Here is a 288,358-nt window from a genome sequence, read left to right on the forward strand (position 1 = left end):
TAGCAATCGTGGCATGCGAGCTTAACCGGAAATGAGCTACTTTGTATTAACCATTTCTTCATCTTCTTGTGTACCAAAAATTCATAATATGTTGGTGAACCACATATAGGAGCCTTGTGTATTCCGAGAAAGGAATCACTACGTGCATAATGTGAGAACGGCGCCAAACTGTGATACAGCAAAAACACTTCGAGGCGCCTATGAGCTCCTGCCGTTTTGAGGGTGAGACTCCTGATGAACTGCATTCTATTCTTGAGGGGTATGATCTATGAAGGAGCAGTGAAATGAAAAAGAGACAGATGGAAAACAATACGCGTGTAAACTCTTTGATGTCCGCCCGGCTAGCCGCGCGGTCTAACGCGCTGCTTCCCGAACGAGAAGGCGTGCCGGTCCCCAGCACGAATAGGCTGGGCGGATTAGTGTCTGGGTCCGGAATGCCGGCCAGCCTGTGGATGGTTTTTAAGTGATTTTCTATCTGACTCGGCGAATGCGGGCTGATTGCCTTATTCCGCCTCAGTTACATTATGTCGGCGATTGCTGCGCAAACAGTCTCCACGTACGCGTATACCATAATTACTCTACCACGCAAACATGAGGGGCACACTCGTATGGTATGAGACGTTCCCGCGGGGGTGGGGAGGGGGGAGGGGGGTCCACTGGGGGCCGAACCGCACAGGGTTACTATTACTACCCTGGGTTCAGTGTGGGACGGTGATGTGGTGGGTGGACTGCTGTGGCCTGTTGTGGGGTTGTTAAACAATGATTAGGGCTACTGCGGGACGAAGCCTCTCCGTCGTTTCTAGGTCCCCAGTTCAATACGTAATACACAACACACAAACTCATTGTTATTTCAAAAGTAATCGCCATAACTCTTAACACATTTATTCCACTGTGAGACACGATGGTCAATGTCGTCATGAAGAAGTGCTTGTGATTGCCTGCAGTACTGTGATTATACCCAGGCATGCATCATTTCGAAACAAATCGACGACCATGACTGTTTTTCTCCAAGGCTGCAAAAATATGCGAATCGCATGGTGAGAGACCGGGACTGTGTGGAGGATGTGTGAGGAATTCCCAGCGAAACTTCTACAGCTGATTCGAAACAAACTTGGCAACTCCTGCAGCAGAATCATGCCGTCCGTCGGCAAACTTGGGCTTTTGGATTTGATGGCGCACTTTAATTTTTGCAAAATGTCCCCGTACCGCTGCGAGTGAATTTTGGCGGCGATATCCAGAAACTGAGCAGCGGGCCCTTGAGGCATTTGTTTCAAGCACGCTGAAGAAGTTTCTCTAGGAAGCCCTTATGCATCCTCCATACAGTTCTGATGTCTCCCCATGCGACTTCAGTATTTTTGGAGCCCTGAAGAAAGACATTCGTGGCCACCGATCTGCTTCGGAAGAAGAGGTGCACGTCTGGGTACAATCATGGTTCCGTCGGCAGCCGCAAACGTCTTTGAATCAGGGCATTGACCGTCCTGTCTCACAGTGGAATGAATGTATTAACAGTTTTGGCGATAACTTTTGAAGTAATAAAGTTGCTTTTTCATCGGACTCGTTTCCATTTCACTGCTCTTTATATATTCTTACAGGACGTGAATCTTTCCCACATATGCAAACAGAAAGGGACATCGATTCAGTGGTAACTGTGACTGCGATGAAATTGGAATCGTTTGTCACTGAATTGATTTCATACACATCATCGAATAGGGCCTACAAAAAAAAACTAAAATATGACACTGAAGATCACACAGCACCACACGGAACGAATCAAAGTGGCATAAGTCAGTCAACGTAGCCGATAAATTATCCTGGAGAGAACTGTAGATTTATGTTCAGAGATAAGAAAGGAGCAGCACTAATTCGACACGAAGAAATTTATGTGAGCAAAGATCGTAGCGTAGGCATATGGTGGGCTGTATATGACGAGGTGACAAGCCTTGGGGAATTTCAGGACTTACTGCCAGCATCTACCCCGGGGGCGTCGTACCTCCTTGATAGGGTCGTGGAGGCAGCCTCAGTGCCGGGCGTACGAGAGTGATGGCGGCATCGAGTGTTGTAGATCACTGACAACTTTTAAGGAAATGTGGAAGTTACAGGATGCTAATTGTTTTAGTCAAAATCTTCCAAATTCCAGTGCTGTATGCAATAAACCTGGTGGAATCTGTTCTAAAGAAACGAACAGACAAGAAAGAACAGAGATCATAGTTGGTACATAGAACGTACTTAGTACATTGAAAACTTTAGTTAGTACGTTGTGTTATTTTAGTAAGCAATGAATTAGCTTGAAACTGTTAACAATTGAGACTGCAAGGTAGTAATTATTATACGGAATAAAAGGTTAGTCTGCTTTAGTTTCTAGATAACACACCTGTACGTTTACCAGCTACAAATGAATAAATAAATAAGTTCTGTCTTCCAACCAACGTCTCATGACCTCAAATTTGACGGTCAATAGTCATACCGATTGAGACAGCCGGCTTCGCCAACCTTTTAACGACAGGTCGGCCGTCACAAAGCACTGTTTGTCCGACACACATGTGATGAGATGCGGATCGGCCACAGCTGCTGACGCGATCGCCTCCGCCGGTGCTGACACATGTCCTAGGGCGACGACCGCGGAAAGAGTGCCTCACCCGCAGGACCATCGAATTTGTCACCAACCGGAAATTTCTGGTCAACAAAGAAAGGCTGCACATCACCAGAAGCAGAGTGGAGGACCCAATAATCAAGCTACTTGTGCTTCTTCAACAACAAAATGCCTCCCTACTTCACGCTTACCTCAAGATGGAGACCCAATTATAGTGTCCCTCTCCCAAAAGCCATAAATATAGTTAATTATAAGTATAGTTATAATGTCAATAAAGAATCCTTAGAGTAAAGTGTTCTTCAGCTAAGGCCCTCCTCAAGAGGGGCACCCTCTCACTTAAGGATTGATGATGAAAAGAAAAAAAAAAGATGGTGACATGTTTGGCCACTGAAATATTACGCCCGTTGGAGAATGTGAACCGTGAGTACACCCGTGGACGTTTTTCATAAAATAACACGCCTGGAAAAACGGAATAACCACATCTTTTCCAACAAAATTCTTCTGGATATGTGACCGCATGTCAATGAGTAAAATTCTCCGATCTTTCGGCAACTGTTGCAAATGGTCTTCTTTAGGGCAGTTTAACAAAACACCCTGAGGAAGGCCATTTGCTACAGTGGCCGAAACGTCGGAGAATTCTACTCATTGACAATATGGTCACATACCCAAAAGAATTTTATTGACTGGGGTGTCAATGGCCCCGGAAACCTGCTCTTACAGAAACATCTCTCTTAATTTTGTCCAGTCGTTGGTAGTCCTCACAGAAACACAATGTGCCGTCCTTTTTCTTTATTGGGGCCCTAGGGGATGACCAAGGTCTTTTCGAAAATTCAAAGATGACATCTTGTTGCTCCTTCTCCGCTCTCCCTCCCCCTGAATCGTCAGTTGTTCAGCGGGCGACATCTACATCTCATACAAGCGCTGGCTAATTGGTTTATCATCTCCATTGCTGATACGGTATTTTGTCATGAGTTGAGTGGTGTATCATTTCACCACTGCTGATTTGAGAGCTACCGAAAACTGTCGCAGGACTTGTGTCAGGAGCCGAGTGGCCAGATAATATTGGCAGTTCGCTAGTAGCTTCCTCCTCTGCGTTACCTGTAGTGGTAGCGGAGAACGATTCTCCGTCGATGACACTAAGTCATTTGTGATCCTAAAATCTCATTGACCACCTACAGTACTTCGTTGCTCTTTGAGTAGCATTTTGTAATCGGCAAAATCTTCACAGTTTAGTTGAGAATCTCGACTGAAGATTGGAACTCGATCATGGTGGGATAACAATCTGCTCGATGGAAAACAATCACCAAAAACACTCTTTGTTATGTTTCTTTTTGGAATAGTTCCCTCAATCTAGAGCTCTGGCATCTCACACTCCACGATGGCTTGTAATGTCTACGAGAAGTCCCGTCCGAGAATAAGACTACTATTACATTCAGTTCAAATGGTTAAAATGGCTCTGAGCACTATGCGACTTCTGAGGTCATCAGTCGCCTAGAAATTAGAACTAATTAAACCCAACTAACCTAAATACATCACACACATCCATGCCCGAGGCAGGATTCGAACCTGCGACCGTAGCGGTCGCTCGGCTCCAGACTGTAGCGCCTAGAACCGCACGGCCACTACGGCCGGCACATTCAGTTAAAACGGTACATTCGAAAAGCTGAGTTCTGCTGTTGACGGTTATTCTTGCAATGCCTATTCCTGTTGGCTGGATGTATTTTCCGTACGCGACTTTTGTGTAATGGAACATAATCTTCTAGCTGACGTCAGCAAACATTGGTCATTACAGGCAGACTGGTCGCCGATAGTGACGTCAATGAAATTTCTTCATACTTTGGTAACTGTCGTCCATGGAGGATTTGTATCCGTGGCGGTCTCAACATCAATAGGTGGATGCCTTGCATAGTACTCCTGAAGTCGGCGGGTAGGTGAAAGTCTGGTACATATCTTTGACGTGGAGACCAGCTATAACGTGACTTCGTTAACGGTTACGGCGATGGGCTTCCTCTCATATGTCGGCTATAATTGTCTGCTGTCGACTGGCGTGAATAGGACGTCGTGATGACTACGCCATGACTGTTGTCTTTTTCAAAATGGTTCAAATGGCTCTGAGCACTGTGGGACTTAACATCTGAGGTCATCAGTCCCCTAGAACTTAGAACTACTTAAACCTATCTAACCTAAGGATATCACACACATCCATGCCCCAGGCAGGATTCGAACCTGCGACCATAGTGGTCACGCGGTTCCATACTGAAGCGCCTAGAACCGCACGGCCACACCGGCCGGCTTTACAAGAAGAGTTTGGTACAAGTCTACTGCTACACCCTTCATAAAGTGTGAGATTTTCTCGGCTTCTATCGTATTCGGATTTATAAGGTGGTATAGGGCCAAAATATTCTGTATGTACGATTCAGTCGTTACCCCATGACGTAAGGCCACTATTCTTCCATTATCTGTCTTCCACAAAGCGGACTTTTGGATGCTGACTATTGCCAAACGTTTTTCAGTTCGGCCTGGAATTTGTCCCAGCTATTGAGTTTCTCTTCGTAGTACTTCAGCCTCTGCTGGTTATAACGACAAAGTTACAGTACAAATTTGCCGAACACACCGTTTCATTCCACCTGATATATCTACCGACTCGTTCATATGCCTTTCGTTGGGTCCTCACCGACTTTTCCGGAAAACAATGTTGGTTACCTGATGTGCAGCTAATTTACAACTGCTTTGAAATCCATATCTCGTGATTATACCATCACTGCTAGTATTCCGGTTTTTTTACGTTGCCTAACCAATAGAGATACGGGTAAGCTACCATGAACAGCATAGTGCATTCATTATTATAGCCAAGATATACACGAAGCACGCACGCACCACAGTAGTAAAAGCTTATATGGCCACAAGGTCCGCAGATGATCAAGAGATTGAAGAAATATATGATGAGATATAAGAAATTTATTCAGATAGTTAAGGGAGACAAAAATTTAATTTTGTTAGGTGACTGGTATTCAATATTAGGAAAAGGAAGAGAACGTAAGATAATGGGTGAATATGGGATGGGGGAAAGGAACGGAAGAGGAAGCCGCCTGATACAATTTTGCACAGAGCGTAATATCATAGCCATCATTTAAAAATAATGGCAGAATACTGTATACTTGGAAAACACCTGGCACAGCGTAAGGTATCAGACAGATTATATAATTATAAGACAGAGATTTCGGAACAAGATTTTAAACTATAAGACACCTCCAGCGGCTGAATTGGACTCTGGCCATAATTTATTGGTTATTAACTGTAGATTAAAACCGAAAGGAATTGCAGAAAGGTGGAAAATTAAGTATATGAGACTTGGATAAGTTGAAGAACCTAGAGGCTGTTGAAAGTTTCAGAGGGAGTATTAGGCAACGGTTGACTAGGACAGAGGAAAGCAAAACAGTAGAAGACTAATGGGTAACTTTAAGATATAAAGTAGAGAAGGCAGCAGATGATTAAATAGGTAAAAAAGACAAGTTCTAGTAGAAATCCTTGGACAACACAGGATATACTGAATTTAATTGACGAAAGGAGAAAACTTGAAAATGCAACAATTGGATCAGGCATTAGGAGATACAAACGTTTAAAAAATGAGATTGACAGGAAGTGCAAAACAGCTAAGCAGGTAAGGCTGGACGACAAATATAAGAATTTACAAGCTTATTTCGTTAGGGGAAAGGTACGTAATGCATACAGAAAAATGAAAGAGGCCCTTGGAAAAAGAAAAGCTCAATCATTACCGACAGCTCAGTTGGAAAACCTCTCCTGAGCAAAGAAGAGAAAGGTGGAAAGGGTGTGGGGATCACTAGAAGGGAGATGAATTTCAGTGCAATATTATAGGGCTGGAAGATGACGAAGATGAAAATGAGGTGGGAGACATGATAAAGTGAGAGGAGTTTTACAGAGTACTGAAAGATATAAGTCGAAAACAGACACCTGGAGTAAACGACATTCCGTCAGAGTTACTGATAGCCTTGGGAGAGCCAACCACGACAAAATTCTTCCATCTGGTATGCAAGATGTATAAGACAGAGAATAACTCTCAGACTTCAAGAATTATACAGTAATTTCAATTCCAAAGGAAGCAGTTCCTGACAGATGTGAAAAGTACCGAACTCTCACTTTAATAAGTGATGTCTGCGAAGTACTATCCCTAATTCTTTACGGAATAATGGAAAAACTGGTAGAGACTGTCTTCGGGGAATATCAGTTGGGATTCCGTAGAAATCTAGGAACACGCCAGAAAATATTGACCCTACGACTTATGTTAGGATATAGGTTAAGGAAAGGCAAATCTCTTTGAAATCCTTAACATAGTATAGGTAAAATACGAGGATCGAATGGCTATTTACGACTTGTAAGGAAACCAGACGCCAGTTACAGAAATCGAAGAACATCAAAGGGCAGCAAAATTTGAGAAGGGAGTGGGACGGAGTTGCACCCTATCGCCGATTCTATCTGTACATTGAGCAAGCAGTAAACGAAATCAGAGGAAAGTTAGGAGTAGGAAGTAAAGTGCAGGTCGAGGAAATAAAAACTTTGAGGTTTGCTGTTGATATTGCAATTCTGTCAAAGACGTCAACGTATTTGAAAGATCAGTTGAACGAAATGGACAGTGTCTTGAAAGAGAATATAAGATGAACATTAACTGAATGTAGTCAAATTAAATCAGGGAATTGGATTAACGAACCTGTGACCGTAGCAGTCGCGCGATTCCGGACTGAAGCGCCTAGAACCGCTCGGTCAGAGCGGCTGGTCAATTAAAATGGTGACCCCTTGACGCCTCAGGATGTGTCCTGTCAACCGATTCCTTCTTTTAAAGTTGTGCCTCAAATTTTTTGTCTCCCCAATTCTATTCAGTACTTCCTCATCAGTCACAAAGCTGTTACAGATAAATCAAGTTAAGTATTTAAATAAACTACCGGGCCCCTAAAACACTACTAAAATGATAATGACAATTAAACTCTCATTTTTTTAAAGAAATCAAGACGCTCAGTGCTCAGATCACCCGAAAGCTTTTGTCAAATGCCAGCAATGACCTTACAATAATAGGAACTCTGAGTATATTACTTCCCCAAAATCACTAAAGCCAAGTCCTAATCCGGGACCGGCCGGTGTGGCCGTGCGGTTAAAGACGCTTCAGTCTGGAACCGCGTGACCGCTACGGTCGCAGGTTCGAATCCTGCCTCGGGCATGGATGTATGTGATGTCCTTAGGTTAGTTAGGTTTAATTAGTTCTAAGTTCTAGGCGACTGATGACCTCAGAAGTTAAGTCGCATAGTGCTCAGAGCCATTTGAACCATTTTGAGCCTAATCCGGTGACGCCACCGCCGCGGCAAGGTACCAAAAGAATAACAATAAACTACTCGAGTCTGGAACGAGAGATTCACCGAATACGTGTGACCTGCCAGCACCTAGGCCTGGTGCGATGACGGGAAAGCCGCCGAAGCAAAAGAAACTTTTCCCTGCCCCGCAGTATCAGAACAGCAACGTGTTAATCACTGCCAATACAAGACTGTCAACATATACCAAAAAACAAACAGCAAGCAAGTTTGATAGAAATTAATATACACAGTTATACTTAAACGGGCAACTCAAGGCTATTTTCAAGGAAACCAACTACTAATACTTCAGTATAAGAGCGGCCCCTTCATAAACATTTCAAGTTAATCTTCCCAACAATAACTAGAAACAATGTACAAAGTCATTTTAAAAAAATAATCACATAATAAACATACAAGATTAAATAAGTCAAGGTGTACCTTTACTGGGTCCTGTTAGAGACTAATAGACTCTTTAATTTTGGTAGCACCATATGGTAGATGACCGGTTAAAATGGACACCTATAACCCGGATGGCTTCTCAACACGGAGTAGGAGAGTGGGCAAATACATGCACGTACACACACATGACCCGCACGTGTGTACTTTTAGGCTGAGTACATAGAACTGTAGCTACAGGCCAAATGCAATAAGTCGCCCCAGGAAGGGACATAAGATCTACAACAAACATAAATTACCAGAATGAGATTTTCCCTCTGCAGCGGAGTGTGCGCTAATATGAAACTTACTGGCAGATTAAAACTGTGTGCCCGACCGAGACTCGAACTCGGGACCTTTGCCTTTCGCGGGCAAGTGCTCTACCATCTGAGCTACCGAAGCACGACTCACGCCCGGTACTCACAGGAAGTTTCATATCAGCGCACACTCCGCTGCAGAGTGAAAATCTCATTCTGGAAACATCCCCCAGGCTGTGGCTAAGCCATGTCTCCGCAGTATCCTTTCTTTCAGGAGTGCTAGTTCTGCAAGATTCGCAGGAGAGCTTCTGTAAAGTTTGGAAGGTAGGAGACGAGATACTGGCAGAACTAAAGCTGTGAGGGCCGGGCGTGAGTCGTGCTTCGGTAGCTCAGTTGGTAGAGCACTTGCCCGCGAAAGGCAAAGGTCCCGAGTTCGAGTCTCGGTCGGGCACACAGTTTTAATCTGCCAGGAAGTTTCAAACATAAATTACAATCAGCAGAAACAAATACTCAATGATAACAAACAACGATTTCAAATGCCAGATTGACGTTGCAAAATAATATTGTAGCTTGACGCATACAGAAACATCCAGATTGACACACACAGCCCCAAAAGGGGTCACTGAAAGGCCTAAAGGAACCCGATTCTTCGCCAGCTCACATCGGGCAGAATCAACAATCCTTAAGTATAGTACTTCGTGAATAGTCTTCACAAGTGCCGGCCGAAGTGGCCGCGCGGTTCTGGCGCTGCAGTCTGGAACCGCGAGACCGCTACGGTCGCAGGTTCGAATCCTGCCTCGGGCATGGATGTGTGTGATGTCCTTAGGTTAGTTAGGTTTAACTAGTTCTAAGTTCTAGGGGACTAATGACCTCAGCAGTTGAGTCCCATAGTGCTCAGAGCCATTTGAACCATTTGAATCTTCACAAGTAGTTTCAAACAAATCCCAAGGAGGCTAATAGCTTCAGGATTCCAGGTAGGCACGGTATAATACTGCCCTCCTGCTCGTGGCTGCTAACAAGTTGATCAGTTCATCTCGGCTTACTTAGCACACGTCAATTAACTACTGCACTTCGCAGGACGCCAAGTACTCCGGCACGCCGATCCAGCTCCGTGTCCCACACACAACTCACTACCATACCGCTTCAGACGAAACACCTAACCGAGTAAAGATGATACAACGAGGGCCAGAATAGATGGAACATGAGCCCATGTGGCTCCAGTAGAATCACTTGCGTGCGCTGACAGAAGTCGCCACGACCCACACACTTCTTTATTTTCTTTTGCTGCGACTATAGCTGCATATTGCTTCCCGTCAGTCCCCTCGACACTCTTAATCCTCAATGTGAGGCGACAGACGCATTACTCAGTTACAGTCCTTTCCAATAATAATAAAAATCTTCTGATGTTCCACCAAATACATTTGTGGCTACTGGGAATTAATTTTTTTTTATTTTTTATTTTTTTTTTATCGGGATGAGTACTTCAACAACTGTGGCGGCTGATTAAATTACTCCCAAGTCATATCTCTGTCGATCCTTATACGACACAGAGGTTTGAAGTCCGGGAGAAAGGCTCGACCACTGCGGATTAGCTTTGCTGTTTCAGTCAAATATCTGATTTGTATTTGCGACAGTATTCACTTTCCCTTTTAAGCATAACGTACGGCATTAGCGTGGAACGTATCGGGCTTCTGGTACCCCGCGCCACGGAATTTGAATCCGCGCCAGACGTCATGGACGTCGAAGACCCATAGAGCTCTGTGCACCATCGCGCAGTAAGCTGTGGCGGCGTGCGCCTCCTGGCCCGCCTTTAATAGCATACTTAAGCGCCTGCCTCGCGGTCAGCCAGCAGTCTAACATCGCGTGCGTCTCAGTACATATCGCGTCAGACTGCGTATTGACTTTCGTGTTTCTACTCCAGTGGACGTGGTCGTCTTGTTGGGTTAGCTATTATGTTGTCTGTTCTTGTTGTGTAGTAAGGTCCTCCGTTGGTCGTGTCCGTCCTCTTCCGTTGTGTTGCCGCTCCGCGGGTCCCGCCGCGTTTCCGTCACTACTACCCCGCGACCGTTCCGGTCGCCGTTACAACAGGGCTTACCACCTTAACGAACAAAAATTTCCGCCTTACTAGGGGACGTTTCCTACAGTTGTTCTGCTCTTATCTAGATTACACATTTATTAATTTCCTTTGCTTATCATATGTGAACCTGCCCTCCTCGAAATTCTGTAGCGGGCCGGAAGTTTCACTGATACTTATTTTTTTGTATCTTGTAAAAATACAAAAGCAGAAATTACACGGCCTATATGATGTCTATAGCATACAAATAATGTTGATATAAGACTTAATATAAAAGGAGGGAAGGAAAATAAAAATTTTGTATCGTAATGCTTTAGAAGAATAAATATTTCACATAAACATAAAGATGAAGAAAATAGTCCTAGAGAACTCCACCGCTGACACATAAGTGAGAGTGGCTGGTCAACCAATGTTCATCATCACAGAGTCCACTAACCTGCCCTGCCGTTTTTTCTGGCCCGAGGTTATAGCGAGACTTAGCCTGCGCGGCGCCTTAAAAGCCTCTCATTAGACCGTTTTGCGAGATAAATAAGGCAAACTCAATTAGGTGGGGCCTTTCTAGCGCCCCGGAACCAAACTGGCGCCCGCGACCGTCTGGCATCGGGCCAGCGCCGGAGGGGCTGGCTGCCATGGACGCGGAACTTGTTCCGCACGCTTACTTTACGGCCCCAGTTTCTGCGAGTACATTTTAGTCAGTAATTTTCATGGGCCTAGCAGATAATTTCGTTATGATTTTCTCAGCGTGTGAACTCTGACGATATTTCTTGAACATACAACGAAGAGAGTGCCTTCCAGTTACTAGGACTTTTGATAGCTATCAAGATACTGCAATAAAACAAAAGGGTGAGGCTCTTTTTTTCTTACCGTGGTTGCTGATGACACTTGTCTGTTAAGTTGGGAAACGTCGGCTGTTATGTACCATTTAAGCGGAAACTGGAGTAAGAGTTTTGCTGTGTTATAAAGTCGTCGCTAAATTGTGGGCGTTAGTGAGTTAAAGTGGCTCCATTGCAGCCGCGTGTGAAGCAAACTGGCAGGCACAGAGTCCTTGGTATGTAATTTCACAACTGATTCTGGTTTTACAACGCAAGGCGCCGGGTTAAGCTGCGCAATCGTGGTGACATAGCGGAAACGCTATACAATAACGAGACGGCCTGTGGTATGTTTTTAGACGCCGTCGGGACACAGAAGTGTTACCTCCGTGTCGGTGCGGCGCCCGGCTGACAGTCGCCAATATCTTTTGTGAGCTGTCCTTTGGCTACCCCGCGGCGGTCTCTTCAGTTACCGGACTCGTTGCCATTAATTTTACCTGACAACTCCTCATCGGCTAATTTAGTCTTACGTTTTATACGTGACGGTGGGTTTTATCATTCTATATAAGTTTTCGCGCATGTCCTTTGTCTCTTTGTGTTCTCCACTCTAATGTTTTCAGGCTGGATGTTTTAATGTGTTGCGGAATGGTTGGCTTATACGTTTTATTCTCGTGGCCGGCCAGCCACGGTCATTTGCTCTCTTGTTTTTATCCCTTCTACCTGTTTCTTGCTTCTCTCTGTAGTTTTAATTTCCTGTTTTGTCCATAGTAGTGTTGGTTGTCCTTCTGTCGTTCTCCTGATTCTTCCATTCTCAAGTTATTGTGCTGTATGTCTCCTTTCGTTTCTTCTTTCCATCCTTGTGTAAATATTTTACCGGGAACATGACACCGATGACCTCGTACTTTGGTCGCTTCCCCTCCCCCCACCCCCTTTAAACCAACCAGAAGTGTTGATGTGTACGTGCCTGGAAGTCGTGTAATGGCACAAGTGTGCTACTAAACGCTATAATTACCCTCTGTTTGTAGCACAATTACGCGCAGTCTGACAGCACCATCCACGACATGGGGTCCACGTCAGTTTCCAGCATGCTATGGGCCAGCCTGCAGCCGACGCCGGTCTGGACCGCCAACTCCACCAGACCAGTTCACGATTCTAAGTCCATCGCCGAATTAGGCAACACAACGGGGAACCATCCCCCAGGGGCCACAGCAACACCAAACTTCTGCCTTGAAGGACCGTGGTTCGCAGCCAGGGAGGAATCGCCGCCATCTCTCCGTACCAGGCCCGCATCTCGTGGTCGTGCGGTAGCGTTCTCGCTTCCCACGCCCGGGTTCCCGGGTTCGATTCCCGGCGGGGTCAGGGATTTTCTCTGCCTCGTGATGGCTGGGTGTTGTGTGCTGTCCTTAGGTTAGTTATGTTTAAGTAGTTCTAAGTTCTAGGGGACTGATGACCATAGATGTTAAGTCCCATAGTGCTCAGAGCCATTTGAATCTCCGTACCAGGGCAAGGTTCTAACACAGTAGCACGACCGCCTACGGGAATTGGGTTCAAATGGCTCTGAGCACTATGGGACTCAACTGCTGAGGTCATTAGTCCCCTAGAACTTAGAACTAGTTAAACCTAACTAACCTAAGGACATCACAAACATCCATGCCCGAGGCAGGATTCGAACCTGCGACCGTAGCGGTCTTGCGGTTCCAGACCCTACGGGAATTCAGCAGACGTATGCCTCGCTGGCACCACTCACTCAGGGCTGCGTAGTGCAGGTTAAACACGCACTGCTGGGTAAGGTAAGGATTGTTACAAAGGCAGTATGCCGATGTCAGATTATCACCTTCCGACGTCATCGACATCACCGGAGGACCATGCGCTGCAGAGGACGAATCCAGGGGCGTAACAGAACCTTGACATTGTAATCAAAGATGAACAAAATATGTAGTATCTCGCAGCATAGATATCCAATCAATCCTGACCTGCACCACCGCCTCCACTATCGGCCAGTCGATCACCTTTGCACCATAGTGGCCTCAGTCGCTCCTGTTCGCTATATTAATTTTAAATAAGGTGTAACTTCCCAAAATCTTTGTTTGAACTTTTGTTTCGTTCTAAATGGTGGGAAAAAAATCTAACCAAAACAACACGCACCAGGAAAAGATTTTCCAAGACTTAAAATTCGAGATGTTCAGAAAAGTGTCTGGTAGCGTGGGCCATGCAACAAAATACAGGTTTTAAAATGAAAAGAAAATGTGTTTTAGTGGCTCACCAATAAATTAATCTGTTTATGTATCAAAAGCACAAGATAATAAAAAGCTGATGATTAAAACGTACTTCAACGTGTGGTCGGCTGTACCTGACACAATGCATTGATCTTGCCAGACAGAGGTTTTCCAGAAGACAGTTCTTGGTGCTTCTTCACATAGTTTATAACAGAACTTTATCTGGCAATTTATTTTCTGTTAAATCGTGAGGCAGTTTTAAATCTTCTGGAGAACATGAAAGCCAACTTTTCAATCTCAAACATACTGAGCGGCATTAACCTGGAATCTAGTAAATCTCTTATGTCGGTTACAAGCATTTCTTCGTAACTTTCTTCAAACTTGGGATTGAAGAACCTCTTACGACGTGTCATAAATGCCTGCTGATCCCCTGTAACTGATTATAATGTCATTCACAGTGTAATCCTAGTAACATTAAAGCGACTGACAGTAGATCTGTAGGTCATTTCGCCTTCCAAAACATTTGAAACAGCTTGATTCACTGCAGCCTTGGACCACTCTCGTCGACCCTCAGCGGCAGGCTTCTTTTGAACCTCGGCAGCGTGCCATAAAACAGAAATTACTTGTATGGCCACACTTTGATATGGCAGATACTACCCAACAGACATTACACTTTAAAACGTGGCGGAAACAGACATCGGCTAGAATTGGTGGAATTTCATTATTACCATACAATCTGCATTTGAATAATTAAATATTAATACTAGTATGATAACGTTATTTTTTTTTACTTTTAAATGCGTAGACCGATAACGTTCACCAGCTTCGACACTCAGTCTCATAAAATTTGCTTGTCACACAAAATCAACAGGTATATTACTCAAGTTCCAGTAAATAGCGGAATGTAGTCTGCGCTTTATTACAAGCCCTGAATACGTCCGGTACCTTGCGGGAAACATGTTAACCACCGAGTGATCCGTACTATCTGTGACACATACTAATCCCCGTTCACGTAGGCGTACAACCAGGAGAGACAGTATCTTGCTCTATTGGAATACAAGCTCATAATACAAGGACTATTCAATAAGTAATACAACACATTTTTCTCTGAAGGCTGGTTGGTTTTATTCAGCATTTGAATACACAATAATATTCCCCACTCATTCGTCTACAAAATCCTATTTTTCGACATAATCTCCGTTCAATGGGACGGCCTTATGCCACCTCCCTGGGAGTGTCTCCATGTCTGCATAGTATCATTCGACGTGTCGATGTCGGAACCAGCGTCTAGTTTCCTCAATAAACTCCCCATCAGCCACGTATCCCTTGCCGCGGTGTGCATCCTTCATTGGGCCACACAGACAGAAGTTGGAAGGTGCGATATCCGGGCTGTAGGGTGGATGAGGAAGTTCCATTTAAGTTTTGTGATCTTGTGCGCAGACTTGTGAGGGGCCTCGTGGTGTCATTGAGAAGGATAAGTTTGTTCTCAGTTTTGTAGAAACGGACACGCTGTGGTTTCAACATTGCAGGGGCCACAGTTGTGTGCGGCTGACAGCACAGGTTTGCTTGGCCTTGTTGAGAAGATGACAGGCGCCTCCCCCAACGATTCACTGTGTCTTTGTTCACTGCCAGGTGTCTGTAGACATTCCTTGGGCGGCTATGAATGCGAGTATCTGCGGTGCTCTGGTTTCCCGCCAAAAGCAACTCAGTCACAGCTCTTTACTGGGAACGCACCTCCGTTACTGATGCCATTTTGAAGGCTACGTATGGCACCACCACCTATCGGAACTTCATGAAATTAGGCTACAGTAGTAATATTCCACAATGTTCCAAAGCAAATTCCGCTTTTTCTAACCCCAATTGGCAGAGAAAAAAAAGTGCTGCACGATTTATTGAATGCCACTTGTAATAGTGACTGCTTAAAAGAGCACAAAGTAATGTGCATATGGCAGTCATCCGTATAGACTTGTGCAATAAGATGGTTCGAAGTGGAGACATGACACGTGACAGAGATTGTAAACATACTTTCCATTCATGCCGCACGCTTTCAAAGGTAAACAAAAGACATGAGCACGTGTTTTGTTATTGATAGGTTATGCAAATGCAGGTAGACAGAATTCGTATGAGGATTACGTATACATGTATATTCCACAAGCCAAATTATAGTTCCTGGTGGAGGGTACGCTTGGTACCACTATCATATTCCTCCTTCTCTTCCATTCGCTGATAGTGTGGAACGTTTTAGCTTTTATTTGGTATGATGAAATCGGTGCTAATAGCCAATGAAAGCGGGTTGCAAGCTGTGATCTGTCTGGGGAAGTTAACCGTGGATTACTGGGCAACTGTTTCATCAGGTATCTACTCTAGGTTTACTAAATTCCCAAACAGACTAACATTAATGATAATCTTTTAATAGTCATACAACAACCGGTAATATATATATATAAAGGAGAATTTGAATAAAAAAAAGAAATCAGTTTATATTTGGAAATTTATTTTTAAGATTGGTCATGAAATTTCAGCATATTAAATTCTGTTCGTAACAAGCTGGTGCCTTATTTAGGATGATGAAAATCTTACGGAACACATCAAATATGGAGCCAAGATTGGGAGTCTGCATACAACACTGCATTCATAAAACAACACACAAAGAACGTTGAAACGCATGCAAGAGAAAGTTAACCACTACAAACAGATTCAAATTTTTGCCCAAAGAAATTACGTTCGAAGCACAATCCTGTCCGTCATGTAATTACCACACACTGGTATACTAAATTCATATTAACTCTTTGTGAAATCTTCGCGAAAAGAATAGCTGAGGGCTACTTTGATGACTACACCACATGCTTCACGTGGTCAACTTGGTTTACACAAAGCGTATAACTCCACAATAATCTTGATAATTAAAGTAAATTAGATCACAAAGCAATTTACAAAAGGAAAACCTCGAACTGGTTACTAACGTCTTACTGTTAACCTGACGGGTCAAACAGTTATATAAGCACGTGGTACTGGTCTCGCAAAGTACACCCCACGTGGGTTGAACATAAAGAAAAGTTGCTATATTGCCAAATATTGTCAAGACGAGACGTTATAATCACACAACCATTTGCATTTAAGATTGATCTTAGTTAGAGTTACTGATCAACACGTAGTTCCACTTTACTCACAAAGTAGTAACAAAGCAACTCCCGGAAAATAATATGAACTTCACACGAGAATTACACTACGCTGCAATTTAAGATAACCTTAGATATCTTAGAGCTAACCCGAAATAAAGGTGATTAAATTCTCAGTTAGGCTGACCTTAACAAATCCATTGTCCTACGGACTTAGCAGACACGCGCTTAGCCGGAGATCTTACCATTTCAGACGCTCGCCACCGCCAGACTGCCACTGCCTACTACCGAGCGTGCTTCCTGAGGGTGGCTCACAAAGACAAACGGAAGGGGCCAGAGGGGCAGCTTCCTATACCAACATGACAACGGACGGACAGGACCATAGAAGGATAGAAACCTCTTTGCTTTTAGGAAGCGTAGCTACCTGTTCCGACGTTGGTCCTACTGTTCTCTAGCAGACAGCCTTGTCTGCTACCCTCAAGCATGCAACTAGAAATATATTTGTTCATTCATCCTCTCACACAGAAGGGAAGGGAGATGACAGTATCTTATCATATACAGTATATAAAAGAAAGCGGATGTAGGTTCCGTATGAGACTGTGTGACATGAATTACATATAAACTGTGTTTTAAAGTGTAGTAGTGTGACAGATCGTTCTTGTTTATGTGTAAAAGTAACACGTTCCACTACTCAGTCTCCTCCCAGATAGTCAGAAACGCCACAGTAAATTTAGAAGAGGAATTTATTCCATAAATGACACAGATTTAAGAAATTAAACATGAAAGGAATCCAACAGAGACCTTTCAAGTGTGTGTAAAAAACGACTGTCTATAAACCCTGGAGCAGATCGAGTGGTCCGGGGTGAAGAGCCACTTCTGCACAGGACTGGGATGCGGTGGCGGCTAGTGGGGAAGGTGCAGCTCACAGAAACATTATAAAGTTAAACGTTTTTTTGAGAATTCGTACTACCTCACATCTAACGCTGCGGCGCGGCAGTCTCCCCCCTGTTGGCGTTGCGTTGTCTGCCCGTGGTGGCCACCTGGAGGTCCAATAGCCGGCTGCGGCGTCTGCGCACAGGAATACTGACACCCAAGGAGCCCGCTCACCAGCGTGTGGCCCAGTTGGTTGCGGTGGAGCTACTCGCACACCGAGCGGTTGTAGGCGCTTCAGTCTGGAACCGCGCGACCGCTACGGTCGCAGGTTCGAATCCTGCCTCCGGCATGGATGTGTGTGATGTCCTTATGTTAGTTAGGTTTAAGCAATTCTAAGTTCTAGGGGACTGATGATCTCAGAAGTTAAGTCCCATAGTGCCCAGAGCCATTTGAACCATTTTTGATTGCCGGAACATTTCTAGAGGCACACAGCCTCCGGAAGAAAAACTCGCCCCTGCAAGTGAACACACCTGGCTCCAGGCGGCCCGTATCGGCTTATGAAGAGGGCGAACAGATGTACCCATCCCAGTCACGATCTGCTGCCCTCCGGAGCAGGAGTCGGATTGCCGCTGGAGTCAGCCTGGAGGCGGTCCACCAGGAGGAAGGTGTCAAGTCCTGGGAAAGGGATATGGTGCTGGAAGATGGTTTGGCCGTGAAGGAGGCCCACCCTTGTATTTGCTGACTCATTATCGTTCTGGCACTTGGCGAGTCCTCTCATGGTTGTAGGTACTGACGGACAGCGAGTACGTACGCTACAATTGACGATTAATTAAACGATTTGGAAGTGCTTGTATTGTGCCAATGCTTTGCTTCCATTCATGCATGCCATAGCAAATTCTTGGCCCAACGGTGTAGAAGCCGCTTTGGCTTGTCCTGCAAGAGCCCCATCATAACAGTGAATTGACAGCGATCTGCCCCGCCTCGCTGTGCTTAAGCCTGGAGGCGGTCCACCAGGAGGAAGGTGTCAAGTCCTGGGAAAGGGATATGGTGCTGGAAGATGGTTTGGCAGTGAAGGAGGCCCGCCCTTGTGTTTGCTGACTCATTATCGTTCTGGCACTTGGCGAGTTCTCTCATGGTTGTAGGTACTGACGGACCGCGAGTACGTACGCTACAATTGACGATTAATTAAGCGATTTGGAAGTGCTTGTATTGTGCCAATGCTTTGCTTCCATTCATGCATGCCATAGCAAATTCTTGGCCCAACGGTGTAGAAGCCGCTTTGGCTTGTCCTGCAAGAGCCCCATCGTAACAGTGAATTGACAGCGATCTGCCCCGCCTCGCTGTGCGTAAGCAGCCTTGTAGCTGCAACTGAAATGCCCACCTGAGGCTCATAACCTCGTTTATTACCGCGATTGGTATTTACCATAGCAGCATTCAGTATAAAGAGACGACCCTACTGAGATAATTCATTTATCTAACGCCGTAAACATAAGATGATTGAATAACGTCCTACTACTGTGACTGATGTTTACCATAGCAACATTCAATTTACAGCGACGACCGTGCTGAGATAATTCTCTTATCTCAGGGCGTAATCGTTTCGTTTGTGAAATAAAAAGCATAACAACACTCCCCACGCCGCATGTTTCGAATTCTTTAGTAACATTCTCCTTCACATGCACCGCCTGCGTTCTAGTGACTGCGAGTGGTATGTATTGAGCATATCGGTAACGCTTACACTCTCATTAAACGATAACGTGAGATAACGTGCTATTCTTCTTCTGATATTCGCTACTTCATGTGTTAACCGTACTTGGTTAGCGTCCCAGACTGATGAACAGTACTTCACAATCGGTCGAAAAGACGTTTCGTATGCCACTTATTTCGTGAATAAATACACTTCCCTAACATCCTTCCACTGAATCTCAACCTTGCATCTGTTTTCCCTGCAATTTGTTTTTTGTAGTCATTCCACTTTAGGTTGCTCCAGACGATTACTAACTAGGTACATCACGGTTCTTCCTATAATTTTTCGCAAACAGTGTAATCGGAGAGTAATGGATCTCTTCACATATACGTACAGAGGTTGGACAAAAATATGGAAGCACCACTAGAAAAGCCTGCTTGAACACAAATGCACCTGCTAGCCAAGCCTGCAGGTTGCACTGTTGGTTTTTATCACGAACGGCACGTGTGAAATATCCTCAATATGTTGCAACTGTCAGTCGTGGTCAGAACAGCATTCTGTGTAATTGTGAGTGTATTATAGCTGAGTTATGTGAATTCGAACGTGGTCAAATTGTTGGTGCTCGTATCGTCCATGCTTCTGTAACCAAGAGTGTTTGGTGTTTCAAGAGGAACAGTATTGACGCTTTACACCGCCTACAGGAAAAGCTAAAAGAAGTACCGTCCGCTAAGTCACAACGCAAAAGAAATTGAGTGTTGAACGATCGCAAAGGAAGGTCTTTGAAGTGGATTGTGACGAAAAATACGACGATGATAGCTGCAGAAGTCACTGCAGAACTGAATGTGGCACTCGCGGACCCTATAAACACCAAAACAACATGAACGGAGCTCCATAAGCAGGGAAGGGAAGGGCGAGCTGGATTTCCAAAATCACTCATTAGTGATGCAAATGATCGTAACAGGGAACCGTGGCCCTGTGGCGATAAAACCAGGTCTAGTGAGCTATGGAAGAATGTTATTTCTCGGATGAGTCTTATTTCACACTATTCCCAACGTCTGGTGGAGCTTGCATCCCAAAAGTGAAACATGACGTGGTTCGATGATGGTTTGCCGGCCGCGGTGGTCTAGCGGTTCTAGGCGCACAGTCCGGAACCGCGCAACTGCTACGGTCGCAGGTTCGAATCCTGCCTCGGGCTTGGATGTGTGTGATGTCCTTAGGTTAGTTAGGTTTAAGTAGTTCTAAGTTCTAGGGGACTGATGACCACAGATGTTAAGTCCCATCGTGCTCAGAACCATTTGAACCATTTTTTGATGATGGTTTGGGCAGCGATATTGTGGTATTACTTGATACCTTTAGTTAGTGTGAAAGGTCGTCTTACTGTGAAGGATGTTGTGACCATTTTGGATGATCAGATTCATCCCATGGTACAACGATGGTTCCCCAATGGCGGTGCTGTCCCAAGACGACAGCGTACTTGTTGACACGGCTTGTTGACGCATCTCCTCTGACCACCATTGTCAGCAGTACTAAATATTATTGAGCCTTTCTTGTCTACTTTCGAGAAAAAATGAGCTTGATCGCTATCCTCCTGCACCAACATTATCTCTGCATGCCACCGTTTTGCCGAACGAATTGATTCCTTTGGAAACCTTTCAGGTCCTGTCCTCGTTTATCCATTCCGAGAGCTTGGCCAAAGGTTTCTCCTACATCGTATTAGGCTTGGTAATGTGTTGTTTTTTTCGTGATTCCATGTTTTTGTTCAACCTATGTTACGTTGTTAAACGTTACAAGTTCCATTTACTTACGTTTAGAGTTAACTTGCAGTCCCTGCACCAAACATCGCTCTAGCTCGGGTCATCTGTACTTCGCTGCATTCTTATGGCATATCAGTCTTGCTATTGCCAACAGCTTGGAAGTGTTAGCAGGGTCGGTGGAGCTGTTTATTACCCTGAGATTTATTCCATCTGACTACCGTTATGACTAAATCGAATGCTGGAAGGTGATATAACATGAGTGGCATGTTATTATTAACGTATCAGTGCCAGCGGTTAGTCACTTGTGAGCCTTGAGCCACTCAAAATGTATTAAATGGGGCGCGCAGCGGCCCAACGACCACCTAACCATTGTTACGTGTTGTAAGCACCACAGACCACGACCTTTATATTTCTCGAAGATTTTGCCTCTCAAAGATTGTCCTGCGTGATTCAGAGCCGCAGTGTCCTCCAATAAAGCACATGTTACAACTGCAAGGCATTGCTATTACAGTAATGTTTGGCATCTGTAGTTAATCTGAGAGCATACAAATGACAGAGCTTGAGGCTAACGTCTTACCTTACGCGGCTTATGATGACACATCTCTGATTTATATTCATAAATTATCTTCACAATGAATCAGGCTCTATCCTTCAGAACAGTGCCATATACGTTACCCCTTCTAGAACAATCTGGCTTCTCTTTACGTACATAAAATTTAGATACCAGTTTCACTCAGAATTAAACAATTCTGCACTACCACGCGAGACGTCTAATGATGCAAATAAGACAAATACTCGCTTGCCTGAACATTACGTTACACAACGAACTGAGATTCGTTAAACTGCACTCGACTCTACGGCCATCTTGCGTACAGTAAAACCTCGAAGACTTATCGGAAATTCACACCAGCGCCGAGCAACCATGACGATGAGACTGCATCTTGATTGCGATATGCGGTTCTACCGTTGGTCTAAAGTCCATCACAGTTCCAATGAGACTTCGTATCACACAATCAAAACCACTGCTTCGCGTACGCTTTTACTGGCGTATTAAATTGCGGAATAACCTGCCGCTGATCAACTGCTGATCCAGACACTCGGAACAGTGCCTGGAAAGCCATTCTTGCTGTTTAAGTACTTCCTGAGCGAATATAGTTAGCATTTCATCAGAGCAGTCAGATGAGGGTCTGTCCATCATGAAGGAACCCCAGCGGCTCTCTAGAGCGAAAGCGCCAACACCAAAAGTAGCGCTTCCCTCCATTTTATTCGTAACTGCCCACCGATGAGTAATCACGTAGCTGCTAATTTTGTAAGCAAATGAAAAAAAGCAGTATGTAAGAGAGGAGATCGTTTTCTTAAGCCTTGTCATCAATTGCGTGCCTTAGATTACATTTAAAATATATGTTTCTTAACCGGAAGGATTAAGAACAAGTGGGACTAATTTCTCTGGACGCCGACAGCGCGCAATATCGCCATCGACGTTTTACGGGAGGGGGGGGGGGTGGGGGGGTAGCTGCCCTCAGCATTCACAATCCCTCGGGCATTTTTTGATATCGGAACGGCGTTACTGCACTGAAATTGTTCTAGAAGGTGCTACAAACCTATCATTTTCTCACGCAACTGGGGCTTACATCTACATTCGGCCGCGTCAACCAGTGCGCCTTCCCCTCTGGATGGCTCAAAGCCTTCTATACGAATCATTCGACGTGTGCCTGCCCATACTGTCTCCTGCATCGATGTACATGTAGTTTGAATAATAACGCAAATATATTAGTTCACGATGCCTTATGGCTGGCGTGAATTACTTTGGTTTAAATATGGGAGCCAGCCGGTGTGGCCGAGCGGTTCTAGGCGCTTCAGTCTGGAACCGCGCAAGCGGTACGGTCGCAGGTTCGAATCCTGCATCGGGCATGGATGTGTGTGACGTCCTTAGGTTAGTTAGCTGTAAGTAGTTCTACGTTACGGGACTGATGATGGTTCAAATGGCTCTGAGCACTATGGGACTCAACTGCTGTGGTCATCAGTCCCCTAGAACTTAGAACTACTTAAACCTAACTAACCTAAGGACATCACACACATCCATGCCCGAGGCAGGATTCGAACCTGCGACCGTAGCAGTCGCACGGTTCCGGACTGCGCCCCTAGAACCGCGAGACCACTGCAGCCGGCCACGGGACTGATGACCTCAGCAGTTAAGTCCCATAGTGCTCAGAGCCATTTGAAACATTATTTTATTTTTTAATTTGGGTGAAGCCCTTACATTATTATTATTATTAAAATTGCTATTGAAGCCTTTAAATAAAATTGCAAAGTAGAATGGGTGTACTTATACACTACTACATAACACAGTTGCTACGTCACAAGCTTCGTCTGTAAAATACAACCTCGGATGGTACCCACCAGGTGGGCCGGCCGCTTTGGCCGAGCGCTTCTAGGCGCTTCAGTCCGGAACCGCGCTGCTGCTACGGCCGCAGGTTCGAATCCTGCCTTGGGCATGGATGTGTGTGATGTCCTTAGGTTAGATAGGTTTAAGTAGTTCCAAGTCTAGGGGACGACCTCAGATGTTAAGTCCCATAGTGCTTGGAGAAATTTGAACTACTTTTTTTTTTATCCACCAGGTCGTTATAGACAATAAAGAATTTACAACAACTTTTGCGGTATTCCAGCAGTTACCACTGTATCTGTCGATTTCACCCCGTTGAGAGTAACATATTCAGTTGCAAGTCAGAAGATCCTGAAACCAGTCACAAATCTCTCCCGATGTTCAGCTAGGTCTTGTTTTGTTCATTACGGTCCGGAACTACATCGAGTGCCTTCTGGAAGCGTAGGGAGATGGTATCAACCTGGGAGGCTTTGCGTACGGGGCTTTGGATTTCGTAACACTGTCTCGGAAGATATCTGTGTATAGAATCCGTTTGGTTTTCATAGCGCAGATTTTTCGTCCTGCAAGGACCTGTCTCTTTCGTTGCGCACGTTCTTTATGACGAGGTGCATCTTCAGAATACGAATCCAAGGTTGTAGGTAAACTAATTACATAGACACTTTTGACTCTTCATGTAGACGAACTACAAATCAGAGCTGTCTAATGAAACGCGTTACAGCACGCCGTGGGAGCAGGAGTGCGTGCGACTGATTTGTGTTGGTTTTAATTGCCCTTCGCGGCGGGCAGGAGGCCATTTGTCGTGCGTGCGATGACGCACGGGGAAGCCCCGGCCGGCTGGCTCTCGTCTGCGGCGCCATCTGTCTCTGTCTGCGCGCTCTCCCGCGCCGGGCGCTGCTTCCTGTTACGCGCCGCTAAATGAGGAGGAGGGCCGAGCTCCTTACGGCACTGACGCACGCCCACCACTCCGAGCCCGACACTTTTTACCTCTCCTGTCGACTTCATACACGGCGCGCCGTCTCAACTAAGATTACGTGGCCAGAAGGCCTCGTATGACGGGTGCTATACCTTCCAAAGAAGACAGCCGTGCACCTACGAATATGCAGCACTTCCTCCTTTTATTTATTTATTTTTTTATTTTTGCTACATGGAACATCCTCCACTAACATTTGCCGACTCCAGTATTATTTTTCGAATTTTGGACACGTCGATATTACACTACTGGCCACTAAATTTGCTACTCCAAGAAGAAATGCAGATGATAAACGGGTATTCATTGGACACATATATTATAATAGAACTGATATATGATTACTTTTTCACGCAATTTGGGCGCATAGATCCTGAGAAATCAGTACCCAGAGCAACCACCTCTGGCCGTAATAACAGCCTCGATACGCCTGGACATTGAGTCAAAGCTTGGATGGCGTGTTCAGGTACAGCTGCCCATGCGGGTTAAACATGATACCACGGTTCATCAAGAGTAGTGACTGGCGTATTGTGACGAGCCAGTTGCTCGGCCACCATTGACAAGACGTTTTCAATTGGTAAGAGATCTGCAGAATGTGCTGGCCAGGGCAGCAGTCGAACATTTTCAGTATTCAGAAAGGACCTGCAACATGCGGTCGTGCATTATCCTGCTGAAATGTAGGGTTTCGCAGGGATCGAATGAACAGTAGAGCCACGGGTCGTATCACACCTGAAATGTAACGTCCACTGTTCAAAGTGCCGTAAATGCGAACAAGATGTGACCCAGACGTGTAAACAGTGGCACCCCATACCATCATGCCGGGTGATACGCCAGTATGGTGATGACGAATACACGCCTTCAATGTGCGTTCACTGCGATGTCGCCAAACACGGATGCGTCCATCATGATGCTGTAAACAGAACCTCGATTCATCCGAAAAAATGACGTTTTGCCACTCGTGCACCCAGGTTCGTCGTTGAGCACACCATCGCAGGCGTTCCTGTCTGGATGCAGCGTCAAACCATGGTCTCCAAGCTGATAGTCCATGCTGCTGGAAACGTCGTCGAACTGTTCGTGCAGATGGTTGTTCTCTTGCAAACGTCCCCATCTCTTGACTCAGAGAGGGAGACGTGGCTGCACGATCCGTTACAACCATGCGGATAAGATGCCTGTCACCTCGACTGCTAGTGATACGAGGCCGTTGGGATCCAGCACGGCGTTGCGTATTACCCTCCTGAACCCACCGATTCCATATTCTGCTAACAGTCATTGGATCTCGACCAATGCGAGCAGCAATGTCGCGATACGATAAACCGCAATCGCGATAGGCTACAATCCGACCTTTATCAAAGTCGGAAACTTGATGGTACGCATTTGTCCTCCTTACACGAAGCATCACAACAACGTTTCACGAGGCAACGCCGGTCAACTGCTGTTCGTGTATGAGAAATCGGTTGGAAACTTTCCTCATGCCAGCACGTTGTAGGTGTCGCCACCGGCGCCAACCTTGTGTGAATGCTCTGAAAAGCTAATCATTTGCATATCACAGCATCTTCTTCCTGTCGGTTAAATTTCGCGTCTGTAGCAAGTCATATTCGTGGTGCCGCAATTTTAATGGCCAGTAGTGTATATCAGTTGCTTTTCTGAAAACTTCCATATAAATTTTTTTACACAGTATGTTATATTTTAAGCTAAAATTTATGAGAATGATTTAGTTTATAAAAAATTGTAGTCTCGATGTTACAATCGGTAAGTACTACCTCTGAATGTACCGTTAAAATTATTTTTTTTGAAACATTTGAAACTATGAAATATTTGCACACTTAAAATTTATTTTGATTAATTACGTCATAGTGCACTGTTTACTACATTTATTTCTGGATTAATTTATGAAATAATAATCGAAATTAATAATGTAACAGAAACTAGTTGAAATTCTTTTTCTTAAGAAAAATTGTTAATCCTTTGGAATATTGTTATTTCCGCAGAGTGTGAAAGTTGTAAGCATGCCTCTGATGTGATGGAAGATATGTTTGTAATTTTGTGCGAACAATGTAACTTCTGCTTTGTTAATATGAAAAATCAAAAGACTATATGATATTCTAAAACGTGACAAAATATATTCACGTAAAAACAAAAAGTCTGGAACAACAATCTTCAGATTTATTTAATTCAATTCAACTGTGAGGACCTAAAGTGTAAGAATTTTAGCTTCAATAATCAGACCCCTAAACAAGAAAAACTGGAGCCTACTCAACATGAGAAGATAATTAAACTATAAAGTTTATTGTAATCCTCACTCCTCTTAAATTTCTCATAAAATACTTTGCTTATTGTGGGCAGTATCTGCAGGAAAGAATGAGTGGGTGGATTACGTACTGTTACTGCATTTGAGATGTGGTGCTACGGGATAATGTTGAAAATTAGGTGGACTAGTAAGGTGAGGAATGACCAGATTTTTCGCAGAACCGATGAGGGAAGGAATATATGGAAAACACTCACAAGATGATTGACAGAATGGTAGGACATGTGCTCCAAGATATCAGGGGATAATTTTCGTGGTACTAGAGGCAGCTGTAGAAGGTAAAAACTGTAGACAGAGACTGGAGTACACCCAGCAAATAACTGAGGACGTAGGTTGCAAGTGCTACACTCAGATGAAGAGGTTGGCACAGGAGAGGAGATTGTGGTGGACCGCATCAAAACAAGTCAGAAAATTGATGGCGCATAAAAGAAAAAACTTCTTCTGGTAGTGGTAGATAGATTGCTACTTACCGTAAAGACGAGACATTAAGTTGGAGACAGACACGACTAAACTACACTTGCACATTAGCTTTTGCCCATAGCCTTCGTCAGTAAAAGAAACACACACACATTGATTCACACAAGCAACCACACTCCACGACAGTTCGCTGTCGAGTGTGTGGTCAGGTGTGCATGAAGCATGCTTACTTGTGTGAATCAATGTGTGTGTGTTTCTTTTTCTGAAGAAGGCTGTGGCCGAAAGCTAATGTGTAAGTGTCTGCTAGTTGTGCCTCTCTGCAGCTTAACGTCTCAGCTCTACAGTAACTAACAATCATTCTTTTCCTCACATTGTTCGTGTATGTTACAGTAATACATATTCTTTTATCTGAAGCATGATGAGGATTATTTATTTAGTGTGCCAGTGAGGTAACGTATCGAAATTTAGCCCTGTGCAGAATGATGCATTGAGTGTATTCCTTAAGTGAGTTACATGTTTCAATCATTTAACTGATTTTTTAGTTACAGTTTTGCTGGAAATTTATTTGCCTGCCACACAGAGTAGTGAGCACACCATCAGTTAACACTTCCATATTCAGATCTTTACAGTCTATGGACTGCTGTAATAAAATTATTTCAGTTGTTAACACACAATTCATTGTTTGAACTATCTTAGCAGATGATATAAATTTATTTTAGAAGGTAAGAGTACGATTACGATAGTGTTACGTGATGATGTATCAGTTACTGTGATCTCATTGCATAGAAATAAATTTCTAGCAAAAGTTTCGGGAAAGACAGTGTTCAAAATATTCAGACATACAACTCACTGAAGGGATAAACCGAACTAAACGAATCCCCTTGTACAGGAATAAATTTCAGTACATAATCTCACTGGCACATCCAGAAAATATCGCTGATCTCACCTCAGATTAACTGCAATGCACCAGAAAATGGCAGCATGCCGAAATGTGCCATGCTAATAAATATCAGTAAGAATTGAGAAAGTATGAGTCTGGCAACATACTATCTGACATTCGGAAAAATGTTATTCACACAATTCCGAACACCGCAAGAGCTGGCAAGTGCGAGAACTTTCGCACAATCAGTTTAACAGCTCTTACATCCAAGTTAGTGACAAGAATAATTCTCAGAGGAACGGAAAAAAAACTTGAGGATGTTTCAGATGACTATCGGTTTCGCTTCAGGATAGGTTAAGGCCCAGAGAGGAAATTCTGATGTTGCAGTTCATAATGAAAACAAAGCTACAGAAGAGTTAAGACACGTTAACAGGATTTGTCGACCTGGCAAAAGTGTTCGACAATATAAAATGGTGCAAGATGTTCGAAATTCTAAGAAAAATAGGTGTAAGCTGTATTGAGAGACGGATATCATACAATATGTACAAAAGCCCAAAGGGATTAATAGGAGTGGACGACCAAGAACGAAGTACGCGGATTAAAAAAGGTGTAAGACAAGGATATAGTCTTTGGCCCCTACTGTTCACTCTATACGTAGAAGAAGCAACGATGGAAATAAAAGAAAGGTTCAGGAGTGGAATTAAAGTTCAAGGTGAAAGGATATCAAAGATACGATTCGCTAATAACATAACTACCTTGAGTGAAAGTGAAGAAAAATTACATGACCTGCTGAATGGAATGAAAAATTAACGAGTGCAGAATATGGACTGCGTGTAAATCAAAGAAAGGTGAAAGTAATGAGAAGTAGCAGAAATGAGAACAGTGAGAAACTTAACGTCAGGACTGATGGCCACGCAGTAGATGAAGTTAAGGAATTCTAATACCTAAGCAGCAAAATAACCAATAACGCACGGAGCAAGGAGGACATCAAAAGCAGGCCAGCACTGGCGAAAAGGGCATTCCTAGCCAAGAGAAGTCTACTAATATGAAACATAGATCTTAATTCAAGGAGGAAATTTCTGAGAATATTCGATTGGAGGACGTAATTGTCTGGTACTGAAACAGGGGCTGTGGGAAAACCAGGGCAGCAGAGAATCGAAGCATTTGAGATGTGATGCTGCAGACGAATGTTGAAAATTGGGTGGGCTGAAAGGTAAGGAATGTAGAGGTTCTGCGCAGAATCGCAGAGGAAAGGTATACATGATACGCACTGACAAGGAGAAGCGATACGATAATAGGGCAACTGTTAAGGCATCAGGGAATGTCTTCCATGGTAGTAGAAGGAGCTGTAGAAGCTGTAGAGGAAGAGAGAGATTGGATTACATTCAGCAAATAATTGAGGACATAGATTGCAAGTGCTATTATGAGATGAAGAGGTTGCCACAGAAGAGGAATTCGTGGTGGATCGCATCAGACTAATTAGAAGACTGATGACTCAAAATATGAAGAAAAGAGGGATTGAATCTACACTCCTGGAAATGGAAAAAAGAACACATTGACACCGGTGTGTCAGACCCACCATACTTGCTCCGGACACTGCGAGAGGGCTGTACAAGCAATGATCACACGCACGGCACAGCGGACACACCAGGACCCGCGGTGTTGGCTGTCGAATGGCGCTAGCTGCGCAGCATTTGTGCACCGCCGCCGTCAGTGTCAGCCAGTTTGCCGTGGCATACGGAGCTCCATCGCAGTCTTTAACACTGGTAGCATGCCGCGACAGCGTGGACGTGAACCGTATGTGCAGTTGACGAACTTTGAGCGAGGGCGTATAGTGGGCATGCGGGAGGCTGGGTGGACGTACCGCCGAATTGCTCAACACGTGGGGCGTGAGGTCTCCACAGTACATCGATGTTGTCGCCAGTGGTCGGCGGAAGGTGCACGTGCCCGTCGACCTGGGACCGGACCGCAGCGACGCACGGATGCACGCCAAGACCGTAGGATCCTACGCAGTGCCGTAGGGGACCGCACCGCCACTTCCCAGCAAATTAGGGACACTGTTGCTCCTGGGGTATCGGCGAGGACCATTCACAACCGTTTCGATGAAGCTGGGCTACGGTCCCGCACACCGTTAGGCCGTCTTCCGCTCACGCCCCAACATCGTGCAGCCCGCCTCCAGTGGTGTCGCGACAGGCGTGAATGGAGGGACGAATGGAGACGTGTCGTCTTCAGCGATGAGAGTCGCTTCTGCCTTGGTGCCAATGATGGTCGTATGCGTGTTTGGCGCCGTGCAGGTGAGCGCCACAATCAGGACTGCATACGACCGAGGCACACAGGGCCAACACCCGGCATCATGGTGTGGGGAGCGATCTCCTACACTGGCCGTACACCACTGGTGATCGTCGAGGGGACACTGAATAGTGCACGGTACATCCAAACCGTCATCGAACCCATCGTTCTACCATTCCTAGACCGGCAAGAGAACTTGCTGTTCCAACAGAACAATGCACGTCCGTATGTATCCCGTGCCACCCAACGTGCTCTAGAAGGTGTAAGTCAACTACCCTGGCCAGCAAGATCTCCGGATCTGTCCCCCATTGAGCATGTTTGGGACTGGATGAAGCGTCGTCTCACCCGGTCTGCACGTCCAGCACGAACGCTGGTCCAACTGAGGCGCCAGGTGGAAATGGCATGGCAAGCCGTTCCACAGGACTACATCCAGCATCTCTACGATCGTCTCCATGGGAGAATAGCAGCCTGCATTGCTGTGAAAGGTGGATATACACTGTACTAGTGCCGACATTGTACATGCTCTGTTGTCTGTGTCTATGTGCCTGTGGTTCTGTTAGTGTGATCATGTGATGTATCTGACCCCAGGAATGTGTCAATAAAGTTTCCCCTTCCTGGGACAATGAATTCACGGTGTTCTTATTTCAATTTCCAGGAGTGTATATCATATAGTGTGTGGCTTTCACTACTAATATACGAGTGAACTGTTGAAGGTTGACTAAGACCAAAGATTGTCGAAGACTGTGACTGAGGCTTGGCTGTGTAGCTGCCACCGGCCATCCTATAGCGTGGCGGCAGGGGACGCTCGTAGACGGAACCGCTGCAGGCGTGGCTCTGCGGGCGTGCATCATTGGATCCCCTGGGTCTTCACGCGACTGCTATCAGTGCCTGTCGGAAACGCGCGTTTCCGTCACCAACTTTGAGAGTTTAGTGAGCGTAGTATCGATCAATCACAGCACATTTATCAACTGATCACTTCTTTTAATAAAATTCCGCCATAAATTTCTGGTTTTCTCCAATTCGATTCGGTACTTCCACATTAGTTACTCAGTCTTCCTGACCAATATTCAGTGCTATTTTGTTACTCGATATCTGTAAAACTTCTTCTCCCTTACTGTCTCAAATACGTATCATAAAAATTTTACTTCTGTAAAAGGGTACAGCCCAGACGAAAATCTTCAGAAAAGATTTCCGAACACTTAAACAAATAGATGCGTGCAGATACTTTCTTTTGCCCAAATGTCTTTCATTCTGTAGCCAGTCAGCATTTTATACCCTCTCTACGCCGGCCGCTGTGACCGAGCGGTTCTAGGCGCTTCAGTCCGTAACCGCGCAGCAACTGCGGTCGCATGTTCGAATCCTGCCTCGTGGATGGATGTGTGTGCTGTCCTTAGGTTAGATAGTTTTAAGAAGTTCTAAGTCTACCTCTAGACTGATGACCTCAGACCCATAGTGACTAGAGCGATTTGAACCATACCCTCGCTACATCAGCCATCTTAGTAATTTTGTTGCCCAAATATAGAAATAATGATGTGAAAATCACGTAACACTGAGCATTACTTGATTAGTTTTCTGCTCATTTCTTGTCTGCTTTTTAGGAGAGTACGAGGCTTGCTGCTCAGGAAGAAAAGTTCAGATTATGTTTTTAAGAAACGAATAGGCCGACTTTTTCTTCTCATGGTCTGACTTGACCACAGGATATCAGAGGCTCTAGTAAAGTGAAGTGGGTCCCCGGACACTGCAGTTTACGAAAGCGGTTGCGATAAGTCCCTGCTTCCACATTTTGGCGGTGAATGAGTTATTTTGCTTTGAAGAAAGTTGCCGCTGAGTCACTGCAAATAACTTGAATTATGCGTGACAATTTCGCCTCCTTGTATACAGATCTGGCAAAGGGTCACCATGGTGCAGCTCGGCTACTGTGAGAAAATTCGTTACCTTTCCCTCCAAATCATGTTATACAATGTGCTGAGTCTTGTCCACCACTGTTCTTAGGCGCGAAGGACTCGTCCTGTGAGCAGAATATAGATAGCAGCCAATACTAACCTCTTCCACGTTAATATGCATTTTATAATGCAAGAGTGAGAAATTTCTGTAGGGTTTCCCTGTATACAAATAAACAAATCGAAATTGTCGCTGGTCTCTGTTGCAATAGCAGGATGTTATTTCTTCCATGCACAGTTCTCGTAACTATCGTGAGTTAGATTTACAAGAGGAGAGTTTCGTGCACTTGTCGTGGGGAAGCCAACTGTGGCATTTGGCATCCTGCCTTGGAGAGAGAGAGACATGCGGTCCTGCTGCAGAGAGAACGAGGCTTCTGATTCTGACGCCAGTTGAGATACACATGCGCCGAGTTCAGAGTGTCACGTTTCGAACTGGTGTTATCCACAATTTGTGAGATTTGCTATACAAGTTGAGTTGCCCGGTTATTTGGCTAGTTCCTTAGGTCCTGGACTCGCTTACTGACCATATGCGAGCTGCACAGATTAGGTCATCTTGTAGGGTTACCGAGGAATCATCCACGTAGATGAGGTATCTCCGTATAGTGTTGGCCAAACACTCAAAATTAAATTGAGATTCTACAACGCTTTGTGTTTCAGTATTTTAAGTGACTTCGTGCTTGTTGTGTTGCAGCACGTCCTCGGGACTTTATATTCGCTTCGTTGGAAACATATTTCCTATTATTTCGATAGCCATATGTGTTGAGATCTTAGAGTAACTAAATAACTTCCTAAACTCAGATTTGATTTAGATCTCAGAACCGAACTATTATCCTCCAACTGATTCTTGATAGGCGACACCCAAAAAGAAAAGAAAATTCCTCTCTTCCTGATTTGTTTTTGCACTTGGTGTATTTCAAATCCAAGCCCAGGCCATAACAGTTGGAAGACCTGCATAATTTTTATTTACTTCACGGTAATAGTGCTCTTATTCACATGAGAGGTTTTTTTTTACTGTGTCTTGTTAGAAGTGATAGTCCTAAACCCAATCAGTAGATAGAACTGTTTCTGCTTCCCACTCCTCCATCTCGTGTTGAGCCAGTATTTTAGAAATTTCTGCACTGAAACTGCTTTTAAAATTCTATAATTATTCTAGAAACTTTTGTGTATTTGAAGTCATCACCGGTAACAATTCATTAAAACCATAGCGCTTCAGTATTTCCATGCCTCACTTATGTCCTGTATAACGCAAAGACTTACATGACTCGCGAGAAAACAAATAATGTTCACATTACTTAAAATAACAGTTTAATAACTTTTGCAACATTACTGTCTTTCTTTATTGAAGTAAAGAAACCACTTCATTTCCAATTTATCTATGGTTCCGCCTTGTTAAGTGGTTATTTGTAATGAGTACGATCCTTCGCAATTTAAAGCAGACTGTACGTTAGCATGAAACAGTTTGTTGCCAATACATAGTAACCATTTTCTGCGTTGTTCATGGATAGATGCTTTGCTGATATATCCTACAGTATGCTGATGTTTTCGTGTATGATTTACAAGACAGATTTCTGCTCCAAGTAAAGTTTTACAGCAGTAACATTTACCATTTGTTCATATTATTTTATTTTTATTATATTGCCTTCGTTCGAAGACTGTAGTCGATTATAGAAAGGTTTATACAGGTCGTTGTTATTCAATAATACAATATAGTTTAATAATAATGCAAGAAGAAATTCGATAGTGCTGTACTTACACAGGGATTGTTATAATTTTGTATTATGTGAAGGGTGTTTTGCTCTTCTGTTTGCACAACACTTCTTCATTCTTTCAGATATTTTCTTTCTTCCTGCGTCGTAGCTCACTCTTCCTGTAGCCCTATTATTGATTTTCGTTTTTAGTCTGGTTTGTGTGGCTTGCAGTATTCTGGTTTTCTCTGTTTTGTTTTTTAAGTCGTCTGCTTTAATTTGGAGTTCTCTCACATCTACTTTAATTTCTGTGATTCATTTATGTTTTATTATTCCTTAATTTTTCCATTATTCACCTACTAAATCGGTTTTGTGGTGTTCTCATCTGATGTCCAAAAACTGAGATACGCTTCTTCCTGATCGTGCTAATTATTGGTTGTATTTTCTTGAATAATATTTCATTTGAAGTACCCTTCAATGTCCATTTACTTGACATCGTTTATTTATGCATTTCCTAATTATTCTTTTTTTCTTTAGTATTTTGTAAATTTCTGCCGTAGTAGTTATTTTGAAGATGGTTTCTGCTGCGTAAGTTGTTTCTGATTGTGTAATTGTTTTATAATGTTTCAATTTTACATCTATGGATAGGCATTTTTTGTTGTATGTCTCTTCTGTAGTGTAATTTGCTCTGTTCAGTTTTTTATTCCGTTTTGCCATGATGGTTTCCCATTCAGATTGTAAGTTACGACTACACCTAAATATTGACATTTATCGACAATTTTGATTCCTGTAATGTTATGTGAGCCTCACTGCCCTTTTTACTAACTAATTTGTGCCTTATTTTATTCTGAGAAGCTCAGTAATGTATGTAAATACTGTAAATGTAAATTTGGTCCAAAAAGTACTTGAATTGAAATGAAGCGCAGCTGGACAGCAAGAAACTCTAGCGCGCAATCCCCGCAACCATAGTAGTTGTGAATATTTGAGTACGGACACGAAAAAAAAAAATATTAAAAAGAAGAGGACTGTTAAACTGTATCTTATGGAAAGATGACGTGTTGCTAGGCCGTCGTTCACAACGTTTTGTTACACTTAATGAAAATTGCTATCTCAGTGATACAACGGAGTAAAGTATGTATAATAGTTCCCAAACATTTATGTACACAAATTTTCTGGAAGCGATGAACAGAAATACCTTTTCTTTTTTTTTTTGGGGAAAACGAGGTGAACTTCATTGTCGTAGAAGCCTATCAATCGACAGAGCTGTAAGTGTACGAAGTTCACTAAAATACAGTAAAGGATTGGTTCAAATGGCTCTGAGCACTATGGGACTTAACATCTTAGGTCATCAGTCCCCTAGAACTTAGAACTACTTAAACCTAACTAACCTAAGGACATCACACACATCCATGCCCGAGGCAGAATTCGAACCTGCGACCGTAGCAGTCGCGCGGTTCCGGACTGAGCGCCTAGAACCGCTAGACCACCGTGGCCGGCCTACAGTAAAGGAAATGCTTTCTCTATAGTTTCCATTCAATACGTAACAACCTCTCATAATTTGTTAATTGCAGTAACTGGATTATGTTCATGTATAATAGTATTGTGCTAAACTCCAATGACCAATTTTGATGCAGCAGGACGTGTTGTATTAAGGAAGTTTGTGTGCCAAGCAATCTCCTTTTGTCACGAAAAGCAGATTGCTGTTTGATCTTATTTACAAACAACAATAGCCCCTTAGGTATGAAAAGCTACGAAAACTTGGGCTCAAAGCTATCCGCAATACTGCCAATTAAAAAACAGAGTCGTATTTCAAACCTTAAAGGACAATAACTTCCTGCACATTACAATACGTCACCAACTGGTGCAGAAGCTGATCATTCAAGTAGGCAGCAAACAAAATTCAGGCACCAGTTACGACTTAATGTAAAAATCTCAGTCAAAAATCAATCTCTCTCTCTCTCTCTCCAAACATATATAAATATTCATATTATTAAGATAAAAGTCATTTTATATTCCTTGCTTTTTTTTTTTTTTTTTTTTTTTTTTGCAATTGGTCGGTCAGTTAGCATAATGTTTGAGGACAATTTTCTGTGCTATTTTGTTGTAGTGATGTAACTTGTTGCCTGGTTCCTTGAACACTGGTGGCTATTAGAGCAAGTTCATCAGCAGATCCCAAGCAAATCAACAGCACCTCCAATTCTTCTTTTCTTTGGGTGATTCTTGTATTTTTATCTCATTGCGTTTTTCAGGGAATAGTTAAACAATAATTGTGATACACATTCACGTTGTCTTAAGCCTGGGCCGCGCGGGGTAGCCGCGCAGTCTGGGGCGTCTTGTCACAGTTCGCGCGACTCCCCCCTTCGGAAGTTCGAGTCCTCCCTCGGGTTATGTGTTTGTGTGTTTTGTCCATAGCGTAAGTTAGCTTAAGTTTAATCTTAGGGACCGATGACCTGAGCAGTTTAGTCCCATAAGATCTTACCACAAATTTACATTTACAAATTTTCTTTAGCCTGTTTTTATAATAAAAGGTTCAGAAATTTCTCCTCTAAACTCATCCTTCGATTTAACGTCGGTTAGAGTAAGTCCTATTAATTTAATTAGTTTCGAATGGAATCCCAGATTCCTTAAAATTTTTAGCACTGAAGGTCTATGGAGGCAGTCATACGCCTTCTTAAAATCTACAAATATTATTGCAAGAGGTCTGTTCCATTTGATATAGTATGCCATAATCAATTTCAGACTAATGGACTGCTCTGCACAGTTTCTCCATGGACTGAAACATCCCTGGTATTTTGGTTAGTTTATTTTGTTAGCAGGGTATTTACTTGGAATTACTTTTGCCTTCTTAGGTTGGTGATAGTCTTTCATTTGCATAACCACACCTTTACTTCCCAACTATATCACAGTTAGTTTGATTCCAGTGAGAATAACTGCTGCATGCCTTTCAAAGCGTAATCCTTCTGGTGACGAAACATAGCCCGGTTATCTTTCAACATGAGACAGTTTGTCTTGCAGTTCTGTTAAATGTTGCAAAATGTGGGTCTCTTCGTGGCTGTTGCAAAATGTAGCGGTCATCTGCTGCTGTAGTTGACCGTGCTCGAACACTTCCTCCCCTTCGGGCAGCCGTGCCTGTGCTTTGAACGGTCCCCACGCCCTTGAAATAACGCTGAGACCAATACAAAGCACTTGGCCTCCACTCGTCACACTTCGTCTTTCTTCCAGTTTCCCGATGAATCTTGCTCGTGTGATTTCATCCAGTAATCAAGAACACCACTACAGTGCACCGCAACTGCTCGCAGATTGACACATGCTGTCGTTTCCTGTTCCTTCAATTGTCTCCTATTACGGGGCCAACCCCATCTGGCGCTGCATTCGCATTGGCCTCGTGCCTTATGACCTCCAACTATCTGTGCACAGCTGTGAGACCTTTTACAACGTCCTTCCGCACTTTGTTTCATTTCGACAAGGGTGGTTAATATGTTAACATTTTCGGGGCAGTGTGCAATCAGCTTATTTCTCCGTAGTCGCGTTTCTCCATAAAACATATGAAGGGCTTATTTCTGTAGTGGTACAAGTACATTACCTCCATTTGTCTGCCTATAATGCTTCTAAATTAATGATCCAAACAAACAGAAAGAAAGGTTCAGCTCTAGCAACTTCTGAGGTCGTCAGTCCTCTAGAACTTAGAACTACTTAAACCTAACTAACCTAAGGACATCACACACATCCATGCCCGAGGCAGGATTCGAACCTGCGACCGTAGTGGTCGCGCGGCTCTAGACTGTAGCGCCTAGCACCGCTCGGCTACCCCGGCCGGCGAATATTTCTGGTATCTCAACTGCAGATTATTCAGCCTTCATTTAACTTTAGGACTCTGTATCTCAAAATGAACAAAAATGAAATTGTACCACTATTCAATAAGCCCTTCATATGTATGTGACAGTCGTAATGGAACAGCACTGTAAACCGTTTTGAGGTTCCACCTTATTTTAATGTGTCATAATGTCCTGTACAGTTCTGTTACTTGTTCCTTAAGTAAAATAGAAAACGAGGACTATTTTCTGCACCCAGCCCCCGCTCACTTGAGGTCTCTTAAACACGTAGTATTTACAGTTCCCCACTTTTTTATTCGTGTCGTAAAAGCCTCTGCGGTCGGCAGTCGCGTAACGACAAATAGAGGGTGGCGCCCCTTCTCTGGTGAAGCTTAGGCCCTCAGAACGGGGACGCTTTGCCGTCTTTGTCTGGGCTGCGTCGTCGTGCAGGCCCTCCGGCCCTGTGTCGCATTGTGCTGGCCGGCCCTTATACAGACTCGTAGAGGGCACAGGCCGGAGGAAGCGTCCGCATGCAGAGGCCAGGATAATGCGGATAGCGAGCTCCCTTTATCCTTCGGCGGAAAATGGAAAATGTCTCTGTCTAGGCAACTCCATCTCTGAACATCTGTTTAACAATGTCAGAAAGAAATGGGCAGAAGGGCAGGGGCGGAGCTCAGCGCGAGGTGATTACCGTACGGCGCGTCTCGGCTGGAACTGAGGAAGAATGTGTAATGTGTGTGTGTGTGTGTGTGTGAATTCCTAAGGGACCAAACTGCTGAGGTCATCGATCCCTAGACTTACACACTACGTAAACTAAATTATGGTAAGAACAACACACACACCTTTGCCCGACGGAGGACTCGAACCTCCGGCGGGAGGGGCCGCGCAATCCGTGACATGCCGCCTCAAACCTCACGGCCACTCCGCGTGGCAGTTTAATGTGTGGCCAGGGACTTGCGTAGACTACACGCTATATAGTCTTCTAGGCAGATCATAAGAGATTGGCATGGGATACAACTAATGCTGTTTGAAGAGCCACTGGAAGTCAGAAAAGCTTGAAATCGAAATAAAGCCATCGCTTTCGTTGATGAAACTCATGTGGAATAACACCTAAAGTAGCCATAGTGTGTGCACACTGCCACGATACTGAGTTTCGCTGGCTCGACATGTATGAGTAACACAAGCTCGATTCGTGAACCGATTCGAAGCTTCAAATTACAAATCAGCCTCCTCCACTTTCTTTCAAAATGCGCAGACACTCCTATGGTGTTGTCGATCTAATAAATTCGCAACAACGGAAAAATCTGAGTATTTGACATACCTCCTACCGTAGTTCGTGACAGACATAGTTCTGATTTTGCTCATATTGACAGCTGGTTAAGTTGGATGATCTTCTTCTCTTTCGGTCTGTGTTCTTATTGAGTAATCTTTCATCCTCACTTCTTGTAAATTTCTTCTCTTCTCTGTCCGTGATAATGTTTTCTTCCACTGTTCAATTAAGTCATGAAGCCAGTGCCAGCTCCTATTTTCCTATTTTCGAAAGTTGCCCTGTTGTAAAATTCCTCTGCCTGCATCTCCATTTATTCCGAATACCGTTGTACCTCCTGAAATCAGTGTAGTTTGGTTTTTATTACTCACAAGAAACTGCAGCATCTGATGTAAAAATCTCTCCTGGTCCGCTCTATGTATGTCCGAATAGTACATTTCTAGGCGTTGCTATCATTCCTTTTATTGGTAGAGGTGTGTGCGCGTGTGTGTGGAGGCGGTAAGAAAAATAATTATCTCATTCGACGACTAGGATCAAAATGTTGAAATTTACAAAAAGCTGTGACGTGTGCTGCTTGATAATTAATATGCCTTAATTAGTAGTGGTAACGCTCTTACCGCAGTAGTAACGGCGGTTCCCGTCAGGTCACCGAAGTTAAGCGCTGTCGGGCTTGGCTACCACTTGAATGGGTCACCGTCCGGATCTGCACTCAGCCTTTGTGAGGCCAGTTCAGGAGCTACTTGATTCAGAAGTATCGGCACCGGTGACTGTTGTGGATTGGCAGGAGAGCCAACCCAGGATTATAGAGGAAGCCGAAAGGCACGCGTTTTAGCTCACGCAGGCTGGCGTGAGGTCTGGAACAGACAAGGAATTTAGACTTAAAAAAAAAAGGATGTAGCTGGTGGAATACTTAACTTTAATCCATTAATGTTGAACGTAGCTCTTGTCTGTACATTATTTACAATATCAATAGTAACTGAACATGGCGCCTTGCTAGGTCGTAGCAAATGACGTAGCTGAAGACTATGCCAACTATCGTCTCGGCAAATGAGAGCGTATTTTGTCAGTGAACCTGTAGTGGACTGACAAGGCAGCCAGTCCACAGTGAAGTAGCCGAAAGGGCACGCGTCAACTCACGCCGTCTGGCGTGAAGTCTGGAACAGGATAAGTTATGAATGTGATAAAGAAAAGAACGTAGCTACTAGAACACTTAACTTTTATATTGTCCTTTGGTATACAGCATTCTTGATGATACAAGTGAGACTCTATCTTGAGGTACATGCAATGGTACAATTGGCGCCTTGCTAGATCGTAGCCATTAACTTAGCTGAAGGCTATTCTAACTGTCTCTCGGCAAATGAGAGAAAGGCTTCGTCAGAGTAGTCGCTAGCAACGTCGTCGTACAACTGCGGCGAGTGCTAGTACGTCTCTCGAGACCTGCCATGTGGTGGCGCTCGGTCTGCGATCACACAGTGGCGACACGCGGGTCCGACATGTACTAATGGACCGCGGTCGATTTAAGCTACCACCTAGCAAGTGTGGTGTCTGGCGGTGACACCACAGAACCATCGCTAGCAAAGTCGGCTGTACAACTGGGGCGAGTGCTAGGAAGTCTCTCTAGACCTGCCGTGTGGCGGCGCTCGGTCTGCAATCTCTGATAGTGGCGACACGCGTATCCGACGTATACTAACGGACCGCGGCCAATTTAAAGGCTACCACCTAGCAAGTGTGGTGTCTGGCGGTGACACCACAGTGACGAAAACTGACAACGGTCGGAAGAGCGGTGTACTGGGCTCATGCGCCTCCGAATCCGCATACGGTGACGCCTAAGGGCTGAGGATGACAAGGCGGCTGATCTACACTTTTGGGCCTTCAAGGATTATTCTGACGGTGTTTGCTTATTTTTTTTCTCAATTAGTAGTATATTTTAAGCCTCGCGTCATCTTTTCAACAGCAGGTTGTATGCAACCATGTTGTTGTTGTTGTGGTCTTCAGTCCTGAGACTGGTTTGATGCAGCTCTCCATGCTACTGTATCCTGTGCAAGCTTCTTCATCTCCCAGTACTTACTGCAACCTACATCCTTCTGAATCTGCTTAGTGTATTCAACTCTTGGTCTCCCTCTACGATTTTTACCCTCCACGCTGCCCTCCAATGCTAAATTTGTGATTCTTGATGCCTCAAAACATGTTCTACCAACCGATCCCTTCTTCTAGTCAAGTTGTGCCACAAACTTCTCATCTCCCCAATCTTATTCAATACCTCCTCATTAGTTACGTGATCTACCCACCTTATCTTCAGCATTCTTCTGTAGCACCACATTTCGAAAGCTTCAATTCTCTTCTTGTCCAAACTAGTTATCGTCCATGATTCACTTCCATACATGGCTACACTCCATACAAATACTTTCAGAAACGACTTCCTGACACTTAAATCTATACTCGATGTTAACAAATTTTTCTTCTTCAGAAACGATTTCCTTGCCATTGCCAGTCTACATTTTATATCCTCTCTACTTCGACCATCATCAGTTATTTTACTCCCTAAATAGCAAAACTCCTTTTCTACTTTAAGTGTCTCATTTCCTAATCTAATTCCCTCAGCATCACCCGATTTAATTTGACTACATTCCATTATCCTCGTTTTGCTTTTGTTGATGTTCATCTTATACCCTCCTTTCAAGACACTGTCCATTCCGTGCAACTGCTCTTCCAAAGTGAAGAATAGAAATATCTTGTTTTTGGAAAAGGAGGTGAACTTCATTGTCGTAGAAGTCTATCAATCGACAGAATTGTAAGTGTACAAAGTTCACTAAAATACAGGAAAAGAAATGCATAATCTATAGTTTTCATTTAATAAGTAACAACGTCTCATAATTTCTTAATTACAGTAATTGGATTATGTTCCTGTACAATAGTATGGTGCTGAACTCCACTGACCAGTTTTGATGTAGCAGGACGTGTAGTTCGAAGGAAGTTAGTGGTCGAGATCCCGATCCATTTTCTGCCGTCCTATGGGAGCCCCTGAGGACACTCCGAGTTTCGCTGGTGGTAAGCGAAATCCATTACATTAAGGTTTACAGTATTTCACGCGCTTGTCTTTGAAGTGTAGTGTAACACAGAGGAAATCAAAAATCAAAAACTCTTGGGTTGTTTTGGGGAAGGAGACCAGACAGCGAGGTCATCGGTCTCATCGGATTAGGGAAGGATGGGGAAGGAAGTCGGCCGTGCCAAAAAAAAAAAAGAATGGTTCAAATGGCTCTGAGCACTATGGGACTTAACTGCTAAGGTCATCAGTCCCCTAGAACTTAGAACTACTTAAACCTAACTAACCTAAGGACATCACACACATCCATGCCCGAGGCAGGATTCGAACCTGCGACCGTAGCGGTCGCGCGACTCCAGACTGTAGCGCCTAGAACCGCTCGGACAGACCGGCCGGCTCGGCCGTGCCCTTCCAAAGGAACCATCCCGGCATTTGCCTGGAGTGATTTAGGGAAATCACGGAAAACCTAAATCAGGATGGCCGGACGCGGGATTGAACCGTCGTCCTCCCGAATGGGAGTCCAGTGTCAAAAACTCTAAACAGCTGATGTAGAAAAATTATAATATACGAGGCACTGATGGAAGTTAAGATTATCGCTTATATCTGTCGAGCAGGCGTTTCGAAGAAAGGCAGCGAATGCTGGAGCGACCACTAACATGACGTAACAGGAAGCACCGTTTGTGTTACCGGGCAACAAATTCCTATTGTTCAGTGATTGTCATTCGTGAGCAACGGTCATGTTGGGAAAATATTGGTGCTCGCTAATCTCGTCTGCTGGGGGCCGTCAATTGGAGAAAATAAAAACAGAATAAAACTGCGTTGAACTTAGTGGGGAAGACAACGGCTCTGAGTTATAGGAAGTTGTGAGTAGTATTCTCAAGATGGCCACGCCATGAATGGTTTGAATGGAAATGTGCTGTATCGTCCATCGGGAAGCGTAAGTTTATTCTAATGAGTTTGTTCATGAGTAACAGTTGATGATATGTCCAGTAACAATTTCTTATTTTTGAGCGTAAGTAGCTGAGATCCATATGTGGAGTGCAAATTAACTTCATGGGTGCTGTGCTTCCTTCCACATTCCACACCATTCCCAAAAAAACTCTCCTCTGTCTTTTTGTTATATTTTCTTTTATACCATTTTAACCAGTTATTATTAGATATATTACTTGTTTTGTCTGTAAATCGGAAACAATGGATTAAGTTTGCGACGCCTGTTTCCTGAATGATTCATTCAAATCCAGGCAGGCAGTTGCCTTCATTGAGGTAGACGATAACAGATTTGGAATTCGTTTCGTCAATTTAGACACTGAAAATTTAAAAATTTAACATTTCATTCCTAAAAGTTTCAGAGAGCTTAAAAGTTTTCTACTTGTTATTTAAGATCCAAAATAATTTTGCGAAGATTCGGATAAAAATGTAATGACGAATCGAAACTGATGCATGCAACATATCTCCTACTCTGGATTATACTAAACGGTACCTATACATTGATAGTCACCGGGCCAAATATCTCACGAAATAAGCATCGAACGAAAAAACTACAAAGAACGAAACTCGTCTAGCTTGAAGGGGGAAACCAGATGGCGCTATGGGTGGCCCGCTACATGGCGCTGCCATAGGTCAAACGGATATCAACTGCGCTTTTTTAAATAGGAACCCCCATCTTTATTACATATTCGTGTAGTACGTAAAGAAATATGAATGTTTTAGTTGGTCCACTTTTTTCGCTTTGTGATAGATGGTGCTCTAATAGTCACAAACGTATTAAGTACGTGGTATCACGTAACATTCCGCCAGTGCGGACGGTATTTGCTTCGTGATAAATTACCCGTGTTAAAATGGGCCGTCATCTCCGGCGGTACACCGCAAGGTTACCGCCCTTCGATAGTGCACTTCTCGCGCTTATCGAAGTGTTAGGTGTTCCAGGTGCCAGCCAGCCAGCCAGCCAGCCAGCCAGCCCAGCAGCAGCAGTTCCCGGTCCCGGCCTGCAGCAGTGGTCCCGCAGCCAGCCAGCCAGCCAGCCAGCCAGCCAGCCCTCCGGTGCCAGCAGCAGTCCAGCCAGCAGCAGCAGCAGCAGCAGCCGCCGCCGCCGCCGCCGCCCCGGCCCCGTCCGCGGCAGCAGCGTTCCTGCCTCCCGCCGTCCGCCTCCCGCCGTCCGCCGTCCGGTCCTTTTAGTGCTGTGTTTTTTCTTTCTTCTCCTTGTCGTCATGTCCGCCCCCACCACCACCGTCACTACTACCACCACCGCCATCGTGTATACGTCCCCTTCCGCCGCCTCCACCACTATCACTTGGTGTGCCCAGTCCCACCCCCCTCCTTCCATCCCTCCCCTCCTCTCTATCCCTTCGCCCTCGCTCTTTGTCGCCCCCTCTCCCGCTTCTTCCTCTCGTTCTGATCCCGTCCCCCCACTCCCCCAGCCTGTCACTGCAGCTCCGGCTCGGGTGGTGGCCCGTCGGGCCACTGCCCACGCCCAGCTCTCCCCATCGCCATCGCCATCGCCATCGCCGCCGCCGCCACCACCACCACCACCACCACCGCCATCTTCGTCGCCTTCACCATCACTGACGCCTTCGCCTGCACCGTCACAGTCATTATCTCCGGCGCCGACTGCTGCGTCCGTGCCGGGACCTGTCCCTTCCCACCACCTCCCCATCGTTCCCGTCCCTCTTATCACCACCCGCCCGCCAGCCGCTGTCAAACGCCCTAGTGGCGCCCCCACTTCCTCTGCTCCTAAAAAGGCTCCACCCCGCCCCCCATCCCCACCCCAACATGCCATGGACGTCTCCCCACCAGGCCCCGCTCCCTCCTCCTCCTCCTCCTCCCCACCCGGTCTCTACAAATATCTCCTGTCCCGTCCCGATCCTTCCTTCCTCGAGGCCCGGAATCTCTCCCTCCTCCTCCGCCAACATTTCCCTGGCGCCCCCATATCTCTCCTTACTCCCAGACGGGATTCTGTTCTTATCTCCTCCCCCAGCCCAACCCTCCATACTGACATCCTCTCCCGCCTCCCCATCACCCGTTTTGGTCCTAACGCCTCCCTCACCCCTGCTCCCTCCCCATCTCCTACCCGCCAACCCCAACCCCCGCGTCGCCCGCCGACCCTCACCGCCGTGATCACTCGGCTTAGTCCGTCGATCACGGAGGAGGAGGTGTTGGTGGAGCTGAAGGCCCATCCCACCCTGGAGGTGCGGGCAGTCCGCCGCATTTTTAACGCGACCGGCCCCACCCGCCTTATGCGGGTGTTCTCTGAGGACGCCCCCTCCATTGACCGTCTCCTGAAGGAGGGTGCCCTCCTCTTCAATCAGCGGTACAAGGTAGACCCCTCCCGTTCCCCCCCTCAATCCCTGCGCTGCCAGAGATGTCTGCGCTACAATGCACATACAACAGCAGAGTGCCGTGAGGCCCCCACCTGCCCGCATTGTCGTCAAGCGCACTTCCTCCGGCAGTGCCCCAACCTTCAATCCCCTCCCTCCTGTAATACCTGCAGCCTCCCCCACCCTACCTACTCCCAAAAGTGTAAAGCCCGACCCCCTCCCACCACCCCTGAACTCACCGTACCTGTCCGTCCCCTGGACGCCCCCACCCCTCCTGGCAATTCCCTTCGTCCCCCCCCCCCCCCACTGCTGAGGACATCATCAGGTTCCTCACCATTGTCCTCCAAAACGTCCATCCCTTTCAGCGCCCCCACACCCTCCAGCACATCTCCCTCGCCGCCCGTTCCATATTCCACCTTAAAATGTACGCCACCTATTCCAATAACCAGGCCCATTTCACCTTCTCCCGCCTTGACACCCTCGTCTAAATCCTTATCATGGCGCGACAGCATCGTATCCTGTTCAACAATATCCGCTCCCTTCCCGCCAACAAGAACCTCTTCCTGCAAACCCTTGCTACCCACCGTGTGGATGCCTTCCTCCTCAATGAAACCTTCCTCCAACCCCACCACTCCATCCACACCTCCCCCTATCTCCTCCACCGATCCGATAATCCCCTCCCAGTTGCGCGTGGCGGAGTTGCCATTGGCCACCACCGCCAGATCCCCGTTCGGCTCCAACCTCTCCTTCCTGACCCCACCGAACACCTGATCCTTAGTCTCTTCTTCCCCGGCCTTACCGTTACCTGCGCCACCATCTATGTCCGCCCCAACGCCCCTCTTCCTTTCGACTTCCTCTCCCACATCGACCGTACCTTCTCCTCCTATGTGATCGCCGCCCACCTCAACATCCATAGTCGCTCCGCTGCCCAGTTACGGCGGAGGCATCGGTTCCTCTCCTCCCTTCAAGGCGACCTCATCCCCATCCCCCAGCACACCCGCCCCGAATCCAATTCCACTCCCGATGTTATTCTCTCCTCCCCCAACCTCCTTGGTCGCATTACGGTGGATGTCCTGGAGCCTATTGGTAGTGACCATCTCCCTGTCCTCCTCACCGTTTCAGACGGTCGTCGCCCCCGCCCCGACCCTCGTCATGACCCTCCCCCCAAGTACATCCATGACTATTCCCGTGCCAACTGGAATGCCTACCGGGATACCCTCTCCACTCAGGTCGACAGCCACCCTCTCGCCTACCGCTGTCCCGATGATGTCTCCCATGCCACCTCCTTTCTCCAGCAGACCTTGTCTGAGGCCGTGGAGGCCCACGTCCCTACTGTTGCCATCCACCCCCACCGTCCTACCTTGCCGCCACAGGCCGTCCTCCTCCTCCGTGAATCCCGTCGTCTCTACCGTGCCTTCCTCCGCACGCGTGACCCGGACACCCTACGACGCCACCGGCAACTACAGCGACACATTCGAAATTTGCTCGCGGCTAAGAAACGCCGGGACTGGCGACAGACATGCACCCGTTTAAATGCTACCCTCCCTATAAACTCGTCCAAGTTCTGGACCGCCTTCCGTTGCCTTACCGGAACTAAGCCCTCCCCCTACTATCCTCTTCTCCACGATGACCGCCCCTTCCCTGACGCCCTTAGTAAGGCCAACCACTTTGCCTCCTACCTGTCCGATGTGTTTTCCATCCCTGATGATCCCCGGTTCGATTACTCCCTCTTCCCAGATATCCGCGATCGAACTGACACCTCTGTCCCTCCCCTCGCTCCTGGTTTCCAGTACTTGGACAACATTCCACACACGGAACTTAATGCCCCCATCACTACACAGGATCTCATTACTACACTCCGCACCAAACGCAACACCGCTCCTGGTCACGATCGTGTCACCTACCGTCACCTTCGTGAAGCTCCTGTCTCTTTCCTCTCCACCCTGGCCAGGCTCTACAATGTAGTCCTGTCCACTGGTTACTACCCCAACCTGTGGAAAACCTCTCGTATCCTCATGTTCCTCAAACCTGGCAAACCGCCGTCCGCCGTCTCCTCCTACCGTCCCATCAGCCTTACCTCGGTCTTCAGCAAGGTCCTGGAATCTATCCTCACCCGCCGCATCCACCAGCATCTCCGCCGGCACCGCCTCCTCCCCGTTACCCAGTGTGGCTTTCGGCCGTCCTTCTCTTCCGACGATCTTCTCCTTCACCTCACTCATCTCCTTTCCGAACAGCTCAATTCCCGTCGCTCCGCAATCTTCCTCTCTCTTGACCTCGAACGCGCATATGACCGTGTATGGCATTCCGGTCTCCTCTTCAAGCTCCAAACCTTCGCCCTTCCCATTAACTATGTTCGTCTGATCGGTTCCTTTCTCTCCCGCCGTCCTTCCCATGTCACCATCCATAACGCCGATTCCTACACCTTTTTCCCCTCTGCCGGTGTGCCCCAAGGTTCCGTCCTCTCCCCCCTTCTGTACTTGTTGTACACGGCGGACATGCCGCCGCCGTCACCCCCCGTCCACCTTCTCCAGTTTGCCGATGACACCGCCTTCCTTGCCCTTGCCCCCACCCTGCAACGCTCCCAACACCTTCTCCAATCCCATCTTGACCGGTTCATCGCTTGGTGCAACCAGTGGTTGCTCACGGTCAATCCTTCCAAAACCCAGGCGATCATTGTAGGCAAAACCACCCCTTCCTTCCGCCTCCTTGATTTCTATCTCACCGTTTATGGCCGTCCCATCGCTCTCACCCCCACCCTTAAGTACCTTGGCGTCACCCTCGAGCGTCACCTCTCCTGGACTCCCCATCTCCAGACAATCCAAGCCAAGGCACGTTCCCGACTCCGTCTCCTCAAGCTCCTTTCCGGCCGTACGTGGGGTCTGGACCCCTCCACCATCCTCCACACCTATAAGTCCCTCATCCGCCCTATCCTCTGTTACGCCCATCCCGCCTGGATCTCCGCCCCCCCTTCCTTTTATAAATCCCTCCAAATCCTTGAACGCCATGCTCTCCGCCTTGCCTATCGCATCCGTCTCCCCTCCCCCACGCGGATCCTGTATGATCTTATCCCCTTCCCCCACCTCCTCCTCTTCCTCGAACGTATACGCATCCTCTACACCTCCCGTAAACTCGATCCTCCTCACCCGCTCGTCTCCCCGATCCTCTCCCACCCCCGCCCGCTGCCGCGCCTGTACTCCCATGTCCCACCCGGTCTCCATCTCTCCACCCTCCTTATCCTCTCCCAAGGTGGCTTCCGCCAGCTCCCCCTCCCTGATGATGTCCTCCTCCCCTCCATCTACCCCTCCTACCAACTTTGATCCTCCCACCCTCCTCCTGTGCCTGCTCCTCAGGGCACCCTCCCTCCCTTCTTTCCCTTTTTCCCTCCCCCCTCCTTTTCTCTCCCCTCCTCCCCCGGGCCTCCCCTCCCCTGTCCCTCTCCCTCCTGCCCCCGTCTCCTCCGCCATTGGCGTCCTTTTCTCCCCTCTCCCCCACCTCACCCCCGTTCCCCTCTTGGCAGGTCCCCGGACACGCACACGCTACGTGGACTTTCGCGCGCCGGAGATCGCCGCCATCAGTGTCTTGTGTGTGCCGTCGTGTTTAGTGTTCAGTGTTCACCGTCACACTCCATTGTTCACCAGTGCCATCGTCTTCTTCAGTGTTTGTGCGTCGTTTCAACGGTTTGCAGTGTGGTTTATCGTCGAGTGTGAACGGCTCCGTGTTTGTCTCTCTGTGTCTCCTGTTTTATCGCCCACCATTTTGTGACTTTTCTGTTTTTCTCCTGTTTTTTTATGCTTATGTCTTCTTTGGCTGAAGAGCAGCGTAGTGTGCTGCTGCCAGCCTGCCTATTGTATAGGCTTTAAAATGACAATAAAGTAAAAAAAAAAAAAAAAAAAAATGGGCCGTTTATCAATTGCGGAAAAGGTCGATATCGTGTTGATGTATGGCTATTGTGATCAAAATGCCCAACGGACGTGTGCTATGTATGCTGCTCGGTATCCTGGACGACATCATCCAAGTGTCCGGACCGTTCGCCGGATAGTTACGTTATTTAAGGAAACAGGAAGTGTTCAACCACATGTGAAACGTCAACCACGACCTGCAACGAATGATGATGACCAAGTAGGTGTTTTAGCTGCTGTCGCAGCTAATCTGCACATCAGTAGCAGACAAATTACGCGAGAATCGGGAATCTCAAAAACGTCCGTGTTGAGAGGAAAGTCGTTACACATATTACCAAACGCATTCAGGTTGACGGTCATCATTTTGAGCATTTATTGCATTAATGTGGTATTTACAGGTAATCACGCTGTAACAGCATGCGTTCTCAGAAATGATAAGTTCACAAAGGTACATGTATCACATTGTAACAACCGAAATAAAATGTTCAAACGTACCTACGTTCTGTATTTTAATTTAAAAAACCTACCTGTTACCAACTGCTCGTCTAAAATTGTGAGCCATATGTTTGTGATGATTACAGCGCCGTCTATCACAAAGCGAAAAATGTGGTTCAACTACAACTTTCATATTTCTTTACGTACTACACGGATATGTAATAAAAATGGGGTTCCTATTTTAAAAAAAATGTAGTTGATATCCGTTTGTCCTATGGTAGCGCCATCTAGCGGGCCAACCATAGCGCCATCTGGTTTCCCCCTTCAAGCTAGACAAGTTTCGTTCTTCGTAGTTTTTTCGTTTGACGTTATTTCGTGAGATATTTGGGCCGGGCACGATCAATGGACCACCCTGTATATGATGAACCTGTTACTTGAGAAAGACCTAACTTTAATGTGGACCTCATGACTGTGAAACAATGTTTAGCTTTGGTAGAGAGTGTGAAGTACTGCTGTGTTAGAGTTAGGCTGATAATGTTAGGAGTGAGGAAGCCACGGCAGTATTGTGATTTAAATTTAATGTCTCAATTTATTATTTTGTTCAATCAACATGATTATGAAACCGATTTGTGAAGCAAGAAATCTAATGGAATGTCAGGTAAATACAATAATAATGTTACTTTTTTTCCACTCTTGATGCACCGTCAAACTAACTTAATTATTGCCCGCATCTCGTGGTCGTGCGGTAGCGTTCTCGCTTCCCACGCACGGGTTCCCGGGTTCGATTCCCGGCGGGGTCAGGGATTTTCTCTGCCTCGTGATGGCTGGGTGTTGTGTGCTGTCCTTAGGTTAGTTAGGTTTAAGTAGTTCTAAGTTCTAGGGGACTTATGACCAAAGCAGTTGAGTCCCATAGTGCTCAGAGCCATTTGAACCATTTTTAACTTGATTATTGAACTGAAAGTTGTTGATTTGAGAGATTGGGAAGTGTATTGTTTGGATGTTGAGAAGTTCATCAAATTTAAAATCTGCCTTGAGCACTTTTTCTAAGTATACAAAAAAACAGTGTTGCCATTTTTGAGCAAATTTCATTTCCTTACCAACCTTTCTCTTACAATTCTCTTTAATGGATCACCTAACCAAGTATGTTCGATAAACTGTTCGATCTCCAATTAACAGAGAACTCATTGCACCTCTCGAGTGTCTCTGTGTAGATACAGTAATTTGCAGCTTTAGCATAGCGACGCGCAAGACAGAACAGTACTGCAACGCGTTACCCAGATTTGCGCAGGAGAAAGGTAAGGAGAAAAGATTATGATTTTTTTTTTTTTTTACTTATTCAATCGGGAACAGCTTACGTTATTCAGAGACAGTTTTTGTGATCAAATTTTGCAAATTAAATTTCTCTAGGTTATGTCCAAGTAAATTATTCAGGCAGTTTATACTGTTCAAATTTCGTGCAGTCAGATTGCTAACTTTTACTGTATGCAAGACTTCCCTTTTCATTACGACAATTACTTTTACAGCGCAGCTTGTCTTTCATATCACGACAGTATAGGTTTCGTTACGACAGTTCATTTATTACCACAGCGCTGGCTTACAATCAGAGTACTTCAGTCCAAATTTTTATTTATTTAGAGAACTTTCAGCCTAGTTGTACAATAATCTTGATTACGAAAGCAGCGAGAAAACACAAGAAGCGAAACTGTAGGATATTACGAAAACAGAACACGAGGATCAAGAGAACCCACAGAATCCTCTTCACGTGGTCGATACAAGTCCAGGACCCAGTATCAACAATTTATTACAAACTCACATTTGAACTTCGAGTAAATGTTACTTCAGTTTACCTCGATTATTAGTACAAAGAAGAAAGATAGCTGTGCGAAATACTGGACCCACGAAACGTTAGTTCTGCACTAATTCCACATATGCCTGTCGGGAAACATCCAGAATCAGTCTTTAATGATTGCAAATCCGTAACGCACGAAAGAGCAACATTTACCCTCCCCTGTAATAGAAGAACTAGGATAAATGACATTGGCAATATGCGTAACAGTAATGAAAGTTTTCGTTATCAACTCCATCGTATGATGTATAGTTTTACGGTAGGCGAAGCAAAGAGAGTGTTGTATTGGGAAAACACTTACAAGAGGCAATAAATATGTTGAAGAGACCGCTTACACTACACTTGTCTGTTCTCTTCTGGAGTTTTCAGGAAAGTATGGGATCCTTTACCAGACAGGACTGAGGGAGAAGTCAGGAGAAATAAGGATGGAAGGGCAGTTATCTTTGTATGATCGCGAAACGGGTGAGATATTGGCATGGAAATGACACGAGGGTCGCAGTGACATTCTTTAAAGGAAAGGCGTTTTCTGCTGCGAGATCTTTTCACGAAATTCCAATCACCAACTTTCTCCTTTTGCTGAATCCTATCTACGTAGGAGATACGTTCATCTTAATAAAGTAAGAGAAATCAGAGCACGAATGGAAAGAATTATGCGTTCATTTTCCCACATGCTATTCGAGAGTGAACGGAATGAAGGTGGCTCTGTGAACTCTCTGCAAACAGCTGAGTCATATAGCTGGCGACACTGCGCCACGCGCCTAACGAGGTCGACAGAGCCTGCCTTCACAAAGGCCACCAGGAGAGTGAATGCTGTTCACGAAGTCTTTTTGTCTGCGAAACAGTCATCGAAATCTGGAGTAACATCCTTAGCTTTAAGGCAATAGCGAAGCCAGCAACAGGACTCTACTGAGGTCCGAAAGTGTTCCCAGCTCAACAGTGGCAGATTGGGAGATTCAGAAAAAATTGTTCCATCTCCAAAAGTTGGTAAATTAACGAAACTTGTATAGAGTGATGGCGAACACATGGACACTTTTTAATTTTCTCAGAATGTTCGAATGATTATTAGAAATCATGTTTCATTCGAGTCCCGTCTCAGCAAAAAGCGCTAACAGCTTTTTATAATTTTTGATGATTTTTTTACAACTTTGATTAGCAACCTCCCGCCAACATTTTAGATTTTGGCAATGTATATAGTGTTGATTCTGCGAGTGAGTCGTTCGGGAAAGGATTATACAAGGTTCTCTAAAATCTATTTAGGCAAATACTGGGACAGTTTCTATTGACAGGCCGAGGTCGACGTATTTCCTGTTCTTTGTCTAATATCTCGTTTCTAATATTGTAATTTGACGATTTTGCGGTGATGTTTTATTAATGCGATTGTTTTAAAGTTGGTGCTGTGTAATAATACGTGCAACGAGCGTATTACCCACAGATAAACATCCTACGGAATGAAACAAAGTGATATAAATAGTAATGGAATTCAAAAATACTGTCTTTTTATCATACAATACTGGCCATTAAAATTGCTACACCACGAAGATGACATGCTACAGACGCGAAATTTAACCGACAGGAAGAAGATACAGAGATATGAAAATGATTAGCTTTTCAGAGCATTCACACAAGGTTCGCGCCGGTGGCAACACCTACAACGTGCTGACGTTAGGCAAGTTTCCAACCGATTTCTCACACACAGACAGCAGTTGACCGGCGTTGCCTGGTGAAACGTTGTTATGATGCCTCATGTAAGGAGGAGAAATGTGTACCATCACGTTTCCGATTTTGATAAAGGTCGGATTGTAGCCTATCGCGATTGCGGTTTATCGTATCGCGACTTTGCTGCTCGCGTTGGTCGAGATCCAATGACCGTGAGCAGAATACGGAGTCGGTGGATTCAGGAGGGTAATACGGAACGCCGTGCTGGTTCCCAACGACCTCGTATCACTAGCAGTCGAGATGACAGGCATCTTATCCACATAGCTGTAACGGTTCGTGTAGCCACGTCTCGAGCCCTGAGTCAACAGATGGGGACGTTTGCAAGACAACAACCATCTGCACGAACAGTTCGACGACGTTTGCAGCAGCATGGACCATCAGTTCGGAGACCTAGGCTGCGGTTACCCTTGACGCTGCATCATAGACAGGAGCGCCTGCCATGGAGTACTCAACGACGAACCTGGGTGCACGAATGGCAAAACGTCATTTTTTTCGGATGAATCGAGGTTCTGTTTACAGCGTCATGATGGTCGCATCTGAGTTTGGCGACATCGCGGTGAACAAGCATTGGAATTGTGTATTCGTCATCGCCATACTGGTGTATCACCCGGTGTGGTGGTATGGGGTGCCACTGGATACATGTCTCGGTCACCTCTTGTTCGCATTGACGGCACTTTGAACAATGGACATTACATTTCAGATGTGTTACGACCGGTGGTTCTACCCTTCATTCGATTTCTGCGAAACGCTACATTTCAGCAGGATAATGCACGACCGCATGTTGCAGATCCTGTACGGGCCTTTCTGGATACAGAAATTGTTCGACTGCTGCCCTGGCCAGCACATTATCCAGATCCCTCACCAATTGAAAGCGTCTGGTCAATGGTGGCCGAGCAACTGGCTCGTCACAATACGGCAATCACTACTCTTGATGAACTGTGGTATCGTGTTGAAGCTGCGTGGGCAGCTGTGTCTGTACACGCCATCCAAGCTCTGTTTGGCTCAATTCCCAGGCGTATCAAGGCCGTTATTACGGCCAGAGGTGGTTGTTCTGGGTACTGATTTCTCAGGATATATGAACCCAAATTGCGTGAAAATGTAATCACATGTCAGTTCAAGTATAATATATTTGTCCAATGAATACCCGTTTATCACCTGAATTTCTTCTTGGTGTAGCAATTTTAATGGCCAGTAGTGTATTTGTGTCAGATTGTTATACAAGCATTTTGTAATGTATTCAATATCTTTGTATTAGTTTCAAGCATTAGTCCAAAGTCGCCTTCATTCCGAAGGTCGAATGGCTTCCAATTTAAATAATTCAGCTATTTTGTCTACATGTCCTGCGAGAAATGAGCCATAGACGCATCGCGAAGATCTTTCCACAGATGATGACTATCTGGATAAGATTTTAAGTAGCTGATCAGTGTACAGAAGCAGATGAAATGAACTGAACTTGAACTGAAATGTCCTTTTCTCTGCTTCAAATGTTCTCCAAAGACGTCAGAGACGTATCTGTAGAAAATCAGATGACCTTACAGTCAATAAGACAACCTTGCAATATGTCCAATAATTTTGTACGGATTAAAAATTGGTCACGGTCGAACAATAGCTCATCTTTTCAGAGAGACTGTATATGGTCTCCTCTGGTGAACAGAAGCGGCCGCAGCCGCCACAACAGCGGCGGTACTGACTCTGGTGAGCGAGGACTACTGTGCAGCAGTGAGCGACGCGACATTACTTTCTGTCCATCCCCCCGCCTGCCCCGCCCCATCGCCCGCCCCCCTCCACCCCCGCCCATCCAACCCACCCCGCGACTCTCCTACTCCCTTGCTCAACCATTCTGCGGGCTCCTTCGGCAGTAATCCATACATCGCGCTCCGGGGCGCGCCTGGCGTGGGCGTTTTGTTATGGAGCGCGGGCGCAGGGAGGAGATTGCGGGGAAACCAGAGCCGATGCTTATCTCTTTTCATTTCTGCGTCCTGCGCGAACAATAAGAGATTGGTCCTCGCTCGCATCAACCCTCAGCCTCCCCCCTGTGTGGGGGGCGCGTCGCCAGTCCATCGGGACAGCGGCCGCCTGCCTTATCTGCGTCTGCGTTCTGTTCCCGTCGGCCCATCCCCTGTGGTCGCTGACAAGCCACACACGCCTTCTTCTCTGTCCAGCTACTCGACGTGTCGAGTCACATTATTATGACCACCTGAAAGTTTCCAGCCTGGCGGCCATTTCCAGCAGACAGCGGTGAGGCAAGATCGAACGTGCTGATTTCTTCTCCAGCAACATCTGGGGTAACACTGCCTGCAGAGTTTCGTGCATCTGTTTAAGGTGCATGGGAATGTTCGGATAACTTATATTGCTTTAATTTTTTTTTAATTTCCTTTCGAGTCAGTTTTATTAACAAGATCTTTTGTATAAATCATGGAGACCGAACGGGCATTAAAAAGGAACACTTATGTTCCGATGGCTTTTAATGACCATAATATATATTCGTTCCAGATATGACAGCGTAAAACAACGTTGATAAGTATTTTCAATTATTATCCTATCAAGTGCTTCCTTATCACAAATATCACATCAACACACACTTATCAAACGTTTTACAGGGCATCACACAAACTCGATGCATTTTCAAACAAGAACAAGGCCACATAGTGTTCGAAACAAACAATAAAACTGAATCATAACATAATGAAGTTACCTGTAACATCGGAAAACTACTCTCATAAACAATGATTTGGTGGTGATAAATATACACACCAGTGGTTATGTTTCTGCACAGTGATACTAACCCGAAACGAATCACTACTTTCACCTATCACTAACTGAAGTGAAGCAAATTCCGTGGATAGTGGCAAATTTCGACAGCACAATGTTGTTAACTGATTGTTTACAAACGTAATAACTAATACTTTAAAGTCAAAAAAATCTGTAGGTAATTGGTTTCATTTGTTCAAATTATATCACCTGCCCTTGGTGAACCTGCTTCAAAATCGTATGTTGTACAGGATGTTTCAAGAATGGACACCAGAATTTTAGGAATGGATTCCTGATATACCAAGAAGAAACAGTCCAGTAAACATGGGCTCTAAAATATACACCTTAAGATTTATGAGCACTTCTTCGTCCTCGGTACTGTGAGACAAATCTCTTTTACTCCAATCTCTTTGCTTTCCGTACTTCGGGGCGAACCAGCATGGACCAGACCAAGGAAAAAAATGCCCCGTAAGTATGAGCTCTAAAATTCATCCTTAAGAGCTATGAACACTTGTTCAATAGCTCTTAAGGAAGACATTTTAGAACCCATGTTTAAGAGGCATTTTCTTCTGCCGGGTATATGTCGGAAGTTTTGCTGTCGAGTGTTGAAACACCCTGTATATAAGTCAATCTACTCTACGTCATACGAGGAAATGGTGAACTGTATCAGGAGATTACAACAATCTTATATATATTTCTCATAAACGCAATTCCTTTTGGTCATCCAGTGCACCTCAGTTCTTCCATTTCTCACGTCCAAAAGTTAGCACGGCTATAACAATTTCCCTGAGTCGAGCTAACTTTTGCGTGACAATCTAGCTGAAAGCTCTCCGCTTTTTTGATTTCTCGTGATCTCTGACTTCAACCAGGATATTTCACGCATTAATCAGATAAGCGTATTCCCCGGCGTTGTACCGGAAACAAAACGTTGGTAGACACGCCCCGATTACTGCATGACGCTCCGGCTCGTTGCTCAGAGTGGCACACGATCTACTGCCAACGGACAGAAACAGCTACTTTTTACCATAGGAGAAGGACCAATTGCGTTTTTCATTGTAGTTGTTTCTCTGATAATTATTATTATTCTCTTGTAAGTAACATAGACAATTGTTCAGTCAACAAATGACATAAAACTAGTTGATCGTCCTGGGTATGTATTTATCCCATTCTTTTGTTAATCCATCTCCTGCTTCCCCCACTCTGTGTCCATCTTGACCATCCCCTTTCTCTGTCCACTTCCCTCAAGCCCCCACGCACTTTCCATCTCCTCCACCCGAATTTCTCTGTCAATCTGCTCCTCCCCCCCCCCCACCAACACCCGGCCATCTGCTCCTTTCCCCTGTGTCAGTCACCTCCTCCTCTCTAATTCCATCTCTTCCTCTCCCTCTCTTTATCAATCTCCTATTCCCGCTATCCCTTGCCCATCTCCTCCTCCCTCCTCTCTCTGTCCATCTCCTCATCTCTGTGTCTCTCTCCATCTCCTCCTCTTACCTTATACCTTCCGCTTTCCATCTCCTCCTCTCCCCTCTCCCTGTCAATTTCCCCTCTCCTCCGCCTACTCTTTTTTCAATCTGTTCCTATCTCCTCCTTGCTGTTTATGAATCTCCTCGTCCTACACCCTCTCTCTGCCTTATCACATTCACCCCAATAGGAGGCTGGTGGTTCTTATCTAGTGTATCTATCGAGGATGTATCTAATTTGTGTACAAAGTTTGAGTGAAATCATTCCACGGATTTAGGATGAGCTTCTTACCAGAGTGTTTGCCAGAATACAGAATTGAAATATATGTCACACATGCTTAATATATTTAACGCGTGTTTGTACACGTATTTCACTTGTATGACTAGCGAATTGCGCCCTGCAGTTGCATTTTCATGCAGCTGAATGTTCTATTTTATAATGCTGAGAAGAGACATTGAGATCTGATGGACGCAATAAATAGAAACCAAACTTTTAATTCTCGATGCATCATCAGTTACTCAGTGTTCAGATGACACCTATGCAAAACCCAGGTTCAGCTGCGCTCAAAGTATGTACGTTTGTGTGTATGTGACTATTCTGTTAATAATTACGGGTCAAACTATGTTTCAAATTTCATTCTGGGGCTTGAAGGTCCATATTTAATGCTGGGTTTGAAAGTTTAGGGCTCTTACATTTACAGCTCAAGGGAGGAGTTCTCTTCTTATCACTACACACGACGTACGAAGCGTCTTGAAGGTTGCGGCCGCGCCGGTTCGCACCAGCGACGAGCCCCTCGCCGCAGCTCTCATCTACGACCGCCGGCGCATTACACGGCGTTGTTTTAGTATGCAAATGTTTCTGACCCCCCATTACCGAGAGGTCAGCCCCTCTCGCCTGTCGGCAGCTGGTTGAGAACTCGGTTCGCAGGGACTCTGCGGCAAGCGCGAGCCTCGGCCCTGACGCTTGCAATTACGCCCATAGGCGTTCCCGGCGCCGCGCCGCATCGCACACGACACCGCCTCCCACGTGCTCATTACGCGTGAGGCGGCGTTTCCACACGCGGTCCGCAGCCGGGGACGGCGATCCCCCGCACTCGCGTCCCTCACTGTACGTACGCGCAGCCCGCCTCCGTCGTGAAATTGGAAATCGCTCTTCGTGCGGTAATTCCTTACGCCCGGCGCCTGACCCCGGCGACATTAATCGCCGCGTCGGAGATTACAGCGCGCCGTAATTCGTCTTTTTTAAACGCTGCGTCGGTCGCTCCGCGCAGGGGTCATTGTTCCCGCTTCATCAGACACGCCGCGCTCGGACAGGTGGGTCGCGGCGCACTTCAAACAGGCGACCGCGTCGTGAGCGGGGGCGTGTCGCATCGCCGCGCTATTGTAACCAAATGACAGAGAGATCAAAAGGCGGCGCGCTGCATCCCTGCACGACGTTGCAGATGCATCACGCAATTTTCTCTGCGTTCTCGCTGTGAAATTGAGGTGTTTGCTTTCCACCCCAAATGAACGGGTCGAAAGGGCTCCGTTATCGATGAAATCAAATAAACAGTCGCCTGGGATTAGCCAGTAGGTTCTGAAAGCAGTGTTTTCTGACAATTGCATAACACGAATTACTGTAATCAGGTACTTTCATTATCAGGGCAGAGTAGGAGGGCACCGCTCCGCGGCTATTGCAGCAGATTGGTTGGTTCTAGGATCTGGCGAAAGGTTGCAGCACGCTACGGTGCCTTGCAAGTAGTCTCATTTTTGTCCTGTGACGACGTGAAAGCATGCTTACAGTCACTGTTGTGGCCCAGTATCTACTTTGTTTACTTTCTATATGGAAGTTATCTTTAATGACACACTAAATGAATATCTAAGTGAAATTTAAAAAAAAAGATCACTACACGAATACCGAAAGGAAATGTTATAAAAATGTTAACGTCATTACCGCATAGGAAGTAAAGTCCAGAGCACACTTTCAAAATTTTGAACGAATGTATCCGTTTGTGTGGCGTGAAGCCCGAGAAGATCTTGTTCATTCATATATTAGTCGCACACAAATATATGAATGAACAAGATCTTCTCGGGCTTCCGGCCACGTCAGCTGATTAAACTCTCACGAGCTTTCGACCGAGCTCTGCTCGGCCATTGTCAAGTGCTAAATGACAGTTAATTCTCGAGGAGAATTCCTACCGGAAACGACTACGAAACCCGACATCAAGAATAATGAGGAAGACATCAGAGCTTCTGAAACACTCATTTTTGGAAGAGGCCGTTATTAAGAATCACCTTTCTCAGGCGCCGAGACCATCTACAGTTTATGGACTACCAAAGATCCACAAAACGCATTCTCCTCTTCGCCCCATTGCGATAACCAGTTGGTCACCAACTTACAGACTGGCAAAACGTCTGTCAAGCCTTCTTACACAGCGTTTGGATCACTGTGTGCATCACATCAAGTACACCGACGATATTCTCAACCGAATTAAACATTTGCATCTCGGGTTAGTTTTGATGTGAGCTTGCTATTTTCTCGTTTCCTAACAAAGACTGTAAATATCTCGTCGCCTAGTTATTTGATAGTTCAAGTGAGGAATTGTTTAAGCACACGTTGAAATCGTCGGATTTCCTATATGGCGGCCAATATTTGGGCTATATGGACGGCATGGCGACGGGAAGTCCATTATTTCCATCCACAGCCAATCATGAAATGGAGAAATTTGAAGACAGCACTTACAAGGGAACCTCCCCATCGCACCCCCCTCAGATTTAGTTGTAAGTTGGCGCAGTGGATAGGCCTTGAAAAACTGAACACAGATCAATCGAGAAAACAGGAAGAAGTTGTGTGGAACTGTGAAAAAAAATAAGCAAAATATACAAACTGAGTAGTCCATGTGCAAGATAGGCAACATCAAGGAGAGCGTGGGGTCAGGAGCGCCGTGGTCCCGTGGTTAGCGTGAGCAGCTGCGGAACGAGAGGTCCTGTGTTCAAGTCTTCCCTCGTGTGAAAAGTTTACTTTTTTTATTTTCGCAAAGTTATGATGTGTCCGTTCGTTCATTGACGTCTCTGTTCACTGTAATAAGTTTAGTGTCTCTGTTTTGCGACCGCACCGCAAAACCGTGCGATTAGTAGACGAAAGGACGTGCCTTTCCAATGGGAACCGAAAACATTTGATCGCAAGGTCACAGGTCAACCGATTCCTTCACAGGAAAACACGTCTGATATATTCTATACGACACTGGTGACGGCATGTGCGTCACATGACAGGAATATGATGTCGACCCACCTAACTTGTACACTTGGCGAATGGGTAAAAAGATTCTTCTACCTTGCCCGATTTAGGTTTTCTTGGCGATGTGATAATCACTCCCAAACAAGCGATGAAAGCATAAGAGTTTGTCAGATAATAATCGTCTGAAAATAAAAAATTAAAACTTTCACTCGAGGGAAGACTTGAACCCAGGACCTCCAGTTCCACAGTTGCTCACGCAAACCACGAGACAAAGGCGCTCCTGAACTTACACTATCACTGATGTTGCCTATCTTGCGCATGGACTACTCAGTTTGTATATTTTCTTTTTTTTTCATAGTTCCACACAACTTCTTCCTGTTTCCTCAATTGATCTGTGTTCAGTTTTTCAAGGCCTATCCACTGTGCCAACGTATAACTAAATCTGAGGGGGGTGCGATGGGGAGGTTCCCTTGTTAGGAACACGGCTTCCCGCTAAGCCAAGGTGCTTTTATAGTTACGTCGATAAAACTTTCATCATCTGGCCCTATGGACCAGGAAAATGACATTAACGACCACATTAGGTTGACGATGTAAGTAGAGACAGATGATGAATTGCCCTTCCACGTCGTCCTCGTTCGTCGCAAAATCAATGAACACCCCAGCAGCAGTGTCTACGGGATACTTACACACACGAATCGATATCTGCACGCTATCAGCCACCACCATTCGACACAAAATCTTGGCGTTTCGAACACCATCTTTCATAGTGCTGAGGTCGTCTCAGACGCTGAAAAATCGGCCACTAGAACTAAGCCACCTCCGAAAAGTCGTCCTGGAAAATTGTATAATCTCACTGGCCATTTCTGGTGAGACTGGCTGGAAAATCACCACCAAAGAAGGGAGCAAGAAACTTGCAAGTTTGCCTTTCTGAGACATAGTTCGAAAATGATTAGCCGGCTCTTGGAGACGCACAACATTTCATGAGACAGATCTAGGCGCTTCAGTCTGGAACCGCGCGACCGCTACGGTCGCAGGTTCGAATTCTGTCTCGGGCATGGATGTGTGTGATGTCCTTAGGTTAGTTAGGTTTAAGTAGTTCTAAGTTCTAGGGGACTGATGACCTCAGATGTTAAGTCCCATAGTGCTCAGAGCCATTTGAACCATTTCATGAGAGTTCAGACACCCAACGAAAGTAGGACGTCTCATTAGGCCTGTGGAGGGCGTTCTAGGCCTTGGAACGCCCGGAATGTAAAAAACACCATGTCAGTCCAGCTGTTATTACGTCGGCCAAACAGTACGCACTGTGGAGCAACCCCGGACGGAACACGAGTGTTGCTTACACCAACGCTGTCCTAAAAATATCAGCCGTGCAGGAACACGCTTTGGAAAATCGACATGGAATTATATTCGACGGCACATCTGTCGTTATGGGGACGAAGGTATTTTGGGATAGCGTTATATCAGAAGCTATAGAAATAGAAGTATCTGAAAACACCATCAGTAACGATGCCACTTTGCAACTCAGTACGGCATGGGACTCGGCAATCGTGAGGCTGAAGCGGGCGCAACGGACACGGGAGGAAACCATTGCCACATTTACCCAGGGAGAAAGCACCTGTGACGTCACTGCCAGCAATGCGGCTATTTAACAACGATGCCTCGGCGATACTGCAGTCATTTATCATTTGACAATGATCGAGGGCGAAAACTCGTGGTATTTCAACCACCTGATGCGGTAGGAAACCTGACAAAACTTTGTTATTCAACTTTATCTTTCTATGCCCCTCCGGTATGAGTGTGTTGTCTTTAGTGTAAGATAGTTTAAGGTAGATTAAGTAGTGTATAAGCCTAAGGACCGATGGCCTCAGCAGTTTGGTCCCACAGTCCTTAACATAAATTTCCAATTTTTTCTTATTATGTCACAAAGTTTTCCTTTACACGTTGGGATGGGTGGTATAACACATACACGTGTCACATAGTATGGGCTATGCAGGGAAGACTGGTTTTATTTTTTCAGTGGATGATGCCAAGATTACAGAGGAATGCAATAAGAGAACGTCATAGCAAGTTTCCTGAAACGACCACAAAATTAGACATTCAAAATGTTCAGAGTTTGAGACCATAAAATTTCAGTGCGGGCAGCATTAGAATTGTACAGCGTATCAAGAACTACAATACAACGGACAATTTCTAGTAGACATGGGGGCCTACTAAACCTCATTTGGGTCATTTCAAAGAAGCTTTTGACTAAATACATATAAACGAAATTGATAGATACATACATGAAATATGTGGCTGTACAATTATTATACTTTTCTGCGTCCCGATGGAAACACTCAAATTATCACACAGATACAACAAAGAAAAGAAGATGACTGGAAAAAATTTCTACTGAGAATTGTTGGATAGCGACACAGTGCTAATCTATACAGGGTGGTCCATTGATAGTGCCCGGGCCAAATATCTCAAGAAATAAGCATCAGACGAAAAAACTACAAAGAACGAAACTCGTCTAGCTTGAGGGGGGAAACCAGATGGCGCTATGGTTGGCTTGCTAGATGGCGCTGCGGTTGGCTCGCTAGATGGCGCTGCCATAGGTCAAACGGATATCAACTGCGTTGTTTTTAAATAGGAACCCCCATTTTTTATTACATATTCGTGTAGTACGTAAAGAAATATGAATGTTTCAGCTCGGCCACTTTTTTCGCTTTGTGATAGATGGCGCTGTAATAGTCACAAACGTATAACTACGTCGTATCACGTAACATTCCGCCAGTGCGGACGGTATTTTCTTCGTGATACATCACCCGTGTTAAAATGGACCGTTTACCAATTGCGGAAAAGGTCGATATCGTGTTGATGTATGGCTATTGTGATCAAAATGCCCAACGGGCGTGTGCTGTGCATGCTGCTCGGTATCCTGGACGACATCATCCAAGTGTCCGGACCAATCGCCGGATGGTTACGTTATTTAAGGAAACAGGAAGTGTTCAGCCACGTGTGAATCGTCAACCACGACCTGCAACAAATGATGATGCCCAAGTAAGTGTTTTAGCTTCTGTGACGGCTAATCCGCACATCAGCAGCAGACAAATTGCGTGAGAATCGGGAATCTCAAAAATGTCGGTGTTGAGAATGCTCCATCAACATCGGTTGCACCTGTACCATATTTCTATGCACCAGGAATTGCATGGCGACGACTTTGAACGTCGTGTACAGTTCTGCCACTGGGCACAAGAGAAATTACGGGACGATGACAGATTTTTTGGACGCGTTCTATTTAGCGACGAAGCGTTAGCAACAGCGGTAACGTAAACCGGCATAATATACAATATTGGCAACGGAAAATCCACGATAGCTGCGACAAGTGGAACATCAGCGACTTTGGCGGGTTAATGTATGGTGCGGCATTATGGGAGGAAGGATAATTGGCCCCCATTTTATCGATGGCAATCTCAATGGTACAATGTATGCTGATTTCCTACGTAATGCTCTACCGATGTTACTACAAGATGTTTCACTGCATGATAGAATGGCGATGTACTTCCTACATGACGGATGTCCGGCACATAGTTCGCGTGCGGTTGTAGCGGTATTGAATAGCGTATTTCATGACAGGTGGATTGGTCGTCGAAGCACCATACCATGGCCCGCACTTTCACCGGATCTGAGATTTCTTTCTGTGGGGAAAGTTGAAGGATATTTGCTATCGTGATCCACCGACAACGCCTGACAACATGCGTCATCACATTGTCAGTGCTTGTGCGAACATTACGGAAGGCGAACTACTCGCTGTTGAAAGGAATATCGTTACACGTATTGCCAAATGCATTGAGGTTGACGGACGTAATTTTGAACATTTATTGCATTAATGTGGTATTTACATGTAATCACGCTGTAACAGCATGCGTTCTCAGAAATGATAAGTTGACAAGATACATGTATAACAATGGAACAACCGAAATAAAATGTTCAAACGTACCTACGTTCTGTATTTTAATGTAAAAAACATACCTGTTAGCAACTGTTCGTCTAAAATTGAGAGCCATATGTTTGGGACTATTACAGCGCTATCTATCACAAAGCGAAAAAAGTGGTCCAATTAAACATTCACATTTCTTTACGTACTATACGAATATTTAATAAAAAAATGGGGGTTCCTGTTTAAAAAAAACGCAGTTGATATCCGTTTGACCTATGGCTGCGCCATCTAGCGGGCCAACAATAGAGCCATCTGGTTTCCCCCTTTAAGCTAAACAAGTTTCGTTCTTTGTAGTTTTTTTTCGTTTGACGCTTATTTTGTGAGATATTTGGCCCTGTCACGGTCAATGGACCGCCCTGTATGTAAATGTAACCTATAAATTCGAGGCTTTCTATATGTTTCAATATCTCTCGATCTGGTTATGATAGATAACAATAATAATAATAATAATAATAATAATAATAATAATAAAGTCAGATCCTGTTCCTATATCACTATAATAGTCTGTGTGGAGACTACATTGTGGGTAATGACAATACATATGTGAATATTATACAGTAGCACTTATGTGAGATATTGGCCAAATAACTGCGAGCAAACATGGACGGTTTACTTTACTGTTTATTGGTTCTTGTCAATTCAGTACCAAATAATACACGTAAAATTTGTCAGAAATAGGAAGCCGTAATGTTCTCACCAGTTATCACAAATATTAACGGTAATGTTCTGCTGCATTTAATGTACTTTTAGTGTCGTTGCAGCCATTCTGCGTAACCAGAAACACTCCGGCAGAAAATTCTAGGTAAGTTTTAGGCGCTAGGAATCGTTGCTTTCTCGTTTAATCGTTTTGATTTTGTGCAAAGAATAAATCTACCGTTGTAAATTCTTTGAAACTCACGTTATGGTTCTTACCAATAATTACACTTTATTCAGTAGTGAGACATGCATGACCATTTTTCCCAACATTTTCTCAATCCATTGAAAGTTTAAGTTGTTTGCTTGGGCAGCGACCGTGGACTTAGGTAATGTCATGATGTCGCTATAAAATAATGTTGCTATAAAATATGGTTGCTTATTACGTCTGTACGCTGCAAGTTAGTTACCTAAATAATCATGAAACAACACACAGCAAATGTATAATCGTAGAGGACATCGCCACAGCTCTCCACAGTCAATAAACAGACTAACAATGAAACGAGACAAACCAGTGCGCTGCTCGTTATTTTCGCAGAATAACACGTTGAGGTAGGCCACTGTGCACAACGGCAACACCGTCACACTGAGAACAACAAGCTTCGGTGTGCAACAGATTATGTATTTATTAGTAGCGGGTCGTGTAACCGTAGAAAAATTGTTGGGGAGTTTAAAGGACATTATAATATAGTGAGGTCGGAGAGCTATGGATTTTTATTTGCTCTAATAATTTGACACATAAACGAGTAGTTAACAGAGAGCAAAGTTTTCTAAAGATCGATACTGAATTCACACAAAATGATGCCAACACTGGCATGTGGTGTTATAGCTATAGACTTCTGGAGATAGAGATTGTGTAGAGAAGTTGAGTCTTGCAAACAAGACTGCAGCAACCAGTCGCAGTTAAAAGTGTTATTTATTTACACAAATAGCTCCGTTAGGGACTTAGACGCGACAGGCACAACTGCAAACAGCTGTTCACGTTTTGAGTACACTTGTTGTTGCTTACATCACTAGTCATGAAAGATTGCGGTGTTTTCTGGGCAGGCAACGGCCATGGTTATACCCGTCAGGCACCTCTCCTTTCATTTTGCTTCGGTGATTACCATATATTTCATTCGCCATCGGTGTGTCTAAATTTTTCCTGACTGATTTTAATCTGATGGACTGATACGGTTAGGTTAAACTACTGACTCATCTTACAGTACTTGCATTACTTGAGTAACAGTAGTAGAATTAAACTCGGCTATAGAGTCAGATTTTTGGACGCTGGAGGTAAGATGAGCGTATGGCATTGGTGGCCGGGAGACCCCTCGCCGGGTGGTTCGGCCGCCGCACCACAAGTTCTTTAACGCCACTTCGGCGACTTGCGGGTGAATGAGGATGAAATGATGATGAAAGACAAACAACGCCCAGTCATCTCGAGGCAGAGAAAATCCCTGACCCCACCGGGAATCGAACCCGGGACCCCGTGCGTGGGACGCGAGAACGCTACCGCAAGACCACGAGCCGCGGAAAACGCTGGAGGTGACCATTGCATTAGCGGCCGCCTTAGAATTTTACCCGAGCAGCAGCGAAGTTCTCACAAGGGAACCTCCCCATTGCACCCCCCTCAGATTTAGTTATAAGTTGGCACAGTCGATAGGCCTTGAAAAACTGAACACAGATCAATCGAGAAAACAGGAAGAAGTTATGTGGAACTATGAAAAAATATACAAACTGAGTAGTCCATGCGCAAGACAGGCAACATCATGGCTAGTGTCAAGACAGGAGTGCCGTGGTCCCGTCGTTAGCGTGAGCAGCTGCGGAAAGAGAGGACCTTGGTTCAAGTCTTCCCTCGAGTGAAAAGTTTAATTTTTTTATTTTCAGACAATTATCAAAGTTCTGGCACTCACACATAATCAAATTCGCTCTCCAATATTCCAGGACATGTTCAGATTTCCTTGGACATATGCAGGATTTGATGGTCTACACACGAAAATTTTGAAAACGTTAAAAACATATGTTCTGACAGAGCACAGGGAAAACTGTGCGACTGTGAAACTGTTGCATTCATTTGTTACAGTTTATGTGACAAACTCTTATGTTTTCATCACTTTTTTGGGAGTGATTATCACATCCACAAGAAAACCTAAGTCGGGCAGGGTAGCAGAACCTTTTTACCCATTCGCCAAGTGTACAAGTTAGGTGGGTCGAAAACATATTGCTGTCATGTGACGCACATGCCGTCATCATTGTCGTATAGAATATATCAGACGTGTTTTCCTGCGGAGGAATCGGTTGACCTATGACCTTGCGATCAAATGTTTTCGGTTCCCATTGGAGAGGCACGTCCTTTCGTCTACTAATCGCACGGTTTTGCGGTGCGGTGGCAAAACACAAACGATAAACTTATTACAGTGAACAGAGACGTCAATGAACGAACGGACAGATCATAACTTTGCGAAAATAAAGAAAGTAAACTTTTGACTCGAGGGAAGACTTGAACGAAGGACCTCTCGTTCCACAGCTGCTCACGCTAACCACGGGAACACGGCGCTCCTGTGTTCACATTAGCCATGATGTTGCCTATTTTGCACATGGACTACTCAGTTTGTGTATTTTGCTTATTTTTTCATAGTTTCACACAACTTCTTCCTGATTTTGTCGACTGATCTGTGTTCAGTTTTTCGAGGCCTATCCACTGTGCCAACTTATAACAAAATCTGAGGGGGGTGCGATGGGGAGGTTCCCTTGTCAGCACCTTCTCATTCCCTTTCTAGTCACTGAAACTGGCCGTGGCACCCGCAGGGCAGTGGTTTATGAGCCACCAATCTGGCAGTCCAACTTGTTCCGCTAGCGGCCAAGCGAGAGGGTTGGAACGCCGTGGCTGAATGCGAAATGACACTTCTTTAGAAACTGGCGGCACCGGGCATCCTGGCGCTGGCCAAGCCGCTTTATGAGTGAGTGTACGTGGTGTACGAGTCTGGTCTCCTTATCCCGTGTATGGTTCAAAATGGTTCAAATGGCTCTGAGCACTATGGGACCTAACTGCTGAGGTCATCAATCCCCTAGAACTACTTAAACCTAACTAACCTAAGGACAACACACAGATCCATGCCGAGGCAGGATTCTAACTCGCGACTGTAGCGGTCGCGCGGTTCCAGACTGTAGCGCCTAGAACCGCTCGGCCACAACGGCCGGCCCGTGTATGGATCCAGGTAAAGCACCGTCGGGCTGGCGCCCGGCTAATGTGTTTATTGCAAGAACAGCATACTTTACGAGGTGGGACGACGAATGTCTCCGGGTGTCATGTTCCGTAGATGCCGACGCGGCTCACCAAAACGCCACCCACTAAATCGTTTTATGGACCATACAGAGCTTGTTTTCACTGGGAAGCTTCCCTCATCTTGTGAAATGGGACCAGGATGTGTACTGTAGTGCAGTAACAGGTTGAGGAAGATTGGGTCTCCTTGCTAGAAAACATGTTTGCCACGGTAACCACTGCTGGGCCATGATAGGTTTATGCTAGAAAATCGGGGGAGAGGGCGGAGGGGGGGCGGGGCAACAGTTATTTTTCGGAAGGTGTTGAGCAACAGGAGAGGCAAGGACTTGCTTCTCGACCATCGTGGAGTACAGTCGCTAGAGCTCTTCCGTCTCTACAGAGAGAGCAGTTAGTTGTAAACACGTCCGGACGCCCAGGCGAATTTTATATTTTCGAGGACGTAAGACAATCATCGGCGGAGGTGGGGTCATCTCCTGCAGTACGACACGCCACCGAACCTAACAGCTTCGGCAGCGCTGGGACGCAGAGGACAGCATCTCGTCTTTCGCCGGATATATCGGTAATGTTGCGCAGCTCCGGCAAATGGAGCAGCTTGTCAATCGTTTTTACAGCCATCTTATATATATATATATATATATATATATATATATATATATATATATATATATATATATATATATATATATATATAGCAGCGTTTTACTCACGGTAGTCACTCCCAGTGTCCATTGCATGCTTAATTATAATTTGACATGAGAGACAAATCAGTGGTACGATACAGCAGAGGGTGCTTTCCTAGACTGTCATTTTTCCACTCACAGTAGCCAGTTCATCTACACGTAATTTCCAGTTAGGTTCCCCAAGTCTATTGCCAATCAACCTGAGTTCGTGCTAATTAAATGTTATAGAGTTGGAGTTTCTGTGTATATGTTTGTTTTCTCTTGACCTTTATATTAGTTAATAAATGTCTTCGTGATACCGTAGGTCCTTTTTATCAGTTTTTCAATGACAGTCCTTCTCCTTCCCTATGATGTCATTTATTTTGTTTTAGGTTTGAAGTAATTAAATTAATTTTATGTCAAGTTAACCAACTCAGGGGTGATCCACACAGAGGCCACTATTTACGAATGTTATATCTCCTTGCGCTATTGATAAACGTGGCACCTCTTGGGTGTGTGTAGAGCCCCAAGGATCACTCCTGTTCCTTATTTATGTAAATAATGTGCCCTAAATAAAATATTTGTGTTTGCTGATGACACTAGCTTGGTAGTAAACGATGTTGTGTGCAACATTGGCTAGTTTTCAAATAGTGCAGTTCATCACCTACGTTCATGGTTTGTTCAAAATAAACTAACTCTAAAACACAGTAAGACTCAGTTTTTACAGTTTCTAGCACACAATTCAACAAAAGCGGACGTTTTAATTTCACAGAATGGGCATATGATTAGTGAAACCTAACAGTTCAAATTTCTAGGTGTTCAGATAGATAGTAAGCTGTCGTGGATAGCCTATGTTCAGGACCTTGTTCAAAGACTTAATGCTGCCATTTTTACTATTCGAACGGTATCTGAAGCGACTTATCATTCGACACGAAAATTAGTCTACTTTGCTTACTTTCGTTCACTTTTGTCGTATGGTATTATATTTTGGGGTAACTCTTCCCATTCTAAAAGGATATTTTTGACTAAGAAACGGGCGGTTCGAGCAATAAATGGTGTAAGTTGACGAACCTCTTGTCGACCCCTGCTCACGAGTCTGGGTATTTTGACATTGGCCTCTCAATATATATATATATGTTCCTTACTGCCATTTCTTGTTAAGAATAATAGCTTATTCCCAAGAATAAGCAGCTTTTCCTCAGTTAATACTCGGCAGAAATCAAACCTGCATTTGGATCGGAGTTCCTTAACTCTTGTGCAGAAAGTGTGCAGTATACTGCTGCATCCATTTTCAATAAGCTACCATTCGAATTCAAAAATCTTAGCAGTAATCCACTCGCTTCCAAATCGAAACTGAAGAGTTTCTTCACGGGTCACTCCTTCTATTCTGTCGAGGAATTCCTTGAAAAACTAAACTGATTCTTCTTTTAGTGTTGATTGCTTTTACTTAAACTTATGGACTGACTTTCTTCGGGTTCATAAACATTTACTTTTATCGATTACTTTATATTGTAATTTCAGGTACTGACACATTCCATGTTCTTGGACATTTGCTGCTCAGTTTGTTCCTACGGAGCTTGACTTGTATACAAATAAAAATAAATAAATAAATAAACATTTTAGTCGTTTGCCTGATGCAGAACTCCCGCCACCATATGCTAGTTTACAGTCGGCTGTTTTTCCCGTTTGTGACGAAAGTTTCTTAAGATGATGGTCCCCTACAGCAGAAAACAATGTGAGAAACGATAGAAAACAATGTAAGCAACTCTCTGAGGTATAGTTGTTCTAGTTTTAGATTATTTACGTCGAAATTACATCGTCGTTCTGTTGCAATGCTGACAGCTTCTGTTCACGAAAATAAGCGCATAGTGTAGACCTGTGTAGACCACCAAACACACACACACACACACACACACACACACACACCAAGTAGTTTTTGCCTTATGAGAAATTTCATATAACTGTAGCGATATCACAGATAAATTGGAGCTTTCTCAGAGCTGTTACGACACACTCTGGCACCGATTTATCTTTTATATCGTCATATTTGTATGCAGTCTTCCATGAGGAAAGAACTATTAGGTATGTATGCAGTGCTCCACTCCATGCACGCACTAAGTCAACAGTGCAACATAATGACGCAGGAATATCGACATAAATAGCCCACAACTAGACAGTTCTCTCTTGAGGATCTGTTAAAATTGTTTTCATTCGCTTTATGTACAGTTAAATAGGCCAGTTAAACAGGTAATTACCTCATTATAGAGCGACAGCACCCCAAAGAACGCCCGTCACAAGCGGGGAAAAACAGCCGACATCCGATGTAAACAACAACAAATGTAACCTAAACGTGGAACAGCCGTCTGAAGGTGAACCAATCGGTTGTGAACTTATAATGACGTTATCTTTTTGCAGCAGCGGCTGGTTGCTGTTTTCTTCTTTGCAAGAATCAACTTGTAAATGGTGTTTAGACTGGCATCTTGATTTAAAAGTGCAGAAATGTAACATTTTGCATTTCACAAAATCCAAAAACGTAGTATCTTATAGCAACAATGTCACTGAGCAATGAGTCACAACTCCATTCATTAAACTCGTGCAAATACCAATGTCTAACAATTTGTGGAAATATGAAATCGAATTGTGACTCAGGCTGAGTCGATGATAAACCAGATGGCAGACTTCGATTCATTAATAGGATATTGGGCGAAAGCAATTAGTCTACAAATAAGAGTGTTTCCAAATCACTTGTATGACGCATCCTGTAGTGTTACGTGTGTGGGGCCGATAACAAATAGGATTAATAGAATATATTAAACGAATACAAAGAAGGGCGGAACGAATGCTCACAGTACTCATAACAGCGTCAGGGAAACGGTGAAAACCCTGAACTTCCTGACCATGCGAGACAGAAACCAAGTATCCCGCGAAAGTCGATTTACAGAGTTTCGAGTACCAGTATTAGTTCTTGAATCTCGTGAAATACAACCGCCTCCAACATATCGCTCACGCAGGAAACGTGAAGACTAGACTAGACTAATTACAGTGATCATAGAAGCATTGAAACAGTGTTTCTCTGTATGCTCCATACTCGAGTGGATCGGAAGGAACCTTAATACGTGGTACAGTGAGAATTGCACCCTGCCATGTGCTTCACATTGTGATGTTGAGTTTGTAGTGAAAAGTAGACACAGATAGATCTAGAAAAGTAAATGTGTACAATGAATCTTGAATAGGAACGTAATTAAATCAGCGAATACTGCGAGAAAGTGTGATAGGACAGCTGATATCTCTATACATATTAATATTATATTCGATGTGGTCAACAGTACTACCAGGTTTTTTTTTTTTTTTGCTGCCTTTGCGTTCTCCATAGAAAAGCAGATCGCTTCGATACCAGAAAGTAATATCAAAAGAGCCCCTACTAAGCGACACCACGGGAAGTACTCCCTGCCATGCACCACACAGTGGTTTACAAAGAACAAATATGTTTGTAATGAAAAGATATAAAAAAGAACGTTCACTTTGCCTCATGTTATTTGATGAATCACGAAAGTCCTTTAACTATTGACATGACCGCATCTCACAGGTGTTATCCAAGCTATAAAACAACATGCACAGACAATTATAAGGGAGCCGTCAGTTTAAGTTACGATTTAAAAAACAGTGCTCTCACTCCACATAAGTATGAAAAAATTGTTGAGGTAAAAGTCTCGATAACTATACCTGACAGAGTAGAACGACAAAACGGTTTTTTGTATGTTAAGCAGCCATCTTTCAGGCGAAACACGACAAGTGTTAACCTAAATCTACATCAAAGGTGTTATCACTGAAAGGCGGACACTCAGTTACATAGTGGATGGGAATGGAAATCAGTTCAGACGAACTAACTTGACATTTTTCTGTAGTTACTAAAGGAATGCCTCGAGAACTTTATCTGATGATAGAGACCCCAATCCTCAAGATTAGGAGTCCATGAAGGGTAGATGTAGGCCAAAACTGCGAAAAAATTGAATTTTCCTATTGCGTAATTTATTAGATTAATCCTTTAAGAATAACATCGAAAAGTTTCATAATCGAATTCTGGCCAGAAATATGTTTTAAAAAGCTTGCTTGGGCTTCTGCGCCTGCCGCGCCTTCTCTTTCTGTGCTTTGATCCACACCTTCTCTACATTAGAAACTTTTTGTTAGTTAATTTTTCGTTCTCCCAATTGAAACGAACTGCCGATGAATGTAGATGGCTATTAGAAAGATTATCTTTCCATGTTTCTTTGTTTGCAAAGTGTTTTTTGTATAGTACGTGTTACAAACTTATTTCGGTTTTAGTTTTCATATATCAACATGTTTGCTTGAAACGTACACATTCAACGTGCAGTGGACGCACATTCAAAAATGTGAGGAAATGTCTACTTACATGTGTAAAAGGTACAATAAATTTAAATAACAGCATAATAGATGTTGTTCCTAAGTGTGAAGAACAATTTTTGTCAAAGTCACTGAGTTCATCGAAGAAGAAAATTAGTGAAGGAATTGATGCTGTGCACAGTGTCAAAGACGAGTTTTTCACTGAATTTAGGTTAATTGACTTAGCAATACTTACCCATATGATTAAAATTTCATGGGCCAAAGGGCCTTAGACTGTATGATGACAGTGACAGAATTGGTACTGTAGGTAATAACACATTTTGTGTAAACTTTGTAAATATGAGTTCAGTTCAGGACTTCTGCTCTTCAGGGGGAGATCTAGGAGACGACTACAAGACTGTGCTACGCCATAAGATAGTTAGGTGTAGGCAGAGAAGGCACAGTCTTGTTTTGTGGCTTGATGAACATGTCTGTACCAGTGACTAGCTTCAGTGATTACAACAGAACACTCTCAGAGCTATTGAAGTTGAGTGAAAGGAGAACATGAAAGCAGCGGTTGAGGAAGGTCCGCAGCTCGTGGTCGTGCGGTAGCGTTCTCGCTTCCCGCGCCCGGGTTCCCGGGTTCGATTCCCGGCGGGGTCAGGGATTTTCTCTGCCTCGTGATGACTGGGTGTTGTGTGATGTCCTTAGGTTAGTTATGTTTAAGTAGTTCTACGTTCTAGGGGACTGATGACCATAGATGTTAAGTCCCATAGTGCTCAGAGCCATTTGAACCATTTTTTTGTTGAGGAAGCTGTAAACGTTAACAGTGAAGGGGAAGAAGGACACTGTGTGATGAAGACAGGTCTGTGTGTATCTTGTGGTGAAACCTGGATAAAGAGGGGCCATAGATCACCTCATGGTGTATCATCTGTCATTAGTGAGGATACAGGGAAAATCTTAGACTTCCAGGTAAAGAGCAAAAATTGTTCTCCGTGTTGCTCAAGAAAAAACAACAACGGCGGTGAAGAAGAAAGGTGGCAGCAGAAACACAAGAAAGTGAGGAGTAAGAATTACCACGGATCAAGTAGTGGGATGGAAGCTGCTGGGAAGAAACTAATGTTCCAAAGGTCTGTTGAATAATATGATGTTAGGTATGTGAAGTATATAGGTAATGGTGATTCCAGAGCTTTAAGACTGTTTTAGACAGCAATCCTTGTGGCTCACAAGCTAAAATTGAAAAACTGGAACGTGTGGGGCATGTTCTAAAGCGAATGGGAGGTAGAATTCTCTGACTGAAAAAAGGAATGAAAGGCAAGAAATAATTAGATGGAAACCCACTGAGAGATGTGAACAGACTAACAGACAAGGAAATCCACACTTTGCAGATATATTATGGAAAAGCTATCAGGGATAACGTACATAGTGCGAAGACATTGCAGCAAGCCGTGTGGACAATATTCTTTCACAAACTTTCCACAGATGCTCATCCTCAACACTCCCTTCGTGACGTATCGTTGTGCAAATATCTTCAGGCAGAAGCCAGTGAACCCCCCCCCCCCCCCAAACATGTTTTGCCATTTGCCACTTGCTGTTTTAGACGTTATAAAGTCAACTTTAAGGTACCTAGGCAATCCTGAACTGCTGAAAAATGTGTACATGGGAAAACACAGAATACAAATGAGAGCTACAATCACATTATATGGAGGCGTTGTCCAAAAACAGTATTTGTGTCCTCAGTTGTCGTGAAGGCAGCTGCATATATTGCCTGTCTAGTGTTGAATACTGGAAATGTTACTAGGATTAAGTGCCTGGAGAGACCAGGCTTCCGCCCAGGTGCATTCACACTGAAGATACTCAGTGTTGTGTCGATTCCCTAAGGTCTCGACACAATGAGTGGCTAGGTGCACGCGAAACTAAAGCAGACGGGCGTGACTTCTGAAACAGGAGACTGGATGAAAAACTATAAAGAAAAGAAGAGAGATTTTAATATACTTAACTTTAATGTAGTCTTGTTCTTGTTGAAATACATCTCTTGCATAGTAGTAAGCAATTATCAATGATACACATGGCGCCTTGCTAGGTAGTAGCGATGGACTAGCTGAAGGCTATTTAATCTGTCTCTCGGCAAATGAGAGGAAGACGTGATACGTCTTGTCGCAAGCTATGTCGTCCGTACAACTGGGGCGAGGTCATGTCCGTGTCTTGTGACCTGCCCTGTGGTGGCGCTACGTTTGCGAATACACAGTGGCGACACGCGGGTCCGACATGTACTACAGGACCGCGGCCGATTTAAGTTACCACCTAGCAAGTGTGGTGTCTAGCGGTGACACCACACTCAGAAGCGTCGATGAAGCGCGACTGGACAAAGCTCAGCCAGCAAAACAAGAAATGCAAAAATGAGCTAGGCGAAGGAAGCAAGGAAAGAAATTGCTGCCGGCCGAAGTGGCCGCGCGGTTCTGGCGCTGCAGTCTTGAACCGCGAGACCGCTACGGTCGCAGGTTCGAATCCTGCCTCGGGCATGGATGTGTGTGATGTCCTTAGGTTAGTTAGGTTTAACTAGTTCTAAGTTCTAGGGGACTAATAACCTCAGCAGTTGAGTCCCATAGTGCTCAGAGCCATTTGAACCATTTTTTGAAAGAAATTGCTCCTGGAAGACGAGGAAGAGAGTAAAGATGATGGATATGGACAGCATTAGTCACCAGAGGTATAGCAATATTGTCAAAAATTGAAATAAAACTTTAAATACGAATTGCTGTAAACTGAATTTTCGAGCTATAATGCACCTTTTCGCTGGAACTATAAAAGCTAACATCCTTAAATTTGGCATAGTTCTTAAGAATAACTTACTGAATAATCCTGTACAGCACTTTCCGTTGTCTCTTCCTCCAAAAACGTTCTCCTTTAAAATTATAGGAAAATAGAGTGGTCCCGAACAACACAAAACTGGAAGATGGGTTTCACAGCTACTATGACCTTAAACGAAAATCTGTTCCACGCCATTCATTAGCCTCTTCCGCAGATATAAACAGTGAAATTTCAGTATTATTGCTTTATTAGTTTACGAGAAAAGACACATTAAAGAAAGAATCCTAATTAAAATTTCAAATCATAATAAAATGTATGTCGATGCCCATTTTCAAACAAAAATTGCACAGAATATCATAAGTATTATGTTGTACATAAGAGTCTCAGGTTTTTCTATTTTAGCGTTAAAAGTTTTGAGAATATTGAAAGGTGGCTACACTGAGCCACAGCGCCAGAGATTGCGCCAAAGAGTTTTATTCCGCCGCCTCCACTGGCAGTGCTTATTGAGATGTAGCAGTGGTGAGTCGTTGTTGAGAGGTTCCCAGGGAGAGTGCTTGTTCAGATGTTGTCATATTGCTTTGATGGGGTAGACACCAGATATTGTTGGATTGGGGATGCTGTAATGATCAGAGTGTGCTTTTCGTCAATATACACTCCTGGAAATTGAAATAAGAACACCGTGAATTCATTGTCCCAGGAAGGGGAAACTTTATTGACACATTCCTGGGGTCAGATACATCACATGATCACACTGACAGAACCACAGGCACATAGACACAGGCAACAGAGCATGCACAATGTCGGCACTAGTACAGTGTATATCCACCTTTCGCAGCAATGCAGGCTGCTATTCTCCCATGGAGACGATCGTAGAGATGCTGGATGTAGTCCTGTGGAACGGCTTGCCATGCCATTTCCACCTGGCGCCTCAGTTGGACCAGCGTTCGTGCTGGACGTGCAGACCGCGTGAGACGACGCTTCATCCAGTCCCAAACATGCTCAATGGGGGACAGATCCGGAGATCTTGCTGGCCAGGGTAGTTGACTTACACCTTCTAGAGCATGTTGGGTGGCACGGGATACATGCGGACGTGCATTGTCCTGTTGGAACAGCAAGTTCCCTTGCCGGTCTAGGAATGGTAGAACGATGGGTTCGATGACGGTTTGGATGTACCGTGCACTATTCAGTGTCCCCTCGACGATCACCAGTGGTGTACGGCCAGTGTAGGAGATCGCTCCCCACACCATGATGCCGGGTGTTGGCCCTGTGTGCCTCGGTCGTATGCAGTCCTGATTGTGGCGCTCACCTGCACGGCGCCAAACACGCATACGACCATCATTGGCACCAAGGCACAAGCGACTCTCATCGCTGAAGACGACACGTCTCCATTCGTCCCTCCATTCACGCCTGTCGCGACACCACTGGAGGCGGGCTGCACGATGTTGGGGCGTGAGCGGAAGACGGCCTAACGGTGTGCGGGACCGTAGCCCAGCTTCATGGAGACGGTTGCGAATGGTCCTCGCCGATACCCCAGGAGCAACAGTGTCCCTAATTTGCTGGGAAGTGGCGGTGCGGTCCCCTACGGCACAGCGTAGGATCCTACGGTCTTGGCGTGCATCCGTGCGTCGCTGCGGTCCGGTCCCTGGTCGACGGGCACGTGCACCTTCCGCCGACCACTGGCGACAACATCGATGTACTGTGGAGACCTCACGCCCCACGTGTGAGCAATTCGGCGGTACGTCCACCCGGCCTCCCGCATGCCCACTATACGCCCTCGCTCAAAGTCCGTCAACTGCACATACGGTTCACGTCCACGCTGTCGCGGCATGCTACCAGTGTTAAAGACTGCGATGGAGCTCCGTATGCCACGGCAAACTGGCTGACACTGACGGCGGCGGTGCACAAATGCTGCGCAGCTAGCGCCATTCGACGGCCAACACCGCGGTTCCTGGTGTGTCCGCTGTGCCGTGCGTGTGATCATTGCTTGTACAGCCCTCTCGCAGTGTCTGGAGCAAGTATGGTGGGTCTGACACACCGGTGTCAATGTGTTCTTTTTTACAGTTCCAGGAGTGTATATGAAGGTAAAAAAATTCCTTTTTTTGTATTATTTCAATGACTTAAACAATAATGCCTCTTGGTCACAGGTTCAGTCAACAAAGCATCTGGCTCGTGTTCTTGTATTAGACTGTATTTCTGGTTTCTATGTGTAATTATGTGTAATTATAGTATTTGTTTATCTTTTTTTATTACTTCAGTATAAATGGTATTTAAAATATCTTGTCGTATTGAGGAAGAACCGTGCCAGATGTGTACGTTGAATCACACTTCCACACACAGAACAGTGACACTTGTGCCTTGTTGTTTCGTAGCTTTCATAGTTGCTGGGGACTTAATTATTTAATTGTGTTAACGGAAGTTTTCTTTCATTCGTTGTTGTTGTTCTATGCAGTCAGATTGCGTACTATTACTAGTCAGGGCCAACCGGTTACGAGACAGCGTAACCGGACAGACAGAGACGAAAATTCAAAGTATTTGCATTATATAAAATAATTAAGCCCCCATGCACGTGGCAATTGTAGTCTGTATTGCATGTGTAGATTTGGTAATTGTCATTCTTTTAATGGTATATTGGCAGAATTTAATTTTTGATGTCTTGTATACAGGTCTGACAATTTTGTGCAATTGTGAATGTTCTAATTGTTCGTTAGGCGTGTTTGATGGGAAACATTTCGTGTGAATGGTATTGTTGAAGATAAAGTCTCATTGTGTGTAATTTTCGTATAGTGACGAGTTTTGTATGTTTTGTAAATGATTACGCGATCGATGAAAAAGGCAAAAATGATGAATAGTCAGAATAACGAAATTGTTGACATGGCGAACTCGCCAACACAGGAGAACAGGATGATGAATAATGAAGTGGAAAACAATTTAATAAGTCGGGAAAATAGTCCGGAAACAGTTCAAAATTTTTCACAATAAAAAAATTTTCAGAATACGAGATTAACGACAGAAGATATGGAGCAGTTGATGTGTGCTATATTAAATTTGGGATCACGAATGGAAACACGGTTAGACTCGCAAATAGGAACAATTAAAACTGAGATAGGAAGAATTAAAACGAAGATGGAAACTTTGACAACACGATTAGACTCACGAATAGGGACATGTTTCGAAAATACGAAAGATGAAGCAAAGAAAGAGATTAGAGAAGAAGTACAACCGATTTTGAATGCTCACAATAATAGTTTAATTTCAATAGAAATTAGACAAGAGGAACAGGACAGAGAACAGGAAGAAAGAGATCGCGTGATAGTACAAAAATTTTCAGAGTTAAATTTACAACGTGCACACGATAAGGAAGAAATATTTGAGAGAATCGAGAAATCCGTACCAAATGACAGAATAAATAACCTAACACAACAGTATGAACAGTTAACTACTAAATGTGTCAATACCGAAACCCGAGTCGCGACACTTACGGAAGACGTAAATAAACAGAAAGAACAGATAGGTGACTTATCGGAAAGAAGTGAGGAGATTTCAGATAAACTGACAAGTTTTAGTTTAAATGGGGACAGAGATTCAGATGATACAGCTCCATTGCCATTTTCAGAAACCGAAGAGTACCAGAACATAAATAAGCATGTTGAAAATCAAGGAAAATTTAATGAACGCGTTAAAAGGGAATTTGAGGCATTACGAAAGCAAGTCAAACAAATTGAAGGCGAAATCGTAGGAAAAGACTGCAGAAGAAATTTAGAATCACAGATAGCAGAGGGGTTTGAAGAAAATAATTTGTTTCATTTACGAGATGCAACAAGAGAGCGCCAGGCGCGCGAACTTGACAATAATCGACATTCGGACTGGGACAGACGCGGTAGGTCTTTGTCGCCACGAGGAGAAAACTTTGACTATAAACACTTCTTAACTGTTCGGAAATTTAAGATCTTTCGCAATTCTAAGAATGACATACATCCATGTTCATGGTTAGATCAACTTACGTACGCACTTCCGCCAAATTTGCCACTAAGTCACAAACTGGAATTTATGTGCGGCTATTTAGTCCTCAGGGGATTCACTACACTAAGTGAATATGTGCCGTAGCGTGCACAGGGCCCCGAGCTGTAGTGGTGCTATTTCCCTTCCAGTTTTCTGCACTGCTGCCTACTCTTTTACTATTCTTTGTATCTATCAGAACAACTCTTTAACTATCGATCTATCTAGAAAAGGACTCGGTAAAGAATAACCGGATATGACTATTTTACCCAAAAGTGATTTCTGAATTTACCATTTGGACTTACTATATTCTCTGCAGCATTCATTCGTAGTTTAAACGAAATTTTACCTGTTTATCTTCGTGACAATATTACTTAATATGTTGACGATATTCTTATTGCTAAACGTTCTTGGAGCGAGCATAACAAAATTTTGGATTCATTATTACGTATTTTTTGCAAGAGTAGGCATTACAGTGAACTTGAAAAAATCTGAATTTGGTCGTTCTCAGGTGAAATTTCTTGGTCATATTATTTCTACAGAAGGTATTCTTCCTGATCCAGAGAAACTAGACGCTTTTCGTAATTATGCTGTTCCTACCACAAAACGTGATGTTCGTAGTTTCCTTGGTGTCTGTAATTTTCTTAGACGCTTTGTTAGATTGGACAATTTGGCCACACCTCGTTTATGTGAACTATCTGGAAAGAATTCTAATTGGTGTTGGGATGAGGAAGCTCAGTCAGAATTTGAACAACTTCGTGATGCTTTAGTTGCTGCTCCACTTCTTTCACATCCGGATTTATCTAAAGATTTTTGTTTGGCGACGGACTCGTCATACAAAGGCCTAGGTGCACACTTATTTCAAGAGATAGAAGATAACGGCGTTGTAGTGCATAAACTATTGCTGATCTGTTCTTGCCAAATGCAAATTGTGTCAAAAGGCTGGGCCGCCGACTATTTTTCACAGAGCACCGTTGTTTCCTGTCGTTCCAGCGGGGTTAAGGGAGGTGGCTGCAGTCGATTTTTTCGGTCCGGTGGTTCGTTCTGCTAATGGTTTTGCGTACATTTTGGTAGCAGTGGAATTGACATCGGAATGTGTGTGTTTTGCACCTTTGCGCGGGGCAATGGCTCGTTCAGTATCTGGCGCTTTCATCAAACATTTTCTTAAGGAGGTGGGTCACGTTGATAGAGTTATATCAGATAATGGATCACAGTTTCGCTCTAAAATTTGGCTTCGTACTCTACGGCGTCGTAAGATTAAACCAATTTTCATTTCACTTTTTCACCCTCAATCTAATGCTTCAGAGAGATGGATGAAGGAAATCAATAAATTGTGTCAACTTTATTGTCATGAGAATCATAGAACGTGGGATCAGTATCTTCATATTTTTCAAAACATTCTGAATGAACTCCCTAATGATTCAACTTCTTTACCGACTATATTGATATTAAAAAACAAAGCACCGACAAATCGCATTTCTGAAATCGTTCCTTTTCCGCCTACACGGAAACTGCGGCATTCTGAAGTTGTCAACCTGGCTCTACGAAATATTGCATCTGCGGCTGCTAGAAGAGAGAAATCAGCTAAGCGTCCTGGTCGTTTAAAAGCCTTGTCAGTTGGTCAAAAGGTGTTAATTAAGTCTCATCGTTTGTCTCACGAAGGAAAAGGCTTGTGTCGCAAATTTTTTCTGCTTTATAACGGTCCATATAGGGTTCGCAAAATTGTTCATGATAACACTGTCGAAGTAGAAACTCTTAAATCTCGACGCCTTAAGGGAATACATCATATATCGAACGTAAAAATTTTTGTGGAATGACATACTTTCGAGAAACCAACAGTTATACGTAAACATACGGAGAGTACAAAGATACCGCGCCGTGTTCCGGTGGCGGCACATACTCAAAGTAACAGTCAAGTCTGCGCGGCGCACAAGGCAGTCGTTGACCGCAAACAATTACTTCCTACGTCACGCGTACCTACAGCTGATCGAGCGCTCAGTGCGAATGCACTGACAGCCGTAAACAAATACACAGTCGAATTTCTCCGATTAAATTCAGTATAAAGCTATAGTGACTTGATAAATTACGTTATTAACGTTCAGTATTTTTCAGGATACGGTTGTATAAAATATTTAAGAACTTCAGGTAAATTCTGTGTGTGTCCGACGTTAAGAGGACTTGCTATCGAGAAAATTTCGGGAAGAATGTAATTTCGAAGAAGAAATTAATGAACTAAAAAGGTAACTATTAATTGAGTTTATTTTTCGGGTAACATATTCACGCTTAGGTACGTACTTAAGACGTAATTTGCTGCTCGCGATTACGTGATTTATACTTTGTGTTAACTGATTTTGATCATGATTGATTAATGAACAGGGTTGTTACTTATGTATATTATGCATCGCTTGGCTGCACTGCTTTTTCACTGACGTCATATTTTTTTATTATGTGCCTCCTGTGCTTATTTATTTAAATTATAATTGTCACCTGATTAGTTGTGCTGATATGGTTATGTATGTAAGTTATACTTTGTGATTTATCTGCTTGCGCCTTCATGTTTACTTATTATGATTACATATGAACATTTATTTGCTTATGCTGATATGATGCTAATGACGTGTTTATTATGTAAGATATATATTTGCTGCTTTGCGTATGGATTGCATATTTACACATTTCTGTTTAGGTATCATAACTACTCTTTAATTTGGTATATAGAATTGCTGATATACTGTGTACAAACATGGAGTTTAGGTTACACTATGGTATTAATCATAGATTGTTCGCTTGGCAGAGCCTCGCTGTAGGGATTGTGCTGCATCCACTTGTTGACATTCTGTTCTCTACTGGTATATTTACTCGCTATTGCATGTTTTGCTTACGCTCAGTGCCTTATATTTTTAAGATAAGAAAATGAACTACTATAATTCTACGAACGACATTGGTACAAGAAACTTCATTGAAGTCACATGAGCTGGAGGTTTTATGGAAGCTGTATAAATTTATGTTACTAGGAAGGAAGCTAACGACATGACACACCAACACTAGGTTTAGACCATTGACAGTTATTACACTGCATTCTTCGTGAGCAATTGAAATAGTAAGTGACACTTGACACAAGAAATACTCCACATGTTTGCTTCTATTTTGCCGTGATTCTTGAAGTGGTGTACATACTGTGAAATACTACGATCATTAAAACTCCGTACTCATACTTACTTACTAAAAGTTATTCGAACTAAAGGCTGTTAGAGGTCATGTATGCATTTCTTTTATTTAATGATGGACAAGGTAACCAAAATGTATTTCATAATTCATAATGAGTAGAAGATTTGGGTCAGATGGATTACACAGAGGTTGTGTGTGGACATTGTGTCTTCGGATTGTATGGGATGATGAATTGAGGTTTGCACTAGGATTTTATCTGTACTTGTTCGAGGAGACTGACTAGAGGGAAGAGTTGTTATGGAAGTGAAATGATATTGGTAATAAGGTTTATATGTATCGACGTATTGAAGAGGTATTATTGAGGTATTGAGATTGTGTGAAGTTGATGATTATTGGAGTTTTGGTGGACAAGAGGTAAGGTAAATGATATTGATGATAATGTTTATATGTATCGACGTAAGAGGTATTATTGAAGTATTAAGATTATGTGATGATGATGATTATTGGAGTTTTGGTGGATAAGAGGTAAAGTAAGTGAGGAGCATTTTTTTTTTTTTTTTTTTTTTTTTGCTGGTTTATACGGAACAAGGAGGATGAAGATGGCAGACTAGAGCACTCAAGTAGAAGGAAGATTGTCTACACACACACTTTGTTAAATCAATAAGCAGTATATATATTTTTTTTTGGAGAGAGGAAGTATTTGCATATCTTGGCACACTGACAGTTGTTCAGCAACCGTACATTTGATTTGGCTTGGCAAACATTGGTCTTGACATGATGACTACGGCATTGACTAACTATTATTGACTGTTATACATTGCTGCCACTACTACTTGATACACAAGTTGAACATAAAATTTTGGACAGAATTGCATTTACACAGTTAACACTATTCAATTACACAGTAGTACTTAATGTGGATGAAAGATGAGTGAGTGTGTTTTGTGTGTTTTCCTTTCCTAATCCCAAATAATTGGTACCGACCTATCTCCTAAATATTATTTTACTTGTTTGTTGTGGCTTGCACTGACACCCATAAATATTATAGGTTTACTGATATTTGTGTATTTGTAATATTTAATATGACAATTATCTGATATCATTTGTGTGTTTATTATAATTTGTATGTTTAGTGTAAGAGCATTAATAATGATTTTGTAAAAGCAATTGTGTGTGCATTCAATCTGTTGTTCATGCCTGCACCTGTTCAACATTAATGGATGCCACTTAGAAATGTTTCATTTCTGCTAATGAACTCTGATGAACTGTCTAATTAGTGATAGTGAATATTATGGACTGTTACCTGCACCTGTTCAACATTGCTGGGTGCTACTGTTGGAACTGCTTCTACTGAGATAATGTCACTTGTTGGTGTCTGCACCTGTTCAACAATGCTGGGTGCCACTGATGGACTGTTTCTACTGAAATGGTGTCACTTGTTGCTGTCTGCACCTGCTCAACATGGCTGGGTGCCACTGTTGGAACTGCTCAACCAGTGATGAGATGTCACTTGTTGCTGTCTGCACCTGTCAACATTACTGGGTGTCACTAATGGAACTGCTTCTACTGAAATGATGTCACTTGTTGGTTTCTGCACCTGTTCAAGATTGCTGGGTGCCACTGATGGAACTGCTTCTACTGACATAATGTCACTTGTTGGTGTCTGCACCTGCTCAACATTGCTGGGTGCCACTGATGGACTGCTTCTACTGAAATGATGTCACTTGTTGGTGTCTGCACCTGTTCAAGATTGCTGGGTGCCACTGATGGAACTGCTTCTACTGACATAATGTCACTTGTTGGTGTCTGCACCTGTTCAACATTACTGGGTGCCACTGATGGACTGCTTCTACTGAAATGATGTCACTTGTTGGTGTCTGCACCTGTTGACCATTGCTGGGTGCTACTGCTGGAACTGTGAACTACTTGTTTATTGATATATTGACAAGATTTTATGTGAATATTTGTAAAAACTGATTTTTTGTGTGTTTACAGTTTATGAAACGTTATGAGATTCTTATCTACACCTGTTCGTCATTTCTGGTGCCATTGATTGAATAATACTTATGTAAACTATTATGTAAAACCACATGTATGCAAGCATTTGTATTCCTTACTGTATTTTATATATAAGGTTATTGAAGGGTCATTACAAAGCCAAAATTTATTTAATTATGTGATATTTATTTATTAATATTACTTTTTAATTTTTGTCTGTATTTTTTGGACGAATTTGGTGGCATTTTCACCACCAATGCTGGCAAAAATACCATCAAATTCTGGCCCGTGGAGGAGGGGCATATGAAAGGTGGCTACACTGAGCCACAGCGCCAGAGATTGCGCCAAAGAGTTTTATTCCGCCGCCTCCACTGGCAGTGCTTATTGAGAATTAGCAGTAGGCAGTTCTTGTCGAGAAGTCGTGGTGGAGAGTGCTATTGAGATGTAGCAGTGGTGAGTCGTTGTTGAGAAGTTCCCATGGAGAGTGCTTGTTCAGATGTTGTCATATTTTTTTGATGGGCTAGACACCAGATATTGTCGGATTGGGGATGCTGTAATGATCAGAGTGTGCTTTTCGTCAATATATATGAAAGTAAAAAAATTCCTTTTTTTGTATTATTTCAATGACTTAAACAATAATGCCTCTTGGTCACAGGTTCAGTCAACAAAGCATCTGGCTCGTGTTCTTGTATTAGACTGTATTTCTGGTTTCTATGTGTAATTATGTGTAATTATAGTATTTGTTTATCTTTTTTTATTACTTCAGTATAAATGGTATTTAAAATATCTTGTCGTATTGAGGAAGAACCGTGCCAGATGTGTACGTTGAATCACACTTCCACACACAGAACAGTGACACTTGTGCCTTGTTGTTTCGTACCTTTCATAGTTGCTGGGGACTTAATTAATTAATTGTGTTAACGGAAATTTCCTTTCATTCTTTGTTGTTGTTCTATGCAGTCAGATTGCGAACAAATACCAGTCAGGGCCAACCGGTTACGAGACTGCGTAGCCGGACATACAGCGACTAAAAAATAAAATTATTTGCATTCTATATAATTAAGCCCCCATGCAATATATTTGTTTAAGTACAAGAATGCATTTTGGTTGTAGTGCATAATTTAGTACTATCCTTTGTATGAATCCTGCTTCATCAGTAGATAATTGTTAACTGCGATCTTAGGATCTCCAGTGCTCCCTCGTAAAATCCATTGGAAGAACTGTAATCTGGCAAAGTGGTCTTTCGACTTCAATACTTCCACAAAAACAATACTTGTAGGCAAAGTAAATGCTAGTGCACAACTACCCGCGTTTCTGCCGTCAGTTGCTCAAACTCTTCGCACATTTCTTCTTTTATGATCACCTTTTACTCGTCGTAACGCTTGCTGCTTTACATATGATTTGTGACTTGTTCCACGTTTACCACTACCTGTCGCTGCGAATTGCTCCGTGTCTGCAAGCCGCTGGAACAATCTACGGGACAGAAAGGAGCTGTTGAGGAAAATGTGGAGTCGGCCGTGTTTGAAACTTGACTGCTATACTACATACAAACGTCCTGATTATCATATGAATGCAGGGTTTCATTGCTGCAAGAAGCAAAAGCCCTCACACCATCGCCACATGAAAGCTTGTAACTTGGTTTAACGATTCTACAGTAGTACTTCCAACGGCGTCATAACGTATTTTTTTGCAGATGTGGAGCATACTGAAGGATACATCATGATTCCAAATGTCATACTGCCATTTCCATTGAGTCCTATGCCCCCAGTGGAAGAAATATTTACGTTCAAGGCAACGGGGTCATCTCAGACTACTATGCTTATACAATTGTGCATACCTTCAAATGGAAATGACCCCTTATAAAATTAAAAATTATTTAAATTGGTCTGACGTTCTCGGGTTGGCCTGTAAAAACGCTATCTTTCGGTACTGTCGACATATTTCGATTAGTATTAGAAGGAAGTAGAATAAACTGGGTATTTTATACTTTATTGTTTTATATTCCTGAGTTTGCCTGCATCGTTATTATTCAAGTTCTGAGACACTTTTTCTGGAGGGTAAGGCACAGATGTGAAAGCGTATGTTTCATTTTTTTTTTTTTTTTGAGCACTCATAAACTGTTTCATAAATTTGTGATTTTAGTGTAGTTTAGTGCTACAGGACAACTTGCACATTCTAAAACGAGACGTTACTGTATCACCTAACGTAACGCTCTGCGTCCGCCGTTGTTTCATGCAGTAACTCTGTAAAGTATTTTATACAGCCACGATATTAATGGCTATTACTAAAGACGACACGTTGTCATATTGCAGCCGATGGCTGTTAAACTTAGTTTTATGAAACTGCCGTTCACTGGTTTCCGGAAGATCTCAGTAAACGTATCGTCAACCGGTATTATAGCGGAAAAGTGAATTTTTTAGTTGATCGTGGGAACTGTGCGCCGTGTAACATTGGGCCGTATGCCTCCGTACAGTTGATCTTCTATTGGAATGTGCCAGGGGCTTTTGGCTCGCTTTGTGCTGTTAACCTGCTATCATGAATTCGTATGTTTATATTTCACGTAACTGATTTTTTTTTTTTTTTAGAGTTTGGCTGAAGTTTATTTCTCGTAACATTTTATCGTCTGATCAGTGGTACCCGCACACCCATACGTAATGTGAAATTACCCACGAGAAGTCAGCAGAGACTGACCGACCTGTGTAAAAGGATGCGGGAATATTGTGTTGTCAATACACGAGCAGTAACTGTAGAATGGATCGGTGAGAAGAGCTCAGTGACTTCGAACGTGGACTAGTCGTTGGTGTCATTTAAGTAACAACTCAGAGACGTAAAAAAATATCAGCGGAAAAGAATGTTTCGAGCGTTCCGAAGTGCAGTCAGCAATCCAGGTGGCACAATGACTGTGCTTTGGGAATTAAAAACAATGGAGTACAACGGATGATCAGGTCCTCATTGGCAACGCATTTCTACAGACAGTGCTAAGCGATGCTTCAGCTGGTTAAAGAGCGACTGAATTGGACAGTGGATGACTGATAGCGAGTGATTTGGAGTGATGAATCGCGCTGAACAATACAAAGGTCCGATGGGAGTATTTGGGTTTGCAAACGCCTGGAGATCGTTAGCTGCTATCATGTGTAGTGGCAATAGTGAGGTTTCGAGGAGGCGCTGTTTGAGTATGTGGGTGTTTGTCATTGCCAGAATGTTGTCTCCTTTCTGTGCTTAAGAAGACACAAAATGTTAATAAAAATGAACACGCTTTACAGCATTGTGTACTGCAAACAGTAGAGTAGGAATTCGGAGGTGGTGACTATATCAGCATGAGAGTGCACCGTGTCATAAGGCAGCACTTGTAAGGCACTGGTTTGTGGGCAATAACATTCCTGAAATGAACTGTTCTGGCCTGAGCCCCTACATGAACATAATAGAACGCCTTTGGCATTTGTTAGAACTCTGACTTAATTCCAGACCCCGGTGCACTACATCATTACCTTTTGTGATTTCGGCTCTTAAGTTAAAATGGGCTACCAGTCCTCTACAAACATTCAGACACCTCACTGAAAGTGTCACCAGCAGAGATCAAATCATCATGAAGACGATGGGGGGAAGCAGATCATATTAATGTCAGATAGTGCAGGTGAAATCATTTAGCCGGCCGCTGTGGCTGAGCGGTTCTACTCGCTTCAGTCCAGAGCCGCGCTGCTGCTACGGTCGCGGGTTCGAATACTGCCTCGGGCATGGCTGTGTGTGATGTCCTTAGGTTGGATAGGTTAAAGTAGTTCTAAGTCTATGGGACTGATGACCTCAGATGTTAAGTGCTTGGAGCCATTTTCTTTTTTGAATCATTTCAGATGGTTCAAACGGCTCTGAGCACTATGGGACTTAACATCTGTGGTCATCAGTCCCCTAGAACTTAGAACTACTTAAACCTAGCTAACCTAAGGACATCACACACATCCATGCCCGAGGCAGGATTCGAACCTGCGACCGTAGCAAATGGCTCAAATGGCTCTGAGCACTATGGGACTCAACTGCTGTGGTCATTAGTCCCCTAGAACTTAGAACTACGTAAACCTAACTAACCTAAGGACACCACAAACATCCATGCCCGAGGCAGGATTCGAACCTGTGACCGTAGCAGTCGCACGGTTCCAGACTGCGCGCCTAGAACCGCGAGACCACCGCGGCCGGCCGACCGTAGCAGTCGCGCGGTTCCGGACGGAGCGCCTAGAACCGCTAGACCTTGAATCATTTACTTGGAGGTTATTTGTGTAATTAGACAAAAAGAATGGTGCGGTCTGCTTTGAGGATGTTTTTATTGAAGACCTTGCAACACAGTAACTCGTAGTCCATTGGTTGCTTCATTTCGCTTCTACAACGTATTGATGGACTCATTGTTTTCTGAACGCTTATTACGTGCGAGAGGAGACATAGCACATTGTGTGAGCAGGGACAGGGTGAACAGAGAATGATACGGAAAGCAGAACCTTGCTGGGAGTGGAGAAGGGAGGCGCAGGTGGACTTCATGGAAATGAGGTTGCCGAGGCGTCAAGGAGGGTAGCAAACAGTTACTGTCCAGCTTTACAACCTTACTCAGCGCGTTGTCTATGCCAAGGGCGTAGTGGTGCCACAAGCAGTAGGCGTCAGATGTACATCTTCATCGCTTCCTTTCCGGGTGAAGATGTAGATGTAGATGTGATGACTGGCTGTTTTGTGATGTCCTTAGGTTACTTAGGTTTAAGTAGTTCTAAGTTCTAGGGGACTGATGACCATAGATGTTAAGTCCCATAGTGCTTAGAACAACCAAGACCTCTGCTGGACCACATTTGTAGATTCCAACAGCAACGTTAGCAAACACGGGATGCAAAAATATTATGCATGCCTCGTGAGCTGTCTGTTCGAATGTAAGAGGCTGGCTTTTGTGAGGGTAGTGCCGTAGGCACAAAAGGCACGATTAGCATGTTAGAGTGTGACGTCATGAGTAAGGAGCTGGGACGGACGTTTGCGTAACCTCGCTGCAGGGCCCTAGTGGTTTGTATATTCGCTACTGGCGACTGGAGCTGTTAGGAAGGGAATGAGAGCGGAGCGTAGGAAAGACCCGAAGACATGGTTGTCACAGATTCATATGTAGTGCAGACTCCGGGTTGACACGTGGTGGAGGCCGCTTCGTCTGTGATGTGGAGCTGACCACAGCGACTTCCGAGCTGGGAGAGATTCAGAGAACGGTGTCACAGTCGTAGCAATGCACCCTAGTTTTCCCGACAGAGCCTCCACGACAGCGGTGTACATCGTGGCGCACAGTAATCGAATTACGGTGAGTATTCATAACAACATTGGCTAGCTAGGTCATTCTTACTTCACACTGGTGGAATTACACTGAAGCGCCAAAGAAACTGGACGTGGTGTTGTAGTCGGTGCAATGGAACACAGTATCTCCGAGGTATCGAAGAAGTGGAGATTTTCCCGTAGGACCATTTCACCATTGTACCCTGAGTATCAGGAATCCAGTAAAACATCAAATCTCCGACATCGCTGCGACCGGAGAAAGGTCCTGTATGAGAGGGACCAAAGAAGATTCAAGAGAACAATGTGACAGAAGTGCAACCCTTCCGCAAATTGTTGCAGATTTCAGTGCTGGGCCGTCAGCAACTGTCACGTGCGAACCATTCAAGGAAACATCATCGATAATGGCCTTCGGAGCGGAAGACCCACTCGTGTACACTTGATGGTTGCACGACACAAGGTTTCACGCTTCAACTGGGCCCGTCACACCGACATTGTACTGTTGATGGCTGGAAACATGTTGACTGTTCTGACAAGTCTCGTTTAAAATTGTGTAGAGTGGATGGACGTGAACAGGTATGTCAGCAGGGGACTGTTCAAACTGGTGGGGGCTGTAATGGTGTGGGGCGTTTGCAGTTGGTGCGATATGGGACTCCGGATACGTCTAGATAAGACTGATAGGTGACAATTAAGTAAGCATCCTGTCTGATCACCTGCATCCATTCATGTCCATTGTGCATCCCGACGGAGCTGGGCAGTTCCAACAGGATAATGCGACACCCGTCCAGAGACGCTACAAAGTGGCTGGAGGAACATTCTTCCGAGTTTAAACACTTCCGTTGGCCGCCAAACTCTCCATACATGAACGTTATCGAGCTTATCTGGGATGCCTTGCAACGCGCTGTTCAGAAGAGATCTCCACCCTCTCGTACTCTTGCGGATTGATGCATAGCCATGTAGGATTCATGGTGTCAATACCCTCCAGCACTTCTTCAAATCAAATGTGTGTGAAATCTTATGGGACTTAACTGCTAAGGTCATCAGTCCCTAAGCTTACACACTACTTATCCTAAATTATCCAAAGGACAAACACACACACCCATGCCCGAGGGAGGACTCGACCCTCCACCGGGACCAGCCTCACAGTTCATGACTGCAGCGCCTTAGACCGCTCAGCTAATCCCGCGCGGCGCACTACTTCAGACATTAGTCGAGTCAATGCCACGACATGTAATGGCACTTCTGAGTGTCGCGGGGCCCTACACGATTTTAGGCTGGTACAACAGTTTCTCTGGCTCTTCAGTGTATATACGATAGCCTGTCTCAGGTTCAATGTGTATGTCTTGAAAGTATGAAGCTTTCAGTCGGTCGTCAAGCTTTCAGTCCCTGTTTTCTGTCAGGTTGGTTCAAATGATGGCTCTGAGCACTATGGGACTTAACTTCTTAGGTCATCAGTCCCCTAGAACTTAGAACTACCTGAACCTAACTAACCTAAGGACATCACACACATCCATGCCCAAGGCAGGATTTGAACCTACGACCGTAGCGGTCGCGCGGTTCCAGACTGGAGAGCCTAGAACCGCTCGGCCACCGCGGCCGGCTTTCTGTCAGGAAATATCGAGTTTTTAAATCGAGTTTTAGACCGTCATTTTTGTGTTAACAGCGTGTAGTTCCTCATCAGTTCAGTAACACTAATGTTCATATAATCACTAACGAGGTTCTTCTTAAAGGTCGCAATAGTCAACTGTTTCATTGAATCCTTTTCCTGAAGTGTGGTCGTCTATGTTTTAATGAATAAATTGTAGTGTTTAAGTGAGAGACTGTTTCTGTCAGACATCCGCCTGTCACATTAAATTATTGTATAAACACCCCCCCTCCCCCCCACGCACAAACACACACACCCTGTAGGATCTACGACTAGGGCGTAAAAAGCGCGTTAAATGCTAGAAATTATGCACGTAAGTTCAAAGGATAGGTCTTAAAAGAAGTGGCGGCCGTCAGATTTATGGGTCAGGGAAAGTTTCCTCGAAGAGGGGATTTCGCATAGGAATAGTTGAGGCCCTGTTTGGAGTTACAAAACCTTCGCTCAGCTGTGCAGCATTCTTATTTATAGTGTAACGTAGCGGGCTTAATTAGAGCAGTAAGTCGACTGTGCGCAACACGAGTGAGGGTAGTACGCATGGCGGAGGCTCCGCTGACCGCTGGGTTCCCCTCCCGGCCTGGTCTGGTGTGGACCCCTTTTATCAGACGGCCGGTGACGCGCCGTCACCAGCCGCGGCCGGCTGACATTACCACAACGGGACGCTGGACTGTCCGCGGCGAGGGATCTTATCACGCCCCAGAAGCACACCAGCTGCTCCTCCTGGTCTTCCGGCCTGTCGCTAATCTGGGCGACAGCTGCCACCTCGAGCCCACAAGTCAATAGCGGACTCTGTCCACGTCGCCGTCCAGTTATCATTACCAGGAAATCGCTCTTCTCTCTCTGTAAGGTTAGTAGCAGGCCTGCATCGTATCTGAACGCTGCCTCTGATAGAATTACACTACAGTCTGAGAGTTAAGCGGGAGTAAAAGGGGAAACTGAGAAGAGAAAATAGCAGCCGCCATTAGTCTGCGCCCGTGAGGCGTGCCGAAATTAAAATGACAATGCAGTTATAAATGCAGAAATTTTAATAACAATATCATAGCCGCGCAGGATTAGCCGAGCGGTATCAGGCGCTGCAGTCATGGACTGTGCGGCTGGTTCCGGCGAAGGTTCGAGTCCTCCCTCGGGCATGGGTGTGTGTGTGTTTGTCCTTAGGATAATTTAGGTTAAGTAGTGTCTAAGCTTACGGACTGATGACCTTAGCAGTTAAGTCCCATAAGATTTCACACACTTTTGAACATTCGAACAATATCATAATTACAGTTCATAAGCAACAGAACAACTCCAGAATGAGATTTTCACTCTGCAGCGGAGTGTGCGCTGATATGAAACTTCCTGGCAGATTAAAACTGTGTGCACGACCGAGACTCGAACTCGGGACCTTTGCCTTTCGCAGGCAAGTGCTCTACCAACTGAGCTACCGAAGCACGACTCACGCCCGGTACTCACAGCTTTACTTCTGCCAGTACCTCGTCTCCTACCTTCCAAACTTTACAGAAGCTCTCCTGCGAAACTTGCAGAACTAGCACTCCTGAAAGAAAGGATATTGCGGAGACATGGCTTAGCCACAGCCTGGGGGATGTTTCCAGAATGAGATTTTCACTCTGCAGCGGAGTGTGCGCTGATATGAAACTTCCTGGCAGATTAAAACTGTGTGCCCGACCGAGACTCGAACTCGGGACCTTTGCCTTTCGCGGGCAAGTGCTCTACCAACTGAGCTACCGAAGCACGACTCACGCCCGAGTCTGGCAGAAGTAAAGCTGTGAGTACCGGGCGTGAGTCGTGCTTCGGTAGCTCAGTTGGTAGAGCACTTGCCCGCGAAAGGCAAAGGTCCCGAGTTCGAGTCTCGGTCGGGCACACAGTTTTAATCTGGCAGGAAGTTTCAACAGAACAACTGTTCATAACTGACAGTGGCATTGATACACCGATCCCAACGTCTGACAAGGGCGTACAAGGCTTCGGTGTAGAAACTCCTGGGTTGCCGAAGGATCCAGTTTTCCACGGTGTCACATATAAGAGGAGCGCTCAATAAGTAATACAAGACATTTTTTTCACAGTCAGTTTCGCTGTGGAAAAAAGTGGAATTTGTTGTGAGACATCGTGAACTACTTCCGATAGTAGGTGGCGCTATACGTAGCCTTCAAAATGGCGGCTGTAATAGAGATGCGTTCCAAGCATACAGCCGTCATTAAATTTATGTGGATAATCAGAGCATCGCAGATATTCATAGACACTTGTAGAGTGTCTGTAGAAATTCGGCAGTGAACAAAACCACGGTGACTCGTTGGGCGAGGCGTCTATCATCATCGTAACAAAGTCGCGCTAACAGTCCTCTCTCCTGCCTTCTGCAATGCTAGAACGTGCGGACACTCTCACTCGAAGCGATGAATGAATCGCCATGGAACACCTCACTGCTCAGCTGGGTGTCTCTGTTGGTAGTGATGGCATACTCGTCTACCAGTTGGGTACTCAAACGTGTGTGTCCACTGAGTTTCTCTCTGGATGACAGAAGACCACAAACAGCAAAGAAGAACCATATGGACGAAATTGCTTGCACGTTACGAACCTGGCGACCATCGTCACAGGCGATGAAACATGGGTTCATCAGTTTGAACCGGAAACTCCTTCGAAGAAAAAGTTCAAAGCTGTACCCTCAGCTGGTAAAGTCATGCCGAACGTCTTCTAGGACTCGTAAGGGGGTTATTCTGTTCGATGTCCTCCCTCACGGTGCAACGCGGTTCTAGGCGCTTCAATCTGGAACCGCGCTCCTGCCTCAGGCATGGGTGTGTGTGATGTCTTTAAGTTAGTTGGGTTTGAGTAGCTCTAAGTTCCAGGGGACTGATGAACGCAGATGTTAAGTCCCATAGTGCTCATAGCCATTTCAACCATTTGAACGGTGCAACGATGAACTCGGAAGTGTATCGTGCTACCTCCAGGAAATTGAATAACCGACTTCGCCCTGTTCATCGCCACAAAAATCCGAACGAACTTCTCCTTATCCGTGACAAGTCAAGGCCTCATACAAGTTTGCGCACCTGACAGGAGTTCACAAAACTTCATTGGATTGTGTTTCCTTATAGTCCGGATCTCGCACTTGCATCTGCTTGCCCCAAAGAAGGATGCACTCCTCAGGAAGCGATACGTGGATTGTGGGGAGGCTAATGATGCAGCAAGACCTCGACTCCGGCTTCGGCCAGTAGAGTGGACATACAGGCTCTCCCAGTAAAGTGGCGTAAGGCCGTCTCTTTCAACGGAGATAATGTTGATAAGCATGGCTTTGAAGCCAAAAAGGGGGAGAATACTACGGCGTACTGGAATCCGGAATAAAAGCAACCTGCTTTCAGAAAAAAATGTGTTGCGTTACTTACTGGACTCCACTCGTATACAGGGTGTTACAAAAAGGTACGGCCAAACTTTCAGGAAACATTCCTCACACACAAATAAAGAAAAGATGTTATGTGGACATGTGTCCGGAAACGCTTAATTTCCATGTTAGAGCTCATTTTAGTTTCGTCGGTATGTACTGTACTTCCTCGATTCACCGCCAGTTGGCCCAATTGAAGGAAGGTAATGTTGACTTCGGTGTTTGTGTTGACATGCGACTCATTGCTCTACAGTACTAGCCGGTTGGTGTTCATCACGAACGTGGTTTTACAGTCAGTGCAATGTTTACAAATGCCGAGTTGGCAGATGCCCATTTGATGTATGAATTAGTACGGGGCAATAGCCGTGGCGCGGTACGTTTGTATGGAGACAGATTTCCAGAACGGATGTGTCCCGACAGGAAGACGTTCGAAGCAATTGATCGGCGTCTTAGGGAGCACGGAACATTCCAGCCTATAACTCGCGACTGGCGAAGGACACCTGCAATTGACGAGGCAATTCTTCGTGCAGTTGACGAAAACCCTAATGTCAGCGTCAGAGAAGTTGCTGCTGTACAAGGTAACGTTGACCACGTCACTGTATGGAGAGTGCTACGGGAGAACCAGTTGTTTCCGTACCATGTACAGCGTGTGCAGGCACTATCAGCAGCTGATTGGCCTCCACGGGTACACTTCTGCGAATGGTTCATCCGACAATGTGTCAATCCTCATTTCAGTGCAAATGTTCTCTTTACGGATGAGGCTTCATTTCAACGTGATCAAATTGTAAATTTTCACAATCAACATGTGTGGGCTGACGAGAATCCGCACGCAATTGTGCAATCACGTCATCAACACAGATTTTCTGTGAACGTTTGGGCAGGCATTGTTGGGGATGTCTTGATTGGGCCCCATGTTCTTCCACCTACGCTCAATAGAGCACGTTATCATGATTTCATACGGGATACTCTACCTGTGCTGCTAGAACATGTACCTTTACAAGTACGACACAACATGTGGTTCATGCACGATGGAGTTCCTGCACATTTCAGTCGAAGTGTTCGTACGCTTCTCAACAACAGATTCGGTAACCAATGGATTGGTAGAGGCGGACCAATTCCATGGCCTCCACGCTCTCCTGACCTCAACCCTCTTGACTTTCATTTATGGGGCATTTGAAAGCTCTTGTCTACGCAACCCGGTACCAAATGTAGAGACTCGTCGTGCTCGTATTGTGGACGGCTGTGATACAATACGCCATTCCCCAGGGCTGCATCAGCGCATCAGGGATTCCATGCAACGGAGGTTGGATGCATGTATCCTCGCTATCGGAGGACATTTTGAAGATTTCTTGTAACAAAGTGTTTGAAGTCACGCTGGTACGTTCTGTTACTGTGTGTTTCCATTCCATGATTAATGTGATGTGAAGAGAAGTAATAAAATGAGCTCTAACATGCCCACATAACATATTTTCTTTCTTTGTGTGTGAGGAATGTTTCCTGAAAGTTTGGCCGTGCCTTTTTGTTACATCCTGTATACATATTCCTGAAGCCACCTTACGAAGCGTGGCAGAGGATCCCGTGAACCATTACTTGTCATTCCCTTATCTGTTCCACTCGCAAATAGTGCGAGGGAAAAATGGCTGTCTACATGCCTCCGTACGGTCCCTTATCTCTCTTATCTTATTCTCGTGGTCCTTGCGCGAAATGTATGTTGGTGGCAGTAGAATTGTTCTTCAATCAGTTTCAAATGCCGGTTCTCTAAACTTACTCAAGTGTTCCTCGAAAGAAACGTTACATTCTCTCCGCGGATACCCATTTGAGTTCCCGAAACAGCTGCGTAAACTTGCATGTGGTTCTGACCTAACGGTAACAAATCTAGCAGCCCGCTTCTAAATTGGTGCTATGTCTTCCTTTAATTCCACCTGGTACAATCCCAAACACTCGAGCAGAAACCAAGAATGGGTCGCACTAGTGTCGTTTATGAGTCTGCTTTACAATTAGCTAAGCTTCCCTCACTTAACGGAGGTTGACCATCCGCCTTCCCTACTACAATTCATACATGTTCGTTCAACTTCATATGGCTTTTCAACTTTGCGACTAGATATTTAACACACGTGACTGTTTCAAGCAGCACACTACTAACGCTGTATTAGAAAATTACGTTTTTTTTCCTACTCATCTGCATTAACTTACATTATTTCTCCTCATATTTATCACTGGTGAATCTCTGACCTTTCAGAGATTGTTCTAAGAATCCCAAGATACGCGAGATACAAAGGGAGATATCCAGGCTGTAAGAAGGATGTTCCAGGACCTCACATCGAAATTTTTGAAGGGGCTCGAAAGTCTTCTTGGTCACCTGTTTTCTCGACGCTCACCAACCTGTTCCACGTATCTGAACCAAACTTAAACAATAAAATAATTTCTGTACATACTCTTGAACAAAATATCGTAGCTCTCAACGGTGATTTTCTTAACACAATGCTCTTAGTTTCTCCCTTAAGAAGGCTAAATTAAGTCAGTACCATTCATTCATCTTATGTGAAACAGAATAGGAACTTCTCCAGACGCAACATTTGGAAATCCCAGTTGCAGGAGTACAACCTCCATATCAGTGGAACAGTGATTATGGCAGTCAACGGAGACGGGCGTCCCACAAGAGGGAAGCAAGGTGGTGATCAGCTAAATGGTGTGAACAATTTGCCGAGCATCGGAAGTATAATGTCCATGAAAAATTTGATTCGACAGGAGATAAGCAACAGAGCAAATAATAGTTCTGAATTCTATCAACAAGAGAGAATCCTTTTATGAGATAACAAGATTCCAGGAAAAGGAAAATAAGTGATTTTCGATAGCTATATCAGACCGGTATTATTATATACAGGGTGTTCCATTGATAGTGACCGGGCCAAATATATCACGAAATAAGCGTCAAACGAAAAAACTACAAGGAACGAAACTCGTCTAGCTTGAAGGGGGAAAATAGATGGCGCTATGGTTGGCCCGCTAGATAGCGCTGCCATAGGTCAAACGGATATCAACTGCGTTGTTTTTAAATAGGAACCCCCATTTTTATTACATATTCGTGTAGTACGTAAAGAAATATGAATGTTTCAGCTGGGCCACTTTTTTCGCTTTGTGACAGATGGCGCCGTAATAGTCACAAACGTGTAAGTACGTGGAATCACGCAACATTCCGCCAGTGCGGACGGTATTTGCTTCGTGATACATTACCAGTGTTAAAATGGACCGTTTACCAATTGCGGAAAAGGTCGATATCGTGTTGATGTATGGCTATTGTGATCAAAATGCCCAACGGGCGTGTGCTATGTAGGCTGCTCGGTATCCTGGACGACATCATCCAAGTGTCCGGACAGTTCGCCGGATAGTTACGTTATTTAAGGAAACAGGAAGTGTTCAACCACATGTGAAACGTCAACCACGACCTGCAACAAATCATGATGCCCAAGTAGGTGTTTTAGCTGCTGTCACAGCTAATCTGCACATCAGTAGGTGACAAATTGAGCGATAATCGGGAATCTAAAAAACGTCGGTGTTGAGAATGCTACATCAACATCGATTGCACCCGTACCATACTTCTATACACCAGGAAATGCATGGCGACGACTTTGAACGTCGTGTACAGTTCTGCCACTGGGCACAAGAGAGATTACGGGACGATGACAGATTTTCTGCACGCGTTCTATTTAGCGACGAAGCGTCATTCACCAACAGGGGTAACGTAAACCGGCGTAATACGCACTATTGGGCAACGGAAAACCCGCGATGGCTGCGACAAGTGGAAGATCAGCGACCTTGGCGGGTTAATGTATGGTGCGGCATTATGGGTGCGAGGTACCGGGGCTAGAAGTGTATCTAACACTAAATTCTTCTAGAATCTTCTTAAGGAAACGATGCTCTAAGCCCCCCCCCCCTTCTTCTAACTCCGACTTTTGCTGTTGCACGCCGACCGTGGTGGCCACGCGGTTCTAGGCGCTGCAGTCCGGAACCGCGTGACTGCTACGGTCGCAGGTTCGAATCCTGCCTCGGGCATGGATGTGTGTGATGTCCTTAGGTTAATTAGGTTTAAGTAGTTCTAAGTTCTAGGGGACTGATAACCTCAGATGTTAAGTCCCATAGTGCTCAGAGCCATTTGAACTATTTGCTGTTGCACACGGATTAAGAAGAAACGCGAACTGACTCTAATCAACCCTGCAAGTGGAGTAGAAAAGAGTTTGGCACCTGCAATAATTTAATTTGATAAATAAGTTTCATTAACGTGGTGGGAAATGAAAGGGTAGCTCTACCTATCTACAGAATGAAAGTTCTGTCCAAAATAATAATTTGATTTATTATGAATAAACTCAAAATAATAAACACAACACATGAAACATTTACAATACGTCAAATTGGATACTCAAATAAATGCTGTGAAGGTGAAGTTGTCCGTAAACTAGCTTGTGACGTTTATGACCAAGTGGTATGTGGAGCCAATTCCTTGCAACTCAAATCTTAAGAGAAACGCCCAGCCAACCCAACATTAATTGCTGTTACAGTAGTGAGAACTCAGACGATGAACACCCAAGACAGAACCACGTAAGGAAAGACGGGAACAGTCGCGCTCTGCTGAGCTCTGATTATCACAGAGCAAAATTCCCTACTCTGCCGGTGCTGCGGACATACATTACCAAGCTGTCTTCTTCACTGCAAGGACGCGATCTGGCGTACCGGAAGCGATGGCTGGTTGCTTCGACGTCCCGTCGTGGTAATGATAATGTCACGAGTATAGTCCGAAACAAATTATCCTGGTCTGGTTGTTCCAGACTAAAGACTTCCTATCAATACAAATGCGCCTCTGAGGGAGACGAAGAAGGCTCGCCACACAATCACCGACGGTACAGCGATTGATTTTAACAAGCGAAGTCACACAGTAGCTGCGATACAGTCAACTTAAGCCAAAACTGCTCAAGACGGAAAACATAGGCCGCTTGTACGCAGAACACTCAATTGTCAACTGTACTCGGAAAGTTACGTTGAAGCCGAAAGTTCAGCAACTTCGTAAAACAGTTACAATTAAATGAAAGTATATTAGACAGCCAACGGAAGGCAGGCTGTCCAGAGCAACGAGAGCGCAGTCTTGTAACCTACTCCGACCGAAAACCGAGAGCCGGCTCTCTCAAGAGCACCCGTACAAGCCGAACACAGAACATTCCAGCCCCCACGACAGTGGCCGTGGTTATACGTTCCAATCAGCAACTCGGAAACCGGCGGAAAAATTCCACTCTATTGCCGAAGCACTACCACTCCACCAATGGAGATTCTTGGCGCCAATTTCTGCGCCGATTTTGCTACATCACGGAGCTATGCCCTGAGCAAGCCAATCACAATTACGATTTTACAGAAAACGCGGGTATTTGCCCATCAAGACTGCCTGGGAACACAAGTCATTCCCACGCCTCGCTGGTAGCCCGCCAGAAAGTGTTTTCGCTAAGTTTCTGCGAAGTAACGGAATCTCTAGCCCAGCCGCCCCTTCTGCCCCTTCTGGGCGTGTCTCCGCCGCTATTATGACAATGTCAGCGTCTGGAAAGCATCCACTCGACTCCCTCACACCCGTCGGCTTAACCCTTTCAAGTTCAGCAAACCACTGGACCACCCGGGTGATGAGAGACGCTGCGTGGGAAGTCCGCGTGTGAAGGATTAGCGACTTTTCACCGCATGCAATTAGAGAGAAAACTGAATTAGTCAGAGTAAGATAGAAATATGAGAGGGGGCTCATGCCACCTCTCATGGGAGGAAGCATAATTGGCCCCCATTTTATCGATGGTAATCTAAGTGGTGCAATGTATGCTGATTTCCTACGTAATGTTCTACCGATGTTTCACAGCATGACACTTTGGCGATGTACTTCCAACATGATGGATGTCTGGCACATAGCTCGCTTGCGGTTGAAGCGGTATTGAATAGCATGTTTCATGACAGGTGGATTGGTCGTCGAAGCACCATACTATGGCCCGCACGTTCACCGGATCTGACGTCCCCGGATTTCTTTCTGTGGGAAAGTTGAAGGATATTTGCTATCATGATCCGCCGACAACGCCTGACAACATGTGTCAGCGCATTGTCAATGCATGTGCGAACATCACAGAAGGCGAACTACTCGCTGTTGAGAGGAATGTCGTTACACATATTGCCAAATGCATTGAGGTTGACGGACATCATTTTGAGCATTTATTGCATTAATGTGGTATTTACAGGTAATCACGCTGTAACAGCATGTGTTCTCAGAAATGATAAGTTCACAAAGGTACATGCATCACAGTGGAACAACAGAAATAAAATGTTCAAACGTACCTACGTTCTGTATTTAATTTAAAAAACTTACCTGCTACCAACTGTTCGAATAAAATTGTGAGCCATATGTTTCTGAGTATTACAGCGCCATCCATCACAAAACGAAAAAAGTGGTCCAGCTAAAACATTCATATTTCTTTACGTACTACATGAATATGTAATAAAAAATGGGGGTACCTATTTGAAAAAAAAACGCTGTTGATATCCTTTTGACCTATGGCAGCGCCATTTAGTGGGCCAACCATAGCGCCATCTGGTTTCCCCCTAAAGCTACACGAGTTTCGTTATTGTAGTTTTTTCGTTTGACGTTTATTTAGTGAGATATTTGGTCCGGTCACGATCAATGGACCACCCTGTAGTGTTGGAGCATGCACACTGACAAAAGGAGAGCGAACTCAGTATTAAGAAAACTGTCTTAATTGCAGTTTTTTATTTTAGTGCCGACCGGTTTCAGCCCATCGCAGGGGCCATCTTCAGGGCGATCATATGGTCAACTGCTGATGACGTCCCTTCTATCGAGGTGTGGCACAGAACAGTATCCTGGTCAACGCTCACACGCGATTTCTCGATGAGAAACCCGCCACGTAATCTTTCATTATGTGCGTAACAAAATGCATACCGGTGTTATTAAGGTATGTATATATTCCAATCATCTATTACACCATCTCCTCCATCCGCCCCTCTATGTCTATTTCTTCCTTCACCTTTTCTCTACTCCTACTGTCTGTCCATCTACTCCTGCCCCTCTCTCTGTCCATCTCCTCTGGCCCGCTCTCCCTGTCGGTGTACTCCTGTCCCCTGTCACCAGCTTCTCGTTCTCCCTCTGTCGATAGCTTCCTCCACCCTCTAATTCCATATCTCCCATCTCTCTTTGTCAGTCTCCTCCTCCCCCCACCTCTGAACACTTCCTTCCTCCCTCTCCCTCTTCCCACTTTCCTTTCTGTGTCCATCTCCACATCCCCCCCTCTCTCCATCCATACCGTCCTCTTTCCTTTCTCTGTCCACTTTCTCCTCCCTCTCTCTTTTTGATCATCTCTTCCATCCCTTCTGCCTGTCTCTTCTTCCCTCTGTCTTTGTCCATTTGCTCCTCTTTCCTTCCTCTGTCCACCTCTTTCCCCCCCTCTCTCTGTGCATTTCCCCCATCCTCTATCTGTCTCCTCCTCCTCTTATTCTGCCTATCTCCATCTTCCACCTTGCTGTCTGTCCGTCTCCTCGTCCTCCATTCTGCCTCCGCATTATCACACAGTTCCAGCTTGTGGCTAACAATTGTATAGAATTTGATTGAATTTGTACCAGCGGTTTAGATTGAACTTTTTATTTGTGGCTTTGCCCACATATGCACGTGTCAAATACATCACATATATATTTAACATATTTCATGCGTATTTCGCTCTGCAGTTTCGTTTTCACGCAGCTCAACGTATAAGACCTCGTATCTCCTGAACTATGTACTGCACAATGATATAATTTTGCAGATGCTTGCGGTGATATATGTACATACTGTCTGCGAAATGTGTTGTGACTGAAGAAGTAATAAATTAAAAAGTCGTACATGATGCCACATATTTTCACGCGTCTCAGTATTTGTTGTCGTATCTCCTAAACTATACATTCAGCGGCAGATGTGAATACTGTTTCCGAAAAGCACTGTGAACGGAGTCAGTAGCAACGAAGTAATAAATTTAAATATATTTCATGATGTGCTAAATTTCATGTTCTAGTGTTTATTGTCAAAGAGGGCGGAGGAGCGGATAGAGTTTCAGGGCACTCGCTTGTCCTAGGGGTGGGAAATTGCCCCTAAAGGCGGAAGAATCAGCAATGATCAACGACATGAGGATGCAGAAGGCAATGGAAACCACTGCATTAAAGACACGTAACGTGTATCCACAGGACATGTGGCCTGTAATTGAAGAAGTGTCATGATGATCTCTCCATTGGCAAAAGATTCCGGAGTAGTCCCCCATTCGGATCTCCGGGAGGGGACTGCCAAGGGGGAGGTTACCATGAGAAAAAGATTGAATAATCAACGAAAGGATAACGTTCTACGAGTCGGGGCGTGGAATATCAGAAGCTTGAACGTGGTAGGGAAACTGTAAAATCTGAAAAGGGAAATGCAAAGGTTCAATCTAGATATAGTAGGGATCAGTGAAGTGAAGTGGAAGGAAGATAAGGATTTCTGGTCAGATGAGTATCGGGTAATATCAACAGCAGCAGAAAATGGTGTAACAGGTGTAGGATTCGTTATGAATAGGAAGGTAGGGCAGAGGGTGTGTTACTGTGAACAGTTCAGTGACCGTGTTGTTCTAATCAGAATCGACAGCAGACCAACACCGACAACGATAGTTCAGTTATACATGCAGACGTCGCAAGCTGAAGATGAACAGATAGAGAAAGTGTATGAGGATATTGAAAGGGTAATGCAGTATTAAAGGGGGACGAAAATATAATAGTCATGGGCGACTGGAATGCAGTTGTAGGGGAAGGAGTTAAAGAACAGGTTACAGAAGAATATGGGCTTGGGACAAGGAATGAAAGAGGAGAAAGACTAATTGAGTTCTGTAACAAGTTTCAGCTAGTAATAGCGAACACCCTGTTCAAGAATCACAAGAGGAGGAGGTATACTTGGAAAAGGCCGGAAGATACGGGAAGATTTCAATTAGATTACATCATGGTCAGACAGAGATTCCGAAATCAGATACTGGATTGTAAGGCGTACCCAGGAGCAGATAAAGATTCAGATCACAATATAGTAGTGATGAAGAGTAGGCTGAAGTTCAAGACATTAGTCAGGAAGAATCAATACGCAAAGAAGTGGGATACGGAAGTACTAAGGAATGACGAGATACGTTTGAAGTTCTCTAACGATATAGATACAGCAATAAGGAATAGCGCAGTAGGCAGTACAGTTGAAGAGGTCTGGACATCTCTAAAAAGGGCCATCACAGAAGTTGGGAAGGAAAACATAGGTACAAAGAAGGTAGCTGCGAAGAAACCATGGGTAACAGAAGAGATACTTCAGTTGATTGATGAAAGGAGGAAGTACAAACATGTTCCGGGAAAATCAGGAATAAAGAAATACAAGTCGCTGAGGAATGAAATAAACAGGAAGTACAGGGAAGCTAAGACGAAATGGCTGCAGGGAAAATGTGAAGACATCGAAAAAGATATGATTGTTGGAAGGACAGACTCTGCATACAGGAAAGTCAAAACAACCTTTGGTGACATTAAAAGCAACGGTGGTAACATTAAGAGTGCAACGGGAATTCCGCTGTTAAATGCAGAGGAGAGAGCAGATAGGTGGAAAGAATACATTGAAAGCCTCTATGAGGGTAAAGATTTGTCTGATGTGATAGAAGAAGAAACAGGAGTCGATTTAGAAGAGATAGGGGATCCGGTATTAGAATCGGAATTTAAAAGAGCTTTGGAGGACTTACGGTCACATAAGGCAGAAGGGATAGATAACATTCCATCAGAATTTCTAAAATCATTGGGGGAAGTGGCAACAAAACGACTATTCACGTTGGTGTGTAGAATATATGAGTCTGTCGACATACCATCTGACTTTCGGAAAAGCATCATCCACACAATTCCAAAGACGGCAAGAGCTGACAAGTGCGAGAATTATCGCACAATCAGCTTAACAGCTCATGCATCGAAGCTGCTTACAAGAAGAATCTACAGAAGAATGGAAAAGAAAATTGAGAATGCGCTAGGTGACGATCAGTTTGGCTTTAGGAAAAGTAAAGGGACGAGAGAGGCAATTCTGGCGTTACGGCTAATAATGGAAGCAAGGCTAAAGAAAAATCAGGACACTTTCATAAGATTTGTCGACCTGGAAAAATCGTTCGACAATATAAAATGGTGCAAGCTGTTCGAGATTCTGAAAAAAGTAGGGGTAAGCTATAGGGAGAGACGGGTCATATACAATATGTACAACAACCAAGAGGGAATAATAAGAGTGGACGATCAAGAACGAAGTGCTCGTATTAAGAAGGGTGTAAGACAAGGCTGTAGCCTTTCGCCCCTACTCTTCAATCTGTACATCGAGGAAGCAATGATGGAAATAAAAGAAAGGTTCAGGAATGGAATTAAAATACAAGGTGAAAGGATATCAATGATACGATTCGCTGATGACATTGCTATCCTGAGTGAAAGTGAAGAAGAATTAAATGATCTGCTGAACGGAATGAACAGTCTAATGAGTTCACAGTATGGTTTGAGAGTAAATCGGAGAAAGACGAAGGTAATGAGAAGTAGTAGAAATGAGAATAGCGAGAAACTTAACATCAGGATTGATGGTCACGAAGTGAATGAAGTTAAGGAATTCTGCTTCCTAGGCAGTAAAATAACCAATGACGGACGGAGCAAGGAGGACATCAAAAACAAACTCGCTATGGCAAAAAAGGCATTTCTGGCCAAGAGAAGTCTACTAATATCAAATACCGGCCTTAATTTGAGGAAGAAATTTCTGAGGATGTACGTCTGGAGTACAGCATTGTATGGTAGTGAAACATGGACTGTGGGAAAACCGGAACAGAAGAGAATCGAAGCATTTGAGATGTGGTGCTATAGACGAATGTTGAAAATTAGGTGGACTGATTGACTCAGGGATCGAGACGTGGCTGCACGATCCGTTACAGCCATGCGGATAAGATGCCTGTCATCTCGACTGCTAGTGATACGAGGCCGTTGGGATCCACCACGGCGTTCCGTATTACCCTCCTGAATCCACCGATTCCAAATTCTGCTAACAGTCATTGCATCTCGACGAACGCGAGCAGCAATGTCGCGATACGATAACCCCTAATCGCAATAGACTACAATCCGACCTTTATCAAAATCGGAAACGTTATGGTACTCATTTCTCCTCCTTACACGAGGCATCACAACAACGTTGTCGAGGCAACGCCGGTCAACTGCTGTTTGTGTGTGAGGTTGGAAACTTTCCTCATGTCAGCACGTTGTAGGTGTCGCCACCTGCGCCAACCTTTTGTGAATGCTCTGAAAAGCTAATCATTTGCATCACAGCATCTTCTTCCTGTCGGTTGAATGTCGCGTCTGTAGCACGCCATCTTCGTGGTGTAGCAATTTTAATGGCCAGTAGTGTATAATATCATGCACTGTACACGTCGTTTGCCCTGTGTAAGATTTGTCGCCTTCACGCGAGATCCTGTGAACATCTTGTGGTGTCACCGCTAGACACCACACATCTGCTCTGCGCAACTCTAAGCCGTCTTTAACATATCCCAAGAGGGCTGATATTTTAGAAGGAGATCGAAAGATTACTTTTTGTCCTGTCAATACTTTATGTCCTCTCAATATTTTGCCCATTCTAGCTGAAAGATTTCCAATTTGGCAGACAAACAGTCGTTTTAAAAGCCTCATCCTCTTGCTTGTTGTATAGTTCGTACGTCTGTAGTATTCTCTGTACTAGTTGAGACGAATATCCGTTGGGCAGGAATATATTTCGCAGATGTTCCAGTTGCGTCTGCAGGCTGTCGGCACCTGAGATGGTTAGGGCTCGGTTGATCAAGGTATTTAGAACTCCCATCGTTTGTGCAAGATGGTGGTAACTAACAGATTGTAAATAAAGCTCATTATGAGTGGCTATTCGAAACACTGAATGCTCGGCTGTGACGTCACTCTTAAATATGGGACCTTAGTGTACTGCTCATCAGTATTCAACTGAAGATGGCCTGAAGACTCTGCTTCGAAGTATTGTACCAACAAGTGACAGACATCCGGCAGCTCTCCCGAAATTTTATAGTAAAATCTGTACGCCAGGAAAATTTTAAATTTGAAACCGCTCCATTGGTTTAGGAGATGTGGAACATATGTACACGTATGTACATCCGTTTTTATAATTCGTACGAGTGCAGATGGTATTACTGTTACCTTCCTGTGGTAGCGCGGAAATACAATTCCAAGCATGTAATACACATCATGCCAGTTTGATGTTCATCGCATGCCGCCTCAAATGAGTTGAATTTTAACTAACAAAGACAACACGTAGACTCATTGGCAGAAACATTTACAGAATGATTCGATAATAACGTCACAAACTTTCAGGGATGAGGAAGAAGGGTAAATGTATCAATTAAAGGTAAGAGACACTGTATTGGAAACGAGCCAGTCTAAAGTTATGAGCGGAAAACTATCTGATACTTCAGAAAGTGAAAACAGTACATGTATGGTGTTACTTAGGAAGTGGGGACGAGGGGTACACTTAGGATCGAAGGTCAAGGCTCCTGTAATGTCACTCCTTCAAACTGTAAGTAGGCTGTTTAGGTTTTCTTATTGGTAACGCCACGTAGCGCTCTGTATGAAAATCACTGGCTGTGCTGTGTGCAGTCTGTGGCTAGTTTGCACTGTTGTCTGCCATTGTAGTGTTGGGCAGCTGGATGTTAACAGCGCGTAGCGTTGCGCAGTTGGAGGTGGGCCGCCAGCAGTGGTGGATGTGGGGAGAGAGATGGCGGAATTTTGAAAGTGGACGATCTGGACGTGTGTCCAGCAGAAAGAGTAAATTTGTAATATTCGATTCATGGACTGATATATATATATATATATATATATATATATATATATATATATTATGACTTTTGAACACTACTAAGGTAAATACATTGTTCTCTATCAAAATCTTTCTTTTGCTAACTGTGCCTATCAGTAGTTAGTGCCTTCAGTAGTTTGAATTTTTTATTTAGCTGGCAGTAGTGGCGCTCGCTGTATTGCAGTAGCTCGAGTAACGAAGATTTTTGTAAGTGATTAGTGAAACGTATAGGTTAATGTTAGTCAGGGCCATTCTTTTGTAGGGATTTTTGAAAGTCAGATTGCGCTGCGCTAAAAATATTGTGTGTCAGTTTAAGCACAGTCATGTATAATTTTTCTAAGGGGACGTTTCAATGACCCACAGCGATTTCAAATAAATTACAGTTTGAAGGTGAATTTGAAAAATGACACAATTTAAAAAAAATGAAATTTACAGTATGAACGTTATTTACCAAAAGCATCAGTTCGTTTAGAACCCCCATAAATCCAACCAGCACCATACGCGACTATAATAACAATTCATAATCAACGAATTTAAAACCCCTTTAAAAAAATTCATGAAATAGGTTATATTTATCAAACGGGCAGTGACCCCAGGCTGCACTGAGCAAGGATGACTTAACTTAAATGTCAGAATCGGCCGAACAGCGTCCAAATACCTAAACGTCGGGGCTCAACCGGGAGTCAGTTCCCATTAGACGGCACGTCACAGCTTCTGTGCACCGAAGTGGTACGTGGCGCCGCCCCCACGCACCCCAACTCGCACGAACTGGAACACAAACAGACCGCAGAAGACACAGCAAACACCAACGAAACACCAATCAATATACGTTAATAAATCGATAAAATACACAAAACAATTACCGTTGAATGGGTGCATTGAATGAGTGCACGTATATAAGGAGGTACATATAAATGAGTAGCATTACCAAATACAAGCTTTACTAATAACAGAATAACTGGTTGAAAAAAAAACATTTTTTTTACAACAATGTACCAGGGACGTCGCTTGATGACAATAAACCCAAGATCACACGCACGCCTTCGTGCTAATCTGCCTTTTAATAGTCATCCAACCAGCGGACTTTAAAGCAAATAGTAACTGCTGGTCCGCATACAGTCACACAGACTATGCCGGCTGCCACCGACCAACAAACTCACTCGCTGCAACGCAAATGGTTTGACGAAACAAAGGCAGCAAAACCCCTTACACGTACGATGGAGAGCGTTGTTCGAGATGGTATCGAGGGATGGGTCCCTCCGAGGAAACAGGCCCCAAAGCAATGCGACGAGCAGCGCCCGAAGTTGACATCAGGCAGCACCACTACAAACTCAGGACCGCCTTACAAGGTAGACCGGCCGCGCCACCGCTGCCCGAGGACGCGTTTGCTCCGTCGTCCCCTCAAGCACATCCTAGGGCTTCGTACAGAGTCCGGCGACCAACTCTCCTACCGCAAACAACCCGGCGCCAGATTACAACAGGGGCGAAGATAGTAATACAGCCGGGTAATCGATAGCACTGCCAAAGAACTGTTGTGACAGAAAAGGTGCACCACGGCTCATGTAGTACTCTTTCCGTTAGATCCTACGTATTATTCATGAACGAATGTGGTTCCAACATGATGGAGCCCCACCTCGCTTTGGACATTCGCTGCGAAGTGAGTAGGCAGACGAGGTCTTGATTTCAGCCTACTTATTTCTTCTTGTGGGGCCATGTGACAAGTTTTTGTATGAGGCGTCTATGGAGACTGAGAAGAATCTCGTTGTCTACGACACTGTTCAAACCAAAGCAGGGATATTAGAACGGGTACGACAGAACTCTCTTCGGCGATGCCATGCCTGCATAGGCGCTAGGGGCGCCATTTTGAATAACCGCTACAAATGTAGCAAATTGTGAAACTGAGGGTATTGTGGAGTAGTCAGCAATAATTTTGTACGTCATGATCAGGGTTCCGAAGTTCACGCCCTTTGTTTGAGCGCTGCGCTAAGGCAGAAAATAAGTAGATTATCGTTTATAACTTACGACTCGGTTGTTTCCGGACTAGGGTGTTTACCTCAAATTGAAAAACTTTTACTTCTCCATCATCCCTGAAAGTTTTTTACGTCATCACTGAATCACTCTGTACACCTATATTTACGTAAATGTTTCGGAAGAATAATGGAGGAGGTTACCTTGTGCCACTGTTACATACTTCCTTTTCTGCTGCACTCGCAAATGGAGCGGGGGGAAAACAACTGGTTTCGGAAGGAGCCCTGGTTTCTTTAAGTTGTGTTGCGTTCCTTAGCGACATGTGTGTTGGCGGCTGTAAGATCGTTCTGCAGTCCCTCATAAATGTCTGTTCCCTAAAGTTTCTCAGTAATGTTCCGCAAAAAGACGGTCTTCTTCCCTCCAGGTTTTCCCATTTAAGTTTACAGAGGACTCCGTAACGTGTGTCGATCGAACCTACCTGTGACAATATCTTTCTTTTGTCCTACCTGGTAGAGAACCCAAATGTGAGTGAAATTTTTCCAAGGGTTTTGAATTAACTTTTTATCCGTCGCTTTGTCCGCGTATGTATGTGCCAAATGTATTACAACTTATTTCACGCGTATTTGTGCACATATTTCACCAATATGTCTAGCGAGTTTCGCCCTGCAGTTTCATTTTCACGCAGCTCAACGTTTATGACCTCGTATCTCCTAAACTATGTGCTGTACAATGATATAATTTTCCTGATGCTTGCTGTCTGCGAAATGTGTTGTGACTAAAGTTAGCAGTAAGGAAGTAATGACTTAAAACGTCATACATGACGCCGCAGTTTTTCACACACCTCAGTATTTGTCGTCATACCTCCTAAAAATTGTGTAGTCGTACAGTGATATATTTTTGTAGGTACATTCAGCAACATGTATGAATACTGTTTGTGAAAAGTGATACGAAAAGAGTTAGGAGGTTAGGAGTAACGAAGTAATAAATTAAAACGTCATATATGATGCGGAAGTTTTCCACACATCTTAGTATTTGGCGTCATATACTTTTGTACAACGATACACTTTTGTACATACATTCAGTGGCATATGTAGGTACTGTTTCCGGAAAGTGTAGTGAATACAGTTAGCAGCAACGAAGCAATAAATTTAAACATCTTGCATGATGCGCTAGCTTTTCATGTAGTCATTGTTTATTACGTCCTATCTCTCAGACTAAGTGTCGTGCATTGGTGTAATTTTTCTGGTACATGCAATGGCATACGTGAATAATGTCTGAAAAATGCATCAGGATAGTTAGTAGTGAAGTAGTAATAAATTAAAAAGGTGTGGCTCATATGATAGTTTTACAGTATGACCAGCGAAAATATAGTAAGTGATAAACTTTTTTCCTTTAGTAATTTCCTTAGCGACATGTGTGTTGCTGGCTGTAAGAGGGTTTTGCAGTCTTTCGTAAATGTTTGTTCCCTAAACTTTCTCAGTAATGTTCCGCAAAAAGAGTGCCTTCTTCCCTCCAGGTTTTCTCATTTAAGTTTACAGAGGACTCCGTAATGCGTGTCCATCGAACCTACCTGTGACAAAATCTTCCTTTAGTCCGACCGGGTAGAGAATCCAAACACTCGAGCTGTACGATATATTCGAAACTTGGTCGCACAAGTCTATTGAACGTCGTCTTCTTCATGCAGGCTGTCGGAGAAGATATGGGGAGGTATGGCCAATATTAGAGAATATGACAGCAACGATCACTCGAAGAAAAAAAAAGTAGGAAACATTGGCTCCAAAATGCATATCTTCAGAGCTACGAGCACTTCTTTATCTTAGATACCGTGATTTCTTATACTGCAAGCTCTTTGGTTCCCACACTGTAGGAAGAAGTAGTAGAAACCAAAACAAGAGAAATGGTATAGTAAACATGGGCTCTGAAATCACACCTAATGAGCAATGAGCACTGCTTCACAAGAACAGATGTGTTTAACAGTAGCGAAGACGAACAAGTGATAATAGCTCTTAAGGTATATACTTCTGAACCCATTTTTACGACAAACTTTTTCTTGGTTTGGTTCATACTACCGCATGCAAAATATGGAAGCAAAGAGCCTGTAGTAGAAAAGATTTCTCATGTTGAACCTGTTTATGTTCTCAGAACGAGATTTTCACTCTGCAGCAGAGTGTGCGCTGATATGAAACTTCCTGGCACATTAAAACTGTGTGCCAAACCGAGACTCGAACTCGGAACCTTTGCATTTCGCGGACAAGTGCTGTAACATCTGAGTTACCCAAGCACGACTCACGCCCCGTCCTCACAGCTCTACTTCCACCAGTACCTCGTCTCCTACTTTCCAAACTTTACAGAAGCTCTCCTGCGCGCCTTGAAGAACTAGCACTCCCGAAAGAAAGGATATTGCGGAGACATGGCTTAGCCACAGCCTGGTGGATGTTTCCAGAATAAGACTTTTACTCTGCAGCGGAGTGTGCACTGATATGAGACTTTCTGGCAGATTAAAACTGTGTGCCAGACCGAGACTCGATCACGGATCCTTTGCCTTTCGCGGGCAAGTGCTGTAACATCTGAGCTACCCAAGCCCGACTCACGCCCCGTCCTCACAGCTTTACTTCTGCCAGTACCTCGTCTCCTATTTTCCAAACCTCACAGAAGCTCTCCTGCGAACCTTGCAGAACCTTGCAGAAGGCAAAGGTCCTGAGTTCGAGTCTCGGTCCGGCACACAGTTTTAATCTGCCAGGAAGTGTCTGTGTTCTGTTTATCTGGAAATCTGAATATAAGAGTTTCTATTTTTAATGTATATCTAAAAAATACTGTGTATTTATGGTGGTAAGGTGGAATAAGAGAATTCAGAAGAAATGTGTGTTTTACCAGGCATTTGAATTATAAGAGTTATCTTTGCAATAAAATATTGTTGGGCCCTTGTGGAGTAACAAGTGACTAGTGATAAATGGCCTGCACCGTTCCATGCCCGTTTAGTTGTTCCTTTGTCCTGGGACGTCCACTGACATTTCAGATTTGTCTTATTTCTTATTTAGCGCGGTTTTCTTCATCAGCTGCTGCGTGGCAGTTGATACCACCTTCATTACAATGCAGGCAGGAGACGGGGGCGCGTCTCCACACCGGTCAGGGGTGACTGGCCTGTTACGAGGGTCTCGAAAGCGAAACACGAGTGGGACTTGTTTCACGTCTGGCGGCGCTAATGGCGAACACGACGGAACAAGGCTGGGCGCGTCCCTCTGATTGACAGACCTCACGCAGTGGGGAGCGTTTCTGCTTCTGCTTGCTCCCCAGGCCGGCCCGTGTAATGAGCGTGACTGACTCACGTGTCCGGCCTGGCACTCAGCGAATGACACGCGCCGCGTCGCGCCGTGGCTTCGGGCGGTCACGTCTGTCCGTGTCGCCTCTGGGCGAAGCAGTCAAAGGGACCGCAACCCAGCACCCTCGCTTGCTCTGGCTGCCGCAGTTAACAGTAACTTCTCTGCTTTACGAGTTCACTGTATTACGAGTGCCAGCCGACCACGATTAGAGATGCTCAAACTCGTTCAGCCTTGGGAACTAGTTCACTGGTGATCGCTCTTCTTTGGGAACCGTTCATTTTTACATCTACATCTACATCTACATTTATACTCCACAAGCCACCCAACGGTGTGTGACGGAGGGGCACTTTACGTGCCACTGTCATTACCTCCCTTTCCTGTTCCAGTCGCGTATGGTTCGCGGGATGAACGACTGCCGAAAAGCCTCCGTGCGCGCTCGAATCTCTCTAATTTTACATTCGGGAGGTATAAGTAGGGGGAAGTAATATATTCCTCATCCAGAAACGCACCCTCTCGAAACCTGGACAGCAAGCTACACCGCGAGGCAGAGCGCCTCTCTTGCAGAGCCTGCCACTTGAGTTTGCTTAACATTTCCGTAACGCTATCACGCTTACCAAATAACCCTGTGACGAAACGCGCCGCTCTTCTTTGGATCTTCTCTATCTCCTCCGTCAACCCGACCTGGTACAGATCCCACACTGATGAGCAATACTCAAGCATAGGTCGAACGAGTGTTTTGTAAGCCACCTCCTTTGTTGATGGACTTCATTTTCTAAGGACTCTCCCAATGAATCTCAAACTGGCACGCGCCTTACCAACAATTAATTTTATATGATCATTCCACTTCAAGTGGTTCCGTACGCATACTCCCAGATATTTTACAGAAGTAACTGCTACCAGTGTTTGTTCCGCTATCATATAATCATACAATAAAGGATCCTTCTTTCTATGTATTCGGAATACATTACATTTGTCTATCTTAAGGGTCAGTTGCCTCTCCCTGCACGAAGTGCCTATCCGCTGCATATCTTCCTGCATTTCGCTGCAATTTTCTAATGCTGTAACTTCTCTGTATACTACAGCATATCCGCGAAAAGACGCATGGAACTTCCGACACTATCTACTAGGTCATTTATATATATTGTGAAAAGCAATGGTCCCATAACACTTCCCTGTGGCGCGCCAGAGGTTACTTGAACGTCTGTAGACGTCTCTCCATTGAGAACAACATGCTGTGTTCTGTTTGATAAAAACTCTTCAATCCAGCCACACAGCTGGTCTGATATTCCGTAGGCTCTTACTTTGTTTATCTGGCGACAGTGCGAAACTGTATCGAACGCCTTCAGGATGTCAAGGAAAATGGCATATACCTGGGAGCATGTATCTAATAATTTCTGGGTCTCATGAACAAATAACGTTCACCGTTCATTTGTGCTTGGTATACGGTTCTTATGCAAAACTGAAAATTAGTAACATAGGTGACTGAAAATGGAAGGCACCAAGAGGGGCTCTTGCCTCCGCCCTGGAGTGAAGTGTTTTTGTTCATAACAGAATTCTCACATTGTAATTTTCGTGATTCTGCAAAACCTCTCATTTAGCCAACTACAGCGTTATGTGGCTGATCTAGTGAAATACTGTAAGGTGGCGCACGAAAAACCGGCCCCGAGTAAAGACTGCTCGCCAATTACGCAGGAATTGTTGGCCGCTACGAGGAGAATAGATACACACGTAATGATCAGGCAGTGAAGAAATAACAAATAAGCTAACGCAAATAACAACTTGGAAACAATAGATGAGGATTGGTGGGCGACAATGACCTTTATAGTACTGGGAGGCCGAGCGGTTCTAGGCGCTTCAGTCCGGAACCACACGGCTGCTGCGGTCGCAGGTTCGAATCCTGCCTCGGGCATGGATGTGTGTGATGTCCTTAGGTTAGTTAGGTTTAAGTAGTTCTAAGTCTAGGGGACTGATGACCTCAGATGTTAAGTCCTATAGTGCCCAGAGCCATTTGAAACATTTTGAGTAGTGTTAGTGTGTAAGGGGCGCAGACTCACACCCTTTGCAGAACTGGAGATAAGAAGATGTTTGCAGTTTTGCTCTAACAAGGGCATGCTTGCTATGAAAGCCTTTTTAACGTACTTGTGTGGAGCACTACTGAAAGAATTGTGGGAGCGATATCAGACGAAACACATTGTCAATATGGTGTGTGAGGTGGCGTTATCAGAAGAGGTGGAGGTGACAGATGAATGAGTCGAAAGGGCACAGAACATCAAACGTTATGGGTCAAAATACAGTTTGACAGTCGAGGAATAGCCGTGTTACAATATCGTGCGTGTGGTCTCGTCCAACCGTGGGAATTGAGGGCTTTACGGTGCGTTTAGTAAGGGTGTTAAACAGAAAGGTAATTGCTCAGCAGAAGAAAATGAGTTAGATAATCGGGTGGATGGCCAAGTCCACGGAAAGAATGGTGAACGTGAAAATATAGTCCTAGAGGAAACTTGTTGCCGAGACGGGAAAGAATACACTCGTCGAGACGGCAGAGGGGCACACTTTCCGGTTATTGCCTGTGTGTCAGCTGTCACTGCACCGCCCGACACACCACTCTGGCAACTGACGGAGAGACACGCACAGACCGCTACCGCTACCTCCTACCTCCGTGCCGGCGGACCACGGGGTATGGACCAAGGCGACACTAACGGAGCCTCAGTCTGCCGCCACCTGGTCGGCCATCACCCAGTGAAGTGCACAACAGCTCCCTCATCAACTCCACCAATCAGTTCCACTTAAAATGCTGGATATGACCTTGAGATGCTTGTGACTGAAAATGGGAAAATTGTTATTTCCTTTTTACGAGTAGTGAAGTGTGTTGTACCTAGAGGATTATGTACTAAGCACTAAGATATTTCACTCTAGTGACTCGTTATAGAATGACATGAATGAACCTGCACTAAGACAGCCGTAAAAAAAATTCCGCTACTTTCAACTGTTTTGCTTGTTGTTAGACACGAGGCAATTTGTGTGTAGCATTTATAAATATTTCGCCTTCTACATGTTTATGTGCTGTACAATACATTAAAGCTATTTGCAGTATTTTGTTACTTGTTCACGTACAAAATTTTATAGTGAGTAAAATGGTGTATATTTTTAAAACTATTTACAATGGATATTAAAGAGAAAAGTCTAATATTTTGAGAGGGGCTAGTAGTCAATTAAACAAGAAACGATATCTAATAATTGGGGTCTGAAATTCCTACCTTGAGACTTATGAGCACCTTTTCAATTGAAGGGATGTGTTTCACAGAGGCGACAGTGAACAGCTGCCCTTGGCTCTTAAGGTAGGCATTTTGGAGACCATATTTACTGTTTATCTTTTCTTGTTTTAATTTACATTGCCTCCTTCCAAAATATGGAAATCAAAGTATCGAAGAGGAACAGAAGCTCATATTAATAAGGTATACATTTTAGAGCCCATGTTGTTTTGATGGTTACTTCAAAAATGGCTCTGAGCACTATGGGACTTAACTGCTGAGATCATCAGTCCCCCAGAATTTAGAACTACTTAAACCTAACTAACCTAAGGACATCACACACGTACATGCCCGAGGCAGGATTCGAACCTGCGACCGTAGCGGTCGCGCGGTTCCAGACTGTAGCGCCTAGAAGCGCTCGGCGCCTCCTGCCGGCGATGGTTACTTCCACTTCTCAAAAAATTCGACGCTTTTCTTAACATCCAGAATAACATGTGAACAGTAACTGTTTATCTTTACCTGCCGGACAGGAACTAAGAGTCAGACCGCTTTCTAAAGTCACAGCACAGAGTTGAATCCGCGCACTGGCATCACACCAGGACGCCTGTGTTCCACTGTTGTAGCGTAGGAAACACTTTGGCTGTCACAGTGCACTATCACTACCAAAAGAGGACAGGAAAAGACAGACAATCGTAGCGCTATGTTGTTCATTTCATCATAAGAGTTTGCGAGCCCTGCGGACTTGAAATGGAGTCATTGTGAGTCTTTTGATGTTTATAATGGTGTTATCATTTTGTTTTAGTTAATATAAACCGATAATAGTAATGCAATAATGTTCTTTGAATTCATGTAACTTTGTCATTGTATGCGGGGCTTTCTGGTCCTGTCAGAGCACCAAAGGTGCTTTTGTGCACTTGCGTTTTTCATTGTACGTGGCTTTTCCTCGCAAGTCACGACGTAGTACTTTTATAGATTTGCTTGAATTGCTTATTTATCAGTTGCGTTTAATCAACATATTCATTTATCGTGCATACGAGAAGGAAAAATAATTCTGAAACTGGCAAAATATTTCAGGAAAAAACCTCAGTTGTATATTTCAATAATTGTTTTTCGTCCCTTCGTTTGCTTAAGGTTCTGAAAAATACAACATACGTTCTTGTGGGACAATTAGGAGAGAAAGACAGGTTGACAGGTGATAAAGAATAACACAGATTACTTTGAGCATAGGATTTCATATATGGGTATATCTGTGTCCAAGCGGAAGGAGAGATGAATTGTGACACTAGCCTCCAGTTACCACGGGAACAAGAGAACCACTGTTAGCAGAAAGCAAAAGGATGGTATGAAGATAAATATTCCTTGTCCCACCTTAGAGATTAAAATAATCAAGTATGAGAGGTAGATTGTGCAGATCAACTCAGGTCATTGTAGAAAGTTGAGAGCAAGTTACCAAAATGGTGGCACAGAATGTTCTGGGTCACTATTGGAAAGTCATTTATCGATGCAAATGTAATTAATTGTAATTTGCACGAAACGGTGCCTAAAATACATTTCAAAATAGGTTGCGCTGAGTAGGATGGCAAAGAAATACATTGGAAGTGAGGAAAGGAAAGGAGAAGAAGTTGAATCACGTCACCAGAAAACATTCCAGCATTACGAGCCAAACAGGGTGGACGAAGGGGAAGGGGCTTTTCTCTACATAATAGTGTTAGGCTAAACAACAAAACAACAGAGGAGTGCACTCGCCAGTGTTTCTGAAAAACAGACGACGTTCTGTTGTGTGTGCAGCCAACAATACTGAAAGACGACCTCATATAAAATGTAAAATATATAAGGTTATCGTGTGCTTGAACCAGAAAAAATCGGGTTTCTATGTGTATTGTTGTTGTTGTTGTGGTCTTCAGTCCTGAGACTGGTTTGATGCAGCTCTCCATGCTACTCTATCCTCTGCAAGCTTCTTCATCTCCCAGTACCTACTGCAACCTACATCCTTCTGAATCTGCTTAGTGTATTCATCTCTTGGTCTCCCCCTACGATTTTTACCCTCCACGCTGCCCTCCAATACTAAATTGGTGATCCCTTGATGCCTCAGAACATGTCCTACCAACCGATCCCTTCTTCTGGTCAAGTTGTGCCACAAACTCCTCTTCTCCCCAATCCTATTCAATACTTCCTCATTAGTTATGTGATCTACTCATCTAATCTTCAGCATTCTTCTGTAGCACCACATTTCGAAAGCTTCTATTCTCTTCTTGTCCATACTATTTACCGTCCATGTTTCACTTCCATACATGGCTACACTCCATACAAATACTTTCAGAAATGACTTCCTGATACTTAAATCTATAGTCGATGTTAACAAATTTCTCTTCTTCAGAAACGCTTTCCTTGCCATTGCCAGTCTACATTTTATATCCTCTCTACTTCGACCATCATCAGTTATTTTGCTCCCCAAATAGCAAAACTCCTCTACTACTTTAAGCATCTCATTTCCTAATCTAATTCCCTCAGCATCACCCGACTTAATTAAACTACATTCCATTATCCTCGTTTTGCTTTTGTTGATGTCCATCTTATATCCTCCCTTCAAGACACCATCCATTCCGTTCAACTGCTCTTTCAAGTCCTTTGCTGTCTCTGACAGAATTACAATGTCATCGGCGAACCTCAATGTTTTTATTTCTTCTCCATGGATTTTAATACCTACTCCGAATTTTTCTTTTGTTTCCTTTACTGCTTGCTCAATATACAGATTGAATAATATCGGGGAGAGGCTACAACCCTGTCTTACTCCCTTCCCAACCACTGCTTCCCTTTCATGTCCCTCGACTCTTATAACTGCCATCTGGTTTCTGTACAAATTGTAAATAGCCTTTCGCTCCCTGTATTTTACCCCTGCCACCTTTAGAATTTGAAAGAGAGTATTCCAGTCAACATTGTCAAAAGCTTTCTCTAAGTCTACAAATGCTAGAAACGTAGGTTTGCCTTTCCTTAATCTTTCCTCTAAGATAAGTCGTAAGGTCAGTATTGCCTCACGTGTTCCAGTATTTCTACGGAATCCAAACTGATCTTCCCCGAGGTCGGCTTCTACTAGTTTTTCCATTCGTCTGTAAAGAATTCGTGTTAGTATTTTGCAGCTGTGGCTTATTAAACTGATTGTTCGGTAATTTTCACATCTGTCAACACCTGCTTTCTTTGGGATTGGAATTATTATATTCTTCTTAAAGTCTGTGGGTATTTCCCCTGTCTCATACATCTTGCTCACCAGATGGTAGAGTTTTGTCATGACTGCTTCTCCCAAGGCCATCAGTAGTTCCAATGGAATGTGGTCTACTCCGGGGGCCTAGTTTCGACTTAGGTCTTTCAGTGCTCTGTCAAACTCTTCACGCAGTATCGTATCTCCCATTTCATCTTCATCTACATCCTCTTCCATTTCCATAATATTGTCCTCAAGTGCATCGCCCTTGTATAGACCCTCTATATACTCCTTCCACCTTTCTGCTTTCCCTTCTTTGCTTAGAACTGGGTTTCCATCAGAGCTCTTGATGTTCATACAAGTGGTTCTCTTATCTCCAAATGTCTCTTTAATTTTCCTGTAGGCAGTATCTATCTTACCCCTAGTGAGATAAGCCTCTACATCCTTACATTTGTCCTCTAGCCATCCCTGCTTAGCCATTTTGCACTTCCTGTCGATCTCATTTTTGAGACGTTTGTATTCCTTTTTGCCTGCTTCATTTACAGCATTTTTATATTTTCTCCTTTCATCAATTAAATTCAATATTTCTTCTGTTACCCAAGGATTTCTACTAGCCCTCGTCTTTTTACCTACTTGATCGTCTGCTGCCTTCACTACTTCATCCCTCAAAGCTACCCATTCTTCTTCTACTGTATTTCTTTCCCCCATTCCAGTCAATTGTTCCCTTATGCTCTCCCTAAAACTCTGTACAACCTCTGGTTCTTTCAGTTTATCCAGGTCCCATCTCCTTAAATTCCCACCTTTTTGCAGTTTCTTCGGTTTTAATCTACAGGTCATAACCAATAGATTGTGGTCAGAGTCCACATTTGCCCCTGGAAATGTCCTACAATTTAAAACCTGATTCCTAAATCTCTGTCTTACCATTATATAATCTATCTGATACCTTTTAGTATCTCCAGGATTCTTCCATGTATACAACCTTCTATCATGATTCTTAAACCAAGTGTTAGCTATGATTAAGTTGTGCTCTGTGCAAAATTCTACCAGGCGGCTTCCTCTTTCATTTCTTAGCCCCAATCCATATTCACCTACTACGTTTCCTTCTCTCCCTTTTCCTACACTCGAATTCCAGTCACCCATGACTATTAAATTTTCGTCTCCCTTCACTATCTGAATAATTTCTTTTATTTCATCATACATTTCTTCAATTTCTTCGTCATCTGCAGAGCTAGTTGGCATATAAACTTGTACTACTGTAGTAGGTGTGGGCTTCGTATCTATCTTGACCACAATAATGCGTTCACTATGCTGTTTGTAGTAGCTTACCCGCATTCCTATTTTCCTATTCATTATTAAACCTACTCCTGCATTACCCCTATTTGACTTTGTGTTTATAAACCTGTAGTCACCTGACCAGAAGTCTTGTACCTCCTGCCACCGAACTTCACTAATTCCCACTATATCTAACTTTAACCTATCCATTTCCCTTTTTAAATTTTCTAACCTACCTGCCCGATTAAGGGATCTGACATTCCACGCTCCGATCCGTAGAACGCCAGTTTTCTTTCTCCTGATAACGACATCCTCTTGAGTAGTCCCCGCCCGGAGATCCGAATGGGGGACTATTTTACCTCCGGAATATTTCACCCAAGAGGACGCCATCATCATTTAATCATACAGTAAAGCTGCATGCCCTCGGGAAAAATTACGGCTGTAATTTCCCCTTGCATTCAGTACCAGCACAGCAAGGCCGTTTTGGTTATTGTTACAAGGCCAGATCAGTCAATCATCCAGACTGTAGCCCTTGCAACTACTGAAAAGGCTGCTGCCCCTCTTCAGGAACCACACGTTTGTCTGGCCTCTCAACAGATACCCCTCCGTTGTGGTTGTACCTACGGTACGGCTATCTGTATCGCTGAGGCACGCAAGCCTCCCCACCAACGGCAAGGTCCATGGTTCATGGGGGGGGGGGGGGGGGGGGGGGGCTATGTGTATTATGTTACTTTAACATAATAATATCCTTGTTCTCTGTAAGTTTTTTACACCTATTTCCATACCTGCTACCAAGCAAATAACCCAGTCAAATACGATGATTATATCCTGACGCGATTCAGAAATTCCACTTGTGTTTTATGCACTACTCTGGTTTTAGTTGATTTGGTGCTATTCTTCGTCTAAGGTCTTCATGCATAAGTATCTAATAATTGTATCTTCCAGCAAATATATTCTGCAGATTTCTTCTCGTGTTTGCTTTTTGAGCGTTCTTTTATTATTACATAGTGCGATTCTTAGTTTTGATATGACCAAAAAATGGTCAGTACCTACATCATCCGCTCTGCAGACTCTTGTATCTTCTATTAATGGGATAATTTGTCATTTGTAGTAACATAGTCTGTTACAGATCTAGTACCTCCACTACTCCACGTAAATTTGTGTCTTTATGATGGGGTTGGAGTGTGGAACAGACCCCACGAAGTCATGTATCCAAGCTGTTAACAAGCCACTGTGCAAGCTGGTGGTGGCTCCGTAATGGTATGGGCTGTGTTTTCATGGAACGGACGGGGATCGCTGGTCCAAATAAACCGATAATTGACTGTTGACTGGAAATGGTTATGTCTGGTTACTTGGAAAGCATGTGGAGCCATTAATGTACTTCATATTCCCAAACAACGAAGGCATGTAACCGAGCCACAATTTTTCGTGATTGGTTTGAAGAACGTTTTGGACAATTCGAGCAAATGAGCCGGTCACCCACATCGCCCGACGTTTATGCCATTGAACATTTATGGGACATAATAGAGATGTCAGTTCGTGCACCAAATCCTACACCGGCAACATTTTCACAATTATTGACAGCTATAGAGGGAGCTGGGCGCAATAGTTCTGCATGGCACTTCTAATGTCTTCTCGAGTCCATAGCACGTCGAGTTGCTGCACTATACCGGGTAAAAGGAGATCCGATACGATATTACAAGGCATCCTGTGACCCTTGCACCTCAGTGTAGGATCAGCCATCCACCAGCGCGCCAATTCTTTAATTTCCGTTTATTAATATTTTTAGAAGCACAACTTAGGTTTTTCTTGACAGTCATATCCTTTCAATCTTAAGCTATCATGCATCCATTACAGATTTCATTTTAAAAACCACTTTCATTAATATTAGAATAACGATAAGGAGATGAAGCACTTGATCTATCTTCGGCTCCCGCCTAAAAGGGTACACCGAATGAAATGACTGTGCTGGCCGGGATAGTCGGAAAGGTCCAGTTGGAAAGGAGAGTCCGTACTACGCAGTTCGGTTTAAGGACTGTACGATTAAGACCTTAACTGCGTGCCGCATAAAGCGCAAGAAAAACAGAGTACATTATGTGTAAAATGATTTGTGAATCTAATTTCTTGAGTCTGTTTTATTACCAGGACCATACGTTTTTCGTACACGAACAGTGTTATGTGTGACTTCTTAGGCGTACGTTTGTAAAATGCCTTGTTAGAAGTTCGTGGCTTTGTCTGCTGCGTGACACGTGTATTCATAAAAAAAAAAATGACACTCCTGATTGAAATTTGAGTGCTTATTTCGTAGCGTTGAGAGTCTTGGCCTACTGACCACACAGAATCTTATCGCCCCAAAACAAGAAAGGGGGATGTACAACATGTGTATGTTGCTTCTTGTGGGGTCCTGCCCATGCGCCACTTACAGGGTGCCTAAAATATGCTGCGTTCTCGGATAGCTATTCAACAATTCAAGCAAATCACATTAATAGCTTTTATTACAATAAAGAAGTTTGACAATACTTAACTTTGTAAATACAAGAACGTGTCGCAAGTCAAGGGCGACATGCAAACAAGTAATGTTCTTCGCTGTAGACAATGTCCACACAAGCTATGGATATGGATCTCTAATAACTCTTCTGCGAGTACCCGTCTACTACAGTCGGGCCGAGGCTGGCAGGAGTGGCGTTTATATTCTCTTCTTGTAGAGGTCGCTCCTGTCGTGGTGCGGTTCTAGTCAGCGGCTACTGGCTGACGTCGTCTCACAGCCTTCTCTGCTCTTGTGTTCTTCATCTTCGTGCCGCCGCTTATCGATACGCCAGAACACTTCTGCCTAGGGACATCAATAAAAGACAACAGGTGAATGGACAATTACGGAATCGCAGTGTTCTGTTAAGATGTGGCAGAGTGCAAGCAGGCCCTTTGCATGTCCAGCATTTACAGTACAAATTGAATTAGTGGAGAGAATGAATACGCAGAGCACATGTTGCATAGCTCCGAGTATTTCATTTTATCGGCGTGAGTATTTTATCATAGGAATCTTCTATAGAACTTGTAACACTATCACAGTAGACAGGAGAATGAATGTTCGAAATAGCGTCTGCCACAATACGTACACGGCGACGCAGATTGATGCTACTTGTGATTTATAGATGAAAGTCTAGTGAGCCAGCCCTCTACTTATCGTAAATACATTTCAGCCTATTTTCTTACCCCGCGTTTCGTAAATGTTGCACCAGTTTGTCTCTCCTCCGTCGATCACGAGTTCTAACGCTTGTGCTATAAACAGCACGTAATAATGTGACAAGTAGGAAGGTTAAAAAGCGAGACATAATAAGAATCGTACAATTTTAGGCTGTCAAATAATTCTGTTTTATTTCACTAATCGCAAAATTAGTAAAACGATTTCTAGAGCCAGTCTACCGTTAATATTCATGAAAGATTCTCGTCATTAATAGTCAATTCCAAACAGTGTGCGATTTGTGCTTTTAACAGTGGGGGGTGGGGGGGGGATATCTTAGTGGGTTACTATAATTATGTATGTTACTAGCTTGGACCGCGGTGTTACCCATGGTTAAACAGTTGTTTATAAATATATGTTAATGCCAAAACCCACTATTCACGCGTATGCACTATCAGAAAAGCCATCCCTTGTTATATCTTTAAAAGTACATTATAGGTAAAGCTTATTTACAAAATCATCTACATACAAGTATACGAGGGGAATTCAAAAAGTAAAGGCACATTTGTGAAAAGCTGTACTTATTCTGATGATAGAAAACTGAAACATGCGTTATTTTCTACGTAACATCCCTCGACTTCAATGCAGTTTTCCCGACGTATTACGAGTTTTTTTTTTATTTCATCAGAAAATACGTTTATCGGTTCCATCTGTAACCAATTCACCAGCAATGACGTCTTCATCACTTTCAAATCTTCTTCCCTGTGATGCTTCCGTTAAGGGTCCAAACATGTGAAAATCGCTTGGAGCCAGGTCTGGACTGTATGGTGGATGTTCCAGCACCTCGAATCTTAGCTCCTTTATTGTGTCGGCTGTCCGTTTGGCAGAATGTGGGCGACCGTTATCTTGCTGCAGAATGACACCTCTTCACAGTTTTTCACGACGTTTGGATCTGATTGCAGGTTTTAGTTTCACATCCACCATACAATACAGACCTGGCTCTAAAGCCTCGTTTACGCTGGGTCGACGTCTTCCAACATTGTGGCATGCTAGGGAAATGTGGCGTGCATCGTCTTGTAGCATGCTACATCAGGCAACATCTTACGGCGTATGTTGCATGCGGCAGGTTAATTTATACCAAAGCAACAGAATTTGTGCCACACGTGTGTCGGTCTTGCAGTATAATGGATGGTAAAGTGATCACAGCGGCGGCCTAATTGGTACTTGGACGTGCAGCTAACAACGGAAATGAAAACTAAAGGAAAAGAAAACGATGGTGGAAGAGAAGAGTATTTAAAGAAGGTCCACGAAATAGTATCACAGGAACTAGAAGCAGACGATGATGTGTTATTTAGTAATTTTACGAGAATGTCGACTAAGACATTAATTACTTACTGCAGTTAACTACACCTCTTATTGTAAAGAAAGATAACAACTGCCAAGACAGTATTCACCAAGAATTCACTGGCGATTCATACAAGTCACTAATGTACTTATTTAAAGTATCATATTCTGCTATTTCCCTCATAGTGCCAGAAGTATGTGAAGCTGTTTCATTGGTGTTGAAGAATTACATAAAGGTAAGCACGCAACATTCAATACTGATTTCATTTAAGTAATGTTTTATTGGCATTTTTAAGCAAATTAAAATGGATATTAAAGAACTGTTAAAAATACTTATTTCTAAAATCGTATTAATTCCGGCTCTTCTGTTTCTGTCTGAACAAATTCGTCACAATTATTATTGCCCACATATACAATTTCACAGCTGTGTTTTGCAACCAATGTTTTGATGCTCGGAGTTTGCTGTTCATACTCCCTGTAATATTATTGGGATTTCCGTAGTATGAAAGCTGTGAGTACCCTTGGAAAGGCATTTACCTATCTTTATATTAAATGATCAACTTATGAGATGAGATATATTCTTTGAAAGACATTTGTTTTATATAATTTACATAACTGTAAAGATGCGCATCTAGCGCGGACGCTAATACATCGATTGCGCAGTCAATAGAAACATTTCAACAGAAGCTGAACTGACGTTCCGCTTCGATCTAAATAAAAGATGACAGTAACAAACTTTTGTAGATCTTCAGATTTTAATGTACTTCTGCTTGTAATGTGAAAGTGTAAAGAAGGTCGACTTTAAGCTATAAAAGTGAGCGGTCTTGCCAGCGTGCAGCCAACATTATTAATTAATAAAATTCGAGTAATTTATGTTCGATACTCTAAACCGGCAAGTTATTCTTATGAAGGTGTTGAACGGTGCAAGAATTGTCTTGAAGGAAGGAGAAAAGTAATGACTGTAATTTGTGACAAAGACGTGAACCAAGGAGCTAACACAGGACAGGCTGAAATCTGATCGGACCATGCAGTTAGAAAAGTACTTATGTAAGTTATACTGTTTATAAATAAGCCCTAATTGCTTGTGAGAATTATTTGTATATATTTAGTGTTTACCAGATTTCTTATTCTATTCCTTTATTTTTCTTACCTCCATGTCATATTATTTTTGTAAATATCAAACAGGCTTTACTACAGCAGAGAATACAGCGGCATCCTGGTCGTAAACAGAAGGCCGCCCCTTGTCTTCTATACGACTCATAGCTGCCCCATTTATTAATGATTTCACTTGCAAATGCAATTTTTTTATTGTTAATTGTTAAAGGTCCCTTAGGTGATTATATAATTCTTACTGATTACGTAAAGGGATCCGGGTTGTTCTTTTTGCGTAATCAAAAACTAGGCTCCTTCTGACAACGATCAGGAGCCGACTAGAAGACGGACGTCTTCGACCGCTTTCGTGTCTCCTGTGGCAAAGCTGTGCCAAACTGGGAACACGACATTCCATTCTAGTATGAAACGTAGATTTAAATTGAAAGAATTGAAATATATTTAACCAAATTTTTTTGTCGTAATAGATCCCCCAAGGCTGCTTTAAAATGAACATTTGAAAATATGTGCTGGACCTATGTGGGAGGTACATGTTCTTCAAGAGCTACATCGCAGTCATCTTCTGATACTGTGTCCTCTGTGTCATAAGTCTGAAAAAATAGGGAAAGTAATGAGTATGTTTTATTTTTTATATTCCAAAGGATACAGAAGAATGGCAGAAGGTAGCAAGAAATTTCGAAGTGAAGTGGAATTTCCCTCACTGCATAGGACCCATATATGGCAAACATGTGCAAATTATGTGTCCTCCGAATACTGGAAGTGAATACATCAACTACAAAAAAAAACATTCATCATTGTCCTTATGGCAATTGTAGACACAAATTACTGCTTTCAATATGTAAATGTTGGATGTCACAGAGACAGAAAGAGAGTGGAGGAGGAGATTGACTTAGAGGGGGAGAAAATGACCTTAGCGAAGGGGAGAGTGACGGAGGGGCTAGGAGGTGATAGAGGAGAAAAGCAGATGCACAGAGAGAAGGGCAGGAGGAAATGGGGAGTGGGAAAAGAAGGATATGGACATAAGGGGAAAGTAGATATCCGGGCAATGCCGAGTTTATTTACCTTATTTATAAAATTAATAATACTTCATATGTTATTAATTAACAACTTTGTAAATGATTCATGTAATATACGAGGGCAGTTCAATAAGTAATGCAACACATTTTTTTTCTGAAACAGGGGTTGTTTTATTCAGCATTGAAATACACCAGGTTATTCCCCAATCTTTTAGCTACACAACACTATTTTTCAACATAATCTCCATTCAATGCTACGGCCTTACGCCACCTTGAAATAGGGCCTGTATGCCTGCACGGTACCATTCCACTGGTCGATGTCGGAGCCAACGTAGTACTGCATCAATAACTTCTTCATCATCCGCGTAGTGCCTCCCACGGATTGCCTCCTTCATTGGGCCAAACATATGGAAATCCGACGGTGCGAGATCGGGGCTGTAGGGTGCATGAGGAAGAACAGTCCACTGAAGTTTTGTGAGCTCCTCTCGGTTGCGAAGACTTGTGTGAGGTCTTGCGTTGTCATGAAGAAGGAGAAGTTCGTTCAGATTTTTGTGCCTATGAACACGCTGAAGTCATTTCTTCAATTTCTGAAGAGTAGCACAATACACTTCAGAGTTGATCGTTTGACCATGGGGAAGGACATCGAACAGAATAACCCCTTCAGCGTCCCAGAAGACTGTAACCATGACTTTACCGGCTGAGGGTATGGCTTTAAACTTTTTCTTGATAGGGGAGTGGGTGTGGCGCCACTCCATTGATTGCCGTTTTGTTTCAGGTTCGAAGTGATGAACCCATGTTTCATCGCCTGTAACAATCTTTGACAAGAAATTGTCACCCTCAGCCACATGACGAGCAAGCAATTCCGCACAGATGGTTCTCCTTTGCTCTTTATGGTGTTCGGTTAGACAATGAGGGACCCAGCGGGAACAAACCTTTGAATATCCCAACTGGTGAACAATTGTGACAGCACTACCAACAGAGATGTCAAGTTGAGCACTGAGTTGTTTGATGGTGATCCGTCGATCATCTTGAACGAGTGTGTTCGCACGCTCCGCCATTGCAGGAGTCACAGCTGTGCACGGCCGGCCCGCACGCGGGAGATCAGACAGTCTTGCTTGACCTTGCGGCGATGATGACACACGCTTTGCCCAACGATTCACCGTGCTTTTGTCCACTGCCAGATCACCGTAGACATTCTGCAAGCGCCTATGAATATCTGAGATGCCCTGGTTTTCCGCCAAAAGAAACTCGATCACTGCCCGTTGTTTGCAATGCACATCCGTTACAGACGCCATTTTAACAGCTCCGTACAGCGCCGCCACCTGTCGGAAGTCAATGAAACTATACGAGACGAAGCGGGAATGTTTGAAAATATTCCACAAGAAATTTCCGGTTTTTTCAACCAAAATTGGCCGAGAAAAAAAATGTGTTGCATTACTTATTGAACTGCCCTCTTACGATACTTCTAAAATATGAGATGAATAAAATGTAAAAATAAAATTTTTGTTTTGTTTTGTGCTTAATTTTAACACTCTGAAATTATAAGTGAAAGTTAATTTGTTAAATCATCGTTTTATGACAAAGCTACAGCAAAGTGTGGCCGGTTCAGCTAGTACTACAGTGTATAATTGTCATTTTAACTTACAGAGTTTAGTTGAAGAGACGAGATGAATGAGACTGCTCCTGAAGATTTGAGGGTTTATCTGTTGGTCTGTCAAGGGCGCTATGGTGGTGAGACTTGATCCACCTTGCTGCAGATTCTTCTGCAGCGGCCGGCCGCGGTGGTCTAGCTGTTCTGGCGCTGCAGTCTGGAACCGCGGGACTGCTGCGGTCGCAGGTTCGAATCCTGCCTCGGGCATGGGTGTGTGTAATGTCCTTAGGTTAGTTAGGTTTAAGTAGTTCTAAGTTCTAGGGGACTTATGACCTAAGATGTTGAGTCCCATAGTGCTCACAGCAATTTGAACCATTTTTTCTTCTGCAGCGAAGCAATGCAGTGAAGGTCCATTTATTGAAATGAAAAGTAGATTTGAAAGTGTCGGACTTTGTAAGTGATTTCTCTGATCAGTCAGTGTTAACTTCATGGCAGTAAATCCGCGTTCACATTCAGCCGTAGATATAGGTATAACTTCGACTGCTTTCACAAGTCCCTTCACAGAATTGGGCATGTGTTGAGGATTTTCTCTATAGATTCGAAAAACTTTAACTAGTTACGCACACGTGCTTTCACGTAATTTAAAATCAACCTTATTACACAAGCGAGAAATTGACATGTCACCATAAAACACACATTCATAAGCATCCGAAGGCCATGTATCTGAATTTAATACGGCTACACCCGAAAAGAAATCCAGGTCCTCAAAGCGGTTTTTTATACTGTCTACCAAAGACTGAAAAAATTTGTTCCGAAATGTCTGAAATCTGTTATATTCATCACAAGATGGTTCTTTAATTAATACCCCTTTGAATGTGCGCTTTTCCTCCAACTCTTGTACTATCATCCTAATTCGTGGCGAGTCATTTGTTTTCAATGTTTCAAGAGTTCTTATAGCCACGTGAATTTGCTGTTTTGTTTAAGGACTGAACAATTTCTGTTGTGCATAAAGAATGATAATACTTGTAGAACTTCTAGGGCCTCATAAACCATAACTCATTCCATTACAAGCAACCACTTTGTGCGATGAAACTTCCTGGCAGATTAAAATTGTGTGCCCGACCGAGAGTCGAACTCGGGACCTTTGCCTTTCGCGGGAAAGTGCTCTACCATCTGAGCTACCGAAGCACGACTCACGCCTGGTCCTCACAGCTTTACTTCTGCCAGTACCTCGTCTCCTACCTTCCAAACTTTACAGAAGCTCTCCTGCGAACCTTGCAGAACTAGCACTCCTGAAAGAGCACTTGCCCGCGAAAAGCAAAGGTCCCGAGTTCGAGACTCGGTCGGGCACACAGTTTTAATCTGCCAGGAAGTTTCATACCAGCGCACACTCCGCTGCAGAGTGAAAATCTCATTCTGGAAACATCCCCCAGGCTGTGGCTAAGCCATGTCTCCGCAGTATCCTTTCTTTCAGGAGTACTAGTTCTGCAAGGTTCGCAGGAGAGCTTCTGTAAAGTTTGGAACGTAGGAGACGAGGTACTGGCAGAAGTAAAGCTGTGAGGACCGGGCGTGAGTCGTGCTTCGGTAGCTCAGATGGTAGAGCACTTGCTCGCGAAAGGCAAAGGTCCCGAGTTCGAGTCTCGGTCGGGCACACAGTTCTAATCTGCCAGGAAGTTTCATATCAGCGCACACTCCGCTGCAGAGTGAAAATCTCTTTCTGGACTTTGTGCGATGTTTTAGTAAACCTTCAAATTTAGATCGCTCCTGAGTTAATCAGGAACCATCATGCCTCAGTTTTTCAAAAAGATGGACAAGAGAACTGTGACTTTCAAGAAAAGCTCGAACAGCATTAAATGAGGAAGCAACCCAACGTACGCGAACGAGAAAACACAGAATATAAGGAATCTAAAAAAACCTGCTACATCATTCATAACATCATGGGCAGCTAATTCCATTTTGTGGTTCATACAATGGACGACAGTTAAATCCTTATGTAAATGGCTACGCTGTAGAGCGGCTACGACTTTGTATGCAGCAAGAATTGTTGAGGCACCATCTGTTGCGATACCTACAAGGTGTACTAAAACGTCATTTGTAATGCCATACTTTTCAAGAGCTACTAACAGTGTGCTGAAAATGCATTCTCCTGTCCCACTTTCTAATTCAACAATGTCAAAAAAATAATTGCAAGCAACTCCTTCAAAGGACAAACGTAAATGTATTATTAAAAAAGTTTTATTGGAAACCGTTATACTATCGTCCATCATGATACTAATGTTTGTACCCGAATCTGCAAGGAAGTGAGCAAGATTCTTTTGATTTCTTCTCCTACAAATAAAATGATATTTCGGCATGCATGGTCAGAATGAAGCATATTATCGACTCATAAACTATTAAGCTTTTGTAGTTCGATTACTGCAGGATGATGATTGAGTTGAGTGCGTCCGGGCCTGTAAGAACTACAGAATTTCAGGATGTCATTCAAACAAAGCAAAATTTCTGATTTCCTTAAGAGCAGTGCATTACCTGATACGTGTAAAAACTCTGACAGTCAGGATACTAACAGTGGTGCTAAAAGAGTTAAATTCCTGTGATAATGATAATTTCTGTTTAGCTATTACATATGCAGATCTGAACAACCAAGCAGTTGCGATTACTTTTTCTTGATGCTGCTTTACCCACAACTTTTCGCTTTCACTCATGCATTTTTCTAAACTTTTCTTTTTTTTATACTCAAGATTTTTACGCACTTCATGTATGATTTGCACTTTGCATGATCCCCGATTTTATCATTTAGTTTTTTGGTATTATTAGCAGAAACACCAGCTAAAAACGCGTTATCAATACGCACACGTTCACTGCTTTCCACCTTAAGTTCACGAACTTGTGAACACACTGTGCATATTACTAAGTTTTTTTTCATTTACGGAGAGCCAGGGCTTAGTCTTTTGCCAGTTTTGAAAACGTAATAAGGCAACACAATTTCCTACTATAATCTCAAGAGTACTGTTACTCCCATTCCTACCTTGAGAAGTGTCACAATTTTCAGTCACCAGAGATTCAGCGTCTTCCCCTGTATCAGCACCATCATTACCATTTTCTTTTTTACATTCACTGTCTGTTTTAACTCTTTTAGCACCACTGTTAGTACCCTGAGTGTCAGAGTTTGTACACGTATCAGGTAATGCACTGCTCTTAAGGAAATCAGAAATTTTGCTTTGTTTGAATAAGATACTGAAATTCCGTAGTTCTTACAGGCCCGGACGCACTCAACTCACTAATGAAGCTACTGCAGCGGGAACGTGTGAAGATCGCCGTGTGTTTGGCGGACGCGAGGCAACGAACACACGGCACTAATTAATTTGGAGTACGCTATGCTGGGGAGCCTGTGTTAAGCTCCACCCACGTGGCTCGCGGCTAGTGAAGTCAGACTGTCCGATCCCGTCTGGTAGGTACCGTTGCTCTCTTCGCGCTACTTTGTGCTTTCGTCCCAGGCGCGTTAGTCTGCGCCATACCGTTGCCAAAAGGTGGCCGACCAGTAAATGTTCGCAAAGGCACCGGGTCACCACACTGTGTCAGGGCCCGGGTGGGAATTTCAGCCCGCAGCTAACCCAACTCTGCGGTACGACTGCTGCGGTATGACTGCCACACTACTTCCCTCGCAAGCTCGCATGTAAACGGATGACGCACCTTAGACGAAAGCAACAGTGACAACATGATAATGATGATTTAGTTCTAAATGTTTTGAAATGCTTAACTACTACATAACACTTTTTCAAAATTAATAAACAAACAGATTAATAGTATTAATAGTAAGACTGTATTAAAAACTTTCAATGTTCGGCTCCACAAATTTAAATTATGTGTAAAGTTTTACTGCAGTGCGTGGGAAATAAACATCCCAGGTTGGGATGCATAAACTAAAACCAGAGGAGGGGATGGTCTGATCCAGAGGGGGGGAAATCCCCCCCCATCCCCCCCTGCAAATCGCACACTGATTCCAAACCATCGCAAAAGTCACAAGAATACTTCACTCGATCTTAGAATCAACAAGAGATCGCACAAATATATCTTCCGAAGAAACTTTAACAATCAGTTCCGCCTTCACGTGGAATTTCACTTCAAACATTAGTTCGGGCATTGCCCCCCCCCGTAAACCGATAGCTTACTGTTTTGGATTAACACAACATCGCACAAGTATGTCATCAGATGAAATTTTCAACTAACTGTTTCGTATTTACACAGATCAGATTTTATACACGTATTCATGTTTGACCTCCTCGGAAACCAATAGTAGACTAATAGTGAGCTATCTTAGCAGTTTGCCGCCTGTCATCTCAGGGCTCAGTTATGAGTGGCCCATCCTTTCCGTCAATAAGCACCGACAGTAACTGAAATTTTTAATTAGGGTTTTATGATAAACTGACTTATACCGAAATCATTACTAACAAGTTTTCAAAGCAAGTAACGTTATCAGCACGGGTGGAGCTGTGTATTAATACTTCAACAGTAAATGTAAATAGTGAAAGATTCACTTCTTGGCGCCCACCGTGGTAGGTGAATCCCCACTGTCAATCTCTGCTACAGTACGATACGGCTCCTGCTCGGCCGTTCTCACGTTGAGTGACCATCTGACGCATCTGTTTTCTGACTCTACCTGCTCGCTAGTCTTCCTTAACAAAGTCTTCCTGTACTATGCATTAATACTATGTATTAAAACATACCAACAAAAATATAATAAACGTTGGCTATGGTGTGGTCTCAACGCCACAAACTTCTTTTACGAAGCTCGCTTTGGCTATATACACTTACTGGTGCGACAGTGGCAGGTTAACAAGATTTAAGTAAGTGAACGTAGTGTTATAGTGGGTGCACGGTCGATGCGACACAGCATCCCCGAGGTGACGATGAAGTGACGATTTTCCCGTACGACCATTTCCCTCTTGTACCGCGAATATCAGGAGTCCGGTAGAACATCAAATGTCGCACATCGCTGTGGACGGAAAAAGATCCTGCAAGAACGGGAACAACGACGACTGAAGACAATCGTTCAAGTAACAGAACTGCAATCGTTCCGCAAATTGCTGCAAATTTCAATGTTGGGGCATCAACAAGTGTCAGCGGGAGAACTATTCAACGAAACAACATCGATATGGGCCTTCGTAGCCGAAGGCCCACTCGTGCACCCTTGATGACCACGCAACACAAAGCTTTACACCTCTCCTGGGCCCGTCAACACCGACATGAATTGTTGATGACTGGAAAGATGTTGCCTGGTCGGAATAGTCTCGTTTCAAATTGAATCGCGCCGATGGATGTGTACAAGTATGGAGACAATCTCATGAATCCATGGACGCTGCATGTAAGCAAGGAACTGTTCAATCCGGTGGCTGCTCTGTAATGGTGTGGGGCATGTGCATTTGGAGTGATATGGAATACCTGATACGTCTACATACGACTCTAACAGATGACATGTACGTGAGCATCCTGGCTGATCACCTGCATCCATTACTGTGAATTGTGCATTCCGACGGACTTGGGCAAATCCAGCAGGACAATGCGACACCCCACACGTCCACAATTGCTACAGAGTGGCTCCAGGAACACTACTCAGCATATCTGGGAAGCCTTGCAACGTGCTGTTCAGACGTCTCCACCCACTCGTACTCTTCATGATTTATGGACAGACCTACAAGATTCATGATATCAGGTCACTCCAGCACTACTTCTAACGGCACATCTGCGTGCTCCTGAAGGACCTACATGATATAAAGGGCTTATTTCAATGGTGGTACAAGTCCATTTTTGTTCATTCTGAGATACAGAAGCCTAAAGTTAAATGAGTGCTGAAAAATCTGCAGTTGAGATACCAGAAATATTATGTATTCATTTAACTTTAGAACTCTGTATCTCAGAATGAGCCAAAATGGACTTGTACCACTATTGAAATAAGTCCTTCATATTAGGTAGGTGTACCAATTTCTTTGGGTCTTCAGTGTATCATTGCTAGTACCTTAATTCTTACGTCGTTTCCAATCATAGATTTTGTCTCCTAACCTCACTTTCGTCGTTCGTTCCTGGACTGAGCAAACTGACGTTGTGTTGACGTTCCGTCTGGTGTGAACACTTAACTGTGTCGTGGGGTTGCCGTCTAATGGTGCTAAGGTAGCTGCAGTGTTCAGCAGCAGCAGAAGCAGCGGGCAGCGGTCTGCCTTAGAGAGCCTGTAGTGTATAGGGAGAGAGTGGCCAACCGGACGATACGGCGGCCACTTTTCTGCCAAACTGCGGGAGGGACTTTTGAATACCCAGTGGTGGAGTAGTGGAATACACACTCGCCGAATCAAAGGCACAAGACAATATGGCGAAACCATTCGTTAAATGCCTTTCTTTACAGCTATAATATATTCATAGTAGCCTACTACGCAAAGCACAGGAAAAATTGATACAGCGCCTGTAAAAATTATTCCTTACTTGCATTTATCTCCTTTAAAGTTCGTTTAGTAGACATATTGCAATGAAAGTAACGTAAATAAAAAAATATAGTGTATAGCATTTGTTTTGTATCGGAAGTGCATAACGCTAAAGATTTAACGTACGTGTATTACGTCAGATGAATAAAAGTCATAAGCAGTTGTTTACTTGTGACATGCAAAAAGTGTGAGACGTATTAGTACTTCTTGTCACTTCTTCAAACTTTTTGCATGTCACAAGTATACAACTGCTTACGACTTTCTTTCTTATATACTGAATACCTCTCGTTGATAACAAACGAAAAAGATTACAAAAATCAGGTAATGTTAAATGTAGGCTACTGTAATAACGACTAAATATAACGAGAAAATTACCGTATCCCTTCTACCCCACAGTAAGTAGGCCTATTAAAAACTGTCTTCGAGAGTACCTACAATTATTTTCTACGAATAATGTTTCAGCAATAATGTGTTATAACAATTTTCACACAGCCAATTTACAGGTTTGTTTTCAAATTTAACTATGTATATTGCAAGTTGTTCTATATGTAGTAAAAAGCAAAAACGACTTCCTTCGCATAGATGAGAGTACTTGGTTGGTTTCCACAAGGCTCCTGTTTGATTTATGTCAGCACTGTTGACTGCAACTGCCCACTCCTTTCGTCTTTCTTCATTGCGTGGAAATGCTAACATGCGAAATCCACCTTCGCCTCTATTGGAACAACCGGGCATCGTTTACGAACGTCTGCAGAAGGAATTACAGATGTCAAAAACAATAATGTACAATTACGAACGTGTTTACTTCAAACATGTAGGCCTACCGACTTCATCACAAAACGCTTCATTATTTCAACTCGTATTTAAGATCTCAAACGCTAATTACGTACTAAAAACGATATAAAAATAATTCGAACATGCATGCACAACGCAAACAAGACTCTCAATAATTAAAATACCTTTTAATCGTTTCCAAAAGTCCTCCGAACTTCAATTCAGATCAAAAGCACGGCGAACGTAGGAAGCGGGAGAGACGTTTGGCGCCATTTTTCTGCCAAAGCTAATCAACCAATCACGGGAAACTTCACCTATGGCCACTCTCTCTGTATACAGGCTCTCTAGTCTGCCCGTGAGTGTGGCGGCGCGCCGTCCTCTGCCGGCACCTGTTGCAGGTCGGCGCGGCGGCCTGGCTACGCCCGTCCTGCCGGTGTCGCGTGCCACTCCGGCCTGGCCGTCCCCTTCTCCAGAGCGCTGGAGGGGCAGGCAGGTAAGCCAGCAGCAGCCGGGCTCATGCATTATGCAGCGGCAGATGGTCCGCGGATAGAGAGGTCGCCCTCTCGGCTGCCGCCTGCCACCTCCCTGCAGCCAGCGGCAGACAAAGGCGGATGGTGCCCGTGGCAGAAATACACACATTCCGCAGATGCAAAAGGGCAGGCAAATATCTACGCGAGCAAAAGAACGGATCTGACGTTGCGTTCACCGTTTGAAGGGATACGGGTGAGTACGGGTGCAGTACTCTAACGTATAAATATTTTTGCTACTCACCATATAGCGGAGATGCTGAGTCGAGTTAGACACAACAAAAAGATTCACACACTTATAGCTTTCGGCCATTAAGGCCTTTGTCAGCAAAATTCTAATGGCTCTGAGCACTATGGGACTTAACTTCTGAGGTCAGCAGTCCCCTAGAACTTAGAACTACTTAAACCAACTAACCTAAGGACATCACACACATCCATGCCCGCGGCAGGATTCGAACCTGCGACCGTAGCGGTCACGCGGATCCAGACTGTAGCGCCTAGAACCGCTCGGCCACTCCGGCCGGCCTTTGTCAGCAGTAGACACACATGTACACATACACGCTCACAGACGTGTGTGCAAGTTGCGTTTGCGTGAGTGCGTGTGTGTGTGTGTGTGTGTGTGTGTGTGTGTGTGTGTGTGTGTGTGTGTGTGTCTACTGCTGACAAAGGCCTTAGTGGCCGAAAGCTATGACTGTATGAATCTTTTCCTTGTGTCTATCGCGAGTCAGCATCTCCACTGTATGGTGAGTAGCAACTTTCCGTCTCTGGTATTGTTACATTACATCCTGGATTTTCCATTGTTTGATTTTTGCAAAATTATTTTTGTATTACACTGGTAAACGGATGTTTTCGAACTTTCAGTTGCGTTAGTTTTTTTATTCTATTTTCTTAATTTTTTTTATCGGAAACTTGTTTTACTCAGCTTGCTCTGTTTTTCATGCAACTCCTGCTTCTCCATTCCAGCTCTTTGTGATTACAGTAAGTACTTACAAGGGAGAGGGGCTAATGACGGCAGACTGTTGTTATGGTGATAAATGAGATCTTCCTAAAGTAGTCCGCAAATGAAGAGTTTGAAACGCATTTGGGTCCCCCTCCAAACATGCACTAAAGTGAAAACCTATAGAATGCAAGAAAAATCTTTGATATTTTTCAGAGGAAAGTAAGTTTTTTCAATAGCCATAATGCCTCATACCTGGTCTTTATTTGTAGACAGTTCGAAACGCGGTGTGATCTATGTCCTCTTACATAACGGAAATGTCTATGTACCTGTTCCACATGGTCATACTGTATATTTACGAGAGGAGGACAGTCATATCAAGCCTGTGATCAACCCACTAAAATACTAGGAGCAGGACTAGACAATATGTTTGGACCATAAAATGGTTAGTTTGCTTCCAGGCCAACAGAGAAGATTTACAAGTTACTCCTGCTTTAGTTTCATGTGGGACAGCTGAGAACGAGATAGGCCCTGGGACCATAAGGCGTCGCCTGTACGTGAGACTCTGAAAGCCAGAATGCCAAATGTTGTCAGTGATCCTGTTGTGAGCCGAGAGAAAATAATTTTGCCTGCACTCTTTATAATGCTTACACTATGTTCAATGTGTCTAATCCATTTTACAGCATTTGATGGAGACGGCTAGCGATTCCAACTTGTAGCCAGTACTCTTCTTGTTTTGTCCTGCAAGAAGATCGAGGCAGGAGTGTTTAATGGACCCCAGACGTAGCCACTTGCACGTGATAAACAATTTATCACAAAGATGGGCATCCGACGAGAAAGGGCTCCATGGGAACCATTAGTGGTGGTAATGGAAAACTTTCTTGGTAGTAAAAAATCTACTAAATACACTCCTGGAAATTGAAATAAGAACACCGTGAATTCATTGTCCCAGGAAGGGGAAACTTTATTGACACATTCCTGGGGTCAGATACATCACATGATCACACTGACAGAACCACAGGCACATAGACACAGGCAACAGAGCATGCACAATGTCGGCACTAGTACAGTGTATATCCACCTTTCGCAGCAATGCAGGCTGCTATTCTCCCATGGAGACGATCGTAGAGATGCTGGATGTAGTCCTGTGGAACGGCTTGCCATGCCATTTCCACCTGGCGCCTCAGTTGGACAAGCGTTCGTGCTGGACGTGCAGACCGCGTGAGACGACGCTTCATCCAGTCCCAAACATGCTCAATGGGGGACAGATCCGGAGATCTTGCTGGCCAGGGTAGTTGACTTACACCTTCTAGAGCACGTTGGGTGGCACGGGATACATACGGACGTGCATTGTCCTGTTGGAACAGCAAGTTCCCTTGCCGGTCTAGGAATGGTAGAACGATGGGTTCGATGACGGTTTGGATGTACCGTGCACTATTCAGTGTCCCCTCGACGATCACCAGTGGTGTATGGCCAGTGTAGGAGATCGCTCCCCACACCATGATGCCGGGTGTTGGCCCTGTGTGCCTCGGTCGTATGCAGTCCTGATTGTGGCGCTCACCTGCACGGCGCCAAACACGCATACGACCATCATTGGCACCAAGGCAGAAGTGACTCTCATCGCTGAAGACGACACGTCTCCATTCGTCCCTCCATTCACGCCTGTCGCGACACCACTGGAGGCGGGCTGCACGATGTTGGGGCGTGAGCGGAAGACGGCCTAACGGTGTGCGGGACCGTAGCCCAGCTTCATGGAGACGGTTGCGAATGGTCCTCGCCGATACCCCAGGAGCAACAGTGTCCCTAATTTGCTGGGAAGTGGCGGTGCGGTCCCCTACGGCACTGCGTAGGATCCTACGGTCTTGGCGTGCATCCGTGCGTCGCTGCGGTCCGGTCCCAGGTCGACGGGCACGTGCACCTTCCGCCGACCACTGGCGACAACATCGATGTACTGTGGAGACCTCACGCCCCACGTGTTGAGCATTTCGGCGGTACGTCCACCCGGCCTCCCGCATGTCCACTATACGCCCTCGCTCAAAGTCCGTCAACTGCACATACGGTTCACGACCACGCTGTCGCGGCATGCTACCAGTGTTAAAGACTGCGATGGAGCTCCGTATGCCACGGCAAACTGGCTGACACTGACGGCGGCGGTGCACAAATGCTGCGCAGCTAGCGCCATTCGACGGCCAACACCGCGGTTCCTGGTGTGTCCGCTGTGCCGTGCGTGTGATCATTGCTTGTACAGCCCTCTCACAGTGTCCGGAGCAAGTATGGTGGGTCTGACACACCGGTGTCAATGTGTTCTTTTTTACATTTCCAGGAGTGTATGAGTCTCACAGCTAGTATGTTACCTGCATTTCATGTCCTGGGACGTAATATGAGTACCAAACTCCATTTGCTATTCAGTCATCTCGATAAATTCTCTGACTACTTCAGAGACGTCAGTGACGACCAAGGCGAACGTTGTCATCACAAAGTCGAGGCTATGGAAGAGCGCTAGCAGGAGAGATGGGACCAAAGTATGACGGAAAACTATGGATGGAGTATTAAAAGAGAGCTCCCTCAAGTAGTTAACAATCGGAAGAGCTTGAAGTGAAAACTTCTATCGTAATGGAATGTGACAGTTTTAGCTAACTGTAACCTTCGTCAGATGGCACGTGTTCCAGCTTCTAGCACTTAAACATTTAGACTGTGTTTCTATTTAATTTATAACACCCAGCTATGTACAAGAGACTTAAATCAAATCTTTATCCGCCTACATTATGCTTTAATGATGGAAACATCAAATATTCACGTTTTGAGATTGCAAAAATACTGGTTTCCAGAACAAACCCAATATGAAAACAACAGCCTCATATTAAATAAGAAGAACTGCTGATAGTAATGTAACAAAAATGTTGTTGACCAGTGTTATCTCCTTCTTCAATACTTAGCATAAATCTGTAAAACCGTCCTATTTGTCTCTTTGTTGATTTAAGGTTTTATCTAAAACATTTTATATCCGTCAGTGTCTGTTTCAACACGCAAATTTCCAGAACTACTAGACGGACTTTCATGGCATTTTGACAGATAACATGAGCATAAAGCGAGGCACTGTATACTCTGTATTTCGTAAAAATCGGATCGCAGAAGTACATACGAGGGCTATCCACAAAGTACATTACGTTTTGGAATTAAAAATAAATAAAGTATTGGAAAATTTTTTATTATATACAGATGAAAGCCACACTTAAAAATACTACTTTTCTACATAGTTGCCATTTAAATTAAGGCACTTATCGTAGCGATGGACGAGCTTGGAAATTCCTTCGTCGTAAAAATCTAAAGCAATCGTATTTATCTAACTGTTTGAACACGCTAAGCACTTTCATGGGCTTCTCACAGGTAGGCTAGTTTCAAGGGCCGTGTCGGTTCTATTTCATCGCAATGGGATCATAGAAAAAAAAACTGTAATTGAATTTTTTTATATTCTAATATTTTAAATGCGAAACTAACTGCGCCAGTTACGTTTCCACCACTAACTTGCTGAAACGGCTTCGATAAAATCTGATATGGAGATAGCTTGAACCCTGACGAAGAACATTTTAGGTTACTTCAGAAACTGTGTAGTATAAAATGATTATTGATTTGAAGAATATTGTTCAGATTCGGGCAAAATAATTACTATTTCAAAAAGTTATTTACTCTTTGACTTCTGATCTTTTTCATATTTGTGAAAATGATTTTGTTGCTTCATATGTGTTACATAATACTATTAAAAGTATTGAATACAATGTTTATACTATCTTCAGTGTTTTTAGTCCATACTTCCGGACTATCTGTAGCATGTTTCCAGAATGAGATTTTCACTCTGCAGCGGAGTGTGCGCTGATATGTAACTTCCTGGCAGATCAAAACTGTGTGCCCGACGAAGACTCGAACTCGGGACCTTTGCCTTTCGCGGGCAAGTGCTCTACCAACTTTTTTTTTTTTTTTTTTTTTTATGCCCCGACCGGGACTCGAACCCGGGATCTCCTGCTTACTTGGTAGACGCTCTAGCCATCTTTTTTTTTTTTTACATGGCAGACGCTCTATCCATCTTTTTTTTTTATTATTTTTTATATTTTTTTTTCAGCTGCTCACGCTACCATTTTTTTTTGAGGATTTATATTTATTTATTTAATATGAAGGAAGGTAGGAGAAACAGAAACCTTTATTATTCACAAAATAAACATAGTACGTCCTGCCACATGATAACTGTTCTGGAAGGATCCTCGCTGCCGTCCTACCATGCAGCATGAAATAACAACGAAATCGAAGTGGGGCCACCTCCGGCACCCTAAAGAAAAGTATGTTGGATATGAAAACAATATTTGAAATACATCCATGTGATAACTGTTCAAGCGTAACTTTTCCGTAGGTCGCATACTCGCATAGTGTCTTAGTCACTTTAACTTGGTCGGTTTCACAACGACAGCACCGCCGCTCATCTTTGCGCACCCGGCACACCCCAGGTATATGGCGGGTCCGCAAAAACCGTTACTAGGAAATTGGCATACCAATCCTTGTACTTTCGTAGCTGTAATAGTGTTGTGTGTCCATCTTGCAAGTATTGCCAGTAATCCAGGACGTGCAGTAAGTTCGTACGTGAGTCTCTATAGATGTAATGGACCGTCATACCTGTGATCCACGCCACCGCGTTCGTCTTATGACGCGGAAAATACGTTGCCTCTGGAAAAAATACTATGTCAGAAGAGACTGCTGTATAGATAGTGCGCCGCATGAACGCTATTATCTTTCTTGCGAGAGTCCAGACAGCCAATGCCTCGCCGCAGACCAGCCGATGGTCGTCCGTATCCAGCACGCCGCATTGCTGACACAAGGGCGAATCCGCCAAATGTATTGCGTACTTTTTATCGTTTGTAGGGTATTTTCGGTTGACGACAATGTACCATGTTGATCTGACTGATGTAGGTAGGTGGGGGTGGTGGACCGTGCGCCACACCACGTGCCAATTAACATCTGGATGTTTGCGTTCCACCCTATTCCGGGCGATCTGTCGAAGAAGCAGATGGTACACGTCCTTCGATGTCGACTGTCGGGTCGTCGGTAAACGCTCTCCAACGTAACTGTGTTCCACGATGAACGTGCGCACATACGTTAAAGGGGGCGATATATGGCCGACACTGACTGGAGGAAGATGCGATGTTGGTACGAGTTCTTCGATGATCATCCCCGTAAGCGAGTGGTTCCTGTTGCGCCACCGTTGGAGCATAGTATTAATAAACATGGCACGCGCCTTCTCGTGCACGTTCACTAAACCAACGCCCCCCTCCCGCGCTGGGAGGGTAAGCGTGTTGTACTGTACCTTAAAGAGTTGTCCCAGGCACACATAGTACCCAAAAGCCGCCTGAATCCTCATAGCCATCGTACGCGTCAAGGGGAGAAGGTGTGTCAGGTGGCACATCATGGGCGCGAGATAAAGGTTGACGAGTAACACTCGCTGCAGCATATCCATCGACCGTAGGGCGTTTAGTCGTACTGCCGTGCGGACTCTGAGTAACAGTCTTCGGTAGTTGTCCGCAGCCGTTCCCGCTGTCGCTTTATGAAAGGTGATACCCAAACAGCGGAGGGTTTCCACCGCAGGTAAGGGCCCTTCCGTTCCCGGTTCTAGTCCACGCCCCACATGCATGAATTGTGATTTTCGGTAGTTGACCACACTTCCAGCTGCCATCCCATACGTCTGTAGCCAATCCAGTGCTGTTTGAGTCTCCCTCTCATTCCGCACGAGGAACACAATATCATCCGCGTATGCTCTGCATTTGAATGATAAATGCCGTAGGGAGATCCCGGTAAGACGGCGGCGAAGGCCTGCGAGGCACGGTTCTAAGGCGATCGCATAAAGGAGGATCGACGAGGGGCAACCCTGTCTCACTGATCTTAAGATCTGAAAATACTCAGTTCTCCCTCCGTTGACCACCATCGCTGACCTGGCGCCGTGCAACAGCCGCAGCACAGCATTGGTCAGTAATGGCGAGACACCCATCCTGTTCATCACCGCCGCGAGATACACATGATCCACGCGATCAAAAGCATGATCGAAATCTACAGCAACCATCGCCCCCCGGAGGCGGCATGCAGCCGCGAGGGCGACGACGTCACGATAGTCTCCCAAGGCTGTGTGGATATTACTGATGCCGCCAAGACAAGTCTGATCGGCATGTATTCGATGCTCCAGCGACTTTTTGATACGACTTCCCAGGATGCGCATGAAGATCTTGTAGTCACTATTAAGGAGGGTCAAGGGGCGATAATCACAAGGCCGTTTGCCACCACGGGGCTTCGGTATCGGTATCATGAGCCCTTCCGTGAATTGAATGTGAACCGGTACTTCTTGCCGCAGAAGCTCATTAAACATACATAGCCACATCGGTGTCATAATGGTCACGAAGGCACGGTAAAATTCCAAAGGGAATCCATCTGGACCTGGGGACTTGTTGCAAGCACCTCGTGTAATCGCTTCCTCCAGCTCTTCACACGTAATTTCAGACAACCCGTCTGCTTCCCCGTTCACACTCGTCGCGTCTGGGATCTCTTCCAGGACGTTCCCCAGCTCCCTCTGACCCTCCCCGTTGCTCGCATAGAATCTGCTAAAATGATCCGTGAACGCCTGTGCTATGCCCCTTTGTGTTGTAAAACGACGGCCATCGCCGAGATCGATCTCATGTATTAAATTCCTGCGTCTTCTTCGTCTTTCCTTTATCACGTAATGCATCGAGGGAACCTCGTTGGGCAGGAAATCCTGCGACCTCGCGCGTATCATCGTACCTGCCATCCTCTGCTTCGCAAGTTGTACCAGCTTCGCCTTAACTCGGTGGACGGCCGTCTGGCGTTCTGGTGTAGGTGGTTGAGCTAACAGTTCCCGGAGAGCCGTAAAGTAAAACTCACTGGTCGTGCGCTGCCATTGAGAAACCTCCTTCCCGTAACCTATTAACGTCCGCCGTAAAGCTGGCTTCGCGCACTCGATCCACCACTGCAGGATAGAACCGAAAGAAGTTCGGCGACGGAGACAGCCATGCCACGCGTCCTCCACCATGCGTCGGCATTCTGCATCTCGCAGGTGGGAGACGTTCATCTTCCAATTACCCCTCCGTCTCCATACCTGCTGTCTATCAAGGTTAACCGTACAAATATATGCCTCGTGGTCCGTAAAAGCTGTCGGCCATATTTCTGCGTCCACCGTCGACACTGCTAACGCCCTTGAAACGTATATTCGGTCCAAACGGCCCGCGGAGTGGCTAGTAAAAAATGTATATCCTGGTTGGTTGCGATACTTCAGGTCCCATGTATCGACTAATTCCATCCCGTTGACCAGCTCCCTAAGTTCTGGGCTAGTAGTATAGTTAGGTTGTTGGTCCTTTCTGTCAAGCACACAATTAAAATCTCCGCCGAGTATGCAACCATCGTATCGTCCCTGGAACAACGGTGCAACCTCATGTGCGTAAAAATCTGCTCTGTCCCTTCTCTTATCCGAGCCTGACGGTGCGTATATGTTGATCAAACGTATTCCTCCTATGGTCACGGCCGTACCACGGGCAGAAGGCAAATACTCTACGTCGTCTGCACGTATCCCTTCCTTTAATAATATAGCTGTGCCAACGCCTCTCTCGTCACACGGGGAACAGTAAACGTCGTAACCGTAAAAGTCTGAGGGGGGAAGTACCCGAACTTCTTGTAATAGTGCGATGTCTAAATCCGCAGCCTTTATCATGTCACTGAGCATCTTGATTTTGACCGGCGTCCCAATGCTATTGATGTTAACAGACCCTATCCGATAAGCTTGTTGCATGGCGGTCTACGTAGATAGGGTACCGTACGGTCGCTAATTTTGCCGTACATAGGCTGCTGTCGGACTAACGTCCCCCGCCGTCCCCTCATATGGTCTGCCATTATTCCGTGCACTCTGCCGATCTAACACCGGGAGAGTGCGTGGGAGCAGTTCCTCCGGCATCATCTGACCCCCACGGTGGTGGCTTTTCTGACCAGTCCCCTAGTGTCCCATCGTTGTCGTGCGGTGCAGGCGACGTAGCCTCCTCAGTAGCCTGTTGCCGTCTATTGAGCTCCTTCGCTGTGTCTGGAGCATCGTCAGCGGTAGGTCGTGTCGCCGTCCCGCTGGCCACCGTTGCATCCACGCTAGGCAGTTCTTCTGTATCCATGGTCGTCTGTTCTGTACCCGTAAACTGCTCAGAAGTATCTGCCAGATCAGAGTGGTCGTTCTCCACCGTGAGGCGGCGCTTCTTCCGGCGTTTTGGTGAGCGTTGTTTACGTTGCCGGGCCTCGGAATCAGAGGTCAGCATGGTCTCCAGTTGTTCGTGGGGGACGTCAGAATCGTGTGCCGTCGTATTATCGACGTCTCCAAGTGCCTTATCGGAAGGGGCCGCAAGCGGAACCGAAGAGAGGGCGTCCTGTGACTGCTGCAGGCGGTCCAGCGCAACGTCGTCTTTCTGTGGCTCGTCACGATCCGCCGCTGTCTGTGTGTTCTGGGACGCGTCTGTCTCGCGGCCCACGTCATCGCGTAATGCGGCGACGTAAGTCATGGGGAGCACAGTCGGATGCGGCGTGAGGGGTGGATCATCCCGTGGCAGCTGTAATAATCTTCGTTGAGCACACTCAGAACGTATGTGTCCCTCCTTCCCACATCCAGAGCACGTCCTTGGTTGTCCGTCGTAAATGACAATCGCCCTACAACCGGCGATGTACAAGTATGACGGGACGTGTTTTCGGAGTTCAATCCGTATTTGTCTGACGCCATTGAGGACAGGATACGTCTTGAAACTCGCCCATTTTTCAGCCACGTGGGATAGGACCGTTCCGTAAGGACGCAGGGCGTCTGTCACCAATTCTTCTGGCACTTCGAATGGAAGCTCAAAGACGCGGATCGTTCGGAGTCCCATGCCGGCGTGTTCAACTGTTACCGCTCCAACATTCCCGTCCGAATGACAGAAACGAAGTCCTTGTCGGTGTCGAAGTAGTAGTTCGTCACATGCCGCTTCATTTATAAGCTTGACATAAACCACGCTGCTGACTATAGATAAGTGTATACCAACTAGAACGTCAGGTTCGATTTTCACCTCGTCCCGTAAATAACGTTCGATCTCGTAAGCCTTCGGTCGAGCATATTCGTTAGCAAAACTAAATTTTAGTGTCGATTTGCGGAACGACAAGGCCATGATTCGTTCTATGTATTACCGCGACACACCGCTACACACGTAACGTAAACACCTCTCGCGCAGACGTGCGGCAGGGACGTAAACACCGTCCGAACCGCTGCGCCGCCGAAGGCTGACTGTCTGAGCTACCGAAGCACGACTCACGCCCGGTCTCACAGCTTTACTTCTGCCAGTATCTCGTCTCCTACCTACCAAACTTTACAGAAGCTCTCCTGCGAACCTTGCAGAACTAGCACTCCTGAAAGAAAGGATATTGCGGAGACATGGCTTAGCCACAGCCTGGGGGATGTTTCCAGAAGTTTCATATCTGTAGCATAATGGATACGTCATACAATGTATAGGTACCTCAATAGGACCATATAAAATTAATCGTCGGTAAAGCAGATGCCAGACTGAGATTCATTGGAAGAATCCTAAGGAAATGGAATCCGAAAACAAAGGAAGAAGGTTACAGTACACTTGTTCGCTCATTGCTTGAATACTGATCACCGGTGTGGGATTCGTATCAGATGGGGTTGATAGAAGAGATAGAGAAGAAACAACGGAGAACAGCGCGCTTCGTTACAGGATCATTTAGTAATCGCGAAAACGTTACGGAGATGATAGATAAACTCCAGTGGAAGACTCTGCAGGAGAGACGCTCAGTAGCTCGGTACGGGCTTTTGTTGAAGTTTCGAGAACATACCTTCACCGAAGAGTCAAACAGTATATTGCTCCCTCCTACGTATATCTCGCAAAGAGACCATGAGGATAAAATCAGAGAGATTAGAGTCTACACAGAGGCATACCGATAATCTTTCTTTCCACGAACAATACGAGACTGGAATAGAAGGGAGAACCGATAGAGGTACTCAAGGTACCCTCCGCCACACACCATTAGGTGGCTTGCGGAGTATGGATGTAGATGTAGAGTCGAATAGGACGATGCATGGATGAGCGCCCCTGCCCATGCTCCTCTGTGAGCACTGCTCGGCAGCGTGCATAAGCACAACTTGGGCGGCTAGAGAACCGGGTGCACATCAGGAGCTATGCTTACCCGAACAGGAGACACGAGAGGGGGGGGGGGGGGCAGCTGATGTTACTGCACGTACAGTGTGGCTTACTTACGCACCATCATTCATCATTAAAAAAAACTGCTGATATGAGAGCACAGTAGCTGTTCTTACATACTTCTATAGTCTATGAGAGCAAAGATTATCATACTTAAGTAGTAAAGACTGCCAGTCTTGCTTGAGATATGAAGGCGGAGTTCGCCATCTGCAGCGTCGTCGACAGATCGGACTGCTGTTCTTTGGTACAGGGCCGAGTGGAGGATCGTAATCAGAAGCCCAGATGGTTCTGTGTGTGGGCCAAAATTTCTCCACTTGTGCCATAGGTTGGTAGGTTTCCGGGTTCCGCTTAATAGGTCAAGGGTCGATTACATACAGGAAGAGACTACGCCTGTAGCGGGGGCTGTGTGGAGGGGATTGGACGGTTTTTTAGGGTTACAGGGTCTCCAAAAACTTCAGAAACGGCGTCGCTCTAAAAGGGTGCTGGAAAACAGGGTGATGTAGACCTAGAAAGAGTCTCTACCGTAATTCTAAATTGTCATAGCAGTGTTGGAAAAGAACCAGAGCTCCAAGCGCTAATAGAGAGCACTGAAACTCAAATCGTAATAGGCACGGAAAGCTGTCTAAATCCGGAAATAAGTCGAGCCGCAATTTTTACAAAGTACTTAATCGTGTTCAGACAGGAAAAATTAAACACAATTGTGATGGAGTGATTGTTGCTGTCAGAAGTAGGTTTACCTTGAAGTGAAATCGAAGTAGATAGTCCATGTGAGCATGGGTAGCGATTATGCTAGACAATCGAAATAAATTAATAGCTGGCTCTTTCGCCGAGCCCTAGACTCAGATGATTCAGTGGCTCGAATCTCATTTCAAATTGACACCCCACTCAACAGCTATAATTGTTAGTGGCAACATTCTATCTTAGATTTGTTGGAGAAAATACATGTTTGAAGTCGGAGGTAGGCATAAAATATCATCCGAAATCACTCTGAATGCCTTATTTTGAACAATGAGTCCACTCGAAGTGTAAATGGTTGCGAAAACATACTTGACTTCTTAGCAACAAATAATCCCGAGAAATTAGGGAGCATCATGATGGATACAAGGGTTAGAGACTACAAGGCTGTTCTAGCGAGACGGAATACCGTAATATCCAAAGCAACCAAAGGCGAACTCAAAATACATCTGTTCAAAAAAAAAAAAAAAAAAAAAAAAGGTTCAAATGGCTCTGAGCACTATGGGACTTAACTTCTGAAGTCGTCAGTCCCCTAGGACTTAGAACTACCTAAACCTAACTAACCTAAGGACATCACACACATCCATGCCCGAGGCAGGATTCGAACCTGCGACCGTAGCAGTCGCGCGGTTCCGGACTGAAGCGCCTAGAACCGTTTGGCCACCGTAGACGGCTGTTCAACAAAGCAGATAAAATTTCGCCTGCGGCCTTCCAAAGAGATTGTCTCCATCCCTTCCGATCTGAATATGTAGGCGCAGACCTGACGTGGTTTAAATTCAAATTAATATTATCGACGGCTATCGAGAGACTTTATAACAAATAAATTAATGAGAGGCGGTACTGATCCCGCATGGTACACTAAATTGGTCAGAACACTACTGCAGAAGCAACAGAAAAAGCATGTCAAATTTAAAAGAGTGCAAAACCCTGTAGCCTGGCTAAGTTTTACAGAAGCTCAAAATGTTGCGCGAACTTCAGTGCCAGATACTTTTAGTACTTTCCACAACGAAACTCTGTCTCGAAATCTGGTAGAAACCCAAAGAGATTCTTGTCAAATGCAAAGTACACGAACTGAAAGACACAATCAATACCTTCACTGAGCGATAACAATGGCTACGTTACTGATGACAGTGCCACTAAAGCAGTGTCACTAAATAAAGTTTTCCGAAATTTCTTCACCAAATACGTCGAAGTAAATATCCCACAATTCGAACAGAAAAGACCGGGAAGAACTGCCAACGTAAGTAATTTAGAAGTAGACACACTCGGTGTAGCGGTGTACTTAATAAAAGCAAGGCCTCCCATCCTGATTATATAACAGCCAGGTTCCTTTCAGAGTATGCCGATACAATACCTCCATATCTAGAACCGTATTCAACCGAACCCTCGTTGAACGTTCCGTACCTGAAGACTAGAAAGTTACACAACTCACACCAATACCCAAGAAAAGTTATAGGAGTAACCTTGAATTTGCAGTAGGATTTTGGGACATATATTATGATCGAACATTATGGGTTGTCTTGAAGAAAATGATTGACAAACAACCAACACGTATTCAGGAAATATCGTTCTTGTGAAACGTAACTAGGTCTTTATTCTGACGAAGTAATGAGTGCAGCTGGCAGGGGATTTCAAATTGATTGCATCTTTTTAGATTTCGTGAAGGCTTTTGACACGGTGCCTCACAAGCGACTTCTAATGAAATTGCGTGCCTATGGACTACCGTCTCAGTTGCGCTACTGGATTCATGGTTTCCTGTCGGAAAGGTTACAGCTCGTATTAATTGACGGAAAGTCATCGAGTGAAAAAGAAACAATATCTGACGTTCCCCGAAGAAGTGCTATTGGCCCTCTGCTATTCCTGATCTACATAACCGATTTAGGAGACAATCTGAGTAGCACTTTTATATTGTTTGCAGATGATTCTGTTATGTAGCTTCTTATAAAGTCATCGGATAATCAAAACACATTGCAAAAGAATTTAGACAAGATACCTGTATGGTGCGACAAGTGACAGTTGACTCTGAGTTATGAAAAGTGTGAAGTCATCCACGTGAATACCAAAAGGAATCCGCTAAATTTGGTTCACACGAAAAATCACACAAATCTAAAGGCTGTAAATTGAACTAAATACTTAGGCACGACAGTTACGAATGACTTAAGTTGGAACGATCACGTAGATAATGTTATGAGTAAAACAAAACTCAAAACTACGATTTATTGGCAGAACACTGAGAAAATGCAAGAGATCTATTAAAGAGTCTCCCTACACTACGCTTGTACGTCATCTTTTGGAGTATTGCTGTACGGTGTGTCATCCGTTTCAGATAGGATCGACGTGGGACACCCAGAAGGTTCAGAGAAGGCCACCTCATTTTTTACTATGGTGAAATAGGGGAGAGAGACTGCCAAGGATATGGTACGTTAACTGGGTTGGCAATGAATAAAGCAAAGGCGTTTTTCGGTGCGACAGGAACTTCTCACGAAATTTCAGTTACCAACCTTTTCCTAAGAGTGTGAAAATATTTTGTAAACGTCCATGTACATCATAACAAAGTAAGAGAAATCAGAGTACGCACAGAAATATTTAAGTGTTCGCTTTTCCCGCGCGCTGCTCGACAGTGGTACGGTAGAGAAATAGTTTGAAGATGTCTTGTTAACCCCCCGCCAGACACTTAACTGTGAATTTCAGGTGCACAACATATGACCGTGTCACATACTACACTCATAAAAAAAGCTCCTCCTTGACGCTAAAAATACCTTTCTGAAAGCACATCAAACAAAGAACCAAACGCACCACTTCTTTGCAAGCCAGAGCCTGATTTGGAAGTACATGTAGCTTCTCTCTACTTTAATCATTTCCAAGTGTCATTGTAGTCAAGATGTATTTTTATATATGCCATGTAGGAACGGAAGTAGATATCTCATTAATAAACAAAATTTCAGTTAAAACTGTAGTTAATCCGCTTGACTTAGTCGATCACCAAACAACAAGTCGACTCTCAAAACTTAGAAACTCAAGAGATCAGGAAAAAAGTTCGAATTACGAAGAGTTCAAGAAAACAGGACTTCAAATAATCGCAACGTCAACGAATGTGAGTTCTCAGACTACATACAACGTGCATTCATTTTTATTTCATTAATGTATAAAATAATACACACACACAGCATACACTAAATCATTCCAATAAAAGTGTTACAAGTTGTAAGGGTGCGGGGGTTTGTTTTTGCTTATTCGAGAACTGAGAACAACTGTGTGAGTTGAAATAACAAATTTAATGTCCCACTATATTTCTCACCAAATTACAGCTTTTCACATAGTTTCCAACTCGCCAACATAAAAACAGTGCAATGGATAATGCATCATGCCAACATCAAAAAGTGAAATAAGTTTATATACCACAATGTTAAATATTAACTCTCTGAAAGAACATTAATCCTAAGCACAATATTATGAAAGTTTAATTGGAAGTTCCTTTACATTATTCCTAAACACAACAATATGAAAGTTTAATTGGACGTTTCTTTACAAAATTGCTCCTACACATATACACTCCTGGAAATTGAAATAAGAACACCGTGAATTCATTGTCCCAGGAAGGGGAAACTTTATTGACACATTCCTGGGGTCAGATACATCACATGATCACACTGACAGAACCACAGGTACATAGACACAGGCAACAGAGCATGCACAATGTCGGCACTAGTACAGTGTATATCCACCTTTCGCAGCAATGCAGGCTGCTATTCTCCCATGGAGACGATCGTAGAGATGCTGGATGTAGTCCTGTGGAACGGCTTGCCATGCCATTTCCACCTGGCGCCTCAGTTGGACCAGCGTTCGTGCTGGACGTGCAGACCGCGTGAGACGACGCTTCATCCAGTCCCAAACATGCTCAATGGGGGACAGATCCGGAGATCTTGCTGGCCAGGGTAGTTGACTTACACCTTCTAGAGCACGTTGGGTGGCACGGGATACATGCGGACGTGCATTGTCCTGTTGGAACAGCAAGTTCCCTTGCCGGTCTAGGAATGGTAGAACGATGGGTTCGATGACGGTTTGGATGTACCGTGCACTATTCAGTGTCCCCTCGACGATCACCAGTGGTGTACGGCCAGTGTAGGAGATCGGTGGTGGTGGTTAGTGTTTAACGTCCCGTCGACAACGAGGTCATTAGAGACGGAGCGCAAGCTCGGGTTAGGGAAGGATTGGGAAGGAAATCGGCCGTGCCCTTTCAAAGGAACCATCCCGGCATTTGCCTGAAACGACTTAGGGAAATCACGGAAAACCTAAATCAGGATGGCTGGAGACGGGATTGAACCGTCGTCCTTCCGAATGCGAGTCCAGTGTGTCCACTGCGCCACCTCGCTCGGTGTGTAGGAGATCGCTCCCCACACCATGATGCCGGGTGTTGGCCCTGTGTGCCTCGGTCGTATGCAGTCCTGATTGTGGCGCTCACCTGCACGGCGCCAAACACGCATACGACCATCATTGGCACCAAGGCAGAAGCGACTCTCATCGCTGAAGACGGCACGTCTCCATTCGTCCCTCCATTCACGCCTGTCGCGACACCACTGGAGGCGGGCTGCACGATGTTGGGGCGTGAGCGGAAGACGGCCTAACGGTGTGCGGGACCGTATCCCAGCTTCATGGAGACGGTTGCGAATGGTCCTCGCCGATACCCCAGGAGTAACAGTGTCCCTAATTTGCTGGGAAGTGGCGGTGCGGTCCCCTACGGCACTGCGTAGGATCCTACGGTCTTGGCGTGCATCCGTGCGTCGCTGCGGTCCGGTCCCAGGTCGACGGGCACGTGCACCTTCCGCCGACCACTGGCGACAACATCGATGTACTGTGGAGACCTCACGCCCCACGTGTTGAGCAATTCGGCGGTACGTCCACCCAGCCTCCCGCATGCCCACTATACGCCCTCGCTCAAAGTCCGTCAACTGCACATACGGTTCACGTCCACGCTGTCGCGGCATGCTACCAGTGTTAAAGACTGCGATGGAGCTCCGTATGCCACGGAAAACTGGCTGACACTGACGGCGGCGGTGCACAAATGCTGCGCAGCTAGCGCCATTCGACGGCCAACACCGCGGTTCCTGGTGTGTCCGCTGTGCCGTGCGTGTGATCATTGCTTGTACAGCCCTCTCGCAGTGTCCGGAGCAAGTATGGTGGGTCTGACACACCGGTGTCAATGTGTTCTTTTTTCCATTTCCAGGAGTGTATTATGATGTTGGCTAGTACTACGAAAATCTTCTGATTCCAGTTCAGAGTTCGGTACTTTTTAGGATGACAATTAAGTCTACAGTGGAAAGTTAGTCAAGTGACAAATTTGAGCACAAGATTACCCAAAGCCACTCGATTTTACAGTGGACACAAGCTGGTGAACCAACAAAGTTTACACCTCTGCCGTGGTATTTACCTTAAGCTTTGATGTGCTGCTGTCTGCAAGGCTGCTCTCTCCCACTGAAATTCCTACAAAGCTAACCTGGCCTTTGCTGAACTTTCCAACAGAAACTTTCCCTATGTTTCTCATTATACGAGAAAACATGTACTCACCCCTAGTCTTATTATGTGGCGATATACATGTGCATTGTTGGAGCAGCGTGCATATTATAGTGCCCTCTGATTTCTCGCAAGAACAACTAACTATTTTGGCTGATTCGTTTCTCCACAGTTGGAGCTAAACGTTGCTACAACTAATTTTTTAGCTGGAGTCCAGTTGCTGTGAATGCAGTGTCGACACAAATTTTCTTCTCTGCGTCATACGGAGCGTTAAGCGCTCCGTTCTGCACTTGACTCCAGTTCAGAGAAGAGACCTCGAAAATTTCCTCCTTGTCCTACTCCTGGCAGAACTGCCTTCCTCCACTTGGGTTCCTTTTTCACATCATGGCTTTTTTCGACCAATAGGAGCATTCCTCTTATTTTGTAGAAACACTCTCTACCAATCGCAACGTCCCTTCTATCAAACTGCATCGAAACTTCAGTATTTTTCTCCTTCCTAGTGTGTTTCTGCTAATCGGACGTTTTGTGCCCGTTCTAGACACATAACGTACGTTGACCTTTCCATGTGTCGCACTTGCTGGACGAAAATGCGTCACTTGCTTTTATTCGTACCCGTTAGAATTCCGAAACACAGTTTTCTGAAGCTTCTTCTCTGCCCTTGAGCAGATGCCTCGCTACAGACGATCCTCTGGCTTGACTCATCTGTTCCGGGGCCGCTGTCCTGCTTCCTGCCACCCATTTAAGTGGTTTCCAGTGTAACTCCCACAGTGTGTCTTTGCTACGCCATTGTGGAGCTGGCTTTTGCATTACATGTTGATAGGCAAATGTTCTCATAACTGTCGATTTAAGTTAGGTGTCATCTTCACCTTCTCATTACGAATTGTAAAGATGCGAATTTGACCATTTATTCTACCACCTTACAAAGTCATTTCGAAAAATATTCGGTGATTTTCTTTAGAAAGTGCGGATTCCATGTAGCAATGTCCAGAAAAATTTCTATGGTGATGAGAGCTGAGAAGAGATCTTCACTTGTTTTTGTTCTGAGGGTATAAGAGTGTAGGTATGGATAAACGATCTTGCATCGCTCATTGTGGTTGCAGTTGGTGGTTGTTCTTCGGTATCTTTCTCACCCTCAACATGATAGGACACCATGGACACCGATGTCATTGCCAGCATGGGAGAAATCATCAAAGATTAACTCACCACAGCTGTGCAGAAGTTCCTACACCGAGGGGATAAAATTCTTTAATTCTCGCTACTGTGATGACTTTTCCGCATTTTCTATTTGCAGTACAAACTTGCACTTTCCGGGCCAGTTATAAAGAGTGGTAGGGCAGACATGTGTCCAGACCTTATCAATCACAGTTACAGCAGTCAAAATTGTTAAGTCACTTTTCTCGATGCTGTCCAGCACAAGCGAAACAATTTCCCTGTGCTACAGCTTTTTAAAATTTTGTACTATGCTCAGTTCCGATGTCTGCAATCCTAATGTCGATTTGGGAGAGGAAAAATAAACAATTTCGAGTCGTCTGATGGTGGTGAACCGTGGAGTTCTCCAAAAACAGCAAAATTTTGCGTTTTCCCTTTCTCGTATCGCTGTTAATCAGGATAGGCCTGTCATTAAACGATTCTGTCGTCATTAATGATTTTCTGTATGAGCGATAAGTTGTTCCCTTGAAACAACGTCGTTTTGTAGACAGCTGTACTATGAATGGTTTCAACTTCTGAGACCTGCCCATGTTACAGACTAAAATGACAATTTTTCTGTGCTTCCTCAGTTTTTCTCTAGCGCACTTTTAAAATGATGGGGTGCGATAAGGAAGACATTTATTTTAAAAAAATCCCTGTTTAGTTTGTGTTTAATAGATATTGTATGGTTTTTAGCCACTCATAAGTTGTTTTAGTTCATAAATTCTTTCAGTACAAAGGGAACTGTCCATGCTGGCACACTCTCTGCAGATATTTTTAACGTGATGGCGTGACGTTTCTTAAAATTTGAGAATAACCCTTCACTTGCCGCAAATCCTTCAATCCTAAGAAACTGAGCATATGACTTGGCTCTTTCCTGTAGCATACAATCACCCACAGGAACATTTTTACACCTACACTGATTTATCCACTTGAGCAAGCATTCCCCAAGAAGGGGAAATTCACCCTGATTTGAAGTTTTCCATCCTGTTCCTGACACACTTCCAGTATCACGATCTTTAGATGGTTAAATGGCAAACGGATTTGGAACATCTTGTTTTGAAATTCCACTCTCTACAGCTTGAATAACAACTCCTTTTCATTACCTGAAAGTCACTTGTTCTTTCTAGCAATCATGGCGTTTCACGGTATTAAGAAATATGTATTGACTACAACACAATTTGGAATCAGCCTGCAGACTGAATAGGATACAGATCGGAGAAACAAACGACAGATGGTCTTAGCCTGTAATGGGACTCACAGAAGAAGTAGGTCTGTAATGAGAATCGCAGGAGTGGAGGACTTCAAATTCTAAAGTATGCGGGAGTACTGCCTTCATATTATAAACCGATGGCGAGATGCCGTCACCACTGCAACTTTAAATTACCGAAGGGACGAAAACGCAATCTTTTTTCATTTTATTGAGTATTTTTCAAGAGACCATGGGAAACAAATTATTGAGAGTTTCAAATTATCGAGTGTTAAATTATAGAGTGTCATCTTTATATGGAAATCAGTTATAGTCATCGAAAGACGAACACGTTTAAGAGGAAGAACTAGTAGAAGGTACTCTTACACATGGATTGTGATATTACTGAAGTAGGGAAAGTGGAAATTTACTTCCTAGCTTGGTAGTGGCTAACACAAATGCACAATATTTGACGTTTTAGTCAGCTGTGCTTTGTGAAAGTCAGTGTTCGCGTTGGTTATAAACTTCATGTCATTTCTTTAACTCGCTGACGTAATTTGATTACAAGATGTAGTGCATTCACATCCTGTGCATTAATCTTAGGGACTTTAAAGGTTGTGGAATAATGATTACATGTGAGGGTACTGTACCCTTACAAGCACAGCCACGAAGCATCATCAGATATGCTTCCAGTCAGAATCAGCGATCGCAGACAACGTAGAGGGATCGAATGTTGTATGTCCGCAAGGCCCTACATGTTAGCTACAGTCTGGAACCGTGCGACCGCTACGGTCGCAGGTTCGAATCCTGCCTCAGGCATAGAAGTGTGTGTGATGTCCTTAGGTTAGTTAGGTTTAAGTAGTTCTAAGTTCTAGGGGACTGATGGCCTCAGAAGTTAAGTCACATAGTGCTCAGAGTCATTTGAACCAACCCTGAATGTTATGGTTATATTGTTTGTTATTGTGGTCTTCAGCTTGAGGAACGGATTAATGCAGCTTGCAACGTTAATCTGTCCCTTGGCGCCTTTGTGGGTTGTCGTTTGCTTTTTCTAAGAATTTCGCAACATACGTATCTGTTTCACTAAGTAAGGCACAAATTCAGTGATTATGTATTTCATGATATGTATAACTCCGAAGTACGCTGGAATGTAATCAAATACAGATATTAGGTGAAATGTGTTTCTCTGACATTTGAACTGTAGGAAGTAATAAACCAATTATACTTGATTCATCAAAAAGACAGGTGTTGTTTTTTGTTTGTTTTACCGCCCTTCCATGGGATTTTTGTGTCCATAAACATTGTCAGTTATGTCGGAGCAAGTAATTTATTACGTTATTACACGTCAACAGCACGGTCCACTGCTGAATCGAATACAAGGCTTGCATTGCCCTTTTATTAACTTCCGCGTTGACTGGTAAGATTAAACTGATATACCGACCCCACCCTTTCCACATCGCTTTCTAACGTTGAAGATCAATTCACAGATGATCAAGCTAGTTCTCTCGCATTAGAGACAGAGGATCTTCTGAAACCGTATTAGGACCTGAACTGATAGAAAAAGAACCCTAATGAAGTTTGGGCTAATAGATACTGATGACTACGAAAGGATTCAGGCTTAGTAAGAAGTGGAATGCAGGATTTTCAGAGACTGCGGAAAAAACAGATAATGATTCTGATAAAGAAGCTTGGATTCAAATTTGCTACACCGCAATAGCTGTTTAATAGCATAGTGATCGATCACATCACAAATTATGGTTTTAAAAGATTTGTTACGATGGTGCCAGAAGACTTCCAATGTAAGCAGTGTCCCTCTTTTCTCAAACAGTGAAAAAAAAAAAGAGCGGACTGGAGACAGTCATTCTGTTGTGTTGGGGTGGAAATTGCCACATAAAGTTGGAAGTATCATCAATGGAGAAAAGTATGACGATGCTGAGGACGATTAATATCACTGCATTAAAGGCACAAAAATATATTCACAAGGCATACTAAATTATTTTCATAATTGTGGGGTGTCGCTTGAGCAGTTTAGCATACGCCTTAGATGTTACAAATTATATCCCCGCTGGCCTACAGTGTTAGAGAGCTCCCCATAAGGACAAATCAAGAGAAAACAAGGTTGCCCAACGGTTATAACTTACCTATTGAAATTACCAGGGGTAACCCAGTTAAGCACGGAAGTATGGGTACCACATCTGACAGGAACATAATGACAACAAGATCCTTTAAACTACAAAAGGAAACTAAGGATCACTGTAACAATCTGATTTATTACCGACAAGCATCAGAAATGATTTATCCACTGAATCAAGATTACAATCATATATTAAGCAAACAGGGGATTCAAAATATTTGCAACAACCTCGGCAAAGTTTGTTGGATTCATGATAGATATAACATAAAACTGTGCCACGCACATGACCAAAGACTGCGGAGAATGTTAATGAGCTATAAAAAGGTCCCAGAAAAGCATGATCAAACAGCAGCACTCTCTCGTAATTGCATTGTGCATGCAACTAACTAGCTGTGAAAATTAGATCAATGAAACAAAACCCTGGCGAAAGGCAAATGATTTCAAATTCGCCTAGTCTCGTTGGATGCAAATACGGCCCATGCTCACCACTACCGTTATACAAGAGCAGAAGACAGCTGCAGTAGTGGGTGAGAATTCTAGCTGTAGCATCTGAGTTCTGCTTTAAGTTGGAGACATCCTGTTCTGCTCCTCTAAGACCAAGCACACTGCCTCAAGCTCCGCACAGATGTGTCTTCTACAATGTCCCTGAAGCAAGTGTGTTTTTACTCTCCTCTACATATCTTCGCTGATTTTGCCAGTGTCGGTTTCTTGAGACCAAATTTCAGCAGACATTGCGACTTCAGACCAATAATAATTTAATAAAAGTGATAAAGAATTCCCTACTCTTATCGATTTTGCTATATTTAAGAAATGATGTATATTGCGGCCTTGGTGCACGGAAGAAGGCAGAAATCTCTCCCACTACACAAAATATTTCAGTTTATGGCCAATGAGAACTTGTCTGTGTACACATGTAAATACTTTCTGTGAGCCAATCACAGATTTCCTCATAAAATATTAAGAGCTAACATTCCAGGTAGCCTCTTCCAGGTCTAACAGATAGTTACATAGTCCTAGCCTTGAGTTTTGTCCTGTTTTTCAGATCTTTATCTTTGCTAGAAGTGATTCTTTTCGTTTACACACAGTGAAGTCGTTTGACAAGTGGCCACCCTCGCTAACCACTCCTGGTGTACTTGGTTGGCATGGCACTCTCCTATGTGTCTACCTGCATGAGACCCTGGCTTTCAGCAGAAATATTTTTACAACCTAGTGCCATTCCTCCTAGTGACTCTTGCCCTTTGTCAGCCAGCTACACCCCTAGGCTGAAATAATTACAAAACTTCTTCATCGTACCATAAGGAAAAGAGATAGAGCTAATAAATGCAAGCTGTCACTTGCTTTACCCATAAATATATGTCTGAGTGATACTAAATTTTATTATTTTTACGCAAAGAAGAGTATAATCATCTCTGTAACGCTCAAATCGTGAGCTACACTCTTAATTTTTATACACATGAATTGGTGAATTTACTCATGACACTTTTGTTGCCTATGCCTGCAGTCACTTCCAGAACTCAAATTAATAATTACGTTAATTAATTTAATAAGATTGATCCTTAAACTACCGGTGTTCCCATTAACCACCATAATAAAATAAAAACAGTGAATAGTTGAGGGGGTATGAATGAGAATAGTGGTGTATTTAAGTTTACAAAGTAATGACAAGTTTTTTAATTCATTTGTATCTACAACAAGCTGATAAACTTTACACAAAAATAAGCAACACAAGTCAGAAAAGGAATGGCCCCCGATTCGCAAAGCGTACACAGGAGTCGAAGCTATACAAATCCAGAGCCATATTGCACCCATAACAGTTTCTTTGGCGCTTCAGTGCATATCTGAGAACATAGTTCACATCCTCGGAACTTTGATAGCAGTCTGCAGTGTTTAACTGCGTCAGAATGTTTCGGAAATCTTGCATTACCGTATCTGCCTGTTGTCCCTCATCCATAGTTCACAAGGGAAGCTGGGTTTCACACGAGTGATGATTTCCGAATTATACTGATATGTGGATGCAAGATTTTTCCTCCTCAAGGAAATTTATTATATTTCAATTTGCAATATACTCAAGAATTCTGCAACAAACTGACGTTACAGATACTGGTTTGTAATTTTGCAGATCCGTTCCCTTATATTTCTTACATACGGTTACCTACTGAATTTTTTTCGAGCCACATATAACTTTCTGTAATAAATGCAAGCTAAGAAAGGAGCATGGTACACAACATCAGCTATGACATGTAGCTGAAACATTCTGAAGAAACAAGGTCTCTGTGTAGTATGCAATACAACGAACTCAGAATCTGAGATAATAATTTCAGGAAACAGTTTTATACTCACTTGCATGTCAAGCTGCAGAGCAATGTTCGTAGGAAACGCTATAGCAAATTTTGTACGGTATAAATAACGTATCAGATGTTGCAGATAAGAATCCAGTCATTCCATATTTGTTGAAATTTAAAATATCATTATCTTCACCCAATAAATGTAAGTATAAGGGGCAGTCTAATTAAACGAGACAGACTAAACACAAGAAAGTAAACCGTTTATTATTTCAAAAGTAATCGCGATAACTGTTAACAAATTTTAACAAATTTATCTCACTATGAAACAAGGTGTTCAATGTGTTTATGAAAAAAGCTTGATATGAAACAACAGTCAGAGTGTAGATGACTGGCGATTCACTGGTAGATGTCGATGGAGACAATTTAATAGTTTACAATGTAAAGTACACAGGAACAATAATATTGTATAATCAATTCTTGAAAATTATACCTCCTGAAAATAGTTACAAAACACAAGATCTTCAAAATTTGGTAAAATTCTGAAGACTACCAATGCTCATAAACAATGGTATCTCGCCTAAGCACAAGGAAATTCCAACAGAGGCTACAACTGTACACTTATCCTTAAGGCTCCATTAAATAAAACTGGTGGATCATTATTGTGAGATAATGACGGCTTACGTATCAGCGTGGAAGACAACGTAATTCCAGTTGTGCCTCAGATATGTCGCCAGTTTTATCAGAAGAGCCAGTTCAACAAGAACGCGCCTCAGCTTCCCAACAGAATTGCTTCTCATAGACTGGGACGCCTGTGGCGATAGAAGACAGATGAAGACGTTATAATAGATGTGCTCGTGAAAGCAAAACGTGGAGAAGAAAAAGAGGAAGGCTACTGCGAGGAAGTTAAAGAAGAGGATGATTTAATTTACGACAGAATTACAGTCTCCAACAAGTCGATAGCAGATATGAACCAGAATAAAATGAGACGTGATTAGTGTTCTCGCTGGCTTCGAAAAGGGGAGGGGGGGGGGGAGAGCAATAACTGATATGATAATAACGCACTGTGTATTTAAGTGAAACTTGTGGAAGAATCTATTATAATGTGAAATTGATGGACAAAATTAAGTGTGTGACAGAACATTAAGTCACACCTAGACTCGGTAGGACAATGAGAGAAATGTGTTCAAATCAAGCAGTTTCTGCGTCAGTCCAAAAAATGGTTCAAATGGCTCTGAGCACTATGGGACGTAACATCTGAGGTCATCTCTGCGTCAGCCACTTGTTTACTTTGCCACTGCGCGTTTCGATGGTTCACACTATCATCTTCTGGTGGAGAACTGTTTATTTACATGACTGGTGTTGGTGAAGAGTACAAACGTCATTTCACAATCGCACGAGCGGTACTAGGTGCTTCAGTCCGGAACTGCGTTGCTGCTACGGTCGCAGGTTCGAATCCTGCCTGGGGCATGGATGTGTGTGATGTCCTTAGGTTAGTTAGGTTTAAGTAATTCTAGGTCTAGGGGACTGATGACCTCAGATGTTAAGTCCCATAGTGCTTAGAGCCATTCACAATCGCAGACCAAATGCACTGTAGGTTTTTTGCGTCTTTTATTGTTTATTTAGAAAAAGCACTTTCGTTCCTAACATGGCTTTTCTAGATAATTACAGTTAATAAATATATTTCGTACGTGTGGGTATCAAACAGTGCAATTCGTCGGTATTGGACAGATCACCAATCACATCTCACAGCCCAGGACTTGAACATATAACTTTGCTATTTGCGATTCTGGCAGTTAACAGGAGCGGATCCAGGGGAGGTGAGTGTCCATGTTGATGGTGACGCCCGACCCCCCTCGCAAAAAAGCACTGTACTTCATCTACATCTGTATCTACATTTATACTCCGCAAGCCACCCAACGGTGTGTGGCTGAGGGCACTTTACGTGCCACTGTCATTGCCTCCCTTTCCTGTCCCAGTCGCGTATGGTTCGCGGGATGAACGACTGCCGGAATGCCTCCGTGCACGCTCGAATCTCTCTAATTTTACATTCGTGATCACCTCGGGAGGTATAAGTAGGGGAAGCAATATATTCGATACGTCATCCAGAAACGCACCCTCTCCAAACCTGGACAGCAAGCTACACCGCTATGGAGAGCGCCTCTCCTGCAGAGTCTGCCTCTTGAGTTTGCTAAACATCTCCGTAACGCTATCACGCTTACCAAATAACACTGTGACGAAACGCACCGCTCTTCTTTGGATCTTCTCTATCTCCTCTGTCAACCCGACCTGGTACGGAACCCACACTGATGAGCAATACTCAAGTATAGGTCGATCGAGTGTTTTGTAAGCCACCTCCTTTGTTGATGGACTACATTTTCTTACTACTAATGTGAACGAGTCATTACGATTATACACTCCTGGAAATTGAAATAAGAACACCGTGAATTCATTGTCCCAGGAAGGGGAAACTTTATTGACACATTCCTGGGGTCAGATACATCACATGATCACACTGACAGAACCACAGGCACATAGACACAGGCAACAGAGCATGCACAATGTCGGCACTAGTACAGTGTATATCCACCTTTCGCAGCAATGCAGGCTGCTATTCTCCCATGGAGACGATCGTAGAGATGCTGGATGTAGTCCTGTGGAACGGCTTGCCATGCCATTTCCACCTGGCGCCTCAGTTGGACCAGCGTTCGTGCTCGACGTGCAGACCGCGTGAGACGACGCTTCATCCAGTCCCAAACATGCTCAATGGGGGACAGATCCGGAGATCTTTCTGGCCAGGGTAGTTGACTTACACCTTCTAGAGCACGTTGGGTGGCACGGGATACATGCAGACGTGCATTGTCCTGCTGGAACAGCACGTTCCCTTGCCGGTCTAGGAATGGTAGAACGATGGGTTCGATGACGGTTTGGATGTACCGTGCACTATTCAGTGTTCCCTGGACGATCACCAGTGGTGTACGGCCAGTGTAGGAGATCGCTCCCCACACCATGATGCCGGGTGTTGGCCCTGTGTGCCCCGGGCGTATGCAGTCCTGATTGTGGCGCTCACCTGCACGGCGTCGAACACGCATACGACCATCATTGGCACCAAGGCAGAAGCGATTCTCATCGCTGAAAACGACACGTCTCCATTCGTCCCTCCATTCACGCCTGTCGCGACACCACTGGAGGCGGGCTGCACGATGTTGGGGCGTGAGCGGAAGACGGCCTAACGGTGTGCGGGAGCGTAGCCCAGCTTCATGAGGACGGTTGCGAATGGTCCTCGCCGATACCCCAGGAGCAACAGTGTCCCTAATTTGCTGGGAAGTGGCGGAGCGGTCCCCTACGGCACTGCGTAGGATCCTACGGTCTTGGCGTGCATCCGTGCATCGCTGCGGTCCGATCCCAGGTCGACGGGCACGTGCACCTTCCGCCGACCACTGGCGACAACATCGATGTACTGTGGAGACCTCACGCCCCACGTGTTGAGCAATTCGGCGGTACGTCCACCCGGCCTCCCGCATGCCCACTATACGCCCTCGCTCAAAGTCCGTCAACTGCACATACGGTTCACGTCCACGCTGTCGCGGCATGCTACCAGTGTTAAAGACTGCGATGGAGCTCCGTATGCCACGGCAAACTGGCTGACACTGACGGCGGCGGTGCACAAATGCTGCGCAGTTAGCGCCATTCGACGGCCAAAACTGCGGTTCCTGGTGTGTCCGCTGTGCCGTGCGTGTGATCATTGCTTGTACAGCCCTCTTTGCAGTGTCCGGAGCAAGTATGGTGGGTCTGACACACCGGTGTCAATGTGTTCTTTTTTCCATTTCCAGGAGTGTATTAAAATATTTTATATACAGCATTTTCTTGTTATTATCGTCAAAATCATAGGCCTTTATGCCACGTTAAGTGTGTGATTGACGGCATTTACATTCGTGGGGGGGGGGGGGGGCGGGAAGACGGGCCGTAGACAGTGACAAAAGATGACGCACCTCGCCCTCTCTCCCACCCTACACCTCTTTCAAAGTCAAACCCTGGGTCCACACGTACCTCACTACCCCTCCCAGTTAAAAAACTTCAGACTAGATCTCCACTCCTTCTTACCTTACTGGATTAGGGCAAATGGATGGAAGGATACCACAGAGAGAGACACGGGCAGAGTTCAGTCCTTGAGCATAAAAAAATGGTTCAAATGGCCCTGAGCACTATGGGACTTAACGTCCTAGGTCATCAGTCCCCTAGAACTTAGAACTACTTAAACCTAACTAACCTAAGGACACCACACACCTCCATGCCCGAGGCATGATTCGAACCTGCGACCGTAGCGGTCGCGCTCCTTGAGCATAGATCGCGAATTCTTCTTGGGTAGCTTGGTAAGAGCATTTCTTATAAAAAGCAAGTATCTGGGTCCGAGTCTCGCCCGGCTCACGGTTTTAACCGGACAGGTTGTTTCATACCGTATATACCGGGTGATCAAAAAGTCAATATAAATTTGAAAACTGAATAAATCACGGGAAAATGTAGATACAGAGATACAAATTGACACACATGCTTGAAATGACACGGGGTTTTATTAGAAACAAAAAAATACAAAAGTTCAAAAATGTCCGACAGATGGCGCTTCATCTGAACAGAATAGCAATAATTAGCATAACAAAGTAAGACAAAGCAAATATGATGTTCTTTACAGGAAATGCTCAATATGTCCACCATCATTCCTCAACAAGAGCTGTAGTCGAGGAATAATGTCGTGAACAGCACTGTGAAGCATGTCCGGAGTTATGGTGAGGCATTGCGTCGGATGTTGTCTTTCAGCATCCCTAGAGATGTCGGTCGATCACGATACACTTGCGACTTCAGGTAACCCCAAAGCCAATAATCGCACAGACTTAGGTCTGGGGACCTAGGAGGCCAAGCATGACGAAAGTGGCGGCTGAGCACACGATCATCACCAAACGACGCGCGCAAGAGATCTTTCACGCGTCTAGCAATATGGGGTGGAGCGCCATCCTGCATAAACAACGTACGTTCCATCAGGTGTTTATCAGCCAGGCTTGGGATGATACGATTCTGTAACATATCGGCGTACCTCTCACCCGTCACAGTAGCAGTTACTGACGTTTTACTGTCCAGCGCCATCTGTCGGACATTGTGTGAACTTTGTTTTTTTTTTTTTTTGTTCTAGTAAAACCCCATGTCATTCCAAGCATGTGTGTCAATTTTTTCCTCTCTATCTACATTATTCCGTGGTTTATTAAGTTTTCAAATGTATACTGACTTTTTTATCACCCTGTACTCTGTTATTTCCTAACCGTAAATTATTCGGCTAAGATGTACCCTGGAAAGGGACAGCCATGTGCCGTATCTGATCAGACAAAAGTCTGTGTTGCAAACCAGCGCAGTGCTGGAGTGTGCGAGCTCCGTCCGTCTATTCCCGGAGTTCCCGGAGACGGCTGGCGGGCGTCTACGTCTGCGTCTATTTGCGGACTCCAATTACCGCCGCTTGTCATGCGGGCGCAGCCAGCCGTCGGCACCCTCCGCCAGCCTGAGTTACGGCCTTCGACTCCCGGTGCGGCACCTGCCCTCTCGAGTTCTGCTGCGCGCCGGCAGCTGCAGCACCGGAAGCGCCGCGTCGAGATAATCTCTCTGTTTACCTTTCGCTGTCCTCTCCACCGTTAAGCTATTTACTCCTCGTCTCTCTTCTGGCGATACGGCAAGCGCTTCCGTTCGGTGCAGTCTGGTTTGTTGAGTAACAACCAATTTATAACTTCGGCCACGTCCTGCTGACCGACCGCTGTGTCTACAATTATACTACGCAATAAAAAGTATACTGATAGCTGTATTTAATGCGAAATTTATTACTACATGTCACTAGAAGAGGATCGGCAGCGAAAAGTAGGCGAGAAAGATGGCGTTGTCTGTAGAGGAACAGTACCGGGAGAATGGGTCGGTCAGGAGAACTCAGTAACCTTGAATGTGGACTGATCATTAGAGATCATCTGACGAACAAATGCATCAGACTTTTCAGCCTTTCTAAAGCTGCCCAAGTTGACTATTGGTGATATGATTATGAAGTGGAAACGCGAAGAAACAACAACAGTTAAACCAAGACAAGACAAACATAATGTACTGATGGAGAGGGGCCATCGAACATTCCAGAGGATAGCCGTAATAAATCGCATGAAACTGGGAAAAGATATCGTTCGTGAACTCCGATGTGATACCAGTAGAGAGTAGTAGTAATAAATCGCGTGGAATCAGCGGAAGTAATCACAAGTGAGCTCTGAATTGCTAGCAGCAGTCACCTAGAACAACGGCCGTGCGTGAGCATTAAAAAGAATGGGATAGAATAGTCCAGCAGCTACTCATAAGGTACACATTACTGCACTCAGTGCTGGTGACGCTTGAGGTGGTGTAAAAAGCAACGCCACTAGGCAGTGAATTACTGGAAAATAGTGATTTGCAGTGATAAATCACGCTATAGCCTCTGTCAATGAGGTAGAAAGGTTTGGGGTTGTGAATGCCTCGGAAACGTTACCTGCCGTCATTGTGTAGTGCAGTACTGAAGTACGGAGGTGGCGGTGTTACAGTACGAAGGTGTTTCTCGTGGTTATGGTCAGATCCCGTTATTGCACTTAAGCAAACGCTAAATGAAGAAGGATATGAACACATTTTACAGCACTATGTATGCATACAGTAGAGGACCACTTCAGAGACGATGATTGTATTAGAACTGTGCAGATGGTATCGGTAGATTTAGTAAATTTTCCTAATTCATCTTTACAATCTGTTCACACTGTTCACACAATATTCCGACAAATAACATTTGTAGACACCGTATAAGTACTACAGACAACAAATATAGGATGTATTTTACAACTTATCAAAAATTATCTTCACTGTAGACTTACAACCACATGTGTAATCTCACAGTTATAAAAAAAAAACATAAATTTTGGAGCAGACAAAATGCATAATAAATGTAAACAGACCTCTGAGCACTGACACCATAGAAATACCCATGTTAATTTCAATAACGAACCAAAGGACGGAAATTACGAATTGTGTAATACTGTTAAATTGTTAATTAAATCATCCTTTGGATCTTTATTCACATACGAAAACTTTTGAGACAGGGCACTGAAATGCTTACTAGTTTTTGTCAGTTCTATATCAATTACACTGAAACCTCCCCTTAGAAAAATTTATGAATTACTGTGCTGATAAAACCCCTACGTTATTTGCTTTTCAAACAGATGAGCAAAACTGAACGTACTTAGACATTTCTCTCTTTACTTATTCTGATCATCACTATACTGACACACAATATTTTTAGCACAACGCAGTCTGACTTTCAATAATCCCTACAGAAGAATGGCCCTGACTAACAATAACATATTCCTTTCATGAATCACTTACCTCACAAAAATCTTCGTTACACGAACTACTGCAATACAGCGAGCGTCAGTAAAGCCAGCTAAATAAAAGATTCTAACTACTGAAGGCACTAACTACTGATAAGCATACTTAGCAAAAACACAATAGTGATTGCATTGCACAAAGTCTGATCCGAAAAAGAAAATGCACACGGAAGTAGTGAATTTCCATGCACTCTTGAAGAAGTAGTGTTGTCCTTCCAATGGAAAGACAGTGCTAACTCTTGACATGCACACAGGTAATGGGTCACAATAGAGCAAACCCACAATAGAATCAGTCGAAGTTTTGAAGAATATTGGTAGGTAGCTCATCACAGAGCAGACCCACTGTAGTCCTGGTAGAAAGTATGGTATTGGTGGGCCATCAAAGTTGCAGATCCACTGCAGTCCTTGTAGAGACGGCCAGCAGCCATCTGTTGCGACTGTGCAGGTGCACAATCACCATCGAAGAGTCTTGCAGGACAATATAGCAAGTCCATAAACCACCACTTGTGCACTCACAAAGTTTTTGGAATTGTGCTTAGAACCAGCAATGCTGTTAACCACTCCCTTGCTGAATTATTAACACACGTGCAAACACTAACAGTCCCAACTTCTCACATATTGCTCACATACTATGAAAAACAGAAACGTGTACAGTGAAATGAAAATTTGAAGAACTGGTGTCTATAAAATTATAAATTTACAACATAAGAATACAGTTACAAAAGTACAAAATACATCATTAAAGAACATACTAGTTCAGATAACATTTGTAGTAATATGGGCTTTACAAAAGAATAGAAATAAACATGTACATCAGTGTAACAGGAATCACACATGAGCATTAAAACAGAACAGAATAAATAATGTCTAAACATCTTTAGAAAGTAAATAACACATTATTAGAAAAATTCTACAACATAACTCTTATCAAATAAACACATAAAGACAGGAAGAACAAAAATATACAAGGGTACACAAACACATAGCGGAATAACACAAAAGGAAAGGTCAGGATTTGTTTTACTGCAGTATTTTGCAAACAAAATTTCCTTTACTTCTTGGAGATTTCCCGTCGTTCATCATTATTCCCAAAAAGTCCGATCTATACCTGCTTTATGTAATCTATTCATATCCTCTTCCAAAATAATTATTCTTAATTGTACAGTACACTTTTCTTTAAAAAAAACTTTTCTCGTATAACTTCTCAATGCATTTCTTCCAATTCATCGCAACTCATTCTCTTATATACCATACCCCCTCTTAAGATAACTTAAATCTACTGAGCTCAGATGTATAAACTAAGGGACAAGACAATGCAGCAGCACAAAACAATTAACACAAACAGCAATGACAAAAAAATGCAAATTGGCAAAGTTAGTAGCAATAAATATAAATTAGTAAAGCAAATGCAACATTACAACTAATATCAGTCAATGTGCAGCAACAAGAAAATTAAATCAGTACTAAAACTGGCTTAACAGAGTAATACAAAGTGAAATTCAGTAGCACTATGCCTGCCAAACAGCAGCAGCAAATGCAATAACTTATACTTAAATATGACATAGCTTAAGCAGAAAAAATAGTACACTAAAGCCAACAATGCAGGTAAGGGAAATAACTATTCACATTTTGTGATGTAATTTCTTAGACTTTCCTGGCGATTTGATGACATCTCGTGGAAATCGGGTTTTCTGCCGGATATCAGCGTCTTCCAAACACGATATTTCGACGTCATTACTTGACGTCTTCATCAGGTGTTCTCAGGGAACAAGTAATGACGTCGAAATATCGTGTTTGGATGACTCTGATATCCGGCAGAAAACCCGATTTCCACGAGATGTATTCACATCTTAATGTCTATGTCATTAAAGTGGTGCAACACAACAATTTATTCTACAAAAAAAGTTACCAAGTACTTGAAAAGAAAATTATGTATGCAGTTACTATTATTAGTCCCTTCTTATTGTTCTTTCCTTTCCAAGTGCTCCTTTTTCGAAGAATATGGATCATAAAATTATTATTTAATAGATCTGTTGACAGAAAGTGTTCACATTAGCAAATGAATTTAACTTTATTTTATAAAACCAATGCTGCAACACAACTGGAAACCAGATATCAAATGAAATAAGCAACTAAGTAAAGCAAAGCATAAGAACACCATTCAATAGCCACGTGGCATTTCATAAGTCGGTAGCAATTCTCTCAACTCTCGTAGAAAGACACTTGTCATAATCAGGTGCGTAGATGTAAGAATATTTCCCATCAATTCATAAGCATTTCAGTAAGTATCAGAAAGTATGAGTTCAAAACTGTAATCATATGTTTCAAGTATGAGCGTGTCTTATTTGAAATGCTTTCTACAAAGAAATGTCAATAGTGAGGTTAATGGCTTCTTTTTTTTCATCTTGTGGCTTTTTCTCCAGGCGACTGGATAGCTGGGCGCCCATAACACATTACGTCAAGGTCACTTAGCTTTCTTACCGAAATATTTACGACACCAGTTTGAGCTACAGTGATAGCCTCGTATAAAAAATTTCACAGGTCGAGAATTTGCGTTACAAATGTGTAGAAACTTAATCTTGTAAATATATCAGTGTCCAAAAAATTTTCGCCGGCATTGTAATAAATTCACGCATCTACACACATTTCATAACTCATAAAGTACGATTCTTGGTTTCCAACATCCTTTTTCTCAAATCAGAGTACCTAACCACTACTCATTATTCCTTACCTTATTACACATATACATATTTGTCGACACTTCTTCAATATTTCATCATAATAAATACATAGTGTAATCAAATACCTCATATAGCATCAGCTTATTGATCATAAACATACTTCAACAGCATAATACATATCGTTGTCGTAATAATAACATCATAACATCTCAGTCAAATCTCGAAAACGTTGTAGCTTTCTGCAATAATTTCAAAACCTAAAACATTCTCTGTTCATTTCAATAGTGTCATCTACCTCAAACGTATTTTAAAAATCATGATCCAATACCAAATACATCATTCAAAGCTCTCATAGTATCACAATTGTTCCGAAAAAGTATGAAGAGTTCACAAAGTACAGACAAAATACAATTTCATAAGTCTGAAGTTATCCAGTTGTGTAATTGCGTAAACATGTGTCACTCACACAGTAAAAAAAAATGTTTGTCTCTCTCAGTTAAATGATCAGATAGCTGCGTAATTATGTGTTAGAGAAGTATGGTACCGATGTGTAAAGTTGTATAAGCAAATATCATGTTAGCTAGGGCTCCTAGCGCTCGCTACACACTTAGTACACAAAGTAGGCGTGTACCCCCCTGAGGATTAATGTAGTTATACCCTCAGGTGTTACAGATTACAGCAATGGAATGAAATGTACCACGGAAAACCTTTGTATCTTTGTAATTTAAAAATCTTTAAAAATAAATATTTTAAGTACAAAATTAATCACTCAAATACGTGTGCTGTAGCGCTAAACTGTGCGTCTTGTTGTAAGATAATCTCTGTCATTACTTAAGGGTAAAAAATGTGCCAAGTGTCGAAATTATCATCGTCCGTAAGCAAAGTTCTGTAGAAGTCAATGTACTTATCTTGAAATAAACAAAAGTGAAACGCTATGTGTATAGATATCGTAGTTATCACGTACATTACCGTGATCAAGAAAGTACTATACTGTAACGTATTGTTGCGCTACGAAAAAGGCTGTCTCATTGTAGCTATACCACAAAAGTTATTGCTAAAACATGTTTTACTTTGCAGAAGAATTCAGAAAAACTAAGCAGATATAAAACAGTTGCACCGCAAAAGCAATAATATAAATTGTGTCACTCATTAGTAGCGTCGTGATATAATCATGTAGCTGTCAAATAAACTAACCACTGTGTCATGTGGTATCTCTCAGAAAGCACTTTAAATCCATAATTTCTTTTCAAGTAAACCAAAATGTTGGATTAAAATCTGATCAGTAGTACCGGTATATGTTCTAAGTATGTAAGCCTTATAGTCGTTACGTAATCGTGCAACTAACAAGCAAGAATGTACACACACAATAAAACTGTGTCGTCTGTCCACTATAACAAAGCATTCGTAATTACTGTCTAAATATGTTCCCTAGGTTCCAGACTGGATAGTTAACTTGAAAACATTGTTGCATGTTAACAGTTTCTAAGTGCGACAAAGTGTACTGTTAACGTGAAGTGAAAAATTTTATAGCAAAGACAAAGTTAATAGCAGATTAACTCTTAATAAACGGTTTTACATGTGAAATGTGGTGCAATCCCTTACCCTTTTCTAGTATGCCGAGTTTCAACTTTAAAGCAATTATCATGTTATATTCGTCAGTAAGGAATGCTAAAATTTTTCTCAAGGTTAGCGTCTATGTTACTTTTCTCTGAGCAAGCCGGCGCACGTGGCTGCCTGCGTGCGAGTCATTGTCTCTTTGTTGGCGCGCGTCGTTATTAGGATTAGGAGCCCTAACTTCTACAAATTCACCTTGTCGAGAGGGCCCTGCCCTGTTTGAATACCGCCAGATCTGATGACATTCAGGTCTGTCGTTATGTCGGTAGTTTCCATAGTTTCTTTTTTGTCGGTCATGTGGAGGAGAATTTCTCCCGGAATCGTAACTGCACGGTGGACCATTGCGTTTGAAGTTATTCTGTCTCCCTTGATAATAATGATGTTGGTTCCCATATTGTCTGGTTCTCTGATGGTCTCTGTTATAGTCATTACCGCGGAGAGGTGATTTTTCCCTGTAATTATTATTACTCTGCCAACGGTTGTCATACGGGTGGTGTCTGGTTTGGTCACTATTTGCGTTGTAAGAATAGCCTTGTCGTGTCCAGTTATTATTTCTGTCATCGTGCAATTGTGACGGATGTGACCTGTAATTGTTGTGTTCTTGTTTTCACGTCCCGTGATTGTCAGTGTCAATTTCCATTTCTTGTAACAGTCCCTGAAAAGCTTCAATTTCGTCTTTGCAACGTCCTGCCAAAATAATATGTCAAAAATGTTCAGGCAATTTGATTAAGCAAATACGGATGAGTTCTGAGTGGCTGTATGGGTTTGACAGGTACTGTTTCTTACGCAAAATGTCTTCAAAATATTTCACAAGACTGGAAAATTCAGATTGTTCGAAACCTTTCATCATTATGATGCTATGTTTTACTCGGTCCTGTGTAGCTTGAGACCAATATGCTGAGAGGAAGGCATGATAAAATTCTCCTTCACTGTGACAATCGTGAATGACCGATCGCATTCTTACAGCTGGTTCATTCTCTAAGACGCCACACATAAATTCTAATCTGTGCTCCAATGACCATTTGGGAGGAAAACAATGAGAGAATTGATGAAGCCACACTTGTGGATGAATGTCGTTGCCGGAATTCTTAAATGTTTTGAATTTGCGTGTAGCAAAAAGCAGCTTATTATCAAAATCATCATGTCGGCAAGTCGCATGTCGGTCATTGTTACGTCGTTTCGGCGGCTCCATCTCAAAATTCGGTGCACCTTGCCAATTTCTTTCATAATTTCCGAAATGCCCTGTGTTATTATTTTGCGGCTTTTCCGTATTTCTAAGTCCCTCTTCCCGTGTTGAAGCGCGAGTCTCCTCTGAAATATGTAATTCTTGTATTACTTGTGCCAAATGATCTTGTACTTCCCGGATTTCTCTTTTTTGTTGCGTATTAATTTGATTCTGGTTTTGTTTGAATTTCCTAATTTGCTCGTACTCTTCTATGCCATTAAAGACTTCCGGTCTTGTGTCATTCAGATTATCATCTACCTTCGTAGATAAATTATTTAGCAGATCCGAAAGTTCGACTACTTCGTCTGATAATGAACTTATTTCCTCCATGTGTCTTTCTGAACCTATTTCCAGAGTATCTACTGCGTACTTTAAGTTTTCCTGAGTTTTTGCAAGTTGCGTAACCGAATCAGTAGACGCAACTGAGTCAATTTTAGCCCTCCAGATCTCGTGATTTGCATGCACTGGTGTCTGACATGACATCATGGCCAAGACTTTTTATTTAAAGACAAACGTCAAACCCCTTACCGGAACATATTTTTATGAACTTGTACAAGAAGCAGCAGCAGTAGCAGCAGCAGCAGCAGTGCGGAAGATATCGCCTAAAACGTCAACAACGCCAGAAAGGTAAGTATAAATTAATTCAGCTATGCCGTCTTCCCTTTGTCCGAATTTAAATACCTAAGGGTATAAGACGAGTACTTGAATCTGGTCGTACTAAAAGGATATCAGGGCATGTGGATGAGGTGACGTAGAGGATGATAGTGCACCCTGTCACAAAGTAAGATGCAATGTTTTGGGGAAAACTACATTCCTGAAATGGACTGACCTGGGCAATATCACAACATGATCTCAAGGGAATGAGAACGTCGACTTCGCTCCAGATCCCAGAGTCCAGTATCACTGCTTCCTTAGATTTCGGCTCTCGAGGAAGAATGGGCTGCCATTCCGGCACGGACATTGAGGCACCTCACTGAAACGTGTCCCCAGTAGAGTTCAAGCCGTGATAGAGGCGAAGCGTTGACACAGCTCATGTTAACGACCACTAACAGGCTTCCGGATGCTTTTGATCAGATAGTGTACACATCTACGTCCATATGGCTCTGAGCACTATGGGACTCAACTGCTGTGGTCATTAGTCCTCTAGAACTTAGAACTACTTAAACCTAGCTAACCTAAGGACATCACACACAACCATGCCCGAGGCAGGATTCGAACCTGCGACCGTAGCAGTCGCACGGTTCCGGACTGCGTGCCTAGAGGCGCGAGACCACCGCGGCCGGCTCTACGTCCATAATCCGCAAGACATCTAATAGTGTCAGGTGGAGCGTGCTTTGTGTACCGCTGTCATTTCCTTCTTTCTCTTTGCAGTTTCTAATATTCCACGGGAAGTGATGAAGATGATGATGTTTGGTTTTCGCAGCGCTCAAATGAGCGGTCATCAGCGCCCATACAAAATCCCAATTTTTACACAGCCCAATTTTTGCACACAGTCCAGTCTAACCACTCCCACGAATGATTATGATGATGATGCCCAAATGATGAGGACAACACAAACACCAGTCCTGAGGCAGAGAAAACCCCAACCCGGCCGGGAATCGAACCCGAGACCCCGTGATCCAGAAGCAGCAACGTTAGCAATTACACCACGAGTTGTGGAAATTCCGCGGGAAGAAAGATTGTTGGGAACAATCTGTGTGAACTCGAATGTGTGTAATTTTATCTTTTATGATCTCGTATACATACAGGAGGAAGCAATAGCTTGGTAATCTCTCCTACTGACGTTGTAACCTCCCCCTTAGCTCCTTTTATATTAATTTTCCACGCTCATACAAGGGTAGAGGGAGGTTAACAGAGAGAACAAGCTCCGTTGCAAAATAAATTGAACCCTATTGTCTAATACGAAGATTTTTTTTCTCGCCTTATAAATATTAAAACTGCTTAAAATTTTAGGTAGGAAAATATTGCTTTGAAGAGATAACAGCATAATCGCTGTTGCTGAATAATTCATCCAGCCACAAATAATTTTATAAATGCTTTATTACATCGCCATAAATGGTTTCGAGCTATCATACCCATCCTCTGGTGGCTAACGGTCCGATTACATTAATCTTTTGATGAGCAACACGCCATCTGCTCATGCAATATATTTCAGTAAATGCCGCTCCATCTTGCTATGTTCCTTATTCTTTTGCAGGTCAGCGTATAAGCTATTTAAGTGTTCAGCTCTGCTGTTCTTGATATATATAAAAGATTTAGGAGACAATCTGAGTAGCCATTTTACTTTGTTTGCAAATGATGTTGTCATTTAGTGTCTCGTAAAGTCATCACAAGGTCGAAACTAATTGGAAAATGATTTAAACGAGTTATCTGTATGGTGCGAAGAGCGGCAATTGATTGAAAATAATGAAAAGTGCCAAGTTATCCTAGAAGCAAAACGCTAGGGATTACAATTACGAATGACTTAAATTTGTACTCATATAGATAACATTGTGGGAAAAGCTAACCAGACTGTGTTTTATCGGCAGAACAGTTAAAAGATATTACAGATTTACCAAAAAGACTGGCTAAACAACGCTTGTCGCTCCTCTTATGGGCTATTACTGCGTGGTGAGGGGTCCGCATCAGATAGGATTGAGGGAGAACATTGAAAAGTTCGAAGGTGGGCAACTCGTTTTGTATTATGGTGAAACATGGGGGAGAGTATCACGGACGTGATACGCGATTTGAGATGGCAATCATTAAAACAATGGCGGGTTTGGTTGCGGCAGGAACTTCTCATGAAATTTTAATCACCAATTTCCTCCTCTGAATGATCCTTGTAATGAAATAAGAGAAATAAAAACTCGTGTGGAAAGATTAACTGTTGGTTACCCCCGCGCATTGTGTGACTGGGAAACGGTAGAGAAATAATGTGCAAGTGGTTCGATGGACCTTCTGGCAGGCACTTAATTGTGAAATGGAGAACAGTCATGTAAATGTAGATACAGATGTACCCCTTACAGCATACTTTTACTCAGTTTCAACAATAACCCTCACCTTGGTGCACAACGTATGTCTTATATCATCTACTACAGAAGTTTGACAGATAACCTCCGTGACGCTTTCACATTTACCGAAAGAAACTCTGACAAATCGTGCTGCTCCTCTTTGGATCTTCTCTATTTCCTCTGTTAGTCACGTATGGTGCCGATCCCATACTGAGAGCAGTATTAAAGTGTTGGTCAAACGAAGATTTTGTACAGTATGTCCATCCTGGGTGGACTTCACTTCTTCCAGTTGGGTTGTTCTAAAAACCTACCTGATGCAAACACAATTTGTTGACTTTTCATATTTATCCAGACATGTTTCGACACCTAGGTGTCATCTTCTGCTGGTCAAATTTTCCATTTCTTACAATTACATCGCTAAGTGAACTGAATTATTATACATCGGATTTTTTTTTTTGCACTTTTTCGTCGTTTCTTTGACAGTATGTCATCTGCAAAATTTTTCGTCCTGTTTCGTGTCTCTCGTTGGTGCCTCGATCAACTGCCGTCCAATGCAATTTTTACACACAGTGCTTCACAAAATTTTCGCTCACCTGCCATGCAATTTCCCAAAACGTGTCGAAACATGATCTCAGCAGACACTTATGACTCCTTACTCAGTGAGAGGTGTCTTTCAATGACTGAATTTACCATCTACATCACATGCCGTTATTTGTTTATGGCCGTTGCACCGTACGCATGCTCACAGATATTTAAAAGATGTTACTGCTTCCGTTGCTTGTTCGGCAACCGTGTAATCATATACAAAGGGTGGATGATTCTTCTGAGAACAGATTAAGACATGGGACCCAAATTTGGAAAAATGGGACACCATTTGTCATGTGGAACTCCCGATTTACATTCATGCGCTGAAGCCAGATGATGACACTTTTCCCGTAAAACCGCTACGTTCCATTTTGTCACTGTCTTCCCTAATCTGAGATTGTGATTCCATCTGTAAAATCCTTCAGTCGACGGAAATCCCAAATCATTCTTCCATTCTGTCAAAGATATCATTGCACCGTAGCAAGCAGGAACATATCGATAGGACAGACATTTCGCAGCCTTATGATTTCGACTTCATCAAAGTATAGTCACCATTTCTCCTTCACACTGATACAAAATGGATGGTTGCTCATTCATAAAGTATTCCGCTGTCTATAATAATACAGTGCAGCTCAGTGATGGTACAATAATAGCGATTCAACGTAACAGTAAGAGATTGACAGATGTGCGAGGTTGATGAATGCCCTACAGAATGTCTTCATATTCCCAAACTTGCTATATGACGAAGCAGTATCTGTTAATGTCAATACATGAACGACACTCTTTTTGATGATGACATGGCATGACATGGTATTGCTTCTTGTATAAGATCACGTTCAACAACGAAATAAGAATGTGTTAGAGCAAGTCTATGTAGCCCTGAAAAAACAGTTATAACGAGAGTCAACTAATGTCTAATCAACACATAGAAAATAAAAAAAATAAAAGAGGAAATTAACCATGAAATCATGGAATCAGGTGGTGAGGTTCATGGTTTGAATAGTTAAGGACATTTCACCTACACTGGTGTGCAAAACTTTAGGAGGAGAGTAACTTACATATGACGTCTCACAGCCGAGTAACATAGTTCGATGAAACGTGGACCACACATAGAACTGCAACAGTATAGTACCGGAGGTAACTGAAAGAAATACAGAGCGAGACGAACAGACATCACAGTTTTATTCAAAGACGATAATTACACTGAAGTAACCGCAGCGTATGTTCATCCCATAATTTTTCAGATTACACAAAATTACGTTACCAATTTGCTTTCAGCCACGGTTGTACCTATTTTCGGATATGTAATATCTGAAACATGTTTATGAATATGTTTAAGCAGTCTGACGAGGCTCTGTGTTCCTCAGAATTAGTTCATGTCGATGATTTTACACGATACTGAGTTATGTTCCCAAAATTAGTCTCCCTATAAATATCGTTGCCAGATTTAAAGTACTGCTTCATGTTTCATCCCTGATTTATAAAACTAAGTGTAACAATATCCATAAGAGATGCCACTAATATTTTATTAACTTCTCGACGTACACTATGTCGAGTTTATTATGTGGCATAACATGTGTATTAAAGGAAGTTGGTATATTCCGTCACTTTCGCAGATATATTTTGTTACCATACTATTTTCAGAAGCTTTTTATTTACGAAAGCTGTACACTTGTTTGTGTGTTAAATCCTAAGAGCGGAAATATGAGTACGTTTAATTTGTTTCTTCGAATGTTCTGGGTGTTTCTAGAACAATGTGTAATTCACATAGAAGGTGTCCCACAAATGGCCCGCATCTCGTGGTCGTGCGGTAGCGTTCTCGCTTCCCACGCCCGGGTTCCCGGGTTCGATTCCCGGCGGGGTCAGGGATTTTCTCTGCCTCGTGATGGCTGGGTGTTGTGTGATGTCCTTAGGTTAGTTAGGTTTAAGTAGTTCTAAGTTCTAGGGGACTGATGACCATAGCTGTTAAGTCCCATAGTGCTCAGAGCCATTTGTCCCACAAATGTTGCGACAAACTTCGAGACGTTGTAGGAAGTGTCTTCGGGAATAAATCGAGGATAGGGACCCTTGTCGGGAACGTCATGCGACGACGCTACAGAGCGTCTGTCACTAGGCCATCCATTTGGCATCAAATGTGAATTTGCACTCTGACGGACCATAGGTGGAATGTCTCGCAATGTTGTTTATTATTCATAGTTCGCGACGGATTGCCACGATCGGCAGCGGAGAAGATGGAGCTAGCTAATATGTAGAAATACGTTGTCTCCTATGAATGCGATACTCTTTTAGCTTAGTGGATGATGGTTTCTGATATGGGCTTCTACCTCAAGATTCTTCTCACGCTGCATAAAGAAAATAATTGGAGGTTTTTGAGGATTCCAGGAGAAATTTTAAACAGTGGATGGAAAATCGTGTCCAAAATCGTCGTCCAACATTGCAACAAAGCATCGTATTCTTAGGAGACGAGGTCTTTCTACGCTAGCTCAATGTTCTCCGCTGCCGATAGTGACAATCAGTCCCGATCAGTAACTAACAAACAACACAAAGAGATGTTCCGCCTATGGTCCGTCAGCTTACACAAACTGACATTTGCTGACGAATGGATGGCCTAGTGGCAGACGCCGGCGGCTATAGTTTCGACGATCCGTAGCATCATTGGATGACGTTTGCTGGCACGGGTTCCTGTCCTCGATTTGTTCTTCAAAGTACCCTCTGCAAGACTTCGAAGTTTGTCGTAACATTTCCGGGACACTTTACGACACTCTTTGCTATGACGCGGGTAGAAAAATGAACAGCTAAGCATTAGGACTTTGTTTGAAGACTGCGGCTTAATACACACATCAAAAAGAGTTTTGCATCACCTCGGTTCCGAAAGTTCCGGAACCTGTATAGAAAATAGGAAGAGAGATCAATATAAACATCATTTTCGTCCTTCTTATTGCTCATGAAAACCACAGATTGCATCTTGTACCACCCTACGGCGAGACCTTCAGAGGTGGTGGTCCACATTGCTGTACACATCGGTACCTCTAATACCCAGTAGCACGTCCTTTTGCATTGATGCATGCCTGTATTTGTCGTGCTATCTATCCACAAGTTCATCAAGGTATTGCTGGTCCAGATTGTCCCACTCCTCAATTTAGATTAAGTAGTGTGTAAGCTTAGGGACTGATGATCTTAGCAGTTAAGTCCCATAAGATTTCACACACACACTTTGTTACAAAGTTCTGCCCTTTGATATCCTCTCCAAACACCTTGTCACTAACACGAAATAAATTTGAAAGTCTAATGGTTCAAATGATTCTAAGCACTATGGGGCTTAACATCTGAGGTCATCAGTCACCTAGACTTAGAATTACTTAAACCTAACTAATCTAAGGACATCACACACATCCATGCCCAAGGCAGGATTCGAACCTGCGACCGTAGCAGCAGCGGTGTTCCAGACTGAAGCGGCTAGAACCACCCGGCCACAGCGGCCGGCGGGAGTCTTATATTCAACGACAGAAATTAAGGGTAGATTCTATACCTTAACTTACCGGAACGGAAGACATCGAAACAATTCAGTGTCGTACTGCTGGATTTGTTACCGGCAGGTTCGATCAACACTTGGGTGTTGTGGGACGCTTCGTTAACTCAGAAGAGAATCTCTGGAGGAAGTGTAAGTAGGCTGTTTAGGTTTTTTTATTGGTAACGCCACCTCTGTATGAAAATCACTGGCTGTGCTGTGTGCAGTCTGTGGCTGTTTTGCATTGTTGTAATACTCGCCGTTGTAGTGTTAGGCAGCTGGCTGTGAACAGCGCGTAGCGTTGCGCAGTTGGAGGTGAGCCGCCAGCAGTGGTGGATGTGGGGAGAGAGATGGCGGAGTATTGAAATTTGTCATGAACTGCTATATTTATATATGATGATATCAAGGTAAATACATTGTTTGTTCTCTATTAATATCTTTCATTTGCTAACTATCCCTATCAGTAGTTAGTGCCTTCCATAGTTTGAATCTTTTATTTAGCTGGCAGTAGTGGCGCTTGCTGTATTGCAGTAGGGGACTTTTCACAAATCACTTACCTCACAAAAATCTTGGTTACTCCCACTACGGGAATAGAGCCAGCGCCACTACTGCCAGCTAAATAAAAGATTCAAACTATGGAAGGCACTAACTACTGATAGGGATAGTTAGCAAATGAAAGATATTAATAGAGAACAAACAATGTATTTACCTTGATATCATCATATAAATATATAGCAGTTCATGACAAATTTCAAAACTCCGCCATCTCTCTCCCCACATCCACCACTGCTGGCGGCTCACCTCCAACTGCGCAACGCTACGCGCTGTTCACAGCCAGCTGCCTAACACTACAATGGCGAGTATTACAACAATGCAAAGCAGCCACAGACTGCACACAGCACAGCCAGTGATTTTTATATTGAGCGCTACGTGGCGTTACCAATAAGAAAACATAAACAGCCTACTTACATAGCCCCCATGCTCCCCACAAAAATTTTACAAATTTTTTTGGGCACTGGCCAATACAGATTTGAAAAAAATTTTCATAATTACAATAACAAAGAAATCAAATGCACACACTTATTGATACAATGTTGGTCAAAAGCTAAAATTTTCTCACAGTCCATAAAGACACTCCTGATCATTCATCACATTGCAGTGTTTTTCTCAAAGTCTGAGCAGTAAAAGAAAATGCACACGGAAGTAGTGGATTTCCATGCAGTCTTGAAGAAGTATCGTTGTCCTTCCAACGGAAAGACAGTGCTGACTCTCGACATGCAGACAGGTCATTGGCCACAACAGAGCAAACCCACAGCGGAGTCAGTCGAAGTTTTAAAGAGTATTGGTGGGTAGGTCATCACAGAGCAGACCCACTGTAGTCCTGGTAGAGATTACGGTATTGGTGGGCCACCAAAAATGCAGACCCACTGTAGTCCTTGTAGAGATGGCCAGCAGCCATCTGTTGTGACTATGCAGGTGCACAATCACCATTGAAGAGTCTTGCGGATAATAGAGCAAGTACATAACCACCACTTGTGCACTCACAAAGTTTTTGAATTGTCCTGAGAACCAGCAATGCTGTTAACCAGTCCCTTGCTGAATTATTAACACACGTGCAAACACTAACAGTCCCTACTTCTCACATATTGTCCATATACTATGACCAACAGAAACGTGTGCAGTGAAATGTAACTTACAAGTTACTTAATCCGATAAACTGGTGTCAATTACAATTTTATAACATAAGAATACAATTACAAAGGTAGAAAATACATCATTAAAGAGCATAACAATACAGATAACATTTGTAGTACAGGCTTTACAAAAGAATCAAAATAACATATACAACAGTGTTAGAGGAATTATGACATAAGTAGATACATAAATGATCAGAATAAATTTTGAAACATCAACTTTACACATGAGCATTAAAACAAAACAGAATAAATAATGTCTAAACATCTTTACAAAGGAAATAACATATTATTAATGCCAATTATATTTGAGGATAACAGTATTCCTCATCATAGTGAATGTAGCTTAGTATTAGAAGAAGAAAAAATTCTATGAAACTACACAGAGACAGGAAGAAAACAAATACACAAGGGTACACAAACACATAGCGGAATAATACAAGGAAAGGACAGGGTTTGTTTTACTGCAGTAATTTGCAAACAAAACTTTCTTTACTTCTTGGAGATCTCCCTTCATTCATCATCATTGCCAAAAAGTCCTATCTAAACCTCCTTCCTGTATTCTATTCATATTTCTTTCAAAATAATAATTTCTCATTGTACAATACTCATTTTGGCCCAAATCTTTTTTTATACCTTGTCAATGCATTGCTTCCAATTCATCATAGTTAGTTTCTTATATAGTCTACCCCCTCTTAAGCTAACTTAAATCTACTGAGCTCAGATGCTAAACTAAGGGACGAGGCAATGCAATATCACAAAACAATTAACACAAACAGCAATGATCAAAAATACAAATGGCGAAGCATGCAACATAAATTACAACTAACATAAGGCAATGAGCAGCAAACAAGAAAATTAAATCAGTAGTAAAACTGGCTTAAAAGAATAATACAAAGTGAAATTTAGTAGCACTATGCATGGCAAACAGCAGCAGAAAATGAAATATCTAAACATGACATAGCTCAAGAAGAAAAAATATTACACTAAAAATGGCCATGTCTAATACCTATTTCACATCTTAACACTAGGGTGATGCATCACCTTAAATTACACTAATAAATAAGTTACCCAGTCATTGACAAAAATTATGTATGCAATTCCTGTGAAGGGAAATGTCTTTTTGTGCTCCCTCTTTTTTTTTTTGAAATATATCACAAAACTATTATTTACTGGATCTGTAGACAGAAAATATTTATATTAGTACATCTATAAAATTTAGTTGAACCAATGCTGCAGTGCAGCTAGAAACTAGATATCAAATGAAATAAGCAACTATGTACAAAGCAAAGCATAAAAATATCATTCAGTAGTCATGAGGAATTTCATAAGTTAGTAGAAAAATCTCTCAACTAGAGAGACAGTAGTCATAATCAGGTGTATGGACATAAAAATATTTCTCGTCATTTCATTAGGCATCCAGTGTAATCATATGTTTTCAAGTTCGACCGTATCGTTTTTGCGATGCTTTCTACAAAGGAATGTCAGAAGCGAGGTTAATGGCCCCCTTTTTTTTCTAATGGCTTTTTCTACAGGCGGCTGGCCCAGGTGGCCGCTCAAGATGCATTACGTCAAGGTCACTTACCTTTCTTACTGAAGTATTTACCACAGCAGTTTCCGCTACAGTGACAGTCTCATATAAAAAATTTCACAGGTCAAGAATTAGCGTTGCAAATGTGTAGAAACAAAATCCTATAAATATAAGTGTCCAAAAAAAATATTGGTCAGCATTGTGATACAGTCACACATTTACACACATTTCATAACTCTTAAAGTACGATTCTTGGTTTCCAACATACTTCTTATTCCTCATATACGGTAGCATCATCTTATTGATCATAAACATATCTCAACAGCATAGTACACATCGATCGGCGTCGTAATAATATCATAACATCTCAGTCAATTCTCAAAATCGTCGTAGCTTCCTCCAATAATTTCAAAACCTAAAAAAAATTCTCTGCTCATTTCAATAGTGTCGAAACGTCCCCTTTGAAAAATTTTACACAACTGTGCTTATCCTGACACACAATATTTTTAGCGCAACGCAATCTGACTTTCAAAAATCCCTACGAAAGAATGGCCCTGACTAACATTAAACTATACCTTTCACAAATCACTTACCTCACAAAAATCTTCGCTACTCAAGCTACTGCAATGCAGCAAGCGCCTCTACTGCCAGCTAAATAAAAGATTTAAACTATGGAAGGCACTAACTACTGATAGGGATAGTTAGCAAATGAAAGATATTAATAGAGAACAAACAATGTATTTACCTTAATATCATCATATAAATATATAGCAGTTCATGACAAATTTCAAAACTCCGCCATCTCTCTCCCCACATCCACCACTGCTGGTGGCTCACCTCCAACTGCGCAATGCTACGCGCTGTTCACAGCCAGCTGCCTAACACTACAATGGCGAGTATTACAACAATGCAAAGCAGCCACAGACTGCACACAGCACAGCCAGTGATTTTCATACAGAGGTGGCGTTACCAATAAAAAAACCTAAACAGCCTACTTACATAGCCCCCATGCTACCCACAAAAAATTTTAAAATTTTTTTGGGCACTAGGCAATACATATTTGTTAAAATTTTTCATAATCGTAATTACAATAACAAAGAAATCAAATGCACACACTTATTGATACAATGTTGGTCAAAAACTAAAATTTTTCCACAGTCCATAAAGATAGTTCTGATCATTCATCATAATAGTAATTACAGTTTTTTTTCACAAAGTCTCATTAGTAAAAGAAATTGCACACAGAAGTAGTGGATTTCCATTCAGTCTTGAAGAAGTATCGTTGTCCTTCCAACGGAAAGACAGTGCTGACTCTTGACATGCTGACAGGTAATGGGCCACAACAGAGCAAACCCACAGCAGAGTCAGTGGAAGTTTTGAAGAGTATTGGTAGGTAGGTCATCACAGAGCAGACCCACTGTAGTCCTGGTAGAGATTACGGTATTGGTGGGCCACCAGAGGTGCAGACCCACTGTAGTCCTGGTGTAGAGATAATGGTATTGATGGATCATCAAAGATGTAGACCCACTGTAGTCCGTGTAGAGATGGCCAGCAGCCATCCGTTGTGACTGTGCAGGTGCACAATCACCATTGAAGAGTCTTGCGGATACTATAGCAAGTCCATAACCACCACTTGTGCACTCACAAAGTTTTTGAATTGTCCTGAGAACCAGCAATGCTGTTAACCAGTCCCTTGCTGAATTATTAACACACGTGCAAACACTAACAGTCCCTACTTCTCACATATTGTCCATATACTATGACCAACAGAAATGTGTGCAGTGAAATGAATGCTTACAAGTTACTTAGTTTGATAAACTGGTGTCAATTACAATTTTATAACATGAGAATACAATTACAAAGGTACAAAACACATCATTAAAAACATAATAATACAGATAACATTTGTAGTAATATGGGCTTTACAAAAGAATAGAAATAACATATACATCAGTGTCACAGGAATTATGACATAAGTAAATACATAAAAGATCAGAATAACTTTTGAAACATCAACTTTACACATGAGCAGTAAAACAGAACAGAGTAAATAATGTTTAAACATCTTTACAAAGTAAATAACATAGTATTAGAAAAATTCTACAACATAACAACATCAGCTAAACACATAAAGACAGGAAAAACACAAATACACAAGAGTACACAAACACATAGTGGGATAACACAAGGAAAGGACAGGGTTTCTTTTACTGCAGTATCTTGCAAACAAAACTTTCTTTACTTCTCGGAGATCTCCCTTCGTTCCTCATTATTTCCAAAAAGTCCTATCAACACCTGCTTTCTCTACTCTGTTCATATTTCTTTCAAAATAATTATGGGTCATTGTACAATACTCATTTTGGCCCAAAACGTTTTCATATACCTTCAATGCATTTCTTTCCATTCATCACAACTAGTTTCATATATAGTCTACCCCCTCTTAAGCTAACTTAAATCTACTGAGCTCAGATGCTAAACTAAGGGACGAGGCAATGCAGCAGCACATAAAACAATGAACGCAAACAGCAATGACAAAAAAGTGCAGATTTGCAAAGGAAGCAGCATATTAGAAATTAGCGAAGCAATTGCAATATTACGACTAATATAAGGCAATGTGCAGCAAACAAGAAAAATAAATCTGGCTTAGCAGAGTAACACAAATTAAAATTCAGTAGCACTATGCCTGGCAAACAGCATAACTTATACCTAAACATGACAAAGTTCAAGCAGAAATAGTATTACACTAAAAATGGCCATGTCTAATACCTATGTCACATCTTAACACTAGAGTGATGCATCACAATTTATTATACAAAAGAAATTAACAAGTACTTGAAAAGAAAACTATGATTGCAGTTCCTGTGAAGGTAAAGGTCTTTTGATGCTACCGTATATGAGGAATTTGATTATGCTACGTATTTCATATGATGAAATATTGAAGAAGTGTCGACGAATATCTATATGTATAATAAGGTAAGGAATAATGAGTAGTGGTTAGGGACTCTGACTTGTGAAGAAGGTTGTTGGAAACCAAGAATCGTACTTTAAGGGTTATGAAATGTGTGTATATGCGTGAATGTATCACAATGCTGGCGAAAATTTTTTGGACGCTGTTATATTTACAGGATTTTGTTTCTACACATTTGTAACGCAAATTCTTGGCCTGTGAAATTTTTTATATGAGACTGTCCTGTAGCGGAAACTGCTGTCGTAAATATTTCCGTAAGAAAGTTAAGTGACCACCCGCACGTAATGCGTCGTGGGCACCCAGATGGGCGACAGTCGACTGGAAAGAAGTCATTAGTGTGTGCCAGAGGCGCAGGTGGAGAAGAAAAAAAAAGGGAGGCCATTATCCTCGCTATTGACGTTCCTTTGTAGAGAGCATCGCAAAAACGACACGGTCGAACCTGAAAACATATGATTACACTGTGGAGCTCTTAATTTATGACATTTACTGAAATGAAATGATGAGAAACATTTCACATCTATTGTCTTTCTAGTTGAAAGATTGTTTACTGCACTATAAAATGCCATATGGCTTGCTTTATGTATATATTTGCTCATTTCGTTTAATATCTAGTTTCTAGCTGCACTGCAGCATTGGTTAAAATAAAATTTTATAGATGTACTAATATAAATATTTTCTGTCTACAGATCGAGTAAATAATAATTTTTTTCAAAAAAATGAGGGAGCACAAAAAGACATTTACCTTCACAGGAACTGCATACATAATTTTCTTTTCAACTACTTGGTAATTTTTTTGGTAGAGTAAGTTATCGTGATGCATCACTCTAGTGTTAAGATGTGACATAGGTATTAGACATGTCTATTTTTAGTCTAATATTTTTTCTGCTTGAACTTTGTCATGTTTAGGCATACGTTATTTCATTTTTTTGCTGCTGTTTGCCAGGCATAGTGCTACTGAATTTTAATTTGTGTTACTCTGTTAAGCCAGTTTTACTACTGATTTATTTTTCTTGTTTGCTGCTCATTGCCTTATGTTAGTTGTAATTTATGCTGCTTGCTTCGCCATTTGTATTTTTGATCATTGCTGTTTGCGTTAATTGTTTTATGTGCTGCTGCATTGCCTCATCCCTTAGTTTAGCATCTGAGCTCAGTAGATTTAAGTTAGCTTAAGAGGGGGTAGCCTATAAGAGAATGAGTTGCGATGAATTTGAAGAAATGTACTGAGAGGCTATACGAGAAAAGTACAGAAAGCAGGTATAGATAGGACTTTTTGGATGTAATGAAGAATGAAGGGAGATCTCTGAGAAGTAAAGAAAGTTTAGTTTGCAAAATACTGCAGTAAAACAAACCCTGTCCTTTCCTTGTATTATTCCGCTATATGTTTGTGTACCCTTGGGTATTTATGTTTTTCCTGTATTTATATGTTTATCTGATAAGACTTATGTTGTAGAATTTATCTAATACTAAGCTACATTCACTATGATGAGGAATACTGTTATCCTAAAATATAATTTGCATTGATAATATGTTATTTACTTTGTAAAGACGCTTAGACATTATTTATTCTGTTTTGTTTTAATGCTCATGTGTGAAGTCGATGTTTCAAAAATTATTCTGATCTTTTATGTATGTACTTATGTCATTATTTTTGTAACACTGATGTATATGTTATTTCGATTCTTTTGTAAAGCCTGTACTACAAATGTTATCTGTATTGTTATGTTCTTTAATGATATATTTTGTACCTTTGTTATTGTATTCCTATGTTATAAAATTGTAATTGACACCAGGTCATCAAATTAAGTATCATTTCACTGCACACGTTTCTGTTGGTCATAGTATATGGACAATATGTGAGAAGTAGGGACTGTTAGTGTTTGCACATGTGTTAATAATTCAGCAGGGGACTGGATAACAGCATTGCTGGTTCTAAGGACAGTTCCAAAAACTTTGTGAGTGCACAAGTGGTGGTTATGGACTTGCTATATTATCCGCAAGACTCTTCAATGGTGATTGTGCACCTGCATAGTCACAACAGATGGCTGCTGGCCATTTCTACAAGGACTACCATGGGTCTACACCTTTGCTGACTGACCAGTACCATTATTTCTACAAGGACTGCAGTGGGTCTCCACCTCTGGTGGCCTACCAATACCGTAATTTCTACCAGGACTACATACATCTTTGATGATCCATCAATACCATTATTTCTACCAGGACTACAGTGGGTCTGCTCTGTGATGACGTACCCACCAATACTTTTCAAAACTTCGATTGACTTCGCTGTGGGTTTGCTCTGTTGTGGCCCATTACCTGTCAGCATGTCAAGAGTCAGCACTGTCTTTCCATTGGAAGGACAACGCTACTTCTTCAAGACTGCATGGAAATCCACTACTTCCGTGTGCATTTTCTTTTACTGCTCAGACTTTGAGAAAAGAAACGGCAGTTTCACTGTGATGAATGATCAGGACTATCTTTATGGACTGTGAGAAAATTTTAGCTTTTGACCAACATTGTATCAATAAGTGTGTGCATTTGATTTCTTTGTTATTGTAATTACGATTATGAAAAATTTTAACAAATATGTATTGGCCAGTGCCCAAAAAAATTTGTAAAATTTTTTGTGGGTAGCATGGGGGCTATGTAAGTAGGCTGTTTAGGTTTTTTTATTGGTAACGCCACCTCTGTATGAAAATCACTGGCTGTGCTGTGTGCAGTCTGTGGCTGTTTTGCATTGTTGTAATACTCGCCATTGTAGTGTTAGGCAGCTGGCTGTGAACAGCGCGTAGCGTTGCGCAGTTGGAGGTGAGCCGCCAGCAGTGGTGGATGTGGGGAGAGAGATGGCGGAGTTTTGTAATTTGTCATGAACTGCTATATATATGATGATATCAAGGTAAATACATTGTTTGTTCTCTATTAATATCTTTCATTTGCTAACTATCCCTATCAGTAGTTAGTGCCTTCCATAGTTTGAATCTTTTATTTAGCTGGCGGTAGTGGCGCTTGCTGTATTGCAGTAGTGGGAGAAACGAAGATTTTTGTGAGGTAAGCGATTTGTGAAAGGTATAGTTTAATGTTAGTCAGGGCCATTTTTTTTGTAGGGATTTTTGAAAGTCAGATTGCGTTGCGCTAAAGAAAAATATTGTGTATCAGTTTAAGCACAGTCCTATAAAAAGTGTTAAAAGGGGACGTTTCAGAAGATGACATTCGTTTCGGGAACGTGCGGCAGACTGCAGGACGAAACTACCATAACAAATGCATCTCACGTGTAAGCACTGCGAAGATAAGATAAGGGATTTTAGGACTCGTAAGGGGTCAAATTGACAACATCCCCATTTGCGAGTGGAAGAGGGAGCGACTAGTTGTGGTACATGTACGCTTCGTCGTGAACCGTATTGTGATTTGTTGCAGAGTACGTATGTAGATTTAGTCTTTCACAAAAAAATATGCAGAAGGAAAAATAAAAACATTCTTAAATGAAATTGAAATGTAACAATCAACGGAAATGAGAAGGAAACATTCCCAAATGTCAGTAAACGATCTTGATTAAAGTTGGTGGGTATGTAGTTGGGGGGGGGGGGGAAACAAAATAGTACATACAAATTTCTTCTTTTTTGTGTCTGATTTCACTTTTATGGGGTAAAACACATCCCAGAAAGTAATGATTTCAGGTTTAGAGAGAAAATCTTGGAAATGATGATTACAGTATAAAAAAAATGTTTTTTCATATAATAGTTGATATCTAATAAAAGTTCTTGAAACTGTATATGCAACTTATTTAATAATTTGAAATTTTGCAAAATACCGCACCGTCGTTAATTAAACTCGAAAATGAAAACTTATGATACAACATAAATTAAAGAGGTTTTCAAGCCACATACATCCCTGTGTAATAAAGCTGGTTTCTGGAATACCATTGTTGGAAATGAACTGTACACTATGTGTTGTCGGAGTATTTTCAACACCTCATTAAAATAGTTAAAGATTCATTACTCTTTCAATTATTTGTTTTACTGTTTTATATTTAATTTGTTATTTTACGTTTTACATTCTTTTTTGTTTGTATTTTAATTTACCGTTCCACATACGTATTTTTAGTAGTTGAAACTTATAAATAAGTCATTATTATCGTAGGTAATAATTACAATAATGCTAATCTATAACTAAATGCTTAAAACACAACTTTTTAGAGTGAGAAGATAATATAAAACAAAATTGTGCACGATTTCGAACTGTCACGGGCGGTCCTCTGAATATCCTGATTGGCATGGGGCATATTCCAATACACTGGTAAGCCTTGGCGAAGAGAATTGTGTAGAAAAGACTGAAGCTTCATATTGTTCCTCAAGTAGAGACTGACATAATAATCATTCACTAGGACTATATCTGAAAATCTTCTCACAAAATTCTTTGAACACCGAACGCTGTTTGCGTTCTACGTCATTAACCTGAGCTATCGAGATCTTTGGCATTAAAAATTTACTAAATTTGTGGTAAGTTCCTAAGGGACCACACTGCTAAGGTCATCGGTCCCTAGGCTTACAGACTTCTTAATCAAACTTAAACTAACTTACGCTAACGAAAACACACACACACACATGCCCGAGGGTGGACTCGAACCTCCGACGGGAAGAGCCGTGCGAACCCTGACAAAGACCCTCAGATCGCACGGCTACCCCCCCCCCCCCCCCACCCCAACCCCAAGGTGTTTCTTGTTCTCTGGCACCACACTAAAAACCGTTTTTTCGTACTGATCACCGTACTTTTCATTGTTTTAAAAGAAACTAAAGGTGAGTTTGGACCGAGAATTTGAGAGTTTCTTTTTGGAACTTCAAATGTACTTGTGACAGCATAGAAATCTGGTAAACAAATATAGCATCGAAATCTGGCAAACAAACGTCTGATCAGGTAAAGATATTTGAAAGACGTTTTCTTTCCCAGTGGAGGATAAATATCTGTATTATTGCTAGATTATTGCGGTGGTGAACTGGAAAGAACCGTTTAGAGCATCACACCTGAGGAGAAGGAAGTAGTTCTTCTGGTGATCCCAAAGGACTTGACGGCGCAGGTACTGCCGTGGGACGTATACGGCTATCGATCTTGGAATAACTTTGCGAGAAGTCTTTCAGATCTAGTTCTATTCGTTGATTATAATGTCAATCTCCGTTCGAGAACAATATAACCTAGCTGCAGTCCCTCTTCGCCAAGGCTTACCAATGTACTGTACACATCCTGAAACAAATACAAATTTAAAGGATCACCTGTGACAGTCTGAAATCCACCTAAATTTTGTTTTATATTGTTCTCTCCGTTATGTATATTATCTGAAGAAATTTGGTTCCTTTTACATACATGGTTTAAAAAAGTTATGTTGTAAGCATATACTTACAGATTATCGTTATTGTAATTATTTTCTATTATAATAATGAGCTACTTACTATTTTCAGTTAACAAAATGTACGAATGTGAAACGGCAAACTAAAAAAAATATGAATTTAAATCGTAAAATAACAATTTAAAACTTAAAATAAGTATACATAAAATAAATAATTAGAAGAATAATGAATGCTTTGATATTTTAATTAGGAATGTTGAAAATACTCCATCAGCACAGTGTCAACATCTTATTTTCCAAAAATGGTCTTCGGCAAACCAGTTTTATTACTCAGGGATATACCCTACTTCAGAGCTTCTTCGATAACAAAAGTTATCATTTCTCAAAATTAATGAATGGTTTTGGGGTATTTTGCAAAATTTAAAATTATTGAAAAAGTTGATTACACAGATTTTAGGTACACTGATTACATATCAAACTTTACACGAAAAACTTTTTTTAAATATCATTGTTTCGAACACATTCCTTCCAAACCTAAAGTGTCAGATTATCTTTTGAGGTGTGCTTTACCCCTTAAAAGTTAAATTGATGACCTCAGATGTTGAGTCCCATAGTGCTCAGAGCCATTTGAACCATTTAACAGCAGTGTTTATGATGTATTTGTGCCTTCCAGCCCCAGCCGTTCTGCAGAGGCCAACGTTTCCGGTGGTCATGTTGGCAGCCTAGAGTTTGGAGAGGTCCGCCAAGTCATTTGCAAATAAAAAACTATCGGTCATTACGAGCAAGACCTTTCCTTGTAATAGCTAGATGCCTACATTTCCTACGAAATTTGCTTTACATCAACGTTTACAACAACATGCACACATTTCTGTCTTTCATTTAGACTACGCGACTACACACACACACACACACACACAAACGCGAACACAAACACCCAAACATAGGGCGGTACGAGGAGGAGGAAGAGACAAACATGGACCAATTTACATCTATGAAAGTCAGATACGCATATTTTTCTTCTTTCTTTCTTTGACATTTAACGGAAGATGCTCGTGCGTGGTTTACTGTTAAAGCATACTAGTATGAGGATAATGACGCAGGTGGACATAAGGGGGGACGTTGAAGAAAAACACACATCATTTCAAAAATGCACCCAATCCAGTTTTGGAGATCAATGAAATTTTGTACCACACTTTACATGAAAGTAACACATTTGCATATAAAATCCTTTTATTATATATATTCACCATTTTTTGAATGAAATTTGAAGTTTTATTTAAAGAAAATAGTGTATGTCCCGTTTCCTCATAAAGTATCCAAGAGATTTCTACAAAAATTTCTCTGTTTCATCTGTTTATATGTTGTAAGCTTCTCTCATGAGGTTTTTGGAATATGTCAAATAGAATTTTAATAATTTTTTACTTATAATTCCACAAGTACAATTTAAATTCATGCAAAATTTCGAAGCACTTTGCCCCATATCTCAGCTTTCAATCAGAATTTCAAAATTTGGTCTTGAGACAACGTTTATTAGGTTTACACAAATATGTGTACAAAATTCCATAATTCTAGCATTCATAGAAAAATGTACATAAACTTTAAAAAACAAACTTTTCAGGAAACACAATTTAAATTTCAACCCAACTTTTTTCCTTATGTCAGTTCTCCAGAAGGCATCACATTTGTACTCTGGGTCGCCTTTCCCTTCAAGTCTTCCCTTCTGGTTTCTTGTTGTCTATCTTCTTTCCTTTACCAGGTCTTCAACTAACTTTTCAGCTGCAGAGACGCGCTGTAAATCTATTTTTCTCAGGATGTCTTGAGTAAAATTTCCTATCTTGAAGCTCATTATTTCGAATACTTTCATCCTCCCGACGTTCCCATCATTAAATACAATAACTGCATCATAAGTTGCAATTCTGAACTGTAGCAGATGCAGATTTGTTTTTAGGGCATCGTTTCCATATTAGGTTATAAGACACGGAACAGAGTCAAAGATAATCTATAAAACCAAAGAGTATGTATCACGGCCTTCTAGATGTACCCCGCACTCGTTTGGTTGAAAGTAATACACAGAATCGTTGTTCACTGAGCTGGTATTGAAGTGCTGCTTCAAAACGTGGTCGTGGCAGGGAGGCCGCGTCACACTTTTAATTAATTTTCAGGCACTTCGGATGCGATTTCAACATTGAAACTTTAGGAACTTATTGTCCATGAGTTGTACTAACAATTAAAAAATAGTCGAAAATTGACATTTCTCGTCAATTTCATCAAGGCTCTCACACACGAGATACTGATAGTGGATCAGACAGTGTGTGAATGCATACGTAACAAGGAGTAAGCGTCCGGGCCCATCGGCTGGAGACGCACCAGGCTCCATATCAATTTCAGTCGACAAGATTGAAGTGTTGAACACTTCTTTGAAGACATGACGGCGCAGCTGAGCGGTTCCTGTTCCGCTTGGGATCTCAGGGTGCAGTGACATTTCTGAGTACCCTCCTGCGCTGACATTTCCAATTTCCCCGACAGCTGATAGCTGCCTCTCCCCCCTCAGGGTCACACGCCATCGCACACGAGCCAACAGCGCGTCGCTCTCTCCTTGGCGTAGGGGTTAGCAGCCCAGGAACGCAGGGGCTACACGACGGTGGCACTGACGGGACTTCTTTTCTCGTCCGTTGTAAGAGAACACTCTCATGGCAGATGTGTCTTTATCCTGTAGTAAGAGCCGACACAGAAAGAAACAGTAATGTGAATTATGCACGTAACTGTGGGGTAGGGTTGAGAGGCACCCACATGCCTTGCTCATACTGTGGCATCAAGCAGTCAGGCCTGCAAGATGAGTGGTCTGCCAAGCGAGTGCATTCATTCTTATTTATCGAGTAACATGAACTCTAGTACTCACACTTAAGTTACAAGTTATCCTCCTATATGATTAATACGCAACGGAAACACGCATCTGACTATCAGTAATTTACAGAACTCTGACTGTACACTACGCACTGGCAATACCACATTTTCTTTTTGTCTTTTATTTAACGGGTTTTGTCAACACGTGGCCACCGCACTGAATATGAATGGCGCACACATTATAAATTCGGGACATTATGACAACATACAATTCGAAGGAAAAGTCCATCTATCTTTTTCTTTTCACTATCTTATTTATTCCGATAAATTCTCTAACCTAAACACACAAATTGTATAACCTACAACAATAACACATGAGAAATTCCGCCCAGTGGGCATGGCTTTACATTGGTGAATCTCTATATTATGGTCTCGTAATTATTTAACGCTACAGTGCACTTTCTGGATAGGATGGTGGATCCTTTATTATTTCTCACACTTCGACTCTCACAATCATCATCACGAGACTTTCCTCCAGATCGAGCGGTACAGAAGGAACAAGCATAACCCACTAATCTTTTGCAACTACCTTGCTACTCTCCCATGCAAACCACACATACCCAAATTACATGACATACATCACACTACAATATGAAATACAAAACACTAAATAGTCACAACACTATCACATTCAGCTTTCCCACTTCAATTAATATTTATCCCAGTTTCATACGACACTGCCCCACTTTGTAATTCTACTTTCCTACTATGAACTCTGGAGATATTTCCACGTCTTCCTGTGCAATGCAAGCCAAGTGGCGTTGCTGGATAGACGGCCGACTCACCTTGCTTCTCTCTCAGAGTTTGAATCTAGCGTCACACGGAATCATATCACGCAAAGTAACATTAAGAACATATTCATCACACACGCGAGTCCTCAACTGATAGCATGGACCAGTACTTGTCTTTATCCTTTGTCTCATACACAGATTGAGACTCACACAGTACTCACCACGTGGAAGTACTCGTCTCTAATTTCAAGTCCTGCACACGCCATTTCTTAAATATTTCAACTTATGGTACACACGCTATTTCTTAAATATTTCAACTTATTGTACACACGCTAGTAATTCAGCTTAACTTAAGCATACGGACGTATTTCAACTTATTGCTACACGTGGTTTCATTGTGACCGTTGGTCACTTCCGAAGATTACTACAATCCCATTAATATTACCTGCCTGACATTTAATTCTCCCCACAAAAGTTCCTGAAATAGAGAAACTATTATTTCAAACTACTCTTAAATATTCCACATGCATACCATGTCTCCATTCTTTTGTCATTAAGGAGCACAACTAAAAAAAGGTCTCAACAGCACAAGATGCAGCGGCAGAGTGCTGAAACATGGCCGTTCTCCAGGTCCTCTCGCACCTTTGCTGAAGTGGGGGAGCACCTTGCTACCGTATTGGTCAGCCACATTTCAGGTGCTCAAAGCTCAGGTAAATTTCATCTCTTTGGTCCCACCAAAGGTGGCCAAAGGATCGTCTCAAAGATGATCATATATTCACATTCACTATCTGCAGTTTGCAGACGACCATACATTCATTCATTTCACAGATCTCACCAAACTGGATGTAGGGATTTACTTTGTGGGAGTGCACATGTGATCAATTAAATAAATAAATTGTCATTCCTTCCCACACTGGTATCCGGCTTCGCTGTATTAATTGAAAGTGAGTTATTTTACAAAAAAAAAATGTGTTGTTCTGACAAAAATAATGAAGTATGTTGTACCTATTTTCAATGTCGGGCGGTACTGTACCCTTTCAGGGTATCCTCTGGAAACAGTGGCGTAACTACGGAAACTGGCGCCCATGGAAAACTTTGATTTTGTGTACACTACTGTGATGAGTGCATGTGTGCCCCCTCCTCCCTTCATCCAATGCTTGTGTGATATATGACGATGAGAGACTGCGAAAATCTGATACCTACTGACGGCCTTCTTCCTTTCGATCAGCCTGTGGTGGAGCTTCGGGTTTAAATTCTGAAGCCAACGTATGGACGACCATGAAGAGTGCCACATGCCACTACTGCGTGAGTGACGAGATGGTCTTTGTGACTTTGTCTCAACGGACTTGCGCAGTTCTTCCGACAGTTCGTCTTCTTCTTTCGGGTGCGTTTTGTAATGGAAGGCACCATGTAACAGTTCGACATCCGGTAGAATCGGACAAAAAAAAAGTTCTATATCAAGAGTATTTGCCAGGGCACCTTACTACATAGCGAAACTAATGCTGTTTAATTAAAATAATACCTGAGTCGAAATTAAGCACTAGACACAGTACAAGGCTGTTTTGATGCCCAATAGTTAAACTCGCTGCAGAAATAGTTGTGAACTGTGATCCTTTAGTCCAGTTTGAATATGCATTAGTAAGTGCCGCAAATTTCAATACTAGCAGCTGCAATGCAATAAACAATAATGAAATGATGAGAAACGGTTATGCGTATTCTATTGGATAATTCATTTAGCCATCACCTAAGGCTTTAGATTGTAGTGAACTTACGATTTATTCAGTCAGTTAAACACGAAAATAACTTGAAATGTTAGTCCTTCAGATATTGTTTAACCATTACATAAGATTACGATGATATTCAAATACAGAAACCCTCGCGTGATGGCGATTTTAAAGTGGTAGTAGATTTCCCCATTATTATTTAAACTACACTGACCCACGGGAAAACTTTAACTAACCGCAAAATATTCACCACCTCGTAAATGCATGAATTCCGGTATGGGGATTAACATATCAAATTCGCGTGAGCATGCATAGTTTCCTACAATGCATTCAATAATATTTCCATGTCTGCAGCCAAACATATTCTATGTTTTGCACGGTACATCGTCTATCACACGCGAAATGTTAAAGTTCAAGATTGTCTGCTGACTCAAAGTGCCAACAAACGTTAAAGGCCGACCGGAGTGGCCGAGCGGTTCTAGGCGCTACAGTCTGGAACCGCGCGACCGTTGAGGTCGCAGGTTCGAATCCTTCCTCGGGCATGGATGTATGTGATGTCCTTAGGTTAGTTAGGTTTAAGTAGTTCTACGTTCTAGGGGACTGATGACCACAGAAGATAAGTCCCATAGTGCTCAGAGCCATTTTGAAACGTTAAAGTATATAAATTACAGAAAATTGACCACAATTTCAGATATACGTAATTTACAAATATTTCTCTCCTGGTCTCCCTTAGACCACACACGTTATTCTATGTCTAATAATTTATGCACAATTGAATAAAATTTGTCAGCATGTACTTATGATAAATTACCAAAACACTGTTGTTACAACATAGTAAGAAATAAAGTTGGGCTCTCTAGTAGAAGCACCTCTTCGCACTGTGGTTACTGTTTGTATCAAGTATTATTGCTGCTTTCAAGTGAGGAGGGACTTTTATAAAGGCTTCATATAATAGTTAATTAGATAAACCAGAAATCAACGAAATACATGCATACGACGTATGGGTATATGGGAAAGGTAGAAGGAAAGTCATGCTGTAGCCTTGTTCTGTATAAGTGTGGAGAGTAAGTTTCTCTGGGATATTTACACAATGAAAGAGATAAATGACGCATGGTAATTTTATAAAAAACTGCTGATGTATGTGTTTTCGTGTTGGTAACTAATGTCCCACGCTATCGTTTAACACCTTGCTTGTAGAAATTGCTTGGAGTGAACAACATTTATTAATTTTTAAAAACATTTTATAAGATTTAGATTTGCTGTTACGACATAACTTCTGTAGTTTCGTAGATATAAATGATATTAATATGTCACAACATGTACCTTGTGTCGTGATTACCGTGTCATTTTCGGTTTCCTTATCGGTCCTAACTGTGAAGTCTTGTTTAAGTTTAAAGTATTTCTTAGTGGCCGCAGTGTGCCATATTACGACTGCTGCATCTTTAGAGCCACCTCCTTCATGAAACATCCTGGAAGATTAAAACTTTGTGCCGGACCGGGACTCGAACTTGGGACCTTTGACTTTCGTGGGCAAAGGTCCCGAGTTCGACTCTCGGTCCGGCACACAGTTTTAATCTGCCAGGAAGTTTCATATCAGCGCACTCTCCGCTAAAGAGTGGAATGTCTCATTCTCAACTCCTTAATACACATGCTGTCCAAGCCGCTAACCACCTCTCCCATGTCCAGAGACCTGCGAAAAACAGTCGATTACCTGCCGCCGGCCACCCGCTTGCAGGTGATCGTGTAGCTGCCGAAACTGGTCGCGAAAACATGATTTCGAAGTGGAAATTGCTCCTACGAGAGTCCGATTGCCAATTGTGCCACCGATTGTTGAAGTAGTGACTGTTGGCATGGGTAAGAGTGCTGGACGCAGTGTGCGACCTTCAAGCAGCGCACGGGCTGTGACACGACAATTGAACATTCCAGAGTCCACCGTTCGGAAAGAGCTGCGAACAGTTGTCAAATGTGGATAGTCGTCACGCGGAGCAAAGTTTGTACAGCACCGGATCGACCATATTTCCGAACCGGGGCCAAAACTTCATAGTGGCGCACACGACCACACGCCAAGCTGCTGGGGCGCTCGACGTTGATCAAATGGCTCAAATGGCTCTGAGCACTATGGGACTTAACTTCTGAGGTCATCACTCCCCTAGAACTTAGAACTACTTAAACCTAACTAACCTAAGGACATCACACACATCCATGCCCGAGGCAGGGCTCGGACCTGCGACCGTAGCGATCCCGCGGTTCCAGACTGTAGCGCCTAGAACCGCTCGGCCACCCCGGCCGGCGACGCTGATCCAACTAACAGGTTTCTGAATACATCAAAATAAGCATTTAAGTTATGCTTATTCTGTTCATTCAGCTGCAATTCTGGTGGTCGTTTTCTGTGTACATAAATCATTTCTTCGAATATGATCAGTAATAGGCCGTTTGGTGTCCCATGCAACACTTTTATATTATTCTCTATGTTTCCTGCCGAATGTTTTCCTCTGTCCAGTGTGTACAGAAAGCGCTCTTATTTTGGTTATACGTATGCTCTCAAAACGCTCCTTGAAATTCTTCCCGTCTGACAGATATAAAACTTGTCACAGTCCTGGAAGGTGACCTTGTAGACATCAGATTCTATTTATTTTTTACTGTTGTTGCCAGCTTTGTGGCGTAGCCTACAACCAGTTGTACTTTGCGTTCGAAATCCAATTTTCACTTTTGTTTTCTGAAAACTTCTGCAGTTATGTCGGAAAATGCACAATTACAAGACATAGCAACATACTTATTGCCGCCTGGCTCTATTGCCTCTTTCCTGTCACGTATTTTTGACTTTACTATAAAGGTTAATTACGATTCTTATATCCGTTTGCCTCCGCTACTTGTCTAATCAAATTTAAATGTTCCACTTCATTAGGTGTGAGTGGTAGTTTCAGCATCCTGATGATCATGGTTTTGAAGTATGCCCATTTCTGCTTCCTAGGCTGACAGAAATTCGCCTTTATAATCGTGTCAGTAGCCGTTGTCTTCCTACATATGCCAATCTTATGCCATCCATCACTTTTAGTTAATCTAAGATCCAAAAAAGTTACGCTTCCTTCTTTCATTTCCACTGTGAACTTAATTGTTTTAATGCATCCCACTCATTCTTCCTGCTACCTCGCTTATTTCTCTTTCGTCACCTGTGAACAGTAGTATAATGTTATCTACGTAACATCTTTAATATACAATTTTTTGCAGACGTCAGGATTTTGTTCAAAAAACTTATTTTCTAGCTCATTTAGAAATACCTTAGCTGAAGTACCCGACAAACTGTTGCCCATTGCGAGTCCGTCTTTTAGACAAAAAACTTATCGTTAAACTAAAAATAATCAAATGACAACACTAGTTCTAAAATTTCCAAGAGTTCCACTATTCTCCCTTGATTAATCTTCTTGTATATTAGGCAGGTCTGTGTGGCCGAGCGGTTCTAGGCGCTTCAGTCTGGAACCGCACGACCGCTACAGTCGCAGGTTCGAATCCTGCCTCTGGCATATATATATGTGTGATGTCCTTAGGTTAGTTAGGTTTAAGTAGTTCTACGTTCTACGAGACTGATGACCTCAGATGCTAAGCCCCATAGTGCTCAGAGCCTTTTGAACCATTTCTTGTATTTTAGCAAGTTCTTCCTTATAATCTACAAAGTGCCGCTTACTGGTATTTTGGTGTATAGTAACAATGTCAAAAGAAGCCAATGAAGCTAGAGCTAGGATTGCTACATGCTTAATATCATTCGCAAATTCATAACTATTCTTTACATATAACGACTTTCTATAAGTATATGTTGCTCTCAGTTTTTTGTGGATTTCCTTGTTCAGTTCGTAATTGGGACATAACATATACATAATCGGTCTCATCCCCCCCTCCCCCCCCCCCATTTCTTGTGTAATTTGTCGTCCTAGAAGATTTCGTTTCATAAATGTGATTTTAGTCTTGAACATCTTATGCTGCCTTTTACGCAATTATAGCTTTTACTTTGCCAGGCTAGGAGCTTCACATTTTACTATTTGCACTTTTTCTGTGGATTTTAAGTAAAGGTCTAATTCCACATGTTGTATATCAGTACATGTTTTATTGTCAGACTCTCATTTTACCATGAGAAGTAATTTTAATTGACGACTACGCATACGGCATTTTAACCAATTAATTTTCAATACTGGCCACTCACGTACCATAGCTATAGAACCCTCTGTTGGCCTCGGTTATTTGTATAAATACCAGACGCACCCTGATCATCTCGAGCACTTACTATGTACCTACATGTATAGTTGACGTTGATACGTACATCACAGTATTTTATGGTATTTATGGCTGATATACATTGCTGTTAATCATGTAAATACTTTTCATTTTTATGTATCACCAGGCCTTTTTATAGTTTTAGCGTCAGGAAATTGAACATATTTGGTTACACCCTGTTTTTGGTTTTGACAGATCTGAAGATGGGAGTAGCCGAAACCGGTAATAGTGACGTGTAAAGGTTTGTGTAAAATACAACTGTAAAATGAATTGTCACAGTACTCATTTTCAGACATTGCTTGTACTTGCAAACTGATCCACAAAGTTTATTGTCCTTCATTCATTTTTACGGGGGTTCTATGCAGTAGCAAACGTTTGTTACCACCCTGTACTCTGAAAAATGCATGTTTGGAGGCGTAATTTACTTGCGTGGCATGTCAGGAAAGAAGAGAAATTCATACCGTTGCTTTACTCCACAAACATTAACATGATGGACGCTATGGTTTTGCCGGCCGGAGTGGCCGAGCGGTTCTAGGCGCTACAGTCTGGAACTGCGCGACCGCTACGGTCGCAGGTTCGAATCCTGCCTCGGGCATGGATGTGTGTGATGTCCTTAGTTAGTTTTAAGTAGTTCTAAGTTCTAGGGGACTGATGACCTCAGAAGTTAAGTCCCATAGTGCTCAGAGCCATTTGAACCATTTTTGACGCTATGGTTTTGAGTGTATTAGCTAGGGGCACTCATGTAGTTTCTTATGACAAGCCGGCCCGCGAACTTTAGTAGGTATGTGAACCCGGCCCTTGAGTCACCAACGGCTGCACATGCCTCGTCTAAACCAATGATTTCTGTCTTCACTGAAGCTCTTAAAATTACTGTTTTGGTTCTTTTTAATTAAAATTAGCACTCTAATAAACAATATTTCATTAGGTTCACTTTCATTATATTGTCGTGAAGTAAAATGTACTAACCTCAGTTCGTTCCACAGGGATTTTATGTATCACGCTGCTGTTTTAATTGCCAATGTTTCTCGCCTGTAATTAGGAGTGACGTAAGCAACAGAGACGTAAAATGGGAACTTTTCCTAACGGTCGGCTGTGGCATTCGCAGCTGCCGCGCATTCAGAAAGCGGCGTGCGGCCGGGCTGCACGATGTGCTGCTGACAGCCGACCGATGTGGCCATTCGCGAGAGTAATAACGCCTCACATGCGTGTCATAGCGCGGAATGACAACTGATGCGCGAAAGCAACCCATTCCGATGCAAATATTTACCATCGGCTGTTGCCGTTCTCGGTGGATGGCTGCGCTCCATTGCGCCTCTAGTTAACGAAACGTGTCGAATTAGCAAATCGTGCGCCGAAGTGACAACATTTCGCAACGTGTCAAACAGCCAGAGGCAGCTTTCCGGCATACCACACCTTTTGTCTACCTGTTCATGCTGCTCGGGTTGACGCATAAACGACGCGCTTCCAATTCTCCATTCATTAGCGGGCACTGCAGAAAAAAAATAATAATAATAATTCATAGAGCTTACGTGATTTGTTCGTAACAGTTCTATTACATCATTTAATTTAAAATACATTGTATCAAAAGAGTTAATCTCTACCAAAATAGTATTAAAGACAATGATTTAAAAGTAACTATTTTGAGATGTAATGTAGCGATCTCATTAAGAAAACAAACAAAAATCATACCTTAAGTAGCGAGAATGGCGTAACGTTGGCAGTACCTCCTCAGTCACTTTAACTGATACCTTATCTAAAGCGCCCTGTCAATTTTATTCTCACAGCAGATATCGTTACTAGACAGCGGACTTTTAGTTCGTAAAAAGTGCATTTTAGGCGCCTTAAATAGGCTCTCTCAATATACCTCTTATAGTACATAAACCTAAAACAGACCCTTAAAAACATTGTGTAGGAAATTTAAACGCAAAGTAAAATAGATATTGTTAACATTTGTGCATATTGTTATTCAATGAAAACAAGGAAAATGAAGAAATGCATAGTTGCGCAACACAGCAAAAACATTATACTACATTACTGAACATAAGGCCCACCTGTCATACTACTTTAATGTTCGAGTCGGTCCCATACGTTTCTAGTTTTTCCAAGTAGAAAATGTTTTAAAGAACACGGACAGACATACGTTTAAATACCTGTAATATGTAACTTAATAAAGGCCGGATAAACCCATAGTTTCAAACATTCAGACTGTATTTCCTTTCACATTAAATAATTACAACAGCATCTAGGTTTTCGTAAGAAAAACTATGGCGCATGACGGTCAGCATTCATTTATAGGCCTTAAAAAGAACGTTGTGCACAAACAGATGTGACAGGGGCGTGCTTCACTTTCGGCACTTAGTGAAGGCAAATCTTTCAGTAGAGATAGCATACCAATTAGATTGATTCCATAGTATACTGTTACGACAGCCCCATACTTAGCAATCTTATACAACTTCTCATTAGACGAATGATGCGTACCAAAGACTGTAAAGTTGCAGAGGTCACACCAGTACCCAAGAAAGGGAATAGGAATAATCCTGTGAATTAAAAATCATTATCACGCCGATTTTCAGTACGTTTCTGGAACGTATACTGTGTTGAAACGTCATGAATTACTTCGAAGGTAACGGTCTATTGAATTACAGACAGCAAGGGTTCAGAAAATATCGTCTTGTGAAACACAACTAGCTGTTTAATAGCACAAAGTAAGAAGTGCTATCGATAGAGGATCTCAAATTGTTTCCTTATTTCTAGATATCCATAAAGCATTTGGAACCATTTCTTACTAGAGACTTATTATCAATCTGCGTGTTTATGGATTATCGCTTCAGTTGTGTTACTGGATTCGTGGTTTCCTATCAGAAAGGTTACGACGGAAAACAATTGGGTAAAAGAGAAGTGATACCTGCCGTTCCGCAAGCAAGTGTTATAGGACCTCTGCTGTCATTAATGTACATAAAAGATTTAGGAGACAATCTCAGTAGCCGTCTCAGAATATTTGCAGATGATGCTGTCTTTCACCGTCTAGTGAGGCCATCAGAAATTAAAAAACAATTACAAACGGACTTAGTCAAGATAACTGTGTGGTGCGAAAACTGGCAATTGTCTCTGAATAATCAAACGTATGATGTCATCCGCATGAGTACGACAAGAAATCCGTTAAATTTCGGTAGGACGACGAATTATACAACTTTGAAGGCCGTCACTTCCACTAAGTACCTAGGACTTACAATTACGAAAAACTTAAATTATGGCGGCCACACAGATAACGTTGTAGTGAAGGCAAATCAAAGGCTGCGTTTTACTGACGGGACACTTAGAAGGTGCAACAAGTTGAAACGTCCCCTTAGAAAAATTTATGAATTACTGTGCTGATAAACCTCTTACATTATTTGATTTTCAAACACCTGAGCAGAACTGAACGTACTCAGACATTTCGCCCATCACCTATTCTGATCAACACTAAACTAACACACAATATTTTTTTAGCGCAAAGCAATCTGACTTTCAATAATCCTTACAAAAGAATGGCCCTGACTAACATTAACCCGTACCTTTCACAAATCACTTACCTCACAAAAATCTTCGTTACTCGAACTACTGCAGTACAGCGAGCGCCACTACTGCCAGCTAAATAAAAGATTCAAACTACTGAAGGCACTAACTACTGATGGGCATAGAAAATGAAAGATTTTGATAGAGAACAAACAATGTATTTACCTTAATAGTGTTCAGAAGTTATAATATATATAGTAGTTCATGACATCCACTCTTACAAATTTACTGTCTCTGATGGACACACGTCCAGATCATCCGCTCTCAAATCTCCGCCATTTCTCTCCCCACATCCACCACTGCTGGTGGCTCACCTCCTACTGCGCAACGCTACGCGCTGTTCACATCCAACTGCCCAACACTACAATAGCAAATTCCAACAATGCAAACCAGCTACAGACTGCACACAGCACAGTCAGTGATTTTCATATAGAGCGCTACATGGCGTTACCAACATAAAAACCTAAACAGCCTACTTACATAGCCCCGATGTTCTCCACAAAAAAATTTTACGAATTGTTTTGAGCAGTGGCCAGTTCAGATTTGAAAAAAAAATTCACAATTACAATAGCAAAGAAATCAAATGCACACACTTATTGATACAATGTTGGTCAAAAGCTAAAATTTTCCCACAGTCCATTAAGACATTCCTGATAATTCATCACAGTAAAATTGCAGTGTTTTTTTTCTCAAAGTCTGAGCAGTAAATGAAAATGCACACGGAAGTAATGGATTTCGATGCAGTCTTGAAGAAGTAGTGTTGTCCTTCCAACGCAAAGACAGTGCTGAATCTCGACATGCGGACAGGTAATGGGCCACAACAGAGCAAGCCCAAAGCAGTCAGTCGAAGAATATTGGTAGGTAGGTCATCACAGAGCAGACCACTGTAGTCCTGTTAGAGATTACGGTATTGGTGGGCCACCAGAGGTGCAGACCCACTGCAGTCCTTGTAGAAATAATGGTACTGGTGGGCCATCAAAGATGCAGACCCACTGTAGTCCTTGTAGAGACGGCCAGCAGCCATCTGTTGCGACTGTGCAGGTGCACAATCACCATAAACCACCACTTGTGCACTCACAAAGTTTTTGGAATTGTCCCTAGAACCAGCAATGCTGTTAATCAGTCTCTTGCTGAATTATTAATACATGTCCAAACACTAACAGTCTTCTTTTTTTCACATATTGTGCATGTACTATGACCAACAGAAATGTGTGCAGTGAAATGAATACTTACAAGTTACTTAATTTGATGAACTGGTGTCAATTACAATTTTGTAACATGAGAATACAATAACAAAGGTACAAAATAAATCATTAAAGAACATAACCATCCAGATAACATTTGTAGTAATACGGGCTTTAAAAATGAATAGAAATAAACATATAAATCAATGTTACAGGATTTATGACATAAATAAATACATAAAATAATGAGAATAGTTTTCGAAACATTATTTTCACACATAAGCATTGAAACAGAACAGAATCAATAATGTCTAAACATCTTTACAAAGTAAATAACATAGTATAAGAAAAAATTACAATATAACTCTTATTCTACAAATTCACCTTGTCGAGAGCGCCCTGATCTGTTTGAATCCCGCCAGTTGCGTATTTATTTGATTCAGATTTTGTTTGAATTTCTTAGTTTTTTCGTACTCTTCTGTGTCATTAAAGACTACCGGTCTTGTGTCATTCAGATTATCATCTACCTTCGTAGATAAATTATTTAGCTGATCCGAAAGTTCGACTACTTTCTCTGATAATGAACTAATTTCCTCCATGAGTCTTTCTGAACCAATTTTCAGAGTATCTTCTGTGTCCTTTAAGTTTTCCTGAGTTTTTGTAAGTAGCATAACCGAATCGGTAGATGCAACTGAGTCAATTTTAGCCCGCAAGGTCTCGTGATTTTCATGAACAATAGTTTGCAGTTCTTTTATGGCTGCTTCGTGATTCTGTAATGCATTTTCAAACCGCAAAAAAAATAGGTTGAAAATGCTCACAAATTTGTGTTTTTACGTCAGTACAGACTTTTTGACATTTCGATTCGATGTTATGTAACCTAGTAGTTAAATCTTCACGTGTTTGTCCAAGAGTGGTGTCTAACTTTTGAAGATTTTGTTCCATTGTGTCTAACTTTTGAAGCTTTTGTCCCATTTGTTGTATTAATTGTAATAACAATGCACTGGTGTCTGAAACATGTTCCTCAGTGCTGTTCGGCAGTGCATTTGAACTGGAAATATTCGCATTTTGAAAAGCAGAAAATATTTCTTGACTTATTTGAGAAAAAGGTGAGGATCCAAAACCTGAATCTACAGTATTTGCGAGATTGTGTCCTGTCATTTCGGATTCCTGAGGCGAGTTGTTGCCGACCGATCGATCGATAATGCTTCTCTGTTCACTAATTGTTTCACTGTCTACACTATTATTTGCAGCCCGCTCCATTGCCCTACGCACGATTACCAAATTACTACTTTGAACATTAGTTAATTCATTACACGGTGGCGCTAACACACTGCTTTCGTCTTCTCTGTCATTTCTCAGTTTACTTTAGAGCCTAGTATTACGTTTCTCACACGCCATTATTGTCACAACATTTCACACGATAACACAGAAAAGCACAATTTGAAGAGCAAAATAAGAAAACATATTAACATAGCATTGAAAACAATGTCTCGTTAATTGCAAGCGCAGGTGCGAAATACTTGGTGCAAATCTACATGCATGCCACAACTGTTTTACTGTACAACAATGAAAAACTACAACTACAAAGGAAATTCTCTCTATAATTACGCGCTAGCAGTAAACAATAGCTACACTAATTACAAAAACTACAAGAAAAAATCAGAAAATTCCAGTGAGATATCCTCGGCTAAGGGTCGACATTTGAAACGTCCCCTTAGAAAAATTTATGAATTACTGTGCTGATAAACCTCTTACATTATTTGAATTTCAAACAGCTGAGCAGAACTGAACGTACTCAGACATTTCGCTCTTCACCTATTCTGATCAAGACTAAACTGACACATAGTATTTTTTTAGCGCAACGCAATCTGACTTTCAATAATCCCTACAAAACAATGGCCCTGACTAGCTTTAATCTATACCTTTCACAATCACTTACCTCACAAAAATCTTGGTTACTCGAACTACTGCAGTACAGCGAGCGCCACTACTGCCAGCTAAATAAAAGATTCAAACTACTGAAGGCACTAACTACTGATAGGCATAGTTAGCAAATGAAAGATTTTGATAGAGAACAAACAATGTATTTATCTTAATAGTGTTCAAAAGTCATAATGTATATGTAGCAGTTGATGGCATCCAGTCTTACAAATTTACTGTCTCTGATGGACACACGTCCAGATCGTCCGCTCTCAAAACTCCGCGATTTCTCTCCCCACATCCACCACTGCTGGCGGGTCACCTCCAACTGCGCAACGCTACGCGCTGTTCACATCCAACTGCCCAACACTACAATAGCAAAGTCCAACAAAGCAATCCAGCCACAGAATGCAGACAGCACAGTCAGTGATTTTCATATAGAGCGCTACATGGCGTTACCAACATAAAAACCTAAACAGCCTACTTACAAAGTCTACAAAAGAGACCGTCTGCACTACGCTTTTTCGTCCTCACCAGATACGACTGCCAGAGGCAGGACATTGGAAAGGTTTCAAAGAAAGGCAGCTCGTCTGTCTTATCGTGCAGTGGGGGAGAGAGTGTCACGGATATCATAAGCGAGTTAGGGTGTCAATAATTAAAACAAAGGCTTTTTCAGTTGCTGTTAGAGCTTTCCACGAAATTTCAGTCACGAACTTTCTCCTCTGAATGCAAAAATATTTTACTGCCGCCAACCTACATAGAGAGATATGCTCATCGTAATAAAATCAGAGAAATGAGAACTCGTAAAGAAAGGTTACAGTGCTAATTTTCTTCACGTGCTGTTAGAGAGTGGAATGGTGGGGAAATTAACAGTCTGAATGTGACTCAAAGAACACACTGCCGGGCACTTAAGTGTCAATTGCAGAATACTCATGTAGGTGAGAGCACTTCTATTTCTTTTGGATTTCGTTTGGCGGAGAAGGTTTAGTGAAACTACCTCGTTGATTTATTTCACGTCTGCGAACACCGTTTCGTATGAGGAACGTAAGTGACAACCGAGAGCCTTGCCCGATGGCTTCCCATTAAGAGGCCACAATAAACACGCCTAATAAAGGCTGTGTAGAGGGTATGCGTCACAGGGGAGCCATGTCTGGCGGAGGGATGCGCTGACCTTTGCAGCTCCCGAGAGGGCCCTTCGTGAGGCCTTGTAAGCAAAGTGACGCGACGCTCTATCATCGGGCTAATTACCGCCACAGCGCCTCTGCCGCCGCCTGCTCCTCTGCCATGCTAATCGTAGCTGTTGCTTTTCATGGCCATTCTCTGTAACAGCCGTTTAGAGACTCGTCTAAAAGCGTCTTCACTCTTTTCTTGTACTTAGAAATCGATCAAAGTGGGCACGTGACAGTTTTAATACCCTGTGATTAATGGAATATGCTTTCGTGTTTGTCACTGTTTGTTACTTAATCCAGCACTACACCTTTCTGCAGAGGTCTGTCGCGATATTTTGCTGTTTCCTTTCGTCTCACAGTAATGAAACTCTTGCAGGGCAGTATCCATATTCTCATTCTGTACATGTGGCGATAAATTTCAGTTTCTATTTTAAATAAGAGTGTCGTATATTATTATGTTTGTGCAAAAAATCGTAGCGTTTTTGTTTTGCTTATTGATATTCCAGTTGCTATGGGTTTATTTATCGACTGTCGTTTCCGACGTATTCTACTGTTTGAATTAAGTAGAGGAGCGACAGCAGCGGAGGTAGCAAGAAACACTTGTGCCGTGTATGGGAATAATGCCGTTGGAGAGAGCACGCTAAGAAACTGGTTTTCTCGTTTTAAGGAGGACCATTTTGACACTTGACTCTAAACGATCGCCGGCCGCAGTGGCCGTGCGGTACTAGGCACTGCCGTCTGGAACCGAGCGACCGCTAACGGTCGAAGGTTCGAATCCTGCCTCGGGCATGGATGTGTGTGATGTCCTTAGGTTGGTTAGGTATAATTAGTTCTAAGTTCTAGGCGACTGATGACCTCAGAAGTTAAGTCGCATAGTGCTCAGAGCCATTTGAACCATTCTAAACGATCGGGAGCACCTTCGGGGTTTAATGAAGATCGTTTGGATGCATTAATCCACAATTAACTATGCCAGTAAACTGGAAAACTGGCAGATGTGATCAACTGTGATCATTCCACCATCGTGTGACGTTTGTACGCAATTGGGAAATTTTAAGACTAGGCTGTATCAGTACCACATATTCCCAATCTAAGTCACAAAAATGTTTGCCCCCGGTAGCTGAGTGGTCAGCGCTACAGAATGTCAATCCCAAGGGCCCGGGTTCGATTTCCGGCTTGGTCGGATATTTTCTCCGCTCAGGGACTGAGTGTTGTGTTGTCCTAATCATCATCATTTCATCCCCGTCGACGCTCAAGTCGCCGAAGTGGTGTCAAATCAAAGACTTGCACCCATCGAATGGTCTACCCGACGGGAGGTCCTAGTCACACGACATTACAAAAATCAGCACCTAGCTGTTTGTTCGTCATTAATTGTCTTACTGATTACTAGAAAAGACATCTCTATTCTAAGATAGGGCAGAAAAGGAATGGTGGAGCATAAAGAAAGCAGTAACGCCCCCTACAAAGACCTCCGCGGATCCACAAAAGATAATGTTATACATTTGTGGAACAGCGACGCTATCGCATGCTACGAATTGTTTTCCAGAGGTGTTACCATCAGCGTCGTCATTTATTGCCAACAACTGAGACGTGTTGCTGACGCAGCCCAAGAACAACGACCAGGAAGACTGCGTGAAGCTACTCCACGATAACGCCCGCCCGCATTCTGCTAGACTGACATAAAACGCTATACCGGAGTTGGACTGGGAAGTCATTCTGCACTCACTTTATTCACCTGATCTTGTGCCCTCGGATTTCAACCTTTCCTTCTCTCTGTCGAACAACCTTCAAGTAACTTCTTTTCCGGATGCAATTACACTCCGAACATGACTAGACGAGTTCTTTGCCACAAAACCACTTGATTTCTACAGCCGCGGAATCGAAACGTTCCCCCTGTGGTTGGAAGACTATTGCAAGTAGCGAAGGAGAATGTATTATTGATGACTGAAATCTCTGTTACGTTCAGTGGCGTCTGCTGTGCAAGAGCATAAGAGCACATGAGCACCCTAACTTTCGGCACCTTGCGGATTTATTAGTTATTTTTCTTTGAATGCTGTTAAAACAGAAGATGCTGCAATGAGAAAGACACGGCACTTAAATCTACGACGCTACTCCTCCCCTAGACTCCGAGAAACTTGTCACCCGGGTCGTGAGCACACCTTTAGATATGCACAATTTAATGAGCTTTAGCGCATGTGCAAATCGCGTGACGTAATTTTCTTGTGTGCCAAATTTGGTAAGCAATGTGCACGGTTCACGATGTGCACAGCTAGCCCTTGCTACTCAACTAAAAGTTTACGTCAGTGCCACCAGGTATAGCACGCTGCTGCAGACTTTCATTCCCGTGTGCTCGCCATAAATCCTGCTAGTCGACATCACACTCCCTCAGATGCGCTAACTCACTCACAATATACTGTAGGGAAATTATATCGGAAGTCAGTATGTTAAAAGTCTGTACTGACAGTGAAGCTATTTTGTGGGTTTCTGAGTGAGGTACAGTGTATTAAGTTATGAATTATATCATACATTAATCCATTTGAGGCGCTGAGAATCATAAGGGCCCAAATCACTTCACTGTCGATTGTGAGATTGTAGCATTTCTTCATGATTCTGAAATCTGTTGATCTTACGGTGAGTCAGATTTATTCATGCAGTAGGCCCACACTATGTGTATGAAAATTCACGAGAAACTGTATCACTGGTTTGTTTCATATTCTGTTAAATGTGGAATCGACGGCGATTTAATGTGCCTTAGGCCCTTATATATCTCAGCACTTCATTTCTATTCTTGTCAAGTGACCATGTTGGTAAACATTACTACTTGAGTTCAATCATTTCAACAGACGGTATTTTGTGTTTGGTGTTGATCTTTTACTGTGTGGGAATGTGTTTCGTGTGCAGTGTGATTATGGACTATGTTGAATCTATTTTAAATGCTAACATAAATGTAAAGCTGTGAAGACAGGTTGTGAGTCGCACTTGGGTAGTTCAGTCGGTAGAGCACTTCCCTGCGAAACGCAACGGTCCACAGTTCGAGTCTTGGTCTGGCATACAGCTTTATTCTGAGAGATGTCTCATTTCAGTGCACACTCCGCTGAAGGGTAGAAATCTCGTTCTGGGAACAGAAAACTAAATTACCAGGAAAAGTTAGCTGCAAAGGAACTGGGGCCTCCGGTAACAGATCCTTTGATTGAGAGAGTGACGAAATCAAATAAACGTGACTACAAGCGAACATTTAGCTAGAAATTGTGCAGTTAGCATGAGTTGCTGTGTGGGTGCAGCGTAAGAATATCCGATTTTTGAGCACGGAAGTAAGTTCGTGAACTAATACGTCTGTTAGGAATCTTGTACATTTATTCGAAAAAATGGAAAAGAACGAAAATTCCGATTTACACAAAAATGCAAAATGGAGAGTTGCGAAAGCTTACACTTTATGTCGTTATCACCCTAAATTGTACTTAATTATGTACAAAACAACAAAATTCCATAAAAAAATTTTAGCCAGATAAATTATGCATATTATTATTGGTATTATTAATGTTATTATTATTTGCAATGGCTGCAGTTGTATTGTTCATAAGCATAACTGTTATACAGCAGATGCTATTAATTTCATACTCTCGGAGTTACCTCAAAGTAAAAATTTGTGAACACCCAGAATATATATACGAGAGCCGCCAGAGGTTGTGTATAACTGTTGTGTTTATTAAACTTATGGAAAAACGCTACGAACTTATGCACAAACTCAATATTCGGTACTGAGAAAAGAATGTGGATTTTAATCGACCCTGAATATCTTGAAAATTTTTGCTGAACTGTTTAAAAATAACTGTTAATTCCTTTAATTGCTGTCAATTTGATTTGTTAAAAATATTTTATAAACTCTTAATTTGGTAATTATAGAATGAATAGTTAGAAAAGACTATTTCATAGTGATATGAAACTATTCACATGTTTATCTGTGGAAGCAATCTAAATTTAACATATTTCTATATGCATTTTCTTGCTCCAAACATCTCTTTCTCTGTCATTATCCAGAGTATCGACTTTCGCTGCACTGATGGCCTACATGCGAGCGCTGTAATACCGCCATCACCGCCTTCATACCATACCTATAGCAACGACAATAGCAGCAAACACAGTCGGGAAGCAGTGTGGGCTACTATTGACTGCATAAGTCAGTTGTTGGTTCCACAAGCAGCGACTGCTTTTCGAAATTCTTTCAGAGGGTGAACCGACAACCTGCCCTCAGCGCATTTCTGTGTCTACACTTCACCAAGACATAGAGTTCGTCCATGAGTTCCAAGGAAAGTTTACCGCTTCTGCTTTTCTCAATGTACTGTATCCTATTTTCCTGGACTGTACTGTTAACTGGACACAGCACTCACAGTATATGTCTACGTTACCATCTCATGATGCTCGTTAGGTTAGCCAGTTCAACTGAAGGTCTTAACGATATCCAGAAAGTCAAGTTACTTTAGACTCCACCAAGAGGTTTTCATTGTTACACGTTGAGTTTTCACTAAATACTGATTTTTAGAGTGCAATGCTTTTGAGTCTTCTTTACACTTAATCCCTGCTTTGTACGGCCGTTAGACGTTGAGTAATGTTTTAGACGGCATGTGTAATGTTCGTTTCGACAAATTAATATTTCTATGTGGTTCAGGCCGAGGCAGGAGCAAGAAAAGAAGCTTCATTACCCAGCGGGCTTAACTCAGGGTCTCCTTGAAACCGGAACTGGACGTAGTTGTCAGTGAGGAGAAGTTATCCGTGATCCTTGTTTCTTTCCGATCTGTTCGTGGTTTTTTATTGTTTTAAGGTTACCGATTTCGGTCGATGACACCCATCTTCAGATGGGTTGAAAGATGTAAAAGCAAATGTCATCTGGGACTTTCACGATTATTTTTAAATATTACAAAGTTAAAATAATTAAGTTTATTTACACAGCAAGAGCTGAATGATTTACCATATTACTAGTTCCACACTAATCGTTTCTGAAGAATTGACAGAATCTATGTCACATGTTCTAAAAGAAATGCTTGTGCAGCTCAGAAGCATTTTGACTAGTGTTCAAAATGCTCTGAGCACTATGGGACTTAACATCTATGGTCATCAGTCCCCTAGAACTTAAAACTACTTAAATCTAACTAACCTAAGGACAGCACACAACACCCAGCCATCACGAGGCAGAGAAAACACCTGACCCCGCCGGGAATCGAACCCGGGAACCCGGGCGTGGGAAGCGAGAACGCTACCGCACGACCACGAGATGCGGGCTTTTGACTAGTGTAAAACTTCCAATTGTATTCAGAGTCTTCTAAACGTACGAGAGGCGTTCAATGAAAAATACAACATATTGTTTTTTCCTGAAAGTAAGTTGGTTGTATTTGTGACTGGACAAAGTTTGAGTACCGTCGCAGATTCTTAGCCACTTCAACCTATTCATCTATAGGGTGGAAAGTTGTTAATACTTGAAGAATGGTTGTAAATGTAATAATGTTCTCTAACTAAAGTCTTTGTGTCTCAGACTGTTGTAGAAAAGCGAGCGGAAGTCAATGCTACCAGGTATATAGTTCGAGCAAGTTGCGGCAAGCGATCTCCATGCGCCAGCAGCAGAAGCCAACAGCCATCCGCGCTAGAGACAGCATCGCATCCAGCTGGCCACTATTAGACACAGCGAAGAATAAACAGTTGATTGTTAAAAGCAATGGAATCGTTAAATGATTCCAAAAATTGGTTCCCCTACGGTTATTTTGTGTTAGCTCAGTCCTGCACGAGAGACCAACGTCCTATTTGCTCCGTGAAATTTCTAGTTAGACATCACGTATAACAGTCAGCTAGAAAAAGACAGACTGACCGTGGATGTTGTCGGGATCGCGAATATCACCAAGAAGTTTCAATACAGATATCGATTCAGAGTTTGATCCGATTTTGGATCACTAAGTTAGTGTGATCGGTTTTTGTAGTAGAGTTCTGCAGTGTGTCTGCTTTAAGTTTATGCTGTTCCTTAAAAGAAATTTAGGGTACGCTGAGGTCAATTAGAGATTGCTCTGGCCATAAGTTTTGGAAAAGTTTAATTACCACATCGTACTTGGTGAATGTGTTAGTTGTCGCTGGTAGGGCGTAGATATCGTTTATTCGTGGTCACAGAGGTGAAAGGTGATGGGCTAGCGTGCTGATGTACAACTACGCTCGATTTGATAAAGCTGTGTTCCATATTTGGAGAAGCTTTGTGTTCATAAGAGTGATAGTCACGGAAATGGACTATTAATGCGATTCGTGGTTTTTCTAGTGTGCACAAGAGTTTGAAAGTCGTTGTGCTTGCATTTTGTGGTGTTTAGAGGAACGTACGCTCTAAAGTACGAGGGCAGTTCAATAAGTAATGCAACACTTTTTTTTCTGAAACAGGGGTTGTTTTATTCAGCATTGAAATACACCAGGTTATTCCCCAATCTTTTAGCTACACAACACTATTTTTCAATGTAATCTCCATTCAATGCTACGGCCTTACGCCACCTTGAAATGAGGGCCTGTATGCCCGCACGGTACCAATCCAGTGGTCGATGTCGGAGCCAACGTCGTACTGCATCAATAACTTCTTCATCATCCGCGTAGTGCCTCCCACGGATTGCGTCCTTCATTGGGCCAAACATATGGAAATCCGACGGTGCGAGATCGGGGCTGTAGGGTGCATGAGGAAGAACAGTCCACTGAAGTTTTGTGAGCTCCTCTCGGGTGCGAAGACTTGTGTGAGGTCTTGCGTTGTCATGAAGAAGGAGAAGTTCGTTCAGATTTTTGTGCCTACGAACACGCTGAAGTCGTTTCTTCAATTTCTGAAGAGTAGCACAATACACTTCAGAGTTGATCGTTTGACCATGGGGAAGGACATCGAACAGAATAACCCCTTCAGCGTCCCAGAAGACTGTAACCATGACTTTACCGGCTGAGGGTATGGCTTTAAACTTTTTCTTGGTAGGGGAGTGGGTGTGGCGCCACTCCATTGATTGCCGTTTTGTTTCAGGTTCGAAGTAATGAACCCATGTTTCATCGCCTGTAACAATCTTTGACAAGAAATTGTCACCCTCAGCCACATGACGAGCAAGCAGTTCCGCACAGATGGTTCTCCTTTGCTCTTTATGGTGTTTGGTTAGACAACGAGGGACCCAGCGGGAACAAACCTTTGAATATCCCAACTGGCGAACAATTGTGACAGCACTACCAACAGAGGTGTCAAGTTGAGCACTGAGTTGTTTGATCATCTCGAACGAGTGTGTTCGCACGCTCCGCCATTGCAGGAGTCACAGCTGTGCACGGCCGGCCCGCACGCGGGAGATCAGACAGTCTTGCTTGACCTTGCAGCGATGATGACACACGCTTTGCCCAACGACTCACCGTGCTTTTGTCCACTGCCAGATCACCGTAGACATTCTGCAAGCGCCTATGAATATCTGTGATGCCCTGGTTTTCCGCCAAAAGAAACTCGATCACTGCCCGTTATTTGCAACGCACATCCGTTACAGACGCCATTTTAACAGCTCCGTACAGCGCTGCCACCTGTCGGAAGTCAATGAAACTATACGAGACGAAGCGAGAATGTTTGAAAATATTCCACAAGAAATTTCCGGTTTTTTCAGCCAAAATTGGCCGAGAAAGAAATGTGTTGCATTACTTATTGAACTGCCCTCGTAACTGAGAGTTTGCGAGAATTTTATGGTTGCTATATGACTCGCACTCTAAGGTAACAGTGTGTTGAGCGGTTGCGTTTGTTGAGGTTTTAGTGCGTACTCTGGGACAGTGATGTATCGTGCATGATTTACGTACCGTTGAGTTAAGGCCTCAGTGGGTGTTTAATAAGAGGCAGGAACCAGAATCTGCACCATTTACACTGAGAGATAACAGTTATTGTTACATGTAAATTAGTTACGTCAAATAGTGAGGATGCATTTGTACGCTAGCGGAGCCAACTCATGTAAAACGATGATATTCCAGTGCTTGACAGAGTGACGAGTGACAAATTCGGGATTGGTAGTGGGAACGCGAAAACGAACACCCGCTGAGGCTGAGCCTTTCCTACAGTTTTGAATTTAGTGCCAAAGTGGGGGTGGCACGTAGGCTTCTTGTTTTAATTTTTCTTTGTCTTTCCTCGTTTCCGGCTTGTGCTGGGTTTAGCTTTCATGTCACTCGCTCACAGTGAAGTCTAAAAGTTGCATTGAAATTAATTAATTGAATGAAATAAAGAAACAGTCAGACTTGAATCTGTGTTACGTGTTTCAGTTTAGTGGAAAGGATAGAATCTCCGCTAAGGAATATTTGCCCAAGTAGCGTAAACAAGGAAATATATTATTTTCAGTTTCAAAGTGTTCACAAGCGACTATCACATAGATTAGTCAATTTCAGGAGTTTCAAAAGCTAAAGAAACAAAGAAAACAGTCTGTCGTACTTACACTTCAGTTACGATTGAAATTCAATAAATATTAGAAAAGGTATAATCAAAATTTCAACTGAGACACAAAAACGGAATAATACCGTTCATAAGTGAAGCGTTATTTCAAGGTTTTAAATTATAAAGATAATAAAACCTATAATAATAATAAAGAGAGATCATATGTCATCGAATACTATGGCAGATGTAGCTAACGCTATATCGCTGGTTTATAACAACAGATAACTTTGATTGCTACGATCGGAATTCTCGAAAAAAGAGACTGTTTAGCATTAAATGTCTGAGAGATTTTATGAAGTCGGTAAATATTTAATACGTGTGTTGATGTGCGTTGCGTTGCGAAATAGTAAATACTGTAATTGATAACATCATAATAGGGGTGACATTACGTATGTATAATTCTCATAAGAGTTAATGGATTATTGGTTTGCATAATTGTAGTTCGTGTTTAGATGTCATTTCGAAGTTGCGTGGTCTCATAGTTTAGTCAATTCATACTTGCTGTCAGGGATAATACAAGCTCTGAAGAGTAATGACTTAACAACACTTACTGAGTGTACTAATATCATTGACAAGCTCAGTATATTAGATTTAGAGTAATTGACAATATATCCACGTACTAGTGGCATATGCCCGAATTCTTCTGTAATAGAACTGCAGATGCGTAATTCGCGTGCAGCCACTAGAACGAATTCATAATTAACAATCTTGTATAAAATTTAGCGTTCTGTTAGTACTGGGGACGAGGTGTGGCTAATTATAAAGGCAGGACAATGTCATTTGAACAGGTTAGCGTAACATCTCGCCACGACACTCTATATATTGAAAGAATATTCCCCACTCTCCTGGCTCCAAAAGCCTACTCTTCAACATAATCTCAGTTCAATGCGACGACCTCACGCCACCTTACAGGGAGGGCCAGTATGCCCTTATGGTACCACTCCACTGGTTGACGTTGGAGCCAACGTCTTGCTTGATCAATAATCTCTCTCCCTGTCATCCACATACTGCTTTCCGCGGAGTGAATCCCTCATTGGGCCAAACACATGGAAGTCGGAAGGTGTGAGATCCGGGCTGTAGGTTGGATGAGGAAGAATAATCGAACGTTTCATAGCCTCTGGCGATGTTCGTCAAACTACTGTCACGATCAGCCTCGTAACGCAGAAGCTATTCCTCACAGATGCTCTGTTAAGCAACGAGGAAACCAGCAGTCACACACCTTTGAGTACCGCAAGGAAAGGACAAGTGTGTCAGTGCTACCAACTGAGACGTCCAGTTAGGTAGCCAGGTGTTTCACTGTGGTCAGTCGATCACCTCGAATGGGAGTGTTCACACGTTCCAACACTGCAGGAGTCAGGACCGTGTGTGGCCGGCCGGCAGGATGGGTGGCGAACAATTTTGCGCGAGCTTGTTGCAATGATGACAGACGCCTCGCCCAACTACTCACTGTGGTTTTGTTCACTGCCCAGTCTCCAAGCGCCTATGAATATCTGCGATGCTATAATTTTCCGAAAAAGGAACTCATTGACAGCTCATACTGGCCCTCCCTGTAAGGTGGCGTGAGGCCGTCACATTGAACTGAGGTTATGTTGAAGAGTAGGCTTTTGGAGCCAGGAGAGTGGGGAATATTCTTTGAGAGTGTCAGTTGCACATGACATTTTTAAGGCCACGTATAGCTTCGATACATATGGGAACCTAATGAAACTGTGAGAGGTGGCATGAGCCCCCTCTCATATTTCTATCTTACGATTCTCCTCTCTAGCTGCATGCGGTGGAGGGTTGCTATTCCTTCACACGCAGACTTCCCATGCAGCGTCTCTCGCCACCCGGGTGGTCCAGTGACAGGCGGGCTCTTCTGACTTTGAAAGGGTAGGCCGACAGGTGTGGAGAGTCGGCGGTCGCCTTTCGGTCGAGGACGTCGAAGCAACCAGCCAATGGCTCCGGTACCCCAGATCGTGTCCTGGCAGTCAAGAAGACGGTAATGTATGTCCGCAGCACCGGCAGACAGGGATTTTCCTAGGTGATAATCAGAGATCAGCAGAGCGCGCCTGTTCGCCTTTTTCTAACTTTGTTCTGTCTTGAGTAGCAGCAATTACTGTTGGGTTAGCTGTGTGTCTCCCTTGAGATTTGAGTGGCAAGGAATTGGCTCCACATACCACTTCATCTTAAACCTCACGATCTAGTTTAGGGACAACTTCACCTTTACAGTGTTTGTATGAATCTCCAATGTGAGCCAATTTGATGTATTATAAATATTTACTGTGTTTCTTTTACTATTCTGTGTTTAGTCTTAATAAATCATATTGTTATTTTGGACAGAACTTTCATTCTGTTAATCGATAGAGCAACCCTATCATTCCTCACTATGCTAATGAAACCTTTGTTTATTTAACTTATTTATCAAATTAAATTATTGCAGGTGCCAAACTCACTTCTACTCCACTGGCAGGGTTGATTAGAGTCAGTTCGCGTATTTTTTTATCCTTGTGCAACAGCAAAAGTCGGAGTTAGAATAGGGGGGGCTTAGAGCATGATTTACATATGTGGATTCTAGTAGAATTTAGTGATAAATACACTGCTAGCCCCGGCACCTCGCAACTGTAGGGGCTGAAACGATAACCAACGACAAATTCCTTATTTTTTCAACCGACATTGGTAGAGAAAAAATATGTTTTGCGTTACTTACTAAACGTCCCTAGTATTAATAGATTTCACAGGCACATTTGAAACAATCTCTACACAAAACATTACGGAGCATAATGTAGTATTCCATAAGCATTATTAAGGGCAACGTTTAAAACCTTAGAAGACGTCTTCGTTTGTTCGTCTTCACAAGTTCTCTGTAGAGGATGTTATGCAGATAACATGTCCAAAGAAGCGCCATACTAAGGTTTTGTATTGACCCTTGAAACAAACCAAATCCTCTGCTTCTCTCAAATTAATTTCTCACTTTACCGCAATTTTTTCACCAACATAATACACACATCAAAAAAAGTTTTGTATCACCTCGTTTTCGGGAGTTCTGGAACCTGTGCAGAAAACTGGAATAGAGATCAACATAAACATCATTTTCGTCCTTTTGATTGCTCATGAAAGCCACACATTGCGTATTGTACCACGATACAGCGAGACCTTCAGAGGTGGTGGTCCAGATTGCTGAAAACACCGGATCCTCTAACACCTAGTAGCATGTCCTCTTGCACTGATGCATGCCTATATTCGTCATGGCATACTGTCCACAAGTACTTCAAGGAACTGTTGGTCTAGATTATCCCACTCCTCAACGGGGATTCGGCGTAGATCCCACAGAGTGGTGGGTGGCTAACGTCGTCTATAAACAGCCCTTTTCAATCCATCCCAGGTGTGGTGTCACAGCCAGACACCACACGTCCTAGGTGGTAGCTTAAATCGGCCGCGGTCCTGTAGTACATGTCGGACCCGCGTGTCGCCACTGTGTGATCGCAAACCTAGCGCCACCACAAGGCAGGTTTCGAGAGACTGACTCGAACTCAGCCCAGTTGTACGGACGACAGAGCTAGCGACTAGACGTACGAAGCCTTTCTCTCTCATTAGCCGAGAGACGGAATAGCCTTCAGCTAAGTTAATGGCTACGAACTAGCAAGGCGCCATTAGCCTTACAGTGATTGTAATTAGAGTCTCACTTGTGTTCACCATAGAGATGTACAAGAAGACATTAAAGATAAGTATATGAGAAGCTCCGTTCTTTTCTTCATAGCATTAATTACGTATCCTGTTCCAGTACTTCACGCCCGTCTGCGTTAGTCTCGCGTGCCCTTTAAGCCACCTCTATCTACAAGGTGTTGGCCCAGCTGCCGACACATCATCAGGCATCTTAGATTGGGTTCATGCCTGGGAAACATATTGGCCACTCTAGTTGAGCCTTGTCTTTATTCTGAAGGAAGTCATTCACAAGATGTGAACGATGGGGTTGCCAATTATGGTCCATGAAGACGAATGCCTCGCCAATATTCTGCCAATATGTTCGCACTATCGGTCGGAGGATGGCATTCGCGTATCGTACAGCCGTTACGGCGCCTTCCATTACCATCAGCGGCGTACGTTGGCCCCACATAATGCCACCCCAAAACATTGTGTCTAAGGCGTTCCACCTGAGCGGGTTGCCTCAAAACACGTTGCCGACGATTGTGTGGTTGAAGCCGTTGTGAGTGTAGTTGCACATCATGCAGCCTACTGCTCACAGTGTGCGTCGTAACACGACGTCCTGTGGTTGCGCGAAAAGAATTATTCAACATGGTGGCGTTGCTGTCAGTGTTCCTCCGAGCCATAATCCGTATATAGCGGTCACCCACCGGAATAGTAGCCCTTGGGCGGCCTGAGCGAGGCATATCACAGACAGTTCCTGTCTCTTTGCATCTCCTCCATGCCCGAACAACATCGCTTTGGTTCACCCCTAGACGCCTGGACATTTCCCTTGTTGAGAGCACTTCCTGGCATAAAGTAACAATGCGAACACGATCGAACCGCGGTATTGACCGTCTAGGCATGGTTGAACTACAGGTAACACGAGCAGTGAACCTCCTTCCTGGTGGAATGACTGGAACAGATCGCCCGTCGAACCCCCTGCGTCTAATATGTATTGCTCATGCATGGTTGTTCACATCTTTGGGCGGATTTTGTGACATCTCTGAACAGTCAAAGGGACTGTGTCTGTGATAAAATATCCATAGCCAACGTCTATCTTCAAGAGTTCTAGGAACCGGTGTGATGCAAAACTTTTTTTGATGTGTGTGCTAGAAAATTTCACATCTTTCCTGTCTATGTTTCGCAGTTTGAAATTATTTTTCTAAATCTCCTTCTGATCACTTTGCACCAATATGTAACATTCTAGCGCTTCCAGTGCTCTTCCACGTATACAACAGTCTTGCTGCCAGCGTACAGTTGGTTAGCAGCCACAGCGAACGCTTAGCAGAGTGTCCTGTGATGATCTATGCCCTAAAACAGCCTGTAGCGTGCCGTTACGCCATCAGTTGTCGAATGACATTGAAACATTATCAGTGAGCCTTCTATCCACCAGGCAACACACGCTTTCAGACGAATTTCGACGTCGTCTTTCAAAGTATTCTATTTCCTTTTATTATTTGTTTTTCCAGGACTGGGAATTTAGTCCTCTATACGCACCTGATTACTATGAACGTTCAGTGAAGAGGTGTGAAACAGTTAGTTGGCTTCACTTCTCTCCTGGAATGAGGGTCGCTGTCAGCCACATACATTGTGGGTTATGCGACAGTTGGTAACAAATGTGTTTCGTGCAATTATACAAAAGAAATGAAAATACAAATTTATTATCAACACAGAAATACACGTACAGTTCTAAGAACATGCAAAATATGCTCAGTTTACTGCTCTTCTGAGCAAACATCGCATCTTTTCAACGCTGGTTTACAAATTTTGTCGCAAATCTTCCGGGACTGTACGTTTTGTAATTCTAGTTGCTTAACATCAGGAATCGTGACCTAATGAACCTTGTTTTTTTAATATACCCCACACGGAAAAATGCATGGAGCCTCTAGGATTTGTGGAGGCCTTTCCATGTTACTCAATCTGCCAATCTATTCCTCAAAGTTTACGTTTAGAAAAAGAAGATTAAGATTTAACGTCCCGTCGACATCGACATCATTACAGACGAAGCGGAAGCTCAGACTTTTTCAAGGATGCGGAAGAAAACCGGCCTTGCTTTTTCATAGGAACCATCCCGGCATTTCCCTGGAACAATACAGAGAAAGCACGGAAAACGTAAATCCAGATGGTCGGACGAGGATTTGATCCGTCGTCCTTCCGCATGCGAGTCCAGTGTGCTATCTACTGGGCCACCTCGCTCAGCAGTTTACATTGAGAAAGTCTCTCAAAATAACCTCCCATTGAGGGGTGCTATATGCAGTTGCAATATGAACTCTGACTTAACTGACTGCAGATACTCATAAAGCGTATTATTTTCCAGTTCTCACAGCACTACAGAATTGACAGTGTCGTTAAAAAATAAGGACCGATTAGCCCAGGGCTGAGTATTCCTGTCCACACACTCAGGCCAGGAGAGTTTAACTTTCTACATCGCCACATGGCGATGCGTAGAATTCCAATTGACACAGTTGTTCTGTTCACTCTGCCATTCACCTTAAAAGTAGCCTCGCCAAAAGAATATTTCTGTAAAACCTAGAATCTACATCTCGGATTGTGTACAGCTTACAGAGTTCCACATTCCTATATTCCTATCCGGAACGTATTCTTTGAGGCTCTCAGCAAAGCAGTCCTATATGGTCTCAGTTTCATCTTCTTCTGAATCCTTTGTAGGTCTGTTCTTGACACTCCGTACTCCTTGGACACTTTTTTTTTTTTAAATTATGTTGGTGATTGCACAAAGTGTTGCGCTACAACATTAAGGTTCCGTTCTGTAGTAACACACTTTGGCCTGATTCAAAGAGAAAGCTCCGTTACCGACATATCTTAAATGTTTTCGAATACGTTGTCGAGATGGAGATTGTATGTTTGGAAAACGTTCCACACAAACAAATCACAAACACCACTGTAATTTGGACGTTTTTCTACCACGTTTGTAAAACAAATAACGCTGTTCTCTAGTTAACTTTCGAATCATTGCTTCTCAGATAACAACAATCAGCATAACCCCAGATTGCTAGTGTCAACTGACTTTTTGGTATTATGCGCTAGGCAAAACAAACCCTAATAATTGCTAGTGACAACTGACTTATATCGCCCCATATTTAAAGTATGGTGAATGATGCATGAAGCAATACCTACCTACACCTGGGCTGCCACGTGCCTTCTCACTTCCCCCTACCTCTTTACTCCATCTTCTGTTCACTTTCTCTTATCATCCACTCCAACATCTATCGGTAATCCGCCTAGTTACAACTGATCCCTTGGCACGCACCCAGACACTACAGAACGTCTAACGTTTCTCTCCCCTAAACATCTTTCCCCAGCACAGATCCCTAAATTTTTAGTGAAAACGCAATGATTCTTTTTAATATCGACAACAATCTGCAACGTTTTTTAATTATCTATTTAACTACTTATATTTTGCTTTTTACTTTTCTGGATTAAATTAAAATCAAGAGAGTGAACAGTTTAACCTTATGTTGATATCACCAATGATCTTCATCTGTTTATTAATTTTTATAACGTATGTTAACGTTAAGACAGGGTTGTAGCCTGTCCCCGATGTTATTCAATCTGTATATTGAGCAAGCAGTAAAGGAAACAAAAGAAAAATTCGGAGTAGGTATTAAAGTCCATGGAGAAGAAATAAAAATGTTGAGGTTCGCTGATGACATTGTAATTCTGTCAGAGACAGCAAAGGACTTGGAAGAGCAGTTGAACGGAATGGACAGTGTCTTGAAAGGAGGATATAAGATGAACATCAACAAAAGCAAAACGAGGATAATGGAATGTAGTCGAATTAAGTCGGGTGATGCTGAGGGAATTAGATTAGGAAATGAGATACTTAAAGTAGTAAAGGAGTTTTGCTATTTGGGGAGTAAAATGACTTTTGATGGTCGCAGTAGGGAGGATATAAAATATACACTGGCAATGGCAAGGAAAGCGTTTCTGAAGAAGAGAAATTTGTTAACATCGAGTATAGATTTAAGTGTCAGGAAGTCGTTTCTGAAAGTGTTTGTATGGAGTGTAGCCATGTATGGAAGTGAAACATGGGGCCGGCCGAAGTGGCCGTGCGGTTAAAGGCGCTGCAGTCTGGAACCACAAGACCGCTCCGGTCGCAGGTTCGAATCCTGCCTCGGGCATGGATGTTTGTGATGTCCTTAGGTTAGTTAGGTTTAACTAGTTCTAAGTTCTAGGGGACCAATGACCTCAGCAGTTGAGTCCCATAGTGCTCAGAACCATTTGAACCATTTTTGAAACATGGACGATAAATAGTTTGGACAAGAAGAGAATAGAAGCTTTCGAAATGTGGTGCTACAGAAGAATGCTGAAGATTAGATGGGTAGATCACATAACTAATGAGGAGGTATTGAATTGAATTGGGGAGAAGGGGAGTTTGTGGCACAACTTGACAAGAAGAAGGGACCGGTTGGTAGGACATCTTCTGAGGCATCAAGGGGTCACAAATTTAGCGTTCGAGGGCAGTGTGGAGGTTAAAAACCGTAGAGGGAGACCAAGAGATGAATACACTAAGCAGATTCAGAAGGATTTAGGTTGCAGCAAGTACTGGGAGATGAAGAAGCTTGCACAGGATAGAGTAGCGTGGAGAGCTGCATCAAACCAGTCTCAGGACTGAAGACAACAACAATGTAGATGATTTATCTTTCAGCTGCATTCTTTCGTCTGTATGTATTGTTTCGCTTGAATAACGAGATTTTTGTACCACTAACATCCCACCCTCGACGACAGTGGAGTGACAGATATAAAACAACTGAAAAAACCTGACTCAAGAGAAATTACCTACTTAGATGTCGTAATAAACTTCATGTTCTAATGACACTTTGCTAGCTCAGCTTTGTCCCTTGGTAAATTGGAATGTTTTGTGTGGGAGACAGTTTAATTAGAACCGGCGTGGACGGATATCACCAGGTGCGTCTGCAGCCGCTTCCCTGAACGGTGAGATGTGTTTCGTGGAAGCTATCACGCCGTGGCGTGCCGCTGAATGGACGGTGCGGCTGCCTTCCACGAAGTATGGCAGCAGCTGATGGACAAACTACCGGTCTCCAAAAAACGGTTTCATTAACGGGCGCGTCGCTGTGAGGAGAGAATTCATACTCTTCAAGTAACGTCTAGCGTCAGCAGATAAAAATCCCTTAGAATAAGCTGGTCTCATCCTGCCATAGCGACAAAATTCAAAATTGAAACGAAGCATTTGCGCAAGTGTAGGCCTTTGTATGTAAGTGTGTGTCTGTGTCTGCGTGTGTGTGTGTGTTTACGTGTGTGTCTCTGTGTGTGTGTGTGTGTGTGTGTGTGTGTGTTTGTGTGTGTGAGAGAGAGGGGGGGGGGGGCTAGACAGAGAGAGAGAGAGAGAGAGAGAGAGAGAGAGAGAGAGAGGTGGGAAAGGGGGGCGTACGAGGTAGAGAGTGCGTGTGTCCACGAGAGAGAGACAAAATAATTACTACAAAATTCTAAGTTACTGTAAAGTTCTTGTTCCGAAGCACATGCTATCATCATGACCTTTCAGTTGGTGAAATTAAACCGCTGATTTGATTCGTTGGTAGTCATACCGAAAGCTACGACTGCCATGATCGAATACAGAAGCAGATAAGGCTAAAACCGATAAAGCTGCGGAATGCTGGAATGTTAAAAAAAGTCTCTCTGTGAAGAGAATATATTATACAGCGTGAGTCACATAGGACGCAACATCCCTTTTATTCTTTGCATTCATACAAATATTGCAACGAAGTTTTCAGCAAATATTATAGTGTCGAGGAACACTTATTTTTTTACGGTTAATATTTTTAGCGCTGGTATCAACGGGATTATTGAAGTAAGCACGTTTCTCTTAAATAGAACGGTATATTTTCTAGAACTGCATTTGATAGCTCTTCGGAAGACAATTACAGTGATATAAGGTTTCCAGAATGAGATTATCACTCTACAGCGGAGTGTGCGCCGATATGAAACTTCGTAGCCGCTTAAGACTGTGTGCCGGACGGAGACTCGAACTCGGGACTTTTGCATTTCGCGGGCAAGTGCTCTACCATCTGAGCTACCCAGGCACCAGTCACAGCCCGTTCTCACAGCCCTACTTCTGCCAGTATCTCGTCTCTTACTTTCCAAACTTCACGGAAGCTCTCCTACGAACCCTGCAGAACTAGCACTCCTGAAAGAAAGGATAATTGCGGACACATGGCCTAGCCACAGCCTGGGGGATGTTTCCAGAATGAGATTTTCACTCTGCAGCGGAGTGTGTGCTGTTTTGAAACTTCCTGGCAAACGAGATACTGACAGAAGTAGGGCTGTGAGGAGGGTGCGTGTGTTGTGCATTGTTAGGTGATACAGCACTTCCCCGCGAAAAGCAAAGGTCCCGAGTTCGAGTCTCGGTCCGGCACAGAGTTTTAATCTGCCAGGTAGTTCGATATAGGGCTTGTTAATGTTGACGTTGAAACCTGTCATAGAAGAATTCACTGTAGCCGAAATCGGCACTAGTGGTGCAAACACCGCCGAGTAGAGCTTTTGTGCTACGCTGTTTCACAATGTCAATACATTTGTCTGTTTACTTGCCTGCACTGCAGGCCGCTCATTTCTTCGTCAACATTCATTGCGTGCAGACATGTACACCAATGAGCAGAAGTTGGATGTACGTCCTTTATAAGGTGAATGTGAAAGAAATGCCGTAAAAATAATGCAGCAAGACAGTGCAATCTATCCGGTTCGCCAGTGTCCGACGCGTCAGGCAGTTGCACGAACTATTAAGACGCTAGTGCGGACGGGCTGATTGAACCTCAAAAAGAGGACAAGAAAGAAGACTGCAACAGACAGGGAACACGAGTGAGCTGTCCTGACTATGACGTTAATGAACACGCACAGTGGTCCGAGACATATTGCGAAGGATTATGGAATCCGTCGGACGAGTGGCACTCGCACCCTGCATCGACAGAATTTCCATCCTTATCATATGTCATTAGATCACACACTCGACGACCGTGATTTAGAACACCGTACATAATTTTATCACTTTGCCCTCCAGCAACTGAGAGACGACTCTACGCTTTTCCAAAGTATGCTCTTTAATGATGAAGCAACTTTTACCAACTACGTTAACGTAAATTTGCGTAACACGCACTACCGGGCAGCCGAAAATCCGCACTGTCTTGGATGAGATGCAACATCAGCGACCGTGAACCGTAACGTATGGTGCAGCATCATAGGAAATTGCATTGTGGGGACTTACTTCATCTCAGGCGCTCTAGATGGACATTCGTATGCACACATTCCGGCGAACATTCTGCCGGTTCTTCGAGAAAAAGTACCCCTGTATATTCAACAATATGTATGGCTACAAGGTGACGGTAGTCCAGCTCACTCGTCCCGTGTTGGAACGCAAATACTGAACGAGAACTTTCCTGGACGTTGGATAGGAAGAAATTCTGTTGTCAAATGGCCTGCGGGGTCCACCGATTTGACTCCTCTTGATTTCTTACTTTGGCGAGCACTCAAAGATACAGTCTGTGACGAAGCCACCATCTACGCCAGAAGATATATGTCGTTGAACAGCCAGTGAAAGCTTTACCACCGAGCGAGGTGGCGCAGTGGTTAGACACTGGACTCGCGTTCGGGAGGACGACGGTTCAATCCCACGTCCGGCCATCCTGATTTAGGTTTTCCGCGATTTCCCTAAATCGCTCCAGGCAAATGCCGGGATGGTTCCTTTCAAAGGGCACGGCCGACTTCCTTCCCCGTCCTTCCCTAATCCGATGAGACCGATGACCTCGCTGTCTGGTCTCCTTCCCCAAACCAACCAACCAACCAACCAAAGCTTTACCATATCCTCTGTAATTCCATCTGTTTTACGTTCTTTCGAACGCCGATTGCAAATGTGCCTTTCAGTCCATTGTCAACAGTTTGAAAACATGTTTAAATAAAGGATAAAATTATTTTTCTGGAATACAAAATTTGTGTTACGTGATGTGGGTGGTCACGAAATCATTGTTAGTAAATTGTTTATTTCATTTACGTGTGTACGAAATTGCATTGCAATGTTAAATAAGTCGACAGCGTGTAGTGGACGTAGCTGGTAACACTGTCATTATGCGATTACGTTCACCATGAAGCGGCGTTTTGTTAAGAGGAATATTTATTGTCCGGCGTACGGGTGCTCACCAAAGTTATTTGTAGTAAATTGTTTAGTTAAACGACTGTAACCCATACGACATATTTTCTATATAGATAGACAGTTGTCTGACACCATGTATTTTATCTCTAAGACGAACACAGTGACTTCCTTCTAACATTTAGGTACGTAATACAGTAGTTGGTTCCTGCAGCGTATAAAACCTCTTTATTTGGGAAAATGAACAGTTGATTTCTCTGTTCCAGTTCACGTAAATCTGGAAGGATACGCAAATGGAAAGTAATTTTCCTAAGCCTTTCGTGATACGCCAGATTCCAGCCTATGTCGCATTTCCATATACAACATTCGTAGGCGAGTCTGTATCTAGGTCGTAAGGAGAAACTAAGCTTCATTCTCGTCGCGCAAGCCTACCTTACGGTATACAACTATGCAGCCTTGTCTGGGACACCTCATTGGCAGTGTTTGGACCGCAGATATCGTTCCCATCCACTGCGCTCTCACATTCTAGAATATTTCTCGAATGTTTTAATTCTCTTCTCAACAAATATCGAATGCAGTTGTTAAAAGTATACGGTTCCGATTAAAAAAAAATACTTAAACATCTCAGTTGATACCAGTGCTACGAACATTAACCAAACAAAAATATACGTGCTACTCGACGCTCTACGCAGCGTTTAGATCTGTGTAGCCGTTCACGAAATAAATCGAATGTTGAGTCTTATGTGACTCATCCTGTTTGTTCATTACCGATTATGAAGAGTGGCTGCGCTACATTTAGTGTACGGTGAGGTTTCACAAATTATGGTGTATTTTAGATAATAAAGAAAGATCACACGTGCTCTATTGTTGACTTACAGATGTTGCAAGCGTATAGTCATGCTGCTGACTGCTGCTCCTACCTATACGTAGGCGAACGAATTAGCCGGCCGCTGTGACCGAGTGGTTCTAGGTGCTTCAGTCGGGAACCGCGCTGCTGCTATGGTCGCAGGTTCGAATCCTGCCTCGGTCATGAATGTGTGTGATGTCCTTAGGTTAGTTAGGCTTAGGTAGTTCTAAGTCTAGGGGACTGATGACCTCAGTCCCATAATGCTTAGAGCCATTTGATCCATTTGAATTTGAGCGAACGTAATCGTTGTAAGTAATACTTACGTCTGAAGGTTAATGCGTGGTGGGGATGTGCTCGTTACCACACGTGCTAATGGATTGTGCTTCATGTAGGGTAAAGTTGCATCCGAAGGTTCATAATCATGGAGATTGATTTACCGACCTGTCAGACACATGTGCTGTTGTAGAATATGTGGACGAATAATTTCGTAAATACTGTCAACCTTAAGGTAAGTGAACCGTGTTAAGCGTCACCTACACTGGTGCACTTTTCGAAGGACATTGTGAGCGTGCAAGCTGAGGCGGGAGATTAGAGTGGCAGTTTCTCGCCGCAGAGCACGAGGCTGGCGGTTGCTACGGGGCCGTGGCGAGCGGCTACCGTCCACGCGGCCTTGGCAAAACCCGAGCGCTTGCCAAGGGCGCGTATGACCATGTTTTCGAACTTGGAGGATATAACGCAACTATTAAAACGTAACTATTATTGGGTTAAGCATTTATATATTGGGGTTTCTGTGTAGTCATCCTTTCTGCATATCTGTCGCAGCTGAAGTCCTAAGTTCTCAGTAACTGTTAAAATTTTAACTTCGGAAAAGTTAAAATTAAAAATCACCTTGCATTATGTTATTTGAAATACATTTATTATACTTTCAAAACAGTTAAAGTATTATTAGAAAGGCAAACAATACTTACAATACAAATGGAGCAGCTGCATACTCACTGCTCAAAACTCAAAACCAGGCTGACTCTCACTGCCAACATGGCAGCCGCCCTTTATTATACTTTCTTAACAATCCCGAACAATCCCCGGCATTGTTTAAGATGAACATTTGATTAATTAACAATTAAAATTTTTACAAAATAAATGAAAATACATATATAAACGTATGTCTCCTCAGTACAGTAAGTACACTATGATACTAGTACATGTCTGTTATTTCTTTCGAGAATAAACTCTCACATAAGAAATTACAACAATACATTTATATTTTCTATTAATTACTGGAGACTCCCTTCAAAGGAATTATTCCCTTCATTTACAGAGCTTCTGCACTTTGAACTGAAATAGATTAAACAGTTATTTTCTCAGTTATAAATTTTTCTAGACGAGTTACATATTTTGTTTACAGGTGTGATCCTGAATTAGACTGGGAAATGTTCATTTTAAATATGCCTCAATGGGCTGTTACGTTTCAACCCCCCCAAAAGGATCTGTGAAACTGAAAGTTGAACAAAACCTTTTCTGACAGATGTACGTAACAGTCACAATTTTATAAAAAAAAAAAAAAAAAAAAAAAACTGGAGGAACAAGCATTTTACTTATGGTATGAGATAAATCCTACGTTTGATTAAAAATGTAAATTAGTTCTGAAGCATTATGCAATAGTTATTACTCATTAGTACAAGGGAACAACAACTTATTTCTTAACTGTATGAGCTAACATGCAACTTAGAGTTTCAAACTAGTACAATATTCCTAAGTGTAAATGTACTAATCTCTGTACTTTACATAAATGTAAATAGTCTTGAACTTTGCAGTTCGCAGACTGCTCCATAGTGAATCTTGATGTATGCAGTATGCAGACTGCTCTGTAGATAATCTTGAAGTTTACAATATGCAGACTGCTGTTTAGGATGAAGTGTCTGACCAATGACCAATCTTACTATTTTTCATTTGTCAGGACACTTCCAACGCCACTTTCCTACTTTTATAATAATTCAAACATGATACATAAGAGTGCAGTTACATATATCTCTGAGTGGCAATATAAGTGACTAATACACCATATTGGTTGTGTTTTATAAGTAACTGAAACAGCACCGACAACTTTGTGGCTGGGCCTTATATACATGAACGTTTTCACCACTTAGGTGTGAATACACAATAAATGAATCATAAATAATTGGTAAATCATAACAATTATGTGGTTGAACATTATGCATTGGTAATTGGTTCGTAAGTGACACATACACCAGGACAGTTATATGGTCAAGCATTATATATATAACATATTTAAGTAAAATCAGTATCTTCAACAGTGCAGAAATACTCTCCTATATAATAGGCTTTGTACTCTTATGAGAAGTAAGAAATGAAATGGAAAATGTGGAGTGTTAGCGCTGAAGAATACTTGCACATAAGTGAGTTCACAATTTGAGTGCTGGTACATATAAAAAAATATGCCTCTTCATAATTAAAGCGCACAAATGTAAATTTTGTCAGTACTACTTTTCATTATAGTCTATGTATTGTTCTTAAGCTATATACAATTTGCGAGTATATTTATCTTTTTCCCATTTGGTGCAGATCTGATAATGGTCATTAAAGACCGAAACCAGTGATCTGTTATCAATCAGTTTGTGACCATATACGTAAACTAAAGGAAACTAAAAATTACATACAACAACCTTGGACGTTGATAAATATAGAGAGTAATTACAAATATTAATGAGTGAGCAATTCCTCAGGATAATTACAAACATTAATGAGTGTTCACAACTTTGAGTGCTGGTATGTAGCATAATAAACACATAAGTAAAATGTTTATCGATTTGGTGATAACATACAACAAAATAAGACATAAATAAATAATATAGTATGACTGAGTATGGTTACATCTAATAATGCATAAATGATGGCTTGATTCCTGGTTCCTCCTATAACACTGGCTTTAGTCATTTAATAGGCAGACAAGGTAAATTAGAAGGGTCTCAACAATAGAGATATATGCATGTGAACAGGTACCAGAATAACTTGGTACTCATTATGCATGTGAACAGAGACCAGAATAACTTGGTACTCAAATGAGAAGTAAGAAATGAAATAGAAGGTTTGGAGTGTTGGAGTTGAAGAAGAAAAGACGACAGACCCCAAAGACAGGAAACCCCCTTACCCAGGACCCCCACTGTTCCAGTACTTCACTGTGGCGCTGGAGGGAGAAAAGTGTTCAGCGTTACCCTGCAGAACGGACTTGCCACAGCTTCACCTTCCCAGTCCCCGAAAATTAACCCCAACACTCCCTACTGACTGATCAATGAAGGGGCAAACAAATAGCATTCTGCTGGACAGAGTAAATGACAAATACAATGCTGTATTGGTTAACCAGGTAATTAATGTGAGATCCAACAGCTGACTTATAAGCAGTGCCACTAGTATCTGGGTTTGATCAAACATAAACAATTACCTAAACACATAATTTTGATACCTGTGACATATCTGAGACATATTCATGAAAATTACTAAAGCGAGGTACAGAATTACTGTGTTCATCTGAAATCTGTTGCTGCTCAAACATAAATTATTATATAAATATAACAATATAGAGATAAGGTAGCAAAATGCATTGAATACAGCGTATCTCATATAAAAAAAAAAGACAAAGTCAACTGCCACTCTGGGTGGATCATCCAAGTGTTACAATATTGACATTATGTGAAGCACTTTCTTACTCATCAATATATTTTCTTAACATCACAGAGCCAAGTGTGACAATGACAAAAGAAATTTTTTTTTCACGTTTTCAAAATTAAACAAGAGGCAGGTCTGAGATATAAAATTAAAGTTACTGGAATCTCAGGCGAGTGATATAGAATTTTCTTTTCTAATTGTCATGGCATATACAGGTATTACATTAAGTTCAAGGACAATTTCATGTGTTTATGATGTTACAAAATTTTATGTAAAGCAAAGACCGTATATATATATATATATATATATATATATATATATATATATATATATATATATATATATATATATATATATATATATATATATATATATTGTGTGTGTGTGTTTCATGTGTCTGTAATTATAAATAAGCAGTCATCAGCAGAGTGATAGGATCAATTATAGCTATAATATTGCTGTTAAAAATTGCTGGGGTACGCTGTTTACCACAAGAAAGCAGTTTACCACAAATACAATAAATAATAACAGAGAATAGAGTTGCATGTGACAGCATATCATAGTATAGGTCAATACATCAGTAGTTTTAATTTTGTGCCTGTAACTTGTAGATTAATTATAGTAAGTGCATTTCTTTTGAAAAAAAGCATTGACAATAAATGATTGCTGAGAACAGTATCATTGTATTAAGTATAGGCATATAATATTACAAGCAGCAATGCAAATGATAAATACTCAAAGTTTGAAATTACATTGACAATACATAATTATGAAGGAATATATTGCATGTAACTATTGTATATCATTGTATCGAGTCTAGATAGACCAGATTAAACAGATGATTATAGTATGCATCATATCGTATAGGTAGTTGTCAAGCAATTTACAAGAGACAGTAATTGTTAGCTTTCAGACATCTATTTTCATGGAAAAATTATGTCAGTTTTCAACTGTTGAAATGCACATAGATGTAATGACTGTACCACTTGTAGGACCAAACGTCCTCATTTCTTTACAACACAAACTCCGACTTTAGAACAACTGAACCTACATGAACATTTCAGGTCAGGAAACCACAATGATGGATAAAGGGATTTGACCACAATAACTGTCAAAGGCACCTTGTTCTGGTAGCTTGAATGTCGTCATCCCAAATTTTTCAGCATCTTCCTGTAGAGACTGAGAGCCACCATGGCCACATGACACTGTAGAATCAGATTTACATTGTCAAATTAAGTACCAGCAGGTTACTTCCAAAACACATACTGCTCAACAACTAGTTGTCAGATTTCTCTTTGGTCATCGCCAAATTAGACATGAATTAGCAACATCAGATCAGATAGTAATTAACATTGGGCACAGGTAAGGTAAATTCCAACATAGGCAAAGGTTAAAGTACTAGTGGTTAAATATGAATGGGTTAATACTAGGAGTAAAATGGTCAGTTGCAGTCACTCTAAACGTATGATGAATATATTTATATTTCCTCATCAGCTACATATTAATCAATCTACTAGTCTTCAATTTGAAGTAGATGTCCGCAAGAACTGTAACTATATCATGAATACAAATCCTCAATCTTTAGTTTTTTCTTTGCTACTCATTAAACAGGAATTATTAGTGGTCATCGGTATTTTCAATAAGACATTGAAGAAAATTAACCAGTTTTCACTAATAATCAGATAATAAGCTAACATTTGTATGTACTGAAAAGCATGGGCATGCTGTAACATAAAGCAGTATTAAAAAGTACAGATTTGTGTAGACATTGTGACATAGTACATCTTGTATCTATACCCAGGAGAAAGCATGACTTGTACAGATACCAGACAAGTTGTAAACATCATCCATATAGTATTAAGATGGCAAAAGAATAATTAAATAAGACTACCAATAGTTTGGTCATTGAAGTGGTAAAAATTACATGAAAATAAAACTATGTGAATCTTAAATCCTGGAAATCAGAACACTTCTGTTCTAATAACTATTTCCAACACAAAGTTCCATTTTCCTTATGCTCCACAAACGAATTACAGAAGTAATACAAACATAATTAATTTCTTTCTGATAAATTATCCTTTTCCAAGGACATATTAGAGCTAACACATGTTAAGGATAAGATCATGACAAAGTCTTTTCATATTTGATAGTGAATCTACATCTCTACAGTGACTTTCACATAATTTGTATAGTAACAGGCCAAACCAAATGGGGACACATATATAAGGCCACAAACAGTCTAACCCAATTGTAATAACATCTCAACTGTAAAGTTATATTGCATTGCTATAACAGCACAGATATCTTAAGTAAACTTCACACCAATTCTAAACATTTTCTCTACTTTTCACAAAATCAAATGAGATTATAACTTTATCAGCATAATGAGAATAATTGTATGGACATCATGAGCAAATATTAGACCAACTCTCCTCAAAATTCATATCCTGGTTTTATCATTAAATCACACATTGTTAAATATCCTCAAAGTTTGTACATATATCCAGATAACCAGAAAAAGGCAGCTTGCCCAGTATAAAATACTTGTACCAGTTCCTTTTCGCATCCAATCTCTAACTACTCGTCTAAATCAGGAAGTGGAGGAGGAGGAGTTTGTATAGAAAAGTAAGAGAGGATGTGACTTGAAAAGAAAAGAGTCACACCAGCTTGGAGCCTTGGGTTCGCCATCCCCAAATTGCAAAAGGAGCTCCTGAGGAATTACTTCACATTGAATGACCATATACTAAATTACTTTGTTTGTAATTTACTGGTACACAGTAGCAAATCACTATACAATGAATCTTAATAAAAAAAGGGATATCATTTTGGAAATACAGGTTGCTAAAATAATTGAAATTAGTGTTGTTTTGCTATTCCACACTCTAAGTTAAGTGTCTGGTCAAGATATAGGCTGGTGTCTTACATACAGCACACTGTATACTCTAGGATAGGGGAAGGATCCTAACTGCTCTTACTAACTCGATAGGATAATAAAAGGGAAGTGATTCCAGAAAATAAATATGGAGTCACTGGCTGGGGCAAGGCACCATATGCCACATGGTGTAACTATGAAAGTACCACAGATCCCCTACCTGTTAAATTTCACCACAAAACCAATTAAAAATGTTTCTGAGAAGATGTTCACCTCCAGATGTTGCCTTCACTATACAGTGCACAGAATGTATTCTCAACTATTTAAACTCCTCAAATCACTATTGAATTCATAATTTGTGATGGACATAAGAATTTTTAAAGAAGTTCAAATATTCAGTGATAACAAAAATGAAAATTAATTTCCCCTTATTAGTTTTTTTACTTTCACTGGGCTAAAGTACTCACCATAGAGTTAGCTAAAGTATACAGTATGATCTTGACTGTGTAAAGTAAGATGTGTAACAAATAAATTTCCAATGGTGTGTCAAATATTAAAGAACAAATATCATGTTGCTAAACGAGTGATTAAGGTTGTCTGCACAATTTCAACTGTGTCACGTTCCTAAGTATAAATAACAACAAATTCAAATGGTCTCTCACAACAGTCAAATTACCCCAATCTATGGCAGGTAAAAGCATACACAAATGTTCAAATATATCCTTTTCAACCCCCACTCTATGAATAAACAAAATATAGGTAAAAATATGCAAATATTCACACATAAAAGAAATATGAACAGAAACTACAAAAAATATTTTACAGTACTAGCTTTATATCTGATAAATTACCCTATTTCTCACTTGTCAGTGTTTGCATTTGCAAAAAGCAGTGGACATTAATTGACCTTTTTATGAGTTGTAATTTTCTTTCAATTAGTATGTTTTTTTATTATTGGATCAAAGTATTCATAGCATGGCATAACAAGGTGTACAGCATGGGTTTGTCTGTGTGGCGTAGAGTATACATTCTTCAACAATAGTTTACTATTTGCTGGTTGTTTATTCACTTTTATGGTACTTTCATTAAGTAGATAATTGGTTTTGCAAAGCTCCCTCAAATCTGTCTGCAAGCTATTGACTTCAAAACACACACTCCCTTCCTTCACTATGTGTACGCATTTACTAATTGAGTTACTACTAGATGCCTGTTCCAAATTTCCAAAACAACTTTCCTTCCCTAAATGCACATTTTGACAAATTTCATTAATGGTTTGAAACTTTTGGCCACTATGGTTACATCTGTCATCATAGTCACCAACTATTTTCACCACTTTATCACAATCACTACCTTTTATTACAGATTTTACACATTTACTAATCACATTACCACCTAGAGACAGTTCCACAATTTTCATGGCAATATTACCATTTGAGTGCACAGTTCGACAAACTTTTGATCTTCATATTGACATTTGCTACTATGGTCATTGACTACACTTAGTGTTCCATCACTAATTAGATCTTTCTTTCCATTTTCACATACACATTCAGACACATCACTGACATCAACTGGTAACATTAATCTATCAGGCACTGCTCTACTGGTTTCTAACTCATTCCTCTAACACACACCAGAAATTACAGAATCATTCAACATCAAATCATCAGCTTTAACTTCTACATATACCATCCCTTCTAATTCTGTAAGTAACATATCATCGTCAACATCATTATTACCACCATCATCTGTATTATTCTCACTGGAAACATTATCATCACATTTAATATTATTTTCAACACCAAACTCATTTCTCTCTTCACACACTTCTTCAACAACCTCAACACTGTGACTACTCTGTTCTACCACATCCTCATTTTCCTGTTTATTATCTACAGTAATTTCATCTGGAATTACTCTGTCATTCTCACTTCCATCGCCTAGCACTCATCTCACATTCATTCAACATTCTCACTAAACCATACTCATCAGACCTGTTCTCATCACTATCAACAGCTACTACTGCATTCCTACTGTGTAAACTCCCTGCAAGAAATAATAAAAAATGTCAATGATTATAGAAATGTGCCAAATGTTGTCTTCCCACAAAACTGAATAATAAAAATGAGCCAAGCATAACCTTCTTCCAAAATTAATGAATAATAATGGCCCAAATGTTAACTCCCCACAAAATCAAGGAATGAAGATTGCTCATAAAACCCACAATAATATTAATTAAATAATGAACTATGAACTGAATGTAACATCTCAACACAAATCATTAAACCTGATAAATTTTATAAGGGCAGCTGCGCTGACCTTCGGCCCTGTGAAATAATTAAACCGGAATAGAAAAACCAAAATTCTTACCTCAGTAAAATGCATCTATATCTGCTCTTATTTTTGGGCACTGCTCTGTGCAATGCTGGCCTACATTTAATTTTGATTCTTGGAGGGAATGCATGGGAAATATTATTTAACTTGAAATGAATCTTTTTCTTTAAATGAGTTACTTTATAAAAAGTTATTATTGGGGCATAATTTTTTTGAACAAATTAATTACAATTAACATACGTTATTAGCTGAGCGCAATGCTGCTTCATTACCTTCTATAATAATACACATTGTCCACCACAATCCTGACCAGATTCGGAAGAACAGCACGCCGTCGACGCATGCCGACGCCCGCTCAGTACAACCGTCCACTCGCTACTACTACTGTCGACCGACTACTACTGCAGACAGAGTGCAACTACTACTGTTCTTGCCGACTCGCTACACGCAACTGAACACTCGCGTGGTCAAGCGCAGACTAGCAACGATAAAATAACTCTCTGGTCAGAGGTTCTGTCATGCCTCGCCATCGCTGGTAATGAATACATACGTGTTTCAACTGTTAAGGAAATTTGTCAAAATGTTTTCTTCTAATTCAAATTCAGATTTTGTACTTTTTTGTTCACCATTGTTTTCAGATAAAAAGTTTTCCCTAAATTCCATATCAAACTTCATTCTACTTACTTCAGGTTGTAATCTGGGTACAAAATTTTGGTATATTCTATTTGTACTGCCCCCTCCCCTTCTGAAATTACTACACTGTGCCTGATTGTAATTCCCATGTCTATTTGGCCCATTTCGCTAGGCTCCAAAAGAGGCAGGTCTCAGTTTACCTGGCCATTTCTCCTGTTTTCAAAATTGTTACTATTATTTCTCTGATTCTAGCCCCACTGTCTATTTCTTGGGTCGAAATTCCTATTCTCAGGTCTCCGCCTATCATTCCTCTCCCCATTCCTTCTGACATCAATCTGATATTGAAATGGTCATTGAAAGCTCTGTTATTGTTACTCCTGCTATCATCAGGTCTGTCATTATATCTGTCATTTCTCTCCCATGCTAAATCCAATTTGTCTATATATCTAAGGAATTGTTCAATTGTATCATCAGGTCCATAGACAAGACTCCACTGAATGCTATTTGGTAACCTACATTTTAGGGCGTCTATTTGGATCATTTCATCGAGTGGTTTATCAAGATGTTCTATCGTTCTTAACTGTTGTTCGCAAAAAGTTTTCATACGTCCACTACCCGGTTTGAAATTTGGTCCATTCAAATATTCTGACTTAATTCTAGCTTGTTTAGTTTCTGACCAGAATTTGTTCATGAAAGCTCGTTCTACCTCATTAAACGACATTTCAGGTTTGATTGCTTGGTTTGCCCATGAAAAAGCCTCCCCATCTAAGAACCTTTTAAAAAATTTAATTTTCGAACTAACACTCATTTTATCAGTCATGTTGTCTTTAAACTGGAACATGAAATCAACTGGATGTATATTGCCTTCCCCTTAAAACGTTTTTATGTTTACGTTACCCCAAAATGGACTGTAACTACAGAAAGAGTTCACAGCAACAGAATCTTTGATTTCTTGTCATTTAGATTTAAAGTTCTAAATTTCGCCCAAACAAGTGCCTACGTCTTCTTTTAACTCCGCGAAATTATCATTTGCAATTTTAGTGAAATTTTGTATATTTTGATCCGTTTCTGTGAGTTTTTTCACGAAATCTTTGTTGAGTTTTTTCAATTGTAACTCTTTTACAGTAGCAACTTTTTCGAAATTTTCTCAGAATCTAGCCTCTCTTCGAATTTTTGGTTTTCCTGTTTTAAGGTAACATTTTCCCCTTCTATAGACGACACACTTTTGGTATTCTCATCTACTTTTTCCCCGCATTTTTCTAAAATCTCTTTTGTCTCACAAATTTTGGTTCCATGAGTAATTTTTTATCGATAGAATGAAGTAAAATTTTCAGTTTGTCAATTGATCTTTTTTCCTCTTCCATTAGCTGCGCTAACTTATCTAAGGCAGATACATTTGATTCAAATCAACGAAAGGCAATTCCTTGGTTCAAATGGCTCTGAGCAATATGGGACTCAACTGCTGAGGTCATTAGTCCCCTAGAACTTAGAACTAGTTAAACCTAACTAACCTAAGGACATCACAAACACCCATGCCCGAGGCAGGATTCGAACCTGCGACCGTAGCGGTCTTGCGGTTCCTGACTGCAGTGCCTTTAACCGCACGGCCACTTCGGCCGGCGGCAATTCCTTCCAACACACGCTAAATACTTTCCAAAAAACATCGCAGTGGCAATTGAAAATGAAGGGCAAATGGCACATAGACTAAGACATAAACCAGCAATGACAAAACAAATGGAATACAATAATTCCGGAGTATATACGATCAAATGTGCTGAATGTGACAGTTATTATATAGGACAAACAGGGCGGAATTTTGAAATTCGATACAGGGAACATTGCAGTCATAGCAATCAAACAGCATTTGGAACACATGTAAAAGAGAGTAGACATGAAGTGAGTAATATAAGTGAACAAATGGAGGTGCTACATAAAGCTCCAAAAAGTCTCTATCTCAACGTGCTCGAAGAGATTGAAATATACACTCACCAAAGAAAAACCCCAGGCCTACTACTTAATGAGCAAAGTGATTTTTTGCACAGGAATTATTATGGGGTTTCTAAAGACCTGTTTGAGGCTTACTCTTGTATGCAACAGCACGCCCCAGTAAGAAATAGCTGCAGCGGAACGGCCCTCAGCATACTGGCGGCGACGTGAATTGGGCGCGGGAAAGAGGACTCTGCGTGGCGTTGTATACGTTCTGACGTAGGGAAATCCACTCCACCACCAATCAAAACAAAGAAGAGGAAACGCACATTTTCGAAAGAATATCTACATTTTAAGTATATTTTATGTATTTTTAAAAAGAAATTTTAAAATAGAGTAAATTTTTCGTTTCATGGTCCACTCAAAAGAAGATTATTCATATGTTATTACCATAAAAATTGTTTTATTAAAAAGAATATTCACCATTAATATATATGGTGAAATAATAACAGATGCACAGTTGTTATAGGTAGAGGGCACTTTTCACTGTTACCAATCAGGTTACTCTTAAAAACTGCGATATAAGGTTTTAACAGATAGAAATTTACTTTACTTATGACAGCAAACCGAGTGTTCTGTACGGACAAGTTACTCTGTAACTACAATATATGGTATGTTGGCATTTCATTTCTTTTTGTAAACTAAGAAATTTCTATCACTAACTGTATCTCTGTTATTAATTATATTTTTAACTTTGCCTAACAGATCTGAAAATGGGCAGCTAGCTCAAAACTGGTAATTGAAAATAAAGAATAGCGATCGAAGACTGAAACGCCATATTTTATTGAATATTATTTCAACAAGCGGGTTAACTCTGAAACAAAATACAAGATTAGTTTACAGATTTACACTGTATCCCAGCTCCATACACCAATTTTAACGTATCTATTAAAACGTAACTATTCTTGGGTTAAGCATTTATATATTGGGGTTTTTGTGTACTCATCCATTCTGCAGATTTGTCGCAGCTGAAGTCCTAAGTTCTCAGTAACTGTGAAAAAATTTAACTTCAGAAAAGTTAAAATTAAAAATCATCTTGCATTATGTTCTTTGAAATACATTTATTATACTTTCAAAACAGTTAAAGTATTATTACAATGGCAAACAATACGTACAGTACAAAAGGAGCAGCTACATGCTCACTGTTCAAAACTCAAAACCAGACTGACTCTCCCTGCCAACATGGCACTGTGACGGTTTTTGTGTATCATCAACTTGGACAAATGCAATGAATATGATGATACTCTATGGTATTCTGCAGTTTGAATTCACTCTGTTTTTTAGCAGTTGTATTGATTTGATTTTGTAAATGATACTGACAATATTATACACATGTATAATGCATTATTCATACTACAACTTCTCCCTGATAATTATTTTTTTCAAATTGCACAAGAATTCCGCCCGACGTAGTGTAATAATGTTCACTGTAAGATGTGTTCATAACACTAAAATTACAGATCGTACATCAGAGCTTTTATAATTTTTGACTTCGATGGATTTAATTATTCTTATCAAATTGATCATGAAAAGGAACCACAGAATACCACCCGCACACAACACTGACATGCGCTACCAGAAAGATTTTCCTCTGTGATTCGTGTGTAGTTTAATTTTGGCCTCATACATCAGCAACGAAATCTTGTTCAACAATAAATACCATCAGCACTGTTCTTAGAAAATGTAGTCTGATTCGATCAATTTTTTCTTTTATAAATAGAGTTCAGTACCACCAGTGCACATTTATATCTTATACATCGGAATATTGTTTGCAGTTTCAAGTAATTTAAATTTGCCGCTGTGATAAAAGTTAAGATGGCGGCCAACAAAAGATAGAGGATTTCTTTTTTGACATCTTGGGTTGTTGGGTGTTCTGCCGGATATCAGCGTCGTACTTGCACGATATTTCGGTCACTTAGCTGGTAACCTTCATCAGGTGCGACCTGAGACTGTCTCAGGTCGCACCTGATGAAGGTTACGAGCTAAGTGACCGAAATATCGTGCAAGCACGACGCTGATATCCGTCAGAACACCCGACAACCCAAGATGTTATTAGATCGCCGGGAAAGCCTGAAGAGTTACATCGATTTCTTTTTTAATTAAGATTTTCCTTTGCTCAATAAATAATTAATCATTTAAATTGATGCCACCAATAAAAAAATTATTAAATTGTTTCACAAATTAGTTTAACACAAACCCATGCTATTTTCAACTAGAAGTACAGACGAAGTTGCTATATAATCGCAAATTACAATGGCTGCACTTCTTGCAGCTATGATAAAACAATTAATACAAGATTATAATTAAAAGAGGAAGTAATTTTTCAATAATTAATCATAAATAGTTTTAACGCATTTGGTTCTATTTGTTTTTTACCAGCAAATGAACATAAAAGTACAATAATATCACATTAAATGTTTTTCATTCAATAGTCTTCAAATTGTTTCACGTCTTGCATCAGCAACGTACATCAGAAGAAGACAACAAAAGAGTACAAAACAAAAGAAATGAATGACATAGATTAACAACAAATGTGAGACAAATATTGTCTCTGTTTTACATAATTATCATCTTTTTAAGAAATAATTACAAAATTGAATGAATGTTATTGAGTTACATAATTTTCCACATGTTCATATATTCCATTTGTAAGAAAAAAGTATATATATATATATATATATATATATATATATATATATATATATATATATCGTGGATGTTACATAGCCACCCTTTATACTTTCTTAACAATCCCGAACAATCCTCAGCATTGTTTAAGATGAACATTTGATTAATTAAAAATTAAAATTTTTACAAAATAAATGAAAATACATATATAAATGTATGTCTCCTCAGTACAGTAAGTACACTATGATATTAGTAGATGTCTGTTATTTTTTTGAGAATAAATTCTCACATAAGAAATTACAACAATACGTTTATATTTTCTATTAATTACTGGAGAGTCCCTTCAAAGGAATTATTCCCTTCATTTACAGAGCTTCTGCACTTTGAACTGAAATAGATTAAACAGTTATTTTCTCAGTTATTAATTTTTCTAGACGAGTTACATATTTTGTTTACAGGTGTGATCCTGAATTAGACTGGGAAATGTTCATTTTAAATATGCCTCAATGGGCTGTTACGTTTCAAGGAATTTATATTCCAGAGAAAAACTGATAAAAACAGAACTAAGAGTGACACGGAGGTGTGAGTTGGCACTCAAGCACAGAAAAATACGTAAAGTTAATTTATCTAGACGCCCCACAAAAATATACAATAGTTTAAAAGTTATTGTTTTCTTAAAAATTGAAAATATATGAAAGTTCAAAAGCTAACATCTCGGCAATGCTTTGGCCGATTAATATAAACAAAGTGTTTATGGATGTGGCTAGTAGAGCTGCATCGAGCAATCATAGCCGATTTAGCAAAACATGTACCATTTTTGAATGAGAATTCGGAATGTGGGATTCGACTGAGAGAATTTGTGTTTTTGGTAATAAATAGATTTAAAGAGACGAAACAAGCTGCAGCGTTCTAAATTTTAGAGGTAGATCAATAATTATGTATTTTTATTTGTTTATTTATGTTAAGTATTAGAAATAATGGAAAGGTAATTCATGCCACAAGAACATTATTTGTGAAAAATACTGTGGCAGATACTGAAAATTGGACCTGAAACTGTCATTGGCCAGAAATTTTCCACATTTTTCAATTTATTATATGTATTTTTGTGTTCAGTTTTAGAATATTCATAATTCTTTTTGTCAAACATTGATTTGAGTTAGGCAGCCGTTTCGAGGGTGTATAGGGCAGCCAACATTTATGACAGGGAAGTGGTTTTGCGCGACGCTAAGAGCAGGACGTGCCGCGCATCTGGGATTAGTAGTGGGTTGGCAGCCAAGTTCGGGAACAAGTATGTGTGTAGCTATGTTCGGAAACGATCACGTTGAGTGAAATATAGTGGTTTGGGACAGTAGACAACAGTGTATTTTGTGAACTGTGAACAGACTGTCGAGTGCCGTGATCGCGACGTATGAATTTTGTAGTAAAGTGTTGTAGCATCAGTTATTAACGGCCACCCTTACGTAAGAGCCCCTCAGACTACATTTTATGTGTTTAGTGAATATACTGCAGACAAATAAACTACTTGTTCATACTATAAATCAACGTGATTGACTCGATATTTCGAATTTCACCGCAATACCTGCCTGCATTGTTTTGCTATATTTTATTTCAGCTTAAAAATTTAGTTTACGACAGGTGTGAGCTTGCATCCTACGACGAAGAACGTAGCCAAACACTGAGACCAGCCACATCTCTGGGCCACTCAATTAAGCTGAGTGTAACAAATATATATAGTTTCGTGCTGCAGCACGCGGGGGCTCGAGCAAAACTATTCGAACTTCAGTGTGTAATGCCCAGTAACGTCGTAACATGAAACGTGGAGACTTGATGCTTTCGAGTGAAATATCAAATGGTTCAAATGGCTCTGAGCAGTATGGGACTTAACTTCTGAGTTCATCAGTCCCCTATAACTTAGAACTACTTATGCCTAACTAACCGAAGGACATCACACACATCCATGCCCGACGCAGGAATCGAACCTGCGACCGTAGCGGTCGCGCGGTTGCAGACTGAAAGCCCTAGAACCGCTCGAACAGAAAAGCAATTACTCTTAACTTACGGATAATCACAACACTGCTGAAAGTATACATGGCTAATTTTTTTCTTGTCTCAGTAGACGAAAAATTTTACTAGAATTAGTTTCGAAGTGTATCTTTTTCCCAACGCTGTAGACGTTAGTCAGTTACAGGAATACGTGGGGGTTAATGGAACGGGATCACTTGGTTGATGGTGTAGGCAGAGGTATGTCAACATAAAAGGCACCGGTCAAGAGCGTTTACAGTATTAAAATATGTGTGCATGCTGCGGGAAATCGGTCGTAGTAGGAGCATGTCCCTAGGGTGCGCAATACCAAACACTAGTGAGACCGCAATGATCATGGAAAGTAATTTAAAATAACCTACTTACTTCAACATCTCAGTTGATACCAGCGCTAAAAACATTAACTGACCAAAAATATGAGTGCCCTTTGACGCTCTAACGTTTTCCGTTTCGATATGTGTAATCGCTCAGGAAATATAACGGATGTACGTCTTACTTGACTCAGCCTATATGATCAATACCGATTACGTAGAGTGACAATGATAACGTCTTATTCAAATGAATATGAATAAGGGTTTAAGCGAACAAATGAGTCATCACTCACGCAGACGTATTACTGCGGAAGGGGGGGGGGGGGGGGGTGGAGCTTCTAGCAGTGAATGGAAGCAAATGGCCCTACAACAACCACATTTATTATCTTTAGACACGAGAATAACTCACGTATAATTATAAAGCACCATTAATATGCGGACAAAGGATTATAACACTTAAGTATAACCGCGGCACACGTGTGTAGAGAGGATAAAACACACTTACATTAATAATTTGCGGACACGGCCATTGACTGCGTAAGTTGTTAAATAGATTTAGAAATCACGTGGAAAGAAAGGGAAGAATAGCGTAAAATTGCCAAAACGAACAGTGATAGTCACAAGCTGGATGTATGACTTTAAGATCGTGTTCTCGGCTCTTCAAGGAAGTGAGTTAACTTCGTGTCTGGGCGACTCTGGTGGGTACGACGATGGCGCTCCTTACCATAGCACACGGAGAATGAATGAAGTAACCGGCGGCAATAGCGGCTTGAGAACATGACTTTCGTCCTCTCTTTGTAGTTAGTGCATAAGTATAACTTTCCAGTGGCAGCAAGGCTCGTGTCAACCGTTCTCTCTCCTGTCCTAACCTCAAGCTTCTTCGTTGAAGTGTACTCTTCCAAACCCTCAAGTGCAGTGTGCTGACAAAGAGCCATCCTTCTGCCAGATCTGGAAATCACCGCCAGTCGGGCGCGAGGATTCTGTTCTTACAAATGAAAACTACGAGCTTCCTTCAATAAGTAACACATCACATTTAAAAAAACAGCCATTAATGTACATAGACAAACGTCCTTGTTAGTGGTTCACATCTGACCGCTGTTCTGTGCGCCAGTTAAGTCTCCAAGCGTTCTGGCAGTTGGTAGAGCCGTAGTACAGAGTCAAAATGGTGTCTACGTACGACTCACGTTACAAGCAGCGTGTTCAGAAAAAGAAACCGTGGTGAGCATCCATAAAAGTTTGTGTGCAGTGTATGGCGATGCTGCAGTTGATAGTAGTTGGGCGACGGATGAAGAAAGTTACAGCCTCAGGAAATGCAGAAGCAGAGCTCCATGATCGTGGTCGTGCGGTAGCGTTCTCGTTTCCCGCGCCCGGTTTCCCGGGTTCGATTCCCGGCGGGGTCAGGGATTTTCTCTGCCTCGTGATGACTGGGTGTTGTGTGATGTCCTTAGGTTAGTTAGGTTTAAGTAGTTCTAAGTTCTAGGGGACTGATGACCATAGTTGTTAAGTCCCATAATGCTCAGAGCCATTCAAGAGCTCCATGATCAGCCACGCTCGGGAAGTCCTGTCACCGCCACTGTTCCAGACATAGCCGAATCGTGCGGATACCATTATTCGTGACGACTGGCGCAGCACAGCTAGATAATTGGCTCTAAGTTGTCGGCAAGCATTGGAAGTACGTCTGCAATGACTGAGACTCTCGGATATTCAAAGAGGTGCTGACGATGGGTTCCACGAATGCTTACAGCGGACCACAAGATTCAAAGAAAGGCCATTTCATCTGAATTGTTGGAGCGTTGTGAGACCGACGGAGAGGCCTTTCTGTTGCGGATCGTTCGGCCGTTGAAAGCTGGGTGCACCACATTGCAGGGGAAACAAAAAGGCAGTCCATGGAGTGGCATCAACCTCATTCACCACAAAATAAGAAATTCAACACAACCACATCTGCCGGAAAAGTCATGGTGACAATCTTTTAGGAGTGTGATGGCGTCATTCGTGTGGATATGATCCAAGAGGGTCAACCATTAATTAGGAGGCATAAACTCAAGAAACGTTACCGACGTCTTCGTTCGCACAAGAATCCAGCAGAAATCTTGCTCCAACACGGTGAAATGAAATGTCGTGTGACGAGGGCCTCCCGTCGGGTAGACCGTTCGCCTGGTGCAAGTCTTTCGATTTGATGCCACTTCGGCGACTTGCGCGTCGATGGAGATGAAATGATGATGATTAGGACAACACAACACCCAGTCCCTGAGTGGAGAAAATCTTCGACCCAGCCGGGAATCGAACCCGGGCCTTTTGGATTGACAGTCTGTCGCGCTGACCACTCAGCTACCGGGGGCGGACACTCCAACACGGTAATGCACACCCACACACAAGTCTGAGAACCGGGAACACATCGCCAAATTGGGTTGGACATCATTGCCTCATCCATCCTACAGTCTCCACAGTCGGACTTCCATCTCTTTGGACAGCTTAAAGATTCTCTTCGGGGAACACACTGAAGATGACGAGAGTGTCAGTCTTGCAGCGAAAACATGGGTACACCGGCAGACTAGAGCACACATACGCAAAAGAACACTTTTCCATCAGACATAAATAATGAACAGAAGTCGTCGTAATTCGCGCTACATTTTTTCATAGTCTTTCTCGTCACATGCGATACGCCTCTCGCGACACACGTTAACAGCAACATGGCGTAATATTCAGGATCAGAAACAAAGTGCAAAAGTTTTGTTTTTCAGTATTTGTTTACTAGCAGCCGCTCACATGGTTGCAGATTGCATGATGTTCGGTAAGCAAAAAGACGGCAACAGAAAAAAAAAGAAGAGCACAGAAAATATCTCACAAACAGCGCCAATAATTGCTGTAACATACAATTAAATAAGGTAGTATGAAAGTATCAATATAAAGCTATATTTCAAAAAACGATTTGTAAAAATGTAATAATGTTTTACTGTGTTTGCACAACCATGCCATTTTCTGCATGTTTTACATTAAAAAACCCCACCGATGATGGTGATATTTGTCGTCGAAACTAGTTTGGGATAATAAAGAAATAAACGAATAACAAGGTGTTTTGCATCAAGGTGGACTCAATTTCTGATATTACTGTTTTTCTGTGCAAACACGGACCAAATGTAAAAGTTCCAAGATAATATTATTCTACTTGGGGACCATTTGCAGCCAAAAATTACTGAATTTTATCGATTACTAAGCTCCTTGTCACTGAGTCACAGCTACTCATGATTGGTTAGAAGAACGTTCTGGACAGTTCGAGCGACGCCAGAACAACAGGGACTTACATGCACTGAGAATAAAAAAAAAATAGCGCATTGAGAATGGCTGGCTACTATTCGAAATCGGGATTTGCATAATAAAATCTAAAAAGGACGACTGATTGCTGCACTCTATAATTTATTGAGAATGGCTAGCTATTATCCGAAATCTGGATTTGCATAATAAAATCTAGAAAGGACGACTAATTGCTGCACTCTATAATTTATTGAGAATGGCTAGCTACTATCCGAAATCTGGATTTGCATAATAAAATCTAGAAAGGACGACTGATTGCTGCACTGTATAATTTATAAGTCACATACAGTCGCTGAGTGCATCCATTTTCCGAATGGAAGGTATCCTGACCTCAGTACATGTCTATCCTCCAGAAAAGTAGTCGTGTGAAGCTCGTAACATTTGCATGGCGTTCAAAAAATGGCTCTGAGCACTACGGAGCTTAACATCTGAGGTCATCAGTCCCCTAGAACTTAGAACTACTGAAACCTAACTAACCTAAGGACATCACACACACCCATGCCCGAGGCAGGATTCGAACCTGCGACCGTAGCGGTCTCGCGGTTCCAGACTGAAGGGCCTAGAACCGCGTGGCCACACTGGCCGGCCTCATGGCGTTGATCATGACCATCTTGAAACCATCGATTTTATGTTCTCGTGACAGTAACAGAACGATAACGAATGTGATCAGTAATATGATGGAAAGATAAACTGCATTGTAAACAGGCCACGCTCCTCCAGCTGTCAGTTCAGCCAACTGCGGTTACACATTTCTCCGACTTACTTGAGGCACAACACAATCCTCTAAGTAAAAAATATCATTCAGTTACTACATCTGAATGAGATATTCACTTTGTAATCATTCCTTACATGGAGAATGGAGATCGTGTAAGTCCTACCTACTTTTTTTGCAGTTGCACCGAAATGCCAGTCAGTATCATTTCCTGCATGTTTAAAACTTGTTGCTAATTTGATGATTGTTACATGTCGTCTTCAATGAGTTGAAATTCTTAGCACCAGTACTGTATAAGACTTGCCCATTTTTTCCAGAGTCTGATAAGGTTACAATGTATCCATTAGCAAAGTAGGAAAATTTGATGATTTCAGTTTTGCGGTTGCTGTATGTTGTGAATATGATAAACTCATTATACGTATCACCAGAGCCGGAGTGTGTCATTAACTTCTTTATTCTCCTACTCCTAGATTTGGTGTCGTGTTGTGCAGTTAGCATCCAAAAGATCAACATTAGCAATATGGTAACTGCATTTGAGTGAAACCCGTGAATGTGTTTCCTATGAACTGGGCGTTTTCAGTGACTGTTCCCCGGTGTGGACTCCTATGCTCCACAGAGGCCACTCACCGTGATCCTCCCAACTGACAATGGAAACACAGGCGTCATTCTGGAGCAAGTACTAGGTGGTTATAATTAAACTGACGGCGATAAAACCGCTTCAGTGAGGGTTGTATACATACCAGGAAGTTGAAACGTCGGAGGTATGTTAATTAATCGAGCACTCGCTGAGTATGTTGAAAAAAATAGTAGCTCCACTTTCTACCACCAAGTGAAAATATGGCTCTGTAAAAAGTCATAATGTAAAATTTCCCTGTTTTGATTTCTGTAAACTGTTTGTCCTTTGGCGATGCGTGTTGACTTCTGTCGTGAAGTGACTGTTGGTGTAGAGGGTTAAGGAAGTTGACGTTTTCCGTAGAAAGCGCAACAGCTGTTCAGAAGAAAGACTGTAGTGCTGGTAAAATTGCTTTATCAGAGCGGCAGCAGTAGCACCTCTGAATTGCGGGAGTGTCGCCAAACGGAACCAGCTGTAAAGAGTCACTATGTCGATAAATCGGCTAATGAATATGATCAAGAAATCTGAAGTAAGACATGAAATGGGTGGTGGGTTTGGGAGAGGGAGGCGGTCCATTCCCGTAGCAGTTGTTGATGGTGTTGCTGTAACTGTAGCCGACAGCACAGCATATATATCTAAACCTGCATCCAGTGCTGGAGCTGTGTGTCCCCTGGTCAACAGCTCATAAGGTTCTGCTACGCATTTTGCACTGGTATCCCTACAAGTTTCAGAATGTGCACCTCCCCCCCCCCCCCCCCCCGATAAAATGAATCTTTAAAATCGGCTTCAAAGCCTCGTCTTTATCCCGTGTTTTTTAGCACACATGGAAATGGATGACATGTGGACAGGAAATATTTTTTGGATGGATGAAGCACGTTTTCCTCTGGACGTTGCGGTGAATGCACAGAGCTGTCGCATATGGGCTTCCATACCGCCACATGTTATGCAGCACATAATTAAACCACTTAACTTCTGCTCTGTTTAAAAGAACTTTTATTCCAAATTACTGATAAAAATATTAGCTAGTGTTCCTAGCAGACAACACCCCATTGCTAAACCATCATTCTGCTTGAATAACTCTTCTTGAAAGAAGAAGGAATTATATGAAAAAGCTAGTTCTAAGAGTTTTTAAAAAACCGCCTGTCTCACATATGGACATACCTCTGTACTTTCCGTCTTGTAAGAGAAATGACTTGATTTACAGGAATATTTATGTACAAATTTCCCATGTCTAGTGACTCCCATATGTAATTATCAGGTATCTGAATATCCTTAATTTTCCCAACCAGCTCATAAGAGTTCTTGACTCAGAATTGTCGCTCAAAGTCACAGTTAGTGACCAAAATCTCATTTAACTTGCTGCAGAGTCTATAAGCGGGACACCCTATATACAATAGAACTAAAACTTAACTCCTCCCGAACAGGCCATAAAGGCCCTACGGTACTGACCGGCCGCCGTGTCATCCTCAGCTCATATGCGTCACTGGATGCGGATGCGGAGGGGCATGTGGTCAGCACACCGCGCTCCAGGCCGTATGTCAGTTTCTGAGACCGGAGCCGCTACTTTTCAATCAAGTAGCTCCTCAATTTGCCTCACAAGGGCTGAGTGCACCCCGCTTGCCAACAGAGTTCGGCAGACCGGATGGTCACCCATCCACGTGCTAGCCCAGCCGAACAGCGCTTAACTTCGGTGATCTGACGGGAACTGGTGTTACCACTACGGCAAGTCCGTTGGCACCTATATAAACCACTGGCCATTAAAATTGCTACACCAAGAAGAAATTCATATGATAAACGGGTATTCATTGGACAAATATATTATACTTGAACTGACATGTGTTTACATTTTCACGCAATTTGGGTGCATAGATCCTGAGAAATCAGTACCCAGAACAACCACCTCTGGCCGTAATAACGGCCTTGATACTCCTGGGCACTGAGTCAAACAGAGTTTGGATGGCGTGTACAGGTACAGCTGCCCATGCAGCTTCAACACGATACCACAGTTCATCAAGAGTAGTGACTTGCGGCGTATTGTGACGAGCCAGTTGCTCGGTCACCATTGACCAGACGTTTTCAGTTGGTGAGAGATCTGGGGAATGTGCTGGCCAGGGCAGCAGTCGAACATTTTCTGCATCCAGAAAGGCCCGTACAGGACCTGCAACATACGGTCGTGCATTAACCTGCTGAAATGTAGGGTTTCGCAGAGATCGAATGATGGGTAGAGCCACGGATCGTAACACACCTGAAATGTAACGTCCACTGTTCAAGGTGCTGTCATGTACACCATCGCAGGTGCTCCTGTCTGTGATGCAGCGTCAAGGGTAACCGCAGCCATGGTCTCCGAGCTGATAGTCCATGCTGCTGCAAACGTCGTCCAACTGTTCGTGCAGATGGTTGTTGTCTTGCAAACGTCCCCATCTGTTGACTCAGGGATCGAGACGTGGATGCACGATCCGTTACAACCATGCGGATAAGATGCCTGTCATCTGGACTGCTAGTGATACGAGGCCGTTGGGATCCTGCACGGCGTTCCGTATTACCCTCCTGAACCCACCGATTCAATATTCTGCTAACAGTCGTTGGATCTCGGCAAACGCGAGCAGCAATGTCGCGATACGATAAACCGCAGTCGCGATAGGCTACAATCCGACCTTTATCAAAGTCGGAAACGTGATGGTACGCATTTCTCCTCCTTACACGACGCATCACAACAACGTTTCAACTGCTGTTTGTGTATGAGAAATCGATTGGAAACTTTTCTCATGTCAGCACGTTGTAGGTTTCGCCACCGGCGCCAACCTTGTGTGAATGCCCTGAAAAGCTAATCATTTGCATATCACAGCATCATCTTCCTGTCGATTAAATTTCGCGTCTGTAGCACGTCATCTTCGTGGTGTAGCAATTTTAATGGCCAGTAGTGTAATTAACAATGGGCCTCATTGGGGCATTCGGTTTATGAACCTTCGATGGTGCCCATAAGCAGGGGGATTGTGGATTCATTACTTTCAGGACGTTCAGCTTTTTTCACCAATTAAGAAATAAATGTCTCTAATTGCGTTTTTTACTTTTTATCAAACTGTTTAGTGGGGTCATGGTCTAGTTGTGAAATCCTATTACAAAAAAAAAATGTTTATCACTATATTCTGCCATCCTTAATATTACCAGGGTATTCCCTCTATCAGCTTTCACAATTAATGCCTGATGCTCTCCAAACGGATTTCAGTATTTGCCTGACCTTTACTCGTGCTCTTATCCATAGTTAACACATCGGTTAATTGACTTTGGAACTTTGCTGATAATGAAGTCATGCTCCACCTTATGAACCTTACGAAAGTTGAGTGTACTTTTAATCTCTGCTAACATTAATTTGATGTCTTTATTCTGCAACTCTCTATTCACATCGTATTTCTTACCATTCTGTAGCAATCTTAATTCATCATTACTAAAAACAATGTCAGTCCTGTTAACTATCCTGTCATAGAGCACATAACCACCATAAGTATACTCTGTCCTATGTTCCATATGCTGTCTATGCTTTGGTTTAAGATCTTCTTTTCATGATTGTTAAGAACAGTTTGCAACCTATCTCTTACATTACTGATGTGACGCATTATCCTATCAAGCTGTTGGGGATTTAAAGTCTTACTAAGTTGTAGGTGATCATAGTAAACATGTTCTCAAACGTAATCAGGTTTCTTACATGTGTTCGTAAGTTTAAATTTTGTCCATAACGTCTCACCACTCTGCTTTACTTTCTCTCCGTTGTTGTTATCTCTTCTTATTCTCACTTGGGCGTAGCAGGGAGTGAAGCCTTCAGAGACACTTGTCTTCTTGAAGTTGATGATGACTGCCGTTATCTTCATTAGCTTGATCTTGTTACTAATAAATCTGTGAAACTGGCCCATTACCTAGTAAGGTACATAAAATTTTTGTATTTCCACCAGATTTAGTATGTTATCTAATAACACTTGGTTTCGTTCATAATAAACAGTTTGTTGCGTACTTTCGAGGATGTTTCGGTTAATGATCTATGCTCATGTGTACGTTGCTGTCATTCACGTTGGTGGTAAAAATGTGTATGTTAGCTCTAGAATTATAGCTAGAGATCTTTAAATGTCTCCTTCTCTTTAACAATCAATTATTTTAGTCGTATGTGACACTTTTAGTGATCTTTATATTTACATAGGTTTACATTTACCCTTACTCAGGTTCCGCTGGACAGGACTTGTGGAATTGCCAGTGTTTTTGTTGTAATAGCAGATTTATTGTCAACTCATAGATTGTTGTTACATGTTCATAGTCTTACATTAAACACAAGTATTGGATTTTCTTACGATTTTATTCCAGAGTGTTGGGTGAATTCGTCACTGGTCAATTAATAATGTGGTTTGTCTTTTAGAAGATATGTATGGCCAATGTGGTTCCTTTGAAATTTGGTTACATGGATGTAATGGCTTTTAGTTTTGATGTGATTGAAAGACCAAGGTGTGTACTGATTACAGTACACTTATTCATAAGTATATATAATTTTAAATTACATTTTATTTTTTTACGCTTTCACTAATGTCTAAAACATATTAATATTTTCTGACACCTTTGGTAGTCAAAAAGCTACCTGGCATGAACATTGATGTCACTGGCCTCGATTTAGGTGCTTGATGGTATAACTGTGTACGTTAGCCATGAAATTATAACTACATATATTTAAATGTCTCCTTCTGTTTAACATGCAATTGTTTTAGTCATATGAGACACATTTAGTGGTTATGTACCCGTCTTTAACTTGACATGTATTTGCATTGCCCTCACTTAAGTCCACTAGACATGACTTGTGGCGTATCCAACGTTTTTGTTGTAATAGTGTACGTATTGTCAACTTATAGATCGCTGTCACATATTCATAACCTTATATTTAACATACGTATTAGATTCAGTTATGATTTAATTATGGCATGTTGTGTGGCTTCCTCATTCGTCAGTTAATAATGTGGTTTGTCTTTTAAACGATATGTATGGCCGCTGTGTTTGTTTGGAATTTGGTTGCATGGATGTGATGTCTTTCGGTTTTAATCTTGTGGAAAGATCAAGGTGTGTACTGGTTACAGTACATTTATTCATAAGTATAGTGTGTGTGTGTGTTGGGGCTTATGGGCGCTCAAAATGCATAAGTATATGTAATTTTATTTTTGTGTTCATTTGTGTTTACTATATATGAGTGCTTCTTGAATGAATTTCTAGTCAAAAGGCTTTTGTGGTACGTTATGAATAGATATTGTTGAGCCACGCTTTAAAGTGCACTCCATCCTCGTGGACTACTTAGTGTGTTTGTGTGTTATAGTTTCATGGCAATACATGATACATGGATGCATTCGCATACGAATGTTGTTCACATGAAGAGTTTCTAGAGGGAGATTTTCTTATGTTATGTATATGTTATGATCATAGGTGGTGTCCTATATTTGGTCCTCTGACGCACCTTGGACATTCATTTTATACATTTGGCTCAAGTATGCCACTTAAGGGTTTACACCTCAACATTTCATCCCTTGGCACGACACATGGATCATGTTTCTGAGATTGTAGTCTCTGTCACACATTTATCATTTCCTGCAGCTGCCTTGTTGTTCAGTAGGTTACTTGAGGATTGTGAAGATAACGTACAGTTCGACTGGCCAACAAAAATCGTGGAATATTTATATAATGAAGTTATTAATAAATTCTGTATTTGTACAATGTGTAGAGTGGAAACTGGTTCTGGTATACGTGAGATATATTACAGTGGATGTATCTGTTCGTTCTATCAAATGATTACTGTATATTCAGTTGTAGAGTCTTGTCACTGATTCTCAATGTGTATTTAATCTGTCTTTGTATTGCATGGTTGATAAGTTGATAATACTGTCATTACTGTTCATGCATAGAGGCCTGAAGAGGGTGCACTGAAGCGCCGAAACCAATAGTTACACAATAAATGACATCATAAGGACGGCTGTTGGTGTTTCATTTTCTTACAATAGTGAACGTCCGTAGTCCCCCATGCCCTAAGTCAAAACAATAGACACACAAAAATATAGAAGGGTGATTGGGACTATATAAGTGAACCTAAACACATTGTTAGATTCAGATAAAATATCTGAACATTGGAGACACAACCGATCCTACGACTTACCTTAGAACGTTAAAAACGGCGAACAGTTGAGATTTCCTATTGCTGTAGTCTACTGAGCACTGGGAGGTGCTTTAGTTTTCCAAAATTATCGCCAGGCAGCTGACAATTTGTCACACTGATGTTTGTATGTGATGGTACTGAGTACAGTGAAGGCAGCCAGTGGGTGGTTGTGAGTGGGTGAGTATTCTGTTAAGAATTAAAAATTAAAAAAAAAATGTTCTAATGCCTAGATTGCATTTACATCAGTTCGGTTGTAATCAACAACCATCATAAGTTCATGCAATTATTAAATTCGGATGGGACACCAAATAGATGTACTAGCATTAATCATCATCCATCTGCGTAGAAAGTAACATGAATAAGGAATTTGATGCTAACTGCAACAACAAAACTGAGCTAGGCTGAGCCACACTCGTACAAGATGCTGTTTGAACAAACTCGGGAGTTGTATCGAAAGCAAGTTCAGCGAAAAACAGCTCGTGCAGCGGCCCAAAATCTGGGAATGGCTCTACACCCCGATAAATCGTAATCAGTCATAAAATATGAAATAGCCATCATCATATCACGTAACTCGACGACGGAATAAAATGTTGCATGTTCACCCGAAATGACTTGAGTAACGTCACTCAATGTCAAAACATTTCGGCAGGACATACCAACATTTCATTTTGTTGTGGACGAGTTACGAGATGTAATGATAGCCATTTTATAATTCATGACTATTTACGGTTTTATCAGTCAGGATGTAGAACCACTCCCAATATCAGTGCCTTTGCATACGTTCCTTTTCATTGAAATTGTCTTTCATACAACTGCAAATTAATGATGTCTGTGGTTTTACTGATACTATCAGATTGTTCAATCTGCCTCTCGTATGGTTATGGTGTACAGCCTGGCTTAGTTGTGTTGCTGCTGTTAGCACAAAATGTCCTATTCATGATGCTTTCTACCCCAATACGTGTCACTACAGGATTATTGTTACTGATAAATCCTTTTTGTGTTCAAGTCGCACTTTTATCTCTGCATGATCTGAGGATGTTTGCTACTAACAACCGAAAATAGCTACTCATCACATTTCAATTGTCTTACCTAAATGCGATATAGAGACCAAAATATTTTTGTAAAGCAGTTTTTGAAATTTTAACAAATTATATAAAGGTAACTTTCTCCATTCCTAATAATGTTGGGCATTACTAATCTATGTATGCTTTTAAAGAAAATTTATCGCCCGATTTCGTATGACGCCTATGTATTAGCCTTAATTTCTCGAATTTTTTCATCGTGGTCATTACGCGAGATGTAAGTAGAGGGAAGTAATACGTTGTACAATTCTTCCCGGGAAGTACTCTCTTGAAATATCAGTAGAATACCTCTCCGTGGTTTACTGTGAGGAAAATCACTGCTCTTCTTCGGATCATCTGTCTCTTCTATCAGCCCCACCTGGTAAGGGTCACAAATTGATAAGGAATACTCAATAATTGGTCGAACAAGCGCCTTGTAAGCCAGGTCTTTCGTGGATGCGTTACATTTCCTTAAGATTTTTTCCAACACATCCCATTCATGAGTGAGCTTTTCCTGCAATTTGTCTTACACGGTCACTGCATTTAAGGTCGATCTAGATAGTTTTCCCAGATACTTTAGGGTAGGTACTTATTTCAGCGATTTGCTGTCAATAGCGTAGTTGTGGAGTAGTGGATTCCTTTTCGTATGCATGGAAATATGTTACATTTATTTACGTTCAGAGTCAACTACAAGAGACTGCACCATTCACCAATCTTCGGTTGTTCAGTTTGCAATCGATACTGTCTCCTGGCGTTTCTACTTTCATACAGACAGCCGCATCATCTACGAACAGTTTAAAGAGCTTCCCATGTTTTTACTAGATCGTTTGTATATACATTGTAAATAGTAACGGTCCTATCTCACTTCATTGGGGTATTCCGGAAATTATTTTTACTTCAGTACATTCTGCTCCGTTAAGAGCGACGTGTTGAGTTCTACTTGCAAGTAAGTCCTGAATACAGTCACAGATTCTGGTCCGTCACCCGGTAAGCTCCATTTTTTTTTCAGTAAACGTCAGTGCGGGATCGTGTCAAATGCCTTCCTGAAATCAAGAAACAGTGCGTCAACTTAAGCGCCGCTGTCTACTGCGCCTGTAAGTAAGTACATCTGTCCTACGATACTTCTTGAAAATGGAAATGACCTGCAGTTTTTTTCAGTCGCTGGGTATCTTACTCTCGAGCCAACTACGATAAACTGCTCTAGTAGCAGGGGATCAAATTCTTTTGCATATTCTTAACAGAATCTTACAGTTATCTCATCATGTCCTGATGCGTTTCCACTACCAAGTGATTGTAGTCCCTTTTCTACTCCGCGATTGAGTATCCCAATATCTGCCATTTCGACGTTCGTCCGATGATTGAAAAGAGGAATCATGTTATGATTTTCCGCGGTGAATTAATAATTTGCGGAAGATACAATTCAGCATTTCGACCTTGTCTCTGTTACCTCAAAATACCAATCTAAATGAAATATACTTTCAGCTGGTAGGTTCAGAGGAAGTAGGTTCAGAGGAGGAGGCTGCCCACATTAAAGCACTGAAGACAGGGAAAGCCCCCGGGCCAGACGGCATTGAAGCGAAGGTAGTGCAGTTCCTAGCGCCCCAACTGGTAGCTCCACTTACCCACTATTACAATGAATGTCTGAGACAGGAAAAAATCCTAAAAATTTGGAAAGCATTCACTGTAGTGATTATTAAAAAAGGACCCAATAAGGACCCAGCTGAAGCTAAGTCTTACGGACCAATATGCTAATTAGACATCTTTGGGAAGATATTCGAGAAATTGCTAGCTGACAGACTGACTGCACACCGAGTGCTGTGCGGGATGAGCGGCAGGCAGTTCGGCTTCAGGTCGGGGCGGTCGGCAACCGATGCAATCGTCCTGGCAGACGAGGTCTGTCTGTGGCTCAGCCCCGTACAAGTACGTTGTTGGCATCATGGTTGACATCAGTGGCGCTTTTGACAACCGCTGGTGGCCTTAGGTCTTCTCCTGCCTGCGGGAGACATAGTGTCTAGGGCCGCTACATGGCTGCCTGAGGTGCTATTGTGAGGATCGGGAGATTTGGCTATCATCCCCTAGCGGTAAAGTTGGAAAAACCTTAACTAAGGGATGTCCCCAGGGTTCCGTTTTAGGTCCCCTGTTTTGGGATATCCACATGGAACCAATTCTACACAGTTTGCAACAGGGTGAAGAGGTACTAGAGATGACAGCTTACGCAGATGACCTCCTTCTGCTGGTCGGCGGCCGGAGACATAGAACCAAAAATAGAAAGAGCCATGGCGAAACTGCAACTATGGTGTAGTAATACTAAAATGTCAATTTCACCAACCAAATCAACGTACCTATTGCTGAAAGGACAGCTAGTAAGAAATCCTACAGTGAGACTTGGGGGCTCACCAGTTCTCAGATGACATGAGACTCGCTACTTGCATGTTATCATCGATGAAAGGAACTTCGGAAAGCACATTGAGTCCGTAACCCAAAGAGCATTACAAGTACTCAATAACCTCATCTCCATAGGACACAAAAGATTTCAGCTTCCACCACACCTAATAATGTTGTATCATAACAGTATATTAACTTCAATAGTGGGTTAGGGATCGGGAATCTGGGCACACAGGCTCACAAGGGTGGTGCCTGCCATGACAGTGAGAAGAGTACAAAGCAACATGCTGTTAAGATCTGTGAGGGCTTACGGAACATCCACAGGAAGTGCCCTATTAGTGGTAATGGGGGCTCTGGATAGTAAAATTCGAGAGCAAGCAGCTTGGTACTGGGCTAAGAAAGGGAACTACACGAAAATAGAAAATATACTGGGAGCTCTTGTTAGGGACAAAGGAGAGATACAGAAGGAGTGAGGAATCTTGGGAAATTGATGAATCTGGCAGAAGAACCTTCAGACTCTTGCCAAATGTTAAAGAAAGGTTAGGCATGAGGTATTTCGAACCAACCCGGGGTCTAATTCATTTTATCACTGGCCATGGGCCCTACCCGACATATCTATGCCGGTTTGGGAAAGGGCTACACCTGGGTGTGGCTGTGGCGCTTCGGAGGGTAGTCCCGACCATGTGGTTTACGAGTTCCCCCTTTTCGATGATGTAGCAATTATATTGAGGCAACAACTACCAGACAACAACACATACGTCTTGTCAAGATACGAAGAGACTTTTGAAACCTTGAACAACCAACGAAATGAGGTATTACGTAAAGTTCTGACTGCATACCTGAGGGACTTTCGCGATTAGAACCAACCACTGAACGTGTCCTAGTACCATAATCCTGTTCCGCCTGTGCGTGGACAGGTCGACTTGTTAGTTGGAATCCGTCACGTGCAGGGCTAGGAGGAGTGGGGTACATCTATTCACGATTATGACAGCACCGGATTTGACGTAGGTTAGTTAGTAGGATTAGATGCAGATACTAAACTAGGAACCTGCAGCGACAAGTAGTTTTTGGCCTGCCCAGTGTCAGGGGCACGCTCATCGGGATTAGCTCGATGAGCAAGGCCTGTAACGCTGTAGGCAGTTAGGAATATTAACAAGTAGGTAGTAGTGTATAGTTTAACAAATCGTAATTTGCCTATTAACATGTACTATGTCGCACTGTCTGTAGCTCACAAATTAACTGTAATAACTGTAATAGCAGCAAATAACATATTGTGTTAACATTAGGACCCACTAATAACTAAGGTGGTGGGTTAATTGGTATAGTTGTTATTATTGTTATCAAAATAAATATTTTTTTTCAGCAGGTAGTTAGACAATGGTCGAAGATTCAAGGAACCGCTTGAAGCGATTAGATCATTTAGATTGTCATTTATCATAAACCTAACTGTAGTGTACAGGGATCAAATTTGGTAACGCGGTAGGTCTAAAATGAGTCTGAGTTGGCTTTGAAAGTGAGCAGAGAACGGCGAGACGGAGACGTCGTCTTGGCTGGCGCCAGTCTTCCTGGCACGGGAGCGGTGGCGCTCTTTCGAGCAGCTCCCGCTGCGCGCGGACAAAGAGGTCGCTTCCTTTTTGTGTGGCGGCATCCGCCTCGCCTAGTGGCGCCACCCACGCAGCCGCCGGCCTGTTTGTCGTATATCCACGGCGCGCAGCGACGCCCGGCACGCGTGGCGTCTGACGCTGTCGCCATCGCGGCCCCAGGGCCGAAGCGGGGCCAGTCCCGTCCGTGTGTGCCCGCGACACACGCGCGTCGCTGACCGTTTTACGAGCCACTAGCAGCGCCAAGTGGCAGCATCGCACACGCTAACGACTTCCCACGACGTTGTATCACAGATATACATTAATATTTTCTATTTTTATTTGTGGTTGCTTAGTATTTCTGATTTATTTTGATGTCTTTCTTGTAGACATCGGGAACGGAAAACACAAAGAGATTTTAGCACATCAAAGGACACATGATCGATGGTACCTGGATTAAACTGCTCGCAGAAAAAGAAAAGTTAAAGCAACATCTGCTGAGATATAACGAGTGTGTTGCTCTGACAAGGACAGTTACGCGAAAAACGTTGACTATGTCGAGAGATGACGTGATTTATAGAGTCGCCGTCCACGACTTAACGTTGCAAACTGTCTGACGCAAAGATACGGCTTCTCCTCCACGGGGCGCTTTGTGGGAAACTCTGTGTGTTCCCGCAAGAAGCTTAAACTGAAGCGTCTTCTGCCTGTTTGGCGTCACCTCGGTGTCTTCAGGCTGACAACCCAGATAGATGGCGCGGTGTTAAGCCACTAGACTTGCAATGGGGAGGACACATCTTCACATACCGTCCAGCAATCCCGATTTATCTTATGCGTGGCGTTGCTAAATCGGTAAAGGCATTCATTCGAAAGGGAGACGGCTGATTTCCTCCCCGAATCTGATCTTGCGCTCCGTCTCTAGTGATCTCATCGGTGGTTGCACGTTAAACCTTAATCTCCTATCCTACCTCCTTACAAGTGGACGAGGACGTGAAGGCACCCCAAAACACTCGAAACGAATGGCTCAAATGGCTCTGAGCACTATGGGACTTAACATCTGAGGTCATCAGTCCCCTATAACTTAGAACTACTTAAACCTAACTAATCTAAGGACATCACACACATCCATGCCCGAGGCAGGATTCGAACCTGCGACCGTAGCAGTCGTGTGGTTCCGGACTGAAGAGCCTAGAACCACTCGGCCACCGCGGCCGGCCACTAGAAATTAAATCTGACGGAACAGTGTTATCGCTGTGAGTAAACACCCACCTCTGAAGTGTGGTATCACACACAGTCCAATTACACTAATGCAGGAAGAGAATCAATGAGATTGTGGAAGAAAACGATAGGGGTGTGGCCGATTGCGCTAGGTTTTGCGATTGCGGATCCATGGCGTGAGAAGCACTACCGAGGAGGTTCCACCGATTCTCTATTGGCTTTACATCCGGGGAGTTTGGTGGCCAGGGGAGTCCGGAAACTCATCTCTGTGCTTTCTGAAAGACGCACGTACACTGCGAGATGTTCGACACCTTACAGTATGTTGCTGGTGGATGCCAACGTGCCGGGGAAAAAACACACTGAATAAAGGGTTGAATACGGAGTGTTCAAAAAGTCTCTCCGCAGTGCCATGTGATTGTTAGCCGCGCGTGCCGTATGCCTCAGTGAATATACCGAAATGATACTCAGTGAAATACGAGTTATTAATTTGTTGAATATTCATTTCTACTTACAAATTTTCACATTATATGCTGCAAGTCTCCCCCCCCCCCCCCCCCTGTTGTTGAATACACAGTTCAATTCGTTTAATCATGCTTCCAAACACAAGTTGTAACATATCCTCTGCAACAGAAGCAATGAAAGTGGATATTGCAGTTTTCAATTCATCGATGGATTTTGGACGGTTTTTATAGACAGTTGCTTTCGCTGCACCCCAGAAGAAAATTTCAGGTGGTGTTAGGTCAGACGATCGTGGAGGCAAAAGTCCCTGTGAAATTATGCGATCACCAAAAACATCAGGAAGCAGAGACACTGAAACGTGAGCTGTATGCGGGGTCGCACCATCTTGTTGAAAATAACCATTCAGTATTTCACTTAACACAAGTTCTCCTATGAATGGGTACAGAATATCACTGCAGTATCGTTGTTCGTTTATTGTTTCGTTGAAAGATATGGGACCCACAATGTGACGCCTAGAAATTGCAATCCAAGCTCTTATTGTCACAGAGTGAAGTGGTTCCTCATGAATACACAATGGATTTGCAGTACTCCACATACGAGAATGTTGCGAGCTCATGTACCTGGATAAATTAAACCACGCATCAGTCAAAATCGTTTCGTTAAGAATATCCCTTCCATTTTGTTGAACGAAATTTTTGAACCATTGAAAATAATGCAGTCTCTCGCCATGATCAGTATTTTTCAGTTCTTGTACGACTGTCACTTTTTATGGGAAAAGTTCTAATTTTTTCCTTACAGCTGTGTGGGCCGTTCCGACACTATCATCAATTTTCTGGGCGAGTTTTCTTACTGACTTGTTCGGACTTATGGACATTTTATCGGAAGTATCGAGTAGTTTATCCTCAGACAAAACACTAGGACGAACACTTCTCGGTGCATCTGTCACTGTACCCCTGTTTCGAAATTTGCTAATCCAAATCTCGCACAGTATCGCGATGTGGGAGTGTGGTCTGCGGGAAAACTGAATAAAATGTTTGACGAACTGAAACTGTGTATTTACCGCCAGTTTGAACACATGTTCGACTAAAAACACACGTTATTCAATCGTTAGCATTTTAACAGAGACAAAAACGAAACAAACGATCAAAGGAACTAAACTTAAAACGTTCGCGTCAACACGTAATGACACACACCAACGATACTACTGACGCTGGCTGAGATAAACGAAGTAGTGGAGTGTTCGGAGAGTCCACTTGAAGGGAAGTAACCCAGGTAGGCGAACAATCATACGGCACGCGCGGCTAACAGTCATACGGCACTACGGAGAGACGTATTGAACACCCCATATATGCTCTCCAACAATAGATGCATACTCGTGTTAATCCACTGTGACTTCCAGAATGACGAGATCACGCAGGGAATGCGATGATAACACTCCGCACACGGTAACGCTGCCTTCTGGTTGCACGGTACTTGCCGTCAGACGCCTCACGCTGTAGACGCCCACGGCCATCTGTCTGATGAAACATAATAAGTGATTCATCTGAACAGGCCACCTGTAGCTAACCAGTGGGAGCCCAGTCGCGTTACTGGGACGCACGTTCCAGTCTTCGCCGACGACGCCCAGCTGCCAGCGAAAGTTCATGAGCAAGGCGCTTGCTGATGAGACCCTTACGCAGCAACTCTCACTGAATGGTCGGTCAGGAGACACTGTTGGTAGTCCCTTGGTTCATCTGGGCAGTCAGTTGCTCAACAGTTGCACACCAAGCGAGGCGGCGCACTAGTTAGCACGCTGGACTTGCATTCGTCAAGGCGACGGTTCAAACCAGGATCCGACCATCCTGGTTTAGGTTTTCGGTGATTTCCCTAAATCGCTTTAGGCAAATGTTGGGGTAGTTACTTTGAGTGGGCACGGCCGACTTCCTTTGCTAATCTCATGGGACCGAGGACCTCGCTGTTTGGTCCCCTCCCATCAATCTCCCAACCAACCAACCAGCCAACAGTTGCACGTCTATTCGCCTGTATACATCTCCGTTCTACATCTACATCTACATCTACATCTACATGACTACTCTGCAATTCAAATTTAAGTGCTTGGCAGAGGGTTCATCGAACCACAATCATACTATCTCTCTACCATTCCACTCCCGAACAGCGCGTGGGAAAAACGAACACCTAAACCTTTATGTTCGAGCTCTTCTTTTATTTTGATGATCATTCCTACCTATGTAGTTCGTAATTTTAACACCAAGGTACTTAGTTGAATTGACAGCCTTGAGAATTGTAGTATTTATCGAGTAATCGAATTCCAACGGATTTCTTTTGGAACTCATGCGGATCACCTCACACTTTTCGTTATTCAGCGTCGACTGCCACCTGCCCCACCATACAGCAATCTTTTCTAAATCGCTTTGCAACTGATGCTGGTCTTCGGATGACCTTACTAGACGGTAAATTACATCATCATCTGCGAACAACCTAAGAGAACTGCTCAGATTGTCACCCAGGTCATTTATATAGATCAGGAACAGCAGAGGTCCCAGGACGCTTCCCTGGGGAACACCTGATACCACTTCAGTTTTACTCGATGATTTGCCGTCTATTACTACGAACTGCGACCTTCCTGACAGGAAATCACGAATCCAGTCGCACAACTGAGACGATACCCCATAGGCCCGCAGCTTGATTAGAAGTCGCTTGTGAGGAACGGTGTCAAAAGCTTTCCGGAAATCTGGAAATACGGAATCAACTTGAGAGCCCCTGTCGATAGCGGCCATTACTTCCTGCGAATAAAGAGCTAGCTGCGTTGCACAAGAACGATGTTTTCTGAAACCATGCCGATTACGTATCAATAGATCGTTCCCTTCGAGGTGATTCATAATGTTTGAATACAGTATATGCTCCAAAACCCTACTGCAAACCGACGTCAATGATAAAGGTCTGTAGTTGGATGGATTACTCCTACTACCCTTCTTAAACACTGTTGCGACCTGCGCAATTTTCCAATCTGTAGGTACAGATCTATCGGTGAGCGTTGCCGTCAGTGATCCCGGTGGTGCAGTACACTTTAATCACAGCCGACATGCGAACTCTTTACGACTTTAGCTGTTTCGGGAGAGCTTCCACCCTCGGACCGAGAGCCAGTTATCATGTCTTTTGGACGTCAGATAAATCGCTCCGTTGCCGCATTACGACAACGACTTCACTGTTTTATGCGTCCCCCCGACACGCTTTATATACCCTCCACTGCCGGTGCTGCCCTGCAGTCTGTAAATCGTTATTGCACTTTGGTTCAAATGGCTCTGATCGCTATGGGACTTAACATCTGAGGTCATCAGTCCCCTAGAACTTAGAACTACTTAAACGTAACTAACCTAAGGACATCACACACAGCCATGCCCGAGGCAGGATTCGAACCTGCGACCGTAGCGGTCGCGCGGTTCCAGACTGAAGCGCCTAGAACCGCTCGGCCACATCGGCCGACTATTGCACTGTGATGTGGAACATAACTGGTAGTCACATTAATGTGTCTGGGCGGTTTACCGATACTATACGCCCTTGTTTCTGTTGGCTAGAGGAGTGTAACAGAGTCAAGGAAGATAGGGTTTACTACGTCGTCGACGACTAGCTCTTAGACGCAGAGGATCGAGGAATGATGGGGGATGAAAATCAGCTGTGCTCCTTTAATCGAATCATTCCTCTATTTTCCTTAAGTGAATTAGGCGAATCAAAGGCCGCGGCATTAGTGGTTGTGGTGGTACGGGTATTCATGGGATGCTCAACAGTGAAGCAATCAGAACCCTAGGACAAGCAACTGGATACGAATACGTGTTCAATATCTTCTCACTGTATAGTACCACAAAGTACGCGGGTTGGAACTTTAATAGTGGCAACTATTTATTTACAGCTCGTACAAAATAGATACGTGTTTCAAAGTTTTACTGACCTTCAATATAGTACGACAAAGTACGATGGTTGGAACTTTAATAGTGGCAACTACTTACACTCCTGGACATTGAAATAAGAACACCGTGAATTCATTGTCCCAGGAAGGGGAAACTTTATTGACACATTCCTGGGGTCAGATACATCACCTGATCACACTGACAGAACCACAGGCACATAGACACAGGCAACAGAGCATGCACAATGTCGGCACTAGTACAGTGTATATCCACCTTTCCCAGCAATGCAGGCTGCTATTCTCCCATGGAGACGATCGTAGAGATGCTGGAGGTAGTCCTGTGGAACGGCTTGCCATGCCATTTCCACCTGGCGCCTCAGTTGGACCAGCGTTCGTGCTGGACGTGCAGACCGCGTGAGACGACGCTTCATCCAGTCCCAAATATGCTCAATGGGGGACAGATCCGGAGATCTTGCTGGCCAGGGTAGTTGACTTACACCTTCTAGAGCACGTTGGGTGGCACGGGATACATGCGGACGTGCATTGTCCTGTTGGAACAGCAAGTTCCCTTGCCGGTCTAGGAATGGTAGAACGATGGGTTCGATGACGGTTTGGATGTACCGTGCACTATTCAGTGTCCCCTCGACGATCACCAGTGGTGTACGGCCAGTGTAGGAGATCGCTCCCCACACCGTGATGCCGGGTGTTGGCCCTGTGTGCCTCGGTTGTATGCAGTCCTGATTGTGGCGCTCACCTGCACGGCGCCAAACACGCATACGACCATCATTGGCACCAAGGCAGAAGCGACTCTCATCGCTGAAGACGACACGTCTCCATTCGTCACTCCATTCACGCCTGTCGCGACACCACTGGAGGCGGGCTGCACGATGTTGGGGCGTGAGCGGAAGACGGCCTAACGGTGTGCGGGACCGTAGCCCAGCTTCATGGAGACGGTTGCGAATGGTCCTCGCCGATACCCCAGGAGCAACAGTGTCCCTAATTTGCTGGGAAGTGGCGGTGCGGTCCCCTACGGCACTGCGTAGGATCCTACGGTCTTGGCGTGCATCCGTGCGTCGCTGCGGTCCGGTCCCAGGTCGACGTGCACGTGCACCTTCCGCCGACCACTGGCGACAACATCGATGTACTGTGGAGACCTCACGCCCCACGTGTTGAGCAATTCGGCGGTACGTCCACCCGGCCTCCCGCATGCCCACTATACGCCCTCGCTCAAAGTCCGTCAACTGCACATACGGTTCACGTCCACGCTGTCGCGGCATGCTACCAGTGTTAAAGACTGCGATGGAGCTCCGTATGCCACGGCAAACCGGCTGACACTGACGGCGGCGGTGCACAAATGCTGCGCAGCTAGCGCCATTCGACGGCCAACACCGCGGTTCCTGGTGTGTCCGCTGTGCCGTGCGTGTGATCATTGCTTGTACAGCCCTCTCGCAGTGTCCGGAGCAAGTATGGTGGGCCTGACACACCGGTGTCAATGTCTTCTTTTTTCCATTTCCAGGAGTGTATTTACAGCTCGTACAAAATATATACGTGTTTCAAAGTTTTACATACCTTCAGAGTAGTCACCAGCATTGTGTATAACCCGTTACCAGCGATGTGGAAGTCGTAAGGTACTCTAAGCAGTGGCAGTTGTGTTGCCAGTTCGAGCGGCGCGGTCTACTGACCGACAAATTTGTAGCAGTTCTGAAGCGAATCCCGTGAAGTGTTTCCTTCAGTTTAGAAATCGAGTTGAATGTTACCGGCTTCTATCCGAGCTAACAATTTCATTGCTCGCTTACGATTGAGACTACTGACTTGGTGCTCCGAGCTGTTGTATTAAATGAATTCGCTTGCTCAACGCAAATCTATCAGATACAAAATCTTATTTTTGCTACAGACAACTCGAATTATTATTATCTAGTGGTTGGTATTGAGTGGAACAACCCAAAAACTGAAATACAATACGTATATTTGAACCATTCACTTTTAACGATTTTCCGAGTTTTAAAATACGTCTGCAAGTAATAAAACTTCATCCAGTGAGCAAAATTCTATAGTTATAGCTGACATACATGGACAAATAAAATGATAAATAAAATTTTAAAAAATAGGTAATGCCAGTGCTGTATATCAAATATACCTCGGGTGAAAGTGTACCCACCTCCGTAATACGACTACAGTTACAAACAAGGTTCTTGATGAAGGTGTTTATGATTAGCTCCTGTTTTGTACCGGAACTATTTCGATTTTGATAAGTGCAATACAGTTTACTAGTAAATGACAAACAAAATTTTCTGATTCAGCTCATGATTTTGCTGTTTTCGATCGAGATCTGTACTTACTTAAAAGGTGAAGTAGCCAATAGTCTACGTTATCACAGACACGAAACATTCAACTGTTTTTGATATTTTCAATCTTCAACATGTTTGACAATAAATAATCGCGAACTTGTAACATTGCAGCGTAATGATGCAGTGTAATGATGTTGCGATTGTATCTACTGTGTCTATTATATCTACTGCATGTGACGATATTGTGAGGCGTATGCTGTTCCGTGGCACTGTTGTAATAATAGGCAATTTCTCCTTTATTTCTGACTTGTATTCAGAACTCATCGATGTTCATACCATTATCTTGGTTACTTCTGGTGTCCATTCCGAGCCATCGCGCAAGTCCTCTTAGAGGGCTCCTTGTGTCTAAATCCAAAGTCAGTTACATATTTCTTTATTATTTTTCTTTTACATGAACTTTTGTCGTACTACGCTAAGAATTATTTTTATTTTTCTGACACTGTAGTCGTGATCTAGATATTGCATTCTGCATCTGTATTTGATCGGATCTAATCCGTATTTCACGTGCATTATCTATCATTATCGAAATGCCAGAGACGGTGTGTGGAGTTACGACGGCAACTGCACGACATGCAGTAGTTGGTCTTCACGCCATCCCAGAGCGGTTTGCCGGCCGAAGTGGCCGTGCGGTTAAAGGCGCTGCAGTCTGGAACCGCAAGACCGCTACGGTCGCAGGTTCGAATCCTGCCTCAGGCATGGATGTTTGTGATGTCCTTAGGTTAGTTAGGTTTAACTAGTTCTAAGTTCTAGGGGCCTAATGACCTCAGCAGTTGAGTCCCATAGTGCTCAGAGCCATTTGAACCATTTGAACCAGAGCGGTTTCTGCTGTTTTACACAGTCTCCAACACTCATCCTGGGTTTTTCATCTATTTCTGTTGCAGTTATACTATTTTGCTATCGTACAATGCATGTTTTACGTCTTTTAATGTTACTCCTATCATAAAGTAACTGATCTGGAGATACTCCCATACAGATCGAAACCGGTCACATATTAAATTTAAAATAAATTGTTTTATGTGGTCAAGACTGCTTTTCAATTAAAAACCTTTAACTGTTTACTTCGCTTACTTTCACTTTATTATCTCGTCCAGTTTGTTACTTAAGAGCAGCTCTGTACACTCACTAACGGGATTCTTAGCTCAGAAAAGGGCAGAGTTAGTTCGCAAAATTTTGTTTAGATCGTTCTTCAGGTGTCTCGGAATGCTAGCTCTGAAACACTGAACACATATTCCCATCATGGCACTTGTTGGCTATGTTCACTGGCTGGGAAGAAGTTGCAACATTCGTGCTAGCAGAACTGAAAGTAATTGAGAATAAAATTGTTTCATTCACATCCATGTTGAAAGATATCCTTGAAGCACGCTGCATCTGTTCAGCGCAGGAATTCCTTACAGCAGTAGGGAGCTTTTCTCTGAATTATGTTGTTTATTTATATACTCTCCTACAAGTTTCCCAATGTCTCACTAATTCTTTGAAAATGTGTTTATAAATTTTATAATCTGCACTGTGTAAATTATTTTATTACTCGTTACATGATCATGAACTTTAGGTTCGGAAGTTTCCATGGAACCTGATAAATTAATAAATACCGTCACGTCATTTCGTGATAAGAAAAACAGTCGAAGAATGTAAGTACTTGCGTGATGCTACGAAAGCTCCAAGGACCAGGGAACAGAATGTTTCAGGTGTTATAAACGCGCGGCTAGTCATAGCCCGGTCGAGGACTCTAAAACCGTACAAATGAGGAGCGTATAAGTACCGTGGAGTGGGAAACTCCCTGTGCGGCCCGGGTAGAAACGTAGAGACTCTGGAGTTTTTGCTCTGTCTGGGAAGGAGAATTTTCATCCGTATGCCATATTTACGTCGCCGGTATGAATTTTGCCGTCAGTCGGACGCCGCGGAGAGCCTCCATTAAGCGTGTTGTATGTTATTTGAGTGGAACGTTCCGGTGAGCCTTGAACCCTCCGCCGGCTGCTCACCTTTGTTTCCGTCACATAAAGGCGGCCGGGGAGGGTATAATTAGCGCTGGAGCCTTCTTCCGTAACTTCTCGTTTACGATGGGTCGCAAGAAGGCGGCGGACAGCTCGACGCCTTTCAAGTCCGGCCACGGAGCTAACATTACCCGGTCTAGAAGTATCTTCGTCGGATGCAGAGCCTATTATCAATTACGGCGCTGCACATTAAGTCGTGTTACGTTAGCTTTTGTGGTTGCTCTTATAACTGGCCCAGGTGTCTATTCTAAGACTCTCAGGCGTAGTTTTCTTCTCAGTCACTCCTAATTTCTTAGTGCTTTTTGTATTCGTGAGTTTTTTGTGTTGTCATAAGTAAAAATCAACTGTGTTCTTATATTGTGAGAACATTTATAAGTTAGATACTAAAACCAAACATCAAGTATGGCGTATGTATACGTGACGATTTATCCCGATCGCACACATGTTTAAAACTCATTTATTAATAGTACTGCGCTCGTAGAAAACACGAATGCAACTCGGATTGGCACCATCTCTAATGAGACCTTGCTAATTCAAAATATCGAGAAAGTACTACAGCTTGTATGACATCAAACACTTCCGAAGCGATTACACAAGTATCATACTGTGTAATCAGTACAAGAACAGTGCATGGTGTATCCTCCGAAAACATTCCCCACCCTAAAGTTACCTGTCAAAAACCCGCCCATCAAAAAGAGAAAGGAGTAATGAACGACACAATAGTGAAGCAGGTAACCTGATTACTTTATATGTTAGTCGTTAAGATTCACTCTCATGTCGTCATACGATCTGTTTTGCTGGAAGGGACTCTTCCGTCTCTAATAGTTCAGAAACGTGTGCTGATGGTTTGGATTGGTAATCATACGAAAATCAGCTATACAGGGCTTATGCACACACTTGAAGCTAATTGTCGGTTGAATGTACACTTCTGTATCATCTGCATACCACAGACATGACACTACGTTCCATGTTTATTCGTGTTTGAGAAGCTGAACTTAGTGTGTCGAGCAATAGCAATGATGCGCGTTTCGTAATCAGAAGGGGCACGGTGGAAATACGGTCTGACCTTTCACGTCTAGCTTTCCCCTGATTTTCCCATAACAGACAAAGCCCAGGCTGACATATTTGTTTAGGCCACAAAATATTTCCACCATTATTGTCCGTTTTGTGTTTGTGCTTCATCTGTAATGATATCGACGTTGACAGAATATTAAACTGAGTTTCTTACCTTCCTTTATGATGGTATCGGCTGGCGTAGAGTATCGCTTCCTAATCTTTAATGAGGAAATAAAATTGTAACATCCTGATCGATGCGAAGGAACGAACAGACTGAACCATTGAAGATTCTGTCGGCTCAGGTGACCACTAGCAATTAATTTGCACCACGTAGCCGTCCTACCAGCAACGAGCGTCACTAACATAGGAACTGCACTACTGCTGTGACGTGCACGGTGCTGACTGCATCTACAGCTCCGCGACCAGTCAGATTACCGACTGACGCTCATCTTATCCTCTTTCACAAGGCGGTATGGCGGTCAACGAACTGCTACCCTGACCATTGTCAGTTTCCTTGACCTTGAAGCCGCTACTCCAGAAGCTCCCGAATTGGCATCCTGAGGCTGAGGACGCCCCATTCCAATCCACACACCACGAAAAATCCCTGACAGTACCGGGAACTGAACCCGGATCCTCTGCGTAGCAATGAGACACAGTGACCGCTTTGTTATGGAAGTCGACGATGACTAATTCTGACCATCGCTTGTCGTATCTTGGTAACCTGTGGCTCATGTTACATAGCCTGTTACTTCCCGTGCTGTTGATAACATCAGGTTGGATTCGAACTTTAGTGGGCAGGTTTTATCAGTTGCTGGCAGCTTGGAGTGATGTGGACTGCCTGACTTACACTTGAGGTAGTAAAACATTTAAATTGGTTTGATTCTATCAATAAATTTCAGACTGTGCTTAAACAAATTAGGGAGTATTTTTGTGATGGTTTCAACAGATGCTCCATATTGTACTAACGACAAAACCAAAGTTATACTTTAGTTACACCGTGTCGCATTTTCTTATTTCCGTATGGCCAACTGCAGCATTCGTCTTCGTAATGAACAGTTCTGTTCTCCACCGCTAGCCTTCATTGTCCCTAATTCTGCTATTGTATTAATGCCTTAATTCTTCATTGCTAATAACCGTGGATTATATTAATGCCTTAATATCGACGGGTAAATTCGTATTTGGTTGTTACTATACATGTTCACGTGAGTCAAAGTTCTGGAGGTCGGAAGATATTCCGTGTGGAAGACTTTGTAAGATTTGTGGAACGTAGTGTATGTTTACGTACTGTTATTATTTGCCAAGTTTCTTTAATAAGTAGTGACTTAAAAGAACATATTCTTTTTCCGCAAATAACTCCCACGATTTATGTAGCTTTGTTAACAATGTCATTGTTCCCTTATACACTGGTGTGCAAAACGCAAGGACGAAACTAGCTTTCGTGTGATCTGTCACTGTCACGTAACACAGTTAGGTGAAAGTTGGACAGTATGTAGAAGGAACTGCTGCAATACGGTACGTACGTAACGGACGGAAATTCGAACTGAGACGATCTGAAATGAAGATTTTATTTAACGCCAATAATTGCACTGAACTAACAGCGACATACACTGAAGAGCCAAAGAAACTGGTACACCTGCCTAATGTCATCTAGGGCCCCAGAAGCAAGCAGAAGTGCTGCTACACGACATGGAATGGACTGTACTAACGACTGAAGTAGAGCTAGAGGGATTGACTGCATGAATCCTGCAGGGCTGTCCATAAATCCGTAAGACTACGAGAGATTGGAGATCACTTCTAAACAGCACGTTGTAACACATACCAGATATGCTCAATAATGTTCAAGTCTGGGGAGTAGGCGGCCAGCGTAAGTGTTTAAACTCAGAAGAGTGTTCCTGGAGCCACTCTGTAGCAACTCAGGACGGATGAGACGTCGCATTGTCCTGCTGGAATTGCCCAGTTCCGTCGGGATGCACAATGCGCATGAATGGATGCAGGTGATCAGACAGAATGCTTACGCACGTGTCACCTGTCAGAGTCGTATCTAGACGCTATCAGGTGTCCCACTCCAACTGGAGAAGCTCCACACCATTACAGAGCCTCAACCAGCTTGAACAATCCCCTGCTGCCATTTGCTCGATACAATATGAAACGAAACTCTCCCGACCAGGCAACGTGTTTCCAGTCATCAACAGTCCAATGTCGGCGTTGACGGGCCCATCCAAGGCATAAAGCTTTGTGTTGTGCTGTAATAAAGAGTACATGAGTGGGTCTTCGGCTCCGGCAGCCCATAACTACGCTGTTTCGTTGAATGGTTCAGACGCTGAGACTTGTTGATGACCCGTAATTGAAATCTGCAACAATTAACAAAAGGGTTGCACATCTATCATGTTAAACGATACTTTTCAGTTGTCATTAGTACCGATCTTGCAGTATCTTTTTCCGGCCGCAGCGATGTCGGAGATTTGATGTTTTACAGGATTCCTGATATTCACGGTACACTCGTGAAATGATCGTACGGAAATATCCACACTTCATCGCTACTTCGAAGATGCTGTGTCGCATCGCTCGTGCGCCGACTATAACCACGTTCAGATTCACATAAATCTTGGTAACCTGTCATTGTAGCAGCAGTAACCGATCTAACAACTGCGCCAGACACTTGATGTCTTGTGTCTGCTTTGCCGACAGCAGCGTCGTGTTACGCCCTTTTACATATCTCTGTATTTGAATAAGCATGCCCATACTAATTTCGCACAGAGCATAACGTTATCATAGGTAACACTTGGTTCAAGAATCATAAAAGAAGGTTGTATACATGAAAGAATCCTGGAGATAATAGAAGGTATCAGATAGATTATATAATGGTAAGACAGAGATTTAGGAACCAGGTTTTAAATTGTAAGACATTTCCAGAGGCAGATGTGGTCTCTGACCGCAATCTATTGGTCATGATCTGTAGATTAAAATTGAAGAAACTGCAAAAAGGTGGGAATTTAAAGAGATGGGAAGTGGATAAACTGACTAAACCAGAGGTTGTACAGAGTTTCAGGGAGAGCATAAGGAACCAATTGACAGGAATGGGTAAAAGAAATACAGTAGAAGAAGAATGGGCAGCTCTGAGGGATGAAGTAGTGAAGGCAGCAGAGGATCAAGTAGGTAAAAAGACGAGGGCTAGTAGAAATCGTTGGGTAACAGAAGAAATATTGAATTTAATTGATGAAATGAGAAAATATAAAAATGCAGTAAATGAAGCAGGCAAAAAAGAATACAAACGTCACAAAAACGAGATCGACAGGAAGTGCAAAATGGCTAATCAGGGATGGCTAGAGGACAAATGTAAGGATGTAGAGGCTTATCTCACTAGGGGTAAGATAGATACTGCCTACAGGAAAATTAAAGAGATCTTTGGAGAAAGAGAGCCACTTGTATGAATATCAAGAGCTCAGATGGAAACCCAGTTCTAAGTAAAGAAGGGAAAGCAGAAAGGTGGAATGAGTATATAGAGGGTCTATACATGGGCGATGTACTTGAGGACAATATTATGGAAATGGAAGAGGATATAGCTGAAGATGAAATGGGAGATACGATACTGCGTGAAGAGTTTGACAGAGCACTGAAAGACCTGAGTCGAATCAAGGCTCCGGGAGTAGACAACATTTCATTAGAACTACTGACGGCCTTGGGAGAGCCAGTCTTGACAAAACTCTACCATCTGGTGAGCAAGATGTATGAGACAGGCGAAATACCCTCAGACTTCAAGAAGAATATAATAATTCCAATCCCAAAGTAAGCAGGTGTTGACATATGTGAAAATTACCGAACTATCAGTTTAATAAGTCACAGCTGCAAAATACTAACGCGAATTCTTTACAGACGAATGGAAAAACTGGTAGAAGCCGACATCGGGGGAAATCAGTTTGGATTCCATAGAAATCAATAATTCAAAAACAGTCTTAATCGAATTTATTATTATTGTTATTATTATACCGCCAACCGGTTTCAACCCGACGTAGGGCTCATCTTCTGGGCGTTTACACTGTGAAATTATAGATATCCGTCAGAAAGACTATTATACAACAGCTAAAATTACGTAAATTTAAAATATGTTACCCATTGGTCGACTGCAGGTGATGTCACTCCTGTCTACATAACGGCAGGAAACTATGCGAGTCTAACCCTTCGTATGGGCTTAAATAGCGTGCTGAGATCACGTGAATAGACGGCAACACCCCCAGCGGTGATCAGCGGCATTTAATACAGTTTATTATACGTAATTACTAGTCACCTTGGTCTAACATAAATTTAAGTGACAGTAAATAACAGAAAACGGAACCACTCCATTTAACAAGAGTTATAATTTTAGTGTTAATTATAAAATAATAACAAATGTTCCGTAGTCAACTCGTAAAATTCGTAAAAATATATTACATTATGTGCCATAATATAAAGTAAAACAATCGGTGCCACACGAAAACTGGTGTCGTCTTGTATTATAATATATCTATTCGTACATTTACGAGGGCTATTCCGAAAGTAAGGTCCGATAGGTCGCGAAATGGAAACCACGGTAAAAATCAAAAATGTTTTATTTGCAACAGTTAGATACACCTTGCAGCTACTTATCTCCATAGTCGCCGACCCGACTTAGACGTGTATCGTAGCGTTGTACCAACTTTCCCATACCCTCGCTATAGAAGGCAGCCGCCAGTGCTCTCCGCCAATTCTCTACGCTGGCCTACGGCTCGTTGTCTTGTGCCGAAATGTTGTCTTCATAACCAGCGGTTCATGTGACCTGAGCTGAAACTCAGAGGGAGACAATTACGGGCTGTATTGTGGGTAATCTCACATTTCCATTTGAAAACGATGCAAGAGCATCTTCATTGCCCCTGCAGAATGCGGCTGAGAATTGTCTTGAAGACGAAACAGCACGACAGTTATGTAATGTTAGCTGCATAGCTTCAGGGGAAATTTCTCACCAGGCCCCCGTACTTGGCGGCAGACACTATTTTCTAGACATCTTTACGCACTCACTGCGAGCTCAGAAATGAGAAGAGCGACGTGATGCTAACTGGGGTTATACTAGAGACACTACCCAACACATCTGTGCAAAGCTTTATCGGATTTTCATAGTCGTTTCCATTTCGTGACGATCGGACCTTACTTTCGGAATAGCCCTCGTATGTAGAAAACATTTGAGTCAATTTACTAAAACGGTTAATATGCAGGGCCCATGTAGCTCGTTGGCCCCTTGCCCGCGGCATCAGCGTATATGAGCATACGTTGACTCGGCGATGGATGCGACCCCTTCAGCTGGGCGATCGCTGGATCCCACGCGATGGTCGTCTGCCCCCTGTAGCCCTGTAGCTGAGTGGTGTCTGCCCCCGGTAGCTGAGCGGTAGCCGGCACGGTAGATCAGCGTGTTCGGTCAGAGGGTTAGCTGTCCTCTGTAATAAAAAAACTGAGTTAAACGATCAACGACGAACTTCAACGGGTGTCTTACGACGTCCGCCCCGAGCAGATGCAACGAACGATAGAAAACAAAATGAGATTAAAAAAAAAGTGGTCAGCGAGACAGAATTTCAATCCTAAGGGCTCCGGTTCGATTCCCGGCTGGGTCGGAGATTTTCTCCGCTCAGGGACTGGGTGTTCTGTTGTCCTAATCATCATCATTTCATCCCCGTCGACGCACAAGTCGCCAAAGTGGAGTCAAATCGAAAGACTTGCACCCGGCTGGAGGCCCTAGACACACGTCATTTATCATTTTTTATTTACGCCGTGGTCGGCTGCAGGCCAACTATGTCTATTTAGGATGTTACCAGTGATTTTTTATTTTATTGGCTTTTTTAATTACACAATCCCAGTACCCGTTTGTGCGAGCCACGACGCATGTTTCGTCAAATTTTATACCGCGTTTTTTTTTTCCTTTTTTTTCCTTGCTCATCTAAAGCGGATTTCTCGGGGTAGCGTAGCGCAATAAAACCTCTCATTCTACTTCCTGCGTTGTTCCACAGTACGTACTGCTTGTTCGACGTAATACTGGCCACACTCACATGGGATCTTGTAGACCCCAGGTGTTCTGAGACCTGCTGCGTCTGTAACTGAACTCAGCAACAGAAAAATTTTTGCCGGAAGCGTGCACATACTGATTTCAACTTGTGTCGTCTCAGCATGCGGCTTATCCTGCCCGACACGGAGCCACAGAAAGGCAAAAAAGTAGGTTTATTTTCCCGGTCCTCGTCGGTGGTCTTTTGTGAGTCTTGCTTGAAACCACTCCATTTCTTTGATGGACCTTAGAGCCGTTGTTCCTGAGGGTCTTGCGTAGATGCCTCAGCTCATGAGGCAGGCTACCGGCATCTAATATCATTCTTGCACGATGCACTAATGTTCCTGTGCCGGACGATGATGAAGATGGCGTACAACTACAGGTCGATGTGGGTGGGTTTTCTATAGTGGCTCTGAGCACTATGGGACGTAACTACTGAGGTCATCAGTCCCCTAGAACTTAGAACTACTTAAACCTAACTAACCTAAGGACATCACACACATCCATGCCCGAGGCAGGATTCGAACCTGCGACCGTAGCGGTCACGCGGTTCCAAACTGAAGTGCTTAGAACCGCACGGCCACACCGGCCGGCGGGTTTTCTATAGACGCTGTGACCAAGGCATCCATTTCGTTTGCGGCGGACGAGAGCAATCATCATCTCTTTCTACCTCCATGGTAAACTGGATGTTGCTATTAATGCCGTTGACGTGTTCCAAGATCTTCATGAACACCGGTTATAACCTCCATCAAATAAATGAAGTGAGTCGAGTAAGACACAGAAAAAGACAACAAACGAGGGTCTTGCCATTCTGTCGTTCCATGTCGGACAAGATACGCCGTCTGCTGAAACGACACAAGATCAAATCGATCTTCATGTTAAAAAAAAAATCCGTCTTTTACTGGGACTAGTTATAGGACACAGCACGTCTCAGAATGCCTGGGGCCTACAAGATACCTCGCGAGTGTGGTCACTCTTACGTCGAGATAACAGTACACACTGTGGAACAACGCAGGAATGACCATGAGAGGTTTTATCACCCGACGCTACCCCGAGAAATCCACTTTTAGATCAGCATGCGGTAGAAAACGGACGCCGGATAAAATTTTACAATATACATCACGATCGCACAAAAGGAATCGGGATTCTGTAATTAAAGAAGCAACTGAAAAATATCACTGATAACACGCTAAATAGAGACGATGGCCTGCAGCACAGCACAGCGTGGAATCCAGCGATCGCACCGTTGAAGCTGGCGCATTGAGCTCCGAGTCAACGTACGGTCATATGCGGCGATGCCACGGACACCAGTGATGTAACAGGCGGCAGCTAGTGTGACTAAGGGGCGTACCACTACCCCACTGGCAGTCATACCACTTGATAATGAGCAAGGAGTGCTTGGACGAAAGCTCGTGTAATTTTAGTCACTTGAAGCGGCTGAAAACCCGAGAACTCTTTATTCAATGTTACCGCCTGAAACTCTGCATTCATGCTCTGTTTTCGCTTGTTCTGAACTGCTCTTAGTAGAAGATTTTGACGAATCGCCTGATTAACCTGCTGAACGACATAATCCGTGACTCTCGCTTCCTTCCCTGACCTTCTGCATCATAAATGGCTCTATGTCTTGCTTCATAATTCTTGCACCATGCACGCACTTTGCTGTAACAAATGATAAATGCTTTAGGTGGGCCTTAGCAAATCAGGTAGAACTCCTCAGCACGAAGAAATCGAATGACATGAGGCACTTGACGGCGGTTACTACACTATTCTATTCTAGGCATCTTTAGGTGCTCACCGTGCAGTCTGTAACCAATACTGTGATGTGACGCGATCGACAGACATAATAGAGACAATGCACAACACATCTGTGCAAAGCCTCACCGATTTTTCGCCGTCATTTTCATTGAAATAATTTACTGCGATATACTCCTTTCTGAGTAATGTAATATGTGTGGCTTCATAGCTGAAATGCTACGGAGTAATCTAACCTAACATCCTGTAGACCTACAACGTGAGCTGCTCTAAGTAACAGGTAGGTGATCAGAGCCTAAATGTGAATAACACTTCAACACTCGGCGTCTGCTATCCGAAGATCTCTCGTTGACAGAAGCTGTCTGTGATTGTGGCAACTGGAACTGGCCGGTAACTGAAGGATAACTGCAACTGTTGCTGTAGAGTTGCTGGCAACCGCTGTTGGCGCTGAAGTGGCAGAGTGTAGCTGCGCGTCTGCATTTATCCGCGAATGGCGGAAGGATAGCCATCTGCGATCCAATTCACAGACACACAAAGTAGTTCCCGGTGTCAACGCCCTCTTTGGTGGTTGACGTTACTATCGACGGATGGAGGGGGCGCTTCGTAGATCTCGAGGTGGGAGCATAAATCGGTTGCTGTTTATGACCGTCGTCCGTGTGGTGACTGATCTGAACTGTGTGGCCGGCCACTAGGGCCAAGTTGTTCTAGACGCTTCAGTCCGGAACCGCGCTGCTGCTACGGTCGCAGGTTCGAATCCTGCCTCGGGCATGGATGTGTGTGATGTCCTTAGGTTAGTTAGGTTCAAGTAGTTCTAAGTTCTAGGGGACTGATGACCTAAGATGTTAAGTCCCATAGTGCTTAGAGCCATTTGACCCATTTTTGAACTGTGACGCATAACTGGATACCAGCTGGTCGTGCACTCTGTAGCTATCGCTGTGTACCGTGTGTGGCAGCGTACACTGTTACTAGTATTTATTTGGGATTGAGCTTATATCGAATAAGGCCTTTGCCTCGCGGATAAACAGTGTGCGTATTTTTGTCAAATATGCGTTAAGATGTCAGGACTGCCCATGCAGGCAAATCTGTTAGGTCTATTTGAACGCCAGTGTAGTGGCTTTAGTAGACGTTACTGGTCTCCCAGACCTCTTCAGCAATGAATCGTCGAGAAAGGTTACCGGGAATCAAACCAAGTCACTACCATAAAACCATCGTCATATGGGAGAAGAAAGCATTCGTGAACGAGGAGCTCGTCGAGTTTTGTAACGCCACAGCTTAGAATATCACGTTCGACAGCATTCTGTAATGTGAAAGACTGAATCAGACAAGTCAGAAATTTCTGCTTCGTGAAGATAACGTGGCCAGTGAGATGCAAGATCACGTTAACGTCACAAACATAACTTGGGAGTTTCAGTTGCTCATTTGAAGCCCACATATTACAATTTGCTTCCTACGAATATATGCTGTTTCAAAGCACTAGCACATTGGGGATGCCTCCAACACATGTTGTTATTGGTACGATTTGTTGTAATACAATGACAGGAAACGTCACATTGGTGGTAAAAGAATTTTCATATTTGTTTGTTTTAGTATTACACACTGAGGTGACAAAAGATATGGCTTAGCGATATGCACACATACAGATGGTTGTTGTTGTTGTTGTTGTTGTGGTCTTCAGTCCTGAGACTGGTTTGATGCAGGCATGTCCTCGGGAAAAAATACGGCTGTAGTTTCCCCTTGCTTTCAGCCGTTCGCAGTACCAGCACAGCAAGGCCGTTTTGGTTAATGTTAAAAGGCCAGATCAGTCAATCATCCAGACTGTTGCCCCTGCAACAACTGAAAAGGCTGCTGCCCCTCTTCAGGAACCACATGTTTGTCTGGCCTCTCAACAGATACCCCTCCGTTGTGGTTGCAACTACCGTACGGCTATCTGTATCGCTGAGGCACGCAAGCCTCCCCAACAACGGAAAGGTCCATGGTTCATGGGGGGGTATACAGATGGTAAAAATGTGTAAATTTGTGGTAAGGTATTATGGGACCAGACTGCTGAGGTCATCGGTCTCTAGTCTTAAACACTACTTAATGTAACTTAAACTAGCTTACGCTAAGGACAACACACACACCATTGCGCGAGGGAGGACTCGAACCTCCGACGGGAGGAACAGCGCGAAGCGTGACAAGGCACTTTAGACCGCACGGCTACCCCGCGCGGCTATAGAGATGGCCATACTATCACATACACCAAGTATAAAAGGACGGTGCATTGGCGGAGCTGTCATTTGTACCCGGGTGATCCATGTGAAAAGGTTTCCGACGTGATTATGGTCGGACGACGGGAACCAATAGACTTTGAACGCGCAATTGTAGTTGGAACTAGACGGATGGGACATTCCATTTCGAAAATCTTTAGGGAATTCAATACTCCGAGGTCCACAGTGTCAACAGTGTGCAGAGAATACCAAAGTCCACGTATTTCCTCTCACTACGAATAACGCAGTGTCCGACGGCCTTCTCTAAATGACCGAGAGCAGCGCCGTTGGCGTAGAATTGCCATTGCTAACAGACAAGGAACACCGCATAGACCAACCACTGAAATAAACAGCGGACGTATTCGTGAGAACAGTGTGGCAAGATTTGGCATTGATGGGCTATGGCAGCAGACGACCGAAGTGAGCGCCTATTCTACAGTACAACATTGCCTATAGCGCCTCTACTAGGCTCGTGAACACATCGGTTGGATCCTAGACGACTGAAAAACTGTGGCCTGGTGAGATGAGTCCCGATTTCAGATGGTAGGAGGTGAAAGTGGCTTTCAGGTGTGGTGCAGGCTCCAAGAAGCCATGAACCCAACTTTTCAACAGTCACTGTGGGAGCTGGTGGAGGCTTCATAATGGTGTGGGCTGTGTGAAATGAACTACGTGCTCCGAACCTACTGCACCGATCATTGACTGGAAATGGTTGCGGGGAGACATTTGCAGCCATTCATAGACTTCATGTTCCCAATCATGTCACCGGGCCACAATTGGTCGCGACTGGTTTGAAAAACATTCTGTACGGTTCGAGTGAGTGATCTGACCACCTACATCGCCCGACATGAATCCCATCTAGCATTTGTGGGGAGTAATCGACAGGTCGGTTCGTGCACAAAGTCCTGCATGAGCAACAGTTTCACAGTAATGGAGCTTGGCTCAGTATTTCTGCGTGGCACTTCCAACGACTTCTTCAGACCATGCCACGTGGAGTTGCTGCACTATGCCGGCAAAAGAAGGTCCGACACGACACAGGGAGGTATCCCACGACTTTTGTCGCCTTAGTGTAACTTGCATGGTATGAGAGCATGCCATATCAGGGCAGCGATGCATGGAAGGACCTTGTCTTGGTGTAATTTGTTATAATTAAATGTCGATATTAAATCGTCTAGTAAAGCCTTCAGGACATCGTAACATAAGAGTTGGTCGTACGTTACACAAGTTTAGTGAAGTATACTGAAGAGTAGCGCGAAATTACAAAGTAAAGTGCATTTTGTTCACGTCATGCTATACCCAAAAGTTGATTCCGTTCACTTTCGAGTTTCACACGTCCTTCCTACCTCAAGATGTTAGATGCTGTCCACCAAGAAGGCATTCGGATATTGACTGGAGCCTTTCGGACCAGCCTAGTTCCGAGTCTGTGTGCAGAGGCTGGTGGACCATCTCTCTGGATTCGATTACGTATCCTTTTGGCTCGAGAGGTGTCGAAAATCTCAGCATCACCTCAGTCACTGACGTTTAGTTTAGTGGTCCAACCCACCTTTGAACGGCTGTTCAAGAATCGGCCCCATTCGACAAAGCCATTTGGGATACGTTATACAGACTGTCTCAGGGATTTGGATTTATCAGGCATCAAAATACACCGCCAGGGACGGAACGCGTTGCCGCCTTTGCGTCTTCAGAGACTCAAAGTGATTTTAAGATTGACACAGTACAAGAAAATTTCTACTCCAGATTATGTTTTTACAACTTTGTTTTCGTCCATTTTAAGTACGTACCGCAGTTTTATTGTTGTTTATACAGATCGATCCCAGCAAGAGAATGTCCTCGGTTGTTCTGCTGTTTTCCCTGATAGGCTTTTTGAAGTGTGTCTTCTGGAATATTTCCCAAATTACGATAATTATATGGCATTCTGACGTCGCTGGAGAGGGTTCACAAACATCATCGTGCAGGATTTTTTGTCTGTTCAGACCCGCTCAGTGTATTGCAAGCACTTCAGCAAATGTATCCAGTAGGCCAGCTGATTCATGACACCTTACAGCGGCTCCAACACTGTGGCAAGGAGGAGATCTTTTGCTGGGTACCTGGCCACATCGGGATACGTGGCCGACAATGCCGCCAAGGAAGCATGTCGGGATGGTGCTATCCATCAATGTCTCATCCCGTTGCACGCTCATCTCATTTTCTGACAGACAGACGCATCATGCGTCGGTGGGAGACTGAATGATTGGAGGTGATAGAAAACAAACTGCAGTTGCTCAAAACGACCACAAAGGCATGGCGGACTTCATGTCAGCCTCACCGCTGGAAGCAGATTATGCTTACCGTCTGCACATCGGACTTAGCGCTTCAAAACACGGCTTCCTCCTCCGGCGGAGGATTCACCACGCTGTGAAGCTTGTGGCGTGCCACTTTCAGTTCAGCATATTGCGGCAACGTGTGTCGTACATACTGATATTATGGCAGCCCTCAGTCTCGATGGAGATATGCCCACCATCCTCGAAGATTCTAATTCCAGTGTTAAAAGGATGGTGAAATTTTGTAAAGTGACAGGGCTCATCCAAAATAGGTGGGGAAGGGAGGCAGATTTTAATACGTTATAAACTGCTCCGCATGTGGGGGCAGCCTTCGTCCCCACCCACGAGATTAGCATGCTAATTTTTCGTCAGGGAGCTAATGACCATGATGTCGAGCGCCCCTCACCTCAAATCATCATCATCGAGTTTCACAAATGCTTCTGCAGCTTTCTTATTTATTTTTCTCGTAATAGAAGTACCATCTGTAATATTCGGCGTTAGGTAAATATGAGA

Source organism: Schistocerca nitens, chromosome 9 (genome assembly GCF_023898315.1).
Source record: "Schistocerca nitens isolate TAMUIC-IGC-003100 chromosome 9, iqSchNite1.1, whole genome shotgun sequence".
Taxonomy (NCBI): Eukaryota; Metazoa; Arthropoda; class Insecta; order Orthoptera; family Acrididae; genus Schistocerca; species Schistocerca nitens.